Source organism: Falco cherrug, chromosome W, assembly GCF_023634085.1.
Source record: "Falco cherrug isolate bFalChe1 chromosome W, bFalChe1.pri, whole genome shotgun sequence".
In the NCBI taxonomy this organism is placed as follows: domain Eukaryota; kingdom Metazoa; phylum Chordata; class Aves; order Falconiformes; family Falconidae; genus Falco; species Falco cherrug.
This window is the reverse complement of record NC_073719.1, coordinates 6,771,330-7,059,687: the sequence shown is the minus strand read 5'-3', so window position 1 is coordinate 7,059,687 and position 288,358 is coordinate 6,771,330. Positions and strand designations below refer to the sequence as shown.

Below are 288,358 nucleotides of genomic sequence, written 5' to 3'. Positions count from 1 at the left end.
CTAGCACAAAGCACACACATTGATTCTAGATTGCTAATAGGCTAAAGCTGCTTGTCTATTCACTCTCCTGCACTCTGTGATTGTCATGGTGTGGTATCCATGCTCCTCATCTACATTCTGTTTCAACATTCTATTTTCTTATTTTTCAGTCCAACTCCTCTATCTCTTTCCCACATACAGTTCCTTAATAGTCCAACTTTCTTATCTCTCTGCCAGTACACATTTTCTTTGTCTCTCTTGGCCTTGCATATGACCTTCACAACAGCTGCAGCTTGTTACAGCTTTGGCCTGATCGGCCTGCTATTACAACAAAGTTACTTGGTCTGGATTGCTCATAATATGTCCATTGTCTTCCAGCCATTCCACATGGAAGAGGTTGCTCAGAGAGGCTGTGGAGCCTCTATCCTTGGAGGTATTCAAATCTCAACTGGGCAAGGCCCTGAGCAGCAACCTGATCTAGTTGATCCTGCATTGTGAAGGGGGCTAGAGATTGCCAGAGGTCCCTTTTCACCTGTATAATTCTATGATTCTATAATAACTGCATTTGTTGACCTCCAGGCTATGCTCTTGCTAATACAGTCTAGTGTGTGTTCAACTGCCTCTACTGCAAGGATGCATTGCTGGCTCATGTTTGACTTATTGCCCACTAGGACTCCAAGGCCCTTTTCTACAAAGCTGCTTTCTTGCCATTTGGTCCCCCAGTCTGGGGGGAGACTGTTCTATCCCAGGTGCAGTTTGTTCCCCAACCTGATGGGGGAAGATGGAGTTGTTCCATCCAGGTGCAGGCTTTGTACTTGCATTTGTTGAACTTCATGAGGTTTTTGTTAGTTAATTTCTCCAGGATGTCAGTCCCTCTAAACAGCAGCCATGCCCTCTGGCATGTTGACCACTCCCCCCAATTTGGTATTGTCCACAAACTTGTATACTCTGTTCCATCATGCAGGTTGTTAATGAAGTCATTAAACAGTATTGACCCTAGTATTAGGGTCAACAATAGTGGTGTGACACTTAGGCATGCCACTAGTAATTGATTGCCTGTTAGACTTTGTATTGCTGACTACAGCCGAAAGCCCAGTAGTCCAGTCAATTTTCCAGCCACTTTATTATGTACTTAACCAAACTGATGAGACATGGACCTGGCTATAAGAATATTATGGGAGACTATCAAATGCCTCACTGCAGTCAAGGTAAGCAATATCCACTGCCCTCCACTTGTCCACAGTCTCAGTCATCTCATTGTAGAGAGCTATTGGGTTGGTCAGGCATGATTTTCCCTTGGTAAAGCCATGTTGGCTGCTTCCAGTCACCTTCTTGTCCTTCATGTGTCCAGACATAGCTTCCTGGAGGATTTGCTCTATCACCTTTCCAGTGATTGAGCTGAGGCTAACTGTTCCCTGGATCTTCCCTCTTGAAGATGGGAGTGGCACTTGCTTCCAGTCCTCAGGAACCTCCCCTGATCACCATGACTTTCCAAGATGATAAAGACCAGCCTTACAATGACGTCGGGCACTTCCTTCAGCATCCTCAGATACATCCCATCAGGTCTCATGGACTTATGTATATCTAACTGGCTTAACTGGTCCCTAACTTGATCTTTCTACTGTGGGTACTGCTTCACTCTCAGACTCTGCTAGTAGCATCAGGGACCGTGGAGGCCTGAGGGAAAAACTTACCAGTGAAAACTGAGGCAAAAAGGGAAATGCCAATTTTTCCACCTAAGGAGGAATAGCCCCATGCAGCAGTATAGGCTGAGGGCTTGTCAAGTTATGTGAGGTAACTTGTCTCTTCTAGGGAGAAGTCTATGACCAAAATTTCATTTCCAGTGATTTAATAATCCAACTCTTAACTAATTTCTCTGGTTAGTTTTATTCTTTTTTACAACAATGAAAATACACAAACAAATGCAAACAATCATTCTTCAAATGCAAACAATCATTCCTAAAGTGCTTAAATTCTTATAAGTAATACTTATTTCTCTCAATCCTATACGAAGTAACTATGCTAAGTGTCCTTAGACATAGGGGAGGAAAAGCCAGTTCATATCTTATACTCACAAGGGCCAGTTGGAGAGAGATGTGAGCTGAAGTTATCCCATAATTGTCAAGATGTTTCTTCCTGAGTTCTTTTCTTCTCCAATTTGGTATCTCTCCAAGCCCCTATTTATATGCCAATTAGGGACTTTCCAGAGTTTTATTTATTTGGGGACTGATGTATTAACACACGAGAATTTAAAAATATTTTCAATTATATTTGGAGAATTTTTCATGGTCCTAGTCACATGAAATATTATTCAGATATTTTGCTGACCTTGTTATATTTTCTGTGAAATGTTTTCACTGACACTGTATTATTGGCACAACACAATGTGGTTGTCAGTATTTGTGGTTTTGGAAAGTAGGACCAAGCACCCTTCAGTACTTTTCATACTTCTGTATTCCCAGAACTAAACCAGTCTTCAGTTGTCTCAGTCCTTGCTGGTTAAAGTTAATTTCCTTATTCATAATGGTCAGTTTCAGTCAGTAATTTTCCACAAGGCTAACAGCTGGAAAGCAGTTTTGCAGAAAAGGACCTGGGGGTCCTGGTGGACACCAAGTTGAATGTAAGCCAGCAAAGAAGGTCAACAAGGCCTGCATTGCCAGCAGGTCAAGGGAGGTGATCCTTTCCCTCTATTCAGAACTGTGAGGCCATATCTGGATTACTGTGTTCAGTTCTGGGCTCCCCAGTACAAGCAAGGCATGGACATACTAGAGTGAGTCCAGCAAGGGGGCATCAAGATGATGGAGCATCTGACATAGGAGGAGAGGCTGAGAAAGCTGGGACTGTTTAGCCTGAAGAAGCAAAGGCGGGGGGGGGGGGGGGGGGGGGGGGAATATCTTAGAATATCTTATCAATGTATCTAATTACCTGATAGGAGACTGTAGAGACGATGCAGCCAGATTCTTCTCACTGGTGCCCAGTGACAGGATGAGAGGTGGTGAACACAAACTGAAACAGGAAATTCCACTGAAAGCATAAGAAAACATTTTTACTGTGAGGGTGATCAAACACTGGAATGAGTTGCCTAGAGAGGTTGCGGAGTCAACATCCTTGTAGGTATTCAGAATCTGACTTGTCATAGCCCTGAGCAACTTGCTCTAGTTGACCCCTCTTTGAGCAGGGATGTTGGACTTAATGATCTTCAGAGGTGCCTTCCTCAATGATTCTGTGATTCTATGAAAAAAGGCATATTATCAGCCTTTTCTGTGTCCTTTGTTCCTAGGTCCCCTGCCCCACTGAGCAGCAAGTTCATGTTTTCCTTGGCCTTCCTTTTTCTGCTAATATGCTTGTAGAAGACTTTCTTGTTGTCTTGCACACCCTTTGTTTGACTGGAGACTCGTTTCTGTCAGTGAACAGTGCCTAATTAATCTCCTTTTCTGGATAAATACATAAGAGGCCAGATTTGTAGAATACTTCTCAAGATACATCCTATTTTATAAAATGCAGTTTTCTATATGGTTAATCCTTGTGGAATAGATTCACTAATTTATAATTTTGGACTTGTTTCAAAACATTAACTGCATAATTGGTCAGAGATGGAACACTAGTAGAGTTCATAGTTGATGCAGGAAGTTGAGCAGACTTGTTGTTAATTTAAAACTTTTCTGTATGACACTTGAATTTCATTGTTTAATAGGTGTATTTGAGGAAAAGACTGACTGATAGCTTAAGACTGACCTTAAGCTAAAAGATATATTACAGGGTGTCATCATGTCCCACCTGATATTCAACCTTTAGCAAAACCATAGTATCCAGTTTCTGTTAACTTTGGAGTGATAGTTTTCCTTTTTAAGGAAATCATGTTATATTTATTCATACAGGAGGAAAAAAAGCAGACATGCACTTTTTATCCACTTTTGAAAGTAGTACTTAAATCATATGTTGGAATTTTTTGGAGGAACTAGATTTCTGACATTTGGTAAGATTTTTTCATTTGTCAAAAATATCTTCCTTGGAACAAAATTGGTTCAACATGACTGAAACTTTGCTTTGTTTCCTGAAGTCAGCCTCTAGGCTACTTTCTTTCCTGAGGTTTGCTTGTGTACTTGAAATAAAAAAGATTATTATGGTTTGGTTTTGGTAACTCTTGGTTTTTTTAAAGCTGTGTTTTTATGTTTGTGTGTTCAGTGATGCATCAAACTTAAGATGTTTTCATCTACACAGGTCTGTTATGCTCAGGTTGCTGCTTTCTATGGCAATTTATTTTTTCTATGGCTGTGCTTTAAGAGGAATGCCCCTTCTGATTCTTTTTTTCCAAATGGGTTTCTTCACAGATCTGTTAAAGTAATGGTGTAATCAGATGAATTGGCACAACTGGGTTGGGAGAAATGAAAACATTTTAAATTGGATCTTCCTCTAACAAGATGAGGAATTATAGCCTAACAGTAGCATGTAATGAATGGCGGTGTTTGAGTTCCTTTTGGTATTCTAAGAGAGCAACTCATATTCTAGACTCAGTGGAAAATTCTTTAATAGTGTTACATTAATTAGTTGGATAGTAGCTTTGCACTTCAAAACATTCTGGACCTTTCTGTCTTATGGAGTCCTGTAGAAAGTTTCTTGATGTTCTAAACTAACTTTGAGTTACTGCTTGTTTCACACTTTGGTGTGACTGAGATTTTCAGCCACAAAAAAGTGGATGCTGAATTTTTGTCACCAGGTTAGTCTGACAGGTTGAGAAGACTGATTATTGTTACTTGCCTCTCATTATCCTCTTTCTGGTATTGGAACTTTTGCATACTTCCTGTAAATGGTGTGAGCAAGTTAAAATAATACTGTTCAGTGTTTTTTCTTTTTGAGTCAAACATCACATAAATTTTTACTGTCTATACAGCTATCTGCTGAGAGAATCTAAAAATATAGTTTTAAAGAATCTTACCAACTTAAATTTACAATTTTAACTCAAGTGCATCATTAGGACAAAGTAGAATCAGTAGATGTTTAAGACTAATAGAAGACAAGGTCATACTTCATTTGTGCTCTGTAAACTGCTGTTCATAGTCCATGTAATATATGACTGAATAAGTATTATTGATACCATTTTTTCTTTAGTGCTTTTGATGCTTACAGTGGCTATAATTACAGAAAATACTAAGGATGCTTTCACTGTACTAATCAAGCATTCTACGTTCACCTCAGAATTGTAAGCAGAGTGACTTGCTGAATGGCACTATACCTAGGTAGGATTGAATATCATTCCCGTCATGTTTTATTTGAATCTTAGTGAAATGGACAACAACTGAATATAAAATGTGTTGTTTATATCTAAAATATATATATATAAAATTGAAATCTTGGCTCTGATATCTGTGTAGTTTGCATATCATGAATGATGTGGCACAAATAGCATCAGTGCAGACTATTATGTCTTGCTTCCTACCACTGTGTGTTCTTCTGAGTTCTATAGTCCCAGAGATGCTAATAATCAATTTTGACTCATACCCATCAGTCACTAGACTGAGAGGACCTTTTATTCCCTATATAAACTATCAGACTATGGGTTTAACCTGAATCAGTAAACTACAGATGACTATAATCTTTACTTCCTACTTGAGCTAAACCTTTGTCATTGCCTCTGCTGTTTGTGTTAAATCTTCAGGTTTTAATAAGTGGATAATGTTTCAAACAGCAATGGCTGTGCTATCGCTGCTATTGTAACTATATGTTTCTAGTTCTGTAACTAAGAAAGTAACAGAAGTATCCATTAGACTGATGGGATCAAAAAAATTAATTTTAATATTCAGTAGTCCTTAGCTGTGTCTTTCACCTTAGAATAGAATCATAGATTAGACTGGGTTTGAAAGGACCTTTAAAGGTCCTCTAGTGCAACCCCCTCTGCAATGAGCAGGGACATCTTCAACTAGATCAGGTTGCTCAGAGCCCTGTCCAACCTGACCTTGAATATTTCCAGGGATGGGGCATCTACCACCTCTCTGAGCAGTCTGTTCCAGTGTTTCACCACCCTCATTGTAAAAACTTTCTTCCTTATATTTATTCTAAATCTACCCCCCTTTAGTTTAAAACCATTACCCCTTGTCCTATCACAACAGGACCTACAAAAAAGAATAGAATAGTTCCAGTTGGAAGGGACCTACAAAGATCATCTAGTCCAACTGCCTGACCAATTCAGGGCTGACCAAAAGTTCAAGCATGATGTTAAGGGCATTGTCCAAATGCCTCTTAAGCACTGACAGGCTTGGGGCATCGACCACCTCTCTAAGAAGCCTGTTCCAGTGTTTGACCACCCTCTTGGTAAAGAAATGCTTCCTAATGTCAAGTCTGAACCTCCCCTGATGCAGCTTTAAGCCATTCCCATGCATCCTATCACTGGATACCAGGGAGAAGAGATCAGCACCTCCCTCTCCACTTCCCCTCCTCAGGAAGCAATGAGGGTCGCCTCTCAGCCTTCTTTTCTCCAAACTAGACAAACCCAGTGTTCTTAGCTACTCCTCATAGGACATGCCTTCCAGCCCTTTCACCAGCTTTGATGCCCTCCTCTGGACGCATTCAAGTACCTTAACATCCTTCTTAAAGTGTGGGGCCCAGATCTCCACACAGTATTCAAGGTGAGGCCGCACCAATGCTAAATAGGATCATCACCTCTTTTGACTGGCTGGTTATGCTGTGTTTAATGCATCCCAGGATGCAGTTTGCCCTCTTGGCTGCCAGGGCACATTGCTAACTCATATGGAGCCTGCTGTCAACCAGCACAACTGTTAACCTTCTCCAATATCAAATAAATGACCCTTTTAATACCCCACAGAATTATTTGTCTTCAGGAAAAAAGCATCTTTAATTGTGAAGCTTGACTGTCCAATCAATTGCACATGAACAAGATTCTCAGTGTGAGATGTATGCATTTGTTAAACATTCTGTGCATTTACAATTCATTAAATGGAGCTCTTTTAATTTTCAATGTCAGTATTTTTTTAATTGTATTGCTGATAATCCATGGGGCTGAGTGTCATTAAAGCTCTAAAGAAATGTTGGCATTCTTATCGGCAACATTTTTTGACAATAGATTAACTGAGACATTTCAACTGGGAGAGAAATATAGCTAATGCTTCAGGTGTACTAAATAATTTTAATATAATTTTAAAACTTCTTCACTATAGCTTATACTGAATTTGGCATATTTTCAAGCATTTTTTTTTGAGCGGCATGTGGAGTGTTTGTTAGATACTATGTTTCACCTCAATGATAATGAACTTTCTGCTGGTTAAAACTTTAAATTAAAGCTGTGATATTTTTATAAATATTTCTATTATTGAAAATTCTCTTACCACCAATGATATCTACTTTAATCACTGCAACTCATATAGTACTTAGTATTTTGAAATACTTATTTAGCATGCTTTTTTTTTTAGTATATACTCAGTAAGCTTTTACATATCACTATTTTGATATATAGGTTGTTTAATGATAACCTTAGAATTTAGGTAAGGATTTGATGTTGCTGTTCATTTTTTAGTCCAGATAGAAGAACTTTGTATTGTATAGCACCAAGAGGAAGGCTCCTGTCCCACCTAGAGTGCTTACAACTGCAAAATAGGTCCACCACCCTCAGAGCTGAAGAGGAGACAGATGTGCCTACAAGCAAGTTTTCAGCACTTAATTTGAATATGAACCATCATTTTTCATAATTCCACTGAGTTAGCTTCATCAGGGCTAGATGGTATAGATAGATAGATGGTATAGCGTACCAGACTGTGGGAGCGCTGCTGCCGCCAGTCAACCCAACAACTAATGTGTGGTCTCCTTACTGAACCAGGCCTTGTTTGGTGTGCCCTTCCTGACTAACAGATGTTGTTGCAAAAAAGTGAATGTATGTGGGGAATGAAGAATCTTACTGAAAGCCTTGATATTTGGGATAATTGATTACCTCTGTATAATGTTAACCCAAAAGAAGTTGATATTGTTTGCACTTTGAATGTTGATAGTTGTCTTTATGTAGATGCTAATGCAGTGAAAGGCTATGATGAGACCATGACACCCACATAAGTCAACACATGAACATGCTGATAAGCATAATGTGTTTAAACGCAATATAACTTTGGATGAAGCATGTAATGATGTAGTTGATTTATGGAACTGATGGGAACGTATTGCAGCGGTTCTTCTCTTATCCGGAGTAACAGCAGGGAAAGCATTAAAAAGTTAAATCACCTTGTTTGTTAGGCAGTTAAGAATGTGAGTCAAATTTGCCACCATTACATACAAAAGAGAGCAACTATAGGCTTTTTGTTGTTGGCTCAAGGACATGGTTGTGAAGGATTTTGATGGTATGTGCTGCATGGATTTTAGGCCCCCCATTGCAGCAGCATGTTATCAAAATCTGAGAAAATGTCAGCCTTTTTGGCATCAATTCACTCAATTGGCAGTATTGTTTGTTTGCTATTGCCTTGGTTGCCGTCATGTTTGCAAGGGCCCTGCAGAACATGACAAACCTGGTACTAGCTCTTCAAAAGCAAAAAGAGGGGAGAATAGTAGAATTGTACAGAACAGAGACAGTGCGTTGTTTTGACATTGATGATGTGCAGTTTTGGCCTTGCTTTGACGATGTGCAGCTGAGATCCTGCAGCAAAGAGTTAAATTGTGGATAACTGGCGAGCTGAAAAGGGTCACATAGACATAGTCCAGCTGGCTGGACAAAAATGCACATCGCTCTCAGCTTATCTGAAGTAAAGCAAAAATACACTGTCTTTGGCTGTCCTTGTTACACAATAACAGGAAGATTTCGGTGGGAAAAGAATGTTGCAGGTGGGAACAGAAAACTACAGAAGAGAAACTAGGGGCGGGCTTGGTATTTAGGCAACTAACCAATAATGAGCTTAACTTTTGTAATATGTATGAGCTAATTATAAGAAGGCATAAAAGGTGACTGTAAGAGACAATAAAGGAAGTCGGCTGATCACTCATATTGAGTGACTGTGTCTTCCCTCCGTCGCGACAAATGGCGCCCGAACAGGGACCCTAGAGAGGGCTGAACCTGCGAGCCACGGTTCGACGGAGATTCGGGTACCGGTCCTGAAAGCAGCGCAGGAGGCGGAAGGGCACAGTCCCCGTGCCCGGGAGCACCTACAGAGGGTCCCGCCGGCCACGCGTCGCCGAAGTCTCGCAAAGGCTGCAACAGCGCTGACGAAGGTATGGAGAGACAAGCGACGTATGCTTCGCTCATATGCTTTTTAGAAAAGCGGAGCGTTCAGGACATAGATTGTAAAAAGGAATTCCTCGGGTTATTAGCATATGGGATAGCATCCGGGACCCCCGCGGCAGCGGCGAGCGGCGGCGTGCGGCCCGGCAGGCCCCTTCCCGGCCGCGGTTTCTCTCCAAGGCGGCACCCCACCCCCCCCACACCCACCCCCTCCGATCGGCGCCATGGCGATGCAAGCGGCCAAGCGAGCTAACATCCGGCTGCCCCCAGAGGTCAATCGGACCCTCTATATTCGGAACCTGCCGTATAAAATCACAGCGGAGGAAATGTATGATATTTTTGGGAAATACGGACCTATTCGACAAATCAGAGTTGGAAACACTCCTGAAACAAGAGGAACAGCTTAAGCTCCTCAAGGAAAAATACGGACTTGATTACAAACCCACAAAAAAAAAAAAAAAAAAAGTGCTTCAGATGTCCCCTACAAGAAATGGGTTTCTGCCTTGAACTAGCAAACATCTCTGTGTTTAACGAGAAGCCTTTTTGCCTTGATGGAGATAATTTATTCTGTATTCTGTATTTATGCTGTATTCTGAATGTGGAAATTGTTGGGACTAGGAGGCTGGCTTAAAGGCATTTTGCAAACGGGATTATTATTTTTGATCATTATTGTAATAATAGTTTCTTGATCAAAACCAGCCAACATTATTTGTAAGCATTAGGCATATCTGAAGAGAATGCCTTTATTTGAATCAGCAGTTAAGGTGTAGTTTAGTCTGAGGCTGTGGTTTTATCTGCTTCTGGTGAATGTTTGAAGTGATGAAATCAGAGATACATGGTATTCTAAGAGTTATGAGGTAATAAGGTAATAATCTAAGTAAGGGTGCTGTCTTTTATATCTACAAGTGCAATATGCTTTTATGTAGCAGAGAGAAACTTTAACAATAATGTTGCTTGAGCGAGATGTGCATGTGACAACTTGGGAAAAGGGATATCACAACTGGAGTGCAACAGTGTTTCTATGTCTGGCAGAGTGAAATCTTTCAAGACCTGAGTTTAGACAGTCTAAAATAAATTGTTAGTATTCAGAAAACCCATCTTAAGCCTCTTTTGCTTACATAGTGTTATGAAAGTCAACTGCTATTCTAGAGAATTAATGATTTTTTAATACATATTAACAAATACTACTATTTTAACTTGAGGCAGTTGAGCGAGAAATACTCACGTGTAGCATTTGAGGGAATGTCAGCATAAATCGCACTTACAGTAAGACTGCATTTTTAATTACTGTACTCGTTAAGATTCGATGATGCCATAAGGCTAAGGCCTTTTATCACAGATTGGTTCTGAACTAAAACGTGTGTGCACATGTAGATATGCACATTTGTGTTATTTTCCTTAATTGGCTACAAAATAATATAATTAGGTTGGGGACTAGATCTTGGGAATTTGTCTATTATACTTCTGTTTGTTAAGGAACGTGCATAGCATACAGCACCCATGTAGGCTTGGCTTGTGGCATAGTTGTCAAATTTAGCATAGACATTCAGACAGATAAGCAACGTACTCTTCTTGTGTGTATCGCCTACAAGCCATTATGGCTTAGTGTGTAAATCTGTATGTAACTATTGAAAAATCCACTTATGAATGTATATAGCTTAGAACTAATTTTTCCCCTTTGTTAATTCTTTGATATCAATGAGGTATTCTTCAGAAAATGTATGGACTGGTTGGTTGCATAAGGGCAGTTGTTATTTGGACAGAAAATTGTTAATGGTCAGGGATTTTCCACTAAAATATTTGCAAATATTCCTAGTCAAACATCCGTTTGGTTTCTTTTTGGGTTTTGAGCTTGCATTAGTCCATGTTCAGAACTTTAAAATTACCTTTGAATTTTTTAAACTTTTTATATCACTGGAACAGAAAGAGCATCTAAATTAAAGCTTCAAGCTAACTTTATTTTTCAAGTATTTCAGGAATTATACTTCTGAACTGAGATTTTATAAGTTGGCTGTGTATTTTCCTGTGTTAAAACGCTGTTATTGAAAATGGTCAACCAAGCCTATGTCGCCCAAAATAAAAACGGGGGAATTGTGGATAACTGGCTAGCTGAAAAGGGTCACATAGACATAGTCCAGCTGGCTGGACAAAAATGCACATCGCTCTCAGCTTATCTGAAGTAAAGCAAAAATACACTGTCTTTGGCTGTCCTTGTTACACAATAACAGGAAGATTTCGGTGGGAAAAGAATGTTGCAGGTGGGAACAGAAAACTACAGAAGAGAAACTAGGGGCGGGCTTGGTATTTAGGCAACTAACCAATAATGAGCTTAACTTTTGTAATATGTATGAGCTAATTATAAGAAGGCATAAAAGGTGACTGTAAGAGACAATAAATGAAGTCTGCTGATCACTCATATTGAGTGACTGTGTCTTCCCTCCGTCGCGACATTAAATAACTTTGAGGGAGTATGAGAAGAAACTAGGATGAGACAGAAACAAAGGAGGAATGTGATCTCACCTCTAGAAGATAAGGAAACAGCATGAACAGTAAAGAGTAGCCTATAGTGAACAGCGCCAAGGAAAGTGTTGTATGAATTTGACTGATCACTCGAACTCTATTCATAAGCGGCTTGCTGAGTTAAGAAAAAATGTACAGGCCATAAAGCTTGAGTATGGGTTAATGGACTGGCTACAGAGTTTAGGAATTACTGGAGGGTTAAAAGATTTGTTTCTGCACGGGATAACGATATTAATTGCCATAGTAATCTTTTTAAGGATATTGGGCTGTGTGTGGAATTGCTTTATGAGAATGATGAACCGAATGATAAAAGGGGTCTGGATTGCTCAAAAACAAAAAAGGGGGATTTGTGGAGTGGCTGGAAGAAAACGGGCATATTATGAGCAATCCAGACCGCATAACTTGGTTGTAATAACAGGCCGCAGCCCTAACAAGCTGCAGGTGTTGTGAAGGACGTGTGCAAGGCCAGGGGAGATAGGGAGGCTGTGTGTTCACTGAGAGATGGGGGAGTTGGACAGAGGGATGAGAAAAAACAGGATGCCTGCACGAGGGGGGAGCAGCGTGTGGGCACCACACTGGGACCAATCATAAGGGAGGTGGAAGCGTGTGGACGAGTGGTTTTAACCTATCACTTTTTACATAACAAAGCCTATGTAGCGTGTGTATCTCTTGCTGAGAGTATAAATTGCTGTAAGTCTTTTAATAAAGTGGCACTAACTTGATCATATTGGTCGTATAAGTTGTGTCCGAGCCTCCTGCTTCAACAAAATTTCTTCACTGGAAGGGTGGTCAAATACTGGAACAGGCTGCCCAGGGAAGTAATGGAATCACCATCCTTCTAAGTGTTTAAAAAATGCATAGATGTGGCGCTTAGGCACATATTTTAGTGGTGACTTGGCAGTCCTGGGTTAACAGTTGGACTTGATCTCAGAGGTCTTTTCCAACCTAAATGATTTTATGATTCATTAGCCCTTGTCTTGTCCATGGGGCTCCTTTTGAAGAGAGAGCCTGCATCCTGTTTGTAGCCTGCAGATGGTTTAGAGAAAGAAAAAAAATCTGGAACTGCTGAGTTTCTAGTGTACATCTGTAGGCAATATAAATACTGTGGTGTAAGAAATCATTTCTATCTCCTACTTGTTAGTGACTCTCAGTATGTTTGGAAGAAGGAAAGGGATGCTTATCTTGTGCCCCAACTAATTCGTAGCTTAAATTCCACTTTCACTAATAGTCCAGGATAAGATCAGAGGACATGCAGTGAGCATTTGTTTTGAGTTTACATGGCAATGTTGGGGGGGGCTGCATGGGTGGCCTCTGTGAGAAGAGACCAGGGGCTGCCCTCACGTCAGGCAGAGCTGGCCAGAGGCCAGCTCCAAAATGGACCCACTGCAGGCCAAAACTGAGCCAATCAGCAAAGCTGGTGGCACCTCTGCGAAAGCATATTTAAGAAAGGTCAAAAGAATACTGCATAGCAGTTGTGAGAGGAGTGAGGAAAAAATTTGAGAGAAACAACCCTGAAGATATCAAGGTTAGAGAAGAAAGAGGAGGAGGAGGTGCTCCAGGCATCGGAGCAGAGATTCTCTGGAACCCATGGAGAGTACCACGTGCCACAGCAGTTGTTCCCTGCAGCTCATGGAGAGGACCGTGCTGGAGCAGATATCCACACTACAGCCCATGGAGGACACCACACAGGAACAGGTGGATGTGCCCTGAAGGAAGTTGCAGCTGGTGGAGAGCCCACACTGGATCAGGGTACTGGCAGGAGCTGCAGCTCGTGGGGGACCCATGTTTGAGCAGTCTTTTCCTGAAGGACTGTATAACATGAAACAGATCCATACTGCAGCAGTTCTTGAAGAAATGCAGCCCATGGGAAGGACCCCACACTGGAGCAAGGGAAAAGTGTGAGGAGGAAGGAGCGCCAGAGAGGAACTGATACAAAGTGAGTGCAACCCCCATTCCCCATCCCCCCAACACTGCTCAGAACAGGGAGGAAGAGACAGAGGAGTCGGGAACAATGGAGTGAAGTTGATCTTCAGAAGGGGGGGGGGGGGAAACGAACAACAACATGTTTTCAGTTTTGTCTTTGTTTCTCACCATCCTACTCTATTTTTAATTATAAATAAATTAAATTCACTTCTCCAAGTCGAGTCTGTTTTGCCTGTGATGGTAATTGGTGACCAATCTTCCTGTCTTTATCTTGACCCACGAGCTTTTTTTCATCTTATTTTCTTCCTCTGTCCTGCTGAGGAGGAGTAGTGAGAGAGTGGCTTGGTGGGCACCTGGCAGCCAGCCAAGGTCAACCCACCACAGTAATATTAATGCATGCTGGAAGGTAGGTAGTAATAGTTACTCTATTGTTATTTGACATCTGTCGTGGTTTAACCCCAGTCGGCAACCAAGCACCATGCAGCCACTTCGGAAGTGATTGGTACTTAAGCGCAGCTCCTCTTGGCACCCTGGTGGCCATTGCTGGGATGGATGTTTAAGGGGAGGATTTCTTCTACACATCATGCAACTGATGCTACATGGAGTAAGTGGGTCATGCTGATTATACAACGAGCTCAAACAGGAAATCCCTATCATCCAGGTAACTTGGAAATTATTATGGATTGGCCACTAGGTAAAGATTTTGGGATGTCACCAGAGGAAGAGGTGACGTGCTGAAGAAGCCCCATTGTATAATGAACTGCCAGAACATAAGAAGCAATATGCCTTGTTGACTGATGGGTCCTGCCATATTGTAGGAAAGCATTGAAGGTGGAAGGTGGCTGTACGGAGTCTCCGATGACAAGTTGCAGAAACTGCTGAAGGAGAAGGTGAATTGAGTCAGTTTGCAGAATTGAAAGCTATCCAGCTGGATTTAGACATTGCTGAACAAGAAAGGTGGCTGATACTTTACCTTTATACTGACTCATGGATGGTGGCAAATGCCCTGTGGGGGTAGCTGCAGCAATGGAAGCGAGAGCAATTGGTAATGTAGAGGTAAACTCATCTGGGCTGCTGCATTATGGCAAGATGTCACCACTCGGTTGGAGAATCTGGCTGTAAAGGTACGTCATGTAGATGCTCATGTACCCAAAAGTCAGGCCACTGAGAAACATTGAAACAACCAGCAGGTGGATCAAGCAACCAAGATTGAAGTGGCTCAAGTAGATTTGGATTGGCAACATGAAGGTGAATTATTTATCGCTGAGTGGGCCTGTGACACTTCAGGCCATCAAGGAAAAGATGCAACATATAGATGGGCCTGAGATTGAGGGGTGGACTTAACCACGGACACTGTCGCACAGGTAATCCATGAATGTGAAACATGCATTGCAATATAGCCAAGCGGTTTGAGCCTCTGTGGTATGGAGGATGATGACAGAAATATAAATATGGGGAGGCTTGGCAGATTGACTATAGCACACTCCCACAGACCCACCAAGGCAAGCACCGTGTGCTTACAATGGTGGAAGCAACCACCGGATGGCTGGAAACATACCCTGTGCCCCATGCCACTGCCCAAAGCACTATTCTGGGCCTTGAAAGACAGGTCCTGTGGCGATATGGCACCCCAGAAAGAATTGAATCAGACAATGGAACTCATTTCCAAAACAATCTCATAGACACTTGGGCCAAAGAACATGGCGTTGAGTGGGTATATCACATTCCCTATCATGCACCAGCCTCTGGGAAAATTGAACAATGTAATGGATTGTTAAAGACTACGCTGAAAGCAATGGGTTGTGGGACCTTCAAACATTGGGATAAACATTTAGCAAAGGCTACCTGGTTGGTTAATACCAGAGGATCTGCTAGCTGAGCTGGTCCTGCCCAGTCAAAGTTTTTGCATGGTGCTTGGTTGCTGGCCGGGGTTAAACCACAACATCATAAAGCAGATGCTTTCTTCTCAGAAGTATGTCTTGCAAGTATTCTGCTATTTTGGCTATTGCTAATTTTGCAGAATAAAGATAGCCAGAGGAGAGTGTGGAAAATCCTTTTATCTAGAAAATATTTTTATGATATACAGTCTGGAGACTGTATTATTGGTGGTAATACTTGATCCATGATTCTGTAAGTATCTTTCAATTAGGTTTAGAAAGCTTGAAGTAGAAGTTTCCGTTAAAAGTAATTTAGCTGAACAATATTGTGTTTAGTCACTGTTGTGAATATAATATTGTTTTTACGATGCCTTCCATGTCAGTGTTCTATTTGGGAATTATATGCTTCATAAATTCTATCAATTTTCCTTCCATAAACAGCATGTTTTGTTTTCCACACAGACACAGACGTATATTCAAGGTATTGAATTAATCTGTCAAAACCAAAAAGAGTTTGTGAAGAACTCTGTAGAATCCAAATGGAATCTAGCAGAAGCCCAGCAGAAACTTGGTAGTTTAGCACTGCATAATTCGGAATCCATTGATCAGGAATATGCCAAAGCACAGACTGAAGCTTCAGAACTGAGACAGAGAGAGGAAGAATGGAGAAGAAAAGAAGCAGCACTAATACAGAGGGAAAGACAGAAAATATGGAATACAGATTCATTTAGTAAGGAGGTATTTAATAAGGTATGGCCTATAAATGTGTATGAAAACAATTATAAGCCTTTTTTATTCCATTTATTTCTCTTCTTGAGTGTTTTCTATATTTAGTATAGTGCTTATTGTAATGTCTTGAATGTTTTTCTTTCTTAATTTGTCCTATTGAAGAGGACATGTTGCACTGATATCATGAATGTGTATGACACCTCCTTTAACTGGGAGTCAGAACTTATATTTGTCCCTTATAGCAACTGTTGCCAAAACCAAGGATGAGAAAAAGTTCTTCACATTAAGTTTGTTTCTTTGTTATGCTAAATTCTCACATTTGAAACATGCACAGTTTGCCTCTAATAACGTTAATTTCTTAATACAGATTATGTTAGCACAAGCTGTCTTCATAGTAAATGTCAGTTTTGTTTTCAGCACTTAACTTGAATATGAACCATCATTTTTCATAATTCCACTGAGTTAGCTTCATCAGGGCTAGATGGTATAGATATTTCTCATTGTTTATAGATCAGTAAGTTCCTACTCGTGCATAGAACTTTGAGATATATTATTGCTCAGAAGAATAATATGATAAGGCATTTTTCACCCTATTATTAATTAGATGAGCTGTGTTTTAGTAAATAACCTTCCTGGGTACATGAAGTGTTGGGTACATGTGTGTTTGCTGGGCTGTGTTTAAAACTAGAACATTGCCCTTTAAGTAGTAATGAATTAAAATAATCCTATAGGTCAAAAAAGGTATATGTGGAGATTCTATAATAGTTTTTTCTCATCTTTAGAGTTTTATTAGTCAATATAAAAGAAAAGAAGTAGAAGATGAAGATATATCTAAATCATTTATACAGAAACATGAACAAAAGATTAGATACTTTGGTAAGTATGTTGCTTCCAACATTTTGCAGTTTAATCTCCTGTAGAATTTGTGCAGGTCTATTTCTTTTTTTCGTTATTGTTATTACTGTTGTAGAAAATGGATGCTAACAAATGAAACATCTGGCGAGGAGAGTATCTAGATTCTTGTTTCTCAGGACAGGCGATGTGGCATCATAACAAATAACCATTTCAAAGTAATGGAAGCTGTAAAGCACAGAAGCCCGTTGGTTACTATGATCAATGAGAACTTCTTGAGTCAACATAGAACTGAAAAAGTTTTTCAAGTCATAAAAATTAAAATTCTAGCAACTTTTTCTGCTGTTCCATGGGAAATGACAGGGGCATTAATGGAGATGCAATTCCTGCATGTAAAAGTGCCTGGGACCTGCCTCCAATAAATAGCTGGGGGTTTTCTGTCTGTTAATCCATGAGGGGAGGTGAATGATAAAAGGTAAATATCTGCAAAACAGCTGTTAAGACTATGTAGAGATGGAACCGATCTTTTATTTTTAAATATATAAATATATGAGTGATAGAAGGGTAAAACTTTGTATCTAATACTGGCAAGCAGTAAAATATTACTAATATGTGTATTAGGGCAATTAAATCATATGAAGGAAATGAGGGGGAGGTGATCATCTCACTGTTTGAATTTTGAGTTCTGACTTTTAACCTGCAGGTCTTTCCATGAAGGTAGTTTCATGCTACTTACTACAATTAAGTCTTCTAGTTAACTTTCAACCACTGAGTTGGCTCTCCTGTTTTTGACCTTAATGCTTGAACTTGGTTATAAAAATAGCTTTTTATTTCCTAAACCCTAGCAAACCATGTCAAAGCATATTAATTTTAGACTATGATTATGCTTTCATTTCTATTTGTCTTAACTTGCAAGCACTTCTGTCAAAATCACTGACTATAAATCTCCATCCATCAATTTTGTTATACTATCAAATTCTTAATAAATAGGTATAGATACTACTTGGTTACAGTGTGTGAAAACCATTTACAGTTAACCTGTTTTTAACGCTGCCAGAGATACAATAAAAATAAGATCTTAACAGTAGCAGCTAACTATATTTCAGTATCTTTAGTCTGAGCATACCTTATTGGTAATGTTCTTTTAGCACTGGGAGGTGTTTTAATAACCAAAAAATATAGAGTTCAGTTTTATTTGCATGGTGTTCTTCTAAGGTAACAATGAAGTGTGAAGGAGATTGTAGTGGTATGTAAATTTGAATAACATCTTCACTGCATTAAATCACTTCTCCGTATTGAATGTGTTAATTCATGTTGTTGGGTTTTTTTTTAATCAGGTATGCTGGGCAGATGGGATGACAGTCAAAGATTTTTGTCTGACCATCCATATCTTGTATGTGAAGAAACAGCTAAATATCTCATCTTATGGTGTTTTCATCTAGAAGCTGAACAGGTACTAGGAAGACCTTTAAACCGCTTAAAAGTATGCAATTTCCCACTTACACTACAGAAAAGCTGTCCAAATTGATGAGCCATTTAATTAATCTTCTCCCTGTCTTCTCATGTCTATGTTATCTTATTGAAGGAAGCCTCCAAAACACATTACTACATTAGATCTAGTCTCAGCTAATTAACAGTCCCTTTGCTTCTGTCAGTATCAGTTCTTTCCTCTTTAGGAATCAAATGCAAAGATGTTGCTGATTTCTAGATAGAGTTATACTTTTAAAGATACTTTCTGTAATTATGTAATTTCTCTTTTCAGAAAAGAGCTCTGATGGAACAAATAGCACACCAAGCAGTTGTGATGCAGTTTATTATAGAAATGGCCAGAAGTTGCAATGTGGATCCAAGAGGCTGTTTTCGTCTATTTTTCCAAAAAGCCAAAGTAAGTCAGAACTTGTATAACACTGAAACTCTTGATACCCTTGCAAGGGATCAGTGTTCTGAAGGAGCTTTCTTCCTGACAGTTGGAGGTTAAATATGTTACCAACTGAATCAAGCTTATGGGGAAGTGGTGTTTTGTTGGCAGTTCATTCTAGGATGAACATTTTGCATAATTCTGATCTTGAGAATGGAAGTTCCATGGATTTTTGTTAGGCCAGAGGGAAAGCAGAACATAGCATGGGAACTACAGGAGTGTGGAAAAGTGAAGTGCCACCTAAATTACAGCGCAAACATGAATGTGTCTAAGAACCAAGTGTCCTATTTCGTTTATCATAATTCCTCTCTATACAGTTTATGGCAGGGCCCAATTTGGAGTCTGTTTCTCTTCAGTCAGTCATAGTTAGCTCTGGAATGCTGAGAGGGAGAGAAAGATGTGAGAAGACTGAAGCTGTGGTTTGATGCAGGTTCTATATTAAGTTATCCAAGACTGAAGAATCAAATCATGCTGATCTTAATGCTGCTTTAAGGACTTCAGTTGACACCCACTTTGAATCATGCTTTGCTTTTGAATTGAGTGCTGCCATTAGTACCTTTTCTCTTAAGGGTATTGGCTTCTGAGGTGGCATAAAGGAAGGATTAAAATTATATTTGTTTTGTTCTTACATGTTCTCAGATGAATAACTCAGTTGCTATACCCATCAAATGCTAAAGTCTCTCTTTGAAACAAAGCAAACAAACAAAAAACAGCATACCTGAATCTTCTTTTTAAGCTGACTGGTGGTAATATTGTTATTGACTTGTACAAACCATTATCCTTTAATGAGTATAATATGCATTACTGCAAGACTTCTCTTTAGCAGTATGTATGCTTACAACTAGAAGTAAATCTGGCTGAGATGAAAAATATTTCACTCTTCTTTTTACAGGCAGGGGAAGAAGGCTATTTGGAAGCTTTTAAAACTGAGCTTGAAGCATTCAAATCAAGAGTGAGAATCTGTTCACAGTCTCAAGCCTTTATACCTACGTCAGTACAGAATCCCAGTGTCTATACTGGTATTGTAGGACTGGAGTCTTTGTCACAGGTAGGCTTTTTATTTCCAAAAATGAATATAACAACTCTTTTAGGAATAGATTTTTGCTACACTCTTGAGAAGATGTACTTTTTGAGATCTAGGAATAGGCCTCTCCATACGTGAAGCACTGTCATTTCTAACATGCACTATTAGCAATATGCAAGAGAGATTGTTTCTCAAAGCTCTCACAATTTATAGCATTAAAAGGCATATGTTAGTTCAGTGCCCTTGAATAATTGTGCTAAATGGAAAACTGCATCATTAACCTGTTCAGGCGCTAGAATTAAATATACTTTGCATCACAGGAGGCGAAATGAGCTTTCAACTGAAAATGACTAATCCTATTAATGGAAACCTACAGGTAGTCAAGTCTAAGGAAAATTTACACTGTGTTACGATATTCTGCCCTTGGTTTTATCTTTATTTTGGAACACCGGGGCCTTTGGTTTCAGTGCTGGTGATGATCACATCTTGGGCTGAAGATTAAAATTTAAAAGGGTTTAAAAGCTGGATGTTGGGGAAGGAGACAAAATTTAAAGTACTTTGAAATAATTTTGGTCAAGGTACCTGTTTGATAAGATCTGGTAACTGAACCCTAAGTAAATAAGGTGATAGTATGCTAGCTAAATTTAAAGAAGCTTCTTGACACTCACATTATGACAATACTGTCTGGGTTGTTGTTTTTTAAGAAATTTTATTTTATTACAAACTTATCTTAAGACAAGCAAAATAAAGAGCTTGATTTAGTTATCTGTAAGTGTATGTATGCATTGAGATTAAGCTTTGAATTCTTCATTTGTTGCAGAATGCAAATGATCGACAAGGTTGCATAAACAGAAGTGTTTCCAATTTAAACTCAATGCTACTGAAAGATGAAGAACCCAAAATGATGGACACAGTATAGCACTGTTAAGACTGAGGCAAAGTGCTCTTTTTATTATTATTATTATTTTTATTATCATTATTGCAAATAAAAGAACGTGGCTATTTTCTTAAGACATTTTTATGGGCATCGCACTTTATTTTTGGTGCTTTGAGTGGGGAGGGATTTGGACGGAGGGTAATCCAGAAACAGTTGTAATAATGTTTGAAAATGTGCTGCTAGGTTTTTGGTTGTCTATGAAGAATGGGGTTCTCATTGCCAAACATGAAACTGAATGTGTTTTATGCTACTAAATTTGCCTTTCATGATTTTGGGAATTAAAGTTTGAAAAAGAACTTGCACAAATACAATGTTTACAATAAGTGATGGATTTCTGGTGGAATCTGCTATTGTTATTAGATATGGGTATGTCTTATTCTATGAATATTGAAGATCACAGTTATACTGCTATATTGCTGGCATAGCTCTTAAATCTGGTTTTATCATTAGCAATAAATTGGTATGACATCAGTACTGCAGATCTGAATGGCATCAATTAAAACACTGGCTCTCTACCTCTTCTAAGAGGATTTAAATGTTACATTTTGCTTTCATAAAAAAAGTCTTGTGTGTTGTTCCCCTCCCCCCCATATAACTAACAATTGCTTACATATGATCTTTGGGTTGTATGGTCACTGAGAAACTTTTGGTTTTAAGACTTTAGTTTAAATTAACTAAATTTTTAAAACTAATTTTTTAAAGCTAGTTCTATAATGGAGTGAAAATTATTAGTTGAAGAGAACAAAAGGAGACTTTCAGGTACAGTGGGTGGGATGAGATTCTGCTTTCAACAAAGCTTGATCACAGTCAAGAGCCAAGCACTTGTAAGTCTGGTTTTGGCAGGTATTTCATACACTGCTAAACTAAAACTTTTTATTAAGTGAATGATTTCTGAAATTATCAACTTAAGTACTGAGAAATAGGACGATCTTTAAAAGCCTTGTGGTTTAGGATCTTGGGTTCAAATGCTATTCCCAGAACAAGCCTGGTGTCAGAGCCTCTGCAATCCAAAATTTCTATGAAACTTTTCAAACTTGCTCTTTCTATAGCAGCTCTGTCCATAAACATGTACTCTGTAGCTGAGCTATTTCAAGGGAGAGTCTGTACCTCAAATATCAGTATAAATATTTGTCACATGTTTTTACAGGAGTCTATTATTTGTATGCTCCTTGAGCCAGATCTATTGTTTACTTGGCCCTCTGCTGCATTGCTCTGATCGCACACAGGGTTTGGAATGCATTTTAGAATAATAGTTTGACTAACCCAAGTAAATGAGTTGGTATAAATAGTTCTCATAGATCTTACCAGCAGTTGCTGACACAGATAAACTAGCTGTTATGCAACACTAGCTATTTTTTTCTTGTAGGCTCTAATTATGATATAGTAAAGTCTAAGTCTGTTGTAGTATACAGTGGGATAAGTATTAGTAAAAAATAAGCAATAGATCAGCTGATGGAAGCTCCTTTCTTGGCCCTAGTACTAATGTCTGGAACACTTGTGTTTTATCCTCAGGTTATCTGCTGTTCTGTCTAGCTATTGGGCAGACAATGAGGATTCAAGGAAACAACATACCACATCCAGGATGTGAGAAAAAGAGGTTGTTTATTGACTCAAAAACCAGAAGCTATATGGAACCGATGATAGTAATTGAATTAGAATGTCTTACGTCCCTTCTGATACCAGGAGCCCAAGGTGATGGCATCAGATGGATCTCTCATCTGGTGTACAGCATGCTGCATAGTCCTGTCTGTATCAAGGCTCAAACTGACAGGGGCTTCCTCACTTTTTTTCCATCACACGCTGGTTTTATGTCCCTTTCTTATACAGAGCAAACTAGCACTAAACATGTTGCCAGACTTTTGTCCAAGGCCACTAGCTCCTTGTGATAACAAATATCTTGAGTCTTTTCCCTACACCTGCAAAGATAGTAGCTGTCTCAGCTGCAAACTGCAGATAACTAAATATATTTATCCAGTCTGGTTTTGAAAACCTCCAAAGATGGGGACTGCACAACCTTTCTGGGCGCGTTGATCCCATGCTTGACCATCCTCATAGAGAAAAAGTTTCTCCTATCCAGTCAGGGCCTCTCTTATTTCCACTTATGCCCATTGTCTCCTGTCCTCCCACCATGCACTAGTGTGAAGAGCCTGGCTCTGCCTTCTTAATAACCTCCTTGTAGGTACTGGAAGGCTGCTGTCAGGTCCCCTCCAAAGCCTTCAGGCTGAAAAAGGCCAGTTTTCTCAGTCTCTCCTAATAGAGCATGTGGTCCAGGCCCCTGATGATCTCAGTGGCCCTCCATTAGATGTGCTTCAGTTGATCAATGTCTTTCCTGTATTGTACGTGACCCAAAACTGGTCACAGTATTCCATGTCTAATGAATGCTAAGTAAAGGGGGATAATCACTTTCCTTGATCTAATGGCTACACTACTGTTAATACAGCCCAGAATTATGTTGGCCGCCTTTGCTGCCAGGACACACTGCTGGCTCATGTTCAGCTTGCTGCCTATCAAGAGCACCCAGGTCCTTTTCAGCAGAACTGCTCCCCAGCCAGGCAGTCCTCAGCCAGTATCTTTGCAAGGGGTTCTTCCTTCCCAGGTACAAGACTAGGTGCTTGTTCTTGTTGAGTTATATGAGGTTCTGATGGGCCCATTTCTCCAGCCTGTCTAGGTTTCTCTGAATGGCAGCCCTGTCCTTAAGAGCATAATTTGCAAACTTGAGAAGAGTGCACTCTGTTGCCACCTCCAGGTCATTGAAAATGGTGTTCAACAGGACAGGTTCCAGGATAGACCCCTGTAGTACTCCACACTTGTCACTGGCCTCCGGGTAGAATATGACACAGCAACCGCTATCCTTTGAGCTTGATCATCCAGCTACTTTTTCACCAATCTAGTTGCACCCCCCTTCGCCCCCATCCAGACCATAACAGTTGGATACAAGCATAGGATGGGAGACAGTGTCAAAAACCTTGATAAAGTTGAGGTAAATGTCCACAACCATAACTATTTTAATCAAAGTAGGCAACCAAGTCAGTCAAGCACGATTTATCTTTGGTAAATCCTTAATGACGGTTTCTAGTAGCCCTCTCCTCCATATGCCCAGAACTGTTGTCCAAGAGGACTTGTTTCATTATTTTCTCAGGGACTGAAGTGAGGCTGACCAGTCTGTTGTTCCCTAGATTGGCCTTTTGGCCATTTTTGAAGATGGATGCAATATTTGCCTTCATCTAGTCATCAGGAACTTCCTCCTTTCCAATGAGACAACTATGACTTTTCAAAGATGGTATGGAATGGCCTTACAAGGACATCAGCCAGCTCTCTCAGCACCCTTGGAGGCAACCTGTCAGGTCTCATGGACTTGTATGGGTAGAGTTCACGCACGTAATCCCTGACTTGATCCTCATCCGCTTCTGGTAATTCTCCCTCTTGAACCCTTTCACTAAGCACAGAGGCATGGGAGACCTTGCTAGTGAAGATGGACACAAAGAAGGTACTGAGTGCCTCAACCTTATCTGTGTCCACTGTCACTAAATCGTCTGCCCTATTCAGCAACGGTCCCAGTTTTTCCTTGGTCAGCCTTTTGCTGCTGTTGTAGCAGCAGCATAGAGAGTTTTTATAGAAAGGCTAAGATTAGTGTGAATAGAGAAGGAATGGGAACCTTTGTGTGTGGAGACACCAGAAGGAACACACAGCAGAACAAAGGCTCTCAATTGTATACGTTAATGGCACCCAGATTAGCAGGTCATCAAGACCTCAGCACATCCACCAGCCATTACAGAAGACATCCAGGTCTGGAAACAAAGAACAGTGAACAATTCCTGATGACTCGCTGTGGTAGGCAGAAAGAATTGTGAGCTTAAATTGTGAATGCTGACAGGCTGCAGATAATTATGTGTGGGTAAACATCCAAAATTGAACTTTAGTACTCTCAAGCACAAGCCTGTGACTTGCTAGCTGCAACCAGTACAGACTGTTTGTAAATTTTGATAACTAATACTTGGACTAAAGAAGTGTGTCACATCTTGATTCCTCCAACTCAGAAACAGAACCACCAATTAGGAGCCTGATCACGTGTTGTGCTTCTGCACATGGTCTATTTAAATTGGGAAAACTGGGGGCTTGGGTTACCAAAAAGAAGAAGGAGGCCTGGCAAAAAGAAAGTGAAGATCTTGGCTGGAGGAAAGATCCTGGAAGTGGGGGAAGATCAGGGAGATGTGTGGAGACAAATGCAGGGGGACATGCAGGAATCTTGGCCAATAATGCCTGAGACTGGTAACTGGGAGCAAGCTGCACAGCACAAAACCAACATGACTTTCATCTGCTCAACCCTCCTGGACCAGCAGTGATCTAGTGATCTTCCTGATAGGAAGTACAGACATAGTGAATGTACTGCTGGGGGGGGGGAAGTGAATGTGTTTGTAAGATCACCAAGTAGGGTAAAAAGCTCTAATTTCATTGTTTCTCAAATAAACCCCGGTATCCAGATCCAGTATGGGTTGTTTGCTCACCTGTAACAGTCACAGGGGTGGGATAGGGTGGAGACACTGATCACTGTCAGCTCCAAAAGGGTACAAAAAAGCATATCCAAAACTTGCACGTGATCACTAACCTAAGAATAACCCAGGATACATTAGAAAGACTTGACAGCTGGCATCCCTTGTCCTCCATGTCATCACCTAACATCTGGCATCTTGCTGCCTGACTGCTGGATGGATGGCTTGAACATGCATAGACCTGGTGCTGTCAGGAGCAAGGAGGACTTGCTTCTCCCTAAGGGATGGGAAGCAAGGAGCTAGACATGACAACAAGACCAGCAGGGTAGAGGCCTTGCCAGCCAGGGCCCAGTCCCACAATACCCAACCAAAGCAGACTCGAGAAGGGTAGCCAGGATCAACCAAAAGTCTACATCATCAGGCAATTTCATGATGATAGGGCAGGTCCGAGGTCAAGCCAGGAAGTGAGTCTGCAGCTCAGGATCCAGTTCAACAGGCAGCCATTTCCTGGCACAGTCATGGCTGTGGCTGAGCTGGAGACAGGCACTTCTACAACATAGCTCATGGCTGAGTTTAAATGGATCTCCTGGGCCCATGGGTGAAAACCTCAGTTGAGGCTAGTCAGGGCCATTAAGGCCTACTACTGCACTCAGGACCTTGACATGTGCCTGACTGCTGGACAGACTTCTTAGATGCAGCCAAGGTCAACCCACCACAGTAATATTAATGCATGCTGGAAGGTAGGTAGTAATAGTTACTCTATTGTTATTTGACATCTGTCGTGGTTTAACATCTCTGATTATACCACAACCTAAATCTGTGCCTTCATACATCACACCCAAGCCTTCTCTTCTTAAAGGTAGACAAACACATTTTTTTCAGACTCTCCTCAAATCATGTGCTACCTTTGTCACCAAAATTGTGAATAAAGAAAACTCCTTAACACCAATGTAGCATTAAGAAGCAGGCATTCCTTTATTGCAGCGCTGGATGCACGGAGGAACGTTCTGTCTAATGTGCATGCCGTATGTTTCATTCAAGAAAGATTATATAGTCCACACATGTTTATGCATTACATTTCTTGAAAAAATCATACGTATTATTCAATAAGCAGTACTATGTGAATTAAGCATCGTGCATGCTCCTTACAGGTATTTTAGAGTCTTTTAAGGGGTATGAAACAAAAGTTGACCCTATAGTTACAGCTGACTGAACACTGAACCTCAGTTTGCTTCCCTTATATGGACTGTCCATATTTATTTCGTTAGTTTCTTATACAACAGTCTCCTCAGCTACCGTACACTTCTTGGTTCTGGAGTTTGGAAGATTGCTTCTTTCCTGTCAGTTCCCAGTTTCTGCTGTCCTTGGGAAATCTCAAATCCCAGACAGAGCACAGTTTCTTTTCCTACTTGGGCTTTGCCCTTCAATACACGATATCCTCGTCCTAAGAAATCCAACAAGCTTGTAGTCATCTGCAAACATTCTCCCCAAGTTTCTGAAGCCAATAAAATATCATCCTCATACTGTAATATTACTCATGGATTTTCCTTTTTCCGCAATTCCAATTCCTTTGCCAGCTGATTGCCAAATATTGTTGGACTATTTTTGAACCCTTGTGGCAATACTGTCCAAGTAAGTTGAGTTTTGCATCCAGTGGTGGGGCTTTCCCATTCAAAGGGAAATATCGCCTGGCTACTTTTGTCTAGAGGTACACAGACGAAAGCATCCTTAGGATCAAGCACTGTAAACCATTTATGGTTTTCCTTTAAGGATGTCAGCAAGGTATATGGGTTAGTTACCACTGGATGAATGTCTTGAACAATCTGATCAAATGTCTTAAATCCTGAATTAATCTTTACTCCCCATTCAGTTTCTTTACTGGCAATATTGGAGTGTTGTATTCTGATTTGCATTTTACTAATAATCCATAATTTTAAATTTCAGTATTAACTCTTCCAATCCCTCCCTATCCTCCCACTTAATAGGATACTGGTTTTGCCTTACCGGTTTAGTTTTGGACTTTAAAAAGAATTCTTACCAGCTTGGCTGACTTGGATCAACATGGGATTCCACTAGCCCATACCAAAGGGGTTACTGCATCTTCTACTTCTTCAGGGATTTCTTCTTTTGATCTCTGTGTATTCTGTAAAGATAAAAATCTTTGCCTCCTGTAAGAGACTGTGTTGGTGAGACCCACCATTGCCACAGCAGATGTGTTGTCTCAACATTGCTATGGCAGGAAACTCATGCCATCACCACAGTGAATGATCTATACATTGTTAAGTCAGGAAGATAACACCACTGCCACCACAGAGATTTATCTATACATTGTTAAAGAAGGAAACTGACTGACGCCATGGAGCAACGGGGGAGGCTGATCCTGCAAAACTTAACCAAACCCCTGTGCGTGCACCCAGACCTGGGGTCAGGGTGATCAAGGTGCCTGGAGGCCCCTGAGGACCACCTGATAATGTTGGGCACATACACCATTCCCGGGTGGAAGGTGTGGTTAAGCAGAACAGCTTGTAACAACTCTATAAAAAATGGAACCAGCTAACAACGGATGGAATGCTGCCCCACCGGACTTGGAAACGAATCGGACTGTTGGGACACTGCAACTCCGGGGTGGTAGCTATTGCTGTGAACTCTTTCCTTCTTTCCTTCTTTCTTTCCTTCCTTTCTCTCTTTATCTCTTGCTTATTCTCCCTTTGCATTCGCGAATTTATTGTTGGGCAAATAAAGTTCCTTGGCTCTTGACTCCATTTTGAGTCTTAATTCTGTTCCCGAGAATACAAACAGAACCATGCTCCGGTCTCAGACTGGCAATGCGAGATTTTAATTGGCATCACGGATAGGGTTCTCGGTGAAACAGAAAGTGCCAGGTTCTTTATGAGAGACTCTTGTGTGTGTGTGCTTGAGATGTACCTCAGTACGAAGTGAGTGCAGAGTCCAGATCCACGGTTCTGTTTGTCCATGAGGAAAACAGCCGGAGAAGGAAAAAGCAATAGAATTGAACAAGAGACAAGTCTCTAAAGAAGTTTAAAAGTGTGACCTCCTGAGAGTGAAGGTGGGGGTAGTATTAGAGAATTTAAAGTGAGGCCCTTTCAGGACGAAATAACTCCTCTTTGGTGAAATGAGTGCCCACACTTCTACAGATGTTCGTGATGTTTCCCCCACTGAAGTATGGGGCGGAGATTTATATAACCTGGATGACTTTTTGGGAACCTATCATGCTTGCCCAGCTCCTCAAGGGCAAGAATGGGCAAAAACCCACTGGTTCCAACCACAGACTATAGTGGATAGGATCATGATATTGCAGAAGGAGTCTAAAGTTAGGCCTGGGAAGGGAAAATACATAATTTGTGCAGTTTTAGGAGCAAGTTTGGCAGCAGCCATGGAAGATAGGAGGCAAAGATTGTTTCAAGATGATGCCGAGTTAGATTCCTTGAAAATGGCAGTTAAAACACTGGGAGAGCAGTTAGAAGAGGCCAAACAGCTATTAGAGCAGGAGAGAAACCAGAATGCTTTGTTAAAAGAAACATTAAGAGAAGAATTGTGGAAAGGAAGTGACTCATTTGGGGAGGTGGAGTCGAAGTTAACAGAGAGAGGGTTTAGGCAAATATATCCCCAGGGGGATTTACAGAGAGCAAAAGAGGCATCAGAAAACCCTCCTCACATTTATCCCCTAGTCAAGACTGAGTATTTATATGAGACAGACAACTATACTTGTCCCCAAATTATTACTAAAGAGGCTTCATTTACAGTGACTGAGTTAGCAAAATTAAGGAAGGATTTTGAAAGGACTCCAAAGGAATCCGAAACAGAGTATGTTTGGAAAGTGTCCTTGTCAGGAGGAGATGGGATTTTGTTGTCAGAGAAGGAAGCAGAAGGATACTGGGGTCCAGGTGTGTTTTTAACTACTGGCAACCATTAGGCCCCATGGTCGTTAACACAGAGGGCAGCGTATTGAGCTGGAGGACTGAACCCTTTGGAGAGGGGAGACCCCCTAGCCATTAGAGGTATGATGGATCAGCTGGTAGAAAGTGTAAAAAAAGCAGCTTGTCTGCAGATGATGTATGACAGAAGGCTTGAATCTCGCCAGGGCTCTCCCATGATGATGCCTGTGGACCCAGAACAGATGACTCCTCTAATTTGAAGACTTCCTTGTAGAGAGCTTTATAGCAAGTGCTGTAGGCCACGATGCCTGTGAAGGACCTTGAAGGCTAAAGAAGAAAGAAAGTAAGATAAGGTTGGCTGAATGCCTGGAAGAAAAACGGGTTATGAAGCGAGGCCGGAGTGGCTGGCTGAGAACATGAAACTCACAGAGATAAGAAAGAAGAGAGAAAAAAAAATGCAAGAAGTTCAGTGCATTTGTATCTTAGTAATTAACCAATTATATGTAGCCAAGAAGTGTGTGAACAGTATTGATTAACCAATGATATTTTAGTACGTTGCGCGTGAACAGTGAACAAGGATATATAAGTGTGGGTTTTAGACTAATAAAGGGTCTTCTGGTCGGATTCAGGAGTCCATGTCTTAACCTCCTCACTTCCTGATTCTCCAAAACCCGTTGGGATCCAGCTACAGGGGAAGATACAATACATCTCCATATCAGACAGAGTTATGTGGGGGGATGTTGCCCAAGAGGTAATTAACTTTGGGAGAAAATATGGTCCCATTAGCGGATCCTGGCAAAGACCGGAAACGAGAGCCATATGAACTGCGGGAAAAGCTGAGGGATGGTTAGCACAGGCTCAGAGAAGTCAGAATTCTAGATCAGTCTGATTTACTGATCCTGGGAGAGGGAGACCCCTAAGCCGATGGGAATAGTGGCAGCTGGGGCTCCAGAGAGGTATTCCTCAGGATCTAATGGATGGGTTCCCGACCCAGAAATTGGAGAAACTTGTACAGATATGGTCAGGGCACGAAGTTAGTTTTGAGCCAACCCCTAGTGCCCCACCATCAATAGGCATCAGGGAAAAAGCTGATGAAGTAAAGAGGGTGATGGGTAACTAGATCCTCTGTCCCCCAAAGGTGTGTGTGTGGGAACGGAGGGTGGATTTTTATTAGGCAACTCACCTTAAATTTGAGAGGAGATTTAATGATTACAGTTGCTCTAGGAACACGGAAAAAAACAGTAACCTTTTTAATTGACACAGGAGCACAAATCACTGCACTGATGCAGAGTGAGGCAGAGTAATATGGAATTTTGACTTCATCTAAAAACCTAATTGTCTTAAATGCTTTAGGGAAAACTCAATCAGTACCTATGGCCTTGGTAACATTATGGTTGCCCGGGGAGGAAGACCCAGTTAGCACCAAGGTTGCAATAGGCCCTTTTCTGACAAATCTTTTGGGCATAGATATATTGAAGGGCAGACAGAGGTATGATACCCATGGTAATTCATGGTCCTTTGTCATTCCTCAGATCAGAGAATTAGCTGAAACGTTCTGGACAGAAGTGCGCCTGTTACAAGCAGCACCTACCCTCCTCCCTTCCAGGATGACTAATGTGAAACCTTATCCCTTGCTATTAGGGGCCCAGGAGGGGATAGCTCCTGTGATTGAGGATCTTAACAGGGCATTTTAACATTCACCCACTCCCCATACAATTCCCCAGTGTGGCCAGTGCATAAACCAAATGGGAGGTGGAGACTGACTGTAGATTATCGTTGATTTAATGCAAACACTGGTCCCTTGACAGCAGCAGTGCCTAATATAGCTGAGCTAATCTCACTCATTCAGGAACAGGCTCATCCGGTGATGGCCACAATTGATGTGAAAGATATGTTTTTCATGGTTCCCCTGCAAGAAGAGGACCATGATTGTTTTGCTTTCACATGGGAGGGACAACAGTATACCTTTACTTGCTTCCCTCAGGGATATAAACATTCTCCCACTTTAGCACATCATGCTTTGGCACAAGAATTAGCTCAAATTCTCTCAGAACCAGGAGTTAGAGTTTATCAATACATCAATGATATTTTGATAGGAGGGGATCAAATTATTCCAGTACAGGTGACACAGGGAAAGATTATATAGCACTTAGAGTCTCTGGAACTCCAGATTCCAGAGGAAAAGATACAAACTGCTGCAAATGAAGTTAAATTTTTAGGGATATGGTGGAGAGGAGGTTCAGCCTGTATTCCTCAGGACACCCTCTCAACACTAAAGCAGGTAAAAATTCCAGAAAATAAAAAGGAGCTGCAGCATGTCTTAGACTTACTGGTCTTTTGGAGAAAACACATCCCAGACTTTGCAATAATTGCATGGCTCTTATATGACCTGCTGCGAAAAGGAGCAGCTTGGGAATGGGCTCCAGCCCATGACGAAGCATTACAGCTTTTGGTGTTTGAAGCAAACACCCACCAGGCTTTGGGTCCTATTCACCCCACTGACCCTGTCCAGATTGAGTGGGGGTTTGCACACTCAGAATTGTCAATTCATTTTTGGCAAAAGGGACCAGAAGGTCCTACCCGCCCAATCGGATTTTACTCCAGGAGCTTTAAGGATGCTGAGAAACGATACTCTAATTGGGGAAAAAGGACTGTTTGTAGTGAGTGTTGCTCTCAGAGAAGCAGAGCGAACCATACACCAACAGCCTATAGTTTTAAGGGGACCTTTTAAGGTAATTAAACCTGTGTTAGCAGGAACTCTTCCCCCTGATGGGGTGGCCTAAAGAGATACTGTGAGAAAATGGTATGCTAAGATTGAACATTATTGTAGTGTCTTTACTGTCACTGAAGGCACCCCTAAACAGTTAAATATCCAAAAGGAAGTAACAAATCCCCTGGAGGAGGATACCCCTTCCCCTTCTGTGATAAAAATCACTCCTGCTTTTTTGGAGGAGTTGCAGAATGTGTGGTTTACAGATGCCTCTGCTAAGAGAGAGGGTAAACAATGGAGATCCCGAGCTGTAGCTATTAATGTAGATGATGACAGGGAAATCATTACTGAAGGTGAGGACAGTGCCCAAGTGGGAGAGTTAGTGGCAGTGTGGAGTGTGTTTAATAGTGAGGAAGGGGCTAAGACTCCGGTGTACATTTACACTGACTCATTTGCAGTGTTCAAAGGATGCACAGAATGGCTCCCTTTTTGGGAACAGAATAACCGGGAAGTAAACCGAGTGCCAGTGTGGCAAAAGGAGAAGTGGCAAAACATTATAGATATTGCCAAACGTGGGGATTTTGCAGTAGCATGGGTGCCGTCCCACCAGGAAAGGGGTACTCTGGCAGGTGAATGGAATAATAGAGCAGATGAGCTGGCCAGAATTGCCCCTTTGCAGCAGGAAAATCAAACCAGGGAAAACTGGGACAGACTTTTGGAATGGCTACATGTTAAGTGTGGTCATTCAGGGTCTAATGTTTTATACAAAGAGGCACATGCCAGAGGTTGGGCTGTCACTTGGGAATCTTGCAAACCTGTATTTCAGCTTGTGAACAATGCAGACTTCGACTAGAGCGACACTTCATGGAAGATTCCCCCCTTCATTTGAGAGATAAAAAGTGTCTCTGGGAAACTTGGCAGATAGATTATATCAGACCTTTCTGAAGGTCAGAGGGGAAGCAGTGTGTATTAGTAGGCGTGGAAGTGATTTCTGGCCTAGTTCAAGCCGGAGCGTTTACATGAGCAACTGGGGAAAATACAGTGCGAGCCCTGAAAATTTGGTTTAGTTTCCTCCCAAAACCTGATTCCATTCAGTCAGACAATGGCAGTCATTTTACTGCTGACAAAGTGCAGGAGTGGGCGAGGCAAGAGGGAATCAAGTGGGTATTCCACACCCCATATTATCCCCAAGCTAATGGCATAGTAGAACGAACTAATGGACTCTTAAAACAATTTCTGAAACCTCACAAGCCACATTGGGTGGAACGCCTTTAGGATACAGTTACCCGAGTTAATGATTGCTGGGGAATAAATGGATGTCCCTGACTGAATGCCTTTTGTCCTAAACCCCCTACTTTGACCCCAAAGTCTCAGACTCTCAGTACTCCCGGAGAACGAGTTTTTTCTCCTGGACAGCCTGTGTTGGTAGAAATGCCAGCCATTGGAGCTGTTCCTCTCGTGCTCACTGAACCTCTTAATAAATATGCTTGGAAAGCCAAAGATGCTCATGGAAAAGAATATAAAATCAACACCAGGTGGATTACTCCATCCTTCTAATAATAATTTGCTTCCGGTTCCTTTGAATGAACCGAGTCTGTTTTTCTTTTCCAAGTGAGGACTCTGGAGCCTACCTGAAAAAAAAAGAAAAACCCATATGAAGCTGCTGATTGTCTGTGTGGCTTCATCAGTATTTTCCTTGTTAATAATTTTAGGATGTTTGGCATACCATTGCAGACATTGTTTTGGTCGACCATTGTCGCCATGTTTAATATCCAGGGAAACTCCTGTGCCCCCCTCACTCTCAGAGGGTGGCAAAAAGAATTTATAGCTTTAGGCCAGCAGGTGGCTGATGTTTTTAATCTGACTAATTATTGGATATGTGGGAGTCCTTTAGGATTTAAAGATTGGCCATGGACATCAAAACCACTATCCCCAAAATGGCTCATGAGTAATCTGAGTGACATAACCATTGGTAATAACTCATTCTATTGGAATGAAGAGATAAACCCATGGAAAATCCAAGTTCCCGAAAAAGGAGAATACTATCTTAATTGGAACAACAGCAATGGAGGTTTTGTGCATCACAGTGTGTGTATTGGACATTTAAATATGAAAATCATTGTATTATTCCAGGCTGTCAACCCATTAGTTGTTCAACTTATAACCACTCTCTTCATGTCAAGGATGACATGTTATGGTGTTTGTATAGCAACACCACCAATGAAAAACTTATCCCTCGTAGGCTAAGTTGGGCATGGGTCAATGAAGCTGGACATAAAAAACTATCTAATAACTTTTGGTCTAGTGGCAATCTCACTGGAGCTAAGGTATTGAGGGAATCTGACCCCTTGACTTGTGCCATCAGTGGCATAACTAACCAAACAGTAACCATTAAGTGTAACTATACTAATCTGGTAGGAGCATGGAAATGTGATTTTTGGATTAAAGGGAAAAAGGCAAATAATCGAATTAAGCACCCTTTGGGCTTAAAAAATACTATTTAGTTTGAAACTCCTTGTAATTCCAATTTAAGGCGCAAAGGGGATGGAGCATTTATAAATGGAACTTGGGCCTGAAAAGGTCATTATTGGATTTGTGGTCATCATGCTTATCGAAAATTACTAAATAATTGGAGTTGAACATGTTATGTGGGTTATATAAGCCCTTTTATTTCCTGCTACCAGAGGAAAATGAAGACAGTTTGGGAGTTAGGATATATAATGACCTTAATCAATATCAGCAGTCCATTGACACTTCTATAACAGATGGTAGTGATCAAACCTGGGGCCAAGAGAAGTGGACCCCTCAACATATCATACAACACTATGGACCTGTCACCTGGAACCCCAATATATGGCTCAGCAATGCTCGAGAACCTATCTATAATCTAAACCACATTATTTGATTGCAAGCTGTCCTGGAGATCATTACTAACGAGACAGCCCATGCCCTTGACCTATTGGCAGATCAGGCTACACAAATGCGAACGGCAATATTGCAGCATCGCATGGTTCTCAATTACCTGCTAGCTGAAGAAGGAGGTGTTTGTGGTAAACTAAATGATTCTAATTGCTGCTTAAAAATTGATGATAGCGGCAAAATTGTTAAACAGATTACTGCAGGAATACGAAAGCTGGCCCATGTTCCTGTCCAGACATGGAAAGGCTGGGACATTTACATGTTTTCCTGGCTCCCTGGCGGTCCATGGGTTAAGTGAATCCTATTTTATTTGTTATGTGGTCTTGCCATGCTGATGTTTTTACCATGTATCATTCCATGTTTTATACATTTGTTTCAACATGTTGTAGCTAAGATGCAATTTATAACTACTGTCTCACCTGATGGTCTTAAACAAATTCATGCTGTGCACCGAACTGCACCATCAGTAATACAGATTGTATAGTGTTATTGTTTATTTTCTTTTACCTAAATTCGTGACAGAAGTTTCTACACCCAGATGGTACATGCACATTAAGCTAAGGGGGCGTGAAAATATGTTTTCCTACTGTGTATCCTTAACCCGACTTTGGCAGAGCAGGGCAGCAGACCATGTGGACCATGAGGACTGCAATCGCTTTGCTTTGTGTTGTCTTGGCTAAGGCCTCCTTTACAAGTATTGAGTACAGAGTAAGTAGCTCCTGTGTCTACCAAAAATTCTATCTCATCATTCCCCAGCCTTAATATAACCAGGGGTTCAGCTGGGGGTGACTCCTTTGGTCCCCTTCAGGACTCATCATCTAATGTCATCAACTTAATGGCCTGCGAAGCAGGATCCAAGTTCCCAGCCTGAGGGCATTCTTCTTCCAGTGTCCCTTTTCCTTACAGATTGCACATTGGTCCTCTGCCATCTGGGGTTGTATAGGTTGTGTGAAAGGAGATAACCTGCCATTTTCCCTGCTTCTTCCCATCCCCTGGTACCCTCTTCCTCTAGCAATTCCCATTGGAGCCCTTGTCAGGGCAGCAATTAACCTTCCTTCTCTCAAATTTTCTCTTCTAATCTGTCATGTCTCCTCTTTTTCTTGATTATTAAAACCAGTCCATGCTACTTCCAGCATTTTTCCCAGATCCCTTGAATCTGTCTCTTCTAACTATTGAAGTTTCTTTCTTGTATCTGGGGATGATTGCCCTATAAAAATAGAGATCAATTGTATAGCTTCATCTGGATTATCTGGATCTAGATTAGTATATTTTTTAGCAGTTAGTTTTAACCTTTCCATAAAAGCTGATGGTGATTCATTCGGCTCCTGTTTCACTTCATACAATTTGGACCAATTGATTGCCTTTGGCATAGCATGTTGAATGCCAAATAATATCCATCTTTGATATCTTGTTAATAACTCTTGCAGTCCCTGTTGGTTTGGGTCCAACCTTGAATCTATAGAGGGGCAATTCTGATCCACTGTCCCCTGTAAGTTACCAGTAGCATGTATTCCTTCTACTTGCTTCCTTGTGGTATTTGATACCATTTTCTTCTCAGTCCCATCTATGTGTCTAATATCACCTGTAAATCATTCCAGTCTGGATCCTGAGTTCTAATTATAGTTTCAATTACTTTCACCACTCTTTCTGGACCCTCCCTATATATGCCTGCAGTCTCCTCCCATGATCTTAAATCTATAATTGAGAATGGTACTTTAACCATCACTGGCCCGTTATTCCCAACTGCTTGATAAAGGGGAGACTGAAAAACTTCTCCCTCTTGTCGTCCTCTAGTTCTACCTGCTATTGGACTAAATCCTTCCGATCCATATCTTCCCTCTCTCTCGCTCCTGCCCTCTCCTCCTTCATCCAAGTTCCTACCCAGATTCTCATCAAGATCTCTTGATCTTTGACTAGGAGCCACCATAAATTCTAAATCTTCCTCTTCTTCCCTATCATATTTGAAACGCCTTTTTCCAATGCTACAAGCTGAATGACAATGTTTCAAATTTTTCCCTTTCCCTTCTTTTTTCAAGGCTAAACCCATAGGTTCTTGTGGCATTATCCCACACTCTTTATGCCATTCTGGACGATTTCTTAATGTGAAAAATAAACCTACATATGAGAATTCAAACCATTTTCCCTCTCGTCTGCAAAATAACATGAATTGCAATATGGTGTTGTATCTTAAAGTTCCATTCTTTGTCCATTTTTCTTGGTCATCAAGGGTATACATTGGCCACCAATGATTACAATATTCTATGAGTTGTTTCTGAGTGAGAAGACTTCCCCCCACCTTTCCCCAATGCTTCAATAAACATCTGTTGTGGTTTAACCCCAGCCAGCAACCAAGCACCATGCAGCCACTTGCTTATTCCCCCTCACCCAGAGGGATGGGGAGGAGAATCAGAAAGGAATGTAAAACTCAGGGGTTGAGATAAGAACAATTTAATAAGTAAAGCAAAAGTCGAGCACGCAAGCAAAACAAGTCAAGGAATTCATTCACTACTTTCCATCAGCATGCAGGTGTTCGGCCATCTCCAGGAAAGCTGGGCTCCATCACGTGTAATGGTTACTCAGGAAGACAAATACCATAATGCCAGATATCCTCTCCTTCCTTCTTCTTCCCCCAGTTTATATACTCAGCGTGATGTCATATGGTATGGAATACCTCTTTGGCTAGTTTGGGTCACCTGTCCTGGCTGTGTCCCATCCCAATTTCCTGTGCCTCTCCAGCCCTCTCACTGGCAGGGCCCAAGAAACCAGAAAGTCCTTGACTTAGTATAAACATCACCCAGCAACAACCAAAACCGTCAGTGTGCTATCAACATTGTTCTCACATCAGAGCCAAAACAGCACTGTACTAGCTACTAAGAAGAAAATGAACTCTATCCCAGCTGAAATAAGGACAACATCCCAAGGGAGATTTCTTTAAAATATCACCATCAACAAATTGAACTGTTCCCATGATAATAAACACAGATTACAATAAACAACAAAACACCTTAGACAGGACAATACAAAAAGCCAAGACAATTCACTCACACATACGTTCTTACAAAATTTTCATCTTTAAATGAAATCCAAGTCTTAATATCCAATACTGTTCTGAGATCAAAACCACAGTTTTACACAGTGGGACTCTAACCCACAATTACTAAACCAAAACCACAGTTGTGCACAAAATCATTCCACAGACTTTCATCTAGCAGAACTATAACCTTTTTTTAGGCACCTTTAAATCCCAACCCTGTGGAGCTTTTCTCCGTGCCTTACAGGTAGGCAACCACCCTTTTCCTGTTTCAAGAAAGGAATGCCTTTACCTTCCAGCGGTCTTGCTCAGAGTCTGTGGATTAGAGGTTCTCCCAGAGAATCCCTCAGTGCCAGCTGTAGGTCCTGTGATCCTGCAGATCCATCAAAATTCAGAAGCAGAGTCCCATCTGGGTTGCCAAAACTGTCACCAAGATCAGGAATAAGAAAAATTCTTAACACCAATGTAGTATATAAGAAGCAGGCATTCCTTTATTGCAGTGCTGGATGCGTGTTAGGTGGAACAATCCACCCTGACCATCTTGGCAGCACTCCACTGAATTCGCTCCAGTATGTTAGCAGCTGTCTTGTACTGGGGAGCCCAACACTGGATACTATACTCCAGACGCAGAGTATTCCTCTCTATTTGGCACTTGCGAGAACTCATTTGAATAGCAGGTTTGACCAGATGCTCTCCAGAGGTCCTTTTGAGTTTAGATTGGTCTAGGATTCTATATGTCTACATAATATATTTAAGCACACATAAACTGTGATGATTTTCATACAACATAGAACATGGAGTAATATACCATAATTAAATATTTTTATTTGGAAGGGATAGGAGACATTGCATGAGAACTCCACAGCTAATGGATAGCTGCGCAGAGCATAAGCTATAGATATAAAATTATTAAATTTCAGCATAACTTAAAACAAGAATTCAAAGCTATGACTGCCATTTGATACCTCTGAATATCATTTTTCTAAAAATGCTTTCTTTGTTTTCCTCCTGCAATTTGAGATCTACACTATAACTTAACTGGATACAGTTATTTAAAGACAGTTGTAGGGTCTAACTTAGGTAGTGTTTAGAAAAATCCAGTATCAAAAGTTCAACCCAATACCACAATTAGTGCAAGGTACTTATACAAGTTACATAAATATTCTTATGTTAGATGTTGCTAGAGCAGCAATTTCAAAAGCAAGAACCGGACAAAGTCAATTTAATTCCATGTTAACTCTTATGCCCATAGCTACAAATTAAGTTAAATAGGTTCACAACTAAAAGTCTTGGGAATTTTTGTATTATACATCTACCCTTGAATAAAGCCTGATTCTTGAAAGTAATGACAAATACACACTTGACTGAAGATTTTGTTCCTAACCAGTTCTATTTGGTAAGACCCTTAGATTCTAAATTTTAGGTGCAAAAAACACCGAGCACAAAATACACAACCATTAGTTATGTGACATGCTTACAAGAGAAGGATTATTATCAAACATCCTCTATAACATACTGATGTGCTATTTCACATCAAAGTGGAAAAGGTTTTTTAGAAGTCTCATTTTCAGTAGTAATAGGTGCTCACTACAAGGAGACTATTTTTACATACTTGCATGATAGTATGAAGCTATCAATAAAGAGCTTCACTTAATACTGTATCCAGTTCTGGACTTCCCAGTTCAAGAGAGACAGAGAAGTACTGGAGAGGGTCCAGGGGAGGGCTATGAATATGATGAGGGGACTGGAGCATCTCCTTTATGAGGAAAGGCTGAGAGAACTGGGCTTTGTTCAACCTGGAGAAGAGAAGACTGAGAGGGGATCTTATCAATGTTTACAGATATCTTAAGGGCAAGTACCAAGAGGATGGGGCCAGGCTCTTTTCAGTGGTGCCCAGTGACAGGACAAGGGGCAATGGGCACAAACTGAAATGCAGGAAGTTCCTTCTGAAATGAGGAATAACTTCTTTACCTTGAGGGTGACACAGCACTGGAACAGGCTGCCCAGAGAGGTTGTGGAGTCTCCTTCTCTGGAGACATTCAAAACCTACTTGGACGCGATCCTGTGCAACCTGCTCTAGGTGAACCTACTTTAGCAGGGGGGTGGACTAGGTGATCTCCAGAGGTGCCTTCCAACCCTGACAATTCTGTGATTCTGTGAATAGATCCAACTCACAAGAAAGATTCCCAAATAATAGATTACTTAACAAGATTTAGCCCTAGGTTTTCACAATCCTTTCTGAGACAGAAATTAATAAATATAATTTAAAGAACAAAGGTTGGTGCAAGGCTAGGTTTGGCCAGGAGGCTAGGGTTTGAAGGTTCACAGTAAGATACTCATCCTGCTGTACCAGATGCTGAGCTGAGAAGAGAGTAACACTGTGAAGAAAGTCTTTTGGGAATCTGCCTGGATGTGAAGGGATTGCTCCACAGACTCTAAATGATATAACAGCCTCTTGGTCCAACTGCTGAGAAAATACATGGCTAGAGATTTCCTGGGGAACAGGCTCTCAGTGCACTCAAACCTAGACAGGGGGCAGCAGGGACATCAACCTAGGAAGAGCAGCAGGAACACTTGATCCCATGGTTGATGATGTCTGGACATAAGACTCTGACCACAGACCAGAGGCAAAACAAGCATAACCACTAGCAGAGACACAGACTGGCCTGCCTGACCACAGGGAGGAGACAATTTGGCTCAGTATTATTGCTCCACACCAGCCCTGGCAGGAGGAACTAAGTCATCTTAATCTGGTTCCTGCAATCAGGGCTGTCACCAGAGACCTCTCCAACAGGGCAACAAAGCTGGTGAAGGGTCTAGAAAACAAGTCTTATGAGGAGCAGCTGAGGGAACTGGGGTTGTTTAGTCTGGAGAGGAGGAGACTCAGGGGGGATCTTATCACTCTCTACAACTACCTGAAAGGAGGTTGTAGGCAGGTGGGGGTAGGTCTCTTCTCCAAGATAACAAGGGACAGGACAAGAGGAAACGGCCTCAAGTTATGCCGGGGGAGGTTTAGATTGCATATTAGGAAAAAATTCTTCACTGGAAGGGTGATCAAGCATTGGAACAGGCTTCCCAGGGAGGTGGTGGAATCACCATCCCTGGAGGTGTTTAAAAAACCACATAGATGCGGTGCTTAGGGACATGGTTTAGTGGTGAGCTTGGTAGTCCTGGGTTAACAGTTGGACTTAATGATCTCAAAGGTCTTTTCTGACCTAAATGATTCTATGATTCTAACAGCCACTCAGCCTAACTGGAGCCCTCAAAGAGGTAAGCAGAGACTACAACCATCAAGAGAGAACAGTCTGGAAAATAGGAGGGGAAGCATCTGTTCGCTACTCCAAAAGAACTTAGGAGAGCTGCAATGCCTCAATGTCTCTTCTCTCAGTGCTTTGAACTCCAATCCTCATTATCACCACCAAGGCCACTGCTACTGTATCTATATCTCCCCCTTACCCCTTATCTGAACAACAAGAGACAAGAACACAAACACAAAAACAACTCTACAATAAGACAAGGGGGGGAGATGAAGATGGGGAAAGGAGAAAAGGACATGCTGATTGGTCCTCTCAGCATGATAATAGGGAAGTGAGGTTGAGAGAAGGCTATAACTTCCTCCCTCTTTTCCTGGAATCCTAAGGTTAATGGTCCAGGTGAAAATATGTGTGCCCTAGTGCTGGGGAATGGGGGGGAAGAGATATATGGGCATGCATGTCTGTGGGGAGGGAGAGAGAAGTGCCATGTGGGTGCACAAGAACTTTCTCCTTTGCTTCTGTTGCTGCTAAGGGAGAGAGGGGAAAGGGAGATGTTGTGCATAGGGCATGTTGAGGCTTTGCCCATCCTTGTGGGAGGTAAGGAGCCTTTCCTTTCTGTGGTCAGCAGCTGTTCTGTCTTGTCTGAAAATGAGTAAGGTCCTCCAAGGCAACTGTGGAGGAGATCAATTTTTCTCACTGTCTCTCTGTGACTGTAGGCAGAAAGGCTCCTTGATAAGATATTGCTGAGCAAATCAAGTTAAACCACGAAACATGTATATACTGTTTATTCTGTGCGTGTATACACACACACACTGACATGCGGAATTAGACTCTATAACTCAAAAGTTATAAAGTAGGTATGTTTATTGCGCGCAGATGCACGGGGGATCGCTCCTCCACAAGCGTGCATGCTCGAAGTGACGAACCATCTCACATTTATACAATAAAACAAATGAACATTCAACTAACGCCTATACATATTCGTTACCTAAACCCACTTACTCTCGCTTCGTATGTTAATTAGCTTACCAGTCCTTTGCCTGGAATGTGGTGGTCTTGCAGATTTGTAGGTGATTCATGTTCTTGTGACCATCTGATCTTCTTCAGCAAGAAGCCTTAGCACTCCCTCCCTCTAGATAGCATTGGAATATCTCTCATCCTTTTCTCATTCTTTTTTAAAATAGCCCCTTTGTTAGAGGAAGAAGGGCAGGCGTCTCCCCTTTGTTAGAGGAAGAAGGGCAGGCCTCTCCTCAAAACTGTAGGCGTCTCCTCAAGGCTGTGTGCCTATGTGACCAGACACCGCACCCATGACTAGTCACCATACCCACATTCCTTGAGCAGACATATACAATCACAATCGATGTCCATTGTCCCCTTTTCACACTATTTCTCCATATCAGTCCCCCCTTTTCTATCAAACTAAGTAAATTCTTTTACTTAAGCAGTCTTCCCGAATGATATAAAGCATCATACATAAGCGTTACCCTTTTAAACATTCTCCAAACCCACAAATATAACATAATGGTTAGTATTAAGGAAATTCCTAAACTGATCAATAAGATCACAATGGGGTGTACCATAGTGTTAAGAATTCCTGTTGCAGAAGGTGACCAGCCAAAGAGAGTATCCCACCAATTATGGTTTCCATCAAGAAATCATTTACATATTCATTACAATTCCAGGAATTCATTTACATATTTCGCTCCTGCGCAATGTCCGTCTGGGGGTCTTCAGGATGAAGATCAGGAGTCTTCCTCCAGTGAACCTTTTTTTACCTTCTTGTTTCTGCGCAGACTCTGTTCCTCGATAGGCTAATGAGCATGATTCAAATTCCTTGTTTAGGTAGCGTTATATACACAACAGAAACATAGGACCAGATGGCCCTTATAAAGATAACGAATCCAAGGACCTTGTGTCTAGTACATCCGTGGTGCTGACACTAAGGGTCTTGGTGTATTCATCATGTTGACAATAAGGGCCCTTGAACACCTTTCAACTTTGGATAATTATATATAAGCACATTATTTTCTAAAAAAGTAGTATACCATTCATCACTCATTGTACGTAGCTCATTATTCAATCCCCCCTGTTCTAAAAACTATCATTATGCTCTCTGATCATTGTTCGACAGCATCAAACAGAACACTGAAGTAATAAGGAGTATGTATTTGCCAATCTATTCCCAATACTGTACACACTTGTTGTACTATTTTGGCACAAAAGTGTGAGTGTCTATTGAAAGAGATTGTTGCCGGAACCCCAAAGCGGGGGATAATTTCATTAAACAATCCCTTCGTTACCTCTCTTGCTTCATTTGTTCGACAAGGAAAGGTTTTTGGCCAACCTGAAAACAAATCAGACATAACTAATAAATATTGGTACCCCCCTTTTCTTGGGAGTTCGGAAAATCAGCTTGCCACTGTTGTCCAGAATAATTCCCTCTACTAATGTTCCCTAGTTTTATTTTATTCGCTGTATTGGGATTATTGCGTAAACACCGCTCAACGCCTACTGGGTTGCATCCAACAGCGGAGCTCAAGATTCTTCTTGGTGGCAAACACAGAGGCCAACCCAGTCTTGCCCTTGACTATGGTAGGAGGCACCTGACCAACCTTATTCCTTGTACTTCGTTGTCAATGCAGAGTTTCATCTGCACATCCCATAACAAGTCACTGTCATGGCAAAACACACAGATTTACATTAGTAGAACTACTACAGAGTGTATTTTATTTCAGTTTTTCTGCCAATATCCCCACAGCCTTGCTGACCAAGGGATATTGTTTTTATCTGAACTGGGCAAGCCTCCTCCTTATCATTTTTACTGTAACAGGTAAAGCATTTTTCACCTTTTATTTTCAGATACACCTGGTTAAAAATTTCCTTTACTTCAGGGAGGTCCTCTTTTCCTCTTTTCTGTTGAATTAAAGATAAGCTCGATATTTCAATTACTTGATCATTTTTAACTTTTAGTTTCATTTCTCCTTCTTTAAACGTCTAGATGTTCTAATAAATCTCATCCCAACAAAGATTTTGATGAATTTGGCATTCTTATTTGTTTTCTTAGTTTGTACTTTAAAGGTTTCAGGATGCTTTCCTGGTGGCCAGCAGCTCCCACAACTGTAACAATTATTTTTTTTACTGAAGTTTCAATCATGCTTACCTAGTAACTGGAACCTTTATCTAGTCCTATTGATACAGAGAAATAGTGTGAAATGGGGACAATGGACACCGACTGTGATTGTATATGTCTGCTCAAGGAATGTGGGTATGGTGACTAGTCATGGGTGCAGTGTCTGGTCACATAAGCACACAGCTTTGAGGAGACGCCTACAGTTTTGAGGAGACACCTACCCTTCTTCCTCTGACAAAGGGGCTATTTATAAAAAGGATGAGAAAAGGATGAGAGACATTCCAATGTTATCTAGAGGGGGGGAGTGCTAAGGCTTCTTGCTGGAGAAGATCAGATGGTCACAAGGACATGAATCACCTACAAACCTGCAAGACCACTACATTCCAGGCAAAGGACTGGTAAGCTAATTAACATACGAAGCGAGAGTAAGCGGTTTAGGTAACAAATATGTATAGGCGTTAGTTGAATGTTCATTTGTTTTATTGTATAAATGTGAGATGGTTCGTCACTTCGGGCATGCACGCTTGTGGAGGAGCGATCCCCTGTGCATCTGCGCACAATAAACATACCTACTTTATAACTTTTGAGTTATAGAGTCTAATTCCGTACGTCAGTTTGGCGAGCCAGGCAGGAGGATTTCTGCTCGGCTGAGGGACCAGCTGCGGAGCGGACGCTCCTAGGCACACCCCGGGAGATTTCCTCGGAGGAGCCTCCTCTTCTCAGCTGTTCACCCGGGAGCAGAAGAGAAACCCCTGGATCCACGGATAAAACGGTATGTTTAGAAACGGGGCAGCTGGTGAGACGCACGGAGACGTCCGGCGCGCAGCGTAGTCCCCAGGAGGAAAGGTACCTTGGGAGGGGGTTTGCTGACCAAGGGGTGGCCGCTAGCGATCTTGAGGGCAGATCGAGCAAACCCGAGGTTACTGCCATTCCTAAAAGCCCAGAGGCCTCGTGACAGAAAGCGGGGGGTGGGATGGAATAAGGCAGAATCTCACAGGAACAAGAGGGACCTCATAGCAAAAGTAAAATGGAAACTTTTGCGTAGGAAAAAAAAAAAAGAAAAAAAAAGAAAAAAAGAAGAAAAGAAGAAAAGAAAAAAAGAAAAAAAAAAAAAAAGGGGGAAGCTAAAAACTTCCTTTAGGTTGTCTTAAGAATTGGGGAATTCCTAGAATGTAACAACTGAAATAGCGCTCTGTGTCTTGTATGTTCTATGTGTTGTCTTGTTACATGTTCAAACTTGGAGTTATGAAATGTATGCTGAAAAATAATAATATTCTGGTAATTCTAGGCAAATAGCGGAAAACTTAACACTCTGCATAAGACCAGGAAAAATTTGGGGTTTTGTTTGTTGTTTGTTTTTTGGCAATTGCTCATTGAAATGCATACTTTGTGAACTGTCAGCGTTCCTAAAAGTTGTACATAAGTGCATGGTACCGTATAACATATTGCTTGTGTGACTGAGGGCTGCCCGGAGAGTGTGAATGGTGTGATTGAGATGCGCATTTTGATTTTCCGTGTATAGCTTAATTATTTTGACTGAATGTGAGTGCAAGAGTGCTTGAGACAGGCGTTTGAGTGCAATACGAGTAAGGAGCTCTATCCGCGTTTCTGACCTTGGGTGGCTAAGGCGGCCGGAGAAAAACAAAGTAATTCAAATTGCGAAATAGGAAATGGAAGGAGTAAGCCCTGTGAAAAATCACCCTTGGGTTGTATATTAAAACATTGGAAGGATATCGTAGGACAGGGTGGCACCGAAAACAGAAGGAAATTGATTAAATATTGTAATCAGTGGTGGCCTTTGTATAAATTGGGGAGTGATGCGAAATGGCCTCAGGAAGGAGGAACGTTAGATTATAACACTCTCCTGCAATTAATGTTGTTTCTGAGGAGAGAGGGAAAATGGGACGAAGTATCGTATGCAGACATGTTCTTCGTCCTCCGGGACAAACCTGAGTGGCAAAAGGACTGTGGATTAGTACCCCCTCGGGATCCTATGGTACTAGCACTAGAAAGAGTGCGGAATTAACATCACCTGATCTTTGATTATGGCTCTAGAAAAGGATAGGAAAAAAACCTGAGACCTAAACTAGAAAGATGTTCTTGTTGAAATTTTTGTGTTCAAAAGCTCGGGTTGTGGTTCCTTCTGTGGAGCAACCAGAATGAAACACGTTGTAAGATAAAAACTTGTACTAACGTATGTAAAACCTGAGGCGCGCGCGCGCGCGCGTGTGTGTGTGTGTGTGTGTGTGTGTGTGTGTCTGTGTGTGTGTGTGTGTGTGTGTGTGTGTGTGTGTGTCTGTGTGTGTGTGTGTGTGTCTGTGTCTGTGTGTGTCTGTGTGTCTGTGTGTGTGTGTCTGTGTGTGTGTGTCTGTGTGTGTGTGTCTGTGTGTGTGTGTGTGTGTGTGTGTGTGTGTGTGTGTGTGTGTGTGTGTGTGTGTGTGTCTGTGTGTGTGTGTGTCTGTGTGTGTGTGTGTCTGTGTGTGTGTGTGTCTGTGTGTCTGTGTCTGTGTGTCTGTGTCTGTGTGTCTGTGTGTGTGTGTGTCTGTGTGTGTGTCTGTGTGTGTGTGTCTGTGTGTCTGTGTGTGTGTGTCTGTGTGTGTGTGTCTGTGTGTGTGTGTCTGTGTGTGTGTGTCTGTGTGTGTGTGTCTGTGTGTGTGTGTCTGTGTGTGTGTCTGTGTGTGTGTCTGTGTGTGTGTCTGTGTGTGTGTCTGTGTGTGTGTGTGTGTGTGTGTGTGTGTGTGTGTGTGTGTGTGTGTGTGTGTGTGTGTGTGTGTGTGTGTCTGTGTGTGTGTGTGTGTGTGTGTGTGTGTGTGTGTGTCTGTGTGTGTGTGTGTGTGTCTGTGTCTGTGTGTGTCTGTGTGTCTGTGTGTGTGTGTCTGTGTGTGTGTGTCTGTGTGTGTGTGTCTGTGTGTGTGTCTGTGTGTGTGTGTGTGTGTGTGTGTGTGTGTGTGTGTGTGTGTGTGTGTGTGTCTGTGTGTGTGTGTGTCTGTGTGTGTGTGTGTCTGTGTGTCTGTGTCTGTGTGTCTGTGTCTGTGTGTCTGTGTGTGTGTGTGTCTGTGTGTGTGTCTGTGTGTGTGTGTCTGTGTGTCTGTGTGTGTGTGTCTGTGTGTGTGTGTCTGTGTGTGTGTGTCTGTGTGTGTGTGTCTGTGTGTGTGTGTCTGTGTGTGTCTGTGTGTGTGTGTCTGTGTGTGTCTGTGTGTGTGTGTCTGTGTGTGTCTGTGTGTGTGTGTCTGTGTGTGTGTGTCTGTGTGTGTGTGTGTGTGTGTGTGTGTGTGTGTGTGTGTGTGTGTGTGTGTGTGTGTGTGTGTGTGTGTGTGTGTGTGTGTGTGTCTGTGTGTGTGTGTGTGTGTGTGTGTGTGTGTGTGTGTGTGTGTGTGTGTGTGTGTTGGGGTGAGTTTGTACAAACCCCCGTACCCCCTCGAAGGTGCGACTGAATCATGCTGGGATGTATGGCAGGATGTTCTCTGTTTGCCTGCAAAGGCATGATACGTAAGAACACAGACTTAAAGCAACAAGGAGCAGATTTGCATTCAGGGTAAGAAAGAGTTAAAACAGAAGTGCTGTAGCAGAGGCAGGCTTGTGTAACCAGCAGAGCAGGAAGAGCATCTCCTGCCCCAACCCTTCTGCTGGTAAGGAGGACGGGGTTGCTGTTGCTGACAATTGAGCAGAAGGACCTGACAATGTCACCCCAATTGCTGCAGCATTTGCAGTACAACAGGACCGGTAACGGCCCCTTTAGGGCAGGCAATGGGTATGAGGTGGAATTTTAGTGAATACAAAAACAACTTATTTGTTAAACTTCAGTAAAAAAAAAAAAAAATAAAAAAAAATTTGTTACAGTTGTGGGAGCTGCTGGCCACCAGGAAAACATCCTGCAACCTTTAAAGTACAAACTAAGAAAACAAATAAGAATGCCAAATTCACCAAAATCTTTGTTGGGATGAGATTTATTAGAACATCTAGACGTTTAAAGAAGGAGAAATGAAACTAAAAGTTAAAAATGATCAAGTAATTGAAATATCGAGCTTATCTTTAATTCAACAGAAAAGAGGAAAAGAGGACCTCCCTGAAGTAAAGGAAATTTTTAACCAGGTGTATCTGAAAATAAAAGGTGAAAAATGCTTTACCTGTTACAGTAAAAATGATAAGGGGGAGGCTTGCCCAGTTCAGATAAAAACAATATCCCTTGGTCAGCAAGGCTGTGGGGATATTGGCAGAAAAACTGAAATAAAATACACTCTGTAGTAGTTCTACTAATGTAAATCTGTGTGTTTTGCCATGACAGTGACTTGTTATGGGATGTGCAGATGAAACTCTGCATTGACAACGAAGTACAAGGAATAAGGTTGGTCAGGTGCCTCCTACCATAGTCAAGGGCAAGACTGGGTTGGCCTCTGTGTTTGCCACCAAGAAGAATCTTGAGCTCCGCTGTTGGATGCAACCCAGTAGGCGTTGAGCGGTGGGAACATATGCCATGCCAGACCCTGATTTGAGGAATGGCCCCCTCTGTTATAAGAGGGTCATCCAGGAAGGAAGAACATAAGATGGCCCATTGAGGCACTGATTTGGAAATTGGAAACTGCCTGGCCGACCATGAGGCCAGACAAGTAACAGAGGAGGTAGGAAAGGAGGAATTATCCTTAACACCAGACGATAAAATCCAAACTGTAAGTACAGATCAGGAGCCAAACTATTCTAAAGAAAACTTAAAGGTAATTCAGGACATGAATGATAAAATAAAAATAAGTAAGTGGACTTATTTAAGGGATGGTCGTATAGTGGTACCATCCAATTTAATATGGACCACAGCCCTATTATTAATAAGACGCATTGGGGAGCTGATACATTATATAAAAGTCTAAATCAGAAATTGATAGGGCGAAATTTGTATACTGTAATAAAACAGGTGACTCAGCAATGTGAAATGTGTTTACGCAATAATCCCAATACAGCAAATAAAATAAAACTAGGGAAAATTGGGAGAGGAAATGTTCCAGGGCAACATTGGCAGATCGATTTCTTGGAACTTCCTAGAAAAGGGGGGTATCGATATTTATTGGTACTAACAGATACCTTTTCAGGTTGGTCAGAAGCCTTCCCGTGCAGAACTGCTAAAGCCTGGGAAGTGACCAAAATACTACTCCAAGAGATAATACCTAGGTTTGGAGTCCCAGCGGTAATGTCCTCGGATAGAGGACCACATTTTGTGTCCAAAATAGTACAACAGATCAGCCACCATCTAGGAATAGATTGGCAATTACATACCCCATACCGACCACAATCGAGTGGCCAGGTGGAAAAGATGAATTATCTAATCAAACAACAGATTGTCAAGTTAGGTCAAGAAACAAATCTAATTTGGCCCCAGTCTTTGCCATTAGCTCTTACATGAATTCGAACTAGACCAAGAGCAAAAGAGGGGCTTAGCCCATTTGAAATTTTATATGGACGACCCTATGGGGTACAAAAGGGGACGTCTTCACAGATTGGTGAAGAAACAATGGCTTCCTATATGGTGGCACTAAACAAACAATTAATAAGAATTGAGAAGCATGTGATGGGAACACGTAGTAGGGGTCTGGATGGACCTGTTCACGATATACAACCAGGGGACTATGTATACATTAAGTGTTTTACAGATAAAACCCTGGAACCACAGTGGACTGGACCTTTTCAAGTCCTACTCACCACCTACACTGCAATCAAGGTTGAGGGACAGAATTCTTGGATTCACCATACCCGGATTAAGAAAGCCCCTGCAACTTCATGGAAAGAAAGGAATCCCCAAGAACAGCTCTGACTTATAAGATTAAAATAACAATCATGCTAACCACTGTTCCTACCACCAACACAGTTACAACAACCCCATTAAAAGAACTATTAAAACATGCAGATTTACAACGTATACTGGAAGAAACCAAAGAAAAGGGACACGAAACTCTTCTTATTATCCATCATGATGTAGAGGGGATCAAGAAAGTTTTAAAAAAGGTAGAACAGGATGGAAACCATAAGTGGTGGGATACTCTCTTTGGCTGGTCACCTTCTGCAACAGGAATTCTTAACACTATGGTACACCCCATTGTGATCTTATTGATCAGTTTAGGAATTTCCTTAATACTAACCATTATGTTATATTTGTGGGTTTGGAGAATGTTTAAAAGGGTAACGCTTATGTATGATGCTTTATATCATTCGGGAAGACTGCTTAAGTAAAAGAATTTACTTTGATAGAAAAGGGGGGATTGATATGGAGAAATAGTATGAAATGGGGACAATGGACACCGACTGTGATTGTATATGTCTGCTCAAGGAATGTGGGTATGGTGACTAGTCATGGGTGCGGTGTCTGGTCACATAGGCACACAGCCTTGAGGAGACGCCTACAGTTTTGAGGAGACACCTGCCCTTCTTCCTCTAACAAAGGGGCAATTTTAAAAAAGAATGAGAAAAGGATGAGAGATATTCCAATGCTATCTAGAGGAAGGGAGTGCTAAGTCTCCTTGCTGGAGAGGATCAGATGGTCACAAGAACATGAATCACCTACAAACCTGCGGGACCACCGCATTCCAGGCGGGGGACTGGTGGGCTGATTGACATGCAAGGCGAGAGTGGGCGGGTTTGGGTGGCGGGTATGTGTAGGCGTTAGTTGAATGTTCATTTGTTTTATTGTATAAATGTGAGATGGTTCGTCACTTCGGGCATGCACGCTTGTGGAGGAGCAATCCCCCGTGCATCTGCGCGCAATAAACATACCTACTTTATAACTTTCGAGTTATAGAGTCTAATTCCGTACATCAGTTCCACAAGCAATTTGCTAAGAGAAAAATAGGCTTAAACTTACTGTTTGGTGCCAGAACAAGCATTTGTGCAGCCACATGGTGAGTTGGATCAAGGAACTAATTTGTCTGAAAAAGTAATAATTTTTTGCTGGGTTGTTTTTCAGCCAAGTCCAGATTCCTGATCTTGTTGCCATGCTTGTCCAAATGCTTTTAAAGACACATTAAGAGGCAGAAAGGAGCAGGATCAAGTGGTGAGGGGTAAGTGTATGTAAAAGTCAGTTCTTTGCTGGCTGAGGAGGGAGATAAAGATGCTTAACATGGAATTAGCAAGGGAAATTATTCTCTCGTATTAGCTATGTGCATAGCGGTGCCCCAGCCTAATGCGTGGAGGATCCCAATATAGAGGAAAGCAGGGTTTATGCATCTTACAATACAGTTGTGTAGCCCAATCAAACCACTCAGTGTTACAGGGGGGGCTAATCAGTTGCTATTGCTCATATAATCAGTATGTGCTTCTCCCATGCAGGTTCAGTACATGCTTGTCCTGTGCAGGTGGTATGGATGTATGGTCATTGGTGTGTAAGTCTTAATTGTTCTAAACCAATGTCCCATGCAAGTGGAGTGGTTTTATACTGGGTTCTGGTCATTTGCTGATCTGGCCATGGTTTTATGCCTGGGTTTTTTTGAAAGGTAAATCTCCCATTGGTTTGTTTTATTGTCAGTATGGGCTGTTCTCAGCTGATAAGAGCTGGCTTAGGTTGGGTCTTCAGGTCACATCAACTCCTAGGTAAAAGCTCATAGTCTCAGGTAGTGTTCATTCTTCTAAGCAAATTGTATTGCAGTTAGCATCTTGCCTTTCACAGTGAGAAGAGACCAGGGATTGCCTCTATACCAGGCAGAGCCGGTTCCAGTCAGCTTGGCAACAGGCCCACTGCTGAGCCAATCAGCAAAGCTGGTGGTGATTTTTCAAAAGCATATTTAAGGAAGAGTAAAACCACTGTACAGCAATATGTGAGAGAGAGGGGGAGGGGAAGTGTGAGAAACAGTCCTGCAGACCCCAAGGTCAGTGAGGAAGGGGAGCAGGTGCTCCAGGTGCCAGAGCAGAGGTTTCCCTGCAACTCATGGAGAGAACCACAGTGGAACAAGTATCCACACTGTGGGGGACCCCACACCGGAGCAGGTGGATATGCCCTAAGGAAAGATGCAGTCTGTGGAGAGCCCATGCAGGAGCAGGCTCCTGGCAGAAACTATGGCTTGTGGGGGACCCACACTGCAGCTGATTTTTCCTGAAGGAATGTAGCCTGTGGAGAGGACCCATATTGGAGCAGTTCCTGAAGAACTGCAGCCTATGGGAGAGGCTGATGCTGGAGTAAGGGAAAACCACAAGGAGGAAGAAGCGGCAGAGAGGAACTGTTATGAACTGACCACAACCATCTATTCACCATCCCCCTGTTGCCACTCATGGGAGGAGAAGGTAAAATAGTCAAGAACAAAGGAGTGAAGTTGAGCTGGGGAAGGGAATTGGAGGTGTTTTAGTTTTTGTCTTTGTTTCTCACCATCCTATTCTATTTTTAATTGGCAATAAATGAAATTATTTTTCCCCAAGTTGAGTCTGTTTTGCTTGTGATTGTAACTGGTAAGTAATCTCCCTGCCTTTATCTCCCGCCAAAAGCTTTTCCATCCTATTTCCCTCCTCAATGTGAGGGGGTGGGGGGTGAGGGAGTGGTTTTTGTGGGAGTCTGCAGCCAGCCAAGATAAACCCACCACAGTCAGTCATGCTGACCCAGGAAGAAAAAAGATGTGTAGAAATTACTACTTTGATTTGAATGGTAATAAACTAATTTCCCCAAGTCAAGTCTATTTTGCCCGTGACGGTAACTGTTGAGTGATCTCCCTGTTCTTATCTTGACCCATGAGCTTTTTGTTATAATTTCTCTCCCCGGTACAGTTGAGGAGGGGAGTGATAGAGTGGCTTTGGTGGGCACCTGGCATCCAGCCAAGGTCAAACCACCACAGAGATACTCAAAACCTCACCAGACAAAGCCCTGAACAAGCTACTCTGGCTGATCCTGCTTTGAGCAGGGAGGTAGGACCAGATGACCAGTGGTCCTGTCCAACCTCAATCATTCTATAATTTTATATTTCTTATAAAAGGTAAACAACCCTGCAGTTGGTAGGAGATTAATAACGAGCAAAAGAAAGTACACAGGGAAATATATATATTATTATTCTAGAGGAAGCCAGACTATGGCACTGGTAGCATTTAAGAAGTAAATGATTTTTCATTCATGGGTTAGTACTATGCTTGAATTCAGGTATTCGGACTGAGTATGGAACTTAGTGCAACCAGGGCATTTCAGCTCCCTGAATGCAAAGCAGTGGCATAATGAGTTATGAGTAATTCTGAGAAGGGCTTTAATTTTACAGTTAAGTATGCCAAATTGTAAACTTTGTAAAATAATAGTCATGAAGTTGTAAAGTATATAAAGAAAATTGCTTCCAAATCCAGTAGAAGCATCAGGATTAAAAGTAATGAAAATACACACATTCTGACTACTATACAGACATATACTTTTGCCTAAACTCATCAATTGGATTGATATTGATGAGATTATATCAGATTATATCAAATTTAATTTTGAATGCTAAATTTCTATTAATTTTATTAATTTTATGCTAAAATTCTGCCTTCCACATTAAGCACAGTAATTAATGGATAAAACAAACATGATAAAGCAAAAAGAAATTATATCATGTGAAAGACATCTGGTAGCTGCTCTTCCAGAAAGAATATTATTTTGTTAATTTGTTTCATCTGTCATTGTCATATTCGTTTATATACCCAGCACAGAGAAAACTTAAAAAATTTAACTCTGAACACAGTTTGACAAGTAGCTATACTGGATCTGTGCCCTGCCAGTTCATCTGATAGAACAAATATGAACCCTCTTCAACATGTGCAATTGCAAATGGTTATTGATGAATCCGTGAGCTCACAGTAGTGATTTTATGCTGATAAAATGAATCTTTTACATGCTACTTGATATCCTAAAGTGCTTTGCATCTTGCCTATCATTTACCTTTTCTTTGGATTGGTGGATAGCAGTTCTTGTGCACAGTGAACTTATTTGGGCTGACCTTTGTCAGCCCTGCTTTTTTCTACACATCAGTAAGCAGCTATACTGTAGGGTATTATTAATGGGTCTGAAAGAACAGTATGCAGCTCTAGCTTCCTAGCTAAGGAGTAGAGGTAGCACTGACTGTAGCAACAGGAGGAACACAGAACCTTGCTTGGCTGGGAATATAGTTGATATAACTCCTATACTGAGTATATACCACTGTTGAAATTGAACTTTCATGCCATGGAACACATCCATCAGCAAGCTGCATTTGATGGCATTAACACAAACTATACCAGTGCATTGGATGAAACTCACTAATTATGGCTTGATTGACACCTGTGTTGAGTCACCATGCATTCCATGTTGTTCTCAGGGCCTAAGGGCACTATTAGGTCTTAATGGCCCTGACCAGCCTTCACTCTTCTTGCCCATAGGCCCAGGGATTCCATTTAAACTTAGCCCTAGGTCTTTGTTTCTTGTCTAAGTTATGTTGTAGGAGTATCTGTCTATAACCAAACACAGACATGGCTGTAGTTGAGCTATGGGTGCTGTTGTTCTAGATCCCAACCTGCAGGATGACTTTCTGGCTTGACCTCACTCCTACCTTATCACTGTAGACCTGTCTGGTGATTACTAGACTATATGCTAAATTTGACTTGCAGATTGACTTCCTAGCTTGACCGTGGATCTGTCTCATCACGATGAACTTGCATGATGATATGGACTCTTGGTTGAACCTGGCTACAGTCTCTGGGTTTGCCCTACTCACCTTGATTGGGTACTGTAGAACCAAGCCCTGCTGTGTTATTGTACTTGGCTCCCCACCCCTTAGAGAGCAGCTGGTCTTTGTTGCTTTCTGAAAATTTCAGTAGCTGACTAGTTTTTATCAGCTCAGTAGCTGATAAGAGTGAAAATTGACAGAAACGATCATACTGCAAACAGGAAAAGTTCCAGGTGATAGATCTGTGCTAAGTGCACCTTTTATTTTTCATATGGCAAATGTAATTCTCACTATGCATTGAGAAGTAATTTGAGGTGGTTATTTTGGAGTTAGCCATGCCAGACTGGAAATTAGGTCAGGGTTGAGATGACAATAACAAACCATGCAATCTGAGGGGGGAGGATGAGTTCTCAGTCCATGCTGTCTATGAATGAGGAACATAAAGGATGATGCAGCAGGTCCTTTTGCTATAGGCTTCCTAATGGTACTAATGCTGTGGGTGGGACACATCTTTCTTTGTTGCTTTTCTGTCTCCAGGTTAGTTGAAAGAATTTCTATACAGTTTTGCTCTAAGCTATGGTGAGTAGTAGTTAGGCTTTATCCCCATCAGTTCTAGCTGATATGGAAAGATACATAATTCCTACCTGTCCCACAGTTCCAGTTGGAATCAAACTATGACATTGGGTCTGTTACTACACAGTGCAGAGCAATTAACATCAAATAAATCACTGTTCTGTTACTTTACTTGATGAGTCTGTCTATTCTGTGTTGCCCTGGCTCGTGAAGCTGCTCATGGATAACCTGACTTATTGCTGGGAGAAATCAAATGATCTCCTTTACAGGATTTTACCATCAGGGTCACAGTGGAGTCTGATCTGATATACTAAGATAATTCTTTTTGCCTGATGCCTCTTTCCTCTTCTGTGAAAACAAAGGGGAGAAGTTGGCAGGAGAATAGAATACGTGCCCTTTCTGTAAGTGTGTGGGAGCAGGGGAAACCAATCTTTTCATAACAGTTGTTCTTGCCTAATAGTTCTGTCTACTTTTTATCTCACCTTCACTATGGCTGATCAGTAAACCCCTAGAACTGAAAAAAAGGCTGTAAGGACCTAGGCAAGGTCTATGTCATATCTCACAAAGCTTAGGAAAGACTGTAGGGAGTGATTGACCACAGCTGTTGCAAAGGAAGATGAATTTAAAATAAAGGAGACCTAAGGGTGGCCTTTGTTCTAGGGAAACAACTACATCACTTGAGTGAGTCAACCAGCAGTGTGACTATTTGACATGAAGTGGAAAATGAATGATGATATGGAAGTAGGTGCTATCCTATGCACAAACCATAGAGATTTGGATTTTTCAGAAAAGCCACTGCTAGTCCTAACACCAGGCCATTGATAAATCAAAGTAAGGGAGCAAAAAAAGAAACAAGAAAAATAAAACATATTTTATTTTTAAAACCTGTGAAAAGGAATGTAATAAATAATTTTAATCTTCATATTTATAACACAGGGAGATATGAACCTAGCAAAATGTAATCAATCATTAGCTTAAGAAATGGAATCAAGAAATTTTTTTCTCAAATATCTGTTAAGTAATCACATGAGTGTATATTTAATGTCACAGCCCTCTGATCATCTTCATGGCTCTCCTCTGGACTCACTCTAAGACATCCATATCTTTCTTGTGTGGAGAACCCCAGAGCTGGATGCAGTACTCCAGGTGAGGTCTCACAAGAGCGGAGTAGAGGGGCAGAATCACCTCCCTCAACCTGCTGGCCATGCTTCCGATTGATGCAGCCCAGGATACACTTGCCTTTCTGGGCTGCGAGTGCACATTGCCAGCTCGTGTCCAGCTTTTCATCCACCAGTACCCCCAAGTCCTTCTCCACAAGGCTGCTCTCAATCCCTTCATCCCCCAGTCTGTACTGATACTGGGCGTTGCCCCAACCCAAGTGCAAGCCCTTGATCTTGGCCTTGTTGGACCTCATGAGATTCACATAGGCCTACTTCTCAAGCTTGTCCAGGTCTCTCTGGATGGCATCCCATCCCTCAGGCTTGTCAACCACATTGCTCAGCTTAATGTTGTCTGCAAACTTGCTGAGGGTGCACTTAATCCCAATGTCTATGTCACTGATGAAGATATTAAACAGTGCTGGTCCCAGTACAGACCCCTGAGAGACACCACTCATCACTGAACTCGTCTGGACATTGAGCCGTTGACCTGACCACTACACTCTGGATGCAACCATCCAGCCTATTCCTGAACAGTCTATCCAACAAATCTATATCTCTCCAATTTAGAGAGAAGGATATGGTGGGGGACCATCAATGACATCTGTTGCTCTTCCCTTGTCCACTGATGTAGTCACTCCATCATAGAAGGCTACTAGGTTGGTCAGGCAGGACTTGCCCTTAGTGTTGAATCACCTCACTGTCCTCCATGTGCCTTAGCATAGCTTCTAGGAGGATCTGTTACATGATCTTCCCAGGCACAGAGGTGAGGCTGACAGGTCAGTAATTCCCAGGGTCCTCCTTTCAACTCATTTTAAAAAAGGGTGCAATGTTTCCCTTTTTCCAGTCACCGGGGACTTCACCTGACTTCCATGACTTTTCAAATATAATGGAGAGTGGCTTGACAACTACACCAGCCAATTCCCTCCGGACTCTGGGATACATCTTGTCAGGTCCCATAGACTTATGTATGTTCAGATACCTCAGGTGTTCACGATCCTGATCTTCTTTTACAGTGGGAGGGACTTTGCTCCCCCAGTCCCCATCTTCCAGTCCATCCTCTAGAGAGGTATGGGGAGAGAGGCTGCCAGTGAATATTGAGGCAAAAAAGTTGTTGAGTACCTCAGCCTTTTCCTTGTCTGTTGTTACCAGTTTGAAAGTCTTGTTCATCAAAGAGGGTACACTTTCTCTGACCTTCCTTTTCTGGCTGACATACCCACCTCCAGGAAGGATTCTAATGAGACCTCTGTCTGTCCTCTTCTGGTGGATGGAAAGAGTTCAGAGTCCACAGTCCCTGAAAACCCTTAGTCTGTGATGTGGCACCTAGGCCTTGGAAACCACTTGCACACACAGAAAATGTTTTCCTTATACCCAGATGGGGCATCGAGAGGGCAGGAACCCAAGGAAAACACCTGCATTCTCTTGCCTGGTCAAAAAAGTAAAGCAAGGGATTTCCTCCCCTTCATACCCCATTGTCTGCTCTGTCACTATAGGTGCGATAAACTGAAGGAGCCTCCCTCGGTTGGGGGGGGGGGGGGGGGGGAGAAAAACACAAAGGGACCTCATTAGTACCTGCTCACTACTGTGGGGAGTGGGGAGGAAAAGTATAGAAAGAAACCAGAGTTGGGTCCAGAGCCTTTTGTCACGCCAGGCAGCTTGTCTTCCCTCCTTGCCCCTCAACACCTCCTAGGCTCAGCGAGGGGAGAGAAAACCAAAACAAGAGATCCCAGTATGGGAGGGGATAAGGAGCTTTGCATGCAGTCACAGAGAACAGAACATCAGAAGGGGAAGATGACATAAAAGAGAAGCTCCCCTCCATCCCTACCCACTAGGTCTCCACCTCACCTGCTTGCCCCTGTAGAAGAGGCGCTGGCGGTCAGGGCTCACACAGAAGGTCTTCTGGATCTTCTCCCGCAAACATTCAATCTTGGTGAGACGGCTCAGATCATCAATAGTATGGGTCTCAGTGCCGTCTATGGTACGAACTTGGATCCACATGGTGTGCGTCTTTCACGAGCTCAGCCACCCACGGTGAAGGAGAAGTCTTGCTCTCCAAGCGTGTGATAACGGAAGACAGGACAGATTCCCTCACTTCTTTGTTCAGCTCAATGGAAGCAGGTTTTTTGAATCCCGCCGAACAGGCACAAGCCTCCCCGCCCGCAGGCCTCGCTCAGAAATGCGCAGAGAGGTAAAGGAGACCTGACCCAATCCTCATCTACTCCCCAAGTGTACTCCGTAATCACACAAACAGAACCATAAGCTCTCCAAGCCAGCACAACACGAAGCAAAGACTGGCGGGAATCGCCACAGGCAGGTCTAACGAACACCACCGAGAGCCATCACCAACCCTCAGAGAGCGTTTACTAGCCGCTACCGCTCTCGTACAGTGGTCACGGCGCCAATAGTGATCTCGCGAGAGCCCTCAGCCGTAAAGAGACAACATTGAGAAGGCGGGGGCGGATAGATAGCATCGTCACCTCTCCTTCCGCATTCGGCTTTACACAAAGTCACGCCCAGCTCAGCCCCACTCTTCGAGCGTTCTCTGGCTGTCATCTTTTTTTTCCTTCTTGCTCAGTAGTTGTATCAAGGCCAGGGTGGGCTGGGGTGCAGTTTAGCGCACACGTAAAGAAGCGGCCATTATCGTTCCTATGGGAGGCAAGCGGGAGCGTCTTCTCGTTCCCTCACAGGGCACAGTGTCTCTAGTCTCAGGCCTGCAAATTATACTAATGACATAGGAAGTGACTTTTTTCTTCCACCTTTACCTTTCAGACACACACAGAGTCAGGACTCGGCATGTCAGGTGTCACAGTGACACAAAAGCATGGACCTGAGATGGCATAAATAAAAGGCAAGTAAAAATGCTTTGCATCCACTGATGAAATTTAGGCCCCAATGTTTCCCAGTACAAAAGTGCCATCAAAACCTCAATTCAGCCAGATTTAGCTCTGCCTAATAAATCCAGAATAGTTCTGTCTGCTCTTATCATATTAGAAAAGTGCAGATGTGGGCCAGGACAAAAACATCAAGCTTCCATTTTTAACACAGATCAGATGTGTGGGTTTTATTTGCTACATTTTTGCTCAAGACTCCGAGTAACACTGAAAAAGTCTGGAGTTTTCATGTATACTGGTAAAATGGTACTATAAAAACATATCTGATGCAGTACCCGGTGAGATTCAGCTTATGGATATAGGTCTCTGTGATGCGATTATACCCTGGGAGCATTGAAGCCTACATTTTTGGGCAGAGTTCGCAGCAGCTTTGTTGCCTGAGTAGTAAAACTTTAGAGACTGAGATAACAAACTGACAGGTTCTAGATGAGAGAGATGTGGTTTTGTGACTTTTTTGTATCAGGATGATATCAGTGATCCCTATATATTATTTTCAGGTCTGACCTAATTCCCATTGTGGCCTTGGTTGAGTTACTTTTAAGGCCTGATTTATGGGCATTCCAGCACTTGCAAAGGCAGCTGAAATAAATGAGAGTTGCTTAATGCTCCTGAAATCTGTTCCCTGCCTTTTTATCTCCATTGCTTCATCTCTGTTGCTGAGATAGCACTCACCTTCCTGTAACTATACCTACTACAGCACGACACCAGAATGTCAAAGAGACACAAGTTCAGAGTTTGGTTTATAGCTTGGTGGTGGTGTTACAAGCTCCAATTCAAGTAACGTAGTGCACATAACCTAGTCAAATCTTTGTGTGCCAGCCTTCTTGGCTTCCCTGAAACACTCAAAGATAATTAATGCAGAGGAATACAGTAGGAATGTGGATTAATAGTCATAACTAAAAATAGATAAATCAAGCTGTCTTCAGCTTTGCCCTAGTTCCACTCTACCATCATAGTAAAGGGAACAGAGTCCAAATATAACCCCTTTGCAGTGTCTTCTGTTTTGCAGATCACAATGTTTCTCTTGAAGCTACTGCTAACAACAGAATGTGCCTCTTTTCTGGAGTAGGGAGAAAAAAGTTCTAGAGGGGCTCTGAAATGGGGTCAGTTTTAATGGGTTGAGGAAATAGAATTTATATTTTGTGGGAGCCTATGTTGAAAGCACAGAATCAGCTTCCTGAAATAGGAAACACCTTTTGCTAGAGAGACAGAGACTGAAAGGGGATCAACCTGCTACAAAACCATATCTGGAAATCCATTACCTGCTCGGGGTTGTAAAGAAACAGAGATCAAGTTGCTGGCACAGGAGGTTACTGATTCGAAAGATCACATTGTTATGGACTGATTGTAGGTGGCCTGTTTTGTAACATGCAAAGTAGAATTAGAAACTAGAATATAAAGGGAAAGAAGGAATGTGAAAAGTATTTGACTGGTAGTCTGTGAGAGAATGTGAAAAGGGGAGGTTAGAGGAAAAATGAGCTAGTTATTTAGCAGGTGATAATGTCTGCATTGGGTATGCTAGTGACAAAATTATGTACTGATAAAAGAAAAATTAATTGATCAGCACAGTATGCATTATGGACTGGAATGAGGGTAGCAGAGACTAATTTCTCAGCAGAGAAATTACAGGACGGGCAGATCAGATGGCTGAGCTATCTGATATATTAAGCAATAATGCAGTTAGGTGGCAGCAAAGATAAGGATTGAGACAGTAGAAGTTATTAATAGAGTTGTTTTCTTGCAAGAAAATCCTATAATTGCTTGGATGACTGAAGGGGGGGATCTTCTTCTGCAGATGGGTCTGTGTGGTGTGCTGCGCATGGGTCAGAGCCCTGTTCAGTGCTACACAGATAGCAAATGGCTTGGGTTATCTGGCTCTTACAACAAGGCCCCAAATTATGTCAGGCAGTGTGTGAGAAAGGCATTACCCACTTCGGCTTAAATTTCCTTCTTAGGCGCTGGCCAGTTTTACCACTGGTTCCTAATATGATACTGTTTATAAATTGGCAGTACTGATGCTTTCTGTTTTCAGTATTTTATTTCTTCCCATGTTAGAAATACTTAAAAAGAAAAAAACCTCACACTTCAATACCTTAGTTTCCAGTATATTCGTCATAATTTTTATTCTATTAAATTTTGAATAATAATAATTTAGTTCATAAAGTTATAAAACCCCTTTAATGTATTAGCTAAAGAACATATGCAATTTTATTCCTTAAAAAAGTTCAGTTTCTATAAGAAAATAAAGTTTTGACAAGCAAGTAACAATCATAGAGTTTTCAACTTTTCCCCACATTTCAGTTTTAAAGAAAAAGTATTTGTTTTCTTTTTCCCCCTACATTTCTGGAAAAGGTATATCTAGACTAAGTTCAGTCATCATTATTTGCATTTTCTCTGTCTAACATATATCTGCTAACAACTGTTTCAAGGGTGCTAGTGGTATAATTTTTTGGTAGAGATCAGTGTCCCATCTGAGATAGGCAAAGACCTCCATAATAAAGAAAATACTCCCAAAAAAAGCTGTAATTCTCTCTCTTTTTATTTACTGCTACTTAGTTTCCCTCTTTTTATAGACAAAGGATGTAGACATCTCATTAACTCAAATGGAAATGAACAAGATTATCTCTTTTTCAAGTATGTAACATACCTCCTGTAAGCTGAAAATATTTTGTTATTAAATTGCTATCAGCATTTCACAAAGGTGCAATAAAATGTTATCAGAAAGTATAGGAGTACATTCAACAAGTGTTCTATAATATTACTTATGTAGATGTGGATGTGGTTTTGATATAAAAAGTAAACCATACCTTCATGGGACTGTGAATCCTTGGTTGATATTTCATGATGGCCATCTTCATCTAAGTCAAAATGAACTGGGTTTGAGTCTTCTGTCAGTATAAAACATTTCATTGTTGCTCACAGACTAAAAGTGAATTGTAAATGAATTTTCGTTAGTTTCACTAATAGTAGTAAAAAATATAAAATTCCCTACTAACAAATCAAGTGTATTCTTATAGCAACCTTTGCCTGATAATCTCTATGTACTTCACCAAAACTAAATGTGCCTTAGAGCAGCACAGGCATCATTGCAATGAAAAACATACAGTGGACATAGGCAGCTGTAGTTTTGGACTCGGTTGTGGTGTCAAAAAAGAAGAGTTCTGTGCTTGAATGTTTATGTCAATGAAGAGAACAAATGTATGCTGAGCCTTGGAGAGTTAAGGTATGTTAAAGCTCACAGTTTGAGAAAGTGGCTTCCAACTCAAGAAGGGAGTTAAGTCTGAGGAAAAAGTGTATAAAGCAGGACTCGAGCTTATAGATGGCTGTGTTGGAAGAGACTGATGGGGCTGAGGGACTGAGACACAGAGTGTACCTGAATTAGCAGTTAGTTGGTGAATGATGAGACAGAGGAAGCACATACAGTGTGGGAGACACCATTGTGTGGAGATAGAATAAGAGATGGATTGCACAAAGAAGCTTGTACTTGGAGAGAAGAGCAAAAGAGCTTGAGAGAAAAGTTCCAGTTTTTTTCATTCTGGAGGGAAGGGGGGAAGAGGTGAAACAGGAAAAAAAAAACAAACAGCCCACGTGTCTTACTGTTTCCAGGCTAGATTCCTCTATTTCATAACTACCTACTTGCATATTTCCCAATTTTATACTTTTAGATCTGTCTATAGGGAAGGATTTTAGGGTGCATATGGCTACCTATAATACCAGCATTTATTTTGGACACCAGTCATCTCTCAAAGAGAAAACAAATCTTGAATAAATGCTGTCAGAAAAATAATTTAACTATAAGAAACATTAGGAGAATCCCCAGCTCCTGAGCTATACATATATGCTGACTCTTGGGCAGTATACAAGGGATTAACTGCATGGGTTAATAAGTGGCAAACAGACAACTGTACAATGAGATGTGTGAATTTATACCTGTGGGTTTGACATGTTGATATTTGTGTCACCTGGAGCATTGGGGAATAGAGGGAGCACAATGCCACAGTTGATCACTTAGCTCAAATTATTAGCACTACTTTACTTCCTGATCCCCTGTTCCTTGATGCTGTGTCTCCTGATGAGGAAGCCCTTGCTCAATGGGCCCATGAAAAATCTGAGCACCTGGGTGTCTATGGCATACATAGATGGACTTGAAGCCAGGGGATCCCGTGTACCTGAGAAGCTGTTTGGGAACTAGTACAGCGGTGTACAGTCTGTAAGCTTAAAAGTTGCCTCATCAGCTTTATGGGCAGATGCAACGAGGCCCTGTTCCTGGCCGTACATGGCAAATAGATTACATAGGGCTCTTACCAAAAGCGGTTACAGTATAATAAAAACAAAACAAAACAAAACAAAACAAAACTTTCTTAGCTGAACGGTTTACTAATATATTCTGTAACTTCTAATATCTTTGGGAAGGGTAAACTGTATGTGAATCAAGGGGTGGAATGTAGTGATCCTGACCAGAAGAACATTGTATATTGAGGAGTTAGTGACCCACAGTACAGCTAACCTGATTAGGCCCAGGTCTGTGCTGCGCCGCACCTTGCTATACTACACATACAGCATGGCTTTCAGGCCTGTGTTGTGCTGCACAAATCCTTTGGCCGCAGGATAAACTCAGCCAGCTCATTGTAACAGGGGCCTGCAAGCAGCTCAGGCTTGGTACTGGTGATTCAGCCACCTGCGTGTCCTTGCCTTTAACAGTGCAGCAAGACGTTCTCATGAGAACTTCTTTTTGTTTGACAGCAGAAACGATAAACAGAGCTGTTTTCTTGCAAGAAAATCCTATAATAGTGTGAATGACGGAAAGGGGAGAATCTCTTCTATGGATGGGGTCTGTCCAGTAATGCTGCACGTGGGCTGGAAGCCCATTCAGTGCTACGCTGCTCAGGGTTCCCAGCATGTAGAGGGACGTAAGAGTGTCTGTGCTGTTCTCTCCTTAGAGTGTTAGCTCTAATAAATAGCATTTTAAATGATATTTTACAGAATCTGAGTGCCTTTCTTACTGGGATGATAATGGACCAGCACCTCCTGGTGCAAAACACTGAGGCATCAGAGATATGGTAAGACAAGAGTGTAGAAATAGCACTGAAATTGCTCAGAAGCGCGGCAGTTTGCAGGAAGTGTGCATTATTTCACTAGCTTCCTTGTTGCTTCTTTCATCATTGACTAGGAACGTCTGGTAAAGGCTGAGGGATTTGCATATGACCAGAAGATGGGAAGGGAGGGGAGGAGAGACTGTCCATACAGAGCAACGTGTGGTAAGACTGAAAGACGTGCATGTAGGAATGTATTAATGTCTGACATTCCAAGTGCCTAGGATGTTGGTTAAGGAGAGCAGTACTGACAAAGAAACAGAATTTATTGAAAATGCCGAAGCAATCCTGGTCATCCAAGCTCAACAAATTTTGAAACAATGTTTTCAGTATTAAAACAAGTAATAAAACTGTAATTTGAGAAAAATAAAAAGCAAGGACAGAAAGCATTTGCCTTACGCCACTTCTGATTTTATGGTTAGGGTATTTCACTTTTTGTTTCCCAAGTATGGTGTCAGCTGCTACTAGACGCAACTCTACAGCTTCAGATAGGACCTAGGTCTTGTCCAGTACAGTAGATTGAGCAGTGCCTTCCTGGAACAAATTTGCTGCTTTCAAATTCAGTACAAACCCTATACATTTGTGAGTCAATGCAGACCTATAAAGTAAACAAGTCCTATAAGAAAATTTGGCCTTTATTGGCCAAAAAAACAGGCTAGTGAAATAACAGAATGCACTAGCAACAACACAATGTTCTGAGAATGCTGGGCCTGATCAATCACTTCTTTATTCCCGTTTTACATTGATGACGTTCTTCTGAAATATCTGGGGGTTAGCAGTTGTTTCTGGGAAGCTTTCTTTCCATCCTCTCTGTTCAGGTTGAGCAGAAACTCTGTACATAAAATAAGATGTTAAAGTATGCAGGCAGATGACTAGGCCCTGGCCTGAGGTTCAGCTAACTGAACAGGACATGGAAAAATAATGTGACATGAGAAATTGCTGGACATGACAGATAACAGTGTGAGAAGTTTGCTGCCTACCGGGAGCCCTCATTCATGATGTCGCTGAGAGGCTGCCGAGCCTGGTGAACCCTACGTATTATCATCTGCTCCTACTATTCCAAGTAGGGTCTAATGATACTGCGACGAGGCAACTTAGAACCATCAAAGGAGACTATATGTCCCTCGGAACAATGTTAAAAGGATCAGGAGCACAGGTGGTGTTCTCCTCTATCCTCCCAGTAAGAGTAAGGGTTCAGGAAGGAGGAGATGAATTTAACAGGTGAATGCCTGGCTGTGTGGCTGTTGCCATACTTAAGGTTTTGGCTTCCATGATCATGGATCTACCTTTCAGAAGCTGGCTCTGTTGGGAGCTGATGGAATTCACCTGACCAAGTGGGGCAAGAAGGTCTTTGCCAACAAGCTGGCCAGATTTATAAGGAGAGCTTTAGACTAGATTTAGTGGGGGGAGGGGGTGTGGTTTTGAGCAGCAGAGAAGAGCCAGGGGCTTTTGATGTATTAGGAACCAACAGGGGAACACCTCAAAGGAATTAGGGCTTGTTACACTAAAAAGGTGACAAGGTAGGTAGCCCAGCTGAAGTGCCTCAATACCAATGCACACAGCATGGGTAACAAGCAGGAAGAGCTGGAAGCCACTGTGCGGCTAGAAAGCTATGATCTGATTGTTGCCACTGAAATGTGGTGGGACGAATTGCACGACTGGAGAGCTGGAATCGATGACTATAAACTGTTCAGAAGGGAAAGGCAAGGAATGAGGGGTGGGGGGTTTGCCCTCTATGTAAAGGAATGGAGTGACGGCACAGAGCTGTCTTTGAAAAACAGCAACAAACAGGTTGAGAGCTTACGGGTAAAAATTAGGGCCCAAGCCAACAAAGGAAACCTTGTGGCTGGTGTTTACTACAGGCCGCCTGATCAAGGGGAGCCTGTTGACAAAGCGTGCTAACTTCAACTATGGGAAGCATCACGCTCGCAGGCTCTGATCCTGCTGGGGGACTTCAATCACCCTGACATCTGCTGTACGCAGTCCAGGAGACTCTTGGAGTGTGTTGCGGACAATTTCTTAATCAAGGTGATAGACAGCTTGACTGGAGGAGAAGAGTTACTGGACCTGTTGCTTACCAACATAGATGATTTAATTGGAGAGGTCAAGACTGGTGGCAGCTATGGCTGCAGTAATCATGCCTCATGCCCTGGTGGAGTTCATGATCCTAAGGGATATGGGCCAGGTGAAGAGTAGGGCCAGGTGAAGAGTAGAGTCAGGACCCTGAATTTTAGGAGAGCAAACGTCTAGTTGTTTAAGGAATTAGTGGATGGGACCCCCTGGGAAACTGCCCTCGGATAAAGGAGCTGAACAGAGCTGGCATCTCTTCAAGAACATTATTCTCAGAGCACAAGAACTATTGATTCCTGTATGTAAGAAATCAGTCAAGGAAGGCAGGAGACCAGCATGGCTGAGTAAGGACCTCCTGGTCAAACTAAAGGTCAAGAAGGAAATGCACAGGCAGCAGAAGCAGGGGCATGATATCAAGGTGGGTGGAGGATGAACAAGCATTGGAAAATGGAGAAGGGAAGAATAAAAGGAGCAAGCTGCTGCTCTGTATGCTTATGTGAGCAAGTCCTGCATCCAATCACTGCAGTCTGTCCTATCTTCTTACTAAACTCTATTCCTAACTGTTTTCTGTGTGAGCTCACCCTCTATTCTGTGTATGTCTGTAAGCATACGTATATGTTCTGCTAGCAAATTTCAAGTTGGGCTTAGCCAGCAAGTAGGAGAACAACATCTGGAAATACCCATGGCCCGTGACTAAGTAAAGGGCCCAGGGTCTGGGCATGGCTACTGGGTGGACCTCAAGTCCAAGCCACTGTTCAAGGGATCTGCAAATGAAAGTATGAGGGTTCCACTACTGAACTTTAATCCTGATCAATCCTGTCAGGGCCCCGAGCAGCCTCGCCATTTGCCTCCACCTACAGCCTCTGTCTATGACCCCAGGAGCTGCATTTAAGCTCAGGCCTGGGCCCCTTGCTTTCTGTTTGAGCTATGTTGCAGGAGTAGTGGTCTCTAGCTCAACTACAGCTTTGCTTGTGCCTGGCTATCCATTGGGATCAATCTGGACCCTGACTTGTGGACTGATTTCTTTGTTTGGCATCAGACATATTATTGCTGTGGACCTGCCTGGTAATCATCGGGCTGTATCTAACCCTGTTTACCCTCACCAAACCTGATTCTGATCCTGGCCTGTAGATTAACCTTTTGGGTGTACTTTGGATCTGGCTCATCAACACGAACTTGCCTGATGATCTGGACTCTTGGTTTTATCTGGATTCCATCTCCAGGTCTGCCCTGCTCACTTTGCTTGCATACTATGGGGCTGTTCCCTAACTGGTGAGGCCCCTGCTCTGCTGGCTGTTACTGTTTTCTGTGCCCTATTCCTTATGGAACTGACGGCCCTTGCTCCTCTCTGACACTGGAAAGGAGGAACAGGATGGAGTGATCCGTGTTGTTTATGTGAGTGCTGCTGGTGCTTATGTGGGTGCTGGTAAAGCATTTGCTGTCTGCTTGTTGTGGTCTCTATGTGGTTGGTTGTGTCTATACTTTGTTTGTGTGTATATATTGCATTTTTTGAATGATTCCTTTGTGTGTGTTAGCCTTGGCTAACAGCCAAGCTCCCACCTAGCCACTCACTTCCCCAGCCTCCAGTGGGATGGGGGGGAAAGGAAATAGGAAGAACAGGAATGAAAAAAGCTCATGGGTTAAGATCAAGACAGGGAGATCACTTGCCAATTACTGTTGCAAGCAAACCAGACTTGACTTGTGGAAAAATATTTTAATTTATTGCCAATTAAAATATATTTGGATCATGAGAAACAAAGACAAAAATTAGAACACCACCTTTCCTCCCCCCTTTCCCAGGTTCAACTTCACTCCCTCACTTCAGACTCCTCTACACTCCCCCCCCCCCAAGCAGACCGGGGGAATGGGGGCTGTTTATGGTCAGTATGTAACAGTATGTAACAGTAGTTTCTCTCTGACGCTCCTTTTCTCATGCCTTTCCTCTGCTCCACTGTGTGTTCTCCATGGGCCACAGTCCTGTCAGGAAAATCTCTTCCAGTGTGGGTTCTCCATGGGCAGCAGTTCCTTCAGGAATATCCATCTGCTCCAGCATGGGTCCTTCATGGGCTGCAGGATGTGCGAGAAGTGCTCCATGGTCCTCCTCCTTCTCACCTTGGTGTTCCCTCTGTTGTTTCGCACACTTTTTCCCCCCCCTCTTCTGCCTGTCCACCATTTTCTCCCCTTTCTTCAATATGTTTTCACAGAGGCACCACCAACTTTGCTGATAGGTTTAGCTTTGTCCCACAGTGAGTCTCTTGTGGAGCTGACTGAAACTGGCTGTCCCTGGCACAGGGCAGCCCCTGACCTCTTCCCACAGAGGCCATCCCTGCAGCCCTGCCTCCCACCCCCAAATACCAAAACCTTGCCCTGTACACCCAGTCTTACTAAGTGCCTGGGCCTGGAAATGAAACAGCAGCAGCCTCCTATCTAACAGACTGGGAGGAGTAGAAGTCCACTGGATCTTAAAGTCCATTAGATTCAACTACTCCCTTAAACAAAGTAGACTAACAAAGCATGTCCTGAGTGCCTGAGTTGCACTTTTCAACACTGACAGGTTTGACACACCCTGTGTTTCACCTTTTGCATGTGCTAGATGGATCTATGCATGTGCAAACAAAGATCTTTCCTAGGTTGTCAGACACCTGGTTACCAAAAATCCAGAAAACATAGATTGTTTTTGTCAAGCAACAAGATAGGATCACAGGTTAAAAAAATTAGTATAGCAGATATTTTAAACGAAATCCCTACTGTATAATAGCTATACCATAAAACTATAATACTCAAAATAATAGGATTAGCAGACCTGTTGTGTTGCTTACTTCCCTCCAGTGAAATATAGATGTAGTGGGTTTGCGTGGCAAGGTTTGGGGGGTGGGGGGGGGTGTGTGCGCGCGCATGTGTGTGTGTGTGTTTTACAGGGGTAGTTTCTGTGAGAAGCTGCTAGAAGCTTCCCCCGTGTCTGATAAAGCCAATGCCAGTCGGATCTAAGATGGGCCGGCTACTGGCCAAGGCTGAGCCAATCAGCGATGGTGGTAGCACCTCTGGGATAACATATTTAAGAAGGGGAGAAACCCCAAAAACCTGTGGGAACAGTAGCAGCAGAGAGAGGAGTGAGGATGTGTGAGAGCAAGAACTCTGCAGACACCAAGGTCAGTGAAGAAGGAGGGGGAGGAGGTGCTCCAGGTGCCAGAACAGAGATACCCCTGCAGCCCATGGTGAAGGCCATGGTGAGGCAGGCTGTCCCCCTGCAGCCTATGGAGGTTAACAATGGAACATATATCCATCTGCAGCCCATGGAGGGCCCCATGCTGAAGCTGGTAGATGCCCAAAGGAGGCTGTGACATTGTGGGAAGCCCACACTGAAGCAGGTTTGCTAGCAGGACTTGTGGACCCATGGGGGACCTATGCTGGAGCAGTCTGTTTGTGAAGGACTGCACTACGTGGAAAGGACCCATGCTGGAGCATTTTGTGAAAAACTGTAGCCTGTGGGAATGACTCATGTTGGAGAAGTTCATGGATAACTGTCCCGTGGGAGAGACCCCATGCTGGAGCAGGGGAAGAGTGTGAGGAGGAAGGAGCGGCAGAGACAATGTGATGAACTGACTGGAACCACCATTCTCTGTCCCCCTGTGCTGCTCGGGGGGAGAAGGTAGAAAAGTTGGGAGTGAAGTTGAGCCCAGGAAGAAGGGTAGGGAAAAGGTGGTTTTAGATTTATTCTTATTTCTCATTATCCTACTGTCCTGGTTTCCGCTGGGATAGAGTTAATTTTCTTCTCAGTATCTAGTACAGTGGTGTGTTTTGGCTCTGATGTGAGAACAATGTTGATAGTACACTGATGTTTTTAGTTGTTGCTGGGTAATGTTTATACTAAGTCAGACTTTCTGGTTTCTTGGGCCCTGCCAGTGAGAGGGCTGGAGAGGCACAGGAAATTGGGATGGGACACAGCCAGGACAGGTGACCCAAACTAGCCAAAGAGGTATTCCATACCATATGACGTCACGCTGAGTATATAAACTGGGGGAAGAAGAAGGAAGGAGGGGACATTTGGCATTGTGGTGTTTGTCTTCCTGAGTAACTGTTATGTGTGATGGAGCCCTACTTTCCTGGGGATGGCTGAATGCCTGCCTGCTGATGGGAAGTAGTGAATGAATTCCTTGCTTTGATTGCATGCGCAGCTTTTGCTTTATTTATTAAATTGTTCTTATCTCAACCCTTGAGTTTTACATTCTTTTCTGATTCTCCTCCCCATCCCTCTGGGTGAGGGGGGAGTGTGCGATCGGCTGCATGGTGCTTGGTTGCTGGCCGAGGTTAAACCACGACACCTACTTTGTTTAATTGACAATAAATTAAAATAATTTCCTCAAGTTGTGTCTGTTTTGCCTGTGATGGTAATTGGTGAGTGATCTCCCTGTCCTTATCTTGACCCACAATCTTTTCATCTTAAATTCTTCCCCTGTCCTGCTGAGGAGGAGAAGTGATAGAGCAGCTTGGTGGGCACCTGACAGCTAGCCAAGGTCAACCTTTCACAACCTGTTATATATAAACTGCTCCAGATACTTAATTTTGTTGAGTTGTGCTTAATATGTCACCTTTCCCAGATTAAATATGTTTCAGTCATAGGAAAGAAATGCTTAATTTCTTTTTCCTCTTCAAGAGCGCTCTCTTATTCCTCAAATGAGATTAACTTTTATTAGGTTGCCTTTTGCTGGTAGGTGCTTCATAGGGCTTTTATTATCCTGAGTGCAGCAGCATTATCCAAGTGGTTGAGTGTTGGAAGAAGGGTTCGCCGGAGTCAAGAAGACGCTCAATATGAGTTATGCATCTTGCTCAACTTTATTAGTATCTAACACTGCTTATATAGAATTGATACATATGCATATTCGTAAAGCAGAAATATAATTGGTTAGTAGTCTCTAAATGCGCGCGGTTCTCACACCCCTAATTATCATGACTAAAATAAGCATTCTATCCATGTAGCTAATTGTGTTGCTGTGCTTCAGCCTTGTAGTTTGTTACTCCCTATATTCCCACTCCGCTCCCTATCTTTCTTGGTCCTGCACCTGCTTTCCCAGCAGCTGTAGCTTGTTACAGCCACTGCCTGCTGGCACAACATAATTACTTGGTCTCAGGATTCAAGAATAGCTCAAGGCTACCTTTCTTGTTAACTTCAGCACAGCAACTTCAGTACAATTCTGATTACAGGCCTATTCTAATACCAGGCCTGGATTGTGCAGATCTTCAGAGATTCTAAGGCCACGCTTCTTAGCCATTCTTCTACAGTTGAGAAATCCTGGTAACCCAAATTGCCACTCTTTCAATTCAAATGATGGTAAATGTGTCATGATAATTCATATTTCAGATTACAACCAAGTTTATTATATATATACCTTTGATTTATGAAGTTCAAGGACAGCAAGATGAGTTGTTCATTGCTTGTATGTTGTAAGCCTTTGTCCTGAAAGGAAAAAGTGTTGTTTCCTGAATGATGGTAAGTTAATTAATTTCTTAATTTCCCCTAAGGCCTAGGAGTACATGTTTAAGCTGTGTTAGTTGGATGTATTTTTTAAAAAGATTTTCCCTTGGATAAAATTTCAATCACTTGTCTTGTTGCTCACTTAGATAAAGTAGGTAGATTGTGCCAGCTGGACCGAAAAAAAAAATACACCTTTTTGTCCTTCAAGATAGACTTTAGGACAGGGGTCCTCAAACTACAGCCCATGGGCCGGATACAGCCCCCCAGGGTCCTCAATCCGGCCCCTGGTATTTACAGACACACCACCACCACCACCCCGCCGGGGGTTGGCAGGGGGAAACCAAGCAGCCGCAGATGACTGCCTGCCACTTCATCCGCGCGCTGGCCCCCTGTTTAAAAAGTTTGAGGACCCCTGCTTTAGGATAACTTCTAAAGCAGTCATAAGAAATTAATCACTAGCAATAGAGTAGCATGCAATGATGCCAACTTCAAAAGCATCATACTGACTTTAAAGAAGTGCATTTGCATTTGCCATGCTGTATTCTTAAACTGAGTTTCAAAAAAAATTTATTGGTGAATGAAGACTGGAGTTTCCAAATCCAAGGAATATATTAGATTTGTTTATAAATACTGTAGGTGAGAAAAACAAAAATCAACTTCCTACCATTAACTCATTTATATTTTCAAATGATTAATGTATTCTCTATAATTTTAATCATTTGAATTAAACATACACTGTATAGGTAGAAGACTATTTGGAGAAAATAACTACAAAAAGAATACTCTTGAGTTTGAAAGCTAGAGCTACAGAGTGATTTAAGTATTACCTAGAATAAATTATTTAGGGCAGGGGTCCTCAAACTTTTTAAACAGGGGGCCGGCGTGCAGATGAAGTGGCAGGAAGTCATCTGCGGCTGCTTGGTTTCCCCCCCTAACCCCCGGTGGGGGGGTTCTGTAAATACTGGGGGCCAGATTGAGGACCCTGGGGGGCTGTATCCGGCCCGCGGGCCGTAGTTTGAGGACCCCTGATTTAGGGAGAAGTTGGTATCTAAGAATGGAAGCTACACTGACTTAGGAACCAGATAATAGAATATAGGTTAGACTATTCCCTTTTTTTCAGAAGAGCCCTTACTTTGGATTGCAAGAACATTAAGCACTCTCCTGAAATTACCTCTGTCAGGGTCCTGAGTGCACTGATAGGTGTGAATTGTCCTGACTGTTCTCACCTGGAGCCTCTTCCCAGGGGCCTCACTTAAGCTCTGGCCTGGGCTTTTACTCCTATGACATATCTCTAGTAGGACTTCTGGTTTCCAACTCAGTTTTTACTGTTCCCTAGCACTCAGATAAAAGGTGATAATGACAAAATACAGGCTGAAGAACACATAGCTTTGGTTTTCTGCAGTTCCCTAGTGAGTTTGTTAGGCTGAAGAGAATAGGATGTCATGTGATGTGTGTAATTTAATCTTTTTACTTTGTATGGAATAATTAAATATCAATTAGGCCAGAGAGCTCATGACCCTGACACTAGTGTAATGATTCTTTCTGTGAAATCACATGTGAAAGAGAAGTTGTGTCTTCCAGTCTTTGCAAACTTTCCTATTAAGTATTTATCTAAAATTATAGGAACAAAGCCTCTCAATGGTAACTATAGTTACAAGACTATACAGTGTTGTCAGCTCCTGCTGAGCTAACCAGGTTCTTTATCAGGAATATTCTTACAACACAGTATGCAGAAAATGGTAAAACCTTCATTTAAATAAAGCTTTAGTATTGTGGTGGGTTAACTTTGGCTAGCTCTAGGTGCACTCTCCCACTCCCCCTCCTCAACAAGACAGGGGAGAAAATAGGATTAAAAAGTTTAGGTGCCAAAATAAAGACAGAAATTGGGAGAGGTAATGGGCAAAACTGGACATTTCCAGAGAGTGGAATAATTGTGGGGAAACTTTTGTTGTTGTAATGCAGAGAAGGGACAAGGAGTAGAGTTTTATTGTGTGAGTGAATTGTCCATATTTGTTGGTATTATGATGTTACTTTGGTGTGGGGGAGGTTTTTTTGTGCATAAGTGAAGCTTGTGATGAATGTATATTTTAATGATAGTTCTTAAATATGCGTTTCACAGAGATGAGGGGTGGAATGTATTGGGTTTACATGGCAAGGTTTTGGTAGCAGGGAAGCTACAGAGGTGGCCTCTGTAAGAAGAGACCAGGAGCTGCCCCTGTGCTGGACAAAGCCAGTTCCAGCTGACTCTTTAACACACCCACTGCTGGCCAAAGCTGAGCTAGTCAGTGAAGGTGGTGGCACCTCTGTGGTGCTGCTGAGTGAGTGTCTGGCAGCCAGCCAAGGTTGACCCACCACAAGTATGATCAACTATACTAGTATATTAATTTAAGGTGCCAGTTAATAACCCTTGGTATGTTACTGGTCTCTTGCAGACATGATGCTGGGAAGGGATATGTGGATTAAGGCTAGCTCAGATCCATCACACCTCTCTGCAGCAACTTTTGATCTTTAAATATCCAAATGCTGGGCTGAACCATGTGTACGCCTCCTGGTTGGCCTGTTAATTAGCTAGGGGTCACAGATCTAGTACTTTTCCACTCACAAAAATAACTTGTTATGATAAAGCATTTTGAAGGATGCCAACATCCCCACATAATTATCTTATGTGGTGGAGTGGGGGGTAGGGGCTTTCAGCTCTCTGATGTTACAGGAATAAGCTAATTTTGTGGACTTGCACATACTGATTTTTCAGGAGAAAAACACAATTCCTTCTTTTGTGGGTGCACAGTATAAGAGATCCTGGAGCAGTCATGAGGGTTAACAAAGAGAACTACTAGCAGTGGATGAGGATCAAGTCAGGGATTACTTAAGAGAACCTGACCCTTACAAGTCCATGGGAGTTGAGATGATGCATCCAAGGGGGTTGAGAGAACTGTCTGATTTCTATGCAAGGCCACTCCCTATTATCTTTGAAAGGTTGTGGATATGGGGGAGGTCTCCAACAACTGGAGACAAGGTAAATGCAGCACCCATCTTTAGTAAAGTTCAACCTGGGGAGCTACAGACTGGTCAGCCTCATTTTGATTCCTGAGACAAGCAGGGAGCATGTGTCAGGGCTCTGAGTGCACCAAGTGGATGAGGTTAGTCATCCACTTACATCCTCTGCTTATTGGTCAAGGTACTCCATTTAAACTTGGGCCTGGTTCAGATTGTGTGGTAGGTTCTATTTTATTTACTTGAGATAGAGTGGCTTTTTTTGTAGTAGTAGTAGTCCATGTGTTACTGTGCTTTGTATTTGTGGCTAAAGCAGTGCTGATAGCACACCAGTGTTTTGGATATTGCTGAGTACTACTTGCACAGTGTCAAGGCTTTATTTTCCCCTCCCCCTGTCTGCCCTGGTTCCCTATCCAAATGAGTAGTCTGGGAGCAGGCAAGAACTGGGGAGGGGATGCAGCTGGGACAACTGACATGAATAGACAAAAGGGATAATCTGTACTATATAACGTCATGATCAGCAATAAAACTGGGGGTACAAGAAGAAGGGGGGGATGTCTTCTGAGGTGGCCATTGCTCAGAGGCTGGCTGGGCATTGGTCTGCTTGTGGGAAGTGATGAGTAACTGCTTTTCCATCATTTGGTTGGGTTTGGTTGGTTTTTTCCACCCTCTTTATTTACTAAGCTGTCTTTATCTTGACCCATGAGTTTTCTCACTTTTGCTCTTCCTATTCTCTCCTCTGTGCTGTGGGGGAAATGAGTGAGCAGCTGTGTGGGTACTCAACTGCTGGCTTGGGTCAATCTACCACATAGATATACCTGTCTCTGGTTCTGATCTTGGCTAGACCTTGAACCTATGTTGTAGGTAGCTTATCTCTGGCCCCATGTCGTAGTTTAACCCTGGCTGGTAATTAAGTACCATGCAGCCATTTGCTCACTCCCCCCTCACAACAGAGAGATTGGGGAGGAGAGTTGGAAAGGAACTGCAGCCCATGCTGGAGCAGGGGAGAAGTGTGAGGAGGAAGGAGTGGCAGGAAGGAGCTATTATGTACTGACAGTAATCCCCTGTTCCCTCTGCACCACTTGGGGCGGTGGTGGTGGTGGTATAATGGGTAGAAGAGCTGGGAGTGAAGAAGTGAAGTTCCCCTGGGAAAAGGGGTAGAGGTTGAGGAAAGGTGTCATTTTAATAGTCATTTTTCTCACTACCCAAATACATTTTAATTGGCAATATATTAAGTTATTTTCCCCAAGTTGAGTCTGTTTTGTCCATAACAGTAACTGGTAAGCAATCTCCCCAGTTTTATCTTGACCCATGAGCTTTTTTGTCTTATTTTCTTCCCCTGTCCTGTTGAGGAGGAGTAGTGAGTAGCTGGGAGGGTGTCTGGCAGCTGATCAACATTAAGCAACCATGCAAGTGGAGTACTGCAGGGGTCTCTCCTGGAACCTTTCCTGTTAAATATAGAATCATAGAATGGTTTGGGTTGGAAGGGATCTTAAAGATTGTCTAGTTCCAGCCCCCCTGCAATGGGCAGGGACATCTTCCACTAGGCTAGGTTGTTCAAAGCAAAAACTAGCTTGGCCTTGAACACTTCCAGGGATGGGGCATCCACAACTTCTCTGGGCAATCTGTTCCAGTGTCACCACCCTCACAGTAAAGAATTTCTTCCTAATAGCTAATCAAAATCTACCTTCTTTCATCTTAAAACCATTGCCCATTGTCCTATCACTACAGGCCCTACTAAAAAGTCTATCCCCATCTTTCTTATAAGCCCCCTTTAGGTACTGTAAGACCATAATAAGGTCTCCCCAGAGCCTTCTCTTCTCCAGGCTGAACAACCCCAACCCTCTCAGCCTTTCTTCATAGGAGAGGTGCTCCAGCCCCCTGATCATCTTCGTGGCCCTCCTCTGGACTTGTTCCAACAGGTCCATGTCCTTCTTTTGTTGGGGGCCCCAGAGATGAATGCAGTACTCAAGGTGGGTTCTCATGAGAGCAGAGGGGGAGACACACTTCCCTTGACCTGCTGGACATGCTTCTTTTGATGCAGCCCAGGACACCTTTGGCTTTCTGGGCTGCAAGCACACATTGTCAGGCCATGTTGAGCTTTTCATCCACCAGCACCCCAAGTCCTTCTCCTCAGGGCTGTTCTCAATCCATTCTCCACCTAGTCTGCATTGATACTGGGGGTTGCCCCGACCCAGGTGAAGGACCTTGCACATGACCTTGTTGAACTTCATGAGGTTTGCATAGGCCCACCTCTCAACTTTGTTCAGGTCCCTCTGGATAGCATCCCTTCCCTCAGGCATGTCAACCGCACCACTCAGCTTGGTGTCATCTGTAAACTTGCTGAGAGTGCACTTGATCCCACTGTCCATGTCACCAACAATGATGTTGAACAGCACCGGTCCCAGTACGAACCCCTGAGAAACACCACTTGTCACCAGTCTCCACTTGAACATTGAACAATTGACCATGACTCTTTGAGTGTGACCATCCAGCCAATTCCTTATCCACTGAGTGATCCACCCATCAAATCCATGTCTTTCCAGTTTAGAGACAAGGATGCCATGCAGGACAGTGTCAAATGCTTCGTACAAGTCCACATAGAATGACATCAGTCACTCTTCCTTTATCCATCAATGTCTTTGTTAATGATCTGGTAGGAGGTGAAGGAGCATACTGTTGTCTTGTATTAGACAACCTGGTCTGAATTTAGTATTGACCCTGTGCTGAGCAGGTGATTGGAGTAGAGCCCTCCTGAGGTCCTCTCTTTACTGAATATTTTTGATTCTAAAAGGGGGTATCATTTTGTGATCTTTTGTGGCTCAGCTCTCCATTAAGTCTAATCTGGCAGGTAACCTCTGAAAACATCTACTGTATCAGGATCTGTAGGGAATGTAGGTACATATATAATACTAGTCTGTGAGTTTTGGTAGAGTTTTGCACCTAGCTGCTCAGCATTAATGAAGCACTTAGGCCAAGTTAAATCTAGAGATGCCCAGAAACAGACATTTAAACCCCTACAGAACAAGTACACTTCTAGTTTGACAGCACCTGCACATTGGTTCTGAGGATCTCCTCTGAATATAGGCATCTAGTAAAGCAGTCAGGCAAGAGCCCTCTACTGGCTTTGCCTAACTCCAGTATGTTAAGTAAATTTATATTGAAGTTAGTCCTAAATACATAACACACTAAAACATATTCTTTTCATTATATTTTTCCCCAAGATTACTTAATGACCTATACTGTGGTCATATAGACTAGGGTCGTAGTTTTGGTTGCATGAATCTCAGCACAGTGTAACTGTTCAATTGTTTACCCAGGTATTTGAAAGTGGTTTGCAACCTATTCTGAGCTCTGCACTGAAATACCTGAACTGCTACTGATTATGTGAGCTAATTTAAAGCAGATTTGTCCTATCTCTTGGACCTCATATTTAAAAAATATTAAAAATCTAGGCTGCATGGGCAAACTTATTATTGAATTTTTTCTGTTCAATAGGATTTATCTACCTACATCCATTTCTATATCTTTGCTCACCCATTAGTCCATTCATACATATTAAAATTATTTTAATAAGTGAATCTTCAGTATTACTTTTAAAGGAGTGAAACTTTTAAATGTTCCATTAAAATGTATAATGGAATGCATCTAAAAATAATTACACTTTTCTGTTTGTCTGAATTTCCCTTTTTAAAAAACCCCAAAGTTTGGCAAATATTAAATAAATATAAGCATTGGTGGCTTTTATTCTGAAAAAAGAAAAATTAAGGAATTGCAGGAAAAATGAAGGAATGGAACTACTGTTTCTACCTAGTCTGTCAAGGAACTGTTATGTATTACATATATTTTGTTTAGGAAATCATAGAATCATAGACTCATTTAGGAAGGAAAAGAGCTTTAATATCATCAGGTCCAACCATTTACCCAGAACTACCAAGTCTACCACTAAAACATGTCCCTAAGCACCACATCTACACATTCTTTAAACACCTCCAGGGATGGTGATTCCACCACCTCCCTGGGCAGCCTGTTCCAATGCTTGAATACCCTTTCAGTGAAGATATTTTTTCTTATATCCAATCTAAACCTCCCCTGGCGCACCTTAAGACCATTTCTTCTTGTCCTGTCACTAGTTACCTGGGAGAAGAGACCTACCCCCACCTGTCTACAACCTCCTTTCAGGTAGGTGTAGGGAGCAATAAGGTCCCCCCCTGAGTCTCCTCTTCTCCAAACTAAACAACCCCACTTCCCTTAGCTGCTCTTCATAAGACTTGTGCTCTAGACGCTTCACCAGCTTTGTTGCCCTTCTCTGGAAATGTTCCAGCAGTTCTACGTCCCTCTTGAACTGAGGGGCCCAAAACTGAACACAGTATTCGAGGTGTGGCCTCAGCAGTTCTGAGTATAGGGGTATAGGGGGACAATCACTTCCCTTGTCCTGCTGGCCATACTGTTTCAGATACAAGCCAGGATGCTATTGGCCTTCTTGGCCACCTGGGCACACTGATGGCTCATGTTCAGCCAGATGTCAACCAGCACCCCCAGGTCCTTTTCGGCCAGACAGATTTCCAGCCACTCTTCCCCAAGCCTGTAGCATTCTGTGGGGGTGTTGCAACCCAAGTGCAGGACCTGGCACATCTCCTTGTTGAATCTCATACAATTGGCCTCATCCCATTGGTCCAGCCTGTCCAGATCCCTCTGTAGAGCCTTCCTACCCTCAAGCAGATCAACACTCCCCCCCCAACTTGGTGTCATCTGCAAACTTACTGAGGGTGCAGTTGATCCCCTCATCCAGATCATTGATAAAGCTATTAAACAGAACTGGCCCCAATACTGAGCCCTGGGGAACACCACTTGTGACTGGCTGCCAGCTGGATGTAACTCCATTCACCACCACTCTTTGGGCTCAGCCTTCCAGCCAGCGTTTAACCCAGTGTAAAGTACACCCATCCAAGGTCCAGGTATAAAATATCCACAGCCTTTCCCTCATCCACTAAATGGGTCATCTTGTCATAGGAGGAGATCAGGTTCGTTCAAGCAGGACCTGCCTTTCATCAACCCATGCTGGCTGGGCCTGATCCTCCAGTTGTCCTGCATATGTCGCGTGATGGTGCTCAGGATGACTATGACCTTCCCTGGCACCAAGGTCAGGCTGACAGGCCTGTAGTTTCCTGGATCTTCCTTTCTGCCCTTCTTCTAGGGTGTCACATTAGCTAACCTCCAGTCTTTGAGACCTCCCAGAAATGTCTGCTTTAGTTCATTAAGCCTTCACTTGGTTCTGTCCAAGCATGTGAGCCAAATAAACAGGACATACACTTTGTGGCAAGAGCCACAAAGTTCTGCATGGAACTTAGACCTCATTTATAAATAACTAAGAGACACACTTGCGTTTCATATTTATAATTGTGGTATAGGTGGGTATCAGGGCTGTGCCTATGTGCACACTCAGTGCATTTAGTCATTAATTTTCACAATTAAGTATTTTTGACTAGTTGGTGCAGGAGGTCTTCAGGTGAAAATTTCAGACTGTCCTGAAGATGACCCATGGCAGTGCCTGCTGTGTACAGGCCTATTTCTATGCTTAAATGTGTTCAATAACATCCTGGGTGGATAATCTGTCTCTTCTTTCTAGACTCCCCTAGGTAGTTCCTGCTTGTAAATGGTCAAAAGAAACTTTTTCTGCAGATACAGAAATGGTCACAAGACAGTTGTTTGCGCATACTTAATTTTTTTTTCATTTTTTTTTGTGCATACATATTTTGTCTTTAATCTAAAACAATCTATAGTGATGGATAATGCATGTATTGGAGTATCTGCGTATAATCCATCTGGCCTGTGGGTCCTAAGAACTAAGCAGAAAAATGGTTTGAGTCTCAACCTATTCAACTGAAGATGCCATTGCAAGGACTCTTGCAATGGAGGCTCCTGTTACCATCTGAGCAGTGACCAACAGTTTTCTTTGAGAGATTTGTAATCATAGAACAATTGAGTTAGAAGGGACCTCTAGAGGTTTCTAGTCCATCCCCCTGCTCCTAGAAGGTCTAATTCAGGGGTCCTCAAACTACGGCCCGCGGGCCGGATACGGCCCCCCAGGGTCCTCAATCTGGCTCCCGGTGTTTACAGACCCCCCCCCGCCCCCCCCCCCCTCGCCGGGGGTTGGGGGGGGAAACCAAGCAGCCGTAGATGATTTCCTGCCACTTAATCCGCGTGCCGGCCCCCTGTTTAAAACGTTTGAGGATCCCTGGTCTAATTAGTCAGGTGCTCAGGGCCTTGTATAGCTGAGTCTTGAACACCTCCAAGGATGGAGTTTCCACAGTCTCTCCAGGATGCTGTTGGTATTTGAACCACCCTCATGGTGTTTAAAAAGAAAAAAAAAAAAAGAAAGAAAAAACCCAACCCTTTCCCTTATATGCAAATGGAGCTTCCCATGTTCCGACTTGTGTCTGCTGCCTCTTGTTTTGTTGTTTAGTACCTCTGAGAAGAGTCAGGCTCTGTCTTCTCTCTCTACCCTATGGTCACAGTACTTGCAGACGGCAATACAATCTCCCACAGGCCTTCTCTTCTCCAGGCTGGAAATAACAATACAGTTTCTCAGCCTCGCCTTCGATATCATTTGTTCCAACCCCTTGACCAGCTAAGCATTCTGCTAGACTTGCTCCAGTATGTCAATGTCTGTCTGGTAATGGAGGGCCCAAAACTGGACACAGTATTCCAAATGTGGTCTCACAAGTTCTGAATAGAGGGGAAGTATCATCTCCTCAACCTGCTGGCTACGCTCCCTTTCCTAATAATAATATATTATTATTTTACTTTTTTTAAGTGCATGTCTGTGGAACAGTTCTACAGCTGACAGGAAAGAGAAATTTACTCAGACAGAAAAATGTGGGCATGTTGTAGTGGCCCTGACCAGAGACCAATGTATGTTGAGGAGTTAGTGGTCCATATAACAGTTAAACTGAGTAGGTCCAGGCCTGTGCTGTGCTGCTCAAATACCTTGGCTGCAGGATAAACTTAGCCAGCTCATTGTAACAGAGGAGCCTGCAGGCAGCTCCCACTTGGTACTGGTGATTATGCCACCTGTGTGGACTTGCCTTTATCTAGCAAGAAGTTGTCATGAGAATATAGTTTCTGTTTGTCATGGTTTAACCCCAGCCAGCAACTAAATACCATGCAGCTGCTCCCTCACTCCCCCTGCCCAGCCCAGTGGGATGGGGAGGAGAATCAGAAAAAGGTAAAACCCATGGGTTAAGATAAGAACAGTTTAATAATTGAAATAAAGTAAAAATAAAAATAACAATAATAATTGTAATGAAAAGGAGAGGGAGAGAGAGGAATAAAACCCAAGGGAAAAATAAACAAGTGATGCACAATACAATTGCTCACCATCCACTGACCGATGCCCAGCCAGACCCCGAGCAGCAATTAGCAGCCCATGGCCAATTCACTCCAGCTTATATACTGATCATGATGCTCTATGGTATGGAATGTCCCTTTGGCTAATTTGAGTCAGCTGTCCTGGGTATGCTCCCTCATGGCTTCTTGTGTACTTGCTCACTGGTAGATCATGGGAAACTTGAAAAGTCCTTGATTTAGAGTAAGCACTACTTAGCAACAACTAAAACATCAGTGTGTTACCAACATTATTCTTATACTAAATCCAAAACACAGTACTGTACCAGCTACTAAGAAGAAAATTATCCCTGTCACATGAAAGCGGGGGGGTTGGGGGAAAGATTCCCTCAGCCCTGGGTGTTTGATCTGTCTATTAGCACCCCAGGAAAGCCGAGACCCTTGTGCCTGACCAGTCTGTCAGTGTCCCGTTACAGGGATCCTTCACTGAACAGTCCCACTGGATCAGAGAGCAATTTGACTGCCTTGTTCAGGGAAACATGCCAACAGCATCAGGGGGACCCCTCAGCGGGTTTTCCCACTTTATTTGAATATGTTACCCACTGCCGGCAACTGCTAGCACCCACAAAGTATTAATACTAAAAATTTATGGAATAACACTTTTTATTAATATAAAATTGTGACAAATTAAGGTTCGTGATTGCCGGTGATAGAGACTATCTGCAAAAACAAGCTTGAAATTATATGCAACCAAACTACATTCAACTAAACTATAATCACTACTAACAGCTAGTATGAATTAGTTATTAAGCATGCATAAAACAAAGTTCTTACACAATAGACATCCCTATGGGGGGAGAAGACAGGTTTAGCCCGACCCCAGAAGTTACAATGGAATCTTCCCCTCACTTCTCCCCTCCTCTGTCCACTTTTTATACTTCATAGTACATTGCACATTCATTTATCATACACAGGATTGGTTACAAGTTTCTTGCTTCTAATGCAAATTAGTATGCATCCTCAGATAGCACTACTAAAGTTCTCTGCTAACTATGCATGCTCCTCAAGAGGGGTTTTGCCCTCTTTTGGGGGACTATTTGAGTTGGAGGTCGTGATCTCCCACTACCACAATTAACATTGTCCTATTTTCAACTAATTTTCTGTTGATGTCAATGGATTGCAACACCTTATGACCCTGCTTCCTCTTGTAGCTAGAACTTGCCTCACTTGAAGGCTTCTTTCTGCGTACCTTAGATAATGGTGTTCTTTCCACTATCTGTTCTGTGTTTCTCATCTTCCCCAAGGCTGACTACCTTGATTAGAAGTCCCTACATTCATAACAACTTTAGAGTGAGTCAGATAGACCTAGCTTTGTGAACACTGAATCAGAACTGGGTAATCCAGGAGTTTAGGAACCAATTCCCCCTACCCTGGACTTATTTTAGTCCAGGACTAGTTCATTTCCACCACATTTAGGTGGAGCTTGAGTGACTCTAGTCATACAGATTGTTGTTACTAACTGGTATCATGTGCCCAGTGAGGTGCAGTAGTACCTTGGAGGCAGGTAACTTTGAGATGGAGGTGTGTGTTAGTATTACAATGAGATCATTTCATCTGAGGAGAGTAATTTCAGCACAATGGCTGGCTCAGCCATGGACATCTCATGGATTCTTCATGTGACAACTGCTATGCAGCTTATCAGCTGTGTGATGTCATCAAGTTCCCATTCTTGCAGGGAGCATCACAGAGCATGGCCGCAGGGTCTCTGCTCTGCTCCACCCTCAGTCACTCCTATAAGTATGTGCTGAGCTGGTAGGATGTGTTGCTTAGGGAACTGTGGTGATGTAGACTCCATTCATGCCAACCACCCTGAAGGAGATAGCTGTATTTTACCCTAAAAACCTTTCTGTAATACTATGCTTCTATGAGGACCAAATTTTTCTCTAATTCCCCCCCTCAAGATGATTTTCCCACATAATCCACCCTGTGACTATAATCACTCAAGCTTCACATGAGGGCATTTAGCGGTGTCCTGGTTTCTGCTGGGATAGAGTTAGTTTTCTTCTTAGTAGCTAGTACAGTGCTGTTTTGGCTCTGATGTGAGAACAATGTTGATAGCACACTGACGGTTTTGGTTGTTGCTGGGTAATGTTTATACTAAGTCAAGGACTTTCTGGTTTCTTGGGCCCTGCCAGTTAGAGGGCTGGAGAGGCACAGGAAATTGGGAGGGGACACAGCCAGGACAGGTGACCCAAACTAGCCAAAGAGGTATTCAAAACCATATGATGTCATGCTGAGTATATAAACAGGGGGAAGAAGAAGGAAGGAGGGAACATCTGGCATTATGGTATTTGTCTTCCTGAGTAACCGTTACGCGTGATGGAGCCCTGCTTTCCTGGAGATGGCTGAACACCTGCCTGCTGATGGAAAGTAGTGAATGAATTCCTTGCTTTGCTTTGCTTGCATGTGTGGCTTTTGCTTTACTTATTAAATTGTTCTTATCTCAACCCTTGAGTTTTACATTCTTTTCTGATTCTCCTCCCCATCCCTCTGGGTGAGGGGGAATGAGCAAGCAGCTGCGTGGTGCTTGGTTGCCGGCCAGGGTTAAACCACAACAAGGGGTTAATATTACGTGGAGTGTCAAGTGTATATATATTGGGAATATCAAACTTATGCATGCGAAATAGAAATAGCAGGTAGGATAAATGTTTCATCATACTCCAAAATTTTACGTGTAAAGCCTTCATTAAGATAAAAAGCAAAATAGTATCAATAAAACAACAACAGGGTGAAGCAGTCTGTTGAACATTCCAGTAGCAGCTGTTGACTGTCCAAAAAGTGTCCCACCATCAGTGTTCTCCATCCTTCTTCATTCTTTCTAGGACATAATGGATGTCTTCTGTATCATGATGGACTGTAATCAAAGTATTCTGTCCATTTTTCTTGATTTGTTTTAGCAGTTGAGTCAAATCCTCATGTTTTAGTAGTTTTCTCAACAACATAAGGTTCATTCCAATGGGGGTAGGTGGCAAATCTTGAATTAGTGCATAATTAGACTGTAACAGTTGGTCAGTTGTGATGGGAGCTGAATAATTAAAGTCACATCCCATAATCTTAAGAAAATTACAAACACAAATATTAGAGTGATTACTTGTATCTACCGTAGTGTTATCTACGACTAAAAAGGCACAAAGTATTCTCATACAAGCACATCCTTTACCAATATATATAAGTACAGTTTTAGGATTTTCATCAGGATATATTTCAAAATGACAAACATTTTGTTCTGTGCCAAGACAAATATCTTGAGCTTTGATGGTGTTACTTTCACAAATGAATCCTTGTTGTTCTCGTACAATGCATGAATTGACATCAGCAGTTTGCCATTTATTCCCATTTCGTTGGGCCCATACTCTATGCTCGAATGGATAGAGTACAGTTTCATTGTGGTTCAGTCCTAATGCAATGATTGGGTATATGGTATATACCGAAGCATTGTGTATAGTCAGAACAAAAGCTGTGGCTATATTGCTGATGGGGTTATAGGTGAAACTGACCAAATACCACCAGGATTGGAATTTTTTTTCAAATTCAATTGCGTTATCCCAGATTACCTCTTGAATTTCAGTGGGCAATGTACCTTCTCCACCTTCCCTTATGATTGTAGCTGTCATTGATTGTATCCACAATTGAGCCTGGATACAGCTAAGAGCCAAAGAAACATTACTTTGGACTACACCAAGTACATCTACCATCAACTGGTGGTCCTTTTGATCAATTCCCTCCCACTGAGGCAATATGTCCAATAAAAGCCATTGATTAGTTCCTAAAGCCAAAAGGGAAGATCACATTGGATGTTTCAATTTGTTTAAATCACTGGTTACTGTAACCAATTTGTTCATTAAGACTTCTGAGTCTATACCATTTAGAACTCCCAATCCTGTTCCCAGGATACCAGTCACATCTCTTTTTGGTCTTTTTGGGGGAAAGAGGGTTTGATTGTGCAGCCATGCTATCCATCCTGCATAAGAGGTCTTCAGGAACGGTGCACAAGCTGGGTGGATTGTAGAAATGTTAATTTGCATTGACAATTCTACTCTTTTGAGGGACCATGATGGGTTGAACAACACCTGCTGTTGGCCTGTGTTCTTGATCACATATGGTCCAATTTTAGAAATTTATGGAGACAAAATGTCTTTATCTGTGGGTGTGGGATCTAGTATTGAGAGGTTTGGTATCAAGGTCAACACTGATGAGGTGGCTAGTGTTGTACTAGTCTCAATAATATCTATTTTAAATTTAAATGACAGTCCCACACCAAGCTGAGCCCAAAGGCATACTGTAAAAACAGGCTGCACTAGGGTAAAATTGTACCAACAGTCCAATTGTTCAGAGGAACAGAATTTTGTATCCTTCATTCTTGGGTCTGATGTACAATTAGATACTGTGACTTGGGTGGCTTTCTCATGTCTAGATCCATTGATCAGTCTACATCCACTGAGGATTTCTTCTCCAGCTGTTCCTACCAAGCGGGGAACCCAAATTTTATTACTCCATTTACACTCATGTCTCAAATATACATGTCTCTCTTCCAGAGAGGTCCTTTTGGCCGGTTGTTGTGTACAACACCTGTATAGCCCATCAAGGCTTCCTGTATGGCTGTTGAATGTCTCAGGAGCCACTCATAATCATCACCACGGACTGGAATACTGATATCTGCCGGTTCAGTCCCATCAATTTCAACAATCCTGTCTCTTCCTTTTCTCACCAAGGCTGCTACTGCTTCAGGATGACTTAAAATACGATGTATGGGTTGCAATGGCAAAAACAACCACTCTAAAATGATTGCCGTATTTTCCCCCTTTTTCTTTTGCCTTTGTAGAATAAGGGCAAAAGGTGAAGTGGCAACGTTACAAACCAAAAAAGATAACGGATGATTCACCATTCAGCGACCACACCAGCCAGTCTGAATCTTGTGGGACACAACTTCGAGGGCAGCCCACTGTTCTGGTGAACAAGTTCGAGGACAGTTGGCTTCAGAGCCATGCAACCAGGATCGGAACGGTTGCAAATCATCGTTAGTGAGTCTCTTTGTGTGTCATCAGGGTGTAAGAGAATCGTAAAAAAGACAGAACAGTCTTTCAAGTCTATCACAACAATTTTCCAAATCTGAGGGATCATCATAAAAGGTGGAAGAGCAGGTTGCAACACTCCCATTGCTAAAACCTGATCATTAACCTTCCATAAATCATGTCCCAGCTATGTGCATCAAGATTATTAATCAGTACTGGACAAGCTAACGAGCTGGTCACCTGCCACTCTCCCTCCAAAATAGCATCACGAATAACACCACACCAACTCTGTAAAATTGGATCTTTTCTCGAGTTCAGCATCGGTGGGGTAGTTGGGCTAACTGGAGGAATTACAGGTATTGAAGTAGTAGGCAGGTTCATTTTAACTCGCTTTTCCAGGTTTCTTAATTTATCTATTACCTCCTGTAAGGATTTCTCTGTATTGTTATCACAAAGTTTCTCCCCGCCTTCTTCCTCAAACCCGTCCGATGATGTTTCAGGACGAGGAGGATATGACGTCGCACGGCGCTTTTGCCCGCCCTGACGTGATTGGTGCAGCAGGACTCGCTGCCCCGCCCTCCTGAGGAGGCTCGGCCGCCTTTTCCGGGTTCGGCTCAGTCACAGCAGGCTCTCGAGGAGTAACTTTCGGTTTGTCCGCTGTCTTATCTAAAAGCTCCGGCACTGTTGAACACGCAGGGGCGGACATACCCTTCATAGGATGAGTATGCCCAACTCCGAAAAGTGTAGCTAAGAGAGAAGGCTTAGGTGAATCACCCTTCTGCTCCACCGGCTTTTCTACACATCTCTTCCCAACGCTTCTATGGCTGCCGCCGCTACTTTTTTTTTTTTTTTTTTTTTTCGCTTTCATAGTTTCCAGAGTGTTAACTATCGACCGCCACCCCAGAGGCAATTTCCCACTTCTCTCCATTCCCTTCTCTCCATTCCGCAATACTAAACAATAAGGCGGGCTCGGCGATCTTATTCTTTTTTCGTGCCCAGCGAACTAAGGTCTCCACTTCTGTCTCTTTAACGCCCTCCCCTCTCCCAAGGAGGATGCCAGTTAACAGTTTAATTGCCGCGTCTAATTCTATCGCGGTCTTCTCAGAGCTCTCCCCTTTCACAGAAAGGATATCAGCGCGGAGAAGCCCTGCCGCGAGTTACTCGTCGCGGCCTTCCGTAGTGCCCCCCCCCCTCCCCCCCGAGAGGAATTTAGCGTAGAGTCCTGCTGCGATTTACTCTACGCGGTCTTACCACCGGCGGGGGTGCGATCTGCAGCTTTACACCGAACTCTGGACTCCGCTTTTCTCCAGCAGCTGGGGGGATCCGTGGCGGTGGGTGGGCGGGCGAGCGGGGCACGGCACGGCACGGCACGCTGGCGGGGCGCGGGGAACTGTGCTGGTGCAAGAAGAAACCTAGCCAGCGAAGCACAGTCACCGGGTGTCATAATTTCCGAGTCAAACAAATAATTCAACAAGTGTTTGACTGGTTCAGATTGTAATCCATATTGTGTAACGGCTTGTCGCAGCTGCTGCATAAATTTCTAATCAAAAGGTTTCCACGCTGCGGCTGCTGAACCATCTGGTAAAGTGGTGGTCCGCACCCGACATGCAACAGCAGAAGCAGCCTGCCACTCTCCTTCCAATATAGCGTCTCGTATAACCCCACCCAACGACTTTCGGGAGCGGCCGGGTGGAGGATAACACCTTCCTGGGTCAGGATCGGCAGTCGGCAGATGGCATTCAGTCAATTGCTGCTGCAAGCGGTTTAGGGTCGGAGGGTTTGGTTCGGGGACGGGGGATCGGGGCAGGTGCAGGTGGGGTGGGTTCAGTGTCTTTATCAGACTCTGCGTTCTCATTCAGAGGCGCACTCGGACCCGCCGTAGTACCCTCGTCCTCATCTAACAGGGGGGGTGGCTCTCGGTAGCTTTCAGGTCGGCACGGAGCACCCGTTGCGGCGGCACCCTGTGGTGTCGGTGTCGGGTGTAATAGCTCTGTCGCAGATTTTCTAATGGGCACAATTATGCCTTTTGCAGACAGAGCGCCTAGACCAAATAATCGGGTAGACTCCGACTTGGTTTCCCGACCGAGGAGGTCTGAGGCAGCCATAGCCGTTCTTTTCTCCGCAACCAGGGATCGTAAATGGCTTATGACCTCCCGGCAGGCAGTCCCCAAGTCCTTGGCTGACTTGCTGCCGCTAAGGTTCGCATTGCAAAGGGAATCCCCGACCTCTTGCCACTCAGTCACACTAAACAGCAATTGCGGGTCTTCTAAGTGTCGGTTTTAAGCCGCCCACCTACAGAGCTCATGGAGCTTCTTAGTGCTCACGCTAGCCTCTCGCTTAGCAAGAATATCAGTTAATAGCGTGAGTGTCGCTTCTCTTTCCATCATTGAGGAAAAAATGGTCTTACCGGTGCAGGTCCGCGCACAACGTCAATGCCGGATTCAGATGCCTTTACTCCTTACGGACGTCTTCCTGCTCGAACTCTTCACAGCGACTCTCAGTTTTGCAAACCCATACATCGTATTTTAAGTCATCCTGAAGCAGTAGCAGCCTTGGTGAGAAAAGGAAGAGACAGGATTGTTGAAATTGATGGGACTGAACCGGCAGATATCAGTATTCCAGTCCGTGGTGATGATTATGAGTGGCTCCTGAGACATTCAACAGCCATACAGGAAGCCTTGATGGGCTATACAGGTGTTGTACACAACAACCGGCCAAAAGGACCTCTCTGGAAGATTTTAGAACATTACCAGTGGATTGCGAGACCGTTACGCTCAAAAAGACCAGCTGAAGGGCCAATGGTGTTTACAGATGCAGGATGAAAGATGAAGAAGGCTGCGTGTGTTTGGCAATCTGATAATCAGTGGCAGAAACAAGTGATCACCGGTGAACCAGGGGACATCCTTCAAATCTTAGAACTTAAAGCAGTTGTTGAAAGGGCAAACCGTACCCTGAAGGATTATCTTCAGAGACAGAAAGTATCGCAGGACATAGATGTAACTAAACGGTTGACTAAGGTGTTCTTTACCTTAAACTATCTCTCCCTTATGGAGGATAGAGAGGGACCACCTGTTGGTATACATCACCAAACAGCGCAAGGGAACCAAACAACTACAGTTCCTGGTTTGAATCTTCTGTATAAAAATATGGCTTCAGGTGTATGGGAAGGACCTAATCCGGTGTTATTTATCGGTAGAGGTTATTTTTGTATCTCCACAGATAAAGGACCTATATGGGTCCCTAGCAAGTTTGTGCAACCTGTATGTCAAGATCAGAAGTCGGAAGAGAAGACTCAGAGCGAGCAGACGGAATAAACTGTCTATGTTGTAAGGGATGTAACCCGTGGGTATTGTGCCGATGTATGCTATGTGGGGTAAAACGGTTCTGTAAGCCAAAGCTTAAATGTAAATGGTGTGAAGGGTGTATGTGTTTGATTAGTAACTGGGCATATGAAACAAGAGAAAGCATACGACTAGTGTAATACCATGCTGGTTGGAGACAGTATACATCATCAGAATCTGTGAAAGCACAGATTTGTAGAGTGGAATGTAAAAAAAAAAAAAAAAAAAAGGTGGAAATTGTAGGAGTAAACATGTTTGAGTGGTGGACTTGGTTTATGGTCTTGATGGATTTTTTACCCATTGGCCAAAGTATTTTTTGACATCTTGCCTAGAACAAACATATGGGTGACATGGGCAAATATCACGGGGGTAACAGACTTTTGTTTATGTTTGCAGCAAGCAGACAACCCCTTTAGAACTTGTTTAATTGGTATTCCCCTGCAAGAGAATGAAACAAATTTTGATGGTTTTTGGAATGTTAAAGCAGTGGATCTGACTTCCAATCAGAATGGTACATGTATGAGTCCGAATGGGCAATTTGTTTGGCCTTCTATGCGTAATGCAGCGTGGCAGAAAACGGTTATTGAAAATTTGAACCAACCATATCATTTGCCTTTGCAGGAATTAGACCTTTTAGGTAGCATTACACCCGTAAAATACGTTAACGTGACTGCAAAGGGAATGCCATTATGCAAGGACACGGTACCACTACTTCAACCTGTAAATGGCACTGGAGTAATTTGGTTTGGTGAACCATGACGATTGTGGCTAGCACGTCAAGGTGAATGGGAGTTTGATACAAGGTTTCAAAATTTAACCGGTTCACCTAATTGGGGTGAACTGAAAACTGGAGGCTTACATGTAAATGTATCAGGGGGCTACCAGTTGCCACCGGGAGTCTTTTTGATATGTGGAGATAGAGCATGGCCAGGGATTCCTTTGAATCCTGTCGGTGGACCATGTTATTTAGGGCGTTTAACCTTGTTTGCTCCACGTATGAAAGACTTATTGAAAATGACTCCACAATTTCATAGATCACGGAGGGCACTGCGCACCTTTGATGAAACATGTAATGACCGAGTCAATCTGCAGTCTGTAACAACAAATGTCTTAGCCTCCATATTTATGCCAGTAGCAATGACAGCATTAAACGCTAAGAATATACGAAGGTTAGCGTTTTGGGGAGAGAAGCAATTTAATCTTACATCGCAGATTTTAAGTTCGTTATTGCTTGACGTAGATAGTGTTAGGCATGCTACATTACAAAATAGAGCTGCAGTAGATTTTTTGTTATTAGCACATGGACACGGTTGTGAGGATTCTGAAGGGATGTGTTGTGTGAACCTTTCCAATCATTCCATATCTATCCACAAGAAGTTGTCACAACTGCAGGGAAACATGAAGCATGTTCTTGTTGATGATAATCCCTTTGATGAATGGTTGAGAGGATTGGGGATAACAGGTTGGTTAAAGAGGTTATTGATGGAAGGAAGATGCTTTGTTATAATCATTGTTGTAATGCTTTTAGTTTTTAGCTGTGTTTTTTCTTGTTTAAAGAGAGCAGTTTTTAACATAACCAATCAGGCCTGGCTTGTGCAAAAGAAAAAAGGGGGAACTGTAGAAGAATGGCTGCAGAAGCATGGCCTTAGAATCTCTGAAGATCTGCACAATCCAGGCCTGGTATTAGAATAGGCCTGTAATCAGAATTGTGCTGAAGTTGCTGTGCTGAAGATAACAAGAAAGGTAGCCTTGAGCTATTCTTGAATCCTGAGACCAAGTAATTATGTTGTGCCAGCAGGCTGTGGCTGTAACAAGCTACAGCTGCTGGGAAAGCAGGTGCAGGACCAAGAAAGATAGGGAGCGGAGTGGGAATATAGGGAGTAACAAACTACAAGGCTGAAGCACAGCAACACAATTAGCTACATGGATAGAATGCTTATTTTAGTCATGATAATTAGGGGTGTGAGAACCGTGCGCATTTAGAGACTACTAACCAATTATATTTCTGCTTTACGAATATGCATATGTATCAATTCTATATAAGTAGTGTTAGATACTAATAAAGTTGAGCAAGATGCATAACTCATATTGAGCGTCTTCTTGACTCCGGCGACCCTTCTTCCAACATAATACTACATTAGCATCTACATTAAAGACAACTATGGACATTCAAAGTGCCAACAATACTGACTTCTTTTGGATTAACATTATACAGAGGTAAGCAGTTACCCCAAATATCAAGGCTTTCAGTAAGATCCTTCATTCCCCAAATTCTTTGTCAAGGTCATACATTCACTTTTTCGCTATAATATCAGTTTCGAGGAAGGGCACATTAAACAAGGACTGGTTCAGTAAGGAGGCCACACCTTAGTGTTTGAGTTGACTGGCGGCAGCAGTGTTCCCACTATCTGGCACGCTAAGCTCAGGCCGCACACAGCGAGCAGGTATCCATCGCGGACCTTCATCTGTAGAAACACAAGCATAACCTCTTCCCCAAGTTAACAATTCATGCGGTCCTGACCAATACCTGGTACAAGGGTCTTTCATGCTTTTGCTTCTTGCACCTTCGTGCTTTTGCTGCTTGTCACCAATTGACACAAAGTGCCGCACAATGGGAGGCATGGCATGGTCAGCAGAGATTTTCAAACAGTTCAAAACATAACATGCTTTCTCTAATCATGACTCTGGGGTCATTCCCTTCATTCCCCCCCCCCCCCCCCTTTTTTTATTTCTTCTTTCTTTGTTTTGTTTCTTGGGGTTTTTTTTTCTCATAGCAAAATATATTTCAACCGCTGTAGTACAGTAGATTATGAACAGCTTTTCTGCGTGACAGAACACAGTCACCCTGTACTGTGAAACAGTTTTTTGCAAGTCCTGTATTACTTTCCAAGCAAATGGTGTATGAACATTAGGATTACCAGCAGCTGCATCTCCCATTATAACAGGTTATGCATGCGGCGCAGCGGTGGAAGGAGTAGTAAGACCAAGGAGTGGTCTGCCTATCAGTTCTACTAAATCCCAGTTTCCCTCTTTTTGAGCCCCATCTCTTATAGCCTGCCAAAATCGCCGAGGGTCGCGCGTCATTACCGTAACACTGGAAATTGAATTTTTACCATTCCAACTTCTTCATTGCCTGTGGCTGATAACGTTGTTGTAGCTGGACCCGAATCTGGGTTTTTGGCATTTCCATCCTGCATCGGGAGGGGAGGAGCAGAGGGGGCAGGCGAGAGGGGAGAAGAAGCCTGAGGAGGGAGTGTGGGCTGGCACAAATGTTGGGGGGAGTCAGGGGGGCTGGGATCGATCCACCGAGGTTTCTGCTTGTCGTCCTCCTCCTCGGAATCGGTATCGAGTATAGGTCGATGCCGTTTGACAGATTTAGGGTATTCAGGGCATTGAGGACTGGCGTCTGGTAAGGGGCACAGACTCTCCCCCTCCCCCACCCCCTCATCCTCTTGTCTGTATTCTGGTGGGGGATACAGGGGAGGTTTGAATGATACACCCCTGTGATAAATAACTTAGTCCCAAAATAGGATTACATTCAAAGTTTGCGATATATTAAGCAAATAGAGGCAAGCAAACAGCGCTGGGTGCCCCGGGAGTCTCCACTCCACCAAGACGCATGCTGTACAAAATTTATTTTCGGTTTATATTTCCTAAACTAATACATATTCATAGTTATTTCTAAGAAAGGATTGGTTTATTTAAATGGGTCCTTGGAATAGGCGTGTACTTCGTGGCACATGCTCTTTCTACCTCCGAGGGTCTTTTTGACTCCTATCTGGTGGTCGGTGGATGAAGTCAGCAGTCTTCCTCGGCTCACCCTTAGGATGACCCTAGATTTTACGCATGTGCCCTGTAAACTTCTCTTACTTAAGACGATTCAGTTAGCAGCTCAGCCTGCATATCAGGGTGTGTAACCAGATGTCCTTTGCAAGATACAGGAACTATATACATTGATCACTCTGTTTTTCTTAAGCGTGTGGTTATACAAGGGTATGTAAGACAGAAGGTTACATTTCATCATGCGGTCCTAGCATTGTTCTATATTGACACAAATCAAATGAACACATTTCACAATCCCCCATCTTCTTTTTATGGTATTGATTCATGTTTTCGTTTCCAATCGAGTCAACACTTGTCAAATTGGTATCAATTTTGGATCTTCTTTTGTTTTTATTATCATCAGGGAATGGGTTTTCTCTTTCCCTGGTTCTGGGTCAACAGGTACCACAGATATTTGTATCCCTTGTATATCCGAGTGTATTAAGCTGGTAAAACAAGGTATTAAACATGAAATGATTAGCAATCCTCCACATATCCCCAATACAATTATCCCAATTTTTGTAAGCCAATCACCACCCATAAATTTTCCCCCTAATCCTCCTAGATTGATTCCATTCCAAGTTTGAACTGTGACATGTGCAATTTTCTTCATTTCTTTTATCAGCTCATTTACAGCTTTTCCTTCATCATAAATCTCTAAAGAACAATTACTAAGGTTAAATTTTTCGCAGACGACTCCTTCTTGTGCTAACAAATAATCCAGAGCTAAGCGATTTTGATCTTGGTATTTTTTTTTGCAATTAATCCAAGTGCATCTCTGGTTTTATTTACAACTATTTCCACTACAGCTTGTAACCTAATCATTCTATTAAGCATATATATTGGGGTCCTATAACCCCAGGATCTGTCTTCTGCCCATGTAGCTGGATCATAATAGGCAATGATTCTCTCAGGAGGCCATTCATTATCTTTCCAATTTCCAATTTGTAAGCTTAATTTATGGCGCCTTTTTCTTAGCTCATCAGCTTCAGCATATACTGGGACTCCTAATCGCTCTCCCCAATTTATGGGTAACAGGAAAAAACCTGCGTCTTATAGTTCCTAATACACAGGATCCTGTCCAATTCCTTGGTAAATATGCATAGGGTAGTTTGCCACAAATCCAATAATGTCCTTCAGGAGTTGGCCAACCATTTGGTATGTTTGTTCCATCGGTCCAATTCTTAAATTGATTATTCATTTCCAGTGGGTTTCCCCATTTATCCCAACTATTCTGAGTTTCATTCCATAGGTAAACTCCTTCACACTCCAGGTTACCTACTTGTCTTCCTTTGTTTTTTAGATTTTGCCAACAACTCCTTCCAATTATACTCGTTTGGAGTACCCATTGTTGTTTTCTATTACCCTTTCTCATTGTTTCCCATACTTGGGGATTGCTTATGTTGCTCTCCATAGCCTCCCATGGCCATCGTTCACCTTGATTTGTTCCACCACAAGCATAACAATTAGTTATATTCAATGACTTAGTAATGTTTTCAGCAAGATTTATAAATAGATTTTTAGCAACTGTGGAAATTTCATATTTTACTCCTGTTTCTATTTCATGATAAAATGAGTTGAATAACAGTCTATGTTGCACTGACTCTTTTATCCTTTCTTTGATTTCAGTATTAATAACTACACCCAGGTCTTCACCAGGTCCATATATCTTAAGTCCAATTTTGGTTACTTTCTTCTGTTTCCAAATCTCTAAATTTGTAAGAGTTAAATTTACTAGATTGCAGGTACGGGTTGTACAATTACTGTCTGTTTGTACCCTTGTGATTGAAGCTTGTAAATTCCCACATTGATTATCATATCCCCAGCCTGCAGTATCCCAACATACACAGGACCATCCCCTTCTTCCACATAGGTGTGCCAATTGATACCTTGCTGTTTGACTAGGTACATAATCAGGGTTTATTTGACATTGATGTCCGCCGGGGCAGATGTATTTTGGTTGATTACTATAGTACCGTCTCCACTCTAAACTCCCACAATTAGTGTCTAGATCATCATCTATAATACCACAGGCATCAAAGATTACTGACACTGATGTGTTCAAATTGGTTATAACCCCACTTGTTCCAATTAATCTACCTACTTCCGAATTTGTCTTAATTTCCACCCAATATTGATAAGGGAGTTCTTTTGGATCATAGCATACAGTCTTGTTACCTTTTCTGCACAGAGCATACTGGGTTTGGTTATGAATGCAGATTCCTATTTTCTGGTCTCTACAGTCACAGACCGTATGATGCACCAAGGTTTGGGAACTTACCTGTTCCCTTCTAGTAGTTACTATACATTGATTGCAGTTGTTTGTCGTAGCCTGTGTTAAGGAACTCACCCCAAGTAGAACTAGAAGAGGTCCGGTAAGGGCCGTAGTGATCGGTGGTCATAGCCCAAAGGGGTTACAGCCCTTGGCAGACCTTCCAAGCCGCAGCACCGGTTCCCTATCCGGTCTTGCCCTCTTCTTTAATCTTAAGGGATCGTCTCTTTAAAACAGCCAGATGAGATAATTTGTATGCTATGTCCCAAAAATTTTGGTATATATTGTGGATAGCTTATTATTGTCTCTTATTTCCTAAAAACACTTCTTGATTAAATCAACTATAAAACCTTACCCAGGGTAGGTTATATAAGGGGATGGTGGCTTTGCATTGAACACACCAAAACTCTAAGCTGTTATTTAGATAGTGTTCCTGTCCTCCTCCTGGGGAAGTAATATACTTAAAACATTTGGAACACTTAGCCCTTAAAAATAAACAACACTGTTTACACGATGGACAGGCACTAGTACCAGCTCCTCTCCAGGGGCTTGAGAGGGTATGACTTTTTGTCAATCCTCCTTATACGTTAATACATTACTGGCTCTTAACTGTTCCTGGTTACTACTTAATTCTACAGGAGTAATTACAATGAAATTCCCACAGGAATTTAGCTTATGCTCTTTGATGAAGGCTTCGTCAAGTTCTTCTGATGGTTAGTTTAGTTCTTCCTGGTTCAGATGTTATTTTCTACTCCTTCACCGGACCTTTTACTCGCGAAACATGTGTCCATCCTTTCTCAGCAGTTCTTACAGCTGTTTCTGTAGTTAATAAAACAAGAAAAGGTCCTTCCCAGAGGGGAGATAGGTTTTCTTCTTTCCATGTTTTTATCAAAACCTGATCTCCTGGTTTCAACTGATGAATTGCAAAACCTAAAGGTGGTGTTTGAGCCATCATCCAAATTTCTCTCAGCTCTTTTAATCTCTTTCCAATGGTAATGATATATTTTTGGATACTACGATCCTCAACTACACTGTTTCCTAGAGGTATCCCTTGAGAATAAGGCATGCCATATAACATTTCATATGGCGATAATCCAGTCTCACTGTGTGGTTTAGTTCTTATGTTTAAAAGTGCCAATGGTAAGCATTTCATCCAGGGCATTTGTGTCTCAATCATTAACTTAGCTAATTGTTGTTTTATTGTTTGATTCATTCTTTCTACTTTCCCCAAGCTTTGTGGGTGCCACGGAGTGTGGTATTACCACTGAATACCTAATGATTGACATAATAATTTTATTATTTTGGAAGTAAAGTGTGTGCCCTGATCAGAATCAATGTACTGGATTATCCCGTATCTAGGTATCAAATGCTCTAATAAAATTTTTACCACCGTTTGTGCCGTAGCTCATTCTACAGGATAAGCTTCTACTCATTGTGTTAAATGATCTACTATTACTAATAGATATTTTATCCTCCCTACCTTGGGCAATTCAGTGAAATCAACTTGTACTTTCTTGAAAGGTCTGTAAGCTGTTTTTCTCCCCCCCCCCCCCCCGGCTACTTGTTGAAACACTTTCTTATTTATCTTCTGACAAGTTAAGCAACCCTGTGTGATTTGCTTTGCTATTTCAAAAATCCCAATGCAGCCAAATTGTTTAAGGAAATGATCACTTAACACCTTTGTACCCCAATGTGTTTGTGCATGCAAACGTTCCAATATTTGCCTAGCATAGGCTTTTGGCAACATCTCTCACCCATTGGGCAGTGTCCATTTTCCTTGTTCTAATTTAGCTCCTATTCTCTCCAATTTTGTTTGTTCCTTAGGGGTAAGCTTCTTTTCTCCTTCCTCTTGTCTTTCATCCTCCTGTACTACATTATTTTTAGCAACCTGAGTCCTCAAGGCTGCTTCCTGGGCTTCTTTATCTGCTAAATTATTTCCTCTGGTTCAGTAATCTAATCCCTTTTGGTGTCCTCTCACATGTACCACTGCTATCTCCCTTGGTTCTCTTAATGCCTTTAGAATTCTTATTATTAATTCCTGATGTATAAGATTCTTCCCTTGAGTATTAATTAAACCTCTTTCTTCCCAATTTTTTCAAAAAGTGTGGACCACCCCATATGCATATTTAGAATCTGTAAATATAGTCCCACTTTTCCCCTTTAATAGTTCCAGGGCCCTACACAGAGCATACAGCTCACAAGCCTGAGCTGACCATGATGGACTCAAAGGTCCTGTATCCACAGGTTCTAGGTCCTTATTAATTATTGCATATCCTGATTTTCTTTTTCCTTCCACTACTCGAGAGGAGCCATCTACAAACAGTGTTTCTCCTTTCTCCAATTCAGTATCCCTTAAATCTGGCCTCACCTTAGTCTGGGTCTCAATTACCTCTAAGCAGTTGTGTTGTAATTTCTCCAATGGTTCTCCAAACAAAAATTGTGCTGGGCTCTGAGCAGAGGTTACCCTCAGTTCTAAGCCAGGGGAGTCAATTAGTATTGCTTCATACTTCAGGATCCGGCTATCCGTTAAACATTTTTCCTCTTTCTGTTGTAAAACACTTCTGACATTGTGTGGAGTATACACCTTTAAAGGAGCACTAAAGGTACTCTTCCTAACTTCCTCTATTAGTAATGCTGTAGCGACCAAAGCTTGGAGACAAGCAGGCCATCCTCTACTTACTGGATCAAGTAACTTAGAACAATACCCCATGGGTTTCTTAATTCCTGCCCAGTCTTGAGTAAGGACTCCATACGCTGTCTGGTTTGATGTATTCACAAAGAGAAAGATTTTCCCAGATCTGGGAGGCTCAATACAGGTACTTGTATTCATGTCCTTTTTATTTCCTCAAATTTCTGATCATCTTCTGTGAACCACTTAAGTTGGTTATTAGTTAATTTCTCATATAAGAATTTTACCTTTTTGCTGTAGCTTTCAAGCCATGGTCTACAATATCCTAATAATCCCAATATCTGCCAAATTTCCTTTTTAATTTGTGGGATTCTTAAGGATAGGATCCCAAATACCCTGTCAGGATCCAACTTCTTTCTTCCCTTACTCAGCCAATGCCCTAAATATTTTACTTCTTGTTCTACAAACTGTAATTTTGATTGAGACACCTCTAATCCCTTTTCTCCTAGAAAATTTAACAATTTAATAGTAGCTTCTCGGGTTCCTTCTTCAGTTTCTCCTGCTACTAATAGATTATCCACATATGGCAATAATTTTACTTCCCTGGGTAATGTAAAATCTTGTAAGATTTTCTCTAAAGTTTGCCCAAATAGATTTGGTGACTCTGTAAACCCCTGTGGTAGCAAAGTCCATCTTAATTGTTGTTTTCGTCACATTTTGGGGTCCTCCCACTCAAAGGCAAAATAATCTCTGGATCCCTCATCCAGAGGGCAGGCCCAAAAGGCATCTTTCAAATCTATTACACTATACCAAGTATGTTTGGGAGATATATGGCTCAGTAAAGTATAAGGATTTGCCACCATGGTGAATTTAGTGATTGTTCGCTGATTTACAGCTCTCAGGTCCCGTACCATCCTGTATGACTCATCCAATTTCTTTACAGGGAGGATGGGTGTATTATGAGGTGACATACATGGTTCTAAAATTCCTTTTTCCAGAAGTCTGTCAACTACAAGTTTTAATCCCTTTCGACCCTCCATTGGTATAGGGTATTGTTTGACTCTAATTGGATAATGCGGATCTATTATTTGAACATTTATGGGGTCCATTTCTATCTTTCCAGTTTCCCCCTCCTTATACCATACTGAAGGGTTAATGGCTTCTTCATCCTCTTGTGTTAAAGTGTATAATTTAATCTGCAAATTGTCCCCTTGACTCTGAATGCTCAAGTTTAGTTTCAAAATCAAATCCCTTCCTAATAAGTTGTACTCCGCTTCAGGGAGCAAAAGTAAATCATTAAGACATTTTTTTCTCTGTTTCTACTTCTACATCCTTCAAGACAGGTACTTTAAAAGGCTCTCCTTTTGTCCCTGCTACTGACATATAACTCTTCCCTTTTTCTACTCCTTTTGGAAGTTTTTGAATAGTGGATTTTTCATCCCCTGTGTCCACTAAGAATAAAACTTCCTCCTTATGGGGACCAATTAATAATTTTATCAAGGGCTCTGTTGATGTTGAAGTCCCCAGATGATATAGCCCCTGACACATCTATTCTTCTTACAACAGTTGCTCTGAACATGTCCCTTCTTGTTGCAATAGTAACAGATGGGAATTGTGGATCTTTCTCAATAAGATTGTCCCCTGGGTATTTTTCTCTATTCCTTTTTCCCTTCTCTCTTCAGATGGGGTCTTATTTCTCTGACTTTCTCTTACTGCTGCTACAAAGATTTTGGCTTTTGCTTTTTGTTTTTCCTCATCTCTCCTAACATATACTTTCTGTGCTTCCCTAAGTAACTCTTCTAATCCTCTCTCTTGCCAGTCTTCCAGCTTTTCTAATTTCCTTCTTATGTCCCCCCAGGATTTAGCTACAAATTGTGTTCTAAGGAGTGCAGTTCCGGCCACTGTATTCAGGTCAATTCCAGAATACATTTGTAGGCTTTTCCTTAATCTCTCCAACCATTCTGCTGGAGATTCATCTCTCCCTTGTTGTCCATTAAATGCTTTATTAATGTTTTGCCCTCGGGGAACCGCTTCCCTTATTCCCTGTATGATTAACGTTCTCAAGTCCCTCATATTCTGTCTTCCTTGGGGTTGTTGATGATCCCAGTGGGGATCCACATTTGGCCATTTTTGGTCTCCCAGGGGTCCTGCCTGATTCTGTTTTTCCCAAATTCTCATTCCAGCTTGCCTAATCATTCCCTTCTCAGCAGTAAATAAGATCCCTAAAATGGACTGTATTTCTTCCCAGGTATAAGTATTGGGGCCTAGGAATTGGTCCAGTTTTTCAGCTACTCTGAGGGGATCATCTAATAGGGTCCCCATTTCTTTCTTGAAATTTCTTACATCTGTAGTATTTAGTGGGACTGCCACAAACCCGATACCTCCCTGATTGCCTCCGAGGGGTACCTCTCTTAAGGGATATAGAGAAGCTCCCTCAGATATGGCAGTCCTACTTCTCGTACGTGCAGCCGGAGGTCGATCTAATTCCAGTGCTGTTGGTGGTGGAGGCAGGGGCAACGGTGGTACTGGTGGAGATACCACGGCCACCGGAGGGGGAGCTGCCGCCGGGGGTGGATTGTTAAGATATGGAGGTGGTAGGTTATCCAATGGCTCCCATTTATCATCTTTTTCTTTTTCCTGTTTTTCTTCTTCTGCTTTTAGTGTAAGTATTGAGGCTGGAAAAGGATGTGAAGTCCTGATCCATAATCCTGCATAATCACTTTCCTCCTGACTAAAAGGTTCCTTTGAATTAACATGTATATTTAAGGCCTGGCAAATCCAGTCTTCAAAGGAACCAAAAACAGGCCAAAAGGCACGTGGTCTTATAGGCTCCTTTGGCCATTCTACCATACAATACTGGATCATTTTTAGTTTACTTTTTCCTTTTCTGGGGCCCCTATCGTTCCAATTTCTAATCATTATTCCTAATGGACTTTCTGATGGTATGTCTGGTAATTTGCTCCCTTTCTCCTGGTCCCTGGTCTTTGATTTTGTCTGACCCATCTAGGAATTTTACTATGGCAATTCCTACAGCCCTTGGTTACCTTAGTAGGAGTGTCTTGCGGGGGGTTTAGGACCTATCACCCACCCGTGAATCCTATAGGAATCGCTTCGGTCCTTCACCGGCCAAGTCCCTCACAGGAGATTGGAACCGCGGTTAGAAGACCTCCACAAGCGCTTCAAAGCAAAGTTCCATCTCAGTCACGCTCTTACACACACAGGCAACCGAATCCCACCCAACTGAATGGTATACGCCTTAAATACTCACGACTCTGCCGTCTTCATTCGGATCTTCGCGCGCAGAATTGTGGGCAAAATATAGTGCTGCAGCCGGCTAGGGAGCTCATAAAAAAAAATATCATATTCTTTGCTTGCCTTTATTCAGGTTCAAAATGGTGTTAGTCCCGACCCGACTCGAACAGGAGCCACCAAATGGTGGGACACCCCTCTTTGATCAAGTCAGAATTCAGGAACCAAAGCCATCCCGGATGAGCCCCCAATTGTAATAAATAACTTAGTCCCAAATAGGATTGCAATCAAAGTTTGCAATTTATTAGAGCACCGGGAGTCTCCGCTCCACCAAGACGCATGCTGTACAAAATTTATTTTTGGTTTATATTTCCTAAACTAATACATATTCATAGTTATTTCTAAGAAAGGGTTGGTTTATTTAAATGGATCCTTGGAATAGGCGTGTACTACGTGGCGCATGCTCTTTCTATCTCCGAGGGTCTTCTTAACCCCTTTCTGGTGGTTGATGGATGAAGTCAGCAGTCTCCCTCGGCTCACCCTTAGGATGACCCTAGATTTTACGCATGCACCCTGTAAACTTCTCTTACATAAGACTATTTGGTTAGCAGCTCAGCCTGCATATCAGGGTGTGTAACCAGATGTCCTTTGTCAGATACAGAAACTAGGTATGTAGCCAGATGTTCTTTGCAAGATACAGGAACTAGGTATGTAGCCAGATGTTCTTTGCAAGATACAGGAACTATATACATTGATCACTCTGTTTTTCTTAGGTGTGTGGTTATACAAGGGTATGTAAGACAGAAGGTTACATTTCATCATGAGGTCCTAGCATTGTTCTATATTGACACAAATCAAATGAACCCATTTCACAACCACCATTCTCATTTTGCTGACTTTTCAAGCCCCCACTCGCATTTTTCTGATTTTGCAAGCTCCCACTCACATCTTGCTGACTTTTCAAGCCCCCACTTGCTTCTTGCAGACTTTGCAAGCTCCTGCTTGCATTTTACTAATTTTGCAAGCCCCCACTCGCATTTTGCTGATTTTGCAAGCCCCCACTCGCCTCTTGCTGATTTTTGAAGCCCCCTACAACATGTCTAAGCAGTCCCCATGTAGGCAAAAGCCCCGGTGCCTTTTTGTCCCCTTTCTCCAGAGCTTCTGACAGTGTTGATCCTAATTTTCCCAGGTCAACACACTAAGAGCAGTCGTGGGGGATACTTCCACTCCATGTGTTTTGGCCCACAATAACATATTTTTTAACCAAAGCCCATCTAAAGTAATTCCACGCTTCTCTAATGCTAATTTCCACAGTGATAGCACTATGGTATCTTCTTTAGATAACTTCATCCTCATGTTGTCCCTGGTGGCTCACCTTACCGGTGTCATGTTCTCCCAGGATCTTGCAGCTGCTCGCTGCGCTACTCTGCTTCACCAGGCTCTGCCTCCCCAGCAACCCGCTGGTCACAGTCTCAGGATCTGCTCCTAACACCCCTTACCAGAGTCATGTCGGCACAGTCTCAGGGTCTCTTTTTGATACCCTTTACTGGGATCACATCGTCACGTCGGAGTCACCAAATGTGGTGACGCAAGTCGAGGTGGACTGAAAAAAACACTATGTCTGTGTGGCTGGGTTCGGACAAAATGGCCTTTATTGTTTATACAAACTATTTATATATCTTAGACAGTGCAGGTGTCAGACCCTGATAGGTTTTTGTGTCCTTCTTCTTGCTTGCTATTTGCTGTTGCTGTAGGTGCCCGTATGCTGCTGTTCTAAGTTCCGATTCTTCACATCCTGCTTACATACCTGACAATTTGTGGCTGTCTTAAAGGTACACGACTAAGTCTTTGAAGTCAACTAACTTGTCTGCAGACCCGCTGCAGACCCTAACAGCCAGTAGCCCCTACAGCTGTTACATGTTCATGACCCAATGGAGTTAAGTCTTGGTTTAATACTGAATAAGATGTCCCTGTATCCACCAGAAGTTCTATTTCATCATCTTTGGTCCCAGCTTTATTTTGACCAGTGGATCCACTTGGGTAGATTCCCCAGGTCCCTGTCAATCAGATTCCACATCAGCAACCATCACCAACTTGCCCAGTCTTGGGCAATCCTTTTTCTAATGCCCCATTTGCTTACAATAAGCACACTGATCTATCAGTTGTGCTCAATTTCCCTTAGGTGGAGCACCTACACCACATCTCGCAGCCTCTCTCCCTCCACCAGTGCTGCCTCCTGATGGGTTTTGAGGGAGCACCCAGCCTCCCGCGGTGTGCAAAGCAGCCACTGTAGCATTCCTGCCCATTGTTCTCTCCTTCTGACTATCTTCACTCCCGTACACTTGCCATGCAACCTCCAACAATTTCTCCAAATCTTTCGAATCCACTCCTTGCACTTTCTGTAACTTTCTTCTGATATAATTTCTGGCCTCTCTTACAACCATCTGCTTTTCTAACTCACTAAACATCACATCCAACATATCCTAAACCAACCTTTAAACATGTTTGACCAATGCTACAAGCCAAGCAACATCTTTTTAACTTCACATTCTTATTTTTCTCTTTTTCTAACACCAGGACCACAGGGTCCTGGGGTGCTAAAGTAATTCTACATTCCTTTTGCCACTCTGGGTGATTTCACAGAGTAAAGAACATATCTGCATAAATCACTTCATCCCATTTGCCTTCTCATCTCAGAAATAGCATAAGTTGTAACAGTATTATAATTCAGAGTTCCGTTTAAAGGCCATTTTTCTCCATCATCTAACTTATATAAAGGCCATCGCTGATTGCAACATTTTATCAGTTTTATGGTTCACACTCCCTCCAGGTGGTCCCCTGATATCTTTCCAATGAGCCAGAATACAGCCTAAAGGGCTCCTTTTCAAAACCTCACTCTGTTAGTTTCCCATTCTGAAATTTATATAACACAAGGACAGGGACTAAGACTCAAACACTTAAACACAGAGCTGACAATTTTTGTAAACACAACAGCTAAAACTCGACCCACATCCTCTGATCACACCACATACATTCCAAAATGAACAGAGGTCTGCAATTATTTTCTGGATGTGATGAACACTTCAGGTCCCCACACTTATTAATCACTTATCCTTTCTCCAGCTGTTTCCCTTGCAGGATAACAGAACCACAGATCAGAGCTCCGCACTTGCTTCCTACTATTCGTAGGTCTCTCACACACGCGCACACACACACACACGATCCCACAGTCACACTTAGCACATTTAAAACATAACAGACCTACAAAAATCACACAGATAACACTCATAACTATTACAGTTGAAAACACCATATGCAATACCATTTTACCATTATCAATAGTATAAGAGGGATTCCAAAGTCAAAATGCCAATAAGTCAGTTAGCAAAACCAAATGTGTACCAAACTGGTGCTAACAACTGGGTATATGCCTTCCTATGGGAAACAAAATTCACATTTTACATAAAGCTTTACAAACAATTAACCATCTCTGTGCAGACATGCAATAAACAAATATCTGGGCTCTGTGTGTGGATCAGCTCTTGCATACCAGGTTAAGAACCCAGATTTGGGATAATTGGAGAGTGATATAAGAGTTAAAATAATTAGTCAATTATATTTTTTTTTTGTGCTAGCCATTTTTGAAATCTGAAAACAAGTTTTGACCTGCATTGATTACAAGTATGGAGATAAACATCTGGTTTGCACTTACCCACCAGTAAAAGTCTATTCTAAACAAAAGAGAGCATCTTCATAATATTGCTTCCAACTGTCTGGATTCACCTAATTCAGTCTATCAGGATGGCTTTCTCCCCCAGACATGCTTAGGTGATGTATATACTGTATATATTTCTGGTAATCTTTGTATTTATTAACAGAATCCCTGCTTAGATAACGTAAATACAATCAGTATATTAGATGAAAAAAACCCAAGTTGGTTCAATACTCATTTTCCATAGTAGTTGATGTTAAGGTTGCCTCAAATGCATGTTTTTATGTCCTTTGTGCTAAAACTTTAATTATCAACATCGTTTTCAAAGTGGTGTGTGCACTGGGACCCTTGCGGAAGACAATGTATTCAAGTTAGTTATCTTGAACAAGCCATGTCTTCTCTATTGGGCCTTGTACTTAGGGCTTGAGAAGCCTGTATGTTACTAATATAATCTGTAACTTATAATATCTTTGGAAAAGGTAAACTGTATGTGAATCAAGGGGTGGAATGTAGTTATCCTGACCAGGACACCACTGTACATCAAGGAGTTAGTGATCCACATAACAGTTAACCTGAGTAGGCCCAGGCCTGTGCTGTGCTGAGCTGCACAGCAGCACATCATGGCTTTTAGGCCTGTGTTGTGCCTCACAAATCCCTTGCCTGCAGGATAAACTTGGCCAGCTCATTGTAATGGGATCCTGCACACAGTTCCCACTTGGTACCAGTGATTAAGCCACCTGCATGGCCTTGCCTTTACCTAAAAGTGCAGCAGGAAGCCTTTATGCGAACACCCTTCCTGTTTGATGGTAAGAAAAGCCTATAATAGCTTGAATGACCAAAAAAGAGGAACCTTTCCATGGACGGGATCTGCCCAGCATGCTGTGGGAAAATCCATCGAGGATTGAGCTGATGCTGCATGAACTGTGGTTTCCAGCATTTGAAGGCATGTAAGATTTACTATCTGTATTCCTCTTGTTATTCTATCTTATTAAAACAGCTATTTTATTAAGCCATTTGTCGTCAGGCCTTTTTTATTGAGATCTAGGTGAACCCTGAACCCTCTCCCCACTCCTTTGCAGGATGCAAACCTTTTTATTCCAGATGCATCATAAGGCAATAGTAATGAATATCAACCACAGCAGTAATTGTTTATTTTCTAAAGACAGATGTATTATTTAATACACGTATTACCACTAGCATTGCTAGTGTTGATATTTCTTACCTGCTTTACCTACCAAATTCCAAAAAAGTCAGCCAGAATTAAGCATGTCATCTTTTGAACTCCAACTTTTAATCTTTAGCTAACAGAAGTATAAAATCTTTATGCCTTTTTTGTTTGATACTTCAGTTCTGATTTTTCAGAGCTGCCACAGTAGCAGTAGGTTCTACACAAGGTAAAATACTGGCAGAATGTAATATTAAAGATCTGTGGGTTTTCCCCCACAAGCTACAATGTTCAGTTTTTACTGAGTGTCAAACCTATCTTTTTAAGTATCACATAATTTTTTCCTTATAGTTCCATATAAACCTCTCTTTCTAATCCAGGTAAAGTATGAAACAGCTTTTCTACAAATACTGAAATTGAACTTCTTATTCTGAGTTAAATCTCATCTAACAAAAGTACAATATTTTTACATGCATTTTTTCAGACCTCTTCATTTGAATAATGACTCTGGTTTAGACAGCATGCTCAACTTGCCTTTTTTCATTACATGGACTATAGCTTGCTTAAGATGGCTTCAGAACTTAAGCTCTGGCCCTCCAGGAATACTGAATGAGCACTTGAGATCAGACTCCTATTGCTCTACATAATGCCATGTAGAAGTAAAAAGTGGCCAAGACTGAAACCTTGAACAGGAACGTCTTCCCATCTGTTCCCATCAATCAGTTTATATAACAATTTGGCTTCTGAGACAGTCCATATAGTTGGTGGGATAGACTTTATATGTGATAACTTTATGATCAAGACACCAATGTAGAGTATTTGAAAGGAACACAAGAGGTTTTCTGGCATGTCTGTGCAGATACTTGAGTTCAATCGAGTTCCTTTGTAGCTGAGTTAGTCTGTCACTACATAAAGTAGTAGTGTTGCAGATCAGGAAATATGTACTGTAGTAGTATTTAGAGTAGAGAAATGACTGCACAATTTTACATCATATAAACAATAACCTCTAGAACTTTATGGTATACAGGCACATGAATGCCTGTAGACTTTCTTTGAAGTGACAAAAATGAGGTTTGTATTAATAAAGCTATTTTAGCTATTCTACTTTTGTGTCCTTTATGGTAAAGGTTTTGTAGTTGCAATTCTTCATTACATACTTAGTGACTTCCAATGGGAATTTAATTTGACAGAAGTTGCATCATCATATGAAAGTAACAGGAAACAGACAAGCCATTGTTGTATACAGAGGGAGATTCAGCATTAGAAAATTTTAGACTTCTTCAATAATATTGAAAAAGACATTTAATAGTCATCAGTATAGCACTAAGGGTTTACAAAATTACGAAATACTACTACAAACCAGACTTTTAATACAGGTGAAAGCAGTGGATGTGTTTGCAATTGCCACTAACTATGCAAAATCTTGTCAATCTGTTCATTACAAACAATTGTGCTTAAACCATTAAAATGGTCTGAAAAAAATAGTTAAGCCAAAACCATAAAATAATTTAGGAACTTCCTACAGTTGGCCTTAAACTTTGTGACAAATGGTACATTAAAAGTAAACTCACTGAATTAATATAGACTATGGAAAAAACTAGGTTCTCTAGTAATCAAGAGTCACTAATTCTTATGAATAAGAAAAATAAAAGTTAATAGTTGGAACAGTTTCTTGCTAAACATTTAACAGAGAAGGTGAATAGTTCCGATTTATATTTTCTAGATATTTGTGTGTTTTGATGAATGTTGCCAACCTCATTTTAAGACTCAGGAATCTAGATTAAAAGCTGCTCTTTCCAAAGCAGTTTTGATAAGACTTTTCTAATTAAGTGGTGCATTTATAGAATCTTACCTCACCAATTCAGTTTGGTAGCTTTTTACCAATTCAAAGGCCATTAAAAGGTATAAAATACTGTAGACTTTTGGTAGGTGCATATTACACAGATGCATGTGTTGATCACAAAGGTATAATTTTTGCCATAAAAAGCATTGGGTTACAATTTGGGAAATCTATGGACTGAGGAAACAGTCTACAGTACTCAAACTATATGCTTAATATTAATACAGTTGTTGCATAGTGCCTGAAACCTCATTTCCTAATAAGTATAGAAAAAGATCAAAAGCTGAAGTTTTAACTTCTGAGTTGTTCAACAATGCATGTCTTCAATATTATGTGATTCAAGATGCTCCCAACATTAAAGCGTTATGCATTAATACAGTGTAACTGAAATTCTTTGGCTAAAACTAACTGGGAAAAAAAATTTTAAAAAAAGCAATTACATACATGTGTCTGATTCATTATAGAGGTGAAGGCAAGGTTTTGAATCAGAGAATGTCATCATAAATGTGCACATACTTCTCCAATATGAATGTACATGTAGACAAGCACTCAAAATGGGATTATCACTTTACATAAAACTATTAACAAATCAAAGATAATACCTTATTGATATAATGCAGCCTCAAACAATATTTAATAGTAAACAATAAATAGTATTTCAAAGGTCTGAAATGAGAATTGACACAAAAAATAATATCTAGTTGTTATTTCCCTCCAACATCATGGCATATCTCCTTTGTACACTATACACTGTTAGTATCACCCCATGACTACTTAGACAACCCTTTTACTGATCACTGTGCTGGGATCCCACAACACACAATGCTAATGGGAAAGAAGAGCTCTCTCCTGCAGCAGGTCCCAGGACTCTTGCTCTGATATATAGAGCCAGGGCTACTTGTGCTTGTCTCAAGCATAGGCCTGAATAGCTGTACCTGTAGCACAAGCACTGCTACAAGATAAATATATCTCTGATATGTAAGACCCTGAATCAGGTTAGAATTTTTCTTAAGGCATGGTTGGGGGGGGGAAAAGTAGCTTAGAAATTCGTTTAAGCAAACATTCTTCTGTTTTCTTGATGAATGAATTAAGGTATATGAAGATTCAAGTTTGTAGAATAAGAAGCCTGCCTAAAGGAAATACACTGTAGTCTGAAAAAAGTGTCTTAATTTTAAATGTCATAATTTGACAAGTTTGGTTAATATAAACCCCACAAAATTAGCAACATTTCTGAATCATAAAATATTTAATAATGTATATTTTGGGAGGATTTATTATATATAAAATTTCAAGTCACTATATGAAGCAATTTAAACCCTTTTCAAGCTAGCACTGTCTTCAATGCTGTATAGATTTATTGCCACTGATACAAGACCTAGTAAAAGCATACATTTTAAGCTAATACAAAAGTGGCACTTTTTAATATGAAATTTTTGTACACAACTAATGTCTTGAATATCTAAGTGCAAAAAACCACAGATCACTTTACACTACTGTAGCAACTATGCATTCATATTGTTCATTAGTCCTTAGTAGTTAGCTTGCATAAGATACAAGAAAAAGCACAGTGAAGCTCACAAAAATAGACTAAAAGTCAGACTGTTCTTGCAAAAAAATACACTGTAATGGAAGAAAGACAAAAAAAGGACTATGTACACCACAGGTTTTGCTGTTCTTTAATCCAACTGACTTAAGTGCTGGGTTTCTTTTGTAGTTTTATTTTGGGTGTTTGGGTTTTTTGGCTTTTTCTGTTGAATCAAACCACATAGACTAGACACAAGTAAAATTAAGAAAACAGTGGGTAGCTAAAACTGTATATACTATTTTTTCTCCCCATAATTTGTTTTCCTCTACTTGAGGTAGTTACCAAAACAAATCATAACTTAAGCACCAGTTAGAACTCACCACTTAGACCTAAAGCTTCTGGTTTGGGGTTTTTTTTTCCTCCCTTTAAAAATTCTTTGTCAGCTCACCAAAACTACCTTTGATGTTAAAGACAGCAGAGATTTAGAGTTCTCACTACATGAAGAAAGATGGCGATGAGGAGGAAGAGGATTAGCTGATTCAAAAGGTGACAATAGATTCACTTCCATCAAGCTGGCTGTTTTACTATTGACTTTCAGATATTTATTCTCCTTTACTGTCTATAAAGTCAATGGGAGAAGTATGAAAGGATGTGAACACATCATCGTCCTTTGCTGTAACCAGGGAAGAACTGATCAAGTAGTGTCTGCAATATCTTGTTAGGAACCATGGTGTAGCTCTTTCCAAGGTCATAGCGGCAGGCAGGACAGGTAAAGACTTCAGCTCGGAAAGAGCGCTGTAAACAGCTCTAAGGCATACAAAGAAAAAGAAGTAAAAGTATTACAGCTTTTGCTTTGCATTGAACATTTAGCTAGTAAATATTAAGCAATTACTAGGAACCAAAGATGCAGTTTCCCACATTTCCAGAAACAGCAAGCTCTTATTGAGTTCTCTTGCCATATTTCTGCCTTTACAACTCAAATGATATACTGGGTCTGGCTGGGATGGATTTAATTTTCTTCATAGCAGCCTGTATGGTACTGTGTTTTAGATCTGTGATTAAACCAGTGTTGAGAATACTACCAGTGTTTTAGCTATTGCTGAACAGTGCTTGCACAGCATCAAGGCTTTCTCTGTTTCTTATTCTGCCTCCCCAGCAAGTAGGCTAGGGAAAGGCAAGAGGTCAGGAGGAGACACAGCTGGCCCAAACCGACCAAAGGGATATTCCATGCCATATAATGTCATGCTCAGCAATAAAAACTGGGAGGATGGTCTTTTCAAAGTACCCATTGCTCAGAGACTGGCTGGGCATTGGTCTGCTTGTGGTAGGTGGTGAGCAAATGCCTTTGCATAACTTTTTTTTTTCTTTTCCTTTATTCTCTTTACTTATTAAACTGTCTTTATCTTGACCCGTGAGTCTTTCTTGCTGTGGGGAGGACTGAGCGAGCAGCTGGTGGGTGCTTATTTTCTGGTTGGGGTCAACCCATCACAAAGGACTTAACCAAAGAAATCTTGATTAGGAGGTAAAGCACTGATTTTGTCAGGAATTGAGTGTGTTACTACTGAGAGACTTCATTTTCACTAATGTGTTCCTGTGGATCAGTCCACAGTTTCTTTCTAGCATTTCTGTTAGAGTGCTGTAAGTATTCCAGAGCTTCATTCCAAGATGTAGCTGAACATACAGGTGTATAGCATTTTATCTAATAAGTCATAGCTACTTCATCTTTATGACAAGACTCAGTGTTTAAGCCTCAAAGACATGAGTAGAATAAAATAGGTTTCAGACTACAGTATCTAAAAGATGATTATTAATGTTGCCTTCTTTTTTTTGTTTTCCCAGACTGCAGACAGCCCAAGCATATAAGTTAAATATGAAATTTTTATGAGGATCGATCTTTGCCCAAACAACAACACTGTCTGTCAGTCTATACCTTTAAAATAGTAATTGGCTGTTACTTTATAATTAGCCATTGATAGCTTCAGATTCTATGCTTTGAAGTTGTTGCCATTAAATATTCTCCATGTTTTTTCTGACACTCTATATATTAACCCCCTCATAATACTTTACCTCTATGTAACAAGCAGTTCTTTGAAGGAGCAGTCTTGCTCCATTCTCATTTCTTAACTATATAAAATTAACTTAATCTTATTGTACCAACATCTAGCTCCTGGAACAAACCGATCCCTAGCATAGCTCCACTAATTACAATGGAATGATAAATTTGATACATCAGATCTATAAGAAATTATACTAAATACATTTCCACTTCTTTTTACATAAAATTAAGACTGATTATATGGCAGCCACGCAACTGGAAGCAAGCATGTTACATTTCTTTCTCAGACTGCTAGGCAATAATTATTGTCTTCCTAAAATATATGTTGGTTTTGGTGATCTGTGTCTCAGGGCCAAGAACACAGACCAGAGCAATACAGCGATTATTCTTACTTTACAGACGTTGTGGAGGCACTCCGTTGTCACTGGCTGGTAAACCAGCTCCTGACAGCAGACACACATAAAAGATTGTTCCAATTTCTTCAGGAAATTCTAGTATAGGGCAATATAAGAGAAAAGTAGAACTATTAGAGGCACATTCACAAATATGCAAACAAAAAAGGCCATTTTATTCAAAATTATTTTTTAAAAACTGTTTTGCCTAACTACTGTAATTGTTACCTATATTTAAATTAACATTTCACACCCAAATTCACAGACCTAAATTGAGTAAAAAATTTGGCCTTCATAGTATTTGGTAAACTCAGAGATACATTCATGAGATAATTGCTTAACACCCTTGTTACTCTTCCCAAACACACAGTTAGCATGGTCTAATAATGTTACACAACTGCTAGAAGTTGTTAAATCCATTATTCAGTGTGATAGGACAGCTTGATATTGCAAAGATTGCTTACACTGAAACTTTTCTAGTGTGATCTTCAGGTCTTAGTCCAAGTTACAGATTTCCTTCCAAAGCCTACCAACATTACTCCTGTATTCATGGACATTTACATACATTCCCACACCCTCTGCTATTACTTCTACCTATCTTCTGTTCATTCCCTATATTATTATTGTTCACAGCTTCTTGTTCATTCTTATTTCCTTAGAAGTGAACCTCTATTGTGTTTAATGCAAAGTATACATTTAATAAATTACGCTTATTACATTAATTTTTTTTGAAATCTCATCTTATATCCTTCACATTCATGAGAAGTAGTGTGGCTAACAAAGTATTTTGAAAGCAAGTCCATGTACAGTTAATTTCCCTGCTTTTCTAGAAGTCTGAGAACTAAGGTTTTGAAGGTTATTTGGTTGTACATTATTATCATTAAAAACAAAACAGAAGGCCCATCAAGCCTTATTCTTAGCACAAGTCAGAGAATTTGGACACTAATATTTGTATTTAGTGATCATCACTAGAATTTTGCACATCCATGATGGATAAGTGATTGTTGCTGTTCTGCAAAGGGAAAGCAAAGTACTGTATACCTCTTTCACTAAGAAATTCACCTCTGCACCTGCCGGAGGTGTTTAATTGGTTTCTTGAGTCCTCAATCTGAAATACTGTGCAATAGGTAAAAGAACCTTCCTTATTTCTCAGTCTTCTGTGAGCAACTCTGAAGAATATGGGATAAATTTTGTGCCATAGATTTTACACATACAAGCATGCTTACAGAAACCTTATTCTCTGGTATTTCATTAGTCTCAAGCATATTCACTCAAGTATAGAAGTGTAAAAAACAGATCTAAAGTTATTCAAAATACAGTTCTTTTCAATAATCTTTATATCAGATTCATCTCAACCCAAAACTTACAAAGTGGAAACATTGTTTCAAGCATTAAGGTATATATTTTCATTGCAGCTATCTAATGATAGTTGTGTGATTCCCATTGAAATTTCTATATGACTATCACCAAGTGCAATCAAAATTATGGGCAGGAATCAGCAGGAAAATAACTTTCTAATAACTGGATTTCTCTTAAAATACTGTTTTCTGTTGCTTTAGAAATGCATATCTACTGTATTTTGTCATATAACTAAGAGTTGAAAGTCTAATTACTTACAAACATCGGACAACCCACAGATAAACTTATAACTACAGCATCAGCTCCTATACAAGTGCAATAGTATTATAGCAATAGTAGTACTGTAAGTGGAAGAACAAGGAATTACCAGATGCTCTTTCTGTCAAAGAAGCAAAGTAAATAGACCCTGGCAATTCTCTAATGAAGTGATTTTGTACATTCACTTTTTAGGCATCCATTCTCCATCTAATATCTTTGTTCTTTCACTGACTTGATAGTGACCTTTACCATTCTGATATCTTAATTTCTTTTTTTCCTGCAAAACAGCTAAAATAACTATGAATTGGAACATCAATAAAGCTAATGTTCAAGGATATTTTGGAGTATATTCCATCAGAGACTAATAAAAAAACAGTCCACAAGTGTCTTCAAACTTGAACTATCCTTGCTATTTTCTTGACATCTGGGGGAGGGAAGTATTTCCTCTTTTTTACTTAAGATTCTTTCTATAGTGAGTGGAATAATCTGCTAAATTTGAGTTAAAAATATTTTCATTTGGTATCTAAGTCTCAATATGACATTATTTCTTCTATCTCCTTAAGTGAATGAAATTACATGCCCCATCAATTGTTTCTGAACAGATAGTATGTATTCAACATTTTTAAGCAAGTGAATTAGATTTTAACAAAGCCTTATTTCTCCTGACTCTATATAAAGTATGGTTAAAAATGAATAATTTAAGCAAGCTGCAAGCATACTGGTCCTTCCTTAAGAGAAGCAAGTACTTCATCCCACAATTTCTGGTTCATACAGTCTTCTTTAATCAGCCACTGCTGTTGCTGGGTCAGTTGGAAAGCCTCTCCTTTACCTCCATCTCCCATTCTCATGGCTTTGGATGTATTTTTAGTCTCCTCTATACCTGTTTAAAATTATGACAAGATACAGTAAAAGTGGTAGTTTGAACTACTAAAAAGGGAAGACAAATTTCTAGAAAGCTAAAACATTAATCACATCTATGTAATGATGCAATAAAGATCCAATTCAAATTTCCCAGCTTTATTTTGAGCTATAGATCATAACTACATAGAAGATTGTTCATTTTTCTGTGAAGTTTAAGAAAAAGAAACCTTACAAATATGGAACAGCACCATAAGATCCCCAGCTTCCCATTTTATTACTGAGCACTTAACACTTTACATTTGGATTCCAAATGACTTCCAACTTCCTTGTAGTTTTCATGCTATTGGCTTATTTATAACTTTACAGAGCTCTAACACAAAGAAGTAAAAAGAAATACCATCATCAATTGTCCTTTTCTGGTTTCCATTACTCCGGCTAGTTGGCTCCTGTTTCATAGTTTGCTTCTTAAACTTATCCTTTTTCTCTTTACTAGCCATGGCTTCCAAATAACCTTCTGGATACTAAAAAAAAACCCCAAAACCAGATTTAAAACAAAATCCACTGGCATCTTGGAAGTCCCAAATACTGGCAAGTCTATTTTCTAAAAGAATGTAAACCCCTATGACTACATATTTAAATAATATTAAAACTATTTTTCAATACCCTATATAAACAGGAAAAGTTTTAAGTTAATATATTTTTAGAAAACTCTTGTTAAGTCAAAGGATCTGATCTAGAATAGATTTTATTAAAAGGCATCTTATATCCATATCTACAACTCAAACTACACAAATCACAAAAGCTAAAATTGAAGATGATGTCATGTAGCAAAACAACCCATCCAAAGGAAATGATTGGTTTCCTGAGGAAAAAAAATACTACTTTGATTCTTCCTGTCTGCCACAAATTTCATAGTGCCAAAGTCCCTGCCTGAAATGTTATCTATAAAAGTTCCTCAATCATAGATTACAATTATAGAAAAATACATAAAAACATATATTTTTTAAAAATTCTAAGAGACTCTACTATTACAAGAGTTACTTTTATAAATCTTATCCAGCATAAGGATCACAAAACTGTATACAAAATCATAATTTTCTGTTCCATATATACAGTAATTTCCTGTTAAGGCAGAAAGCTTCATCCACAACTTTTTCTGCTTTGCCAATATCATAGTTTTTCAAGTTACAGATGATCTAAAATATTTTTTATGTTAGACCCTGCCTCATTGTAGTATATGAAAAATGGAGCTTAAATTTAATTCACATTCCTAATTTTACAATTTAAGACTCCATTTACTTGAAGAAAATATCAGAGCAACTTTGTGAACACTAATTCTGACCTGTACACTCAGACCCAGTTTCTTTGACCGTTCCATCCCTTCTGAAGTCCAAGGTGCGGGTTCAATATCATCTCTCCTCAGAAGATAGCGCCAAACTAAGAACCCACATTTCCCAATTTCTGGCCAATATTTTACCACCTAAGGATAAATAACAACAGGTTTATTCTTTTGCTATCACAGTAGATCCTCAAATCTAATATAAGAAATTCTACCCAAAAGTTCAACAGATATTCTACTAGGTATTCATTATTTTACCATAAGCCAAACACACGCAGGTAGTCATAAATTATTGGCTCAAGGCAAAGAGGAAATTTGAATGATATGTTACTATTTTAAAGTATCACTTCTTTCAGTTGGGAAATGTTTGCATTTTGAAAAATACAATGATGTTTTAAAAGATGCACATCTTTATTCCAGATGCTAAGAAGACATTAAGAATATGAAAAGCCAGAAAGGGAGCTGGAAGGAGTGAAGAAATCAATTGATTTCCAGGGATGAATATGACTCAGTGAGCACACACAAAAATAGATTACATATTCAACTTGATATGTCCTATTATAGATTGTGTCCTACTATCACTGCTCTGAATAGAATAATAAAATCATAGAACAGTCCAAGTTGGAAGGAACATTGAAAGATCATCTGGTCCAACATTTTGTGGGAAAGGAAGCCTACATGAGATTATCTAGCACCCTGTCCAATTACATCTTGAAAACCTCCAGTGATGGGGACTCTACCACATTCCTGGGGAGGTTGTTCAGTGAATGATTGTTCTCACTGTAAAAAAATTCTTATATTAAGATGAAATCTCTCCAAGTGCAACTTGTTCCTGTTGCACCTTGTCTTTTCCATGTGGCTCCTTGTGATGAGAGTATGGCCTGACAAGCACTGACTGGTATGATCAAGTCTCTGTCTCTGTTAATAATGCCCCTGCAGATGCAGGCCAAGATCCAATTTGCCTTTGTTGCTGCAGCAGCACATCGCTGACTCACGTTCAGTTTATTGTCCACCAGGACCCCAAGTCCCTTTCAGCAAGGCTGCTCCCCAGTCACACAGATCCTAGCCTGTACTGGGATATTTTGTTATTCTGAGCCAGGTGCAGGATTTTGCACGTCTTTGTTGAACTTCATACTGTTCTTGCTAGCCCACTCTTCCAGCCTGTCCAGTTCTCTCTGTAAGATGCCTCTCCCTTCTGATATGTTCACCTCACTACCCAGTTTACTGTCATCTGCAAACTTGGTGAGGGTGTTTTCAATCCCATCATCCAGATTATTTATGAAGATGTTTGCATTGGGTCTGGCTGAGATGGTGTTAACTTTCCCCATAGTAGCCCTCCTTAGTGCTGTGCTTTGTATTTGTACCTAGAAGGGTCTTAATAATAAACCAATGTTTTGGCTACTGCTGAGCAGTGTTCCCACAGCATCTAGACTGTCACTCCAATCACTTCCCACACCCTCACCCACAAAAGCCAGTAGACTGGAGTTGGGCAATAGGTTGGGAGGGGACACAGCCAGAACAGCTGACCCAAGCTGACCAAAGGGATATTCCATACCATGTGACATCATGCTCAGCAATAAAAGCTAAGAGAACAGAGGAGGAGCAGGAGGCATTAATTATTAAGGTATTTCTCTTCCTAAGCATCCACTATGCATACTGAAGCCCTACTTCCCTGTAAGTGGCTGGACATCGCCTATTGATGGGAAGTAGAGAATAAATATTTTTGTTTTCCTTTGCTTCCTTGCATAGCTTTCTCTTTTCTTTATTAAACTGCCTTTATCTTGACTCACAAGTTTTTTTATCTTTTTTTCTCCCCCTGTCTTGCTGAGGAGGTGGAGTGATAGAGCAGCTTGGTGGGTACCTGGTGTCCAGCCAAGGTCAACTCACCACAATGTTGAACAGCATGGGACTCAGTATCAATCCCTGGGAGGACCTCACTTGTGACCAGCTGCAGCCTGAATAAAAAACCGTTGATCACCACCCTCTGATTGCAACCTGTTAGCCAGTTTCCAATCCACCTTGCAGACTACCCATCCAGTCTGTATCTTGCCAGTTTGTCCAGGAGAAGGCTGTGGGGAAGTATTGAGTGCTTTGCTGAAGTCCAGGTAAATAACATCCACTGCTCTCCCAATGTCAACAGAAGATGTTATTTTGTTGTATAAGGTGATCAGGTTAGTCTGGCATGATTTGCCTTTGGTAAATCCATGTTGGCTTTTCCAGTCATGTGCTTCATTTGGCTGGTGACATTTTCTAGGAGGACACGTTCCATTACTTTCCCAGGGACTGAAGCAAGACTAATAGGCCTGTAGTTTCCTGGGTCCTCTTTTGGGCCCTTCTTGTAGATGGGTATGATATTTGCCCTCTTCCAGTCATCAGGGACATCACCTGATCTCCATGACTTTTCAAAGATTATGGACAGTGGCCTTGCAACAATGTCAGTCACTTCTCCTAACACCCTGAGGTGGATTTTATCCAGGCCCATAGATTTATACAGGTTGAACCTGCAGACCAGCCCTTTCTCCACTACTGGTGAGTCAACACGTGCATTGTTATAGCTACTTGATCCTGTGATTTGGGGCCCAGCTACGCTGATAAAGACAGAGGCAAAGAAGATATTGAGAATATCTGCCTTGTCAGCATTATTAGTGACTACTTTCCCCACACTGTTTAGCAATGGGCCTATATCTTCCCTGTGCTTCTGCTTAGTGCTCACATACCTGAAGACCACTTTCTTCTTGTTGACATCTCTGGACAATTACAGTTCTAGCTGAGCCTTAGCCTTCTTGACTGCATCTCTGCATGCCCTAGCAAGGTTCTTGTAGTCCTCAGTGGCTATTTGGCCACCTTTCCATAGCCAGTAAGCTTCTCTTTTTTGCTTTTAAGCAGTCAAAAGCCCATTGTTAAGCCAGGGTGGTCTCTTGTTCTGTCTTCTTTCTTTCCCTTTGCAGGGGATGGACTGTTCTTGTGCTTCCAGGAGGCTGTTTTTGAATAATTCCCAGCACTTAAAAGCTCCTTTGTCCTCCATGGACACTTCCTATGGAAACTCTCGCAGCTGGGCTTTGAGCATCTTGAAGTTGGCTCTTGTAAAATCCAGGGTCTTTGTTCTACTACTGGTCTTCAGTGTGCTCGGCAGAATCTTAAACTCCACAGTGTTGTGGTCACTGTATCCAAGGCTACCATTGGTAGTTGTGTTGTCAAGTAAATTTTCTTGGTTAGTGAGCAGTAAATCTAGCAATGTGCTGTTCCTAGTCAGCATATTCAGCACCTGTAGCAGGAAGCAGTCCTCAATGCATTCCAGGAACCTGATGGACAACTTGTGCATCACTGTGTTGTTTTTCCAACAAATGTCTGGGTAATTGAAGTCACCCATGAGGACCAGGTTCTTTTGGCCCAAGAATTCCTTGAGTGGCCAAAGTAAGGTTTTGTCAGCCTCATCACCCTGATTCGGAGGTTGGTAACAGATACCTACCATAAGATTGACGGTGACCATAATACCCTTGGTGATGATCCCTCCAATCCTGACCCCAAGGCATTTGATAGAACTTCCGTGGTCTCCATAGCTCACCTCCATACACTCAAATTTCTCTTTTACATAGAATGCAATTCTATCTCCTCTTCTTCCCTTCCTTTCTTTTCAAAAGAGCTTATACCCATCCATTGCAGTCTTCCAGTCGTGTGAGTTTTCTCACCAAGTTTCTATGATTCCTATGATGTCATAACTCTCCGACTGGACACAGAGATCCAGTTCCTCCTGTTTGTTGCCCAGGGTATTTGCATTGGTATACACACACTTGAGGTGGCTGGATCTGCATTGGTACTTGCATTGGTGAGCACTTGAGGTGGCTGGACTTAGGGTTCTTGCCTTTGGAGAGGGTTGGGGAGCATTCCTCACATCCTGGATCTTGGTTCCTGGCAAGCAGCAAACTTCCCTTGACTTTATATCAGGCTGGCTGATGGGAATGCCTCTGTGCCTCTCAGCAGAGTCACCCACTACTAGCACTCGCCACTTCCTTTTGCAGCTTTTAGTATGTGCTGCTGGTGTGGTTTCTCCCTGTGAATCCTGCTCATTGGTTTTGTCTGCTGCCAAGAGTTTGTATCTGTTGCTGGTTGGTACATATGAGGAAATGGGGACAGAGATGATATCCTGCTGCCATGAGTCACCAGAGAACATGGTGCCTCCTTCTCCAAGGTGCTGTCTGTCTGCTGTTGAAATTCTTTGGTAGTCTTTGGAGGTCATGGCCATGGGGCCCTAATATTTTTTGCAAAGTCTTGAATATACTCAATTTATTGTTCCCCCTCCCTTATACAGCACAGCCTGCTAGACTTCCTCCTGCAGCTCCTACACCTGTTGCCTGAGTGACTCCACCAGAGTAAACCTTGCACAGGTGGAGCTTGCACCCTCCTCCACCCAGGAGTGTGGGGTGCAGTCTTTGCAGCCCTCAACCTGGACAGTAACTACCCTGGTAGGAAGCTTTGTCTGCGTGGCTGTCTTCACTCATTTCAGGCTAGCCTGGGTAGGTAGCTGATTCCTGTTTGCTGCAGCCCTTGCCTGTTCTCTACCACTATGATTCAAACAATCTCAAAGCACTGCCTAATAAGCCCTTCTAATTCCCTGGAGACCTCAAGCTGCTGGGTAGGCTTGCACAGCCATCAGCTAGCTGGGGTAACCATCCAAGCTGCAGCTTAAGCCTGTGGGTGAGCAGAGCAGGAAGCAGCCTGATAACTGGCAGAGTATGCGGCCCTTCCCACACATAAATCCATGTGAACTGCCATGCAATCAGACAATGCCACGATTGAAATGCAATACTTCCATTTCATTTCACTACAGAACAAGGTAGGCTAAACTGTCCTCATGGTAACAAAAGAATTATTCCTTCAAAAGCAATAATCAAGAGTTTGCTATGTAACACAAAAGACTTAAAAAACACATCTTAAGAAAAATGTAATGCTCTATATACAGTAAAAATCATAATACCTTGTAAATACCATCATATCTGTTGCCTTCCTCTGGGGCATATTTACTGATCCGTCGTCCTTTTGAACTGCGTACTACTCGAACTGGCTTACCAGCTCTCCAATTCTTAGACTCTGCTCCATTTTTATCATCCAATGCAGCATCACAGTTAAGGGCCAATGCCCTGAAAATCACATTAGATATCTTCATAAAATATATTGCTTCATATAACATTATATTGAGAATCAGTGTGACAAAATCAAATTTTTTTGCCTTATACGATTATGTTTACTAAGCAGAAGAATTTGCAGTGAATTATTCAGTAGACTGCAATACCAATAGAAGAACTGAGATCAACTCTACCATGTGTGAGAATAGGTATCGGAATACAATATATTTAGTTCCAAATGTTGACAATGAAAATTCAGCTAATATAAATAAAAGAAACCAATCCCTTCAGGTTTAATATTTTTTAATTTTTAAAAACAATTATTTCTCAAGTAACATGGAAGGATTTTTAAAAGTTGTAACAATGGAAAATTATCTGACTATTCCACATTAGTGAATATTTTTAGGATTTTAAAGTGTGCATGAATTGAGAAACATTATGAAAAAGTAACATGGAAAAAAGTCCATAGCAACTATCCAAAAATATATCTGTAGCAAATATTACTCTTCTTAGTCCATTAGCTACCTAAGTTTAAGAGTTACATGCCATGAACTAATTCAGAGACAAGTAAACCATAATGTTCTTTTCTATGTACTTTGATCTAGAAGAGTATAGATGGATCATCAAAGAATCAGAAAAGAATAAATATCAGTAAACACCACAAAAATATTCTTCCTTGTTTAGTTGCAGCATCTCCCACATCACACGTTAGCTTTAAGAATGGATAAGAATAAGAAGTTATATGCATGAGGGGGGGGGAAGTATTGTTTTTGTCAGGAAGTTAAAATCTTTACGGATGAATCTTTATCCTTCCAAAAGTAACACAGGGGAATAAATCTCATGGAGAGAGCTGGCATTTCTTAGAGGAAAACTATAATGAAGAGGAACATAAACAACAGTATTTATATAGTTTAAATTTAGCTATTTGGATCTCCATGCAATTGATGAGCAGAAGTAGGCTCCAGCTTGCTCTCTCTCCTGAAGCATTCACTTTTATCCACTATTTATATAGGCATCCTATTCTAGACACTTGGAGTAAGATAGTATGAATCCCTCCCTGACTAAACAGTTTGAACATAAAATATTTTTATAGCCATACATTGATTTGAGTGTGGATGAACAAAAGTCTCTGGAATCAGGTTCAAACCCAACCATGGACCACAAAAGAAACAATGGCCCTCGGAAAAATATGGCAAAATTTACAGCCTGTGATATACAGAAAAGTAAGGAAAGGTGAAGTAATTCAGGTTTTAAAAATATTTCTTTTGCACAGGCAAAATAAGAAAACATTCTGGACAAACAAAAAAATTTTGATTCTATTACATGCAACCATACTGTCTGCCTTCAATCATCACAAGGGTTAAGAACATTAGATCCAAAGCACAGACTACCACCAGCCAATCAAAATGGATAACTGGTAGCACCACTTTATACTCCATGCACCTCAACTACTACAAAGCAACCAGACACAACACACTTTGCCAATGGCTTTCACAACCATTTGCTGAGAGCAGAGGAACAACAAGACTAAGGAGCCTAGGTTTTATTCCAGGTTCCAATAAAAAGTTTGCTTTATGATTAAAAGCCATTATAAACCTGCTGCCCAAATCTATTTTTTGTCTCACTCCTTTCCATGCTCTTGTTTCTGTTACATCTCCTCCTCTGTCAGTATCCCAGTCAGGCTTTTCTTCTTTCTCCTCCAAGTACCAACACAGAGCCTGAAAGAATGCCTCCCCACTCAATTTTGGTGCTTGACAGAAGCACAGTGCATCCAATGTCAGATCTGATAGAGAAAGTCCTAGTTGAACTTAGTACCCCATAGCCAGTGCACAGTTAGTTGCTTCATGCAGATGGTATACATATAGAAATGTAAAGGTATTAAGAATTCCTAGAGTTTAGGCAGGCTATTTATAGAACATAAATATACTTTAAGCAAATGTCTAATTTATTTTTTCAAACCTTTTTTTTTCTTCATTCAATTGTTTTTGCCTACAATTTGACAAAAAAATAGGCCAACTATTATCAGGGACATCAAAACACACAAGGCAAAGTAATAGTAATTCCTTGTTCTTCATACAAAATATGAAGGCACTAAAGGCTATCAAAAATATGTGAGATTTCTTTTACTATGGGCAAATGAATGGTTCTTCACACCTAACTTTCATAAATTCTTAAACAGTTTAAGATGAATCTTTATAAGAACAATCTGAGGCAAACACCCAGCACAGAAAATTTCAGTTTAAGAGGTTTAAGTTTGGCAAACTTATCAACTGAAAACCAAATCTTCTCATAAGAAGTGTTGGACAATTTCAAATAGATATATAGCCACCAGCTGAACCTGTAATACAGCAATATATTTTCATCAGTTACAAATAATTCTTTAAATCAACATAACACTATGTTTGACAAAATGCCTCTAAACAGCAGGAGGCACCACTGTTTACAGTAGCAAAAGATGCATAAGAGGGAACAAATTTTGCAAAATATAATTTTTAAATTAAAGGAACAAAACTCAACTCTGGATTTTTTTTTTTAATTTAGTCTTAAAACCTTACCTGTTCATGTGTGTTAATGTTTGATCAAATGTATGTTCTCCAATTCTTTTATTTCCAGAAAGATCTCTACCTCCACTCCCAGTATAAGTAAATTCATCTCCTCGGTCCTGTGTAAGAAGAATATTCTCCATTTTAGCATTCCATATTGAATCATCTTAACTGAAAACCTGCTCCTTCATTGATTCTATTTATTCAAACAAGAACAATTGTCTAAGGCAAAAAAAACATGTGCTCATTTTTAACATCATTCTCCTTTCAGAATAAGCAGACAGCAAAAAGTTATGGGTTCACATGCAACATATTAATCAGAAAGTGATTATAAAAAAATACATCTGCTTTAAAAAATTATTTGAACTCCTCAAGCATTGCTTTTAGTCACACAAATACTTCTGATAGAGGGAATTAATTCTAGCTAGTGTTTACTCATTCTCTAGCTTCATAGCTTACAAGAAAATCCCATTTGGAAAATATGTAATGCATCACTCAGAGGCCTCACTTCTGCTTGTTCATGGGACAGCACTAATATGGCAAAGCACTTTGTACTTAAGTACAAGACAATGTATTGGGTCTGGCTGAGCCCCATAGCAGCCCTCATAGTGCTGTGCTTGTATTGGTAGCTAGAAAGGTGGTGATAACACACTGGTGTTTTGGCTACTGCTGAGCAGTGCTCCCACAGCATCAAGGCTGTCTCTCCAAACTTCCTGCCCCGCCAGTAGGCTGGGGGTGGGCAAGATCTTGGGAGGGGACAGAGCCAGGAAAGCTGACCCAAAATGACCAAAGGGATATTCCATGCCATATGATGTCTGCTCAGATATAAAAGCTAAGAGAAAGGAGGAGGAAGGCAGGGGGCATTCGTTATTTACAATGTTTGTCTTCTGGAGCAGCCGCTACATGTACTGAAGCCCTGCCTCCCAGGAAGTGGCCGAACATTGACTGCTGATGGGAAGCAGAGAATAACACCTTTTGTTTCCCTTTGCTTCTGCGCATGTGACTTCTGCTATTGTGTCATTAAACTGCCTTTATCTTGACCCACAAGTTTTTTCATCTTATTTTCCCCCTGCCCTGTTCTGCTGAGGAAAGGAGTGATAGAGTAGCTTGGTGGGCACCTGGCATCCAGCCAAGGTCAACCCACCACAGACAAGTACTTCAATAACACTATACTTATTTACTGTCAAGTAAAAACATTCAGGAAAAAAAACCAAAGAAAAAGTAGGTGGTTTTGGTTCTTTTTGCACTTGCAGAGGTCGTCCCCACCTTGATTTCAGTTGTTCTGAACTGCTAAGAGCTTAGAAGGCTCATTCAGATGCAAATGTTATGAACTGATACAATTCTGTAATAGTCTATATATATGATGAATTACATGAAATTGAATGAAGGTTGATTAAACGTTCCTTTAAAACAAATTTTTAAAATAATGAAAATATACATAGTGCTTAAGTGAAGCCACAATTATTATTTTATCTTTAACCTATCACAAATTCACAATACTCATAACAAATCCAAATATTTTAGAAAAGACACAAATATATTTATAATAATGTCTCTCTTTTAAAATGCAAATCTTTTACAAAGTATGAAGATATAAATGAATACTTAGCAAATTAGTAATTTTCATATGAAGTTTCAGAGCAAAAAAACTAAACATAGTGGTATGCAGTAGTAAAATTCAGTCAATTTCTAACCACTATTAAATATTTGACATCAGCATGGAACCAATACCAACCCACTGCAAGATTATTAACAGAAATTTTATGACGAGCAATAAAAGAACAAGCAAAGTGTCACAACAGAGAAATGTTGGTTGTACAGGGCCATGAAGTAATTACTGAAATGCTGTTTACTTTAAACTGTGTAGAAAAACCTTAATAAATAAAGCAACAGATCTAATAGAGTATTTCTCTTTCCTTTTTATTTAGATACAACAAAAAGAAAACACTAGAAAGTAAAAAATGTGGGTTGGAAAAAATACCGAAAATATACTATTTAAGGAAATTATAGCAATCAGAAACTGGGAGGTATTTTTATCTCTTTTACAGACTTGTCGAAACAAGTATTGGAATAGCATATTTAAAAGGACGCTAAAAAAATGGGATGGAAAAAAAGCAAAGAAATTAACAAGACTGGAGAAACTCAGAAGAGATAAAGGGTATAGTCTGCTTAGTTCAGCAAAAAATATTATGTACATTCATGATGGTACCTTCATGAATAATGAATACAAAATTATTTTTTATCTAACAGACAAACATAAATCACAGAATGGTCAGGGTTGGAAGGGACCTCTGGAGATCACCTAGTCCACCCCCCTGCTAAAGTAGGTTCACCTAGAGCAGGTTGCACAGGATCGCGTCCAGGTAGGTTTTGAATGTCTCCAGAGAAGGAGACTCCACAACCTCTCTGGGCAGCCTGTTCCAGTGCTGTGTCACCCTCAAGGTAAAGAAGTTATTCCTCATTTCAGAAGGAGCTTCCTGCGTTTCAGTTTGTGCCCATTGCCTCTTGTCCTGTCACTGGGCACCACTGAAAAGAGCCTGGCCCCATCCTCTTGGTACTTGCCCTTAAGATATCTGTAGACATTGATAAGATCCCCTCTCAGTCTTCTCTTCTCCAGATTGAACAAAGCCCAGTTCTCTCAGCCTTTCCTCATAAGGGAGATGTTCCAGTCCCCTAATCATATTCATAGCCCTCCCCTGGACCTTCTCCAATTTCCTGTCTCTCTTGAACTGGGAAGTCCAGAACTGGACACAGTACTCCAGGTGCAGCCCCACCAGGGCAGAGTAGAAGGGGACGATAACCTCTCTTGACCTGCTGGCCACACTCCTCCTAATGCACCCCAGGATCCCATTGGCCTTCTGGGCCACAAGGGCACACTGCTGGCTCATGGTCAACTTGCTGTCCACCATAACTCCCAGGTCCTTCTCTGTGGCAATGCATTTGGAAGAAAAGGGACATGTGGCCTATCAAAACTCACTCTTGCTTTAGCAGCTTGATATGAATAAAAGCTTTGTCTGCTCAGCAAGGCCGTGAGGTTGTGAGAAAGACACCAAGAACAAAGAAAACAGGATCTTTGGCAATTAAGCAGGCAGAAAAACAGGAGCTGAGTTGGGAGCTGATAACCACAGGAATGTCAATAATTTTAAAGATGGGACTAACTGCTTGTATGCTTTTAACCAGTTAGTATCTGTATAGCAGCATTTGAACAGTGTATGTAACCAATAGAATTAAGGTGTGACGTGTGTACAAATATGAAAATTGTATATAAGCTTGCAGAAATTTAAGTAAAATGTCTTCAACTAGGATCATATTGATATGTCGTTGAGTCCATTATTTCACTCCTGCACTTCTCCAAAGACCTGCCCCCCAGAAGGTCAACCCCTAGCCTGTACTGGTGCATGAGTTTGTTACTCCCTAGGTGCAGGACCCTACACTTGCCTTTGTTGAACTTCATTAGGTTCCTCCCTGCCCAACTGTCTAGCCCGTCCAGCTCTTGCTGAATGGCAGCACAGCCTTCTGGTGAATCAGTTACTCCTCCCAGTTTTATATCATCAGCAAACTTGCTGAAGGTACACTTTGTCCCTTCATCTAGGTCACTGATGAAGTAGTTGAACAGGACTGGACCCAGCACTGACCCCTGGAGAACACCGCTAGCTATGGGCCTCCAGCTAGACTGTGCCATTGATCACAACCCTCTGAGTTCTGCCATTCAGCCAGATCTCAGTCCACCTTACTGTCCACTCATCTAACCCACACTTCCTGAGCTTACCTATGAGGATGTTGTGGGAGACAGCATCTAAAGCCTTGTTCAAGTCCAGGTAGAACACTTCCACTGCTCTCTCTTCATCTACCCAGACAGTTATTCCATCATTGAAGGCTATCCGGTTGGCCAGGCATGATTTCCCCTTGGTGAATCCATATTAACTAATCCCAATAAACTTCCTCCACATGCTTCGAGATGACCTCCAGGATAAGCTCTTCCATCACCTTTCCAGGGTGTAGTTTCCTAGGTCCTCCTTTTTTCCCTTTTTGAAGATTGGAGTGACTTTTCTCCAGTCCTCAGGCACCTCTCCTGTTCTCCATGACCTTTCCATTTCCATGGGAAATGGAATTCTGAAACTTATGAAGCTATCAAAGTAAAATTAGATGACTCTGGAAGATATTCTTTAGTCAAAGATGGGTTTTAGCCATTTGGCTTAACAAAGAGATAAGATAGATATAAGGCCTCAGCATACATACTTACTTGTCCTATATTCCTTCAGTGTTCTACACATGAATGGGAAAAATGCTATTGATTAGGGGCAGACTGGAAATCCAGAAGAAGGAATGAGAGGGAAAAATGGAACCGTATCTTTTTAGCAGAATTACAGCTCTAAGCACTTTCACCTTAGCAATCTCAATGGGGGTAGGGGATGGAGATCCATGCAGTAGCAAAGATGCAAGGGTTGTTGATACATTAAAAAACATGGAAGTGCCTGGGAAGAGTCACAGGAATTAGGGCTTCTCCCCCCAAAAAGATGGCAGGATCAATAGCCCAACTGAAGTGCATCTGCACCAATGCACACAGCATGGGCAACAAACAGGAGGAGCTGGAAGCCATTGTGTAGATGGAAAACTATGGTGTAAATGCAATCAGGAAACATGGTGGGATGACTCACACAACTGGAGTGTTGCAGTGGATGTCTATAAACTCATTGGAAGGGACAGGCAAAGAAGGAGAGACGATGGGGTAGCCCTGTATGTTAGGGAGTGTTTTGACTGTCTAGACCTTGATGATGGTGACGAAAAAGTCGAATGTTTATGGGTAAGAATCAGGGGAAAGGCCAACAAGGCATATATCACGGTGGGAGTGTGTTATAGACCATCCAACCAGGATGAAGAGGCAGATTAAATAGTCTATAAGCAGCTGGGTGAAGACTCATGATTGCTAGCCCTTGTTGTCATGGGGGACTTCAACTTACAAGTTGAAGTATTTCTGCTGGAAATACAACACAACAGAGAGGAAACAGTCTAGGAGGTTCCTGGAGTGTGTGGAAGATAACTTCCTGACACAGCTAGTGAGTGAACCGACTAGGGAAGGAGCTCCACTGGATGTTTTTGTGAACAGAGAAGGACTTGTGGGTGATGTGATGGTTGGAGGTTGTCTTGGGCATAGCAATCACAAAAGAATAGTTTTCAGTTCTTGGAGAAGTGGATTAGCAGAACTGCCACCTTGGACTTCTGGAGGGCAGACTTTGGCCTGTTTAGAGGCATGGTTCACAGAGTTCTTTGGGAGGCAGTCCTAAAGGGCAAAGGAGTCCAGGAAGGCTGGAAATTCTTCAAGAAGGAAATTTTAAAGGTGCAGGGGCAGGTTTTCCCTATTTTCTGAAAGACAAGCCAGTGGCGAAGAAGATAAGCCTGGCTGAACAGAGAGCTTTTGCTGGAACTGCAGGGAGAAAATTAAAAGGGCCAAAGACAAACTAGTACTTGATGTAGCTACTGCTGTAAAAAACCAGTAAAAAATGTTTCTATAAATACATTAACAACAAAAGGAGGGCTAAGGAGAATCTCCATCCTTTATTGGATGTGGGAGGAAATATGAGGGTTGGCCAGGGCCTGCCGATCATTGCTCAGGGACTGGGGACTGGCTGGGCATCGGTCAGTGGGTGGTGAGCAGTTGTACTGTGCATCACTTGTTTTCCTTTCTCCCTTTTCCTTTGGATTTTATCCTTTTCCCAACCTTTCCATTTTAACTGTTATTGGTATTATTATTTTTATTGTTTTTGTTCTTTCTTTTTTATTCTGTTTAAATTATTAAAATTGTTCTTATCTCAACCCTCGAGTTTTACATTTCTTTCTGATTCTCCTCCCCACCCCTCTGGGTGGGGGGGAGCGAGCAAGGCTGCGTGGTGCTTGGTTGCTGGATGGGGTTAAACCAGGACAACACATTCTTATGTTTCCTTTCTTCCTTCCTCCTAACTTTTCCCCAATTTTTCTACCTTAAAATAGGTAATTTTATCCTAATTCTTTTCTGCTTTCCAAATCTTGATTTTGCTTCCTTGTACCAATATTTTCTGTCAGCAGCTAACAAGACTTTTTGGTATTCTCTCTTCTCTTAATGTTTTGCGTCTTTCATCCTCTTTCCTTAAATTGTTTCCATAAAATTATTTCTTAACTGTCCCGTTTGTAAAGTACATTGTTTTAGATCATATGAGCTTTTGCTCTGCTGTAGTAGGTTTACATGCAAGGTTTTGGTAGTGGGGAGCTACAGAGGTGGCTTCTGTGAGAAGATGCCAGAAGCTTCCCCCATGTCCAATGGAGCCAATTCCAGCCAGCTCCAAGATGGACCCATCGCTGTCCAAGGCCAAGCTAATCAGCAACAGGGGTAGAGCCTCTGTGATAGCATATTAAGAAGGGGAAAACAAATAATCTATGCCAGCAGAAGACAGAAGTGAGACTATGTGAGAGCAACAACTCTGCAGAATCTAAGGTCAGTGAAGAAGGAGGAGGAAAAGGTGCTCCAGGAGCCAGGGCAGAGAGTCCTCTGCAGCTCATGGTGAAGACCATGGTGAGGCAGGCTGTCCCCCTGAAGCCCATGGAGGTCCACAGTGGAGCAGATATCTACCTGCAACCCATAGAGGACCCCATGGCAGAGTAGGTGGATGCCCAAAGGAGGCTGTGACTCATGGGAAGCCTGCACTGAAGAAGGTTTGCTGGAAAGACTTGTGGACCCACAGGGGACCCATGCTGGAGCAGTGTGTGAAGGGCTCACATTGGAGAAGTTCATGGAGAACTGTCTCCTGTGGGAGGGACCCCATGCTGGAGCAAGGGAAGAGTGTGAGGTGGAAGGAGCAGCAGAGACAATGTGTGATGAACTGACTGTAACCCCTATTCCCCGTTGCCCTGCACTGCTTGGGGGGAGGAAGTAGAGAAATTGAGAATTAAATTAAGCCCAGGAAGAAGGGAGGGGGTGGGGGGAAGGTGTTTTTTATCTGATTTGAATGGTAATAAATTAATTTCCCCAGGTCGAGTCTGTTTTGCCTGTGATGATAATTGCTGAATGATCTCCCTGCCCTTATCTCGACCCACAAGCCTTTTGTTATATTTTCTCTCTCATGTCTGGTTGAGGAGCAGAGTGATAGAGCTGATAGAGCAGCTTTGGTAGGCACCTGGCATTCAGCTAGGGTCAAACCACCACATCTGCATAAATTTTCTTATTATCTCAGTAGAAGCACCAACTTTGGAGATATTAGAGCTGTGGGTACATTTTTCATAGGAGTGCCTCAACAAGCTACTCAGCCTCAGAGAATGACAGACACAAAATAAGTTTACATTAAAACATATTTCTCTGTTGCAATGTTGGTTCCTCTGTTGTATATCTGGTTTTGAATCTAACAAACAAGTAATGAAGAATCAAAGAAAATTACTTCAAATTCCACCAATGTCCTCAAGCATAGCATTCCTATTAGTTAGGCTCAACTTTGAAGTCATGCAGCAGTTCACAAGGATATTAGCTACTACAACTCATGTGAATTTAGGCTATCTGAAGATGGTGCCAAATCTATTTTTTTTCCATTTATTATTTATCTTCTGTAGTATGCTCAGATTTCAACATCTTTAACATTTTGATTAATGATCTGGATAATGAACTGGGAGGAGTGGCTGATACTCCAGAAGGTTGTGCTGCCTTCCAGACAAACCTTGAAGACTGGAGAAATGGGCTGATAGGACAACAAAGGGAAGTGCAAAGTCCTGCACCTGGGGAAGAACAACCCCATGCACCAGTATATGCTGGGAGCTGCCCAGCTGGAAAGGAGCTTTGAGAAAAGGACCTGGGGGTCCTGGTGGACACCAAGTTGAACATGAGCCAGAAATGTGCCCTTGAGGCAATGAAAGTGTAGTGAACCTGACTGGAAGACCACTGTACATCTAGGAGTTAGTGCTCCACGTAACAGTTAAATTGAATAGTCCCAGCCCCATGCTGTGCTGTATGTACAGCATGGCCTTCAGGCCTGTATTGTGCTGCACAAATCCCTTGGATACAGGATAAACTCAGCCAGCTCATTGTAACAGAGGAACCAACATGCAGGTCCTACTTGGTACTTACTAGTAATAACACAATCTCCGTGGTCTTGCCTTTATCTAACAGTGCAGCAAGAAGTTCTCATGAGAATGTAGTTTCTGTTTTAACAGTAAAAATCATGGAGTTGTTTCCTCATAAGAAAATCCTTTAATAGCTTGAATGACCAAAATTGGAGGATCTCTGCTATGGACAGTGTCTGTATGGTATATGTGTTGATCGGAGGTCCGTTCGATGCTACGCTGTTTGGGGTTCCCAATGATGACAAATGGCCAAAGGAGGAATGTGAAATAATCCAAGGAACTGATAAAGCTAACAGAATACAGACAGAACACAGACACAGTGACCCTGAAGAGTCTATGTTGTGAAACTAGGGTAAGAAAAACATTTGCAGACCCACTAATTGCTGAGATAAACTAACTGAAAGTAACCTATCCTCATTATAATATAATTATAATAGTAAAAGTAACTCCCCTTGAAGCAGAAATTTTAAAAAGGTAGTCCCCTCCAACCTCTGGAGCATGCATATAATATTATGTATGCACATATAAAATTATGCATGCATATATAATATTATGTAAAGAGTTATAGCAAATCATATTGTACAATGACTAACTTCCCTGTTTGTTGAACTGTATATAAACCTCCTAAAACCAAGAATAGGTGTGCTAGCTTTGTGGATTTACCACCTAGCACCCACCTCTGTGCAGACATGAAATAAACAAATAACTCTGTGTGAATTAGCTTTTTGTACACTGGGTGAAGAACCCTGATTTTGGGACAACACCAGCATCTAAAGAGACATTATCTATGCTATTGTCTCTATTATGAAAGGACTGGAGCATTTCTCCTATGAAGAAAGGCTGAGAGAGCTCGGACTGTTCAGCCTAGAGAAGAGAAGGCTCAGGGGGAATCTCATCAATGTATATAAATACCTGAAGGGAGGGTAGAAAGAAGAAAGAGCCAGGTTCTTTTCAGTGATGTTCAGTGACAGGACAAGAGGCAATGGACACAAACCGAAACAACAGGTTTTCTCTGAACATACGAAGAAACTTTTTTACTGTGAGGGTGACTGAGCCCTGGAACAGGTTGCTCAGGGAGGTTGTGAAAACCTCTCTTTTGAGCATATTCAAAAGCTACCTGGACATGGTCCTGGGCAACCAGATCCAGGTCACCCTGCTTGAGCAGGGGAGTTGGACCAGATAACCTCCAGAGGTCCCTTCCAACCTCAACCATTCCGTGATTCTATGACTTGTTTAGTCTCATATAGACACGAAAACCTGTATCTGTCAATATATAAGATATTATATGATTAAAGGTTAAGATTTTCTTTAGTATCACAAAAACAAAATAAAAGTCTTTTAAAAAAAAGAAGCTATTAAATCCATGACAAGTTTTAAATATAAGACTCTTGTTTGGAAGAATAAAATACAGTTTTTCAGCCTGTGAAAGTGATCTCCAACACAATGCAAGTACAGGCAAGGAGACAATGTGGGATTTGAAGATAAGGAGACAGGGAGAGATTTCACAAAATGATACAGGAAAGAATTTTTTTTTGTTTTAGCATTTTGTACAAACTGAAAGGTAACGACAGTATGGAACAATATGTAAAGGAAGGTGGAGAGGAGGCTATTGCAGAACAGAAAATAACAGTCTGCCTAAGAACCTGAAATACCAGTAACAAGAAAGTATATTTAAAAATACCATATAACAAAATAATATCAAATATGCCCTTAATATGATAGGTGGGAAGAAGAAACAGATAACAAATGTGAATATATGGGAAGATGCTTGCTAGCTATTCCCATAGTAGAGAGATCACTCAAAATGTCTCACATTGGAACACTAGTTCCAAACTAATAGGTGCCAACTCAGCATGGCAATTAAGAGATGTTGGAACCATGACAGTATCTATGAAAATGGATAGCAAGTGTGAGGTTTTCAGCTCCCTAATCATTTTAGGTGACTCACACTAGACAGATTGTTAGTGGAATGACTGTAATGAGTTTCTGATGTTGTATCCTCAGGAATATAAACAGAAATTAGAACATCTCAAAGGACCTGCACCCTTAGCAAGAGTCATCAGGGCATACTTCAAGACATTTATGTGATACAGCATTTCCTTGGCACCTAGCATATCAGTAAATTCTCACACTTAATCCAGATGATGTAGGTATCTAGCTAGCATAGATACAGATCATATATACCATTTTGACTATCAGTTTACCCCAGCTTTTGGATATAACAAGTGTTCACTCAAATCTGAAGCTCTTATTGACACTTAATTTGTATCTAAAATGATTTCAATGTCTTGGCAATGTATCTTTGGCACTGGTGGAACTGATCTAGCATTTTCATTAAAGAATAAACATTAAGCAATGGTTCAGAGGTTCTGGATCTTCATCATAAGATCCAGACAAATCTAGAGATCTAAATATTATTAATGCTGTAACTGTACAATTTCAAGGAAGTAGAACACAACCATACTGACACCTTGGAAATGATTACCCAAACACAAGATTGATGTGGGTACAGACTATCCAAAATGGACAGTGGACTGTTTCATAAAGCAGGTTATTAATAACACATTCTAGGTACTAGATTTGATTAACCTAGATTAAGCAAAGAATCCAAGCAACCAGTATATTAGCTTGGAGTCACTAGAACTATCCTATAAAATATATATGCAGAAGAATGGCTGCAGAAGCATGGCTTTAGAATCTCTGAAGATCTGCACAATCCAGGCCTGGTATTAGAATAGGCCTGTAATCAGAATTGTGCTGAAGTTGTTGTGCTGAAGTTAACAAGAAGGTAGCCTTGAGCTATTCTTGAATCCTGAGACCAAGTAATTATGTTGTGCCAACAGGCTGTGGCTGTAACAAGCTACAGCTGCTGGGAAAGCAGGTGCAAGGCCAAGAAAGATAGGGACCAGTATGGGAAAACAGGGAGTAACAAACTACAAGGCTGAAGCACAGCAACACAATTAGCTATATGGATAGAATGCTTATTTTAGTCATGATAATTAGGGGTGTGAGAACCGCGCGTGTTTAGAGACTACTAACCAATTATATTTCTGCTTTACGAATATGCATGTGTATCGGTTCTATATAAATAGTGTTAGAAGCTAATAAAGTTGAGCAAGATGCATAACTCATATTGAGCGTCTTCTTGACTCCAGCGATGCCTTCTTCCAGCATATATATAGAGATATTTATATAGCCTCAGAATCTTCTGCAAGAGTATGTGAGTGATCACGCAGATACTATTCTCCAAGACACTCTAAACCTCCATGTTGAGGCACCATATGACTCTGTATGCAAAACCCACTTACAGAAGAAACAAACTTTGTTAATCTGAACAATCCTGAATGAAAATTAACATCTTAATAACACTATCTCAATCGAGCTGAAGTATGGATCTCAAAATTTATACACAAAGTAAACACGATTTTTGACCCCAACTCAAAAACAGTGACAACAACTAGGATATCATTTTTGCCACTCAGATAAAAAGTAAAATATCTTCAGCCACTTCATTTGATGAATAAATTATTTAAAATAATTTAACCATGGAGTTTGTGATCATATATTTCACAGTAGCTCAGAGTAACTAATATCTGGGATACAAATGTTTATCCATTCTGAAAAAAATCTTACTTTCAAATTCACAAAATAATTATTACTATTTCTCAGCTAAAATGACCATTTTAGTTATTAAATATCAACAACAGGACCACCAGAAGATTTGCAGTTTTAACAAAATCAATACTAAATCTAAGCACTATAGTTCATGCATTTTAAATCAGGTAATAGAAGTAATTCAAGTCCTTGTCACTAAAATCCTAGGTTAAACATTCACAAGAGATATATTAACATATAAAAATTTTGATGTATGTAAGAAAATTTTACATATGAAGCTAATTTTTATTTGGCCTAATGTTCATTTTGCAAAGTACAACCTTATTCCTTTTCAGTTTTGAGGTGCAATCCTGTATTGAGGCAAGTTGTTATTACCAAGCATTCCAAACCCTCAGATGAGCAAATCCCTCACAAGTCTATGTTTTCAGGATCATGAGCTTCCAAATGTGAATCATAACAAAGACAAAACCTGAAAGTCAAACAGTGAATTCTATTTCCTGCAGTATATTTTTGAAACTACTCTTACCCCAATGATAAACTGTTCATCCAGAGCCAAAAAGAGAACATTAAAGAAGTAGCATGTTGGCAGTGAGTATAAAAAGTTTGAAAGAGATTATAAAATACAGTAAAATGTTATCCAAAATGTATTTATTTCATAGAATTATCAAATTATTTAGGTTAGAAGGGACTTCTCAAGATCTCTGAGTCCAACTCTCACTCAAAACAGATCCAGTTAGAACAGGTTACTCAGGGCTTTCTCCAGTCAAGGTTTGGATATCTCCAGGGATGGAGATCCCATAACTTCTTTGGGCTCCTGTTCCAGTGTCTGATTATCTGTATGAGGATTTTTTTTTCTTATACCTAACTGGAATATCCCATGTTCCAACTTGTCTCCATTGCCTCTTGTCCTTCCACTTTGCACCTCTAAGAGTCTGGCTCTGGTTTTAATAGGTGCTCCCATTACATAGCTGAAGACAACAGTAAGATCTCCCAGAGTCTTGTCTTCTTACAACTGTACAAACCCAGTTCTCTCCATGTATGTCATGTGTTCCAACCCCCAATCAGCTTGGTGACTCTCCACTGGACTTGCTCCATTATGCCTGTCTTGTATGTCCAAGTCACAGGCATTTGTTTGTCTTGACCTCACTAAACTTAAAATGTGATGTATTTAACTTTAGAGGTATAATGACTCCAAAAGAGGAGGAGGCATCTATCTAACTTGACAACAGTAAAAACAATGACCAGGACAGAACTTAAAGTATAGCACTTGTACATCACTTGATATATCAGAGGGTTGTGCTTCTATTCAGAGGGATCTCAACTTGAGAAATGAGCTGAGAGGAACCTCATGCAGTTCAACAAATGGAAATGTCAAGTCTTGCACCTGGAGCAAAATAACTTCAGACACCAGTACATGCTGGGGACCCATCACCTGGTAAGCAGCTTGGGAGGAAAGGCCCTTGGAGTCCTGGTGGACAAATTGAACATGAGCCAGCAATGTGCCCTTGTGGCAAGAAAGGCTGATGTCCTGGGCTGCATAGTGTTGCTAGCAGATGGAGGAAGGTGATCCTTCCCCTCTACTTGGCACTGGCGAGGCCACACCTGGAGCCCTGTGTCCAGTTCTGGGTTCCCCACTAAAAGAGAGTCATGGACATACTGGAGGGAGACAACGAAGGGCCACTAAGATGATTAAGGGACTGGAGCACTTCACATATGAGGAAAGGCTGAGAGAGCTGGGACTGTTTAGCCTAGAGAAGAGAAGGCTCATTGGGGAACTTATCAATGTGTAGAAATATCTGAAGGGAGGGTGCAAAGAGGACGAGTCAGGCTCTTTTCACTGGTGCCCAATGACAGGACAAGAAGCAATGGGCACAAACTGAAACACAGGTGGTTCCATCTGAAGATAAGGAAACACTTTTTACTGTGAGGATGGTTGAAAACTGGAACAGGTTGCCCAGAGAGTCTGTGGAGTGTCTATACATAGATATATTCAAAACCTGACTGGACACAGTCCTGCTCTAGGTGACTGCTTGAGCAGGGATTTTGGACTAGACCCTCTCAAAAGGTCCCTTCCAACCTCGGTGATTCTGTTATTTTGTGACTCGCAAAATGTAAGATTTTAAATGATAACAAATTCAGACTATATAAGCAAAATAAAACTTGACTTCCATAAACATTCTAAAATTCAGATGCAATTAATATGAGACTAAGAATATACTTTAAAAAAAATTATTCAAAAAATTATTCTAAACATAGTAACACATAGAAAATTAGATATTGGGTAGTAGTAATTTTTGCATACTCATATTTTCATAAGTACTATTTTTAGGATCAGCAACAGACACCGCTTTTCATCTTGATAAACTCTAAAATAACATATTAGTGATTTGACTAAATGACATACCACTTCATCTTCAAATCCTCCAGCTAGTACAAGTGAATAAGCTCCATCATTGCTGCGCCCATGAATTCCACCAACATGGGGTCTGTGAACACCTGCTTCACTCACCTTCAGTATTAAAAAATAATAAATTTTAAAATAACTTTTTGAAACAACTGTCCTTCTGCAATAATTTTTCTGCTTAAAAATTATTTCCATAAATATGTTTGTGTAACAAGATTGCCATTAAATAAACTAATTCAATGAATTTTTTAGGTTTTTTTTTTAAGGTAAAAAAACACAAAAGAAAGGACATCCAATGAAAAGAAAGGACAATATAGAACAGTGCTGACACAAAGATGAGCAGTACACTTTGCCCCTTAGGAAAAATCTTCACGATTCTTGCCATAAGCAACATTTAATACCAGATTTATGGTTGCTTAGGCCAACTCAAAGAAGATACAGATTATTTTTCTAATTCAGTAGTATATTAAATTTTCTTAGTTTCCAGCTATGTGTGGCCTTAGATTTCCTGAGCCAAAGGCATAATCTTTGCATTTAATGGAAAAAAAGTCAACCAATGATTATTAATTTATCTACTTGAGTTCTGAACTCTTAGCACACTCTTAGCTTTCACAATATCCTACAGGAAAGAGTTCACAGTATTGCTGCATATTGCATGAATTAGTACTGCTTCCATTCATTCTTAATCTAGCACCTGATCTTTTCATTTGATGTCCCCTCCTTTTGCATTAAAAAAGAACACACAGTTGTTCCCTATTCACCTTCTTCAATTTTAATAGACCTTTAGCATACCATCTTCCATACAATTTTTGTAAAAAAGCCATTCCATACCTTTAACCATCCTTGTTCTTCATAATTATATTGTTTTTCCTCTTCTTTTCTTAATAATTCCTAATACTTGATTTATGTTTCTGACCACTACTGAGCACAAAGATGACATATGCAAAAAATTATCTATTACAAGTTCTCTTTCCTAAATGATAATTAGGTGAAAGCCCTTTATCAACTATGAAAAGTTATGATTATTTTCACCCTCACCTTTACTATCCATGACAACTTAGCATTGTTACTTAACAGTCAGTTATTTGTCAACTTTTCCAGACCATTTATGAACATGTTGAACAGCACAGACCTCACTACCACTCTGTTCTTTCCCATTCCATTAAAAATAATTTCATTCATTCCTCCCTCCCCTCTTTCATTTTCATGAGGTATCCAGAATTTGACTTAAAAATTAGATTTCTGTCCTTTGGATGCTGTATCCAGAAACAGTTCTAAGTCAATTTCCTTCTAGGAAAAAGAGATTTGTAAGCCTTCAAACTACATGACCACAAATAACATATTTAAGTTATTTTTAACACATTTAAGTATTTTTAAGAAGCTTGTTGCATGAAAAAAGGAGGAAAACCATGACAGCATTTATGGCATTTTCATTCTAGATTCTCATAAATCTGCTATTTTCATACAAAAGAACAGCTGAATCAGAAATAAAAGTGTAACTTTTTATGTGGAAAAATGTTGATCTTTTTTAAAAGTATGTAGTTAACATGTAGCCATTATTAAATAATTATGTACAGATGATAACTCTTCTTCTAATATCTGTTCTACATCATAAGTCTTATTTGCTTAATTTTATGAGAAAAACAAATATCTTTACTTATATTTCTGTTTGCAATCAGCATTTGAAAGTTCTGGAATCTATTTGATATATTTCACCAATGGAATCCTTAAAGAGATGAAATCCTAACTTTTATTCCTGCTGATACTGGCTGATCCAGTAACAATAAAATTTGATTCAGAGATCTTGAGTTTGCAGAACTGATTTTTAAAACTTCTTCTATCTAAGAGAATATAATTTACCTGGAAACTTATTTAAAGATTAATCATTAAAGAAGTACTTTTTCAGAATATAAATATGTTTTGAAGTATTTATTTTAGCTTGCTTCACAGAAAAGTTCTTTAAATATGGTAGGGATAGATCAAAATATCACAAAAAACCATAAGACTAGACATTAATTTTCTCAAACGAGTAGTTGTGTCTATAATCAATGAATAATTGACATTAACACTGCAATTTTACATTAGAGAATTAATTTGCTTTGCTATTCTCTAATATCTGTATTGACGATAGTCCTCACAGTGCCAAAGTCAGACAAGATTCAGGGAACTTGTTAAGTATTCAGCTGTTTCATTGTGAATTCTATTAAAATGAGAAACTGAGAACTGTTTCTAAGTGGTAAAACCTCTGCTGTTGACCATTTTAATGTGCTGTGACCTTTTTACCAAACCCAAAATTATTCAGACACATCTTCCATAAGAAAAAGTTTTTTTTATAAGTAGTATCTCTGGAGACAATGGGTGGGACGAAGACTTCAGAAAACACATTAGAAGAGGCTTTTGGTTCTTGCCATGTACCTTTTCCCCAAGGGGAAGAAAATGTTTCTGGCTATTCCTCTGGTTCTGGTGGGAATGCTCCTGAAATATGTTGTTCTCCACACTGCTAATACCTGCCCCCTTTGTAATGACACAGTATTTGTATAACCACAAAGTGAAAAATTACCCTCCCCCACAAAGTATTGTTTTTCTGACAGATTACTTTCTAATATAGCTTATCATATGGCCTGAGAAACATCTGTGACAGAAAACAGAAGAGACAGTGCAAGAAGTGGACATGGCTAGGTGGACTACTTTCATTAGTCAATACTGGCTTGTATTAGTTTAAAACATTCATCAGCCTAAATGAAGGTGCTGATGCCAGTTGTTTATGACCCAAAAGGAACAGGGAATCAATTTATAGTGATACAGTCAAAGGTGGCTCTTACCTTGGGGACAGTGGGTTCCGCCCCCAACAGAACTTTAGAACTCTCAGTAAAATTTTATTTCTTTCCTGTGTGAAGTATGGATAGCGTACACACTAGCACCAAGCCTGCCATCACAACACATTGGAAGAGAAGTATGCACTGAAACAGGAACTATATTGCACCTACACAGTAGCCCTCAGTGGGGATCCTGACCAGCTAATAAGCATTAGAGACACCACTGGATACAGTCAAATATTTTCTGAAATCTCTAATATATATCCATAAGTGGAATGGATTGGATCATGTTCCATAGCAGTAGACTTCAGAAAATATTCAACTTCCTCTAATTATTTCTGTTGGGAGTTTAACATGTGAGATATAACTCCATCCTAATTATAGCAGGTTCCCCTTTAAAAATAGTAAGTATTATTTTTATAATTGCAATTAAGTTGTATTTTCAAATCAGTATACTTCAAATTCCACTATAGTTGGCAGTATTTTGAATATAAGAATTAAAATACACTTTCTATATTTATTCTTAGTAAACATGACAATTACCAATCCAAAAATATTTTTTGTGCCCAAACTGTACCTATTATTCAGATTTATTTCAATACCAAATCTAAAAACATACCTGTACTCTGAATTTCCAGGTTGTCCCAACAGGGACCCCAGGTATAGGACCATAGTGATTAGAAGGGACAATAGTGCATTCCTTAGTGCGACCAACACAAGCCATGCCCTAAAAAACACATCAGAGAGAATGAATTTTATCATATTTAAAATAATTTGTAAAAAATGATGTAGATTCCAAGACATCCAACCATTATAATATACACTTCAAAATATATTAATATAAAAATTGTCAACAGCAGTTTTAATTAATTAATTAATTTTCATTTATTTATCTCTAGTCTTCTTAATAATTCTTCAGATGTTTTAACTTTCAGTAGACAGTATACAAGATTCAACATTGCTTCACAGTCTGTTCAAACCTGTACTGAATTTTGTGTAATGCATATATAAACATAGTTAAAAATGTAACATATATATGAATGGTAAGTTATTTTTAAATTAAAATACATTCTACCTTGCCCCAGTCTCTCTGGCTTTCAGTACTGGCAGATGGCATCTTTGCTTTCTTTTTACTCTGTTTGAGTTTTTCTCCAGCCTTTACAACTTCATTAGAATCATTTTTGCATGAAGGACAATACCTAAAATAAAAATTTCAGCAAATTCTTTATTACTTAGTAATAATAGCAATACATTTCTTCTAAGCAAAATAGTGTCAAATGTGTTGATCCTGACTGAATATTCGAAGTTAGCAAATATATGAGTTTTTAAAAGCTGAGGACTCAGGTTGAAAAATTAAACAAGAACGAATACTGTCCACTTCTAAAATGACTTTTTTTAAAGTAGGGTGGTATAGGCTCTTCTCATTCAATGTACGAGAGGTCCCCATGTTTCCTGTATTTCCTCCTCATTTTCTCTTCCTTTCCTTGCTTGTTCAGATCACATAGGGGAGAGGAGAAATGGGATTAGAATATACTGCTGCTAATGGTCACGGTTAATTTCCACATCCTACCCACTCATCATCTGCTTTTACTGCACCAAATCTCACTTCAGACATCTGGATGTAGAACAGTCCTAGGGTACCACAAAACATGCATACATGTACACATGCATCCTTATCCTACCCCACCATGTCTAAGGCATCAGGAACGTGACTCAGTACTCAACAAATGGGAAGAGTATTAAACTCTATATCTGTATATTTCTTTGACTCATATGGCATTGGGGGTAATTCCAGCCACCATAAAACCATTACGGTAGGAAAAGGATAGGAGATTGTAGTAAACAGTGGCTAAGGCAAAGGGAGGAAGGAATTACACAGATACTTTTATTGCTTCTAACAGCACTTTTTTCCCCCTCCAGTAGTGCTAAAGCAAAGGCAACTGCCATTGCTTCTGGCTTCCATGGGCTGAGTTTGGTCCAAAAGTCACTACTGAAAGAAGTCTGATCTATAATAACAACAATATATATAGTTTCCTACTACTACTAACGCCTTATTTTTACCATATACCTTTTATGGTTGAGTATCAACAGAAGAACTAGTTACCATAGGGCAACAAGTCACTGTGTACAGATATTTCACAAGAATCACCTGCGTACATGCTCTAAACCCTCTAAGAAGATGGGAGCTACTTCAAATCATGTTTTTATTTTCAACTTAGAATTCATACAGATACTTATTGCAGAACACAGTCACAATTCACAATTCAGTTTAACACTTGGGGTCTTAGTACTCTTAAAGCTGCTTATTACACCAAAACCCAAGCTATATTGTAAAAGTTTTCTAATTTTCTAAAAATTGAAAAATATAGACTAAAACAATAATTTCCAAATCATACTTGTTCAATTTAAAGGTAAAGAAGAAACTTTCCATAATTTTCCGCTAGGCAAACTCCACCTTGACATTGACATTCAGGCTATGTTCTTTCCTGTTCAAACACATTTTGAAGGTTGTTCTTTTTTAAAAAATTAAACTTAGAGCATGTGTATTTTCTTTATTGTAACCTTGTTGTGATTAGTATTGGAACATAAAATTACGTTTTGCTGCTGGAGTACTGATATAGAATCTTTTAGGAGTAAGGGGACCTGAAGAAGAATGGATTCACTGTCAGAGGACAGATCCTACATAATGTTTCCTTTAATATTCTGGATGACTGTAGTAAAAAAGCTTCTCAGTTGTTATACCCAAAAGTCAAGCAGTCACAAAAGAACAGTGTTTAAGGATTGTGACCAACTCTGAAGCACTATAGCAGAGAATGCTTTCCAACACATGATTTGGAAGCACTAAGATCTTCAGCTCACTTCCATAAGCTATTAGTAGGAAGTGAATGGATGTTGTGGCAGATTAATCTTCTGTGCACAAAAGTAGAAAACCTGGGGATAGCTAGGATTCCCATGCAGCCCAAAAAAGACTGCTGAATAAAGATTATATATACCTGTGTACACAATCATTTTCATATACAAGAAATGGGAAGCACACAGACAATAATTCCTATATTTAGTCCCAACAACTCATACATATATTTGCAAAATGTATTGAAAATATTTTCTAGATAGTGTTCAAATTCAGCAGTTTCTCCAAACAGAGCTAATATGATTAAAATTATTTTCAGTTCAGGATATTCAAAGGGAAATGTCTATTTCCTTTTAAATCAACAGAAGCATCTCAGTGTGCACATATACACAATGAAAAAACCCTCACCAAATGAAGTTGCACATAGGTATAAATATAACTGGAATCTGAGGAAACTGAAATATATTAGCCCAGGATAAAACAGTAAAGCATTAGACCCTGAACTATAAACAAACTTACTCAATATGAGGCAGCTGATGTAATATAGTACACTAAGTTATTTACTTCCATAGAATGTTAAAACTTCTGAAGTACTTAAAATATTTTATTTGAAGTGTGCGGTTTCACTAAAATCTATCACAAAGTGCAGTTCAAAGCTTTTTTTTAAAACATGTCCATAGACATCTATTGTATTCATAATGGAAAACAATTCTAAAGTTCTATTTATACTAGCACTTAATATATTTTACAAGCAGGTTAGAAGTACAAATGGTATAAGTTACACATAACTCATACAGGTGAGATGTGGCATATGATAAGCTTCAATGGGCTGATGCTGACTCCATGCAGAGTCAGCTCAGAAAGGAGTTAGCTGAGTCCACCAAGGCCTACTAGTTTGGCTATCTTGCTGGTGGTGCTGGAGTTACTGGAAATGGGGAGGAGTGAAGTAGTCGTTTTCTCACAGCAGAAAAAATTAATGAGGCAGCTACAGGATATGGGAAGGGCAAGCAGGCAGCAATAAAGACTGAGATTGAGGGGAAAGAAAAGGATTAAAGTAGAAGCAACAATGAAGCCCGAATAAAACAAAAGGTTGGAGAAGCACCATTGTAGGTGGTGCTAATTAAGTCTAATAACATCAATTAATGTCACAGAGGTCATAACTTGAACAAGCTAATTTCTGAAATTCTATAACAAATAATAATACTCAATACCAATAGTTTATGAATTATATTTATAAATAGAATCTTAACATAAAATGTAAATATGTTTACAGACAGTGCAAGGATGAAAAACATACCAGAAATATAAAAGCTCTTCAGTAATTCCTCTAGTTGCAAATAACAAAGAGGTACCTTGTGTAGAATGGGAATATACATAAGTAAATCATCCTTGTATATTTACCAATCCTCATCTTCTGGTATCTTGCTTAAGGGAGGGTTCAGGCAGTATATATGATAAGCCATATTACATTCATCACAAAGGAGTTGCATGTGAGCATCCTGTTTTCCACCACACAAGTAACAAGAGCAAAAGCGACATTCCTTATCTGGGTCAGCCCGGCAGTGCTTGCATTCAGGGCCACTCTTTCCTATCAAAAAAGATAAAAAGCCACAGGTCTTAGAAAACTGATTTCAAATTTATAAATACAACACAGTAGCAGAAGAATATATATATGTGTGCCCATATGAACATGCCATGGATATAGTAGCTTTGCTATTACAATGAATTCTGGGTTTAAAAAGATCAAGTCAACAGGAACAGTTTATACCTGTATAACATTTATGTATTACTAAATGACTAAGCAACTACTGTCAATATCAACTTGTGTTCTTCAGCCTAACATTTATGAAAGGGTCATTGTAATTTTTCAGGTTAGGTTGCAACCTAGCCTGTTGCTCTGCTACACTGGCCATTGGGGGATGAGGGCATGGGGGATGTAAAAAAGAAAGAACATAGCTCTACACACTCAAACAGTGGCAACATAATTCACTGGCAGCTTGACTGCACCAAGTCCATTATAATAACTGACTAATTTTATGAAGACTTGGCATTCTTCATCAGGAATTTTCTTAAACGTAGTTATTAATAAATTCTATATTGATAACTTAAGACATGAAGATCAAATTACAACTCAGAAAAACTCCATCCCTCTAAAAAATTATTATCCATACGGATATAAGAATTTTTAATCAAGGGCAACAGATGATCCCAGATTACCAGTTTTCATACAGTTTCTTTTTACAGAAATGTTAATGCTATCCTTCTGTTTCTGCTCATTTGGGAATTTGGAACAACATATTCTTCATATAGTAACAGCATAGGTACTGGTTCCTCAGCTAAGGTAAAAAATGCCTTTATAGAAAAAGGAGAACATTTAATAGTCTTATATTAGATGGAAAGGAGAGAGTAGGTAAATTGATTACATGTAGCAGAATTAACTATTACAGAGTGTGTGAAACAAGTATAAGTTTAGAAGGAAGAGAAGACTTAAGAGCACTTGATCACAGCTCAATGAACTGTAACATTAAAGGAAAACAGTTTTGGAGTGATTATTTCTGTGTGAAAACCATCAAGAAAGACTATGGAAGTGAATCTGACAAACTAAACTACGATGATATGATACAGTATATAATAATAACAACAACAAAGTAATGTCCAAAGCACTTCCACAAAGTCCAGAGCACTTCCAGACAGCTGAAGGAACATTTTTCCTACTTCAGTGAATAAATGGGCCTTGAATAATAGGACAAGCAGGAACTAGAATGATTGTTTGAGAGTTTGGGTTGGAAATAGGAAGCTAGAGCAGTGGTCTCCAAATTTTTTGTTTGTGCACCCCATCAGTAAATAACTTTTGAGGATGCACCCTCAATATAAGTATATTTATTTATGTATTATATACTAATATATTATGTACATTATAAAACATACACAAACCCATACATTTAAAAAGGATGAGATAAAGATGAAATAAACAGTATTTTAAATTAAATTAAATTAAATTAAATTTTTTAACAGGACAAAAATTATTTTCTTCCTGCACCCCAATGGATTATCTTGCACACCCCCTGGGTTGCATGCACCCCACTTTGGTGTCCACTGAGCTAGAGAACCAAGACACCTTTGATAATAATGGGCAAATGAGTAGTATGAACCAAAGTTTAAATTAGCTTCTCTTTTCCCCATATCGCTTTTTCTTCAACCATCCTATGAAGTTTACATCTTGATCTTCTGGTTTTCTGGAACTACTGCAATATTTAATTATATTATTCACTTGGATAAACAGAACTGTTTTCTGACACTCCTAAGTAGCTCTAGACTGTCAGAAATGCTATAAATTAAGAATAACCTTTTATTTTTGTATGAAACCATCTAAAATATGTTCTAGAGCTCTTAATTTCAGCACATTCTCTGACTGCGCTCCATAACAAAGTCTACTATTCTATCTACTGTTATTAAAATACTAGTCTACTGTTGTTCTTAGCATAAAAATAAACTAAGTGAGCTGTATGTATTTACATGGCTAATTTGTAAATGTACTGTCAGACTTGGTAGGCAAATACAGAGGAGCAATAAAGAAATCAGTTGAGCCATAAGCAATTAGAAAACTATAGTGCATTGTGCTTCACAGAACAAATTCAGGACAGTTTACCAAAAAAAAATTCAGAATAACAGCAGGAGAAAATGTAGTAAACAGTGTGGTGAGGAAGTTGGACTTTGGGTGGAAAAAAGTAGATGAAGACAGAGGAATAAAGTTACATAGCCAGCAGTAAATTAACAATTAAATCTTTGAGCTTAAATGTAAGTTAATATTGTTGTGTTACAGTTAATTATGATGGATTGTAAAAAATAATCTTGAAAGAAATTAAAAGGGGATCAAGAATTGCATAAAAACCATATAGGTGCAGATTTATACAAAGGTAACAATTATGTGAGAGGTTTGAGAACAGGTTACAAATAAGGAGACAATTAAAGAAATAAGACATGACAGTAGGAACTGAAAATGAGTAGGAACTGAAAACTTGATTCTTATACAATAAAATAGGGAGCCAGTGCAGGAAAATATAGAATGTAAAATAAATAAGGCCTGAAGCCTATTCCATGACCTAAAGGTAGTCAGTATTAAAGTAATCATTTACATAAAACAGGATTTACGTAAAACAGAACTTTAAACTTGGTTCCACTGCATGGTAGGGGTGTATGTAATTAAATAAAGCATGAGAAATTTACATACCCTTCAAAATCAGTTTCACAAAATAGAAATATACTTACTACATATATAAATTAGGTACATAAATGTGAAGCAGATATAACTTGGTTTTACACTCTCTAAATTTAAAAATTTCTCAAACTATCAATTTATCACAAAAATATTATTTTAAAATGTTGAGAATCACCCTTAAAGTGACTAAGAAACATAAATGGAATGGATGGTTTTCTTTCATTGACTAATCTGAGAAGAAATAAACAATAAACAATGAAAAAAATAGATTGCTTGAAATGCCTTCATTTATTGAAAATTACATTTCTACTTTTACAAATACATTTGCAAATGGAATTTTCTTTTTTTAAAAACTGATTTTTAATATGACAATTTCTTTAATAGTACACTGCAAATAAAGTCTTGTATATTAATGACACCTACAAATGACACAAATATTAGCCTTAGATTATAAACGAAAACTAAACTGCAATAAATCTGCTTATTTTAAACTTCAGTAATATCTATCAATAATGCCACAGATCAATCTCTCAGTGTTCCCACTATACACACTGTCTTATAACTCCTGTTCTTTAACTTTCACATATTTTTAAACTTAAGATATAATGTTAAACTGAGAACTGCCCTTTGGGGGAAGGAAGGTAGGAGATATGGTGTATTTAGTGTTCAGAAGGACATAAGTGGTCAAATAATAATCTAAAATCAATTATAAATGGGTTTTTTCATAGTTCTAGCAAGCTTGACACTTTCTTGCTCTACACAGCTAATTTTTCATTCTTAGATAATGCCAGGGTTAAAGATAGCAGTATTAACTCTTTAAGTCTTTTGCATCTGTTAAGAACTCAAATGAGATGTCAATTATGATAGTAAGTTTTGTGATTTGGATACCTGCCTAGGAACTTATCTCAGACTATGAACTCACTCCATACAGATCATCTAAAATATCAGTCTGCTTATGAGATTATATTCATAGCACTAATGTGTTGATATATTACATCAAAAATTTATTCTCAATATGCCATGCAATAGTTACATTATAGTAAAAACTTTTCAAACCAAAATTCCATGTAATTACATCCAATTATTTTATTACACAGATAAGAAACCTTAATTAAATTAATTCTGTGCTCTGATTTCTTAATTTGTAAATGTTATTCAAATATTTAACTAACATTTTTAATAATGCAATTAAAAAACCATACTTTTGAAATCTCCATCTCCAAATGTCAGTGGATAAGCTCCTGGCTTTTCAATCTTGTACATTTCCTCTATAAAAAGGATTCTGCAGTCATTTATTGAATCTTCTGGTTCTCTGAAAAATAAAGTACATTGAACTCTGTTTCTCAGTCTTAGTCTCTGTAATTGGCAAACCCTAAGCAAAGTAATATGGTTAACTGGCATCTGTTTTATCAATGATAAAATAGTTTTTATTGACTTCACAAACAAAATTCAATGCAGTGCTCTAACATGTAGCAAAATCAAAACACAGTGTACAGTTTTAAGGTTCAGGCTGTTGTTTGGAAAAATCAATAAAATGTGCTGAAGAAGGGAAACTGCCATTGAAGCCATAAGGGAGGAGCAGGACTGGGCGTAGGCCAGGTAGTTTCTCCTTTCTCAAGCCCTTGATCCCTACTGTACATATGTGATAAAAATGCCTTGCTCACACTCTCCATCTCAAAGGGAACAAAGCCCAAAAGATAAAAACTATCAATCATCTAAGGGGGAGCACATATCCAGTGTTGTAACACCTTTGTGTTATAGCTAAACTGATAAAAAAAAAGGCTTACTTATCAAAGTTATCCATACAAAAAGCCTACATGACTGCAAGGGTATAAAATCTTGACTCAGAGCACTCAATGGATCTCCTTCTTAGCCAGCCTGAGATTCCCCATCATCATCATGCTGTGCTTTCCCTCTGAGCAGGTCGTATGTCTATTTACTTTCTTTCACTTGTAGCTTATTATAATGTTTTAATCAACTCTGTAGTCTATTTTTTTTACCTTTCTGTGTGTTGTTTATTACAATACTTTTGAGGGTGATCAACATATGATCACTGTCTCCATTATATCAACAGGGATAGTGGTTTGCTTGTGGGCATTGATTTATGGTGTTTATTAAAGTAATCATATTAATGACACTGTGAGTCCTAGTGTTTGTTTGCACCGCCTGGACCCATAACGGGTGAAGTGGATTCCCTGCTCTGAGTAGCAGGTGGGAAGTCTGTTGGGTCACAACAGCCCCTTACACTTAAAGTTTTACATCTTATTCTTCATGATGTCCTCTGCAATGCTTCTTTCCATAAGGATGTGCACAATCCATTACTGTTCAGCCCTGGGGTTTTGGTATCTCCACTATCATCAACAGAGTCCAACCTTGAGTTCCCAACCATTTTGTTCTCACCCCTCTCTCCTTTCCCTATTCTGCAGCTACCAATGATCCTTAAGTCATCTATTGCAGAAGTTCCTCCTTTTGCCACCTTCACAAGCTCTTGTAGGTACTACAGTATGAGCATGTATTCCCCCTAGCAACACCATCACCACAGCTCTAATTACAGGGGTACTAGGACCAGTTTTGTATCAAGGAATTCTGAAAAGAGCAACTCAAATAACTACTTGCCACTTGGCTTGTAGCCTAGACAGGATGCATTTTGTTTTTTTCTTGTAGATTGCCTACTTTGACATTCTGCTACTCTGAAGAAGAAATCCCAATTTCCTATGATTCTTGATTCACTAATTTTTCAGGAAATGGGAAAATCTGGCTCATGGAATGCACTATATTAATATCGCCAGATCCGTGATCTATGTCGTGGATCATCAACAATGGGCCTGGCAAAGAACGAAAGGAGTATCGTCTCAGCATATTCATTGTGGTCTATTGAGAAATGACAGATTCCGCTAGGGGAATTAAGGCACTTATCAAAGGTTCTAAAGGAATTTTCTTCACATGTGAACCCCAGACCTGGCTCAGCTGCAGAAATACAGTATGTTAATGTTAATCTAATGATAAGTAGCACACAAAACCTAAAAGATTTAGGTTTTGTTTGCTTTTTGTAGCGGTGTGTTCCCCCCCCCCCCCCCCCCCCCCCCCGAGCTGCATCCAACTTACTGTGGACTTTGGGGGATGGATGGCAACATGGTAGCCAAGGGCTGTCTGGAATGGTAAACCAGATGTCTTGCTGGTATGCAAATATGACTATAAGTCAATCATCTTACTTTATAAATAGTGGACAGTCTTTTGAGCTCTCCTGCATGGCAGGGGGCTGCACACTAGGATCTCCCCAAGTAGAGACACCTCTCAAGGTTACTTCTCAAGGTTGAGAGATTCCTTGCTGCAACAGATCCTCAGTAAGTGATTTATAGAATGCTAAACTATGAAATCTTAGCTAAGTGATTGATTGTGCACATATAATCATTTAGGCATAAACTGTTGACCAAGTCTGGGACTAGGATTGGATCCAGCCGCACCTAGACTCCTCTCTAGGAAGGAATTTAGAAAGAAAAGGGGTCCTTTCTGAACCTCATGACTCAATGGGAGGTTCTCCCTGACAGTTTGTCTGATCCTGTCTTCTATGCAGTAAATAATCAAGTGTACCTTGCCATCAAATCTTGTTCAACCACTGTTGCATTTACCATTGAACTTTCTTAACTCACTGTTTTATATCAGTAAACATATTGCTGCCACTCTCTTACAAGTGAAGTGCATCACTCCATCCGTGACACTTGTTTAAAAATGTAAATAGACTTTCCATACTAGCCAAATAAACCTTACCCCAGTAGAATTTTAGCATAAACTTCTTTGTTAGTCCTTGAAATTTCTCTCAGAGAGGTAATTTCTGCATCAAACCAGAATCCTCTTTCTTCTGGAGCCTCAACATTGTAGTTAACCATCACCACATCACCCACTTTTAGTTCACTCCACTTCAGAATGGTTCTTGCTCGTGGTCTAAGATTTTTGGTGTCCATTTCTACTATGCCATTCTCTGGATACCTTTAAAGGCAAAACCGAACAGAAGTGACAATTAGTACTCCCAAAGTACTAAGAAGTAAGTTTAAGATGTTTTTCAAAAGCACAATTTTCAAAATAACTTTTGGGAGTGTTAAAGCTTAACTGTTTAAAAATTTGATCTAGTATGTTTTTTCTAAATTTTATATTAGTCTAAATGCAGACTAGTGACTTGATCGATCTCATAGAGGAAAAAGCATCCAGCAATGCAAAGAAAAAAAAATATCCATGAGTATTTGATGATTTCTTTTTAGAAGTTCAAGTTTCCATACAGGCACAGATCAAATTTGTTCTCAGTAAAGTCAAAGGATGCAATTAAGCCAACAGTGAAAAAGCAACAAAAATTAAAACTTGAATCTGCAAAACTGCTAAATTCTAGTTTAACTTGGCTTTCATACATTTGTTACATTTCCACCAATTTCAGTAATGACATAGCTAAGACAGTGTTAGCTCATTAAAAAAAAAAAATCAACCCTACAAACACAGCATGTATAAAACAAATCTCCTGATGAAGATTACACGAGTCCACATTCCATTTACCAAACAATGTTTTAAAAAATGGCTAACTGCAGAAATCTGTAACCAAAATCAGGACTATTTCTAAGAATCTCTAATAGACACAGCAGCTAATAGTTTTAAACTGTTTTCTCTCCTGAGTTATAAAATTAAAACCCCATTATCTTAAATCAGAGAAGCATTACTTCAGGATTTCTCTTAATGAGATACAGTAAGGGTTGCAAATTTATAAGAAATAAAAAATAGGCAGAAAGAAAAAAAAAAAACAGTTAACCAAAAGACATTTATGAGATTTTGGGTTTTTTAGCAGTTTTTGTTTTCTTTTAACCAGAAACCTGATAATCCCAACACACCCCCCACCCCCCATCCTAGCTATATTATGAACAATTTCTAGCGAGCTATCTATTCCCTTTTCAAGTTGAGACACATTCCTTTAGAACAATTAAAGTAGGGCTATTTGAATAGGCTTGTACTACAATTAAAGAGCACAAAACAAATAAAAATAGAGGTGCTTCAGGTTTTGGAGGTGCCAATTGTGTTTAACAACACAATCTTAAATTCTCTGTGTAAAGCCATTTTGCAGTGACTGTAGAGGTTGCATAGTTTACCTATGTGCTGAAAAAACGTGCAATATGGACAAAAAAAAAACACAGGAAAAGGAAGTTGTACTGTTATAAAAAGACAGAAATATAACCTCTTAAAGTAAAACATGTTATGATAGAATAGAACAGAATAGTTCAGTTTGAAGGGACCTACAATGATCATCTAGTCCAACTGCCTGACCAATTCAGGGCTGACCAAAAGTTAAGCATGTTGTGAAGGACAATGTCCAAATGCTTCTTAAACACTGACAGGCATAGAGCATTGACCACCTCTCTAGGTAGCCTGTTTGACCACCCTCTCAGTAAAGAAATGCTTCCTAATGTCAAGTCTGAACCTCCCCTGATGCAGCCTTGAACCATTCCCATGAGTCCTATCACTGGATACCAGGGAGAAGAGATCAGCTCCTCCCTCTCCTCTTCCCCTCCTCAGGAAGCTGTAGAGACCAATGAGGTTGCGCCTCAGACTCCTTTTCTCCAAACTAAACAAGCCCAAAGTCCTTAGCTGCTCCTCATAGGACATGCCTTCCAGCCCTTTCACCAGCTTTGTTGCCCTCCTCTGGATGCATTTGAGTACCTTAACATCCTTTTTAAATGGAGAGGCCCAGTACTCAAGGTGAGGCTGCACCAATGCTGAATACAGCAGGATAATCACCTCTTTTGACTGGCTGATTAGACTACGTTTGATGCACTCCAGGATGCGGTTTAGCCTCTTGGCTGCCGAGAGCACACTGCTGAGTCATATTGAGCCTGCTGTTGACCAGCATCCCCAGATCCCTTTCTGCAGGGCTGCTCTCCAGCCACTCCTCTCCCAATTTGTACTTGTGCCTGGCATTACTCCATCCTAGGTGCCAAATCAGGCATTTGGACTTGTTAAATTTCATCCCATTAATCATAGCCCAATGCTTCAATCTATCTAGATCCCTCTGCAAGGCCTCTTGTCCCTTGAGAGAGTCAACAGCACCTCCCAGTTTGGTATCGTCAGCAAACCTGCTAGGACAACTTGTCCAGAAGGATGTTGTGAGGGACAGTATCAAAAGTATCAAAAGCCTTGCTAAAATCGAGAAAAGGTACATCTACCACCTTCCCTTCATCCACTAAGCATGTGACCTTATCATAGAAGGATATAAAATTAGTTAGGATTTTTCCTTTGATAACCCATGTTGACTGTGCCTGATGATTGCATTGTTCTTTAAAAGCTTTTCAATAGCACCCAGTATGATCTTCTCCATAATTTTTCCAGGAACTGAGGTTAGACTAATAGGTCTGTAGTTCCCTGGGTCTTCCCTCACACCCTTCTTATGAGTTGGAATAACATTGGCTAGTTTCCAGTCAGCAGGCACCTCCTTAGACTCCTAAGTCCTTTAGTAGATGATCAAAAGGGGTCCTGCTGTAACATCTGCTAGCACCTTCTGTACTCTGGGATGAATCTCATCAGGCCCCATGGACTTATGTACATTCAGCTGATACAGCTGGTCCCTTACAATTTCAGTGTCCACAAATGGAAAGTCACTGTTCCCACAATCATGGTCCTCCAACTCAGTGGACCAGTCATCCCAAGGTCTATCAGTATTATTAAAGACTTAGAAAATAAAAGCATTGAATGCCTCCCACTTTTTCTTCATGCCTATTAGTCAGGTGACCATCTTCAACAAGTATTGGTCCAATGTTTTCCTTAGACCTCTTCTTGTTATTAATGTACTTGAAAAAGACCTTCTTGTTCCCTGCCACAATACTGGTCACTTTCAACTCTAGTTGAGCTTTGACCTTTCATATCTTCTCCCTGCATATATGAAACACAGTTCGGTAAACTTCCTGCGAAGCCTGACCTCACTTTCAGAGATAATACAATTTCTTTTTCCTCTTGAGCTACACGAGGAGTTCCCTGTTCAGACAGGATGGTCTTCTGCCCTACTTGCTTGACTTTTGACTGTGTTGGTTTGACCCTGGCTGTATGCCAGGTGCCCACCAAAGCTGCTCTATCACTCCTCCTCCTTAACTGGACAGGGGAGAGAAAATATAATGAAAGGCTTGTGGGTCAAGATAAGGACAGGACGAGATCACTCACCAATTATTGTCATGGGCAAAACAGACTCAACTTGGGGAAAACTAATTTAATTTATTACCAATCAAACCAGAGTAGGATAATGAGAAAATAATAAATAAATCTTAAAACACCTTCCCCCCACCCACTCATTCTTCCCAGGCTTAATTTTACCCAAATTCTCTATCTCCTCCCCCCAAGCAGTGCAGGGGGATGGGGAATGGGGGTTGCGGTCAGTTCGTCACACATTGTCTCTGCTGCATCTTCCTCCTCAGGGGCAGGACTCCTCACACTCTTCCCCTGCTCCAGCGCAGGGTCCCTCCCATGGGAGACAGTCCTCCACAAAGTTCTCCAGTGTGAGTCCTTCTGATAAGCTGCGGTTCTTCATGAACTGCTCCAGCATATGTCCTTTCCACAGGGTGCAGTCCTTCAGGAACGGATTGCTCCAGCGTGGGTCCCCCATGGGGTCAGATGTCCTGCCAGAAAATCTGCTTCAGTGTGGGCTCCTCTCCCCACAGGGTCACAGATACTGCCAGGACCCTGCTCCAGCACAGGCTCTTCATAGGGTCACAGACTCCTTCAGATACACCTGGAGCAACTCTTCTCCCTCCTTTTTCACTGACTTTGGTGTCTGCAGAGTTGTTGCTCTCACATATTCTCACTCCTATCTCTGCAGCTGTTTCTCCTGCAGGCTTGTTGGGTTTTTTTTATTATTTTTCCTTTTGAAATATGTTATGACAGAGGTGCTGCCACCGTTGCCGCTTGGCTCAGCCTTAGCCAAGGTGGGTGTGTTTTGGAGCCATCTGGCACTGGCTCTGTCAGACATCGAATCATAGAATCATAGAATGGTTTGGATTGGAAGGGACCTTAAAGATCAGCTAGTTCCAGCCCCCCTGCCATGGGCAGGGACACCTTCAACTAGACCAGGTTGCTCAAAGCCCCATCCAGCCTGGCCTTAAAGACTTGCAGGGATGGGGCATCCACAACTTCTCTGGGCAATCTGTTCCAGTGTCACCACCCTCACAGTAAGGAATTTCTTTCTAATAGCTAATCTAAATCTCCCCTCTTTTAGTTTAAAAGCATTATCCACTGACCTATCACTACAGAGCCTTGTAAAATGTCCCTCTCCAGCTTTCTTATAAGCCCCCTTAAGGTACTGGAAGGCTGCTGTGAGGTCTCCCTGGAGGCTTCTGTTCTCCAGGCTAAACAACTCCAACTCTCTCAGCCTTTCTTCATAGGAGAGGTGCTCCAGCCCTCTGATCATCTTCATGGCCCTCCTCTGGACTCGTTCCAACAAGTCCATGTCCTCCTTATGTTGGCAGCTCCAGAGCTGAAAGCAGTACTCCAGGTGGGGTCTCACAAAAATGGAGTAGAGGGGGAGAATCACCTCCCTTGACCTGCTGGACATGCTTCTTTTGATGCAGCCCAGGACACCTTTGGCTTTCTGGGCTGCAAGTGTACATTGTCAGACCATGTTGAGCTTTTCATCCACCAGCACCCCCAAGTCCTTCTCCTCAGGGCTGTTCTCAATCCATTCTCCACCTAGTCTGCATTGATACTGGGGGTTGCCCCGACCCAGGTGAAGGACCTTGCACATGGCCTTGTTGAACTTCATGAGGTTTGCACAGGGCCACCTCTCAACCTTGTTCAGGTCCCTCTGGAAGGCATCCCTTCCCTCAGGCATGTCAACTGCACCACTCAGCTTAGTGTCATCTGCAAACTTGCTGAGGGTGCACTTGATCCCACTGTCTACGTTGCTGACAAAGATTTTGAACAGCACCGGACCCAGTACAGACCCCCAAGGAATGCCACTCATCACCAGTCTCCACTTGGACACTGAGCTGTTGACCACAACTCTTTGAGTGCAACCATCCAGCCAATTCCTTAGCCACCGAGTAGTCCACCCATCAAATCCATGTCTTTCCAGTTTAGAGACAAGGATGTCATGCAGGACAGTGTCAAAAGCTTTGCACAAGTCCACATAGATGATGTCAGTTGCTCTTCCCTGATCTCTCAGTGCTGTAACCCCATTACAGAAGGCCACCAAATTTGTCAGGCACGATTTGCCCTTAGTGAAGCCATGTTTGCTGTCACCAATGACCTCCTTAATTTCCATGTGCCTTAGCATAGTTTCCAGGAGGATCTGCTCCATGATCTTGTCAGGCACAGAGGGGAGACTGACTAGCCAGTAGTTTATTGATTCTTCCTTATTTCCCTTTTTAGAAATGGGGGTTGCATTTCCCCTTCTCCATTCCGTAGGAACTTCACCAGACTACCACAACTTCTCAAATATGATGGACAGTGGCTTAGCCACTTCATATCATATGCCAGTTCCTTCAGGACTCGCAGATGTCTTTCATCAGGTCCTATGGACTTGTGCACCTTCAGGTTCCTTAGATGGTCTTGAACCTGATCTTCTCCTATGATGGGTGGTTCTACATTCTCCCAGTCCCTGCCTTTGACTTCTGTGACTTGGGTAGTGTGGCTGGAGCACTTGCTGGTGAAGACCAAGGCAAAAAAGTCAGTGAGTACCTCAGCCAGAATTCTCCATGTCCCAGGTAACCAGGTCTCCCGTTTCCTTCCGGAGAGGGTCCACGTTTTCCCTAGTCTGCCTTTTATCACTGACATACCTATAGAAGCTTTTCTTGTTGCCCTTGACATCTCTGGCCAGATTTAATTCTATCAGGGCTTTCGCTTTCCTAACCTGATCCCCTGGCTGCTTGGGCAGTTTCTCTGTATTCCTCCCTGGCTACCTATCCTTGCTTCCACCCCCTGTAGGCTTCCTTTTTGTGTTGGATTTTGTCCAGGAGCTCCTTGTTCATCCATGCAAGCCTCCTGGATCTCTCTCTGATAGAAGCCACTCCTGTAGCCCCTGTCCACTACCAAAACCTTGCCACGCAAACCTAATACATCGACACAATGGGATTGCTTGCTCCTGTGCTTCTAAAAGGTGGTTCCTAAAAACTGATCAGTACTTTCGGACTCCTAAGTCCTCAAAATCAGATCCCCAGGGGACACTGCTAAATAGCTCCCTGAATAGCTTAAAGTTTGCTCTCCTGAAATCCAGGGTAGCAACTCTGTTATCCTTTTTTCTCATTGCACTGAAATTTTTAAACTCAACCAATTCTTGATCCCTGTGACGAAGACAGCCACCTACCATCATATCTCTCATGAGTCCATCTCTATTCAGAAATAGCAAGCCTAGGAGGGCATCTTTCCTAGTTGGCTCTCTAAGTTCTTATGACATGAAATTATCTTCCACAAACTTCAATAAATTCCCAGACTTGTTTGTTACAGCAGTTTGGTATTCCCAGATGATGCCTGGAAGTTGAAATCTCCCATAAGAGCAAGGGCTATCAATTCAGAGATTTCTCCTAACTGCCTATAGAATAACTCATCAGTGTTTACATCCTGCCTGGGTGATTGGTAGTGGATGCCCACTACAACATCTCCTTTGTTTTCCATCCCCCTAATCCTCACCCAGAGCCTCTCAACCACATCATCAGTAACTGTAAAGGCTGTACAGTCAAACCTCTCCCTTACATATAGTGCAACTCCTCCACTTCGCCAGCCCTGCCTATGTCTCCTGAACAGCCTGTAGCCCTCCATCCCAGCACTTTGATCATGGGACTCATTCCACCAAGTCTCACTAATACCAATGATATTCTAGCTCTGGGAGCTGACCAACACTTCCAGTTCATCCTGTTTATTTCTCATACTGCGTGCATTGGTGTATAAGCATTTCAGATGTGCTCCTGAGCTTTCTGTGCTCCCAGGAGCAGCATAAATGTTCCCACTAGCATTGCCACCCTCTGGTGACACCATGCCTTGGCTTACCTTCAGCTCTCCTGTTGGTATCCCCTTCCCCCATCAATTCTAGTTAAGTTCATTTCTGATGCTGCACAGTAAAAACAGGCGTCCACCATAAAAATAGTACTAGCTTTTAAAACTATATGTTCTAATCATGTCACAGCACAGGTTTAAAAACTGAAAAGAAAGTACCTACTACCTGGAGACAACTGCTATTATAAACACTTTTATTTAAGGAATATTAATATGAATGATAAATCTTATATTAATTCCCATTATTTATTTATTTATGGAAATTTTAACAAGCACACACATACTTTATTGTATTAATGTCCTATAACAAGTAGCCTAGTTTGTTAGACCATAATGGCAAAACTCTAATCTTATTAAGGAAGCATGATTCAGTCACTTTCCAACATGCCTATCTGTAGTGAACAATATAATTCAAAGATCTTCAAAAAAATATACATTGTAGCTTACTTCATTGTTGCATAAAGAAATTTCTGCTGTTGACAGCAGCTTAAATGTGAGGGCTCTGACAAAGTTGTATGTCTACTCTTCAACAGTTGATTCAAGGTCCACTGACATGAATTGAAACATTCTCTTTAAATGGGTTTTGCCTTTAGATATCTTCTATTAAATCTTACACCCTGGTTTGTTACTGCATAGATGAATTAGGGAAAAAACTGAGAACTAATACCCTGTCTCTAGTATTGTTTACCTTCTACTGGGCAGCTACACAGAATTTGGCTTGAATTTGTTGAAACATTATTCAAGTTGATTTGGGGGGTGGGAAGCACACCACACCAGGAACCACAACAGTTTAAATGTGTTTGTATCTCTATATAAACCAATGGCCCAATATAAACACATCTATCTTTAATAACAAAGCTAAAGCAAAAGAGTGGTTTTCCCCACCATTTGCTGCTCCTTTCTAATTTATCAAACTGTAGGATATGAATAATGTCATAAGAGAGGTACTTGTGATAGAACTGCTATTCAAATGACAGTATCATGGGACATAACTCTATGATTTATAAAACTTTTTTTACTTGCTTTTTGTGTTTACCTTTTGTCTTGCAGTTTTCCTTCAAAAGAACAGCTATTCTACAGCTATGAGATAATCAAAATAGCTACTTTGAATTAAAATATGCACAGAATCAATAAAACAGATTTATCTACAGGTAATAAAAATTATCTATAAAGCAACTGTAAGATAATTACTTTTTTATTGCAAAGCCTGGAAAATGGCAGAACATTATAGTCCAACAGACTTCCAAAAACTAAAACAGATGAGTTTAATATACTGATTGGAATTAGCCCCTATCTTGCAACAAAACTTTTTGCAAAATTATTTAAAGAATCATGGAAAAAGATAAAGTAGCACATAGTGGAGGGAGAATCAGTTTAACTGCACATTTGAAACAGGACTTAAACTTCAGAATACTAAAGATGATGACAGATAAAAACAAAGCAGAAATAGTTTATTCACACAGTAGAAAAATCTACTGAAAACTCACTGTAAACAGTATATATAAGTGTGGCTAGAAAGATAACCAACATAAATTGAGAGGATTCTGATGTCATTATCAAGCAAATTATTTAAACAAGTGTGATTTATAGCTTTTCTGGTACATAAGTTACTCAACACTAAGAGCTGTGTTGTCCCAGATTCAGTTCTGTGCCATCTTTCTTATCCCAGTAAGAACTCTGAAAAAAATCTTTCACGATGTATTACTGATGCACTTCTAGCATTTTTATCCCAAACAGCTATTCCATCTCTGTTCTGAGACACATCCAATGAAAAGATTCTAAAAAAAGAAGGTTATTGGGCATCACGAATAGAATAAGATCATGTATCAAAACCAGGCACCCAAAATATCTGATTTTATAGACAGAAGAGAAAATAGCTACTCTCCAGAAAAGAAAAAAGAAGGTAGTTATCACTGAGCTTCTTCTGTTACTGCCTGCTCAGAGACTTAAGTTGAGAAACATTCCTTTGAAGGAACAGATAACTTAAAGATGGGTGAAACTTTCCCTCTCAGCATCTAGTTTTCTGGTTCCATGTGTAGAATGCTGTAAAGATTTGACTTTATGTTTTCACAAGATGCTTGATGACTCAAGAGGCCTTTTACATACTTCTCTAATGGATGCTGCTTACAAGTGCATGTCTCAAGGTCTATTAATTTCTTCTGAAATTAATTGTTTTTCAGATGGCCACAGAAAAAAATTCCTAGAAATCATGCACATTCTAGAATGGAACATCCAACTACCAAATAATCAGGCTTTTGAAAGTGATTTTTTTTTTTTTTTATAACTCTTCCATCAGCTCTGAACTACATGTCTTCCACTACATGTCTTCCAGGAGTCTATTAAGAAACTTAACAAAACCAAAGCACACTTGGGAGATTGGGAGCCCTTATCTTCACTCATTTGTGCTTGACTTCTGAACTACCAGGCCACAGGAGAACTGTAAAGGAACAATATTCATTCTTATTACTCCATGCTTTTCTCTGCTCTGGATGCCAAGTTAGTCCTGAAGTAATTATATGAGAAGTCACAGTCATTTTTTTCCCTTCCTCTCTTCCAGCACAGACATGCATCTGATCTCAGATAGTATTATCAATTTAAGAAAAACGTTCCTGATTTATGAAAAAGGAAAAATTCAAGGTGACATGGTCTGAGGAAAGTATAATTGTAGTTTCTTTAGAAAAATACCTATGTGTAACCTTTTAACAATTCACCTAATGAAATTAAAAAGTCAGTCTACTTGAATAATGAAGACATTAATCTGGTTTTAGTCTAAATCTACACCTCTGTTATCTAGAAGCTGGAACAGGGATAAAAAGCAAGTATGTTCTTAAGTACTGCAAAACCCACACTGTTTACATGACTTCTTCATCTCTCTGTTCTACAACATTTAGTAATGGGGTGATCTAGCTTTATAGATATGAGGGCAAAAAGGTTGTCAACTGAATATATCTTCCCCCTCTAGGTGTCACAAATTCTGCCCAACATGTAAGAAATCTCATTGTTAAAAGACTAACAGGTGCAGAGGCTTTTACAATTGTTACCACACACATTAAGCCTAGTCTAAGGAATCCTTTCAATAGCCTAAGGCACACCAATATTTATATTGAATGGGACACAGGAGAGAAGAAGATAACATTCATATTTGTCCATACCAAACATCACAGAATGAACATCCAGATACTTTTTTATAACTGGAACACCATTTGTCACAAGACTTTGAGACTGAATCTAACTCACACTTTTAGAATCATGTCCAAGTACATTAAGCATGAAAATGCTGTTCCTTAGTACATCACATAAAGAATAAATTGTACTTTTATAGTAAACTTCTGACCTCAGATATATCTAATACTGTAATTCCACCAAAAAAATATCTTTCCCATCTTATGACCTCCACCATAAAGACTATTTATCTCTTTCCCTTTCAATTGTCCTAAATAGCAAACCAAAATAAGCATGGAGAAAATAGATTCAGTATAGGTAGTGCTACTTACTCCATGTCAAATTTCATCCTATATTTAAACATGTTATTTATAAGAAAGACCACAATATTAAATTAAAACATACACTCTCAAATATACAAGATGAGTATGTAACTAAGGCAGCAGAAAATGGGAATATGAAGGGTTATGTAAATAAAGCTAATATAATAAAACCTCCATACACCTAAAAGGCTCAAGAACTAAGAAAACACTGTAAAATTTTCAGTTTACTCACTTTCACTAAAGAATCCATGTCAGTAAAACCTGAATAAAAAAATATTACTAGATACAACTATGGTTAGTAAAGGTGTTTTCTTATTTATTGACTTTCTTTTAAAATCCTATGGTGATCCTCAAGAGTCAACTGAAGTTACATGCAGTAACTCCTTCAGTTTATCGCACCTATAGTGACAGAGCAGACAATGGGGTATGAAGGGGAGGAAATCCCTTGCTTTACTTTTTTGACCAGGCAAGAGAATGCAGGTGTTTTCCTTGGGTTCCTGCCCTCTCGATGCCCCATCTGGGTATAAGGAAAACATTTTCTGTGTGTGCGTTGCAAGTGGTTTCCAAGGCCTAGGTGCCACATCACAGACTAAGGGTTTTCAGGGACTGTGGACTCTGAACTCTTTCCATCCACCAGAAGAGGACAGACAGAGGTCTCATTAGAATCCTTCCTGGAGGTGGGCTTTGGACTATGCCCAGGCACAGCGGCAGCCTGCATCTCCTTGCACTCCCGAGTGCCCTTGTATTGAAGTTGTGCATGAGTTTAGCGTTCTAGTCCTTTTAGGTGCTGCAAACAGCTTTTTACAGAGAAGGATGTCAGTTGTAGGTGATATCTCAAGAAGTGCTTAATCTACACCTGGTTCCAATGATAGTGGAGATCACTGGTTAAAAGTTTTTTTCTGTGATATTTTCTCACCTTATCAGTGTGGGGCACATCTCTATCCAAAGAGATTGTCTTGGGCTGTATTTTTGCTGATGAAAGGTGTAATGTCTTTTAAGCTGCTTTAAATAAATATGTACAGTGTTTGAGTATTAGAGTGAGGCGTAAGTATTATGTTAGGGGGGAAAAAGGAGTATCTGATGTGTTGTATTTTTAGGGAGCTTGACTCTTAAGATGAGACTTTTTACTATAAATGAGCATAGCAATGCTAGCTTAAGCTGAGCAATGTAAGATGGGGCAAGATTTCTGTCCTGTAACAAATGAAGCACATACCTGTATGAACAAGAATAACTGTGAGAAATAACAGTTTGCTATCACTAAGAGGTGATCATTCATGACCAGAGTGTGAACTTGCACTCTGAAATGTACTTAAAACCAGAAGGAAACAAATAGGTTTTGTGTCATGTTGGTTATGTTTTGCACAATCTTGTTACTGCCCAACAAGGCACATAAGGGCCAGGTTTTGTGAGGGTATGTCAAAGCAGATGGCTGCAGACAAACCCATGCTGCTCAGATGAAGTCGGATACAAACAGCATCGGTCTTGAAGTGTGAGTCAGCATATGTATGTGTTCTTGTATATTGTTAAGGATCTCATCACAGATCACTAATGGGAGTGTTTAGAAGCTTGATAATTCAGTTTAAAACAAAATTTGACTAGGCTGATGTACATTAACCACATTTTGTGGTAATGTCTAACTTTTTACTTATTACTACATATTTAAAGCAGGCAGTTCTTAACAAACATATTGTGCGTGTAAGTCAGTTGTGAGTATGCAGTACCATGAAGTTGATAGCATGTAATCCTCAGTGGTCTTAGTCATGAGGTGATCAGGCTCCAGAGCTCTGACAAGAGAAGCTGGAACAGAAGTAGGTGACTTGACTGTTGTCTGTCATCCCTCCCCTCCCCATTTCTGATCTTGTAGTTCTGTAAGATGTTTGGGTTTCTAGACAGACAGTTCTTAGCCTTTGGCTTCTGTCCCTGGTCTATGTACTGCCCAGTGCTGGGGGTGTGTGGGGCAGCAGAGGCAGGGACTAATTTCCCAGTAGTAGACACCTAATGCCAAGCTCTGGTTCACTCAGCTAGTTCTCATACCAAGTTGATAACAAGCCTCTGTGTGATCTTGCAGTTCACATAAAGCATGTGGTCTGTTACTACCAATGCAATACTGTTCTTCCTGGGTACAATAATACTTACATGTTTACTAATTATGCTATATAATTGTGTTTGAGTTTAAAACAGGCTGATATTAATTAAATCCTGCTTAGCGTGCTTCTACTTTTGTGAGTGCACAAGGTCTCTTCTCTGGCTATTTGTGGAAAACAGTTTACTTGAGAAGTAGAGAAAATGAGCCTGACTTCTGATTCTCGAAGTAGACTGTCAGAGGTCAAACAAATTAGTTATCTGTATTTCAGCCATTACGTTAGTATGGCATGTTTTAATTTCAAAAGTGGAATAACAAGATCTTATAGCTGAACTAGTCTGCATGGATGGGTGATAGTTTAGGGCACAGTTGGGATCATCAGTAAAGCTAGCTAGAGTTGTAGAGTCTTCATTAAGTTTGACTTTTTTTTTTTTTTTTTTTTTTTTTTAATCTTCATAATGAGTTCTAAAACTTCCTTGATTTAGGTTTGGTTGATCTGGTAGCTGTTCTCATGGTACTTGCAACTAGAAGGGGGAAACTGAGGATTGCTCCCATACATTTAAAACTGGATGTAGAGGAAATACTAGCAGAGCGATATGTAAACCACTGCTGTAAGAGTCTCAGGGATGTGATGGAGATGTACAGGTGTAATGAAAACAGAAAGCAATGCTTTGTGCTAAAGGAATAAACTGTGAGGGGTTAGTCCTGAGATGGACTTAACCCCCCCTGTACATGATCTGGCTGGGATGGAGTTAACTTTCTTCATAGCAGGCTTGTATGGTATTGTACTTTGGTTTTGTGACCAAAGCAGTGTTGATAACACACAGGTGTTTTGGCTATTGCTGAGTGTTAATTGCACAGCATCAAGATCTTCTGTTTCCCGCTCTGTACCTGCAGCAAGTAGGCTGGGTGTGTGCAAGCAGTTTGGAGGAGACACTGCTGGGACAGCTGAGCCAAACTGACCAAAGGGATATTCCATGCCACATGACATTGTGCTGGGCAATAAAAGCTCAGGGGAAGAGGAGGAAGGGGTGGGGGATGTTTGTGGTTATGACATTTGTCTTCCCAAGCAACCTTTATTTGTACTGCAGCCCTGCTTTCCAAGAAGTGGTTGGATATCTGCCTGCTGATGGGAGTTAGTGAATGAATTCTTCTTTTTGCTTGGCTTGTGTGCACAGCTTTTGCTTCACCTTTTAAACTGTATCTCGATGCACAAGTTTTCTCACCGTGGGAAAATCACTTGGAGGGTGGAAACTATAGAAAACTGGGACCTAATAGAAGTTGTAGTATTATAACAACCTTTTTAGGGAAAAATACAGTTGCCACTTTCTCAGATGGTTGGCATGCATGGAATCTACTCCACCATGGTTCCCTAGGCAACACAACCTGCTATCCTAGAGGAGCAATGGAGGGTGGAGTGGAGACACCTCTCCAGGCTCTGCTGTACTCCCTGCAGGACTGGGAACTTGATGATACCATACAGCCAATAAGCTGCATAGCATCTGTCAAATGGAAAATATATGAGATGATGTCTGTTGCTGGGCCAACAACTGTGGTGAAACTATTCTCCTCTAGATGAACCTTGCTCATTATAATCTCGTTATAATACTAACACACACCTCCATCCCAAAGTTACCCATCTGTAAGGCACGACCACCCCTCACCGAGCATGCACTTTGTATTTCTTATAAACTATGTCTTTAAATGAAAGCGAGAGAAGTTTACACCAATCAATAATGAAAGAATGTATAACTAGACTCACTTAAGCTCCACCTGAGAGTAAAGAAGAGTATAAAATTGAATGAATGAGGGGGGAAGTTAGGGAAGACTCCATCGTAACTTCTGGGATCAGTCAACAGATTGAACCTGTCTTCTCCCCCATAGGGATGCCTATTGGGTAACAAGTTTGTCTTATGCGTGCTAAATAACTAACTCACACTAGCTGTTATTAGTGATTATAATTTAGTTGTATGTAGTTTGGTTACATATAATTTCAAGTTTGTTCTTGCAGACAGTCCCTATCACCGGCAATCATGAATCTTAACTTGTCACGATTTTATAATAGTGTTATTCCATAAACTGTTAGTGTGAGTCCTTTGTGGGTGCTAGTGGTTGCCAGCAGTGGGTAACACATTTAAACAAAGTGGGAAGACCTGCTGAGGGGTCCCCCTGATGCTATTGGCATGTTTCCCTGAACAAGGCAGTAGAATTGCCCTCCGATCCAGTGGGGCTGTTCAGTGAAAGGTCCCTGTAACGTGACGCTGACAGACTGGTTGGGCACAAGGGTCTTGGCTTTCCTGGGGCGCTAATAGACAGATCAAACACCTGGGGTTGAGAGGATTTCCCCCCACCCTTTCATGTGACACTCACCTTCTACTTTCTCCCTGTCCTGTAGGAGAGGGGAGTGAGTGAGCAGCTGTGTGGGTACTTGGCTGCTGGACAGGGTCAACCCATTATGTGACAATACAGGCTGAGGAGTGACTGGTTGGGTAGCAGCGCTGCAGAAAAGGATGTGGGGGTCCTGCTAGACAGCAAGCTGAACACGAGCCAGCAGTGTGCCCTGGCAGCAAAGGCGGCCAACAGCATTCTGGGCTGTGTCAACAGGAGCATAGGCAATAGTTTGAGGGAAGTGACTATTTCCCTTTACTCAGTGCTTGTTAGATCATATCTAAAATATTATGTCTGGTTTAGGTCCCTTAATGCAAGGAAGATGCTGACAAGCTGGCATTAGCCCAGTGGAGGGCTGTCAAGATGTGCTCTGTGAGGAGAGGCTGGGGAAGGCTTGTTCAGTCAGGTGAAGGAAAAGCTTGATGGGGGACGGTGGTGGTGGCAGCTAATAGCAGCCTTTCAATACCTACAAGGAGGTTCGTAGGACCTCTTAGCATGATCTCCACCCCCCCCACCCCCCCACCCCCAAAGAAAAGCACAGTCATGCTCCAGTATAAATAAAGCTGATTAAGGTTCTCAACTACAGAGGTGTGAGATATATTATGTTGGAGAGCATTCAACTTGCTCTTGAACTGATCATTGTCAATACTGATGGGAAAACAGGGAGAAAAATGGAGATCTAGAGCTGTTTCTTTCTAAGTGGAGACCTGTGGGATCTTTGGGGTTTGAAGACAGCTAGGAGAAATAGACCTGTACTAGGATGCTTGGTCTGGAGAATTAGATCTATGGCAGTGGAGGGCTTCATGTTGAGATCAAGGGTGAATTATTAAAACCAACAAAACTTGAAATCAATACTTCAAGTTTTCAAATTTTTCTTATCCTCAACCAGAATAATACTGAATATGCTTCTGTGTAAAGTAAATGTATGTTCCTTTACCTTTAATCTCACATGCCAAAGTGCAATATTTTTGTTGATCTCTGTAATAAAAAATTCTCATTGATGCCATTAGTTTAGAGGCTTAGTTAGCTGCTTCAGCAAATGAAGGCATCATTTAAAAAATAGGATCTGATTTATGTGAATACATCAGTGCAAAAGCTGGTGATGAGAAATCCCTGCAAATCCCACTGAGTTTACTGTACAAAGCCTCTACTCTAGCACATCTGTCATAGGTTCTGAAATTTGCTTGTACCACAGATTTAAAAAATAAAAAATGCCTTTGTACCCTCACTCCAGCTCAAAACTAGTTTTATGTTCCCAGTCACCAGATTCTCTACAAGAAACCTCTATGTGAAACACAGACCTGTCATCTCATGCATAAATATTACTTTTAAAACAAAATTTAAACAATTCAAGCACCAGAATTTGCTCCCATGAAACACTTGTTTAGACTTCAATGGAAGGAAGTGAATATGAGTAGAGTAGTTTTTAAAGAAAATATTAACTTATATTTTACATAGCAAAACAAGTACAGAAAAATCCAATGCATAGTTTCCTTTCCTTGGAGATAGGGATTCCGAGTTTCATAAAGTCAAGATAAAGTTAATACTTCACAGGAATTTGTGAATAAAAGAAAAAAAACAACCACCCTCAGGATATTCATTATATCTGACTGAAAGACGTTATGGCTTTTAAATATTTATTTCCTTGGTTGCAATATTGAACTTGCTCTCTTTGATTCCAAGTTTCTTCAACAAAATTATTTGTTTATACACACCAAATCATAACATATGATGTCCTCAAAATAATATCAGAAGCACTTACTCATCATACTTGATATGATAAATAGCTTCTTCATCGGTGTCCATGCAGTCTGAGTAAGATGTGGATGGTGTACTGTCCAAATAATTTGCATTCTCTCTAGAATGATCTTGACTTAAGTTTCCATTAGTCCTTTTGTAAGAATTGCCACTCTTTACTTGAGCTTTACCGTTCTTTTGTCCTTTTGTTGCTCGAGTAACATTTTCTATATGAGCTTCAAACCAGGCTCCAATGCTGACATCACGGGCATCCACCAATTCATTTATCTAAAAGGAAAATTTGATAATGAATATTTATTTCCTATGATCCTGGTTAAGAACAGAAAGGAAAACTGGCTAAACTATTTAACTGTCAGTGAAAAACTTCTACACTGTTAATTTCAACTGGTTTGGGCTTGGGTAAGTTAGAGCAATGTTCGGTCATTAAAGTGTTGTGCTTCAAGCATTTTATTCTTCTAATCTTAATAAGATCTGTTATGAACACAATTTGTAAAATAAAATAGAATTTAAAGTTGAGTCTGATTTTTTTTTTTTTTTTTTTTTTTTTTACCTGCAAATTAGCTTAATCTGTCTTTCCACTGAACTTTTTCTTCAGGTAATTTTTCCTTATGACTAAAATAAGCATGTATACTTAAAATATTAGCCCACAACCAGATTTTAAGATTTCCCTGGACTTCCAAATTAGAATTATTACTTAACCCTGATTCTTTTTGACCTGCACTGCTGATGAATCCTTTGATATTTGAGAAAGGAGGGGGGAGGGAAATGGGCTCTCCAAGTCTAACAAGGCTGCTATCATAACCAATCGAGTCTGGTGCTTCCATCATTTTTTTGACTGTAAGAAATGGGAGTATCTCGTGACTCTTCTCCTTTCTGTGCTCACAATAGTGCTGGTAGTAAGTTATGAAACTACTCTGTTGTAGAGCATGTTTCATTCATTCATTATCCTCACAGATTTTCTCAAGCCTTCAACTAATTACATGCATATTACTCCAACAGTACAGGGGTTTTCCTGTGATTAGAGTTAAACCACTGAGGTATACATTGCTTCAGTTACGCAGTCATTCTTTTAACTACTGTAGTGTATAAACAGTTATTTTCTTTGAAATATTAACTGGAATAAAAAAAGTAGTAACCCCCCCCCACCCCACTTAAGGAACACATTTGTTCGTTGCACATCAAGTATAAGAAAACATTATTGCAATAGAACTGTTATGGAGTCATACCAAGTGAAGAAGGCATATGGAAGAGAACTCTAAGATGAAAAATTTAAAGTAAATTCTAAAAATGCTCTGAATAAGTTCAATTACTGTAAAATCAAATTGGGGGAACTACTTTTCATGCTCATTTTGGAAATAATATTTTAACAGGAATATTTCACAGATGTATTTTTAGTTTTACTTTATTTGCAAAGCATCCTTTTATTCTAATTTTTTTTACATAAAGAAGAGAATTTACCTTATAAAGACCATCTAAATGTCCCTTAAACAAACAAAAAACCCCCAAAAAACCACACACCAAAAAAAAACCCAGAAAAACTGAGCCCAAAAGATAACACATTGACATAGTGGCCAACCTCAGGGCATGAATAAACTTGTTTTACCACACTGTGATGCATACAAGAGAATTGTGCATTTCCAAAATGTTTAATAAGCAGCCTCTGTACTGATACATAGATAGAACAATTATAAAACTCATTTTTCTGGGATAAATTTATAAGGCTGAATTGCTTCAGGGGCTGTATTATGTGTTTACAGTTTTTTAAAATGAGGACAGCTTAATTTGCTACAGATGCGTATGGTTTAATTTATAGCCTTAATCAAGCAGCAAGACAGTGACAGAGATGGATATTTATTCCTACTACACTCAAACACCAGCATCTATAAACAAAACAACATGAATTAATTTAATTATCAGTATCTTAACTGAATCAATCATTAGGTAATTTGAAGTATAAACAAAAGCAATTCCTAAACTAACAAATTTACTGAGAGATAGAGGGTGAAAGGTAAGAATATAATGAATAAAGTACATATCATAGTGAGCTTATTTTTTCTTACTTTTCACATGCTTCCTTGAAAGAAAAAAAAAACATATAAAAAAAATCAACCTCCCCCCCCCATGTAAAAACCTGGCATCCAAGTTAAATCTTTATTCTCAACTCCCACAGTATTAAAAGTATACCTTTTAAAAAAGTAAAATTATAATAAACAAATGAAAGCTCTACCTTGTTTTAAGTCACTCTGTTGACTAATTTTGAACATAAGGAGCAGGTATTTCTAGAAGGAAACCTCAGGAAAACGTCCCTATGTAACCTTAGGCATTTCAGTTAGTTCTAGCTTTAAAGTGAATTGCAACTTCCTCCTCCTGAAAATGCAGTTGAGACACAGATGTTATTGAGGTTTCCCCATCTGCAGCTACTTCTTGAGACTAGCTACTAAGATAACAAAGAAGCCATGTTATTCAAGCCGAAAAAACATTAGAGCCAGAAAGAAGTCTCCTGTGATCGTTCCTCCCAAATGCATCTTTCTGTACTGTGATGCTCACACTTGGACAATAGACTTCCCAGCCTTGTAGAGAATAAAGGCAAATAATTATGAGTATAAACCCTTGAGGACTATATCACAGTTATTTTATATACCATCCTATTTATACCTGATGAACTAAAGATGTAGACAATAGCAGAGGGGTTCAAAGAAAAACTAAGGCATTCAGTAGAAGAATGTTAATCAAAGCCTTTCTAATCTGTAACTCTGTTATGAAAATAATTTTAATTGGTAAATCAATATGGACACTTTAAGCTTAAAGGCAGCCAATGATACAGAGCGCTTTAAACTAGACTTAGCAGGGGAAGGGGATGGATGCGGTTTTGAGGAACAGAGAAGAGCCACGGGCTTTTGATGTATTAGGAACAAACAGGGAAACGCCTCAAAGGAATTAGGGCTTGTCCCGCTAAAAAGGTGACAAGGTAGGTAGCCCAGCTGAAGTGCCTCAATACCAATGCACGCAGCATGGCTAACAAGCAGGAGGAGCTGGAAGCCTCTGTGCGGCTAGAAAGCTATGATCTGATTGTTACCACTGAAATGTGGTGGGACGAATTGCACGACTGGAGCGCTGGAATCCATGGCTATAAACTGTTCAGAAGGGAAAGGCAGGGAATGAGGGGTGGGGGGTTTGCCCTCTATGTAAAGGAATGGAATGACGGCACAGAGCTGTCTTTGAAAAACAGCAACAAACAGGTTGAGAGCTTACGGGTAAAAATTAGGGCCCAAGCCAACAAAGGAAACCTTGTGGCTGGTGTTTACTACAGGCCGCCTGATCAAGGGGAGCCTGTTGACAAAGCGTTCTTACTTCAACTATGGGAAGCATCACGCTCGCAGGCTCTGATCCTGCTGGGGGACTTCAATCACCCTGACGTATGCTGGAAGAGCAGCACAGCAAGCTGTAAGCGGTCCAGGAGACTCTTGGAGTGTGTTGAGGACAATTTCTTAATCAAGGTCTCTCCAAGGGATGTGAAGAATAACAAGAAGGGCTTCTACAGGTACGTTGGCCAGAAAAGGAAGACAAAAGAAATTGTACACACCCCGATCCCCACTCCCCAATAAATAGGACAGGATATCTCGTGACAACTGACATGGAGAAGGCAGAGGTACTCAACAATTTTTTTGCCTCAGTTTTCCCCGACTCTTCCCACATCTTTCGGGTCCCTGAATCTCAAGGCAGGCACTGGGGGAATGAAGTCCCACCCATCATGGGGGAAGATCAGGTTCAAGGCCACCTGAGGAACCTGAACATACACAAGTCCATGGGACGTGACGAGATACATCCCGGGGTCCTGAGGGAATTGGCTGATGTAGTTGCCAAGCCATTCCCCACGATATTTGAAAAGTCATGTCAGGTGAAGTCCCCAGTGACTGGAGAAAAGGGAAACATCACACCCATTTTAAAAATGTAGGCCCTGGGAACTACCGACCAGTCAGCCGCACCTCTGTGCCTGGTCAAAATGATGTAACAGATCCTCCTGGAAGTTATGATGAAGCATATGGAAAACAGAGATGTGATTAGGGACAGCCAACATTGCTTCCCCAAGGGCAAATCATGTCAGACTAGTCTGGTGGCCTTCTACGATGGAGTGACTGCATCGGTGGACAAGGGAAGAGCTACTGATGTCATCTACCTGGAGTTCTGTAAGGCCTTTGACGTATTCCCCCACAACATCTTTGTCACTAAATCGGAGAGAGGTGGGTTTGATGGATGGACTCTTAGATGGATAAGGAACTGGCTGGATGGCCGCATCCAAAGAGTTATATTCAATGGCTCAGTGTCCAAGTGGAAACCAGTAACGAGTGATGTCCCTCAAGGGTCCGTACTTTTATGATTGCTTCTCCATTTTGTTCTAACAGACAACACAGCAAGTTTGCAAAGAAATAAATAGGGTAAAACTAGAAAACCTCCCTGTGGCTTCAAATTCCCAATTGGCTTTATCTTTCTACAGGAAACCATTTCCGGCTCAGGGGTAAACTTATTTGAGAATACACAAAATGTTGCCAGCATTGCATCTGAGTATATGAACCCTCCTGAAATCTGCAACACTGGGTATCCCAGTGCAGAGACACTTTCAGTGATTCTATAGGAGTCAGCTTGGACAGAGCCCAGTTAAGAAGTTCTGCTTTGACACTGCCCCCAAGGTACTCCTACAAAATGAGATTATCCAATATGGGTAATTTCTCAAGCCTGTCAAGGTCCCTCTGGATGACATCCCTTCCCCCTAGTGAATCAACTGCATCACTCAGCTTGGTGTCATCTGCAAACATGCTGAGGGTGCACTCAGTCTCACTATGTCATGGATGAAGATATTAAATAGTATTGGTCCCAGTACAGACCCCTGAGGAACACCACTCGTTACTGTTTTCCTTTTGGACATTGAGCTGTTGACTATAACTCTTTGGATGCAGCCATCCTGCCAGTTCCTTATCCATCTAAGCCAAGATCTGAAAGTAATGAGCAAGAGAGATTACATTTGGTGGTGGGTTCACCTTGGCTGGCTGCCAGACTCTCTCACTCCCTCTCCTCAACAGGATGGGGGGAGAAAATAAGATAAAAAAGCTCATGGGTTGAGATAAGGACAGGGAGATCATTTACCAGTTACTGTTGTGGCCAAAACAGACTCGACTCTGGGAAAATTAATTTATTTTACTGCCAATTAAAATAGAGTAGGATGGTGAAAAACAAAGACAAAAACTAAAACACCTTCCCCCTGCTCCCCCTTCTTCCCAGGCTCACTCTTTTTGTTCCCAATTATTCTATCTCCTCCCACCCTGAGCAGCACAGGGGGGAGATGGGGAACATAGGGTTGCGGTCAGTCTCTGCTGCTCCTTCCTCCTCATGCTTTTCCCCTGCTCCAGCGTGGGTCCTCTCCATAGACTACAGTCCTTCAGGAAAAGACTGCTCCAGCATGGGCTCTCCACAGGTTTGTGGTTATGACATTTTTCTTCCCGAGCAACCATTACACATGCTGAGGCCCTGTTTTCCAGGAAGTGGCAGGACATCTGCCTGCCAATGGGAAGTAGTGAATAAATTCCCCTTTTTGCTTTGCTTGTGCATGTGGCTTTTGCTTTCCCTATTTAACTGTTGTTATCTCTATCTAGAAATCTTCTCGCCTTCCTTTGTGTAGATGCTCACATGCCCAAGAACCGCATCACTGAGGAACATCAAAACAACAAGCAGGTAGACCAGGCTGCCAGAATTGGAGTGACTCAGGTGAACCTGGGCTGAGAAAGTAAGAGTGAGCTATTCATAGCTTGGAGGGCCTATGACACATCAGGATATCTAGGGAGGGGTGCAATGTACAGATGAGCTTGTGATTGAGGGGTGGACCTGACTGTTGAGGCCATCACACAGGTCACCCATGAATGCAAAACACGTACCGCAATGAAGCAAGCCACATGAGTAAAGCGTCCCTGGAATAGCGGGCGGTGGCTGGCATATCAATATGTCAATTGCCTATACTGCCACAAACTTGCCAAGGCAAGTGCTGCGTGGAAGCAACTACTGGGTGGCTAGAAACATACACTGTAAACCATGCCACTGCTCAAAACACCATCCTGGGCCTTGAAAGGCCAGTTCTGTGGCAACAGGACACCCCAGAAAGAATCGAGTCAGACAATGGGACTCATTTCCAAAACAACCTCATAGACTCCTGGGCCAAGAAACACAGCCTTGACTGGGTGTATCACATCCCCTATCACCCACAAACCTCTAGAAAGATTGAATGATATCATGGACTGTTAAAGACTGTGTTGAGAGCATTGGGCGCTGGGGCACAGAAGCACTGGGATGTAAAATTAGAAACTACTTTGGCTAGTTAACACCAGAGGATCTGATAACTGACCTAGTCCTGCCCAAATACAGCCCCTACATATGGTGGGAGGAGATAAGACCCCTGTAGTGCACATAGGGAAGTGGCTGGGAAAGGCAGTGTGGGTTGCTCCTCCCATGGGAAAAGGAAAACCCATTTGTGGGATTGTCTTTGCTCGAGGACCTGGGTGTACTTGGTGGGTAACGCAGAAGGATGGGGAAACCCATGCACCCACCACCATACACAAAATCATCCATTCCTTCACGTGGCACATCCACCTTTAAATAACAGTAACTCAATGTTTAGCAGATTCTTAGGCCAATTGTCACAGAGTTATCTTAAAATATCATTTTACAATGAATTAGTGTTCTATTCTCTGCCCAAGTAATATTTTTTTTTTTTAAATCAGTCTTCTTTACAGGAGTATTCTATAGCTATAGACTATTCTATGGCTAGTAATGCCACATTTAAATCTGCAAGTAGAACACCAGAGAGGAGACTGCTGCAAGCATGCTTCTCTAATGATTTAAAAGGTGTAAAGCACTGTGTGGTATTCACCAGTAATGATACTCAGGGCAAGAATATCTGTTTCTGGTATGAGCAAAAAACCAAGTTCCTAGAATATCAGCAAATGTGCAAACTCAGAGCAAGTCAATTAATCTGCAACAGTGCCCATCTTTGGGGACAAAAACCTGAAAATTATCAAAAAATAAATTACATGCTCAAGTTATTACGCTACCTGATTTAACAGTAACTTATTTGTATATCCCTACCCATCGTTATTGCTTCATTAAGATTTAAAAGAATAACATAAGTTGGAAGACAATCAGTACTTGAGGTGCTCTACTTTGTTATAGGAGGAGAGAAAAGCTACAAGAAGGTGTGGTTTCTTGAAGTACACACACTATACTCAAGTTAACATTACAAGGGGCTCGTAACGAGTAAGGTTACATTCTCATAGCCAGCTACTGCAAGGAAGCAGCTATACCCACAACATAGTACCACTTTCTCCAGCATACCCTTCCCTCTGCAATTAAGATAACACCTTCTGGTCTGCTCCAACTTTCCAAGTTGTACTAAAGGAATGTCAGATACAGAAAATTCAGGATATAGCCCCAGGTCTATATATGAACAAACAAGGACAATCTGTGCACATTCAAAGGAAATTAATAGAATAGATGCTTTAAATCCTTGCTGAACACAATATTACTTATGAAAAAATTCTTCTTCCCAGTAGTCATTTCCTACATCACCAGAATTCATGAAAGCATTACTGAAATGAGTCACAAATCATCCTTCAGACAAATTAAGTATTCAACCTAAAAACCTGGCAATTTTCATCAAAAGAAGTACTGCAATTTGCCTCTGAAACAGCTTTGGGGAATGGGTGAACAGCAAGTCCCCCAATCAGCTTGATAGGACATTCAATCCAACAACAATTTAGATAGCAGATTGAGAAAAACTTTGCTCAAAGACAGCTCCCCCAAAATGAGGGTGCCTAGGCAAAGTATTAAACTAAAAGATATACATTTGGTAAATAATCTTACATGATATTTTTAAGAACATTTGTCGCCAGTTCATTATTTACATTTATGAAGTTGACAGGCAAATAATTAGTCAAGCTGTATTTCATATAAGTCAATAATGACTCTCTAAAGGGATATTAGAATATGTACTAAAGCAAGAGTAACTTGCTTTAGAGCAAGAATAACAGATTTTTTTATTTCACTAGCTCTTCTAACTCCAGTAATTTAGAAAACAGTCAAGTTACCTTAGTAAATGTCACTCCCATTTTTTCTTCCTGTTTAGCATGCTTCTAAAACTTAGGGCCTCATTAATATCTTTTGATTGATGCACCACCAATAAACAGCTACACCTGGTGCATCTGTCATCACTCTTTCAGTATACTGAGCATCTACAAGTACAAAAAAAAAAGATGACATCTTCCAAACACATAGAAATTCCTAGCCTCTACAAAGCATGCAATGATTTTGTTATTTAGTTGCTCCTTAGGGAGTGCAGCAGCCCAGAGCACTGCAAACAGAGGTGCAGCCACTCACTAGCAGGGGCAGTTTGTGGCGCAAAGCACCTGGGATGCTGCAGGGGCTGCTCTCAGTTTGCACGGCAGTTTGCACACAGAAAGGCTGACTCCTCATTAGGGAGGATCCGGCTCACAGAGAGCAGCAGATACTAACAACACGGCTGTGGTGCAGAGGGGACGCTGAGGACTGCATGGAGCTGCTTGGAGATTGTGCAGTGATGGTCTCAACATAAAGCAGGGCACGCTCCCTAGCACTGACTGGTGATAATGCCCTTGGCACACTGGAGGCCTTGATCCAAACAGAGTTGGGGTGGGGTGGGAGGATGCCACTTCCCAGATCTCGGGCTGCAGAGTGCGCCTGGGGCCTCTCTGTGGGACTAGGGGCAGTGGTGGCATCTCCTGTGAGAGAGGTGCTCTGGTTGAGGTGCTGAGCGAAGGAGGTGCAGGAAGAGGTGAGCAGGCTGCAAATCATCAGGGAGGACAATGAGGAGATTGACAGGGTCTTTGCAGAAACTCTGCAGAGACAACAGCCTGAGCCACACAGAGCAAGGAAGGAGGGACAGCTAGAGGCCATGGTCAAACAGGTAGCTGAGGGTGGCTGTCAAGGTGGAGAAGGCTGGAAGCTTGTGACTTTTGGCAAATGGAAGAAAGGTTCCTGCTCCACCTGCAGACTTGCAACTGCCCTGAGTATAGTGCCCTGGGCACTGGTGAGGACAAACAAGACCCTTCAGGGTATGCATCAGAGTCAGCTGAGCCCAAACCTTATGTCTGCACAAAGGGAAAAAGGAAAGGGACCCTCTCCTGTGGGGGACAGAGGCACCTACCTGCTGACCCAAACTGATGTCTTGGGAGGCTTTTTGCTTGCCAGGGGCCAGGATACGGGATGTTGCAAAGGGACTGCCAAGGCTTGTCTGGCCCTCAGACTATTACCATGTGGGCACCAATGTTACTGCCAGGGATAACCTGGAGTATTTCCACAAGTGACTACAGAACTCTGGGGGTGAGGGTGAAGGGCATGGGGACCCAGCTGGTATTCTCCTCCATACTGCCAGTAAGGAGGAAAGGCTCAGGTAGAAGTGGACTCATCCAGTGGGTCAAGACCTGGCTGTGTGGCTGGTGTCACAGGCAGGGCTTTGGCTCCTATGGCCATGGGACCCTCTTTGAGGAGCGAGGGCTACTGAGCAAGGATGGGATACATCTGACAAAGTGGGGCAAGAGTGTTTTTGCAAACAGGCTTGCTAACCGAGTGATGCGGGCTTTAAAGTAGATATGCCGGGGGAGGGTTTCCGTAACCTGAAGAGAAGTGAAGGCACAAGGGGCAGAACAAACATATCTGGGGGACAGCATGACAAGGGAGGCTCTCACACTTGCCCTGTAAAAGCAGCATGACTTGGGGCCCATCTCAAATGCCTGAACAGAAATGCGTGTAGCATGGGGAACAAGCAGGAGGAATTAGAAGTCTGTACACAGTTGCAGAGCTATGACCTCATTGGGATTATGGAGACGTGGTGGGATAGCTCTCCTGATTGGAGTGCTCCAGTGGAGGGATACATGCTCTTCAGGAAAGATAGGGTGGGCAGGCGAGGAGGAGGGGTTGAGCTCTACACAAAGGAGCGGCTTGAATGCATGGAGCTTTACCTTAGGACAGGTGACAAAGCAATTGAAAGCTTGCGGCTAAGGATTAGAAGACAGACTGGCACAGGTGATGCTGTACTAGATGTCTGCTACAGACCTGATCAAGAAGAAGAGGTAGATGAAGCCTTCTTTAGGCAGCTGGAGAAAGCTTCACAGTCACAGGCCCTGGCACTCATGCGGGACTTCAACCACCCCAGTATCTACTGGAAGGACAATACAGCAGGGTGCAAGCAATCCAGGAGACTTCTGGAGAGTATGGAAGACTATTTCTTGATGAGGGTGATCAATGAACCAACTAGGGAAAACGCACTGTTGGACCTGCTACTCACAAACAAGGAAGAACCGGTTGATGGTGTGAAGGCTGAGGGCAGCCTTGGCTGCAGCGACCACGAGACTGTGTAGTTTAAGATCCTGAGAGGCGTGATCAAGACAAACAGCAGAATTACAGCCCTGGACTTCAGAAGAGCAGACTTTGGCCTGTTCAAGGACCAGCTTGGCAGGATCCAATGAGAAATTGCCCTGGAGGGCAAGGGTGCCCGGGAGAGCAGGTTGATCTTCAAGGACAAACTCCTCAGAGCACAAGAACGGTCCATTTGCAATGTGCAGGAAGTTGAGCAAGTGTGGCAGAAGGCCAGCATGGATGAGCAGACAGCTCCTGACCGTGCTCAGACACAAAAAAGAAGTACACAGGAGGTAGAAGCAGGGGCATGCTACTTGGGAGGGATATAGAGACCGTGTGCACAAATAGAAATGCAGTCAGGAAAGCCAAAGCTCAGCTGGAGTTGAAGCTAGCAAGGGAGGTGAAGGGCAACAAGAAAGTTTTTTTTTAAGTAAATCAGTAGCAAAATGAAGACTAAGGAAAGCATGAGCTCATTGTTCAATGGGGCAGGGGATCTCGTGGCAAGCGACAGGGAAAAAGCTGAGGTACTCAGATGCCCTTTTTGCCTCATTTTTCACAGTAAGGTATGCCCTCAGGCCTCCCAGTTCCCTGAGAATCCTAGCAGAGTGTGTGGGGGTGAAGCGGTAGCCACAGTGGAGGAAGAAAGCCTTAGGAATCACTTAACCCACTTGGACATACACAAGCCCAATGGGATCAGATGGCATGCATCTGGGGGTGCTGAAGGATCTGGCCAGTGTCACTGTGAGGCTGCTCTCTATCATCTGTGAAAAGTCATATAACAATTGGAAGAGGTTCCTCATGACTGGAAAAAGGCAGATATCACACCCATCTTCAAGAAGGAGGATCCAAGGAACTACAGGCCAGCCAGCCTCACCTCAGTCCCTGGAAAGGTTATGGAGCAAATCCTCTTAGAAGCCATTTCTAAACACATGAAGGACAGGAAGGTGACTGGGAGCAGCCAAAATGGCTTTACCAAGGGCAAATCATGCCTTACCAACCTCATTGCTTTCTATGACGTGGTGACTGGTTCTGTTGACAAGGGGAGGGGAGGGGATGTTGTGTACCTTGACTGAAGAAAGGCTTTTGGCACACTCTCTCGCAGTCTCCTTTCCACCAAATTGGTATGATATGGGCTGGATAAGTGGGTGATAAGACGGGTGGAAAATTGACAGGACTGCTGGGCTCAAAGAGTTTTGATCAGTGGTGCAAAGTCCAGCTGGGGTCCAGTAACTAGTAGGGTCCCTCAGAGATCAGTACTGGAACCAATACTGTTTAATGTCTTCATTAACAACCTGGATGAGGGGACAAAGTGCACTCTTGGCAAGTTTGCAGATGACACCAAATTGGGGGGAGCAGTCAATGTGCTGGAGGGCAGGGCTGACCTTCAGAGAGACCTGGACAGGCTGGAGAAATGGGCTGACAGGTACTTCATGATGTTCAACAGAAACAAATGCCAAGTCCCACACCTGGGCTGGAATAACCCTGTGCAACAGTACAGGCTGGAGGCTGACTGCCTAGGAAGCAGCTCTGCAGAAAAGGACCTGGAGTTCCTGGTGGACAACAAGTTGAACATGAGCCAACAGTGTGCCCTTGCAGCAAAGGAGGCCAACAGCATCTTGAGCTGTATTAGTAACAGTGCAGCCAGCAGTTCCAGGGAAGTGATCCTTTCCATCTCTTGTCTTGGCACTTGTGAGACCTTATCTGGAGTAGTGTCCGCTTTTGGTCGGTCCCCAGTACAAGAAAGACATGGGCGTACTGGAGCAAGCCCAGTTCCTTTGTGTGCCTGGACATGGCTTCCAGGAGGATTTGCTCCCCAACCTTCCCAGATTGACCAGTCTTCATCTCCTTGGATTCTCCTTCTTGAAGATGGGTGTGATGTTTGCCTTTTTCCAGTCATCAGGAACCCTCAGGGTCATCTTGTCTGGTTCCATGGACTTGTGTATGTCCAGTTGGCTGAAGTGCCCCCTAACTCAGTCTTCCTCTACCGTGAGTAATACTTCCCTGCCCCAGAGTCTGCCACTAGGCTCAGGGATCTGAGAGACCTGAGGGCCAACCTTACGGAGCTCCTTAGTCTTTTTGATGTCCTTAGCTATTAGATTACGTGCTCCAGTGAGCAGTGGGCAATGTGTTTTCCTTAGCTGATGCTGTACTTGTAGAAGGCCTTCTTGTTGCCCTTTACATTTCTTGCTAGTTCCAACTCCAGCCAAGCTTTGGCTTTCCTAACTAAATCCTTGCATGTGTCTCCATATTCCTCCTGGGTAGCCATTCCCTGCTCCCACCTTCTGTGTACTTCCTTTTTGTCTTTGAGCTCAGTCAGGAATCCCCTGTTCATCTATGCTGGCCTTCCGCCACACTTGCTCGACTTCCTGCATGTCTGAGTGGATTATTCTTGTGCTTTGAGGAGGTTGTCTTTCTGAGGATCAACCAGACCTCCTGAGCCCTTTGATCCCTTAGGACAGTCTCTCATAGTATCCTGCCAAACAGGTCCTTTAACAAGCTGAAATCTGCTCTCCTGAAGTCCAGGGTTGTAATTTTGCTGTGTGCCTTGCTCACTTCTTTCAGGATCTTCAACTTCATCCTCATCGTGGCTGCTGCCAAGGGTGCCATTGACCTTTATGTCCCCAACCTGTTCTTTGTTTGTGGGTGACAGGCCCAAGATCTTCCCCTAGTTGGCTTGTTATCTCCATCAAGAGCTTGTATTCAACACACTCTAAAAAATTCCTCGATCGTTTTTTGTCCTTTCATGTTGCCTTTCCATCAGATATTGGTGTTAGATATTGGTTAGAAAAAAAAACGGTCAAAGTCCCTCATGAGTACCAGGGCCTGTGATTGTGTGGGCTTTTTCCAGTTGCATAAAGAAGGCTTCCTCTACTTCCTCTTGATCAGGTGGTCTATAGCAGCCATCTCTCCAGTGTCGTGGTTTAACCCTGGCTGGCAACTAGGCACCACACAGCTGCTTGCTCAATCCCCACCCAGTGGGATGGTAAAAGTGAGAAAACTCGTGGGTCGAGATAAAGACAGTTTAACAGGTAAAGCAAAAACTGCGTGCACGAGCAAAAAGCAAAATAAGGAATTCACTCACTACTTCCCATCAGCAGGCAGGTGTTTAGCCATTTCCAGGAAAGCAGGGCTCCATCATGCATAACAGATACTTAGGAAGATACACCCTGTAATTCTGAATGTCGTGTGTCCCCCCCTTCCTTCTTCTTCCCCCAGCTTTATATGCTGAGCATGACATCATATGGTATGAAATATCCCTTTGGTCAGTTGGGGTCACCTGTCCGGGCTCTGTCCCCTCCCAACTTCTTGTGCACCCCCAGCCCACTGTCCTGGTTTCGGCTGGGATAGAGTTAATTTTTTTCTTAGTAGCTAGTGCAGTGCTGTGTTTTGGATTTGGTGTAAAACCAATGCTGATGGCACACTGATGATTTTAGTTATTGCTGGGTAGTTTTTGTGCTAGGTCAAGGACTTTTTAGCATCTCGGGCCTTGCCAGCGAGAGGGCTGGAGGGGCACAGGAAGTTGGGAGGGGACACAGCCGGGTCAGCTGACCTGAACTAGCCAAAGAGATATTCCATAACATGGGATGGCATGCTTGGTATATAAATGGGGGGCTCTGTGTAAATGGGGGGCTCTGTGTGTGTGTGTGTGTGTGTGTGTTGGCTGTGGCCTGCAGATTGTTGCTCGGGGACTGGCTGGGGATCGGTCAGCCGGTGGTGAGCAGTTGTATTGTGCATCACGAGCTTTCTTTTCTCCCTTCCCTTTGGATTTCATTCCTCTCCCCTTCCCCCTCCTTTCCATTATAACTGTTGTTGTTGTTATTATTATTTTATCTCAATTATTAAACTGTTCTTATCTCAACCCTCGAGTTTTACATTCCTTTCCAATTCTCCTCCCCACTCCCCTGGGTGAGGACAGAGTGAGCGAATGGCTGCATGGTACTTAGTTGCTGGCTGGGGTTAAACCATGACAGTCCTTTTTGGTGCCCAACGTGGGGCTCGAAGGGTTGAGATAACAACAGGTCCAACCAGACTGTGTTAGAATTAAATTGTTGTCAGTATTCATTGGACTGGGTTAATAATCATCGGCCGCAATGCCGACTTCCCTGCTCTTGAAGTTACTGCCCACGGTCTCAGGGTTGCGTTATTTAATTTACTTGCAGTAAGTGTTCCCCATTGTGCTGTTTGTTCTCCTTGGGACCTGGGCTAAAGTTATCATAGTGTTGTACTATATAGTACTGGTTTATGATATGATGCACTCGCTGGTCGTAAAACTAATCTGGTCTGTGTATGCGGTGTTGTTGTCACCCCTGTGTGTCGGGTGGCCCCTGGGGGGAGGGGAATGCCAACAACTGCACCTTTGGCTTTTTTTTCCCAGAGAGTCAGCCTATGGGTGGGGTAGACACCTCCCCCTTCTCCCCAGGGCTAATTACTGAAGCAGTTAGGAGTTTTGGAAATCTGAATATCTTTGGTCTATTGGAGGCACCGTAGCGCAGGTCCTGACCCTATTGCTAGGAATAATGAATGTGGTTTTCACCTCCTGGTCCTGGTGGAGATTTAAGCGACTAATTGTAACTACTCTAGCCTCCATGGCAGAAACAGCAGCTGCTCCAGCATCACCTGAGGCTACTCCAGCCCCCACCGCAGGTGCTGCGGCTGCTCCAGCCCCTGTGGCGGGCACTGCAGCTACCTTGGCCCCCGCACCGAGTGATGCAGAAGACCAGCCCATGTCAGTATCAGTGGCTCCTATACATAAGAAGAAATGGAAACAGAAGCAGCTCATTTGGGAAAGGGGGAGGATGAAGCAGGGACATCACAGGATCAGGATGAAGGCGGCGAACAAGAGGTAACCTCTCAATCCCTATCCCTGAATGAACTGTGGGATATGCGGAAAGATTATGCCCGTCAATCAGGTGAACACCTGGGTGCTTCGATGCTGGGATAATGGGGCTAATAGTGTAGAGTTGGAGGGTAGGGAAACCAAGCAGCTGGGAACACTTTCTAAAGAAGGGGACATTGACAAGGCAATTGGAAAAGGAACGGAAACCCTCAGCCTCTCAAAGCAACTCCTGTCAAGCGTTAAGGTATCCCTACAAGGAGGATATTACACATCGCCCAGGCAAGTGGACTGCAATAGAGAAAAGTATCCAGTACTTGAGGGAATTAACCATCAAAGGGATGATTTATTATGACCAGGATGATCCACAGTCACCCACGGATCCCAATGAAGTTCTGTGCACACGACCCATGTGGAGGAAATTGGTACAGAGCATATACCATCATCATATGCACGCTTATTGGCAATAATGGGTTGGAAAGATGACACACCACCAACGGTGGATGAAGTGGTTCGCCGTCTCCAGTACTATGAAGACAGCGTCTCTACCTCCATCATCTCAGCTGTGGAGAGGCTGGTCCAGCAACTCGACGAGGATATATCCTACTCTCGACCTGTACAGACCCACATCTCAGCTATCAACCGTAGACGCCCTTCTGTTTGGGAGGGAGTATACAGAAGATACGCACCATGAGGTACCCTGTGGTTTGACCTGCAGGACCACGGAGGGGACATGAGGAGGTGGGATAGAAAACCTACCTCAACACTGGAGGCACGAGTGCGTTGAATTACAAGGATAAACAATCATAAATAAGGATTCTTCCAGGAAGGTTGCTGCTCCAGTCTCCAGAGAACAGCTACCCAGACAGAGTGACAGGGCTGGCTTTACTCTTGATCCTGTGAAAAAGAATCCTAATCTATTCTGGCAAGATATAAGTCTGCAGAACTACTACATGCTACATCCATTTCGCACCACTTGCCGTCCCGGTGGGCAACCCTACGACCAGGATTAGGGGGACCCTGCCTCCAGTCAGGTGGAGGACAGGGATAACCAGGTTTACTGGACTCTGTGAATATGATGGCCTGGCACATCAGACCCACAGGAATATAAAGCTCTAGTAGGTACTGGTGCACAGTGTACTCTACTGCCATCAAGCTATGAAGGGGCAGAACCAATTAGTATTTCTGGAGTGACAGAGGGATCTCAACAGCTAAGTGTATTGGAGGCTAGAATAGGCGTGACTTGGAACGAGTGGCAAAAACATCCCATTGTGACCTGCCCAGAGGCTCCATGTATCCTCGGCATAGACTATATCAGGAGAGGGTATTTCAAGGATCTGAAAGGGTATCGGTGGGCTTTCTGTATAGCTGCCTTGGAAACGGAGGAAATTAAGTAGCTGTCTACTTTGCCTGGCCTTTCAGAAGACCCGTCTGTGGTGGGGTTACGGAAAGTCGAAGAACAGCAGGCGCTGATTGCTACTACAGCGGTGCACTGGCAGCAATACCGTACCAACCGAGACTCCCTGATTCCCATCCATAAGCTGATTCGCTGACTAGAGAGGCAAAGAGTGATTGGCAAGACCCGTTCGCCCTTTAATACCCCATATGGCCAGTGCAAAATTCTAACAGAGAATGGAGACTAACAGTGGACTATCGTGGCCTGAATGAAGTCACGCCGCTGTTGAGTGCTGCTGTACCAGACATGTTAGAACTTGAATATGAACTGGAATCAAAGGCAGCCAAGTGGTATGCCACCACTGATATCGCAAATGCATTTTTCTCAATCCCTTTGGTGGCAGAGTTCAGGCCACAGTTTGCTTTGATTTGGAGGGGCATCCAGAACACCTGGAATCGACTGCCCCAGGGGTGGAAACACAGCCCTACCATCTGCCATGGACTGGTCCAGGCTGCACTGGAACAGGATGAAGACCCTGAACCATCTGCAACACATTGATGACATCATCGTATGGGGCAATAAAGCAGAAGAAGTTTTTGAGAAAGGGGAGAAAATAATCCAAATCCTTCTGAAAGCTGGTTTTGCCATAAACCAAAGTAACGTCAAGGGACCCACACAGGAGATCTAGGTTTTGGGAATAAAATGTCAAGATGGACCTCGTGAAATCCCAATGGATGTGATCACCAGAATAACAGCTATGTCTCCATCAACTCATAAGAAAGAAACTCAGGCTTTCTTAGGTGTTGTGGGTTTCTGGAGAATGCACATTCCAAATTACAGTCTGATTGTAAGCCCTCTCTATCGAGTGACCCGAAAGAAGAGTGATTTTAAATGGGGCTCTGAGCAACGACAAGCCTTTGAACAAATTAAACGGGAGACAGTTGAAGCAGTAGCCCTTGGGCCAGTACAGACAGGGCAAGAGGCAAAGAATGTGCTCTACACTGCAGCCATGGAGAACGGCCCTACCTGGAGCCTCTGGCAGAAAGCACCGGGGGAGACTCGAGGTCGACCCTTGGGCTTTTGGAGTGGGCGTTATAGAGGATCTGAGGCCCACTGTACTCCAACTGAAAAAGAGATACTGGCAGCTTATGAAGGGGTTTGAGCTGCTTCAGAAGCGATTGGTAGTGAACCGCAGCTCCTTCTGGTGCCCCGTTTGCCAGCGCTGGGCTGGATGTTTAAAGGGAGGGTTTCCTCTATACATCACACAACTGATGCTACGTGGAGTAAGTGGGTCACGCTGATTACAGAACGAGCTCAAATAGGAAATCCCAGTCATCCAGGTAACTTGGAAATTATTAAGGACTGGCCGGAAGGTAAAGATTTTGGAATGACACCAGAGGAAGAGGTGACACGTTCTGAAGAAGCCCCATTGTATATAATGAACTGCCAGAACATGAGAAGCAATATGCCTTATTTACTGATGGGTCCTGCCGTATTGTAGGAAAGTGTCGGAGGTGGAAGGTGGCTGTATGGAGTCCCCTACGACAAGTTGCATAAACTGGTGAGGGAGAAGGTGAATCTTTTTGCAGAGGTAAAAGCTATCCAGCTGGCTTTAGACATTGCTGAATGAGAACAATGGCCAATACTTTACCTCTATATTGACTCATGGGTGGTGGCAAATGCCCTGTGAGCGTGGTTGCAGCAATGGAAGCAGAGCAAGTGGCAGCACAGAGGTAAGCCCATCTGGGCTGCTGCACTGTGGCAAGATATCGCTGCTCGGGTGGAGAACCTGGTTGTGAAGGCACGTCACGTAGATGCTCACGCACCCAAGAGTTGGGCCGCTGAAGAACATCTAAAGAACCAGCAGGTACATAAAGCAACCAAGACTGAAGTGGCCCAGGTAGATTTGGATTGGGAACACGAAGGTGAATTTTTTATAGCTCGATGGGCCCATGACACCTCAGGCCATCAAGGAAGAGATGCAACATATAGATGGGCCCGAGATCGAGGGGTGGACTTAACCATGGACACTGTTGCACAGGTGATCCATGAATGTGAAACATGCACTGTAATTAAGCAAGCCAAGTGGTTAAAGCCTCTCTGGTATGAAGGACAACGGCTGAAATATAAATATGGGGAGGCTTGGCAGGTTGACTATAACACACTCCCACAAAGCTGCGCAGGCAAACACCATGTGCTTACAGTGGTGGAAGCAGCCACCGGATGGCTGGAACATATCCTCTGCCCCATGCCACAGCCCAAAACACTATTCTGGGCCTTGAAAGACAAGTCTTGTGGCTACATGTCTCCCCAGAAAGAATTGAATCAGACAACGGAACTAGTTTCTGAAACAATCTCATAGACACTTGGGCCAAAGAGCATGGCATTGAGTGGGTATATCACATTCCCTATCATGCACCAGCCTCTGGGAAAACTGAACGATGTAACGGACTGTTAAAGACTTCAGTGAAAGCAATGGGTGGTGAAACTTTCAAACATTGCGATACACATCTAGCAAAAGCCACCTGGTTAGTCAACACTAGAGGATCTGCCAGTCACGCTATCATTGCTCAATCAAAGCTTTTACGTACTGTATAAGGGGATAAAGTTCCTGTAGTGCACATAAAAAATATGCTGGGGAAAACAGTCTGGGTTATTGCTGCCTCAGGCAAAGGCAAACCCATTTGTGGGATTGCTTTTGCTCAGGGACCTGGGAGCACTTGATGGGTAATGCAGGAAGATGGGGAAGATCAATGTGTGCCTCAGGGGGATTTGATTTTGGGTGAAAATAGCCAATGAACTGAGTTGTGTGATGTTAATTGTTGCACAATATTGTATATTGCCACTTCTATATAGATATTAGTACAGTGTGTGCCTTGTGACACCCATCTCTACCACATTGGATTTGAAGATCTGAACCTGATTCCTGGTCAATCGCCACACCAACGAAGAATGACTTTGGTGAAACCAGATCAGTGCAGCTGTAATAGAATCAGAACTGGCTTCCAAATGCAACAATCCCACACCTCATACCATCTTCCCTGCCTAGAAAGACTGTTATAATGGTTGGAGCCCAACATCATGGACTAAATCAACTCAATGGACTTTAGAGAGATGGTCCATAGACTAAGGGAATGCTCTCTGTGTATTCATGTTAAAGGACAGGAGAGGTGATTATGTATTGGAAAATGTTTCATGACATAAATGGTATGGAATAAGGGCTGGATACCATCCTCATTTCATCTGGGACAGAGTTAATCTTCTTAGTAGCTGGTGCAGTGCTGTGGTTTGGATTTGGTGTGAGAACAAGATTAATAACACACTGATGTTTTTTAGTTGTTGCTGAGTAGTTTTTGTACTAGGTCAAGGACTTTTTAGTGTCTTGGGCCTTACCAGCGAGAGGGCTGGAGGGGCATGGGAAGTTGGGAGGGGACACAGCCGGGTCAGCTGACCTGAACTAGTCAAAGAGGTATTCCATAACTTGGGGCGGCATGCTCGGTATATAAACAGGTGGGGTGGGGGTGGGGTGTTGGCCGGAGCCTGCAAATCATTGCTCGGGGACTGGTGGGGCATCGGTCGGCGGGTGGTGAGCAGTTGTATTGTACATCACTAGTTTTCTTTTCTCCCTTCCCTTTGGATTTCATTCCTCTCCCATTCTCCCTCCTTTTCATTATAGCTGTTATTATTATTATCATCGTTGTTCTTTTTGTTATATTTTATCTCAATTATTAAACTGTTCTTATCTCAACCCTCGAGTTTTATATTCCTTTCCAATTCTCCTCCCCACTCCCCTGGGTGAGAAGGGAGTGAGCGAGTGGCTGCATGGCACTTTAGTTGCTGGCTGGGGTTAAACCATGACACCCACTCGCTGGCTGGGTGGTGTGAGAAGCAGAAAAGGCCTTGATGCTGTGTAAGCACTGCTCATCAATAACTAAATCATCAGTGTGTTATCAACACCGTTGTTTTCATCGCAAATCCAAAACATAGCCCCATGCAGGCTACTATGAAGAAATTTAACTCTATTGCGGCCACAACCAGTATACTCGGACATCACCTGTGTTGGTCTGTCCTCCACTCTGTACTCACATTCTCTTGACTGTCTCCTCCCCCACTCCAGGGGAAAACTGTATGTTTGAGCTACTCCTTTTGCACAGAGCACAACCCATCCCTGCCTCTTGTCTAGCCTGTCCTTTCTGAAGGGCTTCATTCATCCATGGCTGCACTTCATTTATGTGACCTATCCCCCACATCTCTGTAATCCCAATGAGAACAGAGCCCTGCAACCGTGCCCAGAATATTGATTTCTCTTGGTTTTGTTGTGTGTGTCCCCCTCCATGCTGCATGCGTTTATGTGCAGGCGCTTGAGATGGGCTCCCACTTGTGCTGCTTTCACAGGGAAAGAGAGGGACTATCTATCCCCTGGGTACTTTCTCTATGCCCCTGTTCCTTTATTTCTCTTCAGGCTTTGGTCATCATGACCTGTCAGACCTAGTTCAAAGTCCTCCTCCCCAAATTGGCAAAGATGTCCCACTTTGTCAGGTGGTTCTTGTTCCTTCTCAGCAGTCCTCATCAATCAATTAGGATGCCATGGGCACTGGCTGTGCAGCCAGGTGTTAACCTATAGGATGCATCTGCTCCTACCAGAGCCTTTTCCCTTAACCTGCAGTATTGAGAAGAACACCTGGGCTCCCATGTGCTTCACCCTTGTTCCCAGACCTCTTTTGTCACTCACGATTTGCTCTAGGTCTCTTTTTTGCAGTGTTACCAGCATCCAAACAAATGAGCAGTAAGGGGTAATAGGTGAAAGGATTGGACGAGCCGTAGCAGCCTCTCTGTAGTATCCTGTATCTGGGCCTCCAGCAAGCAACAAACCTCCTGTGACAGATCCTTTCCTACAAGAAGACAGAACCAAGCTCTTCACAGTGGTGCATGATGGAAGGATGAGAGGCAATGGTCATAAGCTGAATCAAGAGAGGCTCTGACTGAATATGAGAAAACTTTTTCACAATGAAGTCAATCAAGCAGTAGAGCAGGTTGCCCAGAGGGGTTGTGCAATCTCTGTCTTTGGATGTTTTCAACACCTGACTGGATAAAGCCCTGAGAAACCTGGTCTGAATTCAGTGTTGACCCTGCTTTGAGAAGGATGTTCGACTGGGACCCTTCTGAGGTCCCTTCCAACTTGAACTATTCTATGATCCTATGTCTGGTCAGCAGATGGGTCCCCTGCAGAAGGGAGACTCCAACTGCATCTCACCCAATGTTCCCTCTTGGTGCTAATGCACAGTTCTATTGGGTGTACTGTGGCAAGGTTTTGGTAGCCAGGGGTGGGACTTCAGGGGTGGCTTCTGTGAGAAGAGACCAGGGGCTGCCCTGTGCCAGACACAGACAGTTCCACAGCGGACCCACCGCAGGCCAGAGCTGAGCCAATCAGCAAAGCTGGTGGTACCTCTATGAAAGCATATTTAAGAAAGGGCAAAACACCACATGGCAGAGAGAGGAGTGAGGAAAAAAAAATGTGAGAAACATCCCTGTGAACACCAAGGGTGGAGAAGGAGGGGGAGGAGGTGCTCCAGGTACCGGAGCAGATATTCCACTGCAGCCCATGGAAGAGACCACAGTGGAGCAGGGATTTCCTTGCAGCCCATGGAGAGGAGCCATGCTGGAACAGGGGAAAAGTGTGAGGAGGAAGGAGTGGTAGAGACAAAATGTTATTAACTGACCACAGCCCCCAAATATCCATATCCTTGTACTGCTCAGGGGGATGGGGAGGAGTCAGGAATAAAGGAGTGAAGTCGAGCCTGGGTGGGATGGGGTCAAGATGTTTTAATTTTTGTCTGTTTCTCACCATCCAACTCTATTTTAATTGGCAAGAAAATTAAATTTATTTTTTCCCCAAGTTGAGTCTGTTTTGCCTGTGACGATAATTGGTAAGGAATTTCCCTGTCTTTATCTTGACCCACGAGCTTTTTCATCTTATTTTGTCCCCCTGTCCTGTTGAGGAGGGGGAGTGAGAGAGCAGCTGGGTGGGTGGACATCTGGCAGCCAGGCAAGGTTAACCTACCACAACAGTTCGGGCCCAGCTGGCTCTGAAGCCTCCCTCAGAGCTTGTTTCTCCTCTTTGGCTACCAAGGTACTCTATTGGTTCTGTAAACCCAGATCTGCATGTAGAGAAGGAGCCTTTCTCCTGCTACCAGAAGTCACAAGCTTCCAGCTCCAATCCCACCCCCACCCCCCACCCCCCACTTGGGCGCATCCATCCTGCTCTCGTTCAAGCACGACTGACCGCTAGCCACCCCTCCTTCCTTGCATCATGTGGCTCAGGCTCTTGCCTCTATAGAGTCTCTGTGAGGACCCTGTCCATCTCCTGCTCATCCTCCTCGATGCTACACAGCCTGCTCCCCTCTTCCTATAGCTCCTTCACCTGCTGACTCAGTGGCTCAACCAGAGCATGTCTCTCACAGGTGATGCCACCATCACCCCCAGCCCCAGGGAGAGGCTCCAGACACTCCTTGAAACACCAGACCTGGGCAGCTGCATCCTCCCTCTAGGGCTCTGTGTTTGAGTCAAGCGCTCTGCCATACCAGGGGTACTTGCTCCACACAGTGCTGGGGACCAAGCCCTGTGGCTCGTCACTGCCATTGTCACACAACTTTAAGCTGCTCCTATACTCTCTCTGGAGCAGTTTCTGGGCCTCCTTTGTGCCCCCTGCTGTGCCAGCTGCCAAGACTCTTAGCTGTGCTCTGCAAATTTGCTTAGTGGTTAAATAGGTGCTCCCCTGTAGCAGATAAGTTTAGTCTGACCAACTTTGCTGTCATTTTAGTCTATCTATTTAGGGAGTTAGTTATCTTTCTCTTTTAGTCTTTGTTACTGAATTGGTCATCCAGGGATACACTTTGAGGTGTGCTTTGACAGCAAGTTTACTGCTTGACAAAATACACAATATCAGCAGCTTTGACATATGTAGTATGGCAATGAAGACATTTTTCTGATAGTCATGATGGCATATGTATCATCATGATTGCCAAATGAAATGACAGTACCTTCTGTATCTCCATTAGGTGGTTATACATCAGTCCAATAACTTGCTGTCGTGTTTTAACCCCAGCTGGTAATTAAGTACCACGCAGCTGCTCACTCCCTCACCCCTCACCCAGAGGGATGGGGAGGAGAATTGGAAAGGAATGTAAAACTCGATGGTTGAGATAAGAACAATTTAATGGGTAAAGCAAAAGCCATGAACGCAAGCAAAGCAAACCAATGAATTCACTCACTACTTCCCATCGGCAGACAAGTGTTCAGCCATCCCCAGGAAAGCAGGGCTCCATCACGCGTAACGGTTACTCGGGAAGACAAATGCCATAATGCCAGATGTCCCCCCTTTCTTCTTCTTCCCCCAGTTTATATACTCAGCATGACGTCATATGGTATGGAATACCTCTTTGGCTAGCTTGGGTCAGCTGTCCTGGCTGTGTCCCCTCCCAATTTCCTGTGCCACTCCAGCCCTCTGGCTGGCAGGGCCCAAGGAACTGAAAAGTCCTTGACATAGTATAAACATTACCTAACAACAACCAAAACCATCAGTGTCCTATCAACATTATTCTCACACCAAATCCAAAACACAGCACTGCACCAGCTACTAAGAAGAAAAATTAACCCCATCCCAGCTGAAACCAGGACACTTGCATAGAAAATATTAGACTCCTAGTCTAGACAATCAAGGATTAAGCCCTTAGGTGCTTTGAAATTTTGCTTGTCACTTACTTTGCCTGTGAATTAAGGCATATTAGCGCAAATATTTTTATCAACTACTTTTTCCTTAGCAAAAACTAAGAACGTTAAAATATTTGCCTTTTCTTGCATGATTTGAATATTTTCATTCCTGTCCAGCCCAGACAGTAGTAATCAAGCAACTTGGGAAGAGAATAAGTACTTCAAAGTATTTCTAAAAAGAAGAAATAAAAAAATATTAGCTGAAGTTTGAGACTGATATCTCTATTTAGTAGTCTTCCAAAGTATTTTGCTCTGTAGCACTTTCTAAATGGAGTAGTTCCCACTCATATATATGGGTGCCAAAGAATAATTATAATGACATGGTATCAGGAATTATCTAAGGTTCTGGGAGATGTATATCTGGACTACAGTAGCATTGTTCATTGGGTAATTAGCATCGCTGCCAGAGCTACTTAACTCTACTGGAAACGGCATTGCACTAATACAACTATATTGTTCTATTTCCAGCACTAAATTGGAATGTCTGTACTGTACTCTGTTGTGTGGTGGAGATGGGCTATATATTTTTTTATTTTTGCTTGCACCTTATATTTTTCTTTTGTGCAAGGAAGGCCTTCCTCAGATTAGACGGCTGTCTGGCATCATCTTTACAACATATGATCTTAATATGTTGCTTGCCTTAGTTTTGTTTTCTGTTCTGACATCTTTTTGAGTTTATTGATGTTTCTTTAATTTCTTTATTGTATGGCTCTTTGCATGTTAGTAATATGAGCTACTTAAGTATTTATTGTCTTTCCTCTTACCCCTCAGGCCCTTCTCATTTCAAGGTTCTCTTTCCTAAGAAATAAGATGGAGTCCGCTGGAACTTCTTCCTGTAAATATCTATGCGGTATACTTGCACATAATATTTTTATCTTGGTTCTGAATGTATGCTGGTTAATTTATTTGGTGATAATTTGTTCTGTATTCTTACCAATGAGTTTGCAGTAGTGGTTTGGGTTGAAATCTTGGAAGCATTTTTGCATGACTCACTTAAGCACACTTCCGTGGTAGCTGAATGTTATCCTGAACTGCATACCGCTACGTCTTTAAGTTTAGGTATTGGTAATGGCTTATTTCTTATGTAGACTGATAATAAACTTCTGTTGCAGTGAAAATAAGGGTATAGCTCCTCTAAACGTTTCAAAGGAAAGCAGACGTAATGTGACAGTAAAATAGCTCATAATGTTTCAAATTATCAAGGTCAAGCCCAGCAGAGGTCCACCAAGATGGTCAGGGGGCTGGAGCACGATATGCAGTGAGAGGCTGAGAGCTGGGTTTGTTGAACCTTCAGAAGAGAAGGTGCCAGGAGACGTTATTTCTGTCTGCAACTACCTGACCAGAGGATACAGAGAAAACGAAGCCAGACTCTTCTTGGAGGTGCACAGTGATAGGATGGGGGGCAATGGACACATGTTGGAACATGGGAAATTCTGATTAGATATTAGGAGTTTGTTTGTTTGTTTGTTTTAACCATGAGGGTGTTCAAATACTGGAAGAGGAGCACAGAGAAGCTCCTTTGATCTTTTTCTGAACCCCACCGCCACAGACAGACACAGACTCTCTCCCCCCCACCCCACCCCAATACCTGCATCTAACAATTAAGATGAAACTACATAGAGAGCGTAGTAGAGGGGGGGGGTTGTTTGTTTTTAAACTTGAGAAGAATAGATGATGGCAAATTTTAATCTGCCCGGGCCTTACATGCTCCCTAAAACAGAATTCTTGAATTTCTTTTGTCTTTTCTAAGACATTAGGATAGATAGCTTCAAGTTGAATAAGAAAACTTTGGTTAAGGATCCTTTATAGAAGTTATCCACACTAAATCCATCATAAATAATGTTATTTTGAATAAATTAATCTAGAAGTCCCATTGGGTGCCCACATAAGTGAAATTCAGTGGAGCTTTTAGAATTTCTACTATACTCAATCTCATGATTTATGTACAGAACTTGCTCTTCCTGCCATGCAAGAAGGTTGCTGGGATTGTTGCTTCCATCTAACCTTTTCCAGAAGTTAAGGAGTTCAGGATTTTTGATTCCTTGAGCACATAGCAGGAGAGTTCCCCGTTGAACGTGCTCAATGAAGGCTTTCCTCCGGTCAAAAGTTGCATCAAGTAACTGTCTTGTACAGAAGTGTAGCACTTGGCCAATGCATTTACCTGGCCAAGAGCTATATTTCTGTTCCTTTCAAGGGTGCTTCAGAGGAGCCCTAGAGTAACAGAGCTGCAATAAAGAATATCACCAGAAAACTAAATTAAAAAGTTGTCAGTATCCACCTATAGTATATAAACAGAGCATGATCCCAACATCAATTTGAACACCACAGGTCTAGTCACCTAGGCTATGTATTTGGACATACCTCCAAACAGCTTTTACAACTCAAAAAGTTAAGTGAAAAATTTAAACCAGCTTTTATGAATGTAACAGTCATTCTTGGAAGAAAAGAGCACCCTGTTAGGTTATGTGATAAAAAAAACTTGTCTCCAGAGGAACACTGGTAGGTGAGGGAACCTGAAGAATAACCTGCCACGGCCCATCGCAGGAGAGCCATCAGCCCATCAAAGGCTCATCTCCACACACACAGAAGGGAGCACAGAGGCACAATGGCAGTCAGGGGAACCCCAATAACACAGTCAGAGTAAGGGACACCCTGCCCCGGCTCCTCCCAGGGCTGTCTCAGGAGAGCCTCAGCCCCATTGTCATTGTCCAGGGGTGACACTCATCACGACAGTGTCAAGATGGTGACAGTTGGACTTGATGATCTTAAGGGCCTTTTCCAACCTAAATGATTCTATGATGCTAAGATGAGTCAATGGGAGAGGCTCTCTGGATCACCTCAGAGACTGGGGTGGGTGGGTGGTGGGGTTGGTGTGTGGGTACTGCCTAGGGAATATGGGACACATTATGGGATGCAGGGGAAGAGCATTTTCGGATCACACAAGAGTCATTATGGGATGCTTAGGGGAGGAAGCAAAGGCAGGGGAAGGGAGGGATATAGGTGGTTTGGGGAAAAACAAGCATGGGAAAACAGGGATAAAAGGGGCCAGTCACAGGTAAACAAGCTGCTGGTCAATATGCTTGTCTGGCCATACCCTGTACCTGATCAGCAGAGTCTGTCCTGTCTTTTCATTAAAATCCATTTAAACTCTTTTCCTGGATGAGGGAACTCTCTATTCTGTGTATACTTGTGTGCATGGAGGCCTAAATGCTAGCAACTAGAGTCAGACCATGGGTCATAGGGGCCTATGTGTCTGGGGTGCCAGCAACTGGAGCGAGTGAGGGTACGCATGTTGGTGCGTGACCACCTAACTAGCTAGCGAGTGGGTTAAGTGACTTGGGAGACAGGTGTGCATGTGTGCCCCTGGGGATGAGACAACCAGAGGAGTTGTCTACTGGAGGGACCAGGGTGTTCAGGCCAACTGCTGGAGAGAACATAGGGTCTGGGGGTTGACTAAGAGACCCCTTTATACACATGTCTGTGCATGAGGCAACTGGGGAGAGCAAGGATACAGCTGCTGGATGGACTGAGTGTCTGCCCAGTTACTGGAGAGATCCACAGCACATGTATCTGTGTTGGTGTGTGTTAAGGGAGGTCTGTACCAGCAGCTGGAGTAGGGCTATGGGTCTCGGGGGCTCATATGTCCAGGTACCAGCAACTGAGGAGACCAGGGATCCAGGGGCCAGCTACTGCATAGACCGAGTGTCTAAGCCCAGATACTGGAGGGATCCACATGGTATATACGTATATATTTCCTACTAACAGACCTTCATTCTGATCAGTTAGAGAGGGGAACAGGACGAGGCCATTGGTGTTGGTTGGGTTTATGTGAATGCTGAGTGGTTTTGCCTGTGTTGATCTGTGTGACCAGCCGTGTGTGCATGTATGCATGCTGTATATGTGTGAGGCCTACTGGGAATACAGGCTCAGTCTCGCTACTGGTTGGACCCAGGGGTATGGAGCTGTGGCAGCCTTGCCTCCATTAGATTATCAGATTCAGCAACCCCTAACACACAGTTTTAGGAAATGTCAAAAGCCTTTAGGTAAGCTATATTGGCCCATGACAAGTGTCCACAAGCTAAATGGCTAAACAGTTTTTGTTTATGCTTTCAACACTGAAGGGCACCTGACCTCGGTGCTGGGGAAGGTTATGGAGCAGATCATCTTGAGTGCCATCACATGGCACATGCAGGACAACCAGGTGATCAGGCCCAGTCAGTATGGGTTTATGAAAGGCTGCTTGACTAACTTGATCTTCTATGACAAGATGACCCGCTTAGTGGATGAGGGAAAGACTGTGGATGTTGTCTACCTGGACTTTAGTAAAGCCTTTGACACCGTTTCCCACGGCATTCTCCTGGAGAAACTGTCTGCTCATGGCTTGGACGGATGTACGTAAGCGTAGGCAAGTGAAAGGTCCTGCACCTAGAGAGGAACAACCCCACGCACTAGTACAGGCTAGGGGTTGACCTGCTGGAAGGCAGCTCTGTAGAGAAGGACCTGGGAGTCCTGGTGGACAGCAAGTTGACCATGAGCCAGCAGTGCGCCCAGGTGGACAAGAAGGCCAATAGCATCCTGGCTTGGATCAGAAATAGTGTGGCCAGCAGGACAAGGGAAGCGATTGTCCCCCTGTACTCGGCACTGCTGAGACCGCACCTCGAATACTGTGTTCAGTTTTGGGCCCTTCACTACAAGAAAGACATTGAGGTGCTGGAGCACGTCCAAAAAAGAGCAACGAAGCTGGTGAAAGGTCTAGAGCACAAGTCTTATGAGGAGCAGCTAAAGGAACTGGGGTTGTTTAGCCTGGAGAGGAAGAGGCTGAGGGAAGACCTTATTGCTCTCTACAACTACTTGAAAGGCAGTTGTATCAAGGTGGGTGTCAGTCTCTTTTCCCATGTAACGAGAGGAAACGGCCTCAAGTTGTGCCAGGGGAGGTTTAGATTGGATATTAGGAAAAATGTCTTCACCAAAAGGGTTGTCAAGCATTGGAACAGGCTGCCCAGGGATGTGGTGGAATCACCATCCCTGGAGGTATTGAAAAGATGTGTAGATATGGCACTTAGGGACATGATTTAGTGGTGGACTTGGTAGTATTATGTCAACAGTTGGACTCGATGATCTTAAGGGTCCTTCCCAACCTAAATGATTTTATGATTCTAAGGTAAAACTGGACGAATCAAGGCTTGGAATACAGTAGCTGAAGGGAACATTTTAGGATTCCAGGAGCTTTAAACATAAATATGAACCATATCTGTAGCACCATATACAATGTTAAGCTTTAAAACACATTTGTACCAGATCCATTTCCTGAAGTACAGTTATCTCAACTCTCACCAAACTGAAAAATAAATAAAAGGGAATTCAGGGGCTGACTATACGAGGGAAATTATCATCTTTACACGAATTACAGCGCTTAAGACATGCTCTTTTAATGTGTTCACAGTTCCAGGAGACCCACTATATCCTCAAGCAACACTACTTATGACAGATGTTCCAACTCCCATATAGGCTGCTCTATCAAAAAGCGTTTATCTCTAGATCCATTGTGCAGTCAAAAATAGATTCTTGTCCTATTGTTCTCTATTTGGCATTCATGATTGATTCCCCCTAGTTCTCCCATTCTCCTTGCTGCTGGGATTTCTTGCAAAAAAAAAGATTCTAACAACAACAGAGAATCATAAAATGGTTTGGGTTGGAAGGGACCTTTAAAGATCATCTAGTCCAACCCCCCTGCCATGGTCAGGGACATCTTTCACTAGATCAGGTTGTTCAAAGCCCTACCCAACCTGACCTTGAACACTTCCAATGATGGGGCATCCACAATTTCTCTGGCCAGCCTGTTCCAGTGTCTCACCACCCTCATCGTAAAGCGTTTCCTTCTTATGTCCAATCCAACTCTACTCTCCTTCAGTTTAAAACTGTTGCCCCTTGTCCTATCACTAACAGGCCCTCTCTGGTGAAAAGTCTCTCTTCATCTTTCTTAGAAGCCCCCTTTAAGTACTGAAAGGCCGCAATAAGGTCTCCCTGGAGCCTTCTTTTCTCCAGGCTGAACATCCCCAACTCTCTCAGCCTTTCCTCACAGAAGAGGTGTTCCATCCCTCTGATCATTTTTGTGGCCCTCCTCTGGACCTGCTCTAATGGGTCCATGTCTTTCTTGTGCTGGGGACCTCAGAGCTGGATGCAGTACTCCAGGTGAGGTCTCATCAGAGCGGAGTAGAGGGGGAGAATCACCTCCCTCGACCTGATGGCCCTGCTTCTTTTGATGCAGCCCAGGACACGGTTGGCTTTCTGGGCTGCAAATGCACATTGCCAGCTCATGTCCAATTTTTCATTTCACCGGTATCCCCAAGTCCTTCTCCGCAGGGCTGCTCTCAATCCATTCAGCCCCCAATCTGTATTGATGCTGGGGATTGCCCTGACCCAGGTGCAGGACCTTGCACATGGCCTTGTTGAACTTCATGAGGTTTGCACGGGCCCACTCCTCAAGCCTGCCAAGGTCCCCTCTGGATAGTATCCTTTCCCTCAAGCACCACTCAGCTTGGTGTCATCTGCAAACTTGATGAGGGTGCACTTGATCCCAATGTCTATATCATTGATGAAGATATGCAACAGTATTGGTGTCAGTATGGACCCCTGAGGAACACTGCTTGTTACCGGTTTCCATTTGGACATTGAGCCATTGACTGTAACTCTTTGGATGAGACCATCCAGCCAGTTCCTTATCCATCTAACAGTCCATCCATCAAACCCATCTTTCTCCAATTTAGCAACAAGGATGTTGTGGAGGACCGTGTCAAAGGGCTTACAGAACTCCAGGTAGATGACATCTGTAGCTCTTCCCTTGTCCACCAATGCAGTCAGTCCATTGTAGAAGGCCACCAGACTAGTCTGGCACAATTTGCCATGAAGCTCTCAACCTGTGTACTGCTGTTTTTCAAGGACAGCTCTGTGCAATCAATCCATTTTTTTTTTTACGTAGAGGGCAACACCCCCCCCCCCCCCTTTCCTTCCTTGCCTGTCCCTCCTCAACAGTTTATAGTCATCAATTGCAGTGCTCCAGTCGTGTGATTCATCCCACCAAGTTTCAGTGACAGTGACAAGATCAGAGGTTTCCAGCTGCACAGTGGCTTCCAGCTCCTCCTCTTCATCACCCATGCTACGTGCATTGGTATAGTGACACTTCAGTTAGACTGTCGACTGTCTCACCTTTTTGGTGGAAATATATTTAGAAGGGTTGGGGGGGCATTCCTCACTACTCCGGTAGGTGCGCTCATCCACCCTGTTGCTTGTGAGTACACAAGTGTCACGGCTTTGAAGCCCAGCCCCCAAGTTTGTTGGTTTAAAGCACAATTCACTAAGTCAGCCAATATGCCAGTGAAAATTCTCCTTCCTCTTCTAGATAGGTGGATCCCATCTCTCCCCAACAGGCCATATTCATTGAAGAATGTCCCATGACCAAAGCCCTGGTGATGACGCCAGTCACCAAGCCAGGTGTTGATCTGCATGATGCGTTGATTTCTGCCCACACCCCTATCCTTGACTCTCAAGATAGAGAAGATCACTTGTGCCCCCAGAACTCCGAAGTCCTGCTTGATCTTGCCCAGGCTATGCTTTACTGTGTCATTGGTGCCCACATGGAAAAAAGTAGGGGATAGTAGCCTGCACTTTTAACCAGTTGTGGCAGTCTCTTTGTGACATCCTGGATTTTGGCTTCTGGCAAGCAGCAAAGTTCCCTTGACTGTATATCAGGCCGGCTGATGGGTGCGCCTCTGTGCCTCTCAGCAGAGTTGCCCACTACTAGCACTCACCGCTTCCTTTTGCGACTTTCAGTGTGTGCAACTGGTGCGGTTTCCCCCTGTGAGTCTTGCACATTGGCTTCATTCACTGCCAAGACTTTGTATCTGTTGCTGGTTGGTACATATGAGGAAATGGGGGCAGAAGTGATATGTCATGCTGCCACAAGTTACCAGAGGCCATTGGTGAAACACTGGAACAGGTTGCCCAGAGAGGTTGTAGATGCCCCATCCTTGGAAACATTCACGGTCAGGTTGGACAGTGCTCTGAGCAACCTGATCTAGCTGAAGATGCTCCTGCTCATTGCAAGGGGGGCTGTGTGTGGACTAGAAGACCTTTAAAGGTCCCTTCCAACCCAAACCATTCTATGATTCCACGGTACCTTCTTCTCCAAGGTGCTGTCTGTTTGTTGTTGACACTCTTTGTCTGGTAGGCCTTGGAGGTCAGTGCCATGGAGCCCTAATATTTCTTCTTGCAATGCCTCAAATAATACTCTCTTTCTTGTTCCCCCTCCCTAATACAGCATAGCCTGCTGACTTCCTCCTGCAGCACCTCCACCCACTGCCTGAGTGATTCCACTGGAGGGCACCTTGCACAGGTGGAGCTTGCACCCTCCTCCACCCAGGAGTGTGGGGTACAGACTTTACAGTCCTTCACCTGGACAGCAGCTTCCCTGATAGGAAGCTCCATCTGGGTGGCTGCCTCCACTCATCCCAGGCTAGCCTGGCTAGATAGATGGGCTCCCAGCTGCTGCAGAGCACAGCCCTCCCCTAGTCTCTGCCACCATGCTTCTGACAATCTCAAAGTACTGCCTAATAAGCTCTTCTAATTCCCTGGAGACCTCAAGCTGCTGGGTAGGTTTACACAGCCACCAGCTAGCTGGGGTGACCATTGGGGCTGCAGATTAAGCTTGTGGGTGAGCAGAACAGTCAGCAGCCCGACAACTGGTAGAGTGCACCACCCTTCTCACGTGAAGCGCCACACCGCTCCCCTCAGGAGCTGCTCCCTGTTTGCACACCCTTGTAGCTAGCGCTCCGCTCCGTAGGGACTGGTTATATGAGGCTTCCCACGGTTTGAACTGGCCACAGGGACCGTCGGGACTGCCCAACTCTCGCCCGCCCCTCTCGCGAGACCTGTCACCTGCCAGCCAGTCCCTACACACACACAACCCAAGGGTACCGGGGCCCAGAAACTCCCTCAAACATCCCCCGGGGACCTCAGAAACCTCGCACTCATCTCAGCATGCGGCAACAACTGCTGCTGCTACTGCTAGCACTGGCTTCCCATGTTTTGAACTGGCCACAGGAACTGCCAGCATCCACATCTTTAACATCCATCAGTCTCTTACAAATATTAATTACAGCAAAGGTTTAGCTTCCTGAGGCAAAACAAGCTTGATCTTGCTGGATGAGAAATACTTCAGGTTGCTTGTCATCAGTGTTTTTCACCATTTACATACAGGGACAAAGCCCTGAATGAAAGCAGAGCCCAATCAGAGAGGGACTGACATTTTAACACCATGCATTTATATTGCTTGGCACTAGAAACACTTCTAACAAAACTCTGTGCAAATTGAAGTCCTGCCATCAATTACATGTTCACAAAGATTCAGGGTTAACTTTTTATTTCTCAAAAGCTTAGACTTCTTGGGTTGATGTTGAGACGACTGGATAGATCAGAATGACAGGTCATTCCCTTATTTTAAGGGGGATAATTTTCTTTCTGTTGTGCCAGCAACTGGACCAAGTGGGTGTCTAAGTGCAACAGGAGTGAGGAACATAGATCAGAGGGCCCATGTGTCTTTTTACGCTCTGGTTGATATAATTCTCATGGAGAACAAGATCTGTCCTGTATCTTTCCAACTCTTGCCATTACGCTTACCCTTTTTCTTAATTATCTGTAGTTTTAAAATTTGGGATAAATATATTAGTTGGTAATGTTTTCTTTTTTTAGTGGACTAAATTAGTAACAACAACTTCTTATACTTGTAATTGTACTGGGTTTGGCTGGGATAGAGTTAAATTCCTTCACAGTAGCCTGTATGTGGCTATGTTTTGGATTTGTGGTGAAAAAAGTGTTGATAACACAGGGATGTTTTAGTTATTGCTGAGCAGTGCTTACACAGTGTCAAGGCCTTTTCTGCTTCTCACACTGCCCTGCCAGTGAGTAGGCTGGGGGTGCACAAGAAGTTGGGAGGGGAAACAGCCAGGACAGCTGACCCCAACTGACCAAAGGGATATTCCATACCATATGACGTTACGCTCAGCAATAAAAGCTGGGGGAAGGAGGAGGAAGGGGGGGACGTTTGGAGTTATGGGGTTTGTCTTTCCAATTAACCGTTACACATGATGGAGCCCTGCTTTCTTGGAGAAGGTTAAACATCTGCCTGCCAATGGCAAATAGTGAATGAGTACCTTATTTTGCTTTGATTATGTGCGCAGCTTCTGCTTTACCTGTTAAACTGTCTTTATCTCAACCCATGAGTTTTCTTATTTTTACCCTTCCAATTCTGTCCCCCATCCCACTGGGAGGGGGAGTCTGTGAGGGGCTGTGTGGTGCTTAGTTGCCAGCTGGAGTTAAACCACGACAGCAATGCGTAAGGATTCTTATTAGAATGTTGTGGGGGACCATATCAAAGGCCTTACAGAAGTCCAGGTAGATGACATCCATAGCTCTTCCCTTGTCCAACAAAGCAGTCACTCCATCGCAGAAGGCCACCAGACTAGTCTGGCACAATTTGCCCTTGGTCACTGGGCACAGAGGTGAGGGTGGCTGGTATGTCGTTCCCATGGTCCTCCTTTTTACCCTCTTTAAGAATGGGTGTGATATTTCCCTTTTCTCCAGTCACTCAGGACTATGCCTGACTGCCACGACTTTTCAAATATGATGGAGAGTGGCTTGGCAATTACATCAGCCAATTCCCTCAGAACCCTGGGATGCATCTCGTCGTGTCCGGTGGACTTGTGCATGTTCAGGTTCCTCAGGTGGTCTTGAACCTAATCTCCTGTGATGGGTAGGACTTCACTCCCCCAGTGCCTGCCTTGGGATTCAGGGACTCAAGAGATGTGGGAAGAATGATTACCATCGAAAACTGAAACAAAAAAATTGTTGAGTACCTCTGCCTTCTCCATGTTGGTTGTCACCAGATTCCCTGCCCTATTTATCAGGGGGGTATGATTTCTTTTGTCTTCCTTTTCTGGCCAACGTATCTGTAGAAGCCCTTCTTGTTATTCTTCACATCCCTTGCCAAATTCAGCTGCAGCTGTGCCATAGCTTTCCTGATCCCATCCCTACACAGCCAGGCAGCGTCTCTATATTCTTCCCAGGATGCGTGCCCCTGCTTCCACTGCCTATGCATTTCCCTCTTGAGTTTCAGTTTGACCAGGAGGTCCTTACTCATCCATGCTGGTCTCCTGCCTGCCTTGCTTGATTTCTTGCACATAGGAATCAATAGTTCTTGTGCTCTAAGAAAAATGTCTTTGAAGAGCTGCCAGCTCTGTTCAGCTCCTTTATCCCTGAGGGCTGTTACCCAGGGAGTCCCATCCACTAATTCCTTAAACAACTGAAAGTTTGCTCTCCTAAAATTCAGGGTCGCCCATATCCCTCAAGACCGTGAATTCCACCAGGGCCCCCAATACTTGCTACTTTGTTCTCGAGCTTCAACTATATAAATAATTATGTATACACATAGCCACACATATATATTAACTTGCTCATTGTAGAATCATAGAATGATTTATGTTGGAAAAGACCTTTAAGATCATCAAGACCAACTGTTAACTCAGGACTGCCAAGTTGACCACTAAACCATGCCTCTAAGCACCACATCTACGTGTTTTTTGAACACTTCCAGGGATGGTGATTCCACCACCTCCCTGGGCAGCATGTTCCAATGCTTGACCACCCTTTCCGTGAAGAAATGTTTCCTAATATCCAATCTATACCTGCCCTGGTGTAATTTGAGGCCATTTTCTCTTGTCCTATCGCTTGTTACATGGGAGAAGAGACATACCCCCATGTGTTGGGTCTGGCTGAGCCCCATAGCATCCCTCATAGTGCTGTGCTTGTATTGCAAAAGCTAAGAGAAAGGAGGAGGAAGGGGGGGGGGAGGGGGGGGGTGGCATTTATTATTTACAACACTTTTCTTCTGGAGCAACCACTACACATACTTAAGCCCTGCTTTCTGGGAAGTGGCCAAACATCATCTGTTGATGGGAAGTAGAGAATAACATCTTTTGTTTTCCTTCGCTTCCACATGTGTGACTGGCTATCGCTTCATTAAACTGCCTTATCTTGACCCACAAGGGTTTTTTCCATGTTTTTTTCTCCCCCCATGTTCTGCTGAGGAAGGGAGTGATAGAGCGGCTTGGTGGGCGCCTGGCATCCAGCCAAGGTCAACCCACCACACCCCAACTGTCTACAACCTCCTTTCAGGTAGCTGTAGAGAGCAATAAGGTCCCTCCTCAGCCTCGTCCTCTCCAGGCTAAACAACCCCACTTCACTTAGCTGCTCCTCATAAGACTTGTGCTCTAGACCTTTCACCAGCTTCGTTGCTCTTTTTTGGACGTGCTCCAGCACCTCTACGTCCCTCTTGAAGTGAGGGGCCTAAAACCGAACACAGTATTCGAGGTGCAGTCTCAGCAGTGCTGAGTACAGGGGGACAATCACTTCCCTTGTCCTGCTGGCCACACTATTTCTGATACAAGCCAGGATGCTATTGGCCTTCTTGGCCACTTGGGCGCACTGCTGGCTCATGTTCAGCTGTCTGTCGACCAGCATCCCCAGGCCCCAGGTCCTTTTCTGCAGGACAGCTTTCCAGCCACTCTTCCCCAAGCCTGTAGCCTCGCATGGAGTTGTTGTGACCCAGGTGCAGGACTCGAGGCACTTCTCCTTGTCGAACCTCATCATACAATTGTCCTCGGCCCATGGGTCCAACCTGTCCAGATCCCTCTGTAGAGCCTTCCTACCCTCAAGCAGATCAACACTCCCGCCCCCCCCCCCCCCCCCCCCAACTTGGTGTTGTCTGCAAACTTACTGAGGGTGCACTCCATCCCCTCGTCCAGATCATCAATAATGATATTAAACAGGACTGGCCCCAATAATGAGCCCTGGGGAACACCACTTGTGACCGGCTGCCAATTGGATATAACTCCATTGACTACCACTCTTTGGGCTCAGCCATCCAGCCAGTTTTTTACCTAGCATAAAGTACACCCGTCCAAGTCATGAGTAGCCAGTTTCTACAGGAGAATGCTGTGGGAGACAGTGTTAAAGGCTTTACTAACTTCCAGGAAGACAACATCCACAGCCTTTCCCTCATCCACTAGGCGGGTCATCTTGTCATAGAAGGAGATCATGTTCATCAAGCAGAACCTGCCTTTCATCCAGCCATGCTGGCTGGGCCTGATCCCTTGGTTGTCCTGCACATGCTGTGTGATCGTAGTCAGGATGATCTGTTCCATAACCTTCCCCGGCACCGAGATCAGGCTGACAGGCCCGTAGTTCCCTGGATCCTCCTTCCTGCCCTTCTTGTAGATGGGTGTCACACTGGCTAACCTCCAGTGTTCTGACCTCCCTGTTTAGCCAGGAGTGCTGATAGATGATGGAGAGTGTCTTGGCGAGCATTTCCACCAGCTCCCTCAGTACCCTCGGGTGGATCCCATCCGGCCCCATAGACTTGTGCATGTCTAAGTGGAGCAGCAGGTCACTAACTGTTTCCTCCTGGACTATGGGGACTTCATTCTGCTCCCTGTCCCTGTCTTCCAGCTCAGGGGACTGAGTACCCTGAGGATGACTGGTCTGACTATTAAAGACTGAGGCAAAGCAGGCATTAAGTACCTCAGCCCTTTGTGGCAATGTTTCCCCCCGCATCCAATAAAGGATGGAGATTATCCTTGGCCCTCCTTTTGTTTCTAATGTATTTGTAGAAACATTTTGTTCTTATCTTTGATGGCAGTGGCCAGCTTAAGTTCTAGCTGGGCTTTCGCCTTTCTAATTGTCTCCCTGCATAACCCAATAACATCCTTATAGTCCTCCTGAACTGTCTGCCCCTTCTTCAAAGGTCCTAAATTCTCTTTTTTACCCCTGACTTCCAGCCAAAGCTCTCTGTTCAGTCAGGCTGCTCGTCTTTTGGTACATGGGGACGGCCTGCTCCTGTGCCTTTAAGACTTCCTTCTTGAAGAATGTCTAGCCTTCCTGGACCCCTTGGCCCTTCAGGACTGTCTCCCAAGGGACTCTGTCAACCACTCTCCTAAACAGGCCAAAGACTGCCCTCTGGAAGTCCAGGGCAGTGTTTTTGCTGACCCCCCTCCTTACTTCTCCAAGAATCAAAAACTCTTGTCATTTTGTTATCGCTATGCCCAAGACAGCCTCCGACCACCACATCATCCACCAGTCCTTCTCTGTTCGTAAACAGCAGGTCCAGCGGGGCATCTCCCCTGGTTGGCTCACTCACCAGCTGTGTCAGGAAGCCACACACTCCAGAACCTCCTAGAGTCTTTCCTATCTGCTGTGCTGTATTTCCAGTGGACATCTAGTAAGTTGAAGTCCCCCACGAGGACAAGGGCTAGCAATTGTGAGACTTCTCCCAGCTGCTTGTAGAATGTTTTGTCCGCCTCTACATTTTGGTTGGGTGGTCTGTAATAGACTCCCACCAAGATGTCCGCCTTGTTGGCCCTCCCCCTGACCCTTACCCATAAACATTCAACCTTGTTGTTACCATCATTAAGCTCTAGACAGTCAAAACACTCCCTAACATACAGGGCTACCTCACCGCCTCTCCTTCCCTGCCTATCCCTTCTGAAGGGTTTGTAGCCATCCATTGCAGCACTTCAGTCAGGCGAGTCATCCCACCATGTTTCTGTGATGGCGACTATGTCATAGTTTTCCTGCTACACAATGGCTTCCAGCTCCTCCTGTTTGCTGCCCATGCTTTGGGCATTGGTGTAGATGTACCTCAGTTGGGCTATCGATCTTGCCTCCAACACTGGCATGCTGCCCCCAGGCTCATCTCTAGCGAGCCTGGTTTTATCCCCTTCCACCTTCAAATCTGGTTTAAAGCTCTCTCAATGAGCCCTGCTAATTCCTGACCTAGAATCCTTTTCCCCCTTTTAGACAGGTGAACCCCATCTGTTGCCAGCAGGCCTGGTGCCGTGTAAACTGACCCATGATCAAAAAAACCAAAATTCAGCCAGTGACACCAGGCCCGGAGCCAGGTATTGATCTGTGTGATCTTCCAATTACTTGCACCATCAATACCCTGCAACTGGCAGGATAGAAGAAAACGCTACTTGAGCTCCTGATGCCTCAACCAGTTGCCCCAAGGCCTTGAGGTCTCTCTTGATTGCCCTCAGAATTCTTGTTGCTTGGACTTTATCGCTGCCCACCTGAAAAAAACAGTAATGGATAATAATCAGAGGGCCCTACTAGACAAAGGAGTTCTCTAGTAATGTCCCTTACCTGGGCCCCAGGGAGGCAGCAGACTTCCCTATGGGTTGGGTCTGGTTGGCATATCGGGCCCTCTGTTACTCAGAGTGGAGTCACCAATGACAACCACCTTTTTTTTTTTTCTTAGCAGAGCTGCGTGTGACACATGGGGTTTATTGACTCTCACCAGGCAACTCCACCAACCTGGACAGCCCTTTGTCCACATCATCATTTTCTTCACCCTCGATTTCCAGAACCTCATACCCATTGTAGAGGGGTACCTGGGAATGTGACATAGGCCGAGAGGGGATTCACCTGCTGTCTCAAGGTGGGACTTGTTTCCATTCCTCCTCATCTCTTAGGTCCCCTCTTTCTGTCTGGTGGCTAGACGGTAGGGGTTCCTTCGCTTCTTGTGATGTGTACATAAGCTCCCTACAGCTCCCTATGGTCCCTCAGTGTGATCCTCCACTCCAGAGCACTTCTGCTGCAGTAATATGCCTCAGGGTGTTCCTCTCGTTAAAGCAAGCAGTATATAAAAGGTTAGTCCATTTTGAACCTATTTTAAAGAAGTGGTAGAGATGATGTTGAAAATTATATATCATTGATTAAATAATCACTGTTTAACTTACCCGGCAATAATTTTAAAGAAATTACCTCCTTAGGTCCTATGGGTTTCTAAATATGTTACACATCTGTACACTACGTTTCTGTTGTGCTTTAATACCAGCCAGCAACTAAGTACCATGCAGCCACTTAGTCACTCCAGCTACCACACCTGGTGGATGGGGAGGAGAACTGAAAAAAGGTACACCCATGGGTTCAGATAAGAACAGTTTAATAATAGAAATAAAGTAAAATATAACAATAATGATAGTAAAGGGAGATAACAAAAAGAGAGAAAGGAATAAAATGCAAGATAAACAGGTAATGCACAATACAATTGCTTCCCACCAACTGACCAATTCCCAGTGAGTCCCCGAGCAGTAGTAGTCCACTTCCAGCCAACTCCCCCCAGTTTATATACTAAACATGCTACATGCTATTCTATGCAATGGAATATCCCTTTAACTATTTCGGCTAAGCTGTCCTGGCTATGTTCCATACTGGCTTCTTGTGCACATTCTCACTGGCAAAACACGGGAAACTGAGAAGCCCTTGACTTAAACACTAATTAGCAACAACTAAAACATAAATGTGTTATCAACTTTATTCTAATACTAAATCCCAAATAAACCACTACACTAGATACCAGGAAGAAAATTAATTTTATCCCAGCCAAAAGCAGGACAGTATCCACCCCTTATTCCATACCATTTACATCATGCTTAGATCCTACACTTTACATTACATCCCACTTCACCACCACCACATTACCTGTCTTTTGATATATATACACAAAGATATAATTTCTTTAGTCTATGTGCAATCCTTATAAAATGTCCACTGAGTTCATTTAATCCATGACTTTGGGCTCCATCTGTCATAAAAGATGTTCAGGGTTAGAAAGAAGGTGTGTGGCATTGGATTGCTGCAGGTTGAAGCCAGTTCTGACAACACCAATACTGAACTGGTCCGCTTTCATCAAAGCTCATTCTTCATTAATCTGGGTGATTTTTACAATAATACTCTTGATATGGCAAAGAGCCACCACAGAACTGATGATATACACTGTTATATAGCAGTTAAAACCATAAATTTAATTCATTGGCTATTTTCACCCAAAATCAAATCCCCCTGAGGCACACATTGATCTTCCCCATCTTCCTGCATTACCCATCAAGTGCTCCCAGGTCCCTGAGCAAAAGCAATCCCACAAATGGGTTTGCCTTTGCCTGAGGCAGCAATAACCCAGACTGTTTTCCCCAGCATATTTTTTATGTGCACTACAGGAACTTTATCCCCTTATACAGTACGTAAAAGCTTTGATTGAGCAATGATAGCGTGACTGGCAGATCCTCTAGTGTTGACTAACCAGGTGGCTTTTGCTAGATGTGTATCGCAATGTTTGAAAGTTTCACCACCCATTGCTTTCACTGAAGTCTTTAACAGTCCGTTACATCGTTCAGTTTTCCCAGAGGCTGGTGCATGATAGGGAATGTGATATACCCACTCAATGCCATGCTCTTTGGCCCAAGTGTCTATGAGATTGTTTCAGAAACTAGTTCCGTTGTCTGATTCAATTCTTTCTGGGGAGACATGTAGCCACAAGACTTGTCTTTCAAGGCCCAGAATAGTGTTTTGGGCTGTGGCATGGGGCAGAGGATATGTTCCAGCCATCCGGTGGCTGCTTCCACCACTGTAAGCACATGGTGTTTGCCTGCGCAGCTTTGTGGGAGTGTGTTATAGTCAACCTGCCAAGCCTCCCCATATTTATATTTCAGCCGTTGTCCTTCATACCAGAGAGGCTTTAACCACTTGGCTTGCTTAATTACAGTGCATGTTTCACATTCATGGATCACCTGTGCAACAGTGTCCATGGTTAAGTCCACCCCTCGATCTCGGGCCCATCTATATGTTGCATCTCTTCCTTGATGGCCTGAGGTGTCATGGGCCCATCGAGCTATAAAAAATTCACCTTCGTGTTCCCAATCCAAATCTACCTGGGCCACTTCAGTCTTGGTTGCTTTATGTACCTGCTGGTTCTTTAGATGTTCTTCAGCGGCCCAACTCTTGGGTGCGTGAGCATCTACGTGACGTGCCTTCACAACCAGGTTCTCCACCCGAGCAGCGATATCTTGCCACAGTGCAGCAGCCCAGATGGGCTTACCTCTGTGCTGCCACTTGCTCTGCTTCCATTGCTGCAACCACGCTCACAGGGCATTTGCCACCACCCATGAGTCAATATAGAGGTAAAGTATTGGCCATTGTTCTCATTCAGCAATGTCTAAAGCCAGCTGGATAGCTTTTACCTCTGCAAAAAGATTCACCTTCTCCCTCACCAGTTTATGCAACTTGTCGTAGGGGACTCCATACAGCCACCTTCCACCTCCGACACTTTCCTACAATACGGCAGGACCCATCAGTAAATAAGGCATATTGCTTCTCATGTTCTGGCAGTTCATTATATACAATGGGGCTTCTTCAGAACGTGTCACCTCTTCCTCTGGTGTCATTCCAAAATCTTTACCTTCCGGCCAGTCCTTAATAATTTCCAAGTTACCTGGATGACTGGGATTTCCTATTTGAGCTCGTTCTGTAATCAGCGTGACCCACTTACTCCACGTAGCATCAGTTGTGTGATGTATAGAGGAAACCCTCCCTTTAAACATCCAGCCCAGCGCTGGCAAACGGGGCACCAGAAGGAGCTGCGGTTCACTACCAATCGCTTCTGAAGCAGCTCAAACCCCTTCATAAGCTGCCAGTATCTCTTTTTCAGTTGGAGTACAGTGGGCCTCAGATCCTCTATAACGCCCACTCCAAAAGCCCAAGGGTCGACCTCGAGTCTCCCCCGGTGCTTTCTGCCAGAGGCTCCAGGTAGGGCCGTTCTCCATGGCTGCAGTGTAGAGCACATTCTTTGCCTCTTGCCCTGTCTGTACTGGCCCAAGGGCTACTGCTTCAACTGTCTCCCGTTTAATTTGTTCAAAGGCTTGTCGTTGCTCAGAGCCCCATTTAAAATCACTCTTCTTTCGGGTCACTCGATAGAGAGGGCTTACAATCAGACTGTAATTTGGAATGTGCATTCTCCAGAAACCCACAACACCTAAGAAAGCCTGAGTTTCTTTCTTATGAGTTGATGGAGACATAGCTGTTATTCTGGTGATCACATCCATTGGGATTTCACGAGGTCCATCTTGACATTTTATTCCCAAAACCTAGATCTCCTGTGTGGGTCCCTTGACGTTACTTTGGTTTATGGCAAAACCAGCTTTCAGAAGGATTTGGATTATTTTCTCCCCTTTCTCAAAAACTTCTTCTGCTTTATTGCCCCATACGATGATGTCATCAATGTGTTGCAGATGGTTCAGGGTCTTCATCCTGTTCCAGTGCAGCCTGGACCAGTCCATGGCAGATGGTAGGGCTGTGTTTCCACCCCTGGGGCAGTCGATTCCAGGTGTTCTGGATGCCCCTCCAAATCAAAGCAAACTGTGGCCTGAACTCTGCCACCAAAGGGATTGAGAAAAATGCATTTGCGATATCAGTGGTGGCATACCACTTGGCTGCCTTTGATTCCAGTTCATATTCAAGTTCTAACATGTCTGGTACAGCAGCACTCAACAGCGGCGTGACTTCATTCAGGCCACGATAGTCCACTGTTAGTCTCCATTCTCTGTTAGAATTTTGCACTGGCCATATGGGGTATTAAAGGGCGAACGGGTCTTGCCAATCACTCTTTGCCTCTCTAGTCAGCGAATCAGCTTATGGATGGGAATCAGGGAGTCTCGGTTGGTACGGTATTGCTGCCAGTGCACCGCTGTAGTAGCAATCAGCGCCTGCTGTTCTTCGACTTTCCGTAACCCCACCACAGACGGGTCTTCTGAAAGGCCAGGCAAAGTAGACAGCTACTTAATTTCCTCCGTTTCCAAGGCAGCTATACAGAAAGCCCACCGATACCCTTTCAGATCCTTGAAATACCCTCTCCTGATATAGTCTATGCCGAGGATACATGGAGCCTCTGGGCAGGTCACAATGGGATGTTTTTGCCACTCGTTCCAAGTCACGCCTATTCTAGCCTCCAATACACTTAGCTGTTGAGATCCCTCTGTCACTCCAGAAATACTAATTGGTTCTGCCCCTTCATAGCTTGATGGCAGTAGAGTACACTGTGCACCAGTACCTACTAGAGCTTTATATTCCTGTGGGTCTGATGTGCCAGGCCATCATATTCACAGAGTCCAGTAAACCTGGTTATCCCTGTCCTCCACCTGACTGGAGGCAGGGTCCCCCTAATCCTGGTCGTAGGGTTGCCCACCGGGACGGCAAGTGGTGCGAAATGGATGTAGCATGTAGTAGTTCTGCAGACTTATATCTTGCCAGAATAGATTAGGATTCTTTTTCACAGGATCAAGAGTAAAGCCAGCCCTGTCACTCTGTCTGGGTAGCTGTTCTCTGGAGACTGGAGCAGCAACCTTCCTGGAAGAATCCTTATTTATGATTGTTTATCCTTGTAATTCAACGCACTCGTGCCTCCAGTGTTGAGGTAGGTTTTCTATCCCACCTCCTCATGTCCCCTCCGTGGTCCTGCAGGTCAAACCACAGGGTACCTCATGGTGCATATCTTCTGTATACTCCCTCCCAAACAGAAGGGCGTCTACGGTTGATAGCTGAGATGTGGGTCTGTACAGGTCGAGAGTAGGATATATCCTCGTCGAGTTGCTGGACCAGCCTCTCCACAGCTGAGATGATGGAGGTAGAGACGCTGTCTTCATAGTACTGGAGACGGCGAACCACTTCATCCACCGTTGGTGGTGTGTCATCTTTCCAACCCATTATTGCCAATAAGCGTGCATATGATGATGGTATATGCTCTGTACCAATTTCCTCCACATGGGTCGTGTGCACAGAACTTCATTGGGATCCGTGGGTGACTGTGGATCATCCTGGTCATAATAAATCATCCCTTTGATGGTTAATTCCCTCAAGTACTGGATACTTTTCTCTATTGCAGTCCACTTGCCTGGGCGATGTGTAATATCCTCCTTGTAGGGATACCTTAACGCTTGACAGGAGTTGCTTTGAGAGGCTGAGGGTTTCCGTTCCTTTTCCAATTGCCTTGTCAATGTCCCCTTCTTTAGAAAGTGTTCCCAGCTGCTTGGTTTCCCTACCCTCCAACTCTACACTATTAGCCCCATTATCCCAGCATCGAAGCACCCAGGTGTTCACCTGATTGACGGGCATAATCTTTCCGCATATCCCACAGTTCATTCAGGGATAGGGATTGAGAGGTTACCTCTTGTTCGCCGCCTTCATCCTGATCCTGTGATGTCCCTGCTTCATCCTCCCCCTTTCCCAAATGAGCTGCTTCTGTTTCCATTTCTTCTTATGTATAGGAGCCACTGATACTGACATGGGCTGGTCTTCTGCATCACTCGGTGCGGGGGCCAAGGTAGCTGCAGTGCCCGCCACAGGGGCTGGAGCAGCCGCAGCACCTGCGGTGGGGGCTGGAGTAGCCTCAGGTGATGCTGGAGCAGCTGCTGTTTCTGCCATGGAGGCTAGAGTAGTTACAATTAGTCGCTTAAATCTCCACCAGGACCAGGAGGTGAAAACCACATTCATTATTCCTAGCAATAGGGTCAGGACCTGCGCTACGGTGCCTCCAATAGACCAAAGATATTCAGATTTCCAAAACTCCTAACTGCTTCAGTAATTAGCCCTGGGGAGAAGGGGGAGGTGTCTACCCCACCCATAGGCTGACTCTCTGGGAAAAAAAAGCCAAAGGTGCAGTTGTTGGCATTCCCCTCCCCCCAGGGGCCACCCGACACACAGGGGTGACAACAACACCGCATACACAGACCAGATTAGTTTTACGACCAGCGAGTGCATCATATCATAAACCAGTACTATATAGTACAACACTATGATAACTTTAGCCCAGGTCCCAAGGAGAACAAACAGCACAATGGGGAACACTTACTGCAAGTAAATTAAATAACGCAACCCTGAGACCGTGGGCAGTAACTTCAAGAGCAGGGAAGTCGGCATTGCGGCCGATGATTATTAACCCAGTCCAATGAATACTGACAACAATTTAATTCTAACACAGTCTGGTTGGACCTGTTGTTATCTCAACCCTTCGAGCCCCACGTTGGGCACCAAAAAGGACTGTCATGGTTTAACCCCAGCCAGCAACTAAGTACCATGCAGCCATTCGCTCACTCTGTCCTCACCCAGGGGAGTGGGGAGGAGAATTGGAAAGGAATGTAAAACTCGAGGGTTGAGATAAGAACAGTTTAATAATTGAGATAAAATAATAATAACAACAACAACAGTTATAATGGAAAGGAGGGGGAAGGGGAGAGGAATGAAATCCAAAGGGAAGGGAGAAAAGAAAGCTCGTGATGCACAATACAACTGCTCACCACCGGCTGACCGATCCCCAGCCAGTCCCCGAGCAACAATCTGCAGGCCACAGCCAACACACACACACACACACACACACAGAGCCCCCCATTTACACAGAGCCCCCCATTTATATACCAAGCATGCCATCCCATGTTATGGAATATCTCTTTGGCTAGTTCAGGTCAGCTGACCCGGCTGTGTCCCCTCCCAACTTCCTGTGCCCCTCCAGCCCTCTCGCTGGCAAGGCCCGAGATGCTAAAAAGTCCTTGACCTAGCACAAAAACTACCCAGCAATAACTAAAATCATCAGTGTGCCATCAGCATTGGTTTTACACCAAATCCAAAACACAGCACTGCACTAGCTACTAAGAAAAAAATTAACTCTATCCCAGCCGAAACCAGGACAGTGGGCTGGGGGTGCACAAGAAGTTGGGAGGGGACAGAGCCCGGACAGGTGACCCCAACTGACCAAAGGGATATTTCATACCATATGATGTCATGCTCAGCATATAAAGCTGGGGGAAGAAGAAGGAAGGGGGGGACACACGACATTCAGAATTACAGGGTGTATCTTCCTAAGTATCTGTTATGCATGATGGAGCCCTGCTTTCCTGGAAATGGCTAAACACCTGCCTGCTGATGGGAAGTAGTGAGTGAATTCCTTATTTTGCTTTTTGCTCGTGCACGCAGTTTTTGCTTTACCTGTTAAACTGTCTTTATCTCGACCCACGAGTTTTCTCACTTTTACCATCCCACTGGGTGGGGATTGAGCAAGCAGCTGTGTGGTGCCTAGTTGCCAGCCAGGGTTAAACCACGACACTGGAGAGATGGCTGCTATAGACCACCTGATCAAGAGGAAGTAGAGGAAGCCTTCTTTATGCAACTGGAAAAAGCCCACACAATCACAGGCCCTGGTACTCATGAGGGACTTTGACCGTTTTTTTTTCTAACCAATATCTAACACCAATATCTGATGGAAAGGCAACATGAAAGGACAAAAAACGATCGAGGAATTTTTTAGAGTGTGTTGAATACAAGCTCTTGATGGAGATAACAAGCCAACTAGGGGAAGATCTTGGGCCTGTCACCCACAAACAAAGAACAGGTTGGGGACATAAAGGTCAATGGCACCCTTGGCAGCAGCCACGATGAGGATGAAGTTGAAGATCCTGAAAGAAGTGAGCAAGGCACACAGCAAAATTACAACCCTGGACTTCAGGAGAGCAGATTTCAGCTTGTTAAAGGACCTGTTTGGCAGGATACTATGAGAGACTGTCCTAAGGGATCAAAGGGCTCAGGAGGTCTGGTTGATCCTCAGAAAGACAACCTCCTCAAAGCACAAGAATAATCCACTCAGACATGCAGGAAGTCGAGCAAGTGTGGCGGAAGGCCAGCATAGATGAACAGGGGATTCCTGACTGAGCTCAAAGACAAAAAGGAAGTACACAGAAGGTGGGAGCAGGGAATGGCTACCCAGGAGGAATATGGAGACACATGCAAGGATTTAGTTAGGAAAGCCAAAGCTTGGCTGGAGTTGGAACTAGCAAGAAATGTAAAGGGCAACAAGAAGGCCTTCTACAAGTACAGCATCAGCTAAGGAAAACACATTGCCCACTGCTCACTGGAGCACGTAATCTAATAGCTAAGGACATCAAAAAGACTAAGGAGCTCCGTAAGGTTGGCCCTCAGGTCTCTCAGATCCCTGAGCCTAGTGGCAGACTCTGGGGCAGGGAAGTATTACTCACGGTAGAGGAAGACTGAGTTAGGGGGCACTTCAGCCAACTGGACATACACAAGTCCATGGAACCAGACAAGATGACCCTGAGGGTTCCTGATGACTGGAAAAAGGCAAACATCACACCCATCTTCAAGAAGGAGAATCCAAGGAGATGAAGACTGGTCAATCTGGGAAGGTTGGGGAGCAAATCCTCCTGGAAGCCATGTCCAGGCACACAAAGGAACTGGGCTTGCTCCAGTACGCCCATGTCTTTCTTGTACTGGGGACCGACCAAAAGCGGACACTACTCCAGATAAGGTCTCACAAGTGCCAAGACAAGAGATGGAAAGGATCACTTCCCTGGAACTGCTGGCTGCACTGTTACTAATACAGCTCAAGATGCTGTTGGCCTCCTTTGCTGCAAGGGCACACTGTTGGCTCATGTTCAACTTGTTGTCCACCAGGAACTCCAGGTCCTTTTCTGCAGAGCTGCTTCCTAGGCAGTCAGCCTCCAGCCTGTACTGTTGCACAGGGTTATTCCAGCCCAGGTGTGGGACTTGGCATTTGTTTCTGTTGAACATCATGAAGTACCTGTCAGCCCATTTCTCCAGCCTGTCCAGGTCTCTCTGAAGGTCAGCCCTGCCCTCCAGCACATTGACTGCTCCCCCCAATTTGGTGTCATCTGCAAACTTGCCAAGAGTGCACTTTGTCCCCTCATCCAGGTTGTTAATGAAGACATTAAACAGTATTGGTTCCAGTACTGATCTCTGAGGGACCCTACTAGTTACTGGACCCCAGCTGGACTTTGCACCACTGATCAAAACTCTTTGAGCCCAGCAGTCCTGTCAATTTTCCACCCGTCTTATCACCCACTTATCCAGCCCATATCATACCAATTTGGTGGAAAGGAGACTGCGAGAGAGTGTGCCAAAAGCCTTTCTTCAGTCAAGGTACACAACATCCCCTCCCCTCCCCTTGTCAACAGAACCAGTCACCACGTCATAGAAAGCAATGAGGTTGGTAAGGCATGATTTGCCCTTGGTAAAGCCATTTTGGCTGCTCCCAGTCACCTTCCTGTCCTTCATGTGTTTAGAAATGGCTTCTAAGAGGATTTGCTCCATAACCTTTCCAGGGACTGAGGTGAGGCTGGCTGGCCTGTAGTTCCTTGGATCCTCCTTCTTGAAGATGGGTGTGATATCTGCCTTTTTCCAGTCATGAGGAACCTCTTCCAATTGTTATATGACTTTTCACAGATGATAGAGAGCAGCCTCACAGTGACACTGGCCAGATCCTTCAGCACCCCCAGATGCATGCCATCTGATCCCATTGGGCTTGTGTATGTCCAAGTGGGTTAAGTGATTCCTAAGGCTTTCTTCCTCCACTGTGGCTACCGCTTCACCCCCACACACTCTGCTAGGATTCTCAGGGAACTGGGAGGCCTGAGGGCATACCTTACTGTGAAAAATGAGGCAAAAAGGGCATCTGAGTACCTCAGCTTTTTCCCTGTCGCTTGCCACGAGATCCCCTGCCCCATTGAACAATGAGCTCATGCTTTCCTTAGTCTTCATTTTGCTACTGATTTACTTAAAAAAAAACTTTCTTGTTGCCCTTCACCTCCCTTGCTAGCTTCAACTCCAGCTGAGCTTTGGCTTTCCTGACTGCATTTCTATTTGTGCACACGGTCTCTATATCCCTCCCAAGTAGCATGCCCCTGCTTCTACCTCCTGTGTACTTCTTTTTTGTGTCTGAGCACGGTCAGGAGCTGTCTGCTCATCCATGCTGGCCTTCTGCCACACTTGCTCAACTTCCTGCACATTGCAAATGGACCGTTCTTGTGCTCTGAGGAGTTTGTCCTTGAAGATCAACCTGCTCTCCCGGGCACCCTTGTGCTGCGGGCATTTCAGGCGAGCGGGAGTCAGATTCAAATACTCACAGAGTTCAAGATCTGATCCGTTTATTGTACAAACCAGGTAGACTTTTATAAGGCATTCTATAAGCGTGCAATAATGTGGTTGGCTATTTTACAAGCGTATAATAATATGATTGGTTAACAATTGTTTACTGGGAAGATTTCTGTTTCTGCTTGTTCTGGCATGTAGGCTCCTTTCTGCGGTTTCCCAGCTCCTCTTATCACGTCCCGTTGGCCTTGGTTTTGAGCAAACATCTGCAATTTGCTCCTTTTTCTTCATCCCACTGTTCTGGCCGTAACCTCGTCTTATTTCTTCAGTATTTTTCCACTTGCTTCAGAGTTCAGTATAATCATTCAATACAGCAAGAGCCCCAACACCCTTGCCCTCCAGGGCAATTTCTCATTGGATCCTGCCAAGCTGGTCCTTGAACAGGCCAAAGTCTGCTCTTCTGAAGTCCAGGGCTGTAATTCTGCTGTTTGTCTTGATCACGCCTCTCAGGATCTTAAACTACACAGTCTCGTGGTCGCTGCAGCCAAGGCTGCCCTCAGCCTTCACACCATCAACCGGTTCTTCCTTGTTTGTGAGTAGCAGGTCCAACAGTGCGTTTTCCCTAGTTGGTTCATTGATCACCCTCATCAAGAAATAGTCTTCCATACTCTCCAGAAATCTCCTGGATTGCTTGCACCCTGCTGTATTGTCCTTCCAGTAGATACTGGGGTGGTTGAAGTCCCGCATGAGTGCCAGGGCCTGTGACTGTGAAGCTTTCTCCAGCTGCCTAAAGAAGGCTTCATCTACCTCTTCTTCTTGATCAGGTCTGTAGCAGACATCTAGTACAGCATCACCTGTGCCAGTCTGTCTTCTAATCCTTAGCCGCAAGCTTTCAATTGCTTTGTCACCTGTCCTAAGGTAAAGCTCCATGCATTCAAGCCGCTCCTTTGTGTAGAGCTCAACCCCTCCTCCTCGCCTGCCCACCCTATCTTTCCTGAAGAGCATGTATCCCTCCACTGGAGCACTCCAATCAGGAGAGCTATCCCACCACGTCTCCATAATCCCAATGAGGTCATAGCTCTGCAACTGTGTACAGACTTCTAATTCCTCCTGCTTGTTCCCCATGCTACACGCATTTCTGTTCAGGCATTTGAGATGGGCCCCAAGTCATGCTGCTTTTACAGGGCAAGTGTGAGAGCCTCCCTTGTCATGCTGTCCCCCAGATATGTTTGTTCTGCCCCTTGTGCCTTCACTTCTCTTCAGGTTACGGAAACCCTCCCCCGGCATATCTACTTTAAAGCCCGCATCACTCGGTTAGCAAGCCTGTTTGCAAAAACACTCTTGCCCCACTTTGTCAGATGTATCCCATCCTTGCTCAGTAGCCCTCGCTCCTCAAAGAGGGTCCCATGGCCATAGGAGCCAAAGCCCTGCCTGTGACACCAGCCACACAGCCAGGTCTTGACCCACTGGATGAGTCCACTTCTACCTGAGCCTTTCCTCCTTACTGGCAGTATGGAGGAGAATACCAGCTGGGTCCCCATGCCCTTCACCCTCACCCCCAGAGTTCTGTAGTCACTTGTGGAAATACTCCAGGTTATCCCTGGCAGTAACATTGGTGCCCACATGGTAATAGTCTGAGGGCCAGACAAGCCTTGGCAGTCCCTTTGCAACATCCCGTATCCTGGCCCCTGGCAAGCAAAAAGCCTCCCAAGACATCAGTTTGGGTCAGCAGGTAGGTGCCTCTGTCCCCCACAGGAGAGGGTCCCTTTCCTTTTTCCCTTTGTGCAGACATAAGGTTTGGGCTCAGCTGACTCTGATGCATACCCTGAAGGGTCTTGTTTGTCCTCACCAGTGCCCAGGGCACTATACTCAGGGCAGTTGCAAGTCTGCAGGTGGAGCAGGAACCTTTCTTCCATTTGCCAAAAGTCACAAGCTTCCAGCCTTCTCCACCTTGACAGCCACCCTCAGCTACCTGTTTGACCATGGCCTCTAGCTGTCCCTCCTTCCTTGCTCTGTGTGGCTCAGGCTGTTGTCTCTGCAGAGTTTCTGCAAAGACCCTGTCAATCTCCTCATTGTCCTCCCTGATGATTTGCAGCCTGCTCACCTCTTCCTGCACCTCCTTCGCTCAGCACCTCAACCAGAGCACCTCTCTCACAGGAGATGCCACCACTGCCCCTAGTCCCACAGAGAGGCCCCAGGCGCACTCTGCAGCCCGAGATCTGGGAAGTGGCATCCTCCCACCCCACCCCAACTCTGTTTGGATCAAGGCCTCCAGTGTGCCAAGGGCATTATCACCAGTCAGTGCTAGGGAGCGTGCCCTGCTTTATGTTGAGACCATCACTGCACAATCTCCAAGCAGCTCCATGCAGTCCTCAGCGTCCCCTCTGCACCACAGCCGTGTTGTTAGTATCTGCTGCTCTCTGTGAGCCGGATCCTCCCTAATGAGGAGTCAGCCTTTCTGTGTGCAAACTGCCGTGCAAACTGAGAGCAGCCCCTGCAGCATCCCAGGTGCTTTGCGCCACAAACTGCCCCTGCTAGTGAGTGGCTGCACCTCTGTTTGCAGTGCTCTGGGCTGCTGCACTCCCTAAGGAGCAACTAAATAACAAAATCATTGCATGCTTTGTAGAGGCTAGGAATTTCTATGTGTTTGGAAGATGTCATCTTTTTTTTTTGTACTTGTAGATGCTCAGTATACTGAAAGAGTGATGACAGATGCACCAGGTGTAGCTGTTTATTGGTGGTGCATCAATCAAAAGATATTAATGAGGCCCTAAGTTTTAGAAGCATGCTAAACAGGAAGAAAAAATGGGAGTGACATTTACTAAGGTAACTTGACTGTTTTCTAAATTACTGGAGTTAGAAGAGCTAGTGAAATAAAAAAAATACGTTATTCTTGCTCTAAAGCCTGTAATTCCTTGGATCCTCCTTCTTGAAGATGGGTGTAATGTCTGCCTTTTTCCAGTCATGGGGAACCTCAACCAATTTTCGGTTGGTAATGCTTGTTTCTGGATAATACTAATAATTTTTGCTGGGTAATGTTTATACTAAGTCAAGGACTTTTTAGCGTCTCGGGCCTTGCCAGCGAGAGGGCTGGAGGGGCACAGGAAATTGGGAGGGAACACAGCCAGGTCAGCTGACCTGAACTAGTCAAAGGGGTATTCCATACCATATGACGTCATGTTGAGTATATAAACTGGGGGAAGAAGAAGGAAGTGGGGCCATCCGGCATTATGGTGTTTGTCTTCCTGAGTAGCTATTATGTGTGATGGAGCCCTGCTTTCCTGGAGATGGCTGAACACCTGCCTGCCGATGGGAAGTAATTAATGAATTCCGTGCTTTGCTTTGCTTGTGTGTGTGGCTTTTGCTTTACTTATTAAATTGTTCTTATCTCAACCCCTGACTTTTACATTCCTTTCTGATTCTCCTCCCCATCCCTCTGGGTGAGGGGGAGTGAGCATGTTACTGTGTGGTGCTTGGTTGCCGGCCGGGGTTAAATCATGACAGACCTTCAGCAACCACATAATAGAAGGTTCCTCTAATAGAATAGGAAAAGTAGACATCTGCTTATTTTCCTCCATCTCCAAGGAGCTATACCAAAAACTCACTGTCATGGTTTAACCCCGGCCAGCAACTAAGTACCACGCAGCTGCTCACTCCCTCACCCCTCACCCAGAGGTATGGGGAGGAGAATCGGAAAGGAATGTAAAACTTAAGGGTTGAGATAAGAAAAATTTAATAGGTAAAGCAAAGCAATGAATTCATTCCATCAGCAGGCAGGTGTTTGGCCATCTCCAGGAAAGCAGGGCTCCATCACACATAACGGTTACTTGGGAAGACAAACGCCATAATGCCAAATGTCCTCTCCTTCTTTCTTCTTCCCCCAGTTTATATACTCAACATGGTGTCATATGGTATGGAATACCCCTTTGGCTAGCTCAGGTCACCTGTCCTGGCTGTGTCCCCTCCCAATTTCCCATGCCCCTCCAGCCTTCTTGATGGCAGAGCCCAAGAAACTGAAAAGCCCTTGACTTTGTATAAACATTACCCAGCAGCAACCAAAAACATCAGTGTGTTATCAACAATGTTCTCACACCAAATCCAAAACACAGCACTGCACCAGCTACTAATAAGAAAATTAACTCTATCTGGCTGAAACCAGAGGACCCACCAATACCCTTTCAGATCCCTGAAATACCCTCTCCTAAGGTAGTCTATGTCAAGGATACATGGAACCTCTGGATCAGTCTCAATGGGATATTTTTGCCACTTATTCCCAGTAAAGCTTATTTCAGCCTCCAATATAGTTAGTTGTTGAGATCCCCCTGTCACTGCAGAAATACAAATGGATTTTGCCCCTGTATAGCTTGATGGTATTAGGGTACACTGTGCACTGGCATCTACTGGAGCCTTATCCTCCTGTGGGTCTGATGTGCCAGCCATCTGATCCACACAGTCCAGTAAACCACATGGCTGGAGGCAGGGTCCCCTTAACCCTGATCATAGGATTCTCCACTTCTTGTTAAAACGTATTAGAATTCACTTCCCTAGGATCAGAAGTAAGATCAGCCCTTCCACTCTGTCTGGGAAACTGCCCACTGGAAACTGGAGCAGTAGTTTTCCTGGAAGAATCCCCATTTGTGATTGTTTTTCCTTGAAATTCAAGTACTTGTGCCTCTAGGGTCAAGGTGGATTTTCCATCCCACCTCCTCATGTCCTCTCCGTGTAAAACCACAGGGTACCCCGTGGTGTGTACCCTCTATATCCTCTCTCTTGAGCAAAGGAATACTTGCTGTTAACAGCTGAGCTACTGGTCCATACAGGTGGGGAGTTGGACCTATCATCTTTTTGTTGCTAGAACTCCTGGAACAGTTATTCACACTTTTCAGACAGTTTTTCCACAGCTGAGTTGCAATTCCATAAGGAGGAAGAGATTTTCTTCGTATTGCTGGAGTTGGCAACCCACTTCATCCACCATTGGTGCCTTTTGGTCTATAGGTCATTACTACCAATGAGTTGGCATATGATGATGGTGCACTCCATAAAAATTTCAGCTACATGGGTTGTGTGCATCAGACTTTGTTGGGATCTGTGGGTAACTGCATGCTGTTCGGGTTATAATAAATCATCTCCAGTGCAGCTAATTCCTTCAGGTATTGGATACCTCTCTCCATGGTGGGCCATTTGCTTGGATGACATATAACATCTTCCTTGAAGGGATACCTTTCCTTCATGCTTGACAGCAGTCACCTCCAGAGGCTGAGGACTTGCATCCCTCTTTCAATTGCCTTGTCAATATTCTCTTCCCTAGAAAGTGATCTCAGCTGCTTGGTTTCACTACCCTCTAATTCCAGGCTACTAGCCTCATATCCCAGCATCAGAGCAGCCAGGTGATAATGTGCTCACCTGGATGATGGCTGAAATCTTTTTGAATATCAAACAGCTCACTTGGGGATAGGGATTGAGTGGATACCTCTTGTTCTGCCTCTTCCTCCTGTTCTTGTTATGTCCCTGTTTCATCCTCCTTTACTAAACAACCCGTCTTTTGTGTCTCTTTCTTCTTGTGTATAGGGGAGATTGATACTAGCATGGGTTAGTCCTCTGGTTCAGCTGCATCACCCACTGCCAGGGTCTGAGTAGCTGCAGTGCCTGTCGCTGGGGTTGGAGTAGCTACAGTGCTTGTTACGGGGGTTGGAATAGCTGCAGTGCCTGTTGCCTGGGTCTGAGTAGCCACAAATAGTTCCTTAAACCTAAACAAGACTGAACAACATTCATGGTTCCTAGCAATAGGACCACTCTGGTTTCAACATCCCAGGGATATTAATTTTTTTCAAAATTTTCAAATGCTAATGTAATTAGACTGGAGGAGAAGGGGAAGATGTAGGAAGATGTCTCCATAGGTTGGCTCTCCAAGGAGACAAGTCAAAAGGTGTAATTATCAGTAGTTTCCAATAGATGGCTCCCGAAGTAGAGAGGTGACAGCAATGCTGAGTACAAATACCAGATTAGTTTCACAACCAGCAATTCTGTCATATCATAAGCCGGTATTACAAAGTACAACAAAATTATAACCTTAGCCCATGCCCCAAAGGCGATAAATACCAAAAGAGTAAGCATATGCTGTAAGGTGTTACATAACTCTGAGACCAAGCGCCACAACTCTGAGAACAAATACATCAACATTGTGACCAGCAAGTATTAAACTAATATATTAAATGCTTATAACAGATTTGTTTTAACATGCTTTGGTCAGATCTGTCATTATGTCAAGCCTTTGAGCCCCATGTTGGGCACTAGAAAGTACTGTCATGGTTTAGCTGCAGCCAGCAACTAAGTACCACACAGCCACTCGCTCACTCCCCACCCCATTGCCCCCAGTGGGATGGGGAGGAGAATCGGAAAAAGGTAAAACCCGTGGGTTGAGATAAGAACAGTTTAATAACTGAAATAAAATATAATAGCAATAATAGTAATGAAAAGAGATAACAAAAAGAGAGAAAGGAATAAAAGCTGAAGGGAAAGAACAAGTGATGCACAATATAGTTGCTCACCACCCGTGGACTGATGCCCAGCCAGTCCCTGAGCAGCAATCAGTGACCCCTGGCCAGCTCACCCTGTTTATATACTGAGCACGATGTTCTATGGTATGAAATATCCCTTTGGCTAGTTCGGGTCACCTATCCTGGCTATGCTCCCTCACGGCTTCTTGTGCACCTGCTCACTGGCAGAGTATGGGAAATTGAAAAGTACTGGACTTAGGGGAAATACTACATAGCAACAATTAAAACATCAGCGTGTTATCAACATTATTCTCATCCTAAATCCAAACCACAGCACTGTAGCATCTATTAGGAATAAAATTAACTCTATCCCAACTGAAACCAGGACAGGTTATTAAGCAGTATGTGTTAGCTAATAATATATTCCAATTGCATCTGTTCACAGAATCACAGAGTCATTTAGGTTGAAATGGTCTTCTTGAGATCACCTAGTATAACCTCTCTGCTCATGCAGGGTCAGCTAGAATGGGTTGCCCAGGACCATGATCCAGTCAGGTTTTGAATATCTCCAAAGGTGGAGACTCCACCACCTCTCTGGGCAACCTTTTCCAGTGTTCTACCAGTTTTAGCTTCTAAACATTAAATGCTTTTTTAACACAGTTTAAGATTTATTTTAAACTGCACGATGCAAACTAATATTGACTCTCTCAGTCCCACTGTCATAAAGCCGGTCATGAAAGAAAACTGCTTGAAGATACAGGCCTGTATAAGCAAAAAAAGTGATAGAAGCAAGATAAGGCCCCTACTTTCAAAACTTGCACATACCTTGTACAATCCAATGCCAGGATCTATAAGAAACAAGTGAGTTGATGTAGATGGCTGATTCGGTGATCTGCTACTGGCTGCTATTTTGACTTTGTTTTTACATTTGGAAACAGCACATGGATTGACCTCTCCACTCTGATTTGTCACAGAAGTGGTAGGAGCTTCAGATTCAGAGCGTATCAACAGTTGAACTATGTCATTTAGTCCAACATCGTAGTCAAATAAAGTGTGTCCATCTTCCAGCTGTCAAGAAAAAAACAGAATACTGGTAAAGTTCCACTTTGATATTAGTATGTAGTCCTCCTCTTAGAGAGGATAATTTCAGAAAACATATTTCCTTCAAACTTCAATAGAAAAAAGACATGTATTTCAGGCAAATCTAAGAAATCATGTCTTGAGTGAACTCAACAACTCATGAAGCACAGTGGACTCATGACTTCTGCCCAATGACAGCTCTTAAATAAACATATCTTTAGAGAATCAAGATGCTTTAATCATGGAAATAAATTTAAAGTACCACAGATAATTTCAACCCCATGTGTCACACCCAGCTCTGCTAAGAAAAAAAAAAAGGTGGTTGTCATTGGTGACTCCACTCTGAGTAACAGAGGGCCCGATATGCCAACCAGACCCAACCCATAGGGAAGTCTGCTGCCTCCCTGGGGCCCAGGTAAGGGACATTACTAGAGAACTCCTTTGTCTAGTAGGGCCCTCTGATTATTATCCATTACTGTTTTTTTCAGGTGGGCAGCGATAAAGTCCAAGCAACAAGAATTCTGAGGGCAATCAAGAGAGACCTCAAGGCCTTGGGGCAACTGGTTGAGGCATCAGGAGCTCAAGTAGCGTTTTCTTCTATCCTGCCAGTTGCAGGGTATTGATGGTGCAAGTAATTGGAAGATCACACAGATCAATACCTGGCTCCGGGCCTGGTGTCACTGGCTGAATTTTGGTTTTTTTGATCATGGGTCAGTTTACACGGCACCAGGCCTGCTGGCAACAGATGGGGTTCACCTGTCTAAAAGGGGGAAAAGGATTCTAGGTCAGGAATTAGCAGGGCTCATTGAGAGAGCTTTAAACCAGATTTGAAGGTGGAAGGGGATAAAACCAGGCTCGCTAGAGATGAGCCTGGGGGCAGCATGCCAGTGTTGGAGGCAAGATCGATAGCCCAACTGAGGTACATCTACACCAATGCCCAAAGCATGGGCAGCAAACAGGAGGAGCTGGAAGCCATTGTGTAGCAGGAAAACTATGACATAGTCGCCATCACAGAAACATGGTGGGATGACTCGCCTGACTGAAGTGCTGCAATGGATGGCTACAAACCCTTCAGAAGGGATAGGCAGGGAAGGAGAGGCGGTGAGGTAGCCCTGTATGTTAGGGAGTGTTTTGACTGTCTAGAGCTTAATGATGGTAACAACAAGGTTGAATGTTTATGGGTAAGGGTCAGGGGGAGGGCCAACAAGGCGGACATCTTGGTGGGAGTCTATTACAGACCACCCAACCAAAATGTAGAGGCGGACAAAACATTCTACAAGCAGCTGGGAGAAGTCTCACAATTGCTAGCCCTTGTCCTCGTGGGGGACTTCAACTTACTAGATGTCCACTGGAAATACAGCACAGCAGATAGGAAAGACTCTAGGAGGTTCTGGAGTGTGTGGCTTCCTGACACAGCTGGTGAGTGAGCCAACCAGGGGAGATGCCCCGCTGGACCTGCTGTTTACGAACAGAGAAGGACTGGTGGATGATGTGGTGGTCGGAGGCTGTCTTGGGCATAGCGATAACAAAATGACAAGAGTTTTTGATTCTTGGAGAAGTAAGGAGGGGGGTCAGCAAAAACACTGCCCTGGACTTCCAGAGGGCAGTCTTTGGCCTGTTTAGGAGAGTGGTTGACAGAGTCCCTTGGGAGACAGTCCTGAAGGGCCAAGGGGTCCAGGAAGGCTAGACATTCTTCAAGAAGGAAGTCTTAAAGGCACAGGAGCAGGCCGTCCCCATGTACCAAAAGACGAGCAGCCTGACTGAACAGAGAGCTTTGGCTGGAAGTCAGGGGTAAAAAAGAGAATTTAGGACCTTTGAAGAAGGGGCAGACAGTTCAGGAGGACTATAAGGATGTTATTGGGTTATGCAGGGAGACAATTAGAAAGGCGAAAGCCCAGCTAGAACTTAAGCTGGCCACTGCCATCAAAGATAAGAACAAAATGTTTCTACAAATACATTAGAAACAAAAGGAGGGCCAAGGATAATCTCCATCCTTTATTGGATGCGGGGGGAAACATTGCCACAAAGGGCTGAGGTACTTAATGCCTGCTTTGCCTCAGTCTTTAATAGTCAGACCAGTCATCCTCAGGGTACTCAGTCCCCTGAGCTGGAAGACAGGGACAGGGAGCAGAATGAAGTCCCCATAGTCCAGGAGGAAACAGTTAGTGACCTGCTGCTCCACTTAGACATGCACAAGTCTATGGGGCCGGATGGGATCCACCCGAGGGTACTGAGGGAGCTGGTGGAAATGCTCGCCAAGACACTCTCCATCATCTATCAGCACTCCTGGCTAAACAGGGAGGTCAGAACACTGGAGGTTAGCCAGTGTGACACCCATCTACAAGAAGGGCAGGAAGGAGGATCCAGGGAACTACGGGCCTGTCAGCCTGATCTCGGTGCCGGGGAAGGTTATGGAACAGATCATCCTGACTACGATCACACAGCATGTGCAGGACAACCAAGGGATCAGGCCCAGCCAGCATGGCTGGATGAAAGGCAGGTTCTGCTTGATGAACATGATCTCCTTCTATGACAAGATGACCCGCCTAGTGGATGAGGGAAAGGCTGTGGATGTTGTCTTCCTGGAAGTTAGTAAAGCCTTTAACACTGTCTCCCACAGCATTCTCCTGTAGAAACTGGCTACTCATGACTTGGACGGGTGTACTTTATGCTAGGTAAAAAACTGGCTGGATGGCTGAGCCCAAAGAGTGGTAGTCAATGGAGTTATATCCAATTGGCAGCCGGTCACAAGTGGTGTTCCCCAGGGCTCATTATTGGGGCCAGTCCTGTTTAATATCATTATTGATGATCTGGACGAGGGGATGGAGTGCACCCTCAGTAAGTTTGCAGACAACACCAAGTTGGGGGGGGGGGGGCGGGAGTGTTGATCTGCTTGAGGGTAGGAAGGCTCTACAGAGGGATCTGGACAGGTTGGACCCATGGGCCGAGGACAATTGTATGATGAGGTTCGACAAGGAGAAGTGCCTCGAGTCCTGCACCTGGGTCACAACAACTCCATGCGAGGCTACAGGCTTGGGGAAGAGTGGCTGGAAAGCTGTCCTGCAGAAAAGGACCTGGGGCCTGGGGATGCTGGTCGACAGACAGCTGAACATGAGCCAGCAGTGCGCCCAAGTGGCCAAGAAGGCCAATAGCATCCTGGCTTGTATCAGAAATAGTGTGGCCAGCAGGACAAGGGAAGTGATTGTCCCCCTGTACTCAGCACTGCTGAGACTGCACCTCGAATACTGTGTTCGGTTTTAGGCCCCTCACTTCAAGAGGGACGTAGAGGTGCTGGAGCACGTCCAAAAAAGAGCAACGAAGCTGGTGAAAGGTCTAGAGCACAAGTCTTATGAGGAGCAGCTAAGTGAAGTGGGGTTGTTTAGCCTGGAGAGGACGAGGCTGAGGAGGGACCTTATTGCTCTCTACAGCTACCTGAAAGGAGGTTGTAGACAGTTGGGGTGTGGTGGGTTGACCTTGGCTGGATGCCAGGCGCCCACCAAGCCGCTCTATCACTCCCTTCCTCAGCAGAACATGGGGGGAGAAAAAAACATGGAAAAAACCCTTGTGGGTCAAGATAAGGCAGTTTAATGAAGCGATAGCCAGTCACACACGTGGAAGCGAAGGAAAACAAAAGATGTTATTCTCTACTTCCCATCAACAGATGATGTTTGGCCACTTCCCAGAAAGCAGGGCTTAAGTATGTGTAGTGGTTGCTCCAGAAGAAAAGTGTTGTAAATAATAAATGCCACCCCCCCCCCTCCCCCCCCCCTTCCTCCTCCTTTCTCTTAGCTTTTGCAATACAAGCACAGCACTATGAGGGATGCTATGGGGCTCAGCCAGACCCAACACATGGGGGTATGTCTCTTCTCCCATGTAACAAGCGATAGGACAAGAGAAAATGGCCTCAAATTACGCCAGGGCAGGTATAGATTGGATATTAGGAAACATTTCTTCACGGAAAGGGTGGTCAAGCATTGGAACATGCTGCCCAGGGAGGTGGTGGAATCACCATCCCTGGAAGTGTTCAAAAAACACGTAGATGTGGTGCTTAGAGGCATGGTTTAGTGGTCAACTTGGCAGTCCTGAGTTAACAGTTGGTCTTGATGATCTTAAAGGTCTTTTCCAACATAAATCATTCTATGATTCTACAATGAGCAAGTTAATATATATGTGTGGCTATGTGTATACATAATTATTTATATAGTTGAAGCTCGAGAACAAAGTAGCAAGTATTGGGGGCCCTGGTGGAATTCACGGTCTTGAGGGATATGGGCGACCCTGAATTTTAGGAGAGCAAACTTTCAGTTGTTTAAGGAATTAGTGGATGGGACTCCCTGGGTAACAGCCCTCAGGGATAAAGGAGCTGAACAGAGCTGGCAGCTCTTCAAAGACATTTTTCTTAGAGCACAAGAACTATTGATTCCTATGTGCAAGAAATCAAGCAAGGCAGGCAGGAGACCAGCATGGATGAGTAAGGACCTCCTGGTCAAACTGAAACTCAAGAGGGAAATGCATAGGCAGTGGAAGCAGGGGCACGCATCCTGGGAAGAATATAGAGACGCTGCCTGGCTGTGTAGGGATGGGATCAGGAAAGCTATGGCACAGCTGCAGCTGAATTTGGCAAGGGATGTGAAGAATAACAAGAAGGGCTTCTACAGATACGTTGGCCAGAAAAGGAAGACAAAAGAAATCATACCCCCCTGATAAATAGGGCAGGGAATCTGGTGACAACCAACATGGAGAAGGCAGAGGTACTCAACAATTTTTTTGTTTCAGTTTTCGATGGTAATCATTCTTCCCACATCTCTTGAGTCCCTGAATCCCAAGGCAGGCACTGGGGGAGTGAAGTCCTACCCATCACAGGAGATTAGGTTCAAGACCACCTGAGGAACCTGAACATGCACAAGTCCACCGGACACGACGAGATGCATCCCAGGGTTCTGAGGGAATTGGCTGATGTAATTGCCAAGCCACTCTCCATCATATTTGAAAAGTCGTGGCAGTCAGGCATAGTCCTGAGTGACTGGAGAAAAGGGAAATATCACACCCATTCTTAAAGAGGGTAAAAAGGAGGACCATGGGAACGACATACCAGCCACCCTCACCTCTGTGCCCAGTGACCAAGGGCAAATTGTGCCAGACTAGTCTGGTGGCCTTCTGCGATGGAGTGACTGCTTTGTTGGACAAGGGAAGAGCTATGGATGTCATCTACCTGGACTTCTGTAAGGCCTTTGATATGGTCCCCCACAACATTCTAATAAGAATCCTTACGCATTGCTGTCGTGGTTTAACTCCAGCTGGCAACTAAGCACCACACAGCCCCTCACAGACTCCCCCTCCCAGTGGGATGGGGGACAGAATTGGAAGGGTAAAAATAAGAAAACTCATGGGTTGAGATAAAGACAGTTTAACAGGTAAAGCAGAAGCTGCGCACATAATCAAAGCAAAATAAGGTACTCATTCACTATTTGCCATTGGCAGGCAGATGTTTAACCTTCTCCAAGAAAGCAGGGCTCCATCATGTGTAACGGTTAATTGGAAAGACAAACCCCATAACTCCAAACGTCCCCCCCTTCCTCCTCCTTCCCCCAGCTTTTATTGCTGAGCGTAACGTCATATGGTATGGAATATCCCTTTGGTCAGTTGGGGTCAGCTGTCCTGGCTGTTTCCCCTCCCAACTTCTTGTGCACCCCCAGCCTACTCACTGGCAGGGCAGTGTGAGAAGCAGAAAAGGCCTTGACACTGTGTAAGCACTGCTCAGCAATAACTAAAACATCCCTGTGTTATCAACACTTTTTTCACCACAAATCCAAAACATAGCCACATACAGGCTACTGTGAAGGAATTTAACTCTATCCCAGCCAAACCCAGTACAATTACAAGTATAAGAAGTTGTTGTTACTAATTTAGTCCACTAAAAAAAGAAAACATTACCAACTAATATATTTATCCCAAATTTTAAAACTACAGATAATTAAGAAAAAGGGTAAGCGTAATGGCAAGAGTTGGAAAGATACAGGACAGATCTTGTTCTCCATGAGAATTATATCAACCAGAGCGTAAAAAGACACATGGGCCCTCTGATCTATGTTCCTCACTCCTGTTGCACTTAGACACCCACTTGGTCCAGTTGCTGGCACAACAGAAAGAAAATTATCCCCCTTAAAATAAGGGAATGACCTGTCATTCTGATCTATCCAGTCGTCTCAACATCAACCCAAGAAGTCTAAGCTTTTGAGAAATAAAAAGTTAACCCTGAATCTTTGTGAACATGTAATTGATGGCAGGACTTCAATTTGCACAGAGTTTTGTTAGAAGTGTTTCTAGTGCCAAGCAATATAAATGCATGGTTTTAAAATGTCAGTCCCTCTCTGATTGGGCTCTGCTTTCATTCAGGGCTTTGTCCCTGTATGTAAATGGTGAAAAACACTGATGACAAGCAACCTGAAGTATTTCTCATCCAGCAAGATCAAGCTTGTTTTGCCTCAGGAAGCTAAACCTTTGCTGTAATTAATATTTGTAAGAGACTGATGGATGTTAAAGATGTGGATGCTGGCAGTTCCTGTGGCCAGTTCAAAACATGGGAAGCCAGTGCTAGCAGTAGCAGCAGCAGTTGTTGCCGCATGCTGAGATGAGTGCGAGGTTTCTGAGGTCCCCGGGGGATGTTTGAGGGAGTTTCTGGGCCCCGGTACCCTTGGGTTGTGTGTGTGTAGGGACTGGCTGGCAGGTGACAGGTCTCACGAGAGGGGCGGGCGAGAGTTGGGCAGTCCCGACGGTCCCTGTGGCCAGTTCAAACCGTGGGAAGCCTCATATAACCAGTCCCTACGGAGCGGAGCGCTAGCTACAAGGGTGTGCAAACAGGGAGCAGCTCCTGAGGGGAGCGGTGTGGCGCTTCACGTGAGAAGGGTGGTGCACTCTACCAGTTGTCGGGCTGCTGACTGTTCTGCTCACCCACAAGCTTAATCTGCAGCCCCAATGGTCACCCCAGCTAGCTGGTGGCTGTGTAAACCTACCCAGCAGCTTGAGGTCTCCAGGGAATTAGAAGAGCTTATTAGGCAGTACTTTGAGATTGTCAGAAGCATGGTGGCAGAGACTAGGGGAGGGCTGTGCTCTGCAGCAGCTGGGAGCCCATCTATCTAGCCAGGCTAGCCTGGGATGAGTGGAGGCAGCCACCCAGATGGAGCTTCCTATCAGGGAAGCTGCTGTCCAGGTGAAGGACTGTAAAGTCTGTACCCCACACTCCTGGGTGGAGGAGGGTGCAAGCTCCACCTGTGCAAGGTGCCCTCCAGTGGAATCACTCAGGCAGTGGGTGGAGGTGCTGCAGGAGGAAGTCAGCAGGCTATGCTGTATTAGGGAGGGGGAACAAGAAAGAGAGTATTATTTGAGGCATTGCAAGAAGAAATATTAGGGCTCCATGGCACTGACCTCCAAGGCCTACCAGACAAAGAGTGTCAACAACAAACAGACAGCACCTTGGAGAAGAAGGTACCGTGGAATCATAGAATGGTTTGGGTTGGAAGGGACCTTTAAAGGTCTTCTAGTCCACACACAGCCCCCCTTGCAATGAGCAGGAGCATCTTCAGCTAGATCAGGTTGCTCAGAGCACTGTCCAACCTGACCGTGAATGTTTCCAAGGATGGGGCATCTACAACCTCTCTGGGCAACCTGTTCCAGTGTTTCACCAATGGCCTCTGGTAACTTGTGGCAGCATGACATATCACTTCTGCCCCCATTTCCTCATATGTACCAACCAGCAACAGATACAAAGTCTTGGCAGTGAATGAAGCCAATGTGCAAGACTCACAGGGGGAAACCGCACCAGTTGCACACACTGAAAGTCGCAAAAGGAAGCGGTGAGTGCTAGTAGTGGGCAACTCTGCTGAGAGGCACAGAGGCGCACCCATCAGCCGGCCTGATATACAGTCAAGGGAACTTTGCTGCTTGCCAGAAGCCAAAATCCAGGATGTCACAAAGAGACTGCCACAACTGGTTAAAAGTGCAGGCTACTATCCCCTACTTTTTTCCATGTGGGCACCAATGACACAGTAAAGCATAGCCTGGGCAAGATCAAGCAGGACTTCGGAGTTCTGGGGGCACAAGTGATCTTCTCTATCTTGAGAGTCAAGGATAGGGGTGTGGGCAGAAATCAACGCATCATGCAGATCAACACCTGGCTTGGTGACTGGCGTCATCACCAGGGCTTTGGTCATGGGACATTCTTCAATGAATATGGCCTGTTGGGGAGAGATGGGATCCACCTATCTAGAAGAGGAAGGAGAATTTTCACTGGCATATTGGCTGACTTAGTGAATTGTGCTTTAAACCAACAAACTTGGGGGCTGGGCTTCAAAGCCGTGACACTTGTGTACTCACAAGCAACAGGGTGGATGAGCGCACCTACCGGAGTAGTGAGGAATGCCCCCCCAACCCTTCTAAATATATTTCCACCAAAAAGGTGAGACAGTCGACAGTCTAACTGAAGTGTCACTATACCAATGCACGTAGCATGGGTGATGAAGAGGAGGAGCTGGAAGCCACTGTGCAGCTGGAAACCTCTGATCTTGTCACTGTCACTGAAACTTGGTGGGATGAATCACACGACTGGAGCACTGCAATTGATGACTATAAACTGTTGAGGAGGGACAGGCAAGGAAGGAAAGGGGGGGGGGGGGTGTTGCCCTCTACGTAAAAAAAAAAATGGATTGATTGCACAGAGCTGTCCTTGAAAAACAGCAGTACACAGGTTGAGAGCTTCATGGCAAATTGTGCCAGACTAGTCTGGTGGCCTTCTACAATGGACTGACTGCATTGGTGGACAAGGGAAGAGCTACAGATGTCATCTACCTGGAGTTCTGTAAGCCCTTTGACACGGTCCTCCACAACATCCTTGTTGCTAAATTGGAGAAAGATGGGTTTGATGGATGGACTGTTAGATGGATAAGGAACTGGCTGGATGGTCTCATCCAAAGAGTTACAGTCAATGGCTCAATGTCCAAATGGAAACCGGTAACAAGCAGTGTTCCTCAGGGGTCCATACTGACACCAATACTGTTGCATATCTTCATCAATGATATAGACATTGGGATCAAGTGCACCCTCATCAAGTTTGCAGATGACACCAAGCTGAGTGGTGCTTGAGGGAAAGGATACTATCCAGAGGGGACCTTGGCAGGCTTGAGGAGTGGGCCCGTGCAAACCTCATGAAGTTCAACAAGGCCATGTGCAAGGTCCTGCACCTGGGTCAGGGCAATCCCCAGCATCAATACAGATTGGGGGCTGAATGGATTGAGAGCAGCCCTGCGGAGAAGGACTTGGGGATACCGGTGAAATGAAAAATTGGACATGAGCTGGCAATGTGCATTTGCAGCCCAGAAAGCCAACCGTGTCCTGGGCTGCATCAAAAGAAGCAGGGCCATCAGGTCGAGGGAGGTGATTCTCCCCCTCTACTCCGCTCTGATGAGACCTCACCTGGAGTACTGCATCCAGCTCTGAGGTCCCCAGCACAAGAAAGACATGGACCCATTAGAGCAGGTCCAGAGGAGGGCCACAAAAATGATCAGAGGGATGGAACACCTCTTCTGTGAGGAAAGGCTGAGAGAGTTGGGGATGTTCAGCCTGGAGAAAAGAAGGCTCCAGGGAGACCTTATTGCGGCCTTTCAGTACTTAAAGGGGGCTTCTAAGAAAGATGAAGAGAGACTTTTCACCAGAGAGGGCCTGTTAGTGATAGGACAAGGGGCAACAGTTTTAAACTGAAGGAGAGTAGAGTTGGATTGGACATAAGAAGGAAACGCTTTACGATGAGGGTGGTGAGACACTGGAACAGGCTGGCCAGAGAAATTGTGGATGCCCCATCATTGGAAGTGTTCAAGGTCAGGTTGGGTAGGGCTTTGAACAACCTGATCTAGTGAAAGATGTCCCTGACCATGGCAGGGGGGTTGGACTAGATGATCTTTAAAGGTCCCTTCCAACCCAAACCATTTTATGATTCTCTGTTGTTGTTAGAATCTTTTTTTTTGCAAGAAATCCCAGCAGCAAGGAGAATGGGAGAACTAGGGGGAATCAATCATGAATGCCAAATAGAGAACAATAGGACAAGAATCTATTTTTGACTGCACAATGGATCTAGAGATAAACGCTTTTTGATAGAGCAGCCTATATGGGAGTTGGAACATCTGTCATAAGTAGTGTTGCTTGAGGATATAGTGGGTCTCCTGGAACTGTGAACACATTAAAAGAGCATGTCTTAAGCGCTGTAATTCGTGTAAAGATGATAATTTCCCTCGTATAGTCAGCCCCTGAATTCCCTTTTATTTATTTTTCAGTTTGGTGAGAGTTGAGATAACTGTACTTCAGGAAATGGATCTGGTACAAATGTGTTTTAAAGCTTAACATTGTATATGGTGCTACAGATATGGTTCATATTTATGTTTAAAGCTCCTGGAATCCTAAAATGTTCCCTTCAGCTACTGTATTCCAAGCCTTGATTCGTCCAGTTTTACCTTAGAATCATAAAATCATTTAGGTTGGGAAGGACCCTTAAGATCATCGAGTCCAACTGTTGACATAATACTACCAAGTCCACCACTAAATCATGTCCCTAAGTGCCATATCTACACATCTTTTCAATACCTCCAGGGATGGTGATTCCACCACATCCCTGGGCAGCCTGTTCCAATGCTTGACAACCCTTTTGGTGAAGACATTTTTCCTAATATCCAATCTAAACCTCCCCTGGCACAACTTGAGGCCGTTTCCTCTCGTTACATGGGAAAAGAGACTGACACCCACCTTGATACAACTGCCTTTCAAGTAGTTGTAGAGAGCAATAAGGTCTTCCCTCAGCCTCTTCCTCTCCAGGCTAAACAACCCCAGTTCCTTTAGCTGCTCCTCATAAGACTTGTGCTCTAGACCTTTCACCAGCTTCGTTGCTCTTTTTTGGACGTGCTCCAGCACCTCAATGTCTTTCTTGTAGTGAAGGGCCCAAAACTGAACACAGTATTCGAGGTGCGGTCTCAGCAGTGCCGAGTACAGGGGGACAATCGCTTCCCTTGTCCTGCTGGCCACACTATTTCTGATCCAAGCCAGGATGCTATTGGCCTTCTTGTCCACCTGGGCGCACTGCTGGCTCATGGTCAACTTGCTGTCCACCAGGACTCCCAGGTCCTTCTCTACAGAGCTGCCTTCCAGCAGGTCAACCCCTAGCCTGTACTAGTGCGTGGGGTTGTTCCTCTCTAGGTGCAGGACCTTTCACTTGCCTACGCTTACGTACATCCGTCCAAGCCATGAGCAGACAGTTTCTCCAGGAGAATGCCGTGGGAAACGGTGTCAAAGGCTTTACTAAAGTCCAGGTAGACAACATCCACAGTCTTTCCCTCATCCACTAAGCGGGTCATCTTGTCATAGAAGATCAAGTTAGTCAAGCAGCCTTTCATAAACCCATACTGACTGGGCCTGATCACCTGGTTGTCCTGCATGTGCCATGTGATGGCACTCAAGATGATCTGCTCCATAACCTTCCCCAGCACCGAGGTCAGGTGCCCTTCAGTGTTGAAAGCATAAACAAAAACTGTTTAGCCATTTAGCTTGTGGACACTTGTCATGGGCCAATATAGCTTACCTAAAGGCTTTTGACATTTCCTAAAACTGTGTGTTAGGGGTTGCTGAATCTGATAATCTAATGGAGGCAAGGCTGCCACAGCTCCATACCCCTGGGTCCAACCAGTAGCGAGACTGAGCCTGTATTCCCAGTAGGCCTCACACATATACAGCATGCATACATGCACACACGGCTGGTCACACAGATCAACACAGGCAAAACCACTCAGCATTCACATAAACCCAACCAACACCAATGGCCTCGTCCTGTTCCCCTCTCTAACTGATCAGAATGAAGGTCTGTTAGTAGGAAATATATACGTATATACCATGTGGATCCCTCCAGTATCTGGGCTTAGACACTCGGTCTATGCAGTAGCTGGCCCCTGGATCCCTGGTCTCCTCAGTTGCTGGTACCTGGACATATGAGCCCCCGAGACCCATAGCCCTACTCCAGCTGCTGGTACAGACCTCCCTTAACACACACCAACACAGATACATGTGCTGTGGATCTCTCCAGTAACTGGGCAGACACTCAGTCCATCCAGCAGCTGTATCCTTGCTCTCCCCAGTTGCCTCATGCACAGACATGTGTATAAAGGGGTCTCTTAGTCAACCCCCAGACCCTATGTTCTCTCCAGCAGTTGGCCTGAACACCCTGGTCCCTCCAGTAGACAACTCCTCTGGTTGTCTCATCCCCAGGGGCACACATGCACACCTGTCTCCCAAGTCACTTAACCCACTCGCTAGCTAGTTAGGTGGTCACGCACCAACATGCGTACCCTCACTCGCTCCAGTTGCTGGCACCCCAGACACATAGGCCCCTATGACCCATGGTCTGACTCTAGTTGCTAGCATTTAGGCCTCCATGCACACAAGTATACACAGAATAGAGAGTTCCCTCATCCAGGAAAAGAGTTTAAATGGATTTTAATGAAAAGACAGGACAGACTCTGCTGATCAGGTACAGGGTATGGCCAGACAAGCATATTGACCAGCAGCTTGTTTACCTGTGACTGGCCCCTTTTATCCCTGTTTTCCCATGCTTGTTTTTCCCCAAACCACCTATATCCCTCCCTTCCCCTGCCTTTGCTTCCTCCCCTAAGCATCCCATAATGACTCTTGTGTGATCCGAAAATGCTCTTCCCCTGCATCCCATAATGTGTCCCATATTCCCTAGGCAGTACCCACACACCAACCCCACCACCCACCCACCCCAGTCTCTGAGGTGATCCAGAGAGCCTCTCCCATTGACTCATCTTAGCATCATAGAATCATTTAGGTTGGAAAAGGCCCTTAAGATCATCAAGTCCAACTGTCACCATCTTGACACTGTCGTGATGAGTGTCACCCCTGGACAATGACAATGGGGCTGAGGCTCTCCTGAGACAGCCCTGGGAGGAGCCGGGGCAGGGTGTCCCTTACTCTGACTGTGTTATTGGGGTTCCCCTGACTGCCATTGTGCCTCTGTGCTCCCTTCTGTGTGTGTGGAGATGAGCCTTTGATGGGCTGATGGCTCTCCTGCGATGGGCCGTGGCAGGTTATTCTTCAGGTTCCCTCACCTACCAGTGTTCCTCTGGAGACAAGTTTTTTTTATCACATAACCTAACAGGGTGCTCTTTTCTTCCAAGAATGACTGTTACATTCATAAAAGCTGGTTTAAATTTTTCACTTAACTTTTTGAGTTGTAAAAGCTGTTTGGAGGTATGTCCAAATACATAGCCTAGGTGACTAGACCTGTGGTGTTCAAATTGATGTTGGGATCATGCTCTGTTTATATACTATAGGTGGATACTGACAACTTTTTAATTTAGTTTTCTGGTGATATTCTTTATTGCAGCTCTGTTACTCTAGGGCTCCTCTGAAGCACCCTTGAAAGGAACAGAAATATAGCTCTTGGCCAGGTAAATGCATTGGCCAAGTGCTACACTTCTGTACAAGACAGTTACTTGATGCAACTTTTGACCGGAGGAAAGCCTTCATTGAGCACGTTCAACGGGGAACTCTCCTGCTATGTGCTCAAGGAATCAAAAATCCTGAACTCCTTAACTTCTGGAAAAGGTTAGATGGAAGCAACAATCCCAGCAACCTTCTTGCATGGCAGGAAGAGCAAGTTCTGTACATAAATCATGAGATTGAGTATAGTAGAAATTCTAAAAGCTCCACTGAATTTCACTTATGTGGGCACCCAATGGGACTTCTAGATTAATTTATTCAAAATAACATTATTTATGATGGATTTAGTGTGGATAACTTCTATAAAGGATCCTTAACCAAAGTTTTCTTATTCAACTTGAAGCTATCTATCCTAATGTCTTAGAAAAGACAAAAGAAATTCAAGAATTCTGTTTTAGGGAGCATGTAAGGCCCGGGCAGATTAAAATTTGCCATCATCTATTCTTCTCAAGTTTAAAAACAAACAACCCCCCCCCTCTACTACGCTCTCTATGTAGTTTCATCTTAATTGTTAGATGCAGGTATTGGGGTGGGGTGGGGGGGAGAGAGTCTGTGTCTGTCTGTGGCGGTGGGGTTCAGAAAAAGATCAAAGGAGCTTCTCTGTGCTCCTCTTCCAGTATTTGAACACCCTCATGGTTAAAACAAACAAACAAACAAACTCCTAATATCTAATCAGAATTTCCCATGTTCCAACATGTGTCCATTGCCCCCCATCCTATCACTGTGCACCTCCAAGAAGAGTCTGGCTTCGTTTTCTCTGTATCCTCTGGTCAGGTAGTTGCAGACAGAAATAACGTCTCCTGGCACCTTCTCTTCTGAAGGTTCAACAAACCCAGCTCTCAGCCTCTCACTGCATATCGTGCTCCAGCCCCCTGACCATCTTGGTGGACCTCTGCTGGGCTTGACCTTGATAATTTGAAACATTATGAGCTATTTTACTGTCACATTACGTCTGCTTTCCTTTGAAACGTTTAGAGGAGCTATACCCTTATTTTCACTGCAACAGAAGTTTATTATCAGTCTACATAAGAAATAAGCCATTACCAATACCTAAACTTAAAGACGTAGCGGTATGCAGTTCAGGATAACATTCAGCTACCACGGAAGTGTGCTTAAGTGAGTCATGCAAAAATGCTTCCAAGATTTCAACCCAAACCACTACTGCAAACTCATTGGTAAGAATACAGAACAAATTATCACCAAATAAATTAACCAGCATACATTCAGAACCAAGATAAAAATATTATGTGCAAGTATACCGCATAGATATTTACAGGAAGAAGTTCCAGCGGACTCCATCTTATTTCTTAGGAAAGAGAACCTTGAAATGAGAAGGGCCTGAGGGGTAAGAGGAAAGACAATAAATACTTAAGTAGCTCATATTACTAACATGCAAAGAGCCATACAATAAAGAAATTAAAGAAACATCAATAAACTCAAAAAGATGTCAGAACAGAAAACAAAACTAAGGCAAGCAACATATTAAGATCATATGTTGTAAAGATGATGCCAGACAGCCGTCTAATCTGAGGAAGGCCTTCCTTGCACAAAAGAAAAATATAAGGTGCAAGCAAAAATAAAAAAATATATAGCCCATCTCCACCACACAACAGAGTACAGTACAGACATTCCAATTTAGTGCTGGAAATAGAACAATATAGTTGTATTAGTGCAATGCCGTTTCCAGTAGAGTTAAGTAGCTCTGGCAGCGATGCTAATTACCCAATGAACAATGCTACTGTAGTCCAGATATACATCTCCCAGAACCTTAGATAATTCCTGATACCATGTCATTATAATTATTCTTTGGCACCCATATATATGAGTGGGAACTACTCCATTTAGAAAGTGCTACAGAGCAAAATACTTTGGAAGACTACTAAATAGAGATATCAGTCTCAAACTTCAGCTAATATTTTTTTATTTCTTCTTTTTAGAAATACTTTGAAGTACTTATTCTCTTCCCAAGTTGCTTGATTACTACTGTCTGGGCTGGACAGGAATGAAAATATTCAAATCATGCAAGAAAAGGCAAATATTTTAACGTTCTTAGTTTTTGCTAAGGAAAAAGTAGTTGATAAAAATATTTGCGCTAATATGCCTTAATTCACAGGCAAAGTAAGTGACAAGCAAAATTTCAAAGCACCTAAGGGCTTAATCCTTGATTGTCTAGACTAGGAGTCTAATATTTTCTATGCAAGTGTCCTGGTTTCAGCTGGGATGGGGTTAATTTTTCTTCTTAGTAGCTGGTGCAGTGCTGTGTTTTGGATTTGGTGTGAGAATAATGTTGATAGGACACTGATGGTTTTGGTTGTTGTTAGGTAATGTTTATACTATGTCAAGGACTTTTCAGTTCCTTGGGCCCTGCCAGCCAGAGGGCTGGAGTGGCACAGGAAATTGGGAGGGGACACAGCCAGGACAGCTGACCCAAGCTAGCCAAAGAGGTATTCCATACCATATGACGTCATGCTGAGTATATAAACTGGGGGAAGAAGAAGAAAGGGGGGACATCTGGCATTATGGCATTTGTCTTCCCGAGTAACCGTTACGCGTGATGGAGCCCTGCTTTCCTGGGGATGGCTGAACACTTGTCTGCCGATGGGAAGTAGTGAGTGAATTCATTGGTTTGCTTTGCTTGCGTTCATGGCTTTTGCTTTACCCATTAAATTGTTCTTATCTCAACCATCGAGTTTTACATTCCTTTCCAATTCTCCTCCCCATCCCTCTGGGTGAGGGGTGAGGGAGTGAGCAGCTGCGTGGTACTTAATTACCAGCTGGGGTTAAAACACGACAGCAAGTTATTGGACTGATGTATAACCACCTAATGGAGATACAGAAGGTACTGTCATTTCATTTGGCAATCATGATGATACATATGCCATCATGACTATCAGAAAAATGTCTTCATTGCCATACTACATATGTCAAAGCTGCTGATATTGTGTATTTTGTCAAGCAGTAAACTTGCTGTCAAAGCACACCTCAAAGTGTATCCCTGGATGACCAATTCAGTAACAAAGACTAAAAGAGAAAGATAACTAACTCCCTAAATAGATAGACTAAAATGACAGCAAAGTTGGTCAGACTAAACTTATCTGCTACAGGGGAGCACCTATTTAACCACTAAGCAAATTTGCAGAGCACAGCTAAGAGTCTTGGCAGCTGGCACAGCAGGGGGCACAAAGGAGGCCCAGAAACTGCTCCAGAGAGAGTATAGGAGCAGCTTAAAGTTGTGTGACAATGGCAGTGACGAGCCACAGGGCTTGGTCCCCAGCACTGTGTGGAGCAAGTACCCCTGGTATGGCAGAGCGCTTGACTCAAACACAGAGCCCTAGAGGGAGGATGCAGCTGCCCAGGTCTGGTGTTTCAAGGAGTGTCTGGAGCCTCTCCCTGGGGCTGGGGGTGATGGTGGCATCACCTGTGAGAGACATGCTCTGGTTGAGCCACTGAGTCAGCAGGTGAAGGAGCTATAGGAAGAGGGGAGCAGGCTGTGTAGCATCGAGGAGGATGAGCAGGAGATGGACAGGGTCCTCACAGAGACTCTATAGAGGCAAGAGCCTGAGCCACATGATGCAAGGAAGGAGGGGTGGCTAGCGGTCAGTCGTGCTTGAACGAGAGCAGGATGGATGCGCCCAAGTGGGGGGTGGGGGGTGGGGGTGGGATTGGAGCTGGAAGCTTGTGACTTCTGGTAGCAGGAGAAAGGCTCCTTCTCTACATGCAGATCTGGGTTTACAGAACCAATAGAGTACCTTGGTAGCCAAAGAGGAGAAACAAGCTCTGAGGGAGGCTTCAGAGCCAGCTGGGCCCGAACTGTTGTGGTAGGTTAACCTTGCCTGGCTGCCAGATGTCCACCCACCCAGCTGCTCTCTCACTCCCCCTCCTCAACAGGACAGGGGGACAAAATAAGATGAAAAAGCTCGTGGGTCAAGATAAAGACAGGGAAATTCCTTACCAATTATCGTCACAGGCAAAACAGACTCAACTTGGGGAAAAAATAAATTTAATTTTCTTGCCAATTAAAATAGAGTTGGATGGTGAGAAACAGACAAAAATTAAAACATCTTGACCCCATCCCACCCAGGCTCGACTTCACTCCTTTATTCCTGACTCCTCCCCATCCCCCTGAGCAGTACAAGGATATGGATATTTGGGGGCTGTGGTCAGTTAATAACATTTTGTCTCTACCACTCCTTCCTCCTCACACTTTTCCCCTGTTCCAGCATGGCTCCTCTCCATGGGCTGCAAGGAAATCCCTGCTCCACTGTGGTCTCTTCCATGGGCTGCAGTGGAATATCTGCTCCGGTACCTGGAGCACCTCCTCCCCCTCCTTCTCCACCCTTGGTGTTCACAGGGATGTTTCTCACATTTTTTTTTCCTCACTCCTCTCTCTGCCATGTGGTGTTTTGCCCTTTCTTAAATATGCTTTCATAGAGGTACCACCAGCTTTGCTGATTGGCTCAGCTCTGGCCTGCGGTGGGTCCGCTGTGGAACTGTCTGTGTCTGGCACAGGGCAGCCCCTGGTCTCTTCTCACAGAAGCCACCCCTGAAGTCCCACCCCTGGCTACCAAAACCTTGCCACAGTACACCCAATAGAACTGTGCATTAGCACCAAGAGGGAACATTGGGTGAGATGCAGTTGGAGTCTCCCTTCTGCAGGGGACCCATCTGCTGACCAGACATAGGATCATAGAATAGTTCAAGTTGGAAGGGACCTCAGAAGGGTCCCAGTCGAACATCCTTCTCAAAGCAGGGTCAACACTGAATTCAGACCAGGTTTCTCAGGGCTTTATCCAGTCAGGTGTTGAAAACATCCAAAGACAGAGATTGCACAACCCCTCTGGGCAACCTGCTCTACTGCTTGATTGACTTCATTGTGAAAAAGTTTTCTCATATTCAGTCAGAGCCTCTCTTGATTCAGCTTATGACCATTGCCTCTCATCCTTCCATCATGCACCACTGTGAAGAGCTTGGTTCTGTCTTCTTGTAGGAAAGGATCTGTCACAGGAGGTTTGTTGCTTGCTGGAGGCCCAGATACAGGATACTACAGAGAGGCTGCTACGGCTCGTCCAATCCTTTCACCTATTACCCCTTACTGCTCATTTGTTTGGATGCTGGTAACACTGCAAAAAAGAGACCTAGAGCAAATCGTGAGTGACAAAAGAGGTCTGGGAACAAGGGTGAAGCACATGGGAGCCCAGGTGTTCTTCTCAATACTGCAGGTTAAGGGAAAAGGCTCTGGTAGGAGCAGATGCATCCTATAGGTTAACACCTGGCTGCACAGCCAGTGCCCATGGCATCCTAATTGATTGATGAGGACTGCTGAGAAGGAACAAGAACCACCTGACAAAGTGGGACATCTTTGCCAATTTGGGGAGGAGGACTTTGAACTAGGTCTGACAGGTCATGATGACCAAAGCCTGAAGAGAAATAAAGGAACAGGGGCATAGAGAAAGTACCCAGGGGATAGATAGTCCCTCTCTTTCCCTGTGAAAGCAGCACAAGTGGGAGCCCATCTCAAGCGCCTGCACATAAACGCATGCAGCATGGAGGGGGACACACACAACAAAACCAAGAGAAATCAATATTCTGGGCACGGTTGCAGGGCTCTGTTCTCATTGGGATTACAGAGATGTGGGGGATAGGTCACATAAATGAAGTGCAGCCATGGATGAATGAAGCCCTTCAGAAAGGACAGGCTAGACAAGAGGCAGGGATGGGTTGTGCTCTGTGCAAAAGGAGTAGCTCAAACATACAGTTTTCCCCTGGAGTGGGGGAGGAGACAGTCAAGAGAATGTGAGTACAGAGTGGAGGACAGACCAACACAGGTGATGTCCGAGTATACTGGTTGTGGCCGCAATAGAGTTAAATTTCTTCATAGTAGCCTGCATGGGGCTATGTTTTGGATTTGCGATGAAAACAACGGTGTTGATAACACACTGATGATTTAGTTATTGATGAGCAGTGCTTACACAGCATCAAGGCCTTTTCTGCTTCTCACACCACCCAGCCAGCGAGTGGGTGTCATGGTTTAACCCCAGCCAGCAACTAAAGTGCCATGCAGCCACTCGCTCACTCCCTTCTCACCCAGGGGAGTGGGGAGGAGAATTGGAAAGGAATATAAAACTCGAGGGTTGAGATAAGAACAGTTTAATAATTGAGATAAAATATAACAAAAAGAACAACGATGATAATAATAATAACAGCTATAATGAAAAGGAGGGAGAATGGGAGAGGAATGAAATCCAAAGGGAAGGGAGAAAAGAAAACTAGTGATGTACAATACAACTGCTCACCACCCGCCGACCGATGCCCCACCAGTCCCCGAGCAATGATTTGCAGGCTCCGGCCAACACCCCACCCCCACCCCACCTGTTTATATACCGAGCATGCCGCCCCAAGTTATGGAATACCTCTTTGACTAGTTCAGGTCAGCTGACCCGGCTGTGTCCCCTCCCAACTTCCCATGCCCCTCCAGCCCTCTCGCTGGTAAGGCCCAAGACACTAAAAAGTCCTTGACCTAGTACAAAAACTACTCAGCAACAACTAAAAAACATCAGTGTGTTATTAATCTTGTTCTCACACCAAATCCAAACCACAGCACTGCACCAGCTACTAAGAAGATTAACTCTGTCCCAGATGAAATGAGGATGGTATCCAGCCCTTATTCCATACCATTTATGTCATGAAACATTTTCCAATACATAATCACCTCTCCTGTCCTTTAACATGAATACACAGAGAGCATTCCCTTAGTCTATGGACCATCTCTCTAAAGTCCATTGAGTTGATTTAGTCCATGATGTTGGGCTCCAACCATTATAACAGTCTTTCTAGGCAGGGAAGATGGTATGAGGTGTGGGATTGTTGCATTTGGAAGCCAGTTCTGATTCTATTACAGCTGCACTGATCTGGTTTCACCAAAGTCATTCTTCGTTGGTGTGGCGATTGACCAGGAATCAGGTTCAGATCTTCAAATCCAATGTGGTAGAGATGGGTGTCACAAGGCACACACTGTACTAATATCTATATAGAAGTGGCAATATACAATATTGTGCAACAATTAACATCACACAACTCAGTTCATTGGCTATTTTCACCCAAAATCAAATCCCCCTGAGGCACACATTGATCTTCCCCATCTTCCTGCATTACCCATCAAGTGCTCCCAGGTCCCTGAGCAAAAGCAATCCCACAAATGGGTTTGCCTTTGCCTGAGGCAGCAATAACCCAGACTGTTTTCCCCAGCATATTTTTTATGTGCACTACAGGAACTTTATCCCCTTATACAGTACGTAAAAGCTTTGATTGAGCAATGATAGCGTGACTGGCAGATCCTCTAGTGTTGACTAACCAGGTGGCTTTTGCTAGATGTGTATCGCAATGTTTGAAAGTTTCACCACCCATTGCTTTCACTGAAGTCTTTAACAGTCCGTTACATCGTTCAGTTTTCCCAGAGGCTGGTGCATGATAGGGAATGTGATATACCCACTCAATGCCATGCTCTTTGGCCCAAGTGTCTATGAGATTGTTTCAGAAACTAGTTCCGTTGTCTGATTCAATTCTTTCTGGGGAGACATGTAGCCACAAGACTTGTCTTTCAAGGCCCAGAATAGTGTTTTGGGCTGTGGCATGGGGCAGAGGATATGTTCCAGCCATCCGGTGGCTGCTTCCACCACTGTAAGCACATGGTGTTTGCCTGCGCAGCTTTGTGGGAGTGTGTTATAGTCAACCTGCCAAGCCTCCCCATATTTATATTTCAGCCGTTGTCCTTCATACCAGAGAGGCTTTAACCACTTGGCTTGCTTAATTACAGTGCATGTTTCACATTCATGGATCACCTGTGCAACAGTGTCCATGGTTAAGTCCACCCCTCGATCTCGGGCCCATCTATATGTTGCATCTCTTCCTTGATGGCCTGAGGTGTCATGGGCCCATCGAGCTATAAAAAATTCACCTTCGTGTTCCCAATCCAAATCTACCTGGGCCACTTCAGTCTTGGTTGCTTTATGTACCTGCTGGTTCTTTAGATGTTCTTCAGCGGCCCAACTCTTGGGTGCGTGAGCATCTACGTGACGTGCCTTCACAACCAGGTTCTCCACCCGAGCAGCGTTATCTTGCCACAGTGCAGCAGCCCAGATGGGCTTACCTCTGTGCTGCCACTTGCTCTGCTTCCATTGCTGCAACCACGCTCACAGGGCATTTGCCACCACCCATGAGTCAATATAGAGGTAAAGTATTGGCCATTGTTCTCATTCAGCAATGTCTAAAGCCAGCTGGATAGCTTTTACCTCTGCAAAAAGATTCACCTTCTCCCTCACCAGTTTATGCAACTTGTCGTAGGGGACTCCATACAGCCACCTTCCACCTCCGACACTTTCCTACAATACGGCAGGACCCATCAGTAAATAAGGCATATTGCTTCTCATGTTCTGGCAGTTCATTATATACAATGGGGCTTCTTCAGAACGTGTCACCTCTTCCTCTGGTGTCATTCCAAAATCTTTACCTTCCGGCCAGTCCTTAATAATTTCCAAGTTACCTGGATGACTGGGATTTCCTATTTGAGCTCGTTCTGTAATCAGCGTGACCCACTTACTCCACGTAGCATCAGTTGTGTGATGTATAGAGGAAACCCTCCCTTTAAACATCCAGCCCAGCGCTGGCAAACGGGGCACCAGAAGGAGCTGCGGTTCACTACCAATCGCTTCTGAAGCAGCTCAAACCCCTTCATAAGCTGCCAGTATCTCTTTTTCAGTTGGAGTACAGTGGGCCTCAGATCCTCTATAACGCCCACTCCAAAAGCCCAAGGGTCGACCTCGAGTCTCCCCCGGTGCTTTCTGCCAGAGGCTCCAGGTAGGGCCGTTCTCCATGGCTGCAGTGTAGAGCACATTCTTTGCCTCTTGCCCTGTCTGTACTGGCCCAAGGGCTACTGCTTCAACTGTCTCCCGTTTAATTTGTTCAAAGGCTTGTCGTTGCTCAGAGCCCCATTTAAAATCACTCTTCTTTCGGGTCACTCGATAGAGAGGGCTTACAATCAGACTGTAATTTGGAATGTGCATTCTCCAGAAACCCACAACACCTAAGAAAGCCTGAGTTTCTTTCTTATGAGTTGATGGAGACATAGCTGTTATTCTGGTGATCACATCCATTGGGATTTCACGAGGTCCATCTTGACATTTTATTCCCAAAACCTAGATCTCCTGTGTGGGTCCCTTGACGTTACTTTGGTTTATGGCAAAACCAGCTTTCAGAAGGATTTGGATTATTTTCTCCCCTTTCTCAAAAACTTCTTCTGCTTTATTGCCCCATACGATGATGTCATCAATGTGTTGCAGATGGTTCAGGGTCTTCATCCTGTTCCAGTGCAGCCTGGACCAGTCCATGGCAGATGGTAGGGCTGTGTTTCCACCCCTGGGGCAGTCGATTCCAGGTGTTCTGGATGCCCCTCCAAATCAAAGCAAACTGTGGCCTGAACTCTGCCACCAAAGGGATTGAGAAAAATGCATTTGCGATATCAGTGGTGGCATACCACTTGGCTGCCTTTGATTCCAGTTCATATTCAAGTTCTAACATGTCTGGTACAGCAGCACTCAACAGCGGCGTGACTTCATTCAGGCCACGATAGTCCACTGTTAGTCTCCATTCTCTGTTAGAATTTTGCACTGGCCATATGGGGTATTAAAGGGCGAACGGGTCTTGCCAATCACTCTTTGCCTCTCTAGTCAGCGAATCAGCTTATGGATGGGAATCAGGGAGTCTCGGTTGGTACGGTATTGCTGCCAGTGCACCGCTGTAGTAGCAATCAGCGCCTGCTGTTCTTCGACTTTCCGTAACCCCACCACAGACGGGTCTTCTGAAAGGCCAGGCAAAGTAGACAGCTACTTAATTTCCTCCGTTTCCAAGGCAGCTATACAGAAAGCCCACCGATACCCTTTCAGATCCTTGAAATACCCTCTCCTGATATAGTCTATGCCGAGGATACATGGAGCCTCTGGGCAGGTCACAATGGGATGTTTTTGCCACTCGTTCCAAGTCACGCCTATTCTAGCCTCCAATACACTTAGCTGTTGAGATCCCTCTGTCACTCCAGAAATACTAATTGGTTCTGCCCCTTCATAGCTTGATGGCAGTAGAGTACACTGTGCACCAGTACCTACTAGAGCTTTATATTCCTGTGGGTCTGATGTGCCAGGCCATCATATTCACAGAGTCCAGTAAACCTGGTTATCCCTGTCCTCCACCTGACTGGAGGCAGGGTCCCCCTAATCCTGGTCGTAGGGTTGCCCACCGGGACGGCAAGTGGTGCGAAATGGATGTAGCATGTAGTAGTTCTGCAGACTTATATCTTGCCAGAATAGATTAGGATTCTTTTTCACAGGATCAAGAGTAAAGCCAGCCCTGTCACTCTGTCTGGGTAGCTGTTCTCTGGAGACTGGAGCAGCAACCTTCCTGGAAGAATCCTTATTTATGATTGTTTATCCTTGTAATTCAACGCACTCGTGCCTCCAGTGTTGAGGTAGGTTTTCTATCCCACCTCCTCATGTCCCCTCCGTGGTCCTGCAGGTCAAACCACAGGGTACCTCATGGTGCGTATCTTCTGTATACTCCCTCCCAAACAGAAGGGCGTCTACGGTTGATAGCTGAGATGTGGGTCTGTACAGGTCGAGAGTAGGATATATCCTCGTCGAGTTGCTGGACCAGCCTCTCCACAGCTGAGATGATGGAGGTAGAGACGCTGTCTTCATAGTACTGGAGACGGCGAACCACTTCATCCACCGTTGGTGGTGTGTCATCTTTCCAACCCATTATTGCCAATAAGCGTGCATATGATGATGGTATATGCTCTGTACCAATTTCCTCCACATGGGTCGTGTGCACAGAACTTCATTGGGATCCGTGGGTGACTGTGGATCATCCTGGTCATAATAAATCATCCCTTTGATGGTTAATTCCCTCAAGTACTGGATACTTTTCTCTATTGCAGTCCACTTGCCTGGGCGATGTGTAATATCCTCCTTGTAGGGATACCTTAACGCTTGACAGGAGTTGCTTTGAGAGGCTGAGGGTTTCCGTTCCTTTTCCAATTGCCTTGTCAATGTCCCCTTCTTTAGAAAGTGTTCCCAGCTGCTTGGTTTCCCTACCCTCCAACTCTACACTATTAGCCCCATTATCCCAGCATCGAAGCACCCAGGTGTTCACCTGATTGACGGGCATAATCTTTCCGCATATCCCACAGTTCATTCAGGGATAGGGATTGAGAGGTTACCTCTTGTTCGCCGCCTTCATCCTGATCCTGTGATGTCCCTGCTTCATCCTCCCCCTTTCCCAAATGAGCTGCTTCTGTTTCCATTTCTTCTTATGTATAGGAGCCACTGATACTGACATGGGCTGGTCTTCTGCATCACTCGGTGCGGGGGCCAAGGTAGCTGCAGTGCCCGCCACAGGGGCTGGAGCAGCCACAGCACCTGCGGTGGGGGCTGGAGTAGCCTCAGGTGATGCTGGAGCAGCTGCTGTTTCTGCCATGGAGGCTAGAGTAGTTACAATTAGTCGCTTAAATCTCCACCAGGACCAGGAGGTGAAAACCACATTCATTATTCCTAGCAATAGGGTCAGGACCTGCGCTACGGTGCCTCCAATAGACCAAAGATATTCAGATTTCCAAAACTCCTAACTGCTTCAGTAATTAGCCCTGGGGAGAAGGGGGAGGTGTCTACCCCACCCATAGGCTGACTCTCTGGGAAAAAAAAGCCAAAGGTGCAGTTGTTGGCATTCCCCTCCCCCCAGGGGCCACCCGACACACAGGGGTGACAACAACACCGCATACACAGACCAGATTAGTTTTACGACCAGCGAGTGCATCATATCATAAACCAGTACTATATAGTACAACACTATGATAACTTTAGCCCAGGTCCCAAGGAGAACAAACAGCACAATGGGGAACACTTACTGCAAGTAAATTAAATAACGCAACCCTGAGACCGTGGGCAGTAACTTCAAGAGCAGGGAAGTCGGCATTGCGGCCGATGATTATTAACCCAGTCCAATGAATACTGACAACAATTTAATTCTAACACAGTCTGGTTGGACCTGTTGTTATCTCAACCCTTCGAGCCCCACGTTGGGCACCAAAAAGGACTGTCATGGTTTAACCCCAGCCAGCAACTAAGTACCATGCAGCCATTCGCTCACTCTGTCCTCACCCAGGGGAGTGGGGAGGAGAATTGGAAAGGAATGTAAAACTCGAGGGTTGAGATAAGAACAGTTTAATAATTGAGATAAAATAATAATAACAACAACAACAGTTATAATGGAAAGGAGGGGGAAGGGGAGAGGAATGAAATCCAAAGGGAAGGGAGAAAAGAAAGCTCGTGATGCACAATACAACTGCTCACCACCGGCTGACCGATCCCCAGCCAGTCCCCGAGCAACAATCTGCAGGCCACAGCCAACACACACACACACACACACACACACAGAGCCCCCCATTTACACAGAGCCCCCCATTTATATACCAAGCATGCCATCCCATGTTATGGAATATCTCTTTGGCTAGTTCAGGTCAGCTGACCCGGCTGTGTCCCCTCCCAACTTCCTGTGCCCCTCCAGCCCTCTCGCTGGCAAGGCCCGAGATGCTAAAAAGTCCTTGACCTAGCACAAAAACTACCCAGCAATAACTAAAATCATCAGTGTGCCATCAGCATTGGTTTTACACCAAATCCAAAACACAGCACTGCACTAGCTACTAAGAAAAAAATTAACTCTATCCCAGCCGAAACCAGGACAGTGGGCTGGGGGTGCACAAGAAGTTGGGAGGGGACAGAGCCCGGACAGGTGACCCCAACTGACCAAAGGGATATTTCATACCATATGATGTCATGCTCAGCATATAAAGCTGGGGGAAGAAGAAGGAAGGGGGGGACACACGACATTCAGAATTACAGGGTGTATCTTCCTAAGTATCTGTTATGCATGATGGAGCCCTGCTTTCCTGGAAATGGCTAAACACCTGCCTGCTGATGGGAAGTAGTGAGTGAATTCCTTATTTTGCTTTTTGCTCGTGCACGCAGTTTTTGCTTTACCTGTTAAACTGTCTTTATCTCGACCCACGAGTTTTCTCACTTTTACCATCCCACTGGGTGGGGATTGAGCAAGCAGCTGTGTGGTGCCTAGTTGCCAGCCAGGGTTAAACCACGACACTGGAGAGATGGCTGCTATAGACCACCTGATCAAGAGGAAGTAGAGGAAGCCTTCTTTATGCAACTGGAAAAAGCCCACACAATCACAGGCCCTGGTACTCATGAGGGACTTTGACCGTTTTTTTTTCTAACCAATATCTAACACCAATATCTGATGGAAAGGCAACATGAAAGGACAAAAAACGATCGAGGAATTTTTTAGAGTGTGTTGAATACAAGCTCTTGATGGAGATAACAAGCCAACTAGGGGAAGATCTTGGGCCTGTCACCCACAAACAAAGAACAGGTTGGGGACATAAAGGTCAATGGCACCCTTGGCAGCAGCCACGATGAGGATGAAGTTGAAGATCCTGAAAGAAGTGAGCAAGGCACACAGCAAAATTACAACCCTGGACTTCAGGAGAGCAGATTTCAGCTTGTTAAAGGACCTGTTTGGCAGGATACTATGAGAGACTGTCCTAAGGGATCAAAGGGCTCAGGAGGTCTGGTTGATCCTCAGAAAGACAACCTCCTCAAAGCACAAGAATAATCCACTCAGACATGCAGGAAGTCGAGCAAGTGTGGCGGAAGGCCAGCATAGATGAACAGGGGATTCCTGACTGAGCTCAAAGACAAAAAGGAAGTACACAGAAGGTGGGAGCAGGGAATGGCTACCCAGGAGGAATATGGAGACACATGCAAGGATTTAGTTAGGAAAGCCAAAGCTTGGCTGGAGTTGGAACTAGCAAGAAATGTAAAGGGCAACAAGAAGGCCTTCTACAAGTACAGCATCAGCTAAGGAAAACACATTGCCCACTGCTCACTGGAGCACGTAATCTAATAGCTAAGGACATCAAAAAGACTAAGGAGCTCCGTAAGGTTGGCCCTCAGGTCTCTCAGATCCCTGAGCCTAGTGGCAGACTCTGGGGCAGGGAAGTATTACTCACGGTAGAGGAAGACTGAGTTAGGGGGCACTTCAGCCAACTGGACATACACAAGTCCATGGAACCAGACAAGATGACCCTGAGGGTTCCTGATGACTGGAAAAAGGCAAACATCACACCCATCTTCAAGAAGGAGAATCCAAGGAGATGAAGACTGGTCAATCTGGGAAGGTTGGGGAGCAAATCCTCCTGGAAGCCATGTCCAGGCACACAAAGGAACTGGGCTTGCTCCAGTACGCCCATGTCTTTCTTGTACTGGGGACCGACCAAAAGCGGACACTACTCCAGATAAGGTCTCACAAGTGCCAAGACAAGAGATGGAAAGGATCACTTCCCTGGAACTGCTGGCTGCACTGTTACTAATACAGCTCAAGATGCTGTTGGCCTCCTTTGCTGCAAGGGCACACTGTTGGCTCATGTTCAACTTGTTGTCCACCAGGAACTCCAGGTCCTTTTCTGCAGAGCTGCTTCCTAGGCAGTCAGCCTCCAGCCTGTACTGTTGCACAGGGTTATTCCAGCCCAGGTGTGGGACTTGGCATTTGTTTCTGTTGAACATCATGAAGTACCTGTCAGCCCATTTCTCCAGCCTGTCCAGGTCTCTCTGAAGGTCAGCCCTGCCCTCCAGCACATTGACTGCTCCCCCCAATTTGGTGTCATCTGCAAACTTGCCAAGAGTGCACTTTGTCCCCTCATCCAGGTTGTTAATGAAGACATTAAACAGTATTGGTTCCAGTACTGATCTCTGAGGGACCCTACTAGTTACTGGACCCCAGCTGGACTTTGCACCACTGATCAAAACTCTTTGAGCCCAGCAGTCCTGTCAATTTTCCACCCGTCTTATCACCCACTTATCCAGCCCATATCATACCAATTTGGTGGAAAGGAGACTGCGAGAGAGTGTGCCAAAAGCCTTTCTTCAGTCAAGGTACACAACATCCCCTCCCCTCCCCTTGTCAACAGAACCAGTCACCACGTCATAGAAAGCAATGAGGTTGGTAAGGCATGATTTGCCCTTGGTAAAGCCATTTTGGCTGCTCCCAGTCACCTTCCTGTCCTTCATGTGTTTAGAAATGGCTTCTAAGAGGATTTGCTCCATAACCTTTCCAGGGACTGAGGTGAGGCTGGCTGGCCTGTAGTTCCTTGGATCCTCCTTCTTGAAGATGGGTGTGATATCTGCCTTTTTCCAGTCATGAGGAACCTCTTCCAATTGTTATATGACTTTTCACAGATGATAGAGAGCAGCCTCACAGTGACACTGGCCAGATCCTTCAGCACCCCCAGATGCATGCCATCTGATCCCATTGGGCTTGTGTATGTCCAAGTGGGTTAAGTGATTCCTAAGGCTTTCTTCCTCCACTGTGGCTACCGCTTCACCCCCACACACTCTGCTAGGATTCTCAGGGAACTGGGAGGCCTGAGGGCATACCTTACTGTGAAAAATGAGGCAAAAAGGGCATCTGAGTACCTCAGCTTTTTCCCTGTCGCTTGCCACGAGATCCCCTGCCCCATTGAACAATGAGCTCATGCTTTCCTTAGTCTTCATTTTGCTACTGATTTACTTAAAAAAAAACTTTCTTGTTGCCCTTCACCTCCCTTGCTAGCTTCAACTCCAGCTGAGCTTTGGCTTTCCTGACTGCATTTCTATTTGTGCACACGGTCTCTATATCCCTCCCAAGTAGCATGCCCCTGCTTCTACCTCCTGTGTACTTCTTTTTTGTGTCTGAGCACGGTCAGGAGCTGTCTGCTCATCCATGCTGGCCTTCTGCCACACTTGCTCAACTTCCTGCACATTGCAAATGGACCGTTCTTGTGCTCTGAGGAGTTTGTCCTTGAAGATCAACCTGCTCTCCCGGGCACCCTTGCCCTCCAGGGCAATTTCTCATTGGATCCTGCCAAGCTGGTCCTTGAACAGGCCAAAGTCTGCTCTTCTGAAGTCCAGGGCTGTAATTCTGCTGTTTGTCTTGATCACGCCTCTCAGGATCTTAAACTACACAGTCTCGTGGTCGCTGCAGCCAAGGCTGCCCTCAGCCTTCACACCATCAACCGGTTCTTCCTTGTTTGTGAGTAGCAGGTCCAACAGTGCGTTTTCCCTAGTTGGTTCATTGATCACCCTCATCAAGAAATAGTCTTCCATACTCTCCAGAAGTCTCCTGGATTGCTTGCACCCTGCTGTATTGTCCTTCCAGTAGATACTGGGGTGGTTGAAGTCCCGCATGAGTGCCAGGGCCTGTGACTGTGAAGCTTTCTCCAGCTGCCTAAAGAAGGCTTCATCTACCTCTTCTTCTTGATCAGGTCTGTAGCAGACATCTAGTACAGCATCACCTGTGCCAGTCTGTCTTCTAATCCTTAGCCGCAAGCTTTCAATTGCTTTGTCACCTGTCCTAAGGTAAAGCTCCATGCATTCAAGCCGCTCCTTTGTGTAGAGCTCAACCCCTCCTCCTCGCCTGCCCACCCTATCTTTCCTGAAGAGCATGTATCCCTCCACTGGAGCACTCCAATCAGGAGAGCTATCCCACCACGTCTCCATAATCCCAATGAGGTCATAGCTCTGCAACTGTGTACAGACTTCTAATTCCTCCTGCTTGTTCCCCATGCTACACGCATTTCTGTTCAGGCATTTGAGATGGGCCCCAAGTCATGCTGCTTTTACAGGGCAAGTGTGAGAGCCTCCCTTGTCATGCTGTCCCCCAGATATGTTTGTTCTGCCCCTTGTGCCTTCACTTCTCTTCAGGTTACGGAAACCCTCCCCCGGCATATCTACTTTAAAGCCCGCATCACTCGGTTAGCAAGCCTGTTTGCAAAAACACTCTTGCCCCACTTTGTCAGATGTATCCCATCCTTGCTCAGTAGCCCTCGCTCCTCAAAGAGGGTCCCATGGCCATAGGAGCCAAAGCCCTGCCTGTGACACCAGCCACACAGCCAGGTCTTGACCCACTGGATGAGTCCACTTCTACCTGAGCCTTTCCTCCTTACTGGCAGTATGGAGGAGAATACCAGCTGGGTCCCCATGCCCTTCACCCTCACCCCCAGAGTTCTGTAGTCACTTGTGGAAATACTCCAGGTTATCCCTGGCAGTAACATTGGTGCCCACATGGTAATAGTCTGAGGGCCAGACAAGCCTTGGCAGTCCCTTTGCAACATCCCGTATCCTGGCCCCTGGCAAGCAAAAAGCCTCCCAAGACATCAGTTTGGGTCAGCAGGTAGGTGCCTCTGTCCCCCACAGGAGAGGGTCCCTTTCCTTTTTCCCTTTGTGCAGACATAAGGTTTGGGCTCAGCTGACTCTGATGCATACCCTGAAGGGTCTTGTTTGTCCTCACCAGTGCCCAGGGCACTATACTCAGGGCAGTTGCAAGTCTGCAGGTGGAGCAGGAACCTTTCTTCCATTTGCCAAAAGTCACAAGCTTCCAGCCTTCTCCACCTTGACAGCCACCCTCAGCTACCTGTTTGACCATGGCCTCTAGCTGTCCCTCCTTCCTTGCTCTGTGTGGCTCAGGCTGTTGTCTCTGCAGAGTTTCTGCAAAGACCCTGTCAATCTCCTCATTGTCCTCCCTGATGATTTGCAGCCTGCTCACCTCTTCCTGCACCTCCTTCGCTCAGCACCTCAACCAGAGCACCTCTCTCACAGGAGATGCCACCACTGCCCCTAGTCCCACAGAGAGGCCCCAGGCGCACTCTGCAGCCCGAGATCTGGGAAGTGGCATCCTCCCACCCCACCCCAACTCTGTTTGGATCAAGGCCTCCAGTGTGCCAAGGGCATTATCACCAGTCAGTGCTAGGGAGCGTGCCCTGCTTTATGTTGAGACCATCACTGCACAATCTCCAAGCAGCTCCATGCAGTCCTCAGCGTCCCCTCTGCACCACAGCCGTGTTGTTAGTATCTGCTGCTCTCTGTGAGCCGGATCCTCCCTAATGAGGAGTCAGCCTTTCTGTGTGCAAACTGCCGTGCAAACTGAGAGCAGCCCCTGCAGCATCCCAGGTGCTTTGCGCCACAAACTGCCCCTGCTAGTGAGTGGCTGCACCTCTGTTTGCAGTGCTCTGGGCTGCTGCACTCCCTAAGGAGCAACTAAATAACAAAATCATTGCATGCTTTGTAGAGGCTAGGAATTTCTATGTGTTTGGAAGATGTCATCTTTTTTTTTTGTACTTGTAGATGCTCAGTATACTGAAAGAGTGATGACAGATGCACCAGGTGTAGCTGTTTATTGGTGGTGCATCAATCAAAAGATATTAATGAGGCCCTAAGTTTTAGAAGCATGCTAAACAGGAAGAAAAAATGGGAGTGACATTTACTAAGGTAACTTGACTGTTTTCTAAATTACTGGAGTTAGAAGAGCTAGTGAAATAAAAAAATCTGTTATTCTTGCTCTAAAGCAAGTTACTCTTGCTTTAGTACATATTCTAATACCCCTTTAGAGAGTCATTATTGACTTATATGAAATACAGCTTGACTAATTATTTGCCTGTCAACTTCATAAATGTAAATAATGAACTGGCGACAAATGTTCTTAAAAATATCATGTAAGATTATTTACCAAATGTATATCTTTTAGTTTAATACTTTGCCTAGGCACCCTCATTTTGGGGGAGCTGTCTTTGAGCAAAGTTTTTCTCAATCTGCTATCTAAATTGTTGTTGGATTGAATGTCCTATCAAGCTGATTGGGGGACTTGCTGTTCACCCATTCCCCAAAGCTGTTTCAGAGGCAAATTGCAGTACTTCTTTTGATGAAAATTGCCAGGTTTTTAGGTTGAATACTTAATTTGTCTGAAGGATGATTTGTGACTCATTTCAGTAATGCTTTCATGAATTCTGGTGATGTAGGAAATGACTACTGGGAAGAAGAATTTTTTCATAAGTAATATTGTGTTCAGCAAGGATTTAAAGCATCTATTCTATTAATTTCCTTTGAATGTGCACAGATTGTCCTTGTTTGTTCATATATAGACCTGGGGCTATATCCTGAATTTTCTGTATCTGACATTCCTTTAGTACAACTTGGAAAGTTGGAGCAGACCAGAAGGTGTTATCTTAATTGCAGAGGGAAGGGTATGCTGGAGAAAGTGGTACTATGTTGTGGGTATAGCTGCTTCCTTGCAGTAGCTGGCTATGAGAATGTAACCTTACTCGTTACGAGCCCCTTGTAATGTTAACTTGAGTATAGTGTGTGTACTTCAAGAAACCACACCTTCTTGTAGCTTTTCTCTCCTCCTATAACAAAGTAGAGCACCTCAAGTACTGATTGTCTTCCAACTTATGTTATTCTTTTAAATCTTAATGAAGCAATAACGATGGGTAGGGATATACAAATAAGTTACTGTTAAATCAGGTAGCGTAATAACTTGAGCATGTAATTTATTTTTTGATAATTTTCAGGTTTTTGTCCCCAAAGATGGGCACTGTTGCAGATTAATTGACTTGCTCTGAGTTTGCACATTTGCTGATATTCTAGGAACTTGGTTTTTTGCTCATACCAGAAACAGATATTCTTGCCCTGAGTATCATTACTGGTGAATACCACACAGTGCTTTACACCTTTTAAATCATTAGAGAAGCATGCTTGCAGCAGTCTCCTCTCTGGTGTTCTACTTGCAGATTTAAATGTGGCATTACTAGCCATAGAATAGTCTATAGCTATAGAATACTCCTGTAAAGAAGACTGATTTAAAAAAAAAAAATATTACTTGGGCAGAGAATAGAACACTAATTCATTGTAAAATGATATTTTAAGATAACTCTGTGACAATTGGCCTAAGAATCTGCTAAACATTGAGTTACTGTTATTTAAAGGTGGATGTGCCACGTGAAGGAATGGATGATTTTGTGTATGGTGGTGGGTGCATGGGTTTCCCCATCCTTCTGCGTTACCCACCAAGTACACCCAGGTCCTCGAGCAAAGACAATCCCACAAATGGGTTTTCCTTTTCCCATGGGAGGAGCAACCCACACTGCCTTTCCCAGCCACTTCCCTATGTGCACTACAGGGGTCTTATCTCCTCCCACCATATGTAGGGGCTGTATTTGGGCAGGACTAGGTCAGTTATCAGATCCTCTGGTGTTAACTAGCCAAAGTAGTTTCTAATTTTACATCCCAGTGCTTCTGTGCCCCAGCGCCCAATGCTCTCAACACAGTCTTTAACAGTCCATGATATCATTCAATCTTTCTAGAGGTTTGTGGGTGATAGGGGATGTGATACACCCAGTCAAGGCTGTGTTTCTTGGCCCAGGAGTCTATGAGGTTGTTTTGGAAATGAGTCCCATTGTCTGACTCGATTCTTTCTGGGGTGTCCTGTTGCCACAGAACTGGCCTTTCAAGGCCCAGGATGGTGTTTTGAGCAGTGGCATGGTTTACAGTGTATGTTTCTAGCCACCCAGTAGTTGCTTCCACGCAGCACTTGCCTTGGCAAGTTTGTGGCAGTATAGGCAATTGACATATTGATATGCCAGCCACCGCCCGCTATTCCAGGGACGCTTTACTCATGTGGCTTGCTTCATTGCGGTACGTGTTTTGCATTCATGGGTGACCTGTGTGATGGCCTCAACAGTCAGGTCCACCCCTCAATCACAAGCTCATCTGTACATTGCACCCCTCCCTAGATATCCTGATGTGTCATAGGCCCTCCAAGCTATGAATAGCTCACTCTTACTTTCTCAGCCCAGGTTCACCTGAGTCACTCCAATTCTGGCAGCCTGGTCTACCTGCTTGTTGTTTTGATGTTCCTCAGTGATGCGGTTCTTGGGCATGTGAGCATCTACACAAAGGAAGGCGAGAAGATTTCTAGATAGAGATAACAACAGTTAAATAGGGAAAGCAAAAGCCACATGCACAAGCAAAGCAAAAAGGGGAATTTATTCACTACTTCCCATTGGCAGGCAGATGTCCTGCCACTTCCTGGAAAACAGGGCCTCAGCATGTGTAATGGTTGCTCGGGAAGAAAAATGTCATAACCACAAACCTGTGGAGAGCCCATGCTGGAGCAGTCTTTTCCTGAAGGACTGTAGTCTATGGAGAGGACCCACGCTGGAGCAGGGGAAAAGCATGAGGAGGAAGGAGCAGCAGAGACTGACCGCAACCCTATGTTCCCCATCTCCCCCCTGTGCTGCTCAGGGTGGGAGGAGATAGAATAATTGGGAACAAAAAGAGTGAGCCTGGGAAGAAGGGGGAGCAGGGGGAAGGTGTTTTAGTTTTTGTCTTTGTTTTTCACCATCCTACTCTATTTTAATTGGCAGTAAAATAAATTAATTTTCCCAGAGTCGAGTCTGTTTTGGCCACAACAGTAACTGGTAAATGATCTCCCTGTCCTTATCTCAACCCATGAGCTTTTTTATCTTATTTTCTCCCCCCATCCTGTTGAGGAGAGGGAGTGAGAGAGTCTGGCAGCCAGCCAAGGTGAACCCACCACCAAATGTAATCTCTCTTGCTCATTACTTTCAGATCTTGGCTTAGATGGATAAGGAACTGGCAGGATGGCTGCATCCAAAGAGTTATAGTCAACAGCTCAATGTCCAAAAGGAAAACAGTAACGAGTGGTGTTCCTCAGGGGTCTGTACTGGGACCAATACTATTTAATATCTTCATCCATGACATAGTGAGACTGAGTGCACCCTCAGCATGTTTGCAGATGACACCAAGCTGAGTGATGCAGTTGATTCACTAGGGGGAAGGGATGTCATCCAGAGGGACCTTGACAGGCTTGAGAAATTACCCATATTGGATAATCTCATTTTGTAGGAGTACCTTGGGGGCAGTGTCAAAGCAGAACTTCTTAACTGGGCTCTGTCCAAGCTGACTCCTATAGAATCACTGAAAGTGTCTCTGCACTGGGATACCCAGTGTTGCAGATTTCAGGAGGGTTCATATACTCAGATGCAATGCTGGCAACATTTTGTGTATTCTCAAATAAGTTTACCCCTGAGCCGGAAATGGTTTCCTGTAGAAAGATAAAGCCAATTGGGAATTTGAAGCCACAGGGAGGTTTTCTAGTTTTACCCTATTTATTTCTTTGCAAACTTGCTGTGTTGTCTGTTAGAACAAAATGGAGAAGCAATCATAAAAGTACGGACCCTTGAGGGACATCACTCGTTACTGGTTTCCACTTGGACACTGAGCCATTGAATATAACTCTTTGGATGCGGCCATCCAGCCAGTTCCTTATCCATCTAAGAGTCCATCCATCAAACCCACCTCTCTCCGATTTAGTGACAAAGATGTTGTGGGGGAATACGTCAAAGGCCTTACAGAACTCCAGGTAGATGACATCAGTAGCTCTTCCCTTGTCCACCGATGCAGTCACTCCATCGTAGAAGGCCACCAGACTAGTCTGACATGATTTGCCCTTGGGGAAGCAATGTTGGCTGTCCCTAATCACATCTCTGTTTTCCATATGCTTCATCATAACTTCCAGGAGGATCTGTTACATCATTTTGACCAGGCACAGAGGTGCGGCTGACTGGTCGGTAGTTCCCAGGGCCTACATTTTTAAAATGGGTGTGATGTTTCCCTTTTCTCCAGTCACTGGGGACTTCACCTGACATGACTTTTCAAATATCGTGGGGAATGGCTTGGCAACTACATCAGCCAATTCCCTCAGGACCCCGGGATGTATCTCGTCACGTCCCATGGACTTGTGTATGTTCAGGTTCCTCAGGTGGCCTTGAACCTGATCTTCCCCCATGATGGGTGGGACTTCATTCCCCCAGTGCCTGCCTTGAGATTCAGGGACCCGAAAGATGTGGGAAGAGTCGGGGAAAACTGAGGCAAAAAAATTGTTGAGTACCTCTGCCTTCTCCATGTCAGTTGTCACGAGATATCCTGTCCTATTTATTGGGGAGTGGGGATCGGGGTGTGTACAATTTCTTTTGTCTTCCTTTTCTGGCCAACGTACCTGTAGAAGCCCTTCTTGTTATTCTTCACATCCCTTGGAGAGACCTTGATTAAGAAATTGTCCTCAACACACTCCAAGAGTCTCCTGGACCGCTTACAGCTTGCTGTGCTGCTCTTCCAGCATACGTCAGGGTGATTGAAGTCCCCCAGCAGGATCAGAGCCTGCGAGCGTGATGCTTCCCATAGTTGAAGTAAGAACGCTTTGTCAACAGGCTCCCCTTGATCAGGCGGCCTGTAGTAAACACCAGCCACAAGGTTTCCTTTGTTGGCTTGGGCCCTAATTTTTACCCGTAAGCTCTCAACCTGTTTGTTGCTGTTTTTCAAAGACAGCTCTGTGCCGTCATTCCATTCCTTTACATAGAGGGCAAACCCCCCACCCCTCATTCCCTGCCTTTCCCTTCTGAACAGTTTATAGCCATGGATTCCAGCGCTCCAGTCGTGCAATTCGTCCCACCACATTTCAGTGGTAACAATCAGATCATAGCTTTCTAGCCGCACAGAGGCTTCCAGCTCCTCCTGCTTGTTAGCCATGCTGCGTGCATTGGTATTGAGGCACTTCAGCTGGGCTACCTACCTTGTCACCTTTTTAGCGGGACAAGCCCTAATTCCTTTGAGGCGTTTCCCTGTTTGTTCCTAATACATCAAAAGCCCGTGGCTCTTCTCTGTTCCTCAAAACCGCATCCATCCCCTTCCCCTGCTAAGTCTAGTTTAAAGCGCTCTGTATCATTGGCTGCCTTTAAGCTTAAAGTGTCCATATTGATTTACCAATTAAAATTATTTTCATAACAGAGTTACAGATTAGAAAGGCTTTGATTAACATTCTTCTACTGAATGCCTTAGTTTTTCTTTGAACCCCTCTGCTATTGTCTACATCTTTAGTTCATCAGGTATAAATAGGATGGTATATAAAATAACTGTGATATAGTCCTCAAGGGTTTATACTCATAATTATTTGCCTTTATTCTCTACAAGGCTGGGAAGTCTATTGTCCAAGTGTGAGCATCACAGTACAGAAAGATGCATTTGGGAGGAACGATCACAGGAGACTTCTTTCTGGCTCTAATGTTTTTTCGGCTTGAATAACATGGCTTCTTTGTTATCTTAGTAGCTAGTCTCAAGAAGTAGCTGCAGATGGGGAAACCTCAATAACATCTGTGTCTCAACTGCATTTTCAGGAGGAGGAAGTTGCAATTCACTTTAAAGCTAGAACTAACTGAAATGCCTAAGGTTACATAGGGACGTTTTCCTGAGGTTTCCTTCTAGAAATACCTGCTCCTTATGTTCAAAATTAGTCAACAGAGTGACTTAAAACAAGGTAGAGCTTTCATTTGTTTATTATAATTTTACTTTTTTAAAAGGTATACTTTTAATACTGTGGGAGTTGAGAATAAAGATTTAACTTGGATGCCAGGTTTTTACATGGGGGGGGGAGGTTGATTTTTTTTATATGTTTTTTTTTTCTTTCAAGGAAGCATGTGAAAAGTAAGAAAAAATAAGCTCACTATGATATGTACTTTATTCATTATATTCTTACCTTTCACCCTCTATCTCTCAGTAAATTTGTTAGTTTAGGAATTGCTTTTGTTTATACTTCAAATTACCTAATGATTGATTCAGTTAAGATACTGATAATTAAATTAATTCATGTTGTTTTGTTTATAGATGCTGGTGTTTGAGTGTAGTAGGAATAAATATCCATCTCTGTCACTGTCTTGCTGCTTGATTAAGGCTATAAATTAAACCATACGCATCTGTAGCAAATTAAGCTGTCCTCATTTTAAAAAACTGTAAACACATAATACAGCCCCTGAAGCAATTCAGCCTTATAAATTTATCCCAGAAAAATGAGTTTTATAATTGTTCTATCTATGTATCAGTACAGAGGCTGCTTATTAAACATTTTGGAAATGCACAATTCTCTTGTATGCATCACAGTGTGGTAAAACAAGTTTATTCATGCCCTGAGGTTGGCCACTATGTCAATGTGTTATCTTTTGGGCTCAGTTTTTCTGGGGTTTTTTTTGGTGTGTGGTTTTTTGGGGGTTTTTTGTTTGTTTAAGGGACATTTAGATGGTCTTTATAAGGTAAATTCTCTTCTTTATGTAAAAAAAATTAGAATAAAAGGATGCTTTGCAAATAAAGTAAAACTAAAAATACATCTGTGAAATATTCCTGTTAAAATATTATTTCCAAAATGAGCATGAAAAGTAGTTCCCCCAATTTGATTTTACAGTAATTGAACTTATTCAGAGCATTTTTAGAATTTACTTTAAATTTTTCATCTTAGAGTTCTCTTCCATATGCCTTCTTCACTTGGTATGACTCCATAACAGTTCTATTGCAATAATGTTTTCTTATACTTGATGTGCAACGAACAAATGTGTTCCTTAAGTGGGGTGGGGGGGGGTTACTACTTTTTTTATTCCAGTTAATATTTCAAAGAAAATAACTGTTTATACACTACAGTAGTTAAAAGAATGACTGCGTAACTGAAGCAATGTATACCTCAGTGGTTTAACTCTAATCACAGGAAAACCCCTGTACTGTTGGAGTAATATGCATGTAATTAGTTGAAGGCTTGAGAAAATCTGTGAGGATAATGAATGAATGAAACATGCTCTACAACAGAGTAGTTTCATAACTTACTACCAGCACTATTGTGAGCACAGAAAGGAGAAGAGTCACGAGATACTCCCATTTCTTACAGTCAAAAAAATGATGGAAGCACCAGACTCGATTGGTTATGATAGCAGCCTTGTTAGACTTGGAGAGCCCATTTCCCTCCCCCCTCCTTTCTCAAATATCAAAGGATCCATCAGCAGTGCAGGTCAAAAAGAATCAGGGTTAAGTAATAATTCTAATTTGGAAGTCCAGGGAAATCTTAAAATCTGGTTGTGGGCTAATATTTTAAGTATACATGCTTATTTTAGTCATAAGGAAAAATTACCTGAAGAAAAAGTTCAGTGGAAAGACAGATTAAGCTAATTTGCAGGTAAAAAAAAAAAAAAAAAAAAAAAAAAAAATCAGACTCAACTTTAAATTCTATTTTATTTTACAAATTGTGTTCATAACAGATCTTATTAAGATTAGAAGAATAAAATGCTTGAAGCACAACACTTTAATGACCGAACATTGCTCTAACTTACCCAAGCCCAAACCAGTTGAAATTAACAGTGTAGAAGTTTTTCACTGACAGTTAAATAGTTTAGCCAGTTTTCCTTTCTGTTCTTAACCAGGATCATAGGAAATAAATATTCATTATCAAATTTTCCTTTTAGATAAATGAATTGGTGGATGCCCGTGATGTCAGCATTGGAGCCTGGTTTGAAGCTCATATAGAAAATGTTACTCGAGCAACAAAAGGACAAAAGAACGGTAAAGCTCAAGTAAAGAGTGGCAATTCTTACAAAAGGACTAATGGAAACTTAAGTCAAGATCATTCTAGAGAGAATGCAAATTATTTGGACAGTACACCATCCACATCTTACTCAGACTGCATGGACACCGATGAAGAAGCTATTTATCATATCAAGTATGATGAGTAAGTGCTTCTGATATTATTTTGAGGACATCATATGTTATGATTTGGTGTGTATAAACAAATAATTTTGTTGAAGAAACTTGGAATCAAAGAGAGCAAGTTCAATATTGCAACCAAGGAAATAAATATTTAAAAGCCATAACGTCTTTCAGTCAGATATAATGAATATCCTGAGGGTGGTTGTTTTTTTTCTTTTATTCACAAATTCCTGTGAAGTATTAACTTTATCTTGACTTTATGAAACTCGGAATCCCTATCTCCAAGGAAAGGAAACTATGCATTGGATTTTTCTGTACTTGTTTTGCTATGTAAAATATAAGTTAATATTTTCTTTAAAAACTACTCTACTCATATTCACTTCCTTCCATTGAAGTCTAAACAAGTGTTTCATGGGAGCAAATTCTGGTGCTTGAATTGTTTAAATTTTGTTTTAAAAGTAATATTTATGCATGAGATGACAGGTCTGTGTTTCACATAGAGGTTTCTTGTAGAGAATCTGGTGACTGGGAACATAAAACTAGTTTTGAGCTGGAGTGAGGGTACAAAGGCATTTTTTATTTTTTAAATCTGTGGTACAAGCAAATTTCAGAACCTATGACAGATGTGCTAGAGTAGAGGCTTTGTACAGTAAACTCAGTGGGATTTGCAGGGATTTCTCATCACCAGCTTTTGCACTGATGTATTCACATAAATCAGATCCTATTTTTTAAATGATGCCTTCATTTGCTGAAGCAGCTAACTAAGCCTCTAAACTAATGGCATCAATGAGAATTTTTTATTACAGAGATCAACAAAAATATTGCACTTTGGCATGTGAGATTAAAGGTAAAGGAACATACATTTACTTTACACAGAAGCATATTCAGTATTATTCTGGTTGAGGATAAGAAAAATTTGAAAACTTGAAGTATTGATTTCAAGTTTTGTTGGTTTTAATAATTCACCCTTGATCTCAACATGAAGCCCTCCACTGCCATAGATCTAATTCTCCAGACCAAGCATCCTAGTACAGGTCTATTTCTCCTAGCTGTCTTCAAACCCCAAAGATCCCACAGGTCTCCACTTAGAAAGAAACAGCTCTAGATCTCCATTTTTCTCCCTGTTTTCCCATCAGTATTGACAATGATCAGTTCAAGAGCAAGTTGAATGCTCTCCAACATAATATATCTCACACCTCTGTAGTTGAGAACCTTAATCAGCTTTATTTATACTGGAGCATGACTGTGCTTTTCTTTGGGGGTGGGGGGGTGGGGGGGGTGGAGATCATGCTAAGAGGTCCTACGAACCTCCTTGTAGGTATTGAAAGGCTGCTATTAGCTGCCACCACCACCGTCCCCCATCAAGCTTTTCCTTCACCTGACTGAACAAGCCTTCCCCAGCCTCTCCTCACAGAGCACATCTTGACAGCCCTCCACTGGGCTAATGCCAGCTTGTCAGCATCTTCCTTGCATTAAGGGACCTAAACCAGACATAATATTTTAGATATGATCTAACAAGCACTGAGTAAAGGGAAATAGTCACTTCCCTCAAACTATTGCCTATGCTCCTGTTGACACAGCCCAGAATGCTGTTGGCCGCCTTTGCTGCCAGGGCACACTGCTGGCTCGTGTTCAGCTTGCTGTCTAGCAGGACCCCCACATCCTTTTCTGCAGCGCTGCTACCCAACCAGTCACTCCTCAGCCTGTATTGTCACATAATGGGTTGACCCTGTCCAGCAGCCAAGTACCCACACAGCTGCTCACTCACTCCCCTCTCCTACAGGACAGGGAGAAAGTAGAAGGTGAGTGTCACATGAAAGGGTGGGGGGAAATCCTCTCAACCCCAGGTGTTTGATCTGTCTATTAGCGCCCCAGGAAAGCCAAGACCCTTGTGCCCAACCAGTCTGTCAGCGTCACGTTACAGGGACCTTTCACTGAACAGTCCCACTGGATCGGAGGGCAATTCTACTGCCTTGTTCAGGGAAACATGCCAATAGCATCAGGGGGACCCCTCAGCAGGTCTTCCCACTTTGTTTAAATGTGTTACCCACTGCTGGCAACCACTAGCACCCACAAAGGACTCACACTAACAGTTTATGGAATAACACTATTATAAAATCGTGACAAGTTAAGATTCATGATTGCCGGTGATAGGGACTGTCTGCAAGAACAAACTTGAAATTATATGTAACCAAACTACATACAACTAAATTATAATCACTAATAACAGCTAGTGTGAGTTAGTTATTTAGCACGCATAAGACAAACTTGTTACCCAATAGGCATCCCTATGGGGGAGAAGACAGGTTCAATCTGTTGACTGATCCCAGAAGTTACGATGGAGTCTTCCCTAACTTCCCCCCTCATTCATTCAATTTTATACTCTTCTTTACTCTCAGGTGGAGCTTAAGTGAGTCTAGTTATACATTCTTTCATTATTGATTGGTGTAAACTTCTCTCGCTTTCATTTAAAGACATAGTTTATAAGAAATACAAAGTGCATGCTCGGTGAGGGGTGGTCGTGCCTTACAGATGGGTAACTTTGGGATGGAGGTGTGTGTTAGTATTATAACGAGATTATAATGAGCAAGGTTCATCTAGAGGAGAATAGTTTCACCACAGTTGTTGGCCCAGCAACAGACATCATCTCATATATTTTCCATTTGACAGATGCTATGCAGCTTATTGGCTGTATGGTATCATCAAGTTCCCAGTCCTGCAGGGAGTACAGCAGAGCCTGGAGAGGTGTCTCCACTCCACCCTCCATTGCTCCTCTAGGATAGCAGGTTGTGTTGCCTAGGGAACCATGGTGGAGTAGATTCCATGCATGCCAACCATCTGAGAAAGTGGCAACTGTATTTTTCCCTAAAAAGGTTGTTATAATACTACAACTTCTATTAGGTCCCAGTTTTCTATAGTTTCCACCCTCCAAGTGATTTTCCCACGGTGAGAAAACTTGTGCATCGAGATACAGTTTAAAAGGTGAAGCAAAAGCTGTGCACACAAGCCAAGCAAAAAGAAGAATTCATTCACTAACTCCCATCAGCAGGCAGATATCCAACCACTTCTTGGAAAGCAGGGCTGCAGTACAAATAAAGGTTGCTTGGGAAGACAAATGTCATAACCACAAACATCCCCCACCCCTTCCTCCTCTTCCCCTGAGCTTTTATTGCCCAGCACAATGTCATGTGGCATGGAATATCCCTTTGGTCAGTTTGGCTCAGCTGTCCCAGCAGTGTCTCCTCCAAACTGCTTGCACACACCCAGCCTACTTGCTGCAGGTACAGAGCGGGAAACAGAAGATCTTGATGCTGTGCAATTAACACTCAGCAATAGCCAAAACACCTGTGTGTTATCAACACTGCTTTGGTCACAAAACCAAAGTACAATACCATACAAGCCTGCTATGAAGAAAGTTAACTCCATCCCAGCCAGATCATGTACAGGGGGGGTTAAGTCCATCTCAGGACTAACCCCTCACAGTTTATTCCTTTAGCACAAAGCATTGCTTTCTGTTTTCATTACACCTGTACATCTCCATCACATCCCTGAGACTCTTACAGCAGTGGTTTACATATCGCTCTGCTAGTATTTCCTCTACATCCAGTTTTAAATGTATGGGAGCAATCCTCAGTTTCCCCCTTCTAGTTGCAAGTACCATGAGAACAGCTACCAGATCAACCAAACCTAAATCAAGGAAGTTTTAGAACTCATTATGAAGATTAAAAAAAAAAAAAAAAAAAAAAAAAAGTCAAACTTAATGAAGACTCTACAACTCTAGCTAGCTTTACTGATGATCCCAACTGTGCCCTAAACTATCACCCATCCATGCAGACTAGTTCAGCTATAAGATCTTGTTATTCCACTTTTGAAATTAAAACATGCCATACTAACGTAATGGCTGAAATACAGATAACTAATTTGTTTGACCTCTGACAGTCTACTTCGAGAATCAGAAGTCAGGCTCATTTTCTCTACTTCTCAAGTAAACTGTTTTCCACAAATAGCCAGAGAAGAGACCTTGTGCACTCACAAAAGTAGAAGCACGCTAAGCAGGATTTAATTAATATCAGCCTGTTTTAAACTCAAACACAATTATATAGCATAATTAGTAAACATGTAAGTATTATTGTACCCAGGAAGAACAGTATTGCATTGGTAGTAACAGACCACATGCTTTATGTGAACTGCAAGATCACACAGAGGCTTGTTATCAACTTGGTATGAGAACTAGCTGAGTGAACCAGAGCTTGGCATTAGGTGTCTACTACTGGGAAATTAGTCCCTGCCTCTGCTGCCCCACACACCCCCAGCACTGGGCAGTACATAGACCAGGGACAGAAGCCAAAGGCTAAGAACTGTCTGTCTAGAAACCCAAACATCTTACAGAACTACAAGATCAGAAATGGGGAGGGGAGGGATGACAGACAACAGTCAAGTCACCTACTTCTGTTCCAGCTTCTCTTGTCAGAGCTCTGGAGCCTGATCACCTCATGACTAAGACCACTGAGGATTACATGCTATCAACTTCATGGTACTGCATACTCACAACTGACTTACACGCACAATATGTTTGTTAAGAACTGCCTGCTTTAAATATGTAGTAATAAGTAAAAAGTTAGACATTACCACAAAATGTGGTTAATGTACATCAGCCTAGTCAAATTTTGTTTTAAACTGAATTATCAAGCTTCTAAACACTCCCATTAGTGATCTGTGATGAGATCCTTAACAATATACAAGAACACATACATATGCTGACTCACACTTCAAGACCGATGCTGTTTGTATCCGACTTCATCTGAGCAGCATGGGTTTGTCTGCAGCCATCTGCTTTGACATACCCTCACAAAACCTGGCCCTTATGTGCCTTGTTGGGCAGTAACAAGATTGTGCAAAACATAACCAACATGACACAAAACCTATTTGTTTCCTTCTGGTTTTAAGTACATTTCAGAGTGCAAGTTCACACTCTGGTCATGAATGATCACCTCTTAGTGATAGCAAACTGTTATTTCTCACAGTTATTCTTGTTCATACAGGTATGTGCTTCATTTGTTACAGGACAGAAATCTTGCCCCATCTTACATTGCTCAGCTTAAGCTAGCATTGCTATGCTCATTTATAGTAAAAAGTCTCATCTTAAGAGTCAAGCTCCCTAAAAATACAACACATCAGATACTCCTTTTTCCCCCCTAACATAATACTTACGCCTCACTCTAATACTCAAACACTGTACATATTTATTTAAAGCAGCTTAAAAGACATTACACCTTTCATCAGCAAAAATACAGCCCAAGACAATCTCTTTGGATAGAGATGTGCCCCACACTGATAAGGTGAGAAAATATCACAGAAAAAAACTTTTAACCAGTGATCTCCACTATCATTGGAACCAGGTGTAGATTAAGCACTTCTTGAGATATCACCTACAACTGACATCCTTCTCTGTAAAAAGCTGTTTGCAGCACCTAAAAGGACTAGAACGCTAAACTCATGCACAACTTCAATACAAGGGCACTCGGGAGTGCAAGGAGATGCAGGCTGCCGCTGTGCCTGGGCATAGTCCAAAGCCCACCTCCAGGAAGGATTCTAATGAGACCTCTGTCTGTCCTCTTCTGGTGGATGGAAAGAGTTCAGAGTCCACAGTCCCTGAAAACCCTTAGTCTGTGATGTGGCACCTAGGCCTTGGAAACCACTTGCAACGCACACACAGAAAATGTTTTCCTTATACCCAGATGGGGCATCGAGAGGGCAGGAACCCAAGGAAAACACCTGCATTCTCTTGCCTGGTCAAAAAAGTAAAGCAAGGGATTTCCTCCCCTTCATACCCCATTGTCTGCTCTGTCACTATAGGTGCGATAAACTGAAGGAGCCTCCCTCGGTTGGGGGGGGGGGGGGGGGGGGGGAGAAAAACACAAAGGGACCTCATTAGTACCTGCTCACTACTGTGGGGAGTGGGGAGGAAAAGTATAGAAAGAAACCAGAGTTGGGTCCAGAGCCTTTTGTCACGCCAGGCAGCTTGTCTTCCCTCCTTGCCCCTCAACACCTCCTAGGCTCAGCGAGGGGAGAGAAAACCAAAACAAGAGATCCCAGTATGGGAGGGGATAAGGAGCTTTGCATGCAGTCACAGAGAACAGAACATCAGAAGGGGAAGATGACATAAAAGAGAAGCTCCCCTCCATCCCTACCCACTAGGTCTCCACCTCACCTGCTTGCCCCTGTAGAAGAGGCGCTGGCGGTCAGGGCTCACACAGAAGGTCTTCTGGATCTTCTCCCGCAAACATTCAATCTTGGTGAGACGGCTCAGATCATCAATAGTATGGGTCTCAGTGCCGTCTATGGTACGAACTTGGATCCACATGGTGTGCGTCTTTCACGAGCTCAGCCACCCACGGTGAAGGAGAAGTCTTGCTCTCCAAGCGTGTGATAACGGAAGACAGGACAGATTCCCTCACTTCTTTGTTCAGCTCAATGGAAGCAGGTTTTTTGAATCCCGCCGAACAGGCACAAGCCTCCCCGCCCGCAGGCCTCGCTCAGAAATGCGCAGAGAGGTAAAGGAGACCTGACCCAATCCTCATCTACTCCCCAAGTGTACTCCGTAATCACACAAACAGAACCATAAGCTCTCCAAGCCAGCACAACACGAAGCAAAGACTGGCGGGAATCGCCACAGGCAGGTCTAACGAACACCACCGAGAGCCATCACCAACCCTCAGAGAGCGTTTACTAGCCGCTACTGCTCTCGTACAGTGGTCACGGCGCCAATAGTGATCTCGCGAGAGCCCTCAGCCGTAAAGAGACAACATTGAGAAGGCGGGGGCGGATAGATAGCATCGTCACCTCTCCTTCCGCATTCGGCTTTACACAAAGTCACGCCCAGCTCAGCCCCACTCTTCGAGCGTTCTCTGGCTGTCATCTTTTTTTTCCTTCTTGCTCAGTAGTTGTATCAAGGCCAGGGTGGGCTGGGGTGCAGTTTAGCGCACACGTAAAGAAGCGGCCATTATCGTTCCTATGGGAGGCAAGCGGGAGCGTCTTCTCGTTCCCTCACAGGGCACAGTGTCTCTAGTCTCAGGCCTGCAAATTATACTAATGACATAGGAAGTGACTTTTTTCTTCCACCTTTACCTTTCAGACACACACAGAGTCAGGACTCGGCATGTCAGGTGTCACAGTGACACAAAAGCATGGACCTGAGATGGCATAAATAAAAGGCAAGTAAAAATGCTTTGCATCCACTGATGAAATTTAGGCCCCAATGTTTCCCAGTACAAAAGTGCCATCAAAACCTCAATTCAGCCAGATTTAGCTCTGCCTAATAAATCCAGAATAGTTCTGTCTGCTCTTATCATATTAGAAAAGTGCAGATGTGGGCCAGGACAAAAACATCAAGCTTCCATTTTTAACACAGATCAGATGTGTGGGTTTTATTTGCTACATTTTTGCTCAAGACTCCGAGTAACACTGAAAAAGTCTGGAGTTTTCATGTATACTGGTAAAATGGTACTATAAAAACATATCTGATGCAGTACCCGGTGAGATTCAGCTTATGGATATAGGTCTCTGTGATGTGATTATACCCTGGGAGCATTGAAGCCTACATTTTTGGGCAGAGTTCGCAGCAGCTTTGTTGCCTGAGTAGTAAAACTTTAGAGACTGAGATAACAAACTGACAGGTTCTAGATGAGAGAGATGTGGTTTTGTGACTTTTTTGTATCAGGATGATATCAGTGATCCCTATATATTATTTTCAGGTCTGACCTAATTCCCATTGTGGCCTTGGTTGAGTTACTTTTAAGGCCTGATTTATGGGCATTCCAGCACTTGCAAAGGCAGCTGAAATAAATGAGAGTTGCTTAATGCTCCTGAAATCTGTTCCCTGCCTTTTTATCTCCATTGCTTCATCTCTGTTGCTGAGATAGCACTCACCTTCCTGTAACTATACCTACTACAGCACGACACCAGAATGTCAAAGAGACACAAGTTCAGAGTTTGGTTTATAGCTTGGTGGTGGTGTTACAAGCTCCAATTCAAGTAACGTAGTGCACATAACCTAGTCAAATCTTTGTGTGCCAGCCTTCTTGGCTTCCCTGAAACACTCAAAGATAATTAATGCAGAGGAATACAGTAGGAATGTGGATTAATAGTCATAACTAAAAATAGATAAATCAAGCTGTCTTCAGCTTTGCCCTAGTTCCACTCTACCATCATAGTAAAGGGAACAGAGTCCAAATATAACCCCTTTGCAGTGTCTTCTGTTTTGCAGATCACAATGTTTCTCTTGAAGCTACTGCTAACAACAGAATGTGCCTCTTTTCTGGAGTAGGGAGAAAAAAGTTCTAGAGGGGCTCTGAAATGGGGTCAGTTTTAATGGGTTGAGGAAATAGAATTTATATTTTGTGGGAGCCTATGTTGAAAGCACAGAATCAGCTTCCTGAAATAGGAAACACCTTTTGCTAGAGAGACAGAGACTGAAAGGGGATCAACCTGCTACAAAACCATATCTGGAAATCCATTACCTGCTCGGGGTTGTAAAGAAACAGAGATCAAGTTGCTGGCACAGGAGGTTACTGATTCGAAAGATCACATTGTTATGGACTGATTGTAGGTGGCCTGTTTTGTAACATGCAAAGTAGAATTAGAAACTAGAATATAAAGGGAAAGAAGGAATGTGAAAAGTATTTGACTGGTAGTCTGTGAGAGAATGTGAAAAGGGGAGGTTAGAGGAAAAATGAGCTAGTTATTTAGCAGGTGATAATGTCTGCATTGGGTATGCTAGTGACAAAATTATGTACTGATAAAAGAAAAATTAATTGATCAGCACAGTATGCATTATGGACTGGAATGAGGGTAGCAGAGACTAATTTCTCAGCAGAGAAATTACAGGACGGGCAGATCAGATGGCTGAGCTATCTGATATATTAAGCAATAATGCAGTTAGGTGGCAGCAAAGATAAGGATTGAGACAGTAGAAGTTATTAATAGAGTTGTTTTCTTGCAAGAAAATCCTATAATTGCTTGGATGACTGAAGGGGGGGATCTTCTTCTGCAGATGGGTCTGTGTGGTGTGCTGCGCATGGGTCAGAGCCCTGTTCAGTGCTACACAGATAGCAAATGGCTTGGGTTATCTGGCTCTTACAACAAGGCCCCAAATTATGTCAGGCAGTGTGTGAGAAAGGCATTACCCACTTCGGCTTAAATTTCCTTCTTAGGCGCTGGCCAGTTTTACCACTGGTTCCTAATATGATACTGTTTATAAATTGGCAGTACTGATGCTTTCTGTTTTCAGTATTTTATTTCTTCCCATGTTAGAAATACTTAAAAAGAAAAAAACCTCACACTTCAATACCTTAGTTTCCAGTATATTCGTCATAATTTTTATTCTATTAAATTTTGAATAATAATAATTTAGTTCATAAAGTTATAAAACCCCTTTAATGTATTAGCTAAAGAACATATGCAATTTTATTCCTTAAAAAAGTTCAGTTTCTATAAGAAAATAAAGTTTTGACAAGCAAGTAACAATCATAGAGTTTTCAACTTTTCCCCACATTTCAGTTTTAAAGAAAAAGTATTTGTTTTCTTTTTCCCCCTACATTTCTGGAAAAGGTATATCTAGACTAAGTTCAGTCATCATTATTTGCATTTTCTCTGTCTAACATATATCTGCTAACAACTGTTTCAAGGGTGCTAGTGGTATAATTTTTTGGTAGAGATCAGTGTCCCATCTGAGATAGGCAAAGACCTCCATAATAAAGAAAATACTCCCAAAAAAAGCTGTAATTCTCTCTCTTTTTATTTACTGCTACTTAGTTTCCCTCTTTTTATAGACAAAGGATGTAGACATCTCATTAACTCAAATGGAAATGAACAAGATTATCTCTTTTTCAAGTATGTAACATACCTCCTGTAAGCTGAAAATATTTTGTTATTAAATTGCTATCAGCATTTCACAAAGGTGCAATAAAATGTTATCAGAAAGTATAGGAGTACATTCAACAAGTGTTCTATAATATTACTTATGTAGATGTGGATGTGGTTTTGATATAAAAAGTAAACCATACCTTCATGGGACTGTGAATCCTTGGTTGATATTTCATGATGGCCATCTTCATCTAAGTCAAAATGAACTGGGTTTGAGTCTTCTGTCAGTATAAAACATTTCATTGTTGCTCACAGACTAAAAGTGAATTGTAAATGAATTTTCGTTAGTTTCACTAATAGTAGTAAAAAATATAAAATTCCCTACTAACAAATCAAGTGTATTCTTATAGCAACCTTTGCCTGATAATCTCTATGTACTTCACCAAAACTAAATGTGCCTTAGAGCAGCACAGGCATCATTGCAATGAAAAACATACAGTGGACATAGGCAGCTGTAGTTTTGGACTCGGTTGTGGTGTCAAAAAAGAAGAGTTCTGTGCTTGAATGTTTATGTCAATGAAGAGAACAAATGTATGCTGAGCCTTGGAGAGTTAAGGTATGTTAAAGCTCACAGTTTGAGAAAGTGGCTTCCAACTCAAGAAGGGAGTTAAGTCTGAGGAAAAAGTGTATAAAGCAGGACTCGAGCTTATAGATGGCTGTGTTGGAAGAGACTGATGGGGCTGAGGGACTGAGACACAGAGTGTACCTGAATTAGCAGTTAGTTGGTGAATGATGAGACAGAGGAAGCACATACAGTGTGGGAGACACCATTGTGTGGAGATAGAATAAGAGATGGATTGCACAAAGAAGCTTGTACTTGGAGAGAAGAGCAAAAGAGCTTGAGAGAAAAGTTCCAGTTTTTTTCATTCTGGAGGGAAGGGGGGAAGAGGTGAAACAGGAAAAAAAAAACAAACAGCCCACGTGTCTTACTGTTTCCAGGCTAGATTCCTCTATTTCATAACTACCTACTTGCATATTTCCCAATTTTATACTTTTAGATCTGTCTATAGGGAAGGATTTTAGGGTGCATATGGCTACCTATAATACCAGCATTTATTTTGGACACCAGTCATCTCTCAAAGAGAAAACAAATCTTGAATAAATGCTGTCAGAAAAATAATTTAACTATAAGAAACATTAGGAGAATCCCCAGCTCCTGAGCTATACATATATGCTGACTCTTGGGCAGTATACAAGGGATTAACTGCATGGGTTAATAAGTGGCAAACAGACAACTGTACAATGAGATGTGTGAATTTATACCTGTGGGTTTGACATGTTGATATTTGTGTCACCTGGAGCATTGGGGAATAGAGGGAGCACAATGCCACAGTTGATCACTTAGCTCAAATTATTAGCACTACTTTACTTCCTGATCCCCTGTTCCTTGATGCTGTGTCTCCTGATGAGGAAGCCCTTGCTCAATGGGCCCATGAAAAATCTGAGCACCTGGGTGTCTATGGCATACATAGATGGACTTGAAGCCAGGGGATCCCGTGTACCTGAGAAGCTGTTTGGGAACTAGTACAGCGGTGTACAGTCTGTAAGCTTAAAAGTTGCCTCATCAGCTTTATGGGCAGATGCAACGAGGCCCTGTTCCTGGCCGTACATGGCAAATAGATTACATAGGGCTCTTACCAAAAGCGGTTACAGTATAATAAAAACAAAACAAAACAAAACAAAACAAAACTTTCTTAGCTGAACGGTTTACTAATATATTCTGTAACTTCTAATATCTTTGGGAAGGGTAAACTGTATGTGAATCAAGGGGTGGAATGTAGTGATCCTGACCAGAAGAACATTGTATATTGAGGAGTTAGTGACCCACAGTACAGCTAACCTGATTAGGCCCAGGTCTGTGCTGCGCCGCACCTTGCTATACTACACATACAGCATGGCTTTCAGGCCTGTGTTGTGCTGCACAAATCCTTTGGCCGCAGGATAAACTCAGCCAGCTCATTGTAACAGGGGCCTGCAAGCAGCTCAGGCTTGGTACTGGTGATTCAGCCACCTGCGTGTCCTTGCCTTTAACAGTGCAGCAAGACGTTCTCATGAGAACTTCTTTTTGTTTGACAGCAGAAACGATAAACAGAGCTGTTTTCTTGCAAGAAAATCCTATAATAGTGTGAATGACGGAAAGGGGAGAATCTCTTCTATGGATGGGGTCTGTCCAGTAATGCTGCACGTGGGCTGGAAGCCCATTCAGTGCTACGCTGCTCAGGGTTCCCAGCATGTAGAGGGACGTAAGAGTGTCTGTGCTGTTCTCTCCTTAGAGTGTTAGCTCTAATAAATAGCATTTTAAATGATATTTTACAGAATCTGAGTGCCTTTCTTACTGGGATGATAATGGACCAGCACCTCCTGGTGCAAAACACTGAGGCATCAGAGATATGGTAAGACAAGAGTGTAGAAATAGCACTGAAATTGCTCAGAAGCGCGGCAGTTTGCAGGAAGTGTGCATTATTTCACTAGCTTCCTTGTTGCTTCTTTCATCATTGACTAGGAACGTCTGGTAAAGGCTGAGGGATTTGCATATGACCAGAAGATGGGAAGGGAGGGGAGGAGAGACTGTCCATACAGAGCAACGTGTGGTAAGACTGAAAGACGTGCATGTAGGAATGTATTAATGTCTGACATTCCAAGTGCCTAGGATGTTGGTTAAGGAGAGCAGTACTGACAAAGAAACAGAATTTATTGAAAATGCCGAAGCAATCCTGGTCATCCAAGCTCAACAAATTTTGAAACAATGTTTTCAGTATTAAAACAAGTAATAAAACTGTAATTTGAGAAAAATAAAAAGCAAGGACAGAAAGCATTTGCCTTACGCCACTTCTGATTTTATGGTTAGGGTATTTCACTTTTTGTTTCCCAAGTATGGTGTCAGCTGCTACTAGACGCAACTCTACAGCTTCAGATAGGACCTAGGTCTTGTCCAGTACAGTAGATTGAGCAGTGCCTTCCTGGAACAAATTTGCTGCTTTCAAATTCAGTACAAACCCTATACATTTGTGAGTCAATGCAGACCTATAAAGTAAACAAGTCCTATAAGAAAATTTGGCCTTTATTGGCCAAAAAAACAGGCTAGTGAAATAACAGAATGCACTAGCAACAACACAATGTTCTGAGAATGCTGGGCCTGATCAATCACTTCTTTATTCCCGTTTTACATTGATGACGTTCTTCTGAAATATCTGGGGGTTAGCAGTTGTTTCTGGGAAGCTTTCTTTCCATCCTCTCTGTTCAGGTTGAGCAGAAACTCTGTACATAAAATAAGATGTTAAAGTATGCAGGCAGATGACTAGGCCCTGGCCTGAGGTTCAGCTAACTGAACAGGACATGGAAAAATAATGTGACATGAGAAATTGCTGGACATGACAGATAACAGTGTGAGAAGTTTGCTGCCTACCGGGAGCCCTCATTCATGATGTCGCTGAGAGGCTGCCGAGCCTGGTGAACCCTACGTATTATCATCTGCTCCTACTATTCCAAGTAGGGTCTAATGATACTGCGACGAGGCAACTTAGAACCATCAAAGGAGACTATATGTCCCTCGGAACAATGTTAAAAGGATCAGGAGCACAGGTGGTGTTCTCCTCTATCCTCCCAGTAAGAGTAAGGGTTCAGGAAGGAGGAGATGAATTTAACAGGTGAATGCCTGGCTGTGTGGCTGTTGCCATACTTAAGGTTTTGGCTTCCATGATCATGGATCTACCTTTCAGAAGCTGGCTCTGTTGGGAGCTGATGGAATTCACCTGACCAAGTGGGGCAAGAAGGTCTTTGCCAACAAGCTGGCCAGATTTATAAGGAGAGCTTTAGACTAGATTTAGTGGGGGGAGGGGGTGTGGTTTTGAGCAGCAGAGAAGAGCCAGGGGCTTTTGATGTATTAGGAACCAACAGGGGAACACCTCAAAGGAATTAGGGCTTGTTACACTAAAAAGGTGACAAGGTAGGTAGCCCAGCTGAAGTGCCTCAATACCAATGCACACAGCATGGGTAACAAGCAGGAAGAGCTGGAAGCCACTGTGCGGCTAGAAAGCTATGATCTGATTGTTGCCACTGAAATGTGGTGGGACGAATTGCACGACTGGAGAGCTGGAATCGATGACTATAAACTGTTCAGAAGGGAAAGGCAAGGAATGAGGGGTGGGGGGTTTGCCCTCTATGTAAAGGAATGGAGTGACGGCACAGAGCTGTCTTTGAAAAACAGCAACAAACAGGTTGAGAGCTTACGGGTAAAAATTAGGGCCCAAGCCAACAAAGGAAACCTTGTGGCTGGTGTTTACTACAGGCCGCCTGATCAAGGGGAGCCTGTTGACAAAGCGTGCTAACTTCAACTATGGGAAGCATCACGCTCGCAGGCTCTGATCCTGCTGGGGGACTTCAATCACCCTGACATCTGCTGTACGCAGTCCAGGAGACTCTTGGAGTGTGTTGCGGACAATTTCTTAATCAAGGTGATAGACAGCTTGACTGGAGGAGAAGAGTTACTGGACCTGTTGCTTACCAACATAGATGATTTAATTGGAGAGGTCAAGACTGGTGGCAGCTATGGCTGCAGTAATCATGCCTCATGCCCTGGTGGAGTTCATGATCCTAAGGGATATGGGCCAGGTGAAGAGTAGGGCCAGGTGAAGAGTAGAGTCAGGACCCTGAATTTTAGGAGAGCAAACGTCTAGTTGTTTAAGGAATTAGTGGATGGGACCCCCTGGGAAACTGCCCTCGGATAAAGGAGCTGAACAGAGCTGGCATCTCTTCAAGAACATTATTCTCAGAGCACAAGAACTATTGATTCCTGTATGTAAGAAATCAGTCAAGGAAGGCAGGAGACCAGCATGGCTGAGTAAGGACCTCCTGGTCAAACTAAAGGTCAAGAAGGAAATGCACAGGCAGCAGAAGCAGGGGCATGATATCAAGGTGGGTGGAGGATGAACAAGCATTGGAAAATGGAGAAGGGAAGAATAAAAGGAGCAAGCTGCTGCTCTGTATGCTTATGTGAGCAAGTCCTGCATCCAATCACTGCAGTCTGTCCTATCTTCTTACTAAACTCTATTCCTAACTGTTTTCTGTGTGAGCTCACCCTCTATTCTGTGTATGTCTGTAAGCATATGTATATGTTCTGCTAGCAAATTTCAAGTTGGGCTTAGCCAGCAAGTAGGAGAACAACATCTGGAAATACCCATGGCCCGTGACTAAGTAAAGGGCCCAGGGTCTGGGCATGGCTACTGGGTGGACCTCAAGTCCAAGCCACTGTTCAAGGGATCTGCAAATGAAAGTATGAGGGTTCCACTACTGAACTTTAATCCTGATCAATCCTGTCAGGGCCCCGAGCAGCCTCGCCATTTGCCTCCACCTACAGCCTCTGTCTATGACCCCAGGAGCTGCATTTAAGCTCAGGCCTGGGCCCCTTGCTTTCTGTTTGAGCTATGTTGCAGGAGTAGTGGTCTCTAGCTCAACTACAGCTTTGCTTGTGCCTGGCTATCCATTGGGATCAATCTGGACCCTGACTTGTGGACTGATTTCTTTGTTTGGCATCAGACATATTATTGCTGTGGACCTGCCTGGTAATCATCGGGCTGTATCTAACCCTGTTTACCCTCACCAAACCTGATTCTGATCCTGGCCTGTAGATTAACCTTTTGGGTGTACTTTGGATCTGGCTCATCAACACGAACTTGCCTGATGATCTGGACTCTTGGTTTTATCTGGATTCCATCTCCAGGTCTGCCCTGCTCACTTTGCTTGCATACTATGGGGCTGTTCCCTAACTGGTGAGGCCCCTGCTCTGCTGGCTGTTACTGTTTTCTGTGCCCTATTCCTTATGGAACTGACGGCCCTTGCTCCTCTCTGACACTGGAAAGGAGGAACAGGATGGAGTGATCCGTGTTGTTTATGTGAGTGCTGCTGGTGCTTATGTGGGTGCTGGTAAAGCATTTGCTGTCTGCTTGTTGTGGTCTCTGTGTGGTTGGTTGTGTCTATACTTTGTTTGTGTGTATATATTGCATTTTTTGAATGATTCCTTTGTGTGTGTTAGCCTTGGCTAACAGCCAAGCTCCCACCTAGCCACTCACTTCCCCAGCCTCCAGTGGGATGGGGGGGAAAGGAAATAGGAAGAACAGGAATGAAAAAAGCTCATGGGTTAAGATCAAGACAGGGAGATCACTTGCCAATTACTGTTGCAAGCAAACCAGACTTGACTTGTGGAAAAATATTTTAATTTATTGCCAATTAAAATATATTTGGATCATGAGAAACAAAGACAAAAATTAGAACACCACCTTTCCTCCCCCCTTTCCCAGGTTCAACTTCACTCCCTCACTTCAGACTCCTCTACACTCCCCCCCCCCAAGCAGACCGGGGGAATGGGGGCTGTTTATGGTCAGTATGTAACAGTATGTAACAGTAGTTTCTCTCTGACGCTCCTTTTCTCATGCCTTTCCTCTGCTCCACTGTGTGTTCTCCATGGGCCACAGTCCTGTCAGGAAAATCTCTTCCAGTGTGGGTTCTCCATGGGCAGCAGTTCCTTCAGGAATATCCATCTGCTCCAGCATGGGTCCTTCATGGGCTGCAGGATGTGCGGGAAGTGCTCCATGGTCCTCCTCCTTCTCACCTTGGTGTTCCCTCTGTTGTTTCGCACACTTTTTCCCCCCCCTCTTCTGCCTGTCCACCATTTTCTCCCCTTTCTTCAATATGTTTTCACAGAGGCACCACCAACTTTGCTGATAGGTTTAGCTTTGTCCCACAGTGAGTCTCTTGTGGAGCTGACTGAAACTGGCTGTCCCTGGCACAGGGCAGCCCCTGACCTCTTCCCACAGAGGCCATCCCTGCAGCCCTACATCCCACCCCCAAATACCAAAACCTTGCCCTGTACACCCAGTCTTGCTAAGTGCCTGGGCCTGGAAATGAAACAGCAGCAGCCTCCTATCTATTATCTACTTAATTACCAGCTAGGGTTAAATCACAACACAATGGTTTCCTACAACACAACAGGATTCATCAGTAAACAAAGCATAACACTTTTCATCTTCTGATAACTCATGATATGGTGGTACCTCTTGGGCATGAGCCACCTCCTCAGGCAATGTTCCAAAATCTCTCCCTTCTGGCCAGTCCATGATCTCTTCCAAGATTCCTGGGCAGTTGGGTTTCCCCAGTTGATCTCATTGTGTGATCAACGCTGCCTACTTACCCCATGTAGCACTGGTTGCATGATGAGTAGAGGGGATGTTTTCCTTGAACATCCAGTGTAGCACAGGCAATTGCACTGCCAAAAAGGAGATGTGCTTCTGTACCAACAACTTCTGAAGTGGCTCGAGCCCCCTCATATGCTGAAAGTATCTTTTTTTCAGTTGGGATGTAGTGGGTTTCTGATCCTTGATGCCCCCAGCTCCAAAACCCTAATGGTTGACCTTGGGTTTCTCCTGATGTTTTCTACCAGAGGCTCCAGGTGAGACCATGCTCCCCAGCTGCAGTGTAGAGTATATTTTCCACAGCTGGTCCTGTTCTGACAGGCCCAAGTGCTACCACATTAGCTATCTCCTGTTTGATCTGCTCAAAGGCTTGTTGTTGCTCAGGGCCCCACTCAAAATAGTTCTTCTTTTGGGTTACTCGATAGAGAGGGCTCACAAGCTGACTATAACCTGGAATATGCATTCTCCAGAACCCCACAAAGCCTAGGAAAGTTTGTGTTTCCTTCTTGTTAGCTGCTGGAGATATAGTTGCTATCATGTTGACCACATCCATAGGCACATAATGACATCCATCCTGCCATTTTATTCCCAAGAACTGAATCTCCTGTGAAGGTCCCTTGACCTTGCTTTTCTTTATGGCAAAACCTGCTTTCAGAAGAATCTGAATTACTCTTTTTCCTTTCTCAAATGCTTCTTCTGCCTTGTTGCCCCACACAATGATATCGTCGATGTATTGTAGATGTTCAGGGGCATCACCCTTTCCCAGTGTAGTTTGGATTAGTCCATGACAAATGGTAGGGCTGTGCTTCCACCTGCAGGAGCGGGCTGGAAACTAGGACCATGCATGGCAATCAGTTAGCTGAGGGGAATGTGCTCGAGCTTGTCTAGACAACAATTAACATGATGAGGATTGTTTGCAGAGCACAGGGGAGTGGGAGAGGGATGGCGCCAAGGAAAGGTAACACCTTGTTGTTAATTGCTGGTAGTTAACCACCAATCAGGGATTGCCTAGTATGCAATGCTTAGCTTCAAGAACCAATCTGTTTAAAACGTGCAGCTTCTGAAAGTGTATAAAAACGCGTGCTTCTGTACAATAAATTGACATTTGCTTGCATCAAGCTGCGTCCCGTCTCTTCATTCGCCGCAAATTGGTGACCCCGACGTGATGCGTTTAAGGATCTAACGTGAAGGGCTCTTGAATCGCCTATCTGAGCGACATGCAGCGAATCCCACAGAACTTTGAATGATCTGCTGAAAGGAAGCAGGAGCCGGCCTTAAATCCCTCTGGAGTTGAGAGGTGAGCTGTGGGAAATCCGTAACGGGAAATCAGGCTTTGTCCCCAGAAAGAGACGTATATGGACTCATGAAGGGTCTTCTAGTCAGATCAGGGAGTCCGTGCCTCAATCTCCTCAAATGATGACCCCTATGGTGGTGTTCCGAAGCCTTGGAAGAATAAGGACGGAACTGGTCGATAAAAAAGACAGCTCGTGGAAGAGGGCTGTGTTCCGGAGGAGACGTCTTGGCTGAACGATCGTCTTGCTGTCTGGACCAGGCGGACAACCTAAACCCCGAGGATAACACCTGTATTCATCGAGACAGGTGAGCAGCCAAGAAACTTTAGAGACTTTGAAAGAATGAAAGTGTGTACATACAGCAGCCAATTGTATGATGCTGCTGCGGAGGGGAACTCCGTGTCGGGAATGCATTTAACATCATGGTGGCAAATTCTGACTACTCTTTGCCAAGTGTGGACTAATTCTACTAACGGTGCTAAACCAGAGGAGGCTGTAAATTCCACCAACAGCGCGCACTCTTCTCAAGACACCGTCAGTGATGGCGATTCCGTCCACACCTCCTCTGCCCCCAAAGCTTCTGTCACTGATTGCAGCGACCCTCACAACACAGGACCAAGCACGGGAACAGGACAACTCGGACAATGATTCCATTGACACTGATAAACCTTTTGATCCAGGTCCTATAGATCTGGAAAAGGAGCTAGACCTTTTCCCCACCCCCTCGTCTCTCCTGATGCATTGATTGTATTTTTGGGGCGGGTGAAAGGGAGTCTGAGGGATTGGTGGCAGGAATGCAAGTGGGAAGGGAGGATTCATAATACATTTGCTATGTCCCTTCTTGAAGTGATGGCAGAGCCTTATACGCTCACAGTGCATGATTGGAAGTCATTGCTTTGTATGGTACTAACTGATACAGTATATGATGTGGTTATTTGATTTTTGTGAGCTATGTGTAGTGGCCTTGACTGAAAACCTTAATCGGGGAATTGCTGTTAACTATGAGCAGTTGGCTGGAGAAAATAATTGTGCCGATTCTGTGACTCAGGCAAGGTATCCCAGGGACAACTGTTTGCAAATGAATGAGATGGCTATTAAAGCAGTCAGGATGCGGGAGTCTTGCCACAGTCTTGCAGGGTCCTAGAGAGTCACTCACTTTAATACTAACTTTATTGATTGGCTTCAGAATATTTTGCAACAAGTCGAACATAAGGAAGCTCAAGGGTTGCTTTTAAAACAACTAGCTGTGATAATGTCAATGAAAATTGTAAACGGGCAACTTTCACAATCGCAACACCAACATGTGTCAAATGATTGTAATGCAGAACTCACAGCAGACTGTAATTCTCAGGCTGAGTTCTGGAATGCAGCATAACAGATTTTTGCTTCTCTAATCTCTTCTGTAAGAATAGTACACGCTTTTAACTTGCTTAGCTGATATGGAGAAATAGTGTGAAATGGGGACAATGGACACAGACTGTGATTGTATACGTCTGCTCGGGAATGTGGGTATGGTGACTGGTCATGGGTGCGGTGTCTGGTCACATAGGCACACAGCTTTGAGGAGACAACTAGTTTTGAGGAGACGCCTGCCCTTCTTCCTCTAACAAAGGGGCTATTTAAAAAAGAATGAGAAAAGGATGAGAGACATTCCAAGGCTATCTAGAGGAAGGGAGTGCTAAGTCTCCTCGCTGGAGACGATCGGATGGTCACAAGAACATGAATCACCTACAAACCTGCAAGACCACCACATTCCAGGCAAAGGACTGATAAGCTAATTAACATACGAAGCGAGAGTAAGCGGTTTAGGTAGCAAATATGTATAGGCGTTAATTGAATATTCATTTGTTTTATTGTATAAATGTGAGATGGTTCGTCACTTCGGGCATGCACGCTTGTGGAGGAGCGATCCCCCGTGCATCTGCGCGCAATAAACATACCTACTTTATAACTTTCGAGTTATAGAGTCTAATTCCGTACGTCATTTTGGCGAGCCAGGCAGGAGGATTTCTGCTCAGCTGAGGGACCAGCTGCAGAGCGGACACTCCTAGGCGCGCCCTGGGAGATTTCCTCGGAGGAGCCTCCTCTTCTCAGCTGTTCACCCGGGAGCAGAAGAGAAACCCCTGGATCCACGGATAAAACGGTATGTTTA

The 288,358-nt window shown here is 43.0% G+C and overlaps 3 protein-coding genes across 5 annotated transcripts; 1 reads left to right on the top strand and 2 right to left on the bottom strand.

Moving 5' to 3' along the window:
• The first annotated feature begins 11,646 nt into the window (after positions 1-11,646).
• LOC129734469 (hsp90 co-chaperone Cdc37-like 1) lies at positions 11,647-25,457 on the top strand. Its single transcript, XM_055698023.1, has 7 exons — positions 11,647-16,260; positions 17,022-17,115; positions 18,429-18,544; positions 18,854-18,976; positions 19,902-20,057; positions 20,854-20,968; positions 22,483-25,457. Exons 1-6 carry the CDS (start codon positions 15,913-15,915, stop codon positions 20,950-20,952), a joined length of 936 nt encoding a protein of 311 aa, XP_055553998.1. The 5' UTR covers positions 11,647-15,912; the 3' UTR covers positions 20,953-20,968; positions 22,483-25,457.
• Positions 25,458-81,442: 55,985 nt separating this feature from the next.
• Positions 81,443-89,428, bottom strand: LOC129734471 (uncharacterized). The gene has a single exon (XM_055698025.1). The coding sequence runs from the start codon at positions 86,376-86,378 to the stop codon at positions 85,473-85,475; it is 906 nt and encodes a 301-aa protein (XP_055554000.1). The 5' UTR covers positions 86,379-89,428; the 3' UTR covers positions 81,443-85,472.
• Positions 89,429-104,638: 15,210 nt separating this feature from the next.
• Positions 104,639-274,558, bottom strand: LOC129734463 (E3 ubiquitin-protein ligase UHRF2-like). Of its 3 annotated transcripts, XM_055698006.1 has the most exons (17): positions 274,015-274,537; positions 227,476-227,718; positions 169,891-170,153; positions 152,937-153,155; positions 150,371-150,480; positions 146,418-146,537; positions 146,247-146,301; positions 143,174-143,297; positions 142,718-142,825; positions 139,283-139,387; positions 125,194-125,300; positions 122,491-122,653; positions 117,519-117,656; positions 116,574-116,697; positions 116,035-116,195; positions 113,699-113,797; positions 104,639-112,057 (listed from the first exon to the last, which is right to left on the bottom strand). In XM_055698006.1, the coding sequence occupies exons 1-17, from the start codon at positions 274,165-274,167 to the stop codon at positions 111,911-111,913; spliced, it is 2,439 nt and encodes an 812-aa protein (XP_055553981.1). In that variant the 5' UTR covers positions 274,168-274,537; the 3' UTR covers positions 104,639-111,910. The 3 variants fall into 3 exon arrangements, with proteins under 3 accessions (XP_055553981.1, XP_055553980.1, XP_055553982.1); XM_055698005.1 differs by lacking the exon at positions 146,247-146,301 and having other exon boundaries at positions 146,351-146,537; positions 274,015-274,558; XM_055698007.1 differs by lacking the exons at positions 146,247-146,301; positions 227,476-227,718 and having other exon boundaries at positions 146,351-146,537.
• Positions 274,559-288,358: the final 13,800 nt, after the last annotated feature.

What these genes read in the sequence shown, in the direction of transcription:
- LOC129734469 (XM_055698023.1), top strand. Translation starts at nt 15,913, where the DNA reads ATGCTTCATAAATTCTATCAATTTTCCTTCCATAAACAGCATGTTTTG. An exon ending in ACAAAAGATTAGATACTTTG is followed by an intron (nt 17,116 to 18,428) that starts GTAAGTATGTTG and finishes TTTTTTAATCAG; the next exon opens with GTATGCTGGGCAGATGGGAT. An exon ending in TTCATCTAGAAGCTGAACAG is followed by an intron (nt 18,545 to 18,853) that starts GTACTAGGAAGA and finishes TTCTCTTTTCAG; the next exon opens with AAAAGAGCTCTGATGGAACA.
- LOC129734463 (XM_055698005.1), bottom strand. Translation starts at nt 274,167, where the DNA reads ATGTGGATCCAAGTTCGTACCATAGACGGCACTGAGACCCATACTATT. An exon ending in ATACCAGAAGATGAGGATTG is followed by an intron (nt 143,298 to 146,350) that starts GTAAATATACAA and finishes TTTTTATTTTAG; the next exon opens with GTATTGTCCTTCATGCAAAA. An exon ending in GAAAAGGACAATTGATGATG is followed by an intron (nt 116,196 to 116,573) that starts GTATTTCTTTTT and finishes AATTTTAAACAG; the next exon opens with GTATAGAGGAGACTAAAAAT.
- LOC129734471 (XM_055698025.1), bottom strand. Translation starts at nt 86,378, where the DNA reads ATGGTAGATGTACTTGGTGTAGTCCAAAGTAATGTTTCTTTGGCTCTT.